The following is a 288358-nucleotide window of genomic DNA, read 5'->3' as shown; positions in this document are numbered from 1 at the left end:
GCTCTGATTTATTTTGATAAATTAGTGAATATATTTGAAAAGGAAATTAACAGGTAAAGCTTTAGAGATTTTGAATGTAGTTTTTATTTCTATAGTAGTTGTAATTCTGAACTTGTCCATAAGGTGGCAGCACATCCCCATCCAATAGGTAGACAACGACTAACATGGACACGCTCTTTTATTATTACACATGTTTATGCTCATGTGTGAAGAACATTTTTCAAGTATTATTTAAGGAAACAGAAATAGTATTTAGCCTGTGTAATTTACAATTTCAATTCTATGTTTTATTCTCTGTTCTATGTTATAATGTTTTTTCCTCATCAAAAACATACCGAGATGTGTTTTTAAACTTCAAACACCTTCATTAGAATAATTCACCAAAACACCAAATAAAAGGTAAATGTTATAATAGGCCTAGCTGTTAACATGAAAACTTCTGTTTCATGACATCACAAGGTGGAACTGGTCATTTTGAGCTTTGGAGATGTAGACAATCTAATAATAAGTGAATGAAACAAAACACAACTACAGGTATGTTTTTGATGAGGAAGCAACATTATAACATGGCTCAAGAGTCAAATTTGCGTAATATAGGAGATTTAAAAGATTTTTTTTTTTTTTTTTTTTTCCTTAACCTGCAGACAGAGGACGCATACAAGTTTTTCTCATGCTCACTTCATGAACAGGCCTCATGTGAAAGCTCAGAACCTCCAGAATTCCCTCACTAAAATTCTGTCCTTTAGTCCGTTTGCAGCAAAGCGTAAAATGCGCACAGGCTTTACCAGCGGAGTTTATGCAAATTATGCATTAGCTATGCGGTTTTAAGTTTCGTTTCTATAAATGAAGCTGTGATGTGCCTAAAAGCTTCTATTTTCATTCTTATATAAAGCTGGGTTTATCCGGGTATTTGTTCTGTACAATGTCTGAAGGAATGAAACTTTTAACACTTTACAAACTCTTCGTGCGGAGTTCGGCCGTGTTCGGAAAACTTCGGGAAAAACGCGCACTGGATTGTGGGATGCCTCCTAGCTCCTTACTGGTTATTTATATTATTAGATTTTTTTACACTTTCATTGTTAGGAATTTCCCGAGGTTCCTATGCTAAAGGAAGAATGCAAGCTCTTTTTCCTAACTCCTTCCCAACTCCGCGGACAGTCCGTATTGTGGCACGCGGTGACGCACATCCGGTCTTGGCGTGTGGAGCTAGGAGTTTAGACGTTGATTTGATGAATTCGGAACGACCCCGAGACGCAAGTGACGCTAATCCTGCGTTATGGTTTGTGTTTTTCTTTTCTACCTTTTCAAACACATAACTGATATAAAACTCCGATACATACTGACCACAGTACTATCCCACCAAGCTAAGAAATCATTTAGAAAACACGAAAACCTGCATTTGAAACTGTAAATGTGACTGTTTCTTTAAGTTTCTTTGAATGGGAGTGCCAGTCTCTCAAGTTACAAGTTCAGCCTGGATAAGATCAAGTCTGTGCTATTTTCCTGTTTGAACAGTGTAAACATTAACCTTTTTATAATGTCCCAGGTATACACAGTTCACTTGCACGTCCACAGTGTCTTTGGATAATGAAGAAATGAAGAGATCTGGGACAAAATGCAAAGAAAGATCTGGAGAGCGTAGAAAATGGCTTCTAGGTGAGTGATGTAATGTAGGCTTTTTCTTATCAGTGTTTTTTCGTCNCTTTCTTTTGCGGCGAACCGGTCGCGGATTCTCGTCCGACATCGCGAAAAACTGTGCGAATTGCGAGGAAGATACAGTTAGAAAACGCCTCTAAGAACCGCTCCATAAACTACATAATCCCCGCGCGCCGGCGAGTCAGTTACACTAGAAACGTAGGAAGTTTGACTGACAACCTAACAGCCAATAGAAAATGAGGTAGCCTGGTTATCTATTGGCTGATGTTTATCTGGCCTCAACACGTCCACAGTTGATCGATTTTCATTCTTTTTTTTTTTTTTTGGTCATAATTACAAAGCTGCTGTATCTCTGTAATGGTATTTTAAACTTTCACTGACAATTTGAAACAAAAAAAAAAAATCCTCCATACAACCTTTAAGGCTGTAAAACCCCTCACCACAGACTTTATACACTTTTCTCAGACAGGACAGTTACAACCCATTTTGCATCCTTCCTTTTTATTTTCCTCCTTCTTTATGTAACGAAGCAAAGAGTCCTGCACGGGTTCATTTTTGGAGACCCGCACACCCGCCTGTTAACCCGAGATTATACCAAACGTTTGCGCTGCCTACGCCATTGACTGAACCAAGACTAAACCACGACTAATCTAGGACTAACCTAGAACTGATTAAAGGACTGAAGAGGAGGACTAAACCAGTACTGAACTAGGACTAAAACTGGACTAAACCAGAACTAAACCAGGACTAAGCCAGGTCTAAATCAGTACTAAACCGGGTCTCAACCGGGACTAAACCAGGACTAAAACATGACTAAAACATGACTAAAACCAGGACTAAACCAGGTCTAAATCAGTACTAAACCGGGTCTCAACCGGGACTAAACCAGGACTAAACCAGGACTAAACCATGACTAAAACCAGGACTAAACCAGGTCTAAATCAGTACTAAACCGGGTCTCAACCGGGACTAAACCAGGACTAAACCAGGACTAAACCAGGACTAAAACCAGGACTAAACCAGGTCTAAATCAGTACTAAACCGGGTCTCAACCAGGACTAAACCAGGACTAAACCAGGACTAAACCAGGACTAAACCAGGACTAAAACCAGGACTAAACCAGGTCTAAATCAGTACTAAACCGGGTCTCAACCGGGACTAAACCAGGACTAAACCAGGACTAAACCATGACTAAAACCAGGACTAAACCAGGTCTAAATCAGTACTAAACCGGGTCTCAACCGGGACTAAACCAGGACTAAACCAGGACTAAACCATGACTAAAACCAGGACTAAACCATGACTAAAACCAGGACTAAACCAGGTCTAAATCAGTACTAAACCGGGTCTCAACCGGGACTAAACCAGGACTAAACCAGGACTAAACCAGGACTAAACCAGGACTAAAACCAGGACTAAACCAGGTCTAAATCAGTACTAAACCGGGTCTCAACCGGGACTAAACCAGGGACTAAACCAGGACTAAACCATGACTAAAACCAGGACGAAACCAGGTCTAAATCAGTACTAAACCAGGTCTGAACCAGGACTAAACCATGACTAAAACCAGGACTAAACCAGGACTAAACCAGGACTAAGCCAGGACTAAGCCAGGTCTAAATCAGTACTAAACCAGGTCTCAACCAGGACTAAACCATGACTAAAACCAGGACTAAACCAGGTCTAAAAGCAGGACTAAACCTGGACTAAACCAGGTCTAAACCAGGTCTAAAAGCAGGACTAAACCAGGACTAAACCAGGTCTAAAAGCAGGACTAAACCAGGACTAAACCAGGTCTAAACCAGGTCTAAAAGCAGGACTAAACCAGGTCTAAAAGCAGGACTAAACCAGGACTAAACCAGGACTAAACCAGGACTAAACCAGGACTAAACCAGGTCTAAAAGAAGGACTAAACCAGGACTAAACCAGGACTAAACCAGGACTAAACCAGGTCTAAACGCAGGACTAAACCAGGACTAAACCAGGACTAAACCAGGTCTGAAACAGGACTCACTGTCGGGACAGGTTCGGAGGTGACCGCAGGAGAAAGGACCAGTGCAGAGCTCTGCACCTTGCAAAGGTAAATGCGGCAATTGCCCGATCGCGTTTTGTGGTTACTCTTTAGTCCTGACCCACATGTGTGTAATTACTCCCCATAATACGCAATGCGCAATACGTGTTCATACGCTGTAAAAAAAAGCATGCAAACTTGCACTAAAAAAATCTGTGTAACAGCGAGACCGTGAAAAGTGAACCGCGATATAGCGAAGGACGACTGTATGTCATTTTTTTCTTAATATTTATTTATGCAAAATTGACTCTTGTGAGCTTTTAGCCATGTTAAAATGTTTCCTCATCAAAACATACCCGGAGTTGTGTTTTGTTTCATTCACACGTGTTTAAGTAAAAATTTATTATGAGGCTGCGTTCAGACTGCAGCCTGAAGTGACCCAAATCTGATTTTTTGGCTTCTATGTGACCTGTATCCGATCTTTTAATGACAGTATGAACGGCACAGATCCGATTTTTTCAAATGTGACCCAGGCCACTTGGATATGTGGTCCTGAATCCGATACATATCTGATCTTTTGACATGCGACTTCAGTCTGAACGGCCAAAGCGCATCCATCCGACCTACACGTCATCAACAAGCGACAAACGTCACTATTCTGCGCTGAAGCAGGCAGAAACCAGAACTGTAAAATCTCCAGGTGCTCAATGCTCGCGTCCATATTTGGACAACTTCTGTAAACACAGAGCACGCTCGCTGCGGTTGACGCATGGGGTTGACGTCATCGTGTCTCCAGTGCACATGCGGGACACTTTCGGGCCGTTTACCGTTCACACTGGAGTCACAGACAAGTCGCATTTATTTGGAAATGTGAACGACCTCGCAAAAACATCGGATTTCACAAAAAAAATCTGAATTGAGCATTAAGCCCTGCAGTCTGAATGTGGCCTATGTCTGTCTACATCCCCAAAGCTCAAAATGCTCTGGTCCACCTTGTGATGTCATGAAGCGGTAGTTTTCAAGTTAACAGCAACTTTTTACCTTTAGTTCAGTAGAGACTGGAAATTCCACGGCTGAAATAATCCAAATGATTCTCACGAAGGTGTATGGAGTTTAAAAACACAGTGGACACATACTTCCTGTATTATTGCATGACATCACAAGGTGGAATGGCGTGATTTCCGTCTGAGAGAAGAACACTAAACTCTAAATATGCAGAGTTTATGTGTTAAGCATGTGTGAATGAAACAAAACACAACTCCAGGTCTGTTTGTGATGAGGAAACAAGATCATTAACATGGGCCCTTTAACAATATTAAGGTTTCTCTGTTTCTGGCTGAACTGTCTTGCAGCTCCACACCTACACACAGACGTTAAAGGGGCTAAAAGTGGAGTTAAATGGTGCTTATGGTTCATTTGTGAAGGAGGAAGCACTTTTGGGCCAAATGAACCGAGACAACCAGAGCTAAACGGGTAATCTCTTCTTGTCCTCCCTGTGCTGTTTAGTCAGACAAACAACAGCAATTCTTGTATTGTGTAACTTTTCTGGTGGAGGGTCCGTCAAATGCTTTTCTCCGTGGAGACGTTATTTCTTTGTCTGGAATGTTTCACAGCATGGCATTAAACCTTTCTATTTTCACTGAGACCAAACCAGACGGAGTGAGCAGTTTGTTTCTCTGAGCTCTGGAACCACCTCCTGAGCCGCTCGATCCACTGTTCGCGGCGAGTGCAGGATCCACAAACGCAGGACAGCATTTGGAAACTCAACTTTTTCATGCGCATCCGTCCGTCAGTGGAACATGTTACCAACTGAGCTGAGCACATGTACAAACTATGGCGCTTTCTCACACCTGAAGAAACAGCGGCTCCTTTGAAACCAAACCTGCGCCCATAATGTGGACTGATGAGTGTCTGGAGAGAATGAATTAAATGATGTTTTTGATAAGGATGATGATTTTAAGATGCTGAGAGAACTGGGTGTGGATGATGATACAGAATTGTTATGATAATCCGGACATTATAAATACATTTTCTTTGTGTGTTTGATTTTATGAACCAGGGACGACAGGTGGAAATTAGTACGGGCGCTACAACCTGGAACAAGTCGTCTTTCCTGTTAAGATGAATGTATACTTTCTCCAGCTAAACTCTGACAAGACTGAAGTCATAGTGTTTGGTCCACAGAAACAAAGGGACAGTGTCAGCAGTCACCTCCAGTCTCTCTCTCTAAAACCTTCAAATCAGGCAAGAAATCTAGGGGTAATAATGGACACAGACTTGAACTTTAACAGCCACATCAAATCAATAACATCCGCAGCCCTTTACCATCTAAAAAACATAGCAAAAATCAAAGGTTTACTGTCTAAATCAGACTTGGAGAAACTTATCCATGCATTTGTCTCCAGTAGGTTAGATACTGTAATGTTCTGCTCACTGGTCTCTCCAAACGAGCTGTGAGACGCTGCAGAACATCCAGAACGCTGCAGCTCGGGTCCTGACTCGAACTAGGAAGTACGAGCACATAAGTCCTGTGCTCAGGTCTCTGCACTGGCTCCTGTGCCTCAGAGAATAGACTTTAAAGCAGCTCTGTTTGTACAAGTCTCTCCATGGCCGAGCACCAAAGTACATCTGTGACATGTTAGTGTCATATGAACCATCTCGCACTCTGAGGAGCTCAGGGACCGGCCTCCTGCTGGTGCCCAGAGTCACGACTAAACAAGGGGAGTCAGAGTTTCAGGTTCATGCAGCTAAAACCTGGAACAGTCTGAACATGTGAGACAGACTCTTCTGTGACGCTGTTTAAATCCAGACTCAAAACATTTCTGTTTAACTGTGCAAATAACTGAAAGGTTTTCATTCCGCACTTTTCTCTCCAATTTATGTCTCTCTTTTTTTTTTAATTTATGATTATTTGTTTTGATTTTTTGTTTTATTATGATTTTAATGTATTTCTTATTCTGTAAAGCACTTTGAATTACTTTGTGTACGAATTGTGCTATACAAATAAACTTGCCTTGCCTTGCCTGTGCACTGTCACTGTCTCATTAAGGAAATAAACTAATAACTAATAGGGGTGTAATGATATCCAAGTCTCACGATACGATATTGTCACCTTATGAACCTCACGGTACGATATTTATTGCGATATCGAAAGCTCACGATGTGGTGGGGAGGCTCACGATTACAGATGTAGCAATATCCAAATCTCCCGGTACGATATTTTCATGATATACATCTCACGGTATGATATTTATTGTGATAATCTGTGGAGGCTAAACAGCTTAAACTGTAAATATGCAACTTTTTCCTCTTAAAATGCTTTGACAAGACTTAATCCAAAGACTTAAAAGTGCTTAGAACTGTTATTTCTTCTTGTAGTCTACACTGAAATGGAGCAAAGGATCATGGTCTATGTAGTAGTTGTCTTTTTTTAGCTATTGCTGCACCATAACTCTTAATTTAAGCAAAGAGACTTGTAATTCGATGTATTGTGATGGTCCACGATATTATTGTGTACTTTGACGATACGATATCACGATATTTTGGTTATTGTTACATCCATAATAACTAAATTAAACAATTCATAGAAACAAGGTGATGGACCCCCCAACCGAAAAGTTACACAGTGCATCTTTAACATGGACATAAATAGCAGTTACATTGGATTAGATCAGATGCACTGTTTTAAGAGTTAATCTTCAACCCCTGTCCATAGAGGACTTAAAGGGGTTTAGTGACCAGAAAGAAATGTTAAAATACATAAAGTATATAGTTCCTTAAGATGTGACTGACCTTACAAGGCCCATTTTAGTCATGATGTGAGCTCTGGCATGACTCCAATCACAGTTTCAGAGTCATGTTGAGGATGTTTGGGTCAGTTTGTAGTTTTAGGTCAGAGGTCAGAGTCTGTAGTTTCTTGCTGGTTCAGATTCTGTAGTTTTAAGACTAGTCAGGCTGGCACCACCTAGTGCCTCTGCTCAATTTCATTTCTCTCCACCAACTTAGTCAGGAACTGTGTGGGGAAGCTGGCCAATGTGGTCAAAGTAGGAGGCAGATTACAACAAAAACCCAGACAAAATTTATTTTAAAACAGACTTCTGGAGTTCACCAACAAAAGTACAAACTAGAAAAGCACTCAGAGAGCGCAGACCTCCGCCAAGGACTACCCCCATTTTTTATATAAATTGCGATAATATCAGTCTTCTGGATCAGATCCGGATCAGCCTTTGGAATATGAAAGAGGATCCCATTGTCCATCCCTGAGTCAAATTTCATGGGGTTTGGTCAATAATTAACCGAGATATTGAGAAACAAAATTTTTGCCCCATTTACCACAATGTTAACAAAAATTTCAAAGTGATCCAGAATCCAGGATTTCTTCCGGATCAGCCCCAAAATGAAATCAGTTCTTCCTTTTCACATTTCCAACAAATCCTGAAAATTTCATCAAAATCGGTCCATAACTTTTTGAGTTATGTTGCTAACAGACAAACAAACAAACAAACAGACAAATGCCGGCAAAAACATAAAGTCCTTGGTGGAGGTAATAAACAGAAAATAAGTAACTCAAATCCAAAAAAACCCCAAACAACCTGCACAGAAGGCTCTTCCCTAATTGATGACACCTGCTTGCCTTGATCCTCCGCCCAGCAGTACCTCGGTCCAAGTTCCAGCAAAGCAAAGTAGGTGTCTTTCCAAAATCTAAATGTTTAACATAAACTAAAGTGAATTTAAAATGAGACACAGGCCCACACTTTGTCACAAATTGGAATACACCAGACGGTTTGTAAGAGCTGTGAAGACATGACGTCAAACTCAATCAGTCTGAAGACTGTGAAGACATGAGTAAACTCAAGCACCTGTGGGTGGTTACAGACATGTAAACAAAGTACGAGATCGATGTGACGTTAGTAATGATTCCCGGATTTAAAGCCAAAACAAAGAGAATTTTTGGCGAATTTAATCAAGGGGAAAAACGTTATTGCCCTTCTTCCTATGGGATTTGGTGCTTTACATACATCACGACCAAATAGCAGCGATTGGTTAAATAAAAAAGTACCCGTTTACCATCTAGCGAACAAACCCTAATGCTGCGAGGTCAGACGGTTTCCACAAAGTGAAACCAGCTGATGAATCAGGCTACAGTTCCACAGTCTAGAGCTCTTAAAATAGAAACTGGTCCGGTGTTTTAAAGGTCCTATAATTGACTCTTGTGAGCTTTCAGCCGTGTTTTGATGTTGTTAACTCTTCAAAAACACACCTGGAGTTGTCTTTTGTTTCATTCACACATGTCTGAGTAATGCTTTATTATAAAATGCTCTCTTCCACCTTGTGATATCATGTACTGACAGTTTTCAAGTTAACAAATACCTTTTAGCTTTAGTTCAGGAGAGACTGGCAATTCTAGGGCTGAAATTATCAACATTATCACACGACTTAAAGCTCACAAGAGTCATTTTTTTTGTAATATAAGACTTTTAATGTACAGAATTGTTGCTGGACATTGGGGAGTGACGTGCAGATGTCAGTAGGTTGATTCATTTTATAATTTCCCTCCAAACGGAAATAAGAAATATGAATATTTGATATGTTGTGGTCAAATGTTCTCATATGTTTGAATCTTATTAACCTTCAGACCACATTTACTGACAATCTGAAAATATATCTATATATTTTGTACAATTTCTGCAAAATTATTATGCCAATATTATAGCAGCAGGGCAGTAAAATAATATTTCTCATGCACAGGTCACATATACAGAGCCACAGTGCCCCCATCAGGACAACACAGAATAGCAACTTGAAGATAAGACATTACCTTTCCAAAAATGACATATTATTCAATTTTACATACCAAATAAGTATTTAAACAAATATAATAAGTATTTAAACATATTTTTTATTTTATTTTATTTTAATATTATACAAAAAAAATTTAGAAAATAGTAATAATATTAATAAAACTCACACGCTCTCTACAGGCTGATGTGCTGCTCTGATTTATTTTGATAAATTAGTGAAATATATTTGAAAAGGAAATTAACAGGTAAAGCTTTAGAGATTTTGAATGTAGTTTTTATTTCTATAGTAGTTGTAATTCTGAACTTGTCCATAAGGTGGCAGCACATCCCCATCCAATAGGTAGACAACGACTAACATAGACACGCTCTTTTATTATTACACATGTTTATGCTCATGTGTGAAGAACATTTTTCAAGTATTATTTAAGGAAACAGAAATAGTATTTAGCCTGTGTAATTTACAATTTCAATTCTATGTTTTATTCTCTGTTTATAATGTTTTTTCCTCATCAAAAACATACCGAGATGTGTTTTTAAACTTCAAACACCTTCATTAGAATAATTCACCAAAACACCAAATAAAAGGTAAATGTTATAATAGGCCTAGCTGTTAACATGAAAAACTTCTGTTTCATGACATCACAAGGTGGAACTGGTCATTTTGAGCTTTGGAGATGTAGACAATCTAATAATAAGTGAATGAAACAAAACACAACTACAGGTATGTTTTTGATGAGGAAGCAACATTATAACATGGCTCAAGAGTCAAATTTGCGTAATATAGGAGATTTAAAAGATTTTTTTTTTTTTTTTTTTTTTCCTTAACCTGCAGACAGAGGACGCATACAAGTTTTTTTTCTCATGCTCACTTCATGAACAGGCCTCATGTGAAAGCTCAGAACCTCCAGAATTCCCTCTAAAATTCTGTCCTTTAGTCCGTTTGCAGCAAAGCGTAAAATGCGCACAGGCTTTACCAGCGGAGTTTATGCAAATTATGCATTAGCTATGCGGTTTTAAGTTTCGTTTCTATAAATGAAGCTGTGATGTGCCTAAAAGCTTCTATTTTCATTCTTATATAAAGCTGGGTTTATCCGGGTATTTGTTGTGTACAATGTCTGAAGGAATGAAACTTTTAACACTTTACAAACTCTTCGTGCGGAGTTCGGCCGTGTTCGGAAAACTTCGGGAAAAAACGCGCACTGGATTGTGGGGATGCCTCCTAGCTCCTTACTGGTTATTTATATTATTAGATTTTTTTACACTTTCATTGTTAGGAATTTCCCGAGGTTCCTATGCTAAAGGAAGAATGCAAGCTCTTTTTCCTAACTCCTTCCCAACTCCGCGGACAGTCCGTATTGTGGCACGCGGTGACGCACATCCGGTCTTGGCGTGTGGAGCTAGGAGTTTAGACGTTGATTTGATGAATTCGGAACGACCCCGAGACGCAAGTGACGCTAATCCTGCGTTATGGTTTGTGTTTTTCTTTTCTACCTTTTCAAACACATAACTGATATAAAACTCCGATACATACTGACCACAGTACTATCCCACCAAGCTAAGAAATCATTTAGAAAACACGAAAACCTGCATTTGAAACTGTAAATGTGACTGTTTCTTTAAGTTTCTTTGAATGGGAGTGCCAGTCTCTCAAGTTACAAGTTCAGCCTGGATAAGATCAAGTCTGTGCTATTTTCCTGTTTGAATAGTGTAAACATTAACCTTTTTATAATGTCCCAGGTATACACAGTTCACTTGCACGTCCACAGTGTCTTTGGATAATGAAGAAATGAAGAGATCTGGGACAAAATGCAAAGAAAGATCTGGAGAGCGTAGAAAATGGCTTCTAGGTGAGTGATGTAATGTAGGCTTTTTCTTATCAGTGTTTTTCGTCCTTTATGTTTACTTTGCTGTGGTGGGGGAATTTGTTATTGTTGTTTAAGGTCCTTTTATTTCGCAGATTTGACTCTCGTGAGCTTTAAGCCGTGTTTTAATGCTCTTACCTCCTCAAAAACAAACCTGGATTTGTGTTTTGTTTCATTCACACATGTTTGAGTAATCCTTTATGATTAGCAGTGTTGGGGAGTAACAGATTACATGTACCGGGATTACATAATCAGAGTACAAATTATGAGTAACTGTATTCAGTTACAGTTACTGTTTCAGTGAGTTTTAATTGGAGTACAGTTACTTTGTTGAAATAAATGGATTACAGGGCAGTATTTTCCTGTTTTCACATTTTGGGTTAAACCAGGACTAAAAGCAGGTCTAAAACCAAGACTAAACCAGGTCTAAAACCAAGACTAAACCAGGTCTAAAACCAAGACTAAAACCAGGTCTAAAACCAAGACTAAACCAGGTCTAAAACCAAGACTAAACCAGGTCTAAAACCAAGACTAAACCAGGTCTAAAACCAAGACTAAACCAGGTCTAAAACCAAGACTAAACCAGGTCTAAAACCAAGACTAAACCAGGTCTAAAACCAAGACTAAACCAGGTCTAAAACCAAGACTAAACCAAGTCTAAAACCAAGACTAAACCAGGTCTAAAACCAAGACTAAAGCAGGTCTAAAACCAAGACTAAACCAGGTCTAAAACCAAGACTAAACCAGGACTAAACCAGGTCTAAAAGCAGGACTAAACTAAGACTAAACCAGGTCTAAAACCAAGACTAAACCAGGTCTAAAACCAAGACTAAACCAGGTCTAAAACCAAGACTAAACCAGGTCTAAAACCAAGACTAAACCAGGTCTAAAACCAAGACTAAAGCAGGTCTAAAACCAAGACTAAACCAGGTCTAAAACCAAGACTAAACCAGGTCTAAAACCAAGACTAAAGCAGGTCTAAAACCAAGACTAAACCAGGTCTAAAACCAAGACTAAACCAGGTCTAAAAGCAAGACTAAACCAGGTCTAAAAGCAGGACTAAAACTAGGACTAAACAATGACACCTAACAGTAGAGTGAAGATAACTGAAGGCAGCAGTGATCTCATATAGAAATCAATTCTATATCAATAATATTTTTTATATGCTTAAGGAAAGACTGGGCTTTTTATTTTCTTTTAGCAGCCAAAATTTATGTTAAGATTTCCTGGTCTTTGCTTCTCTACAACAAACAGTCGCTTATTCATGGAGACTTGGGCTCAACAGAGAATTTGAAGAGAACAAACATGAATTTTCAGGATGTGGTTGATACATTCATGTAGTTTTAAAAAGCATGACAATATCAAGTAATCCAAAGTATTCAGATTACGTTACTCACTTTAAGTAATTTAATGGATTACGTTACAAACTACATTTTGGTGTATGTAATCTGTAATCTGTAGGGGAATACATGTTAAAAGTGAACTTCCCAACACTGATGATTAGTCTGTCTAAATCTCCAAAGCTCAAACAAACAAATCCACCTTATGATGTCATGTAGTGGTAGCTTTCCAGTTAACAGCCACATTTTGCATTTGGTTCATTATTGGCAATTCCAGCGCTGAAATCATCCAAATGATTCTTGTGAAGGTGTATGGAGTTTAAAAACAGAGTGCATTACTTCATGTGTTCATCAAACTTCACAATATTCTACTTATCAAGATTTTGAAGGATTTGTTGTTATATAACTCTCTAAGACTGATTATTTAACCCCAAAATGTGGCTTTCTGGGGCAGTTCAGTCAAATCTAGTTTACTCAATACTTACTTTTCTAATATTTCAACAAAATGTGTCAAGAAATTAAACCAAGCTTTGCCCATTTTCTGATCTCTGTCCCAAACATGTGAACATTTGGCAATTTCTACAGACAGTATTTTTATGAGAATCATTAACTGATGAAAAATACAATTTGTACAGTTTGCTTCATTTTAATAATTTAGTTGATTTTAAATATGGGTGTTTTATCTATACAGTTTTGTATGGACTTGTCCCCTCCATTACAGGATTTTATTAAAGTAAAGACCACAAGAGAAAAATCCCACACACCGTCTTACTTGCAAATTGTGAGATTTATTAGGACAAACCGTGCAACGTTTCGGTACTAGGCCATCGTCAAGAAAACGGAATGAGGGCTCAGGTGGTCATCTTAAATAGGGTGTGGCAAGCACCCAAGGGTGACAGGTCATAAAGAAACAGTGTACCCAAAACATCATAATTCAAAAAACAAAAACAATCAAAATACAGTGTAATAATAACAATAATAATAACCATAATAATCATCATATTAGAATTATCATTGGATAATAATAAATATTTTTCTCTTATTTTTTATTATTATTATTATTATTATTATTATATATTTTTCAATTATGTTTTTTTTTTTTTAACTATGATTAATATTTCATTATTACTATTATTACACTGTATGTTTTTTGAATGATGGTGTTTTGGGTACACTGTTTCTTTATGACCTGTCACCCTTGGGTGCTTGCCACACCTTATTTAAGATGGCCACCTGAGCTTTCATTCTGTTTGCTTGATGAAGGCCTTTTGCTGAAACGTTGCACGGTTTGTCCTAATAAAGGCGTCACAATTTGCAAGTAAGACGGTGTGCGGAATAGTTTTTGTGTTCTTGGGCTGCTCCCTCTCCTCTCAAGTAACTGATGTGCGAAGTTCTCATTCTATTAAAGTAAAAACTGTCAGTGGGATGGGAACTAGGGCCACGGTCCGGGAGAACTGTGAGTCCCACACAGACGCACCATATTTGGACAAAGTGTGTCTCGGTCTATCACAATCCCACTATCAATAAGAGACACTCCAACACTGGACACTTTTAAATCTCACTTGAAACAGCGGCTAAAGGAAAACCAGAGTTGTGGACATTTTTAGTTTAGAACTGTCACTTGTTATTGTTGTTTTTTTTCTGTTGTTACCTGCCTAGGGACTACAGATGGAAATGAGCATTTTTTTATATAATCTGACATATTTACGCTGCAGTGTTGTAGATGTTCATTAATATGCACAGTGCCTATTAAATAAATAAATAAATGAAATAAAAAAAAATAATCAAAATGTAAAAAAAAGTGTAAAAAAGAAAATTATAGGTTTATGTGAGTAAACTACAGAAGTTCCAAATTGGTCTGTCTATTTTTATTTTATTTTATTTTATTATTATTATTTTTTTTAAATCTACAGTAATGTTTGAGCTGAAGCTTTATGAATGTGTTTTACTGGAGTTATCCTGAGTCAGGGTTATCAGTCAGGTCAGTGGTTTAAAGGTTTATTGTGTTCTTGCAGAGGGCACATCATTTACTCCTCTCTATGGAGATGTAATTTTGAGAATCCCCCACAGTATGGCATTAAACTGATTTTTCTTAATGGAGACAAACAGAAGGCACCACCAGGCCAAGTTACAGGTCTGATCTGTGGTGAGGCAAGTTCGCTTACAGTAAGAAGGCATGTTTCAGTGTGTTTTTAAGCAATAAAAAGTCCTGTGTTCAAAGTAAGTTTAAAGCCACACTGTGGATCTTTATTAATAAAGAGAGTGACAAACTTTGTACCAAAATGTTCATAATGCACCTACAGTTATTATAGTTTTAGTATCATCAAGTCCCTGTAGTTTTGTTTTTTGGTTTTTTTCCCCTGAATTTGAACATAATTTGTACAAGCAGCTCCTGAGGTCAAAAATAAATTCACTGTGTACTATCTGTTTCTAATTAAAGAGCATTTTATATTCAAATAATTAGGAAGCGCATGACAGCATGACACTTGTTGTTAGCTTTACCGTCACACACTGTTCTCTGAAAGTTGTAAAAAGTGCCCATAAACTCATCGTGATGCTCTGAATGCATAAAGTATGTGACTTGCTCTGGTTCTTTCAGGAAGCAGATGGGGAGTCCCGGTGCTTCTCCTCCGTATGTGTTCCTCAGGAGTGACGAGCCTCTGGGATCTTCTGTACATGCCAAGTAAGGCCAAGTACACTATATAAGACTTTTGATTTGAATTTACAGGGTTGCAACACAAAGAACAAGCACAGTATTAGAATAAAAAAATGGAATAAAAAAGATAGATAGATATTAAAAATACTTAAATAATTTAACTGGAATTTCCATTTCTATTTTATCCATTATGCATTTTACTTAGAAAAGAGAAGACAAAGGAATACAACAATACACTGTAACTAGAGAAGTCTGAGTTTAAAGAACAGCAGCCTGCACTCTTGTGGTTTGGGTTCCAGTTTTATTTTACCTGGACCATAAAAAATGGCCACACCAGTTTGTCAAATCCTGATCCCGTCAGATCTCAGCAGCTCAGCAGGGCTGGGCCTGGTTTGTACTTGGATGGGAGACCACTGGTGCTCGTTGTGTCGTCAGGCAAGACACTTCACCTACATTGCCTAGTATGAAAGTGGTTTGTGTTTGAGTGTTGGTGGTGGTCAGAGGGTACAATGGGGCAAATTGGCAGCCTCGCTTTCGTCAATCTGCCCCAGGGCAGCTGTGGCTACAGTAGTAGCTTGCCACCACTGAGTGTGGAGTGAATGAATAATGAATAATGAAGTGTAAAGTGCTTTGGCTGTCTTGAAAGGCGCTATATAAATGTAATGATTCATTAATTTAGTGGTTCTAAATGTTTCCATTGTGTTTGTCTTTAGCATGAAGCTGGGAGATCGCAGCCCCAGTCCTGAGCTTGTGTCTATGGCCAGTGATCGCTCTATGTCACATCCCATAGCCTTTAAGACGGACCCCTATTCTCTCAGCACCAGGTCTGAATGTTTTTTTTTTTTTTACATACACATAAATACATATACAACACATAAATAGATATATGATATATGACATGGTGATGTATAACTTATTGATCATTACATTTATTTACACACAATCACTACAGAGGGTCTTTGTAGGAGCTATTTGCTTATTTTGTTGATTCTAAAATTTGTTTATTATTTTGTTTTTTTTTAGTTAGTTTACTAATTTAGTTTTGTTAATTTGTATAATATATTTTTGCTATGTTAATATCATTCTTGCAAATTTCTTAGTCTTAAGTTGGTATTACTTACGTTAGCACCTCTTTTTTGTTTTTGGTTTAATCTGGGTCACCTAGGGGATAAAGGAGGGTGGTACACATAGACCAGAGTGCACCTGGGTGGGCCTATGGTTTTTTACCAGTCACGAGGAGAGGCAGCAGGAGTAGGCCTTAAACATGTATTCCTTGTTGCTTGCCAAAAAACTGGAAAATAAATCTTGGAAAATCATCTCTAGTCATGGACATTGATTTGTACTGCGTGAACTACATACCCATGGTGCCCAAAGGTGATTATTTGAGTTATGTTTAGTTCTGAGTTTGCTCACGCTTTTGTTTGTTAACTTTATTTGACAAATAGTCACTACAATCTTTGTACTAGAGCTGTGTTATGTTTTTGTAATCCTAACTAAATTCTACACTCCCTGTGGTGACCAGCAGAGGGAGTCAGACACATCATCTGTAGCAGACTGGGTTTCAGACATCACAGCGTTCTATAGGCCAGTATCATTTAACACAGATGAATATTGTTCAGCTGCAGATTTTTGTTGTAATACAGCATGCAGCATGGTCTTGGGTCTAGTCAATTATAGAAATGATCAGGTTCCATACTTTTCGTTTCCTTACTTGTCCTTTTTACAAACAGAAATGGTTTGTACTGACCACTGAATAAACACATTTATTTCTGTATATAATTACTTGATACCTTCTGTACAAAAGGCCCAAAGATCACAAACATTTTGGACATTTTCATCTGTTAATGTGTAAAAAATGTACAATGTTTATGTTATTTAATAATGTAATCTATTCATTCTAAGTGTGTCTAGAATGAAGTTGGAAAGTCATGGCCCCATCCCTGAGCCTGTGTCTGTGAAGAGTAATCAGTCTATGTCACATCCGATTGCGTTTAATGAGGAACCCTTTTCTCTCAGCATCAGGTCTGTTGTTTTATTTATTTATTTATTCATGTATTTATTTATTTTAAGAAGAAAATCTGTAAATTGCAATGTATACAATGATGAATTGCTCAAATTAACATGGTGAGTTTTGATACACTGATAGTCCTATGTTGTGTTTTAAATTGGAAAATAAAAAGACTTAAAGAGTTAAGTAGGAGATACAGTTAATTAAGGATATATTTATTATGAATTATGCCTTTCTTGAGTCTAATCTAAGTGCAGTTCTTATAAATTTAAGAATTATTATTACTCAGTTCTTCACTTCCCACTTTGGCCAGCAGAGGGAGGCAAACACATACCATGAGATGAGACAGGACTTACTCTGTTTACTTTACACTTATTTCACCTGTCACTGAGACATGTTTTACACACGTTTTACTGAAGTCAGTATTTTTTGTGTGTGAGATTATACCTTTAATAGAGTGGATTTCTATTACTGTTTTCCCTCAGATGGGAGACAGGAAGCCCTGAACCTGGGCCCAGCTGTGTGTCCTTTAAAAGTGACCAGTCGATGCCTCATCATATAGCCTTCAACATTGACCACCCTTCTGTATACAGGTGATCAAGAGCATTATAATCAATTAATAATGATTGTTTACCTTGACAACCACAGTTATAGGTGCAAAATTATGCACCATTAACTCATTTGAGCTTTAAGACAGATTAGATTGTTTTTAACTCATCAAAAAAATATCTGGAGTTATGTTTTCTTTCATTCACACATGTCTACGTAAACCTTTATTATTTTATCTGTCTACATTTCTCAAAAGGCTCTGTTCCACCTTGCAATATCATGTAGTGTTAGTTAATCTCTCCTTTTTACCTCTTGTTTAGTAGAGATTGGCAATTCTAGGGCTGAAATTGTCCAAATGATCCTAGTGACGGAGTATGGAGTTTAAAAATACAGTGGAGCACTTCCTGTATTTTAACATGACATCACAAGGTGGACAAGGAGTGTTTCCTGTTTGAGATCAGAGATTAGCCTAATTATGCAGGGTTTGTGTATTCAACATGTGTGAATGAAGCAAAACAAAACTCCAGGTATATTTGTGATGAGAAAACATTATTAAAGTTCTGAAAATAACATAATATGAGCCCTTTAACAGGCCTAGATTAACTCTGGTTTGTTTGTTCAGACAGGAGCTGGGTCCAGAGGCTCACTTTTCACAAATGGACAAGATTTTTATGGTATGTTGTGTTAATTAGAATTTTTGCTTGAACATTTAAACAATGCATCTGATTTATTCAGTGTAATTCAATTACTATGTTCATATCAAGTAAATACATGAAATGTTTAAAGTTCAGATACTGTTTGAAATATGTTAAATACAAGACATTATGCAAAATAGATTTAGATTTTTTTTTTTTTTAGCTTGTTCCCTCAACAAAAACATGCATGATGACCTTAGATGTCATCATGCATGTTTGAGTATTTTAGCAGTCTCCTGATCCCTATTCAAACCCTCCTTCAGGTTAGCTGTAAGATTCTGTGCGATGCTCCGCCCACAAGCTACATCGTCCAATAGATAAAATTTGCCTTCTCAACAATCATCAATTATACTTTTCTGTGTCTATAGAATTTGGAGAGGAACATCGTCTCTTTTGTCCAAGCTGAACTACAGAGTTTTAGGAGAGTTCTAGAGTTTGATTACTCAGAGTCCCTTGTGATTGACGAGAGTGAAGAGCAGAGGACCAAAGAGACGTTCCTCCAGCTCACTTTGGACTTCCTGCGAAGGATGAACCAGGGAAGGATGGCAGATCGTCTACAGAGCAGTAAGACGGTTTCTAAAGCCTATGAAAATCGTTTTTGTTTTCTTGTCTAAACCAGGACCAGAACCAGACTAAATTGGATCGGAACGTAACTAAACATATATTTACTTACCAATGATTGACCATAACTCGATTGACTTGAATCTTGAAAATAATTGGCCTTAAACAGAAGAGGACCATGTCAAGGACTATGTCAAAAGCTTTACAATGGACGGTCTTATTACTACAAAAATACATCAGTACACTGCATGTGACTAACTTAAACTTTGTTTTTCTGTCATGGTTCAACAACAGAGAGAGAAGAGATGCAGTTACAATTCATTCTGAAACCTATTTTTCTCTTATTGTTCAAAATCGGGTGCACGTCATTTAACCGGACCATTCGATGAAGATGATTATTAAAAGTGCACTATCTAACTTTTCTTGTGGGGAGTCCACCACTTGCATGTCCAAAACATTTATTCATACTGTGTCACCTGCTTCTCTCCATGGAGTCAAGTTCAATGTCATACAGTGGAACATTCCAGGCAAAGCAAAAACATGTCCATGGAAGCGAGCAAGACCGATCATTCATCAGAAAATGTAAAAATAACTCCTTTTGTATGTATGTTTCATTTTTTTCAGGATACATTCATAAAGTCCAGCGCAAACTCAAATCCAACCTGCAGCAGAAGTTCCAGTGCATTTTTGAGGGCGTTGCCAGAGCCGGAAACCCCACTCTTCTGAACCAGATCTTCACCGAACTCTACATCACAAAGGGAGGCACTGAAGGGGTCAATGAGGAACACGAGGTCAGACAGATCGAAACTACATCGGGGAGACAAACCGAGTCAGAAACTACCATCAAATGTGAAGACATCTTTGAAATATCCTCACAGGAACCGGGAAACATGAGAAGCAGGCTGCCGATCCGGACCGTGTTGACGAAGGGAGTAGCAGGTATTGGGAAAACCGTACTGACCCAGAAGTTTTGCCTGGACTGGGCAGAAGGCAGGACCAACCAGAACATCCAGCTGTTGTTCCCGTTCACCTTCAGAGAACTCAATGTGCTTAAAGATACGCAGTTTAGCTTAATGGGACTGGTACATCACTTTTTCAGCGGACTTGAAGAAATCCGTAGCTTTGAACACCTCCAAGTTGTGTTTATTTTCGATGGTCTGGATGAATGCAGGCTTCCTCTCGATTTCGCCCAAGCCAAAGCATTAACTGACATTGCTGAATCTACTTCGCTGGGTGTTCTGTTGGTAAATCTCATCAAAGGGAATCTACTTCCTTGTGCACAGATTTGGATAACCACACGTCCGGCTGCTGCCAATCAAATCCCTGCCCGCTACATCGCCGTGGTGACAGAGGTCAGAGGGTTCACGGACCAACAAAAGGACCAGTATTTTAGGAGAAGGTTTAAGGTTGAGACGGAAGCTGTAGCCATCATTGCACACATCAAGGGGTCAAGAAGCCTCTATATTATGTGCCACATCCCAATCTTCTGCTGGATCGCCGCAACTGTCCTAGAACACATCACCAAATTGAAATCCAGAGACCCACTGCCCCAAACCCTCACCGAGATGTACATTTACTTCCTGGTGGTGCAGATCAAAGCGAAGAGCCTCAAGTACGACGGAAGATCTGAGGTAGAGCCGCAGTGGAGTCCGAGGAACGTGGAGATGGTGGAGTCGTTGGCCAAACTGGCTTTCGAGCAGCTGCTGAGTGGAAACCTGATCTTCTACGAGTCAGATTTGGTCGAATGTGGTCTAGATATCGATGCAGTTTCGTCCTACTCCGGAGTCTTCACGCAGGTTTTCAGAGAGGAACCAGGACTGTACCAGGACAAGGTCTACTGCTTTGTCCATCTCAGTGTGCAGGAGTTTCTGGCCGCTCTTCACGCTCATCGCATCTTCGTGAACTTTGGCGTCAATCTTCTGGCAACCGACCAGCCTTCCGTGGACACAACACCTGCGGAGGACTTCTACCAAAGCAGCTGTGGACCGGGCCATAAGCAGTCCAAATGGCCACCTGGACCTGTTTCTGCGCTTCCTCTTGGGTCTCTCTCTGCCAACCAATCAGAAGCTCCTAAAAGGTCTGCTGACACAAACAAGAAGTAAATCCGAGATGCATCTGAAGACCTTAGACCACATAAAGCTGAAGTTGAACGAGGGGTTGTCCACAGAGAAAAGCATTAACCTGTTCCACTGCCTGAATGAGCTGAAGGATCGCTCTTTGGTGGACAGGATTCAGTGGTACGTAACTGGACTCCAAGGACTGTCCACCACGCTGACACCTGCAGAGTGGTCGGCACTGGCGTTCCTCCTTCTCTCCACAGACCTGGAAGTGTTCGACCTGAAGATATACCAGCCGTCTGAGTGGGTCCTCCTCAGACTGATGCCAGTGGTCAAAGCGTCAAAAAAAGCCATGTACGTACACAATATGCATTTTGCCAAAAACATTCAGCCAAAACACTCACCTGGTTTCTGGTTCCTCTTCAGACTCAGCACGTGTAACCTGTGGGACAGCTGCTGTGCTCCTCTGGGCTCTGTCCTCAGTTCTCCCTCGTCCAATTTGAGACACCTGGATCTCAGCCACAACCCGATCCAGGACTCTGGGATGGACCTACTGTCTTCAGGACTACAGAGCCAGGGATGCAGACTGGAGACACTCAAGTAAGAACCAAGTTAAAAACACACAAGGTTCACCTTTTGCGTTAATTATATTCAGGAATTTTATCTAGTCATCATTATATTCCTGTTTAAGGTCTTCGTTTATGTCTCAAAGTCTGCATTTCAATTTTACACATAGAAATGAAAATATGTAGAGTAGAGCTATGTTGAGAAGAGCCAGCTGAGATGGCTTCAGCATTTGTTGACAGACAAACTTTACTGATCCATAAGGGAAATTATTTGGACACAATAGCTCACGCAATATAATATATTATATTTACTTAGAATAAAAAAATAAAAACTATAAAAGAATCAGATGAAGATGTCTGGACTTTTGGAGGACTTTGGAGTATTTCTCACCTGACTAAATACACCTGTGCCTCTGTTTGCAGCTTGTCCATGTGTCACTTGTCCAGGAGGAGTGGTGGGAGTCTGGCCTCTGTCTGCTCTCTGTCCTCCAGCCTGAGACACCTGGACCTGAGCAATAATGACCTGCAGGACTCTGGAGTGGAGCAGCTCAGTGCAGGACTCAGGAGTCCAGGCTGCAGATTGGAGACTCTCTGGTAGATCTGCTAACACCACAGACATTACAGACCTAAAATAACCACATTCATGAATGCTTCTTAAAAAGTGTTTGTAGCTTCCGCTTTAGGAAGATGCTGAGAGCACTCTGTGCTAGATTCACAACACAATGTTCTTAAACTCCCAAATGTCTTCTTAAATGAGAGCTGTGCCTAATTCACCAACATCCAGCTACGAACACTGTGTCACTAATTTACATTTAATTTGCTTACAAATTAATATGCATTTACAAAGAAACACCCTCTAAACATCCATATATGGGCAATATGGGCTTGGCATTATAGCATGTGCAAGCAAGAGGGAGAGAGTGAATGAGGAAAGCAAAGGGAGGGGAAACTCGGGGGTCAAAAATGAATATATCATTCATATCACAATAAAAGGTGATCTAAATATGTTATCTGTTAGCAGTTAATACCCCACAGGAGTAAAATACACACCTCTTTTGCATGTCACGGTACAGCAGGAGAGGGAACAGGGTGTTGGCACATGGACATGAGTGCACTCCGGTCATAGGGGGTCATGGGGGGTGATGGGTGGTCACGGCAGTGCAGAGGTGTTGAGTCCAGCGTGATGACCAGGCACAGGGCTGTAACTGTTTGGGTGGGACAAACTGCTGCCACAGCAGAACAGCAGCCTGTATAAAGTCTGTTAGGGCAAATAATTAAAAAATAAAAAATGTCAAGAAATATATAATATATAACTTACATTTATGTAGGTATCACAATTTATGGTTGCATTATCAAAGTAATATTATTCAGTAGAATCTGTGCATACGAGTGCTCATGACTGTAGGATTTTCAGCTTTGCAGCTTTGAAAAAGTTTTGTAAATGCCAAAAATGATTGTAAGAAGGCCTTAAGTACAAATGTGTTCATAAGAACGCTTCATGAATGAGGCTCATTGTCCTTGGCATTTCTGTGGTTTGAACCCACAGTCCAAACAAACTGTTAAACTGGGCGGTGAAGGTCTAAAGGGGAGAGTGAGGAGGGTGAACCCTTGGACCCTCCTCACTCCCCCCTTGGGTTTAGTTACACTTTAAATGGAAAGATATTTTAAAACCTTTGAGACTGTGTGAGACTAATTCAACACTTTCTGTGGTTGTGTGTTTTCAGTCTGTCTGGATGTCAGGTCTCAGAGGAAAGTGGCTCGTCTCTGGCTTCTGCTCTGGCAACACCTGGGTCATGTTTGAAAAGTCTGGACCTGAGCTACAACAACCCTGGATCCTCTGTGGTGGAGCTTCTGTCTCACCTATGGGAGGACCCCAAGGCCCCCCTGGAAACACTCAAGTAAGAAACAAATCCTTTATACTGAAAGGCCAAGCAGCTACACTGTGATTTTACCATTATTATTATTCAGGACAGCTGTATCATAACTGTGGAGAAAATAGATAACAGGGAATGAGCTTAAAGATTCAATATTAAGCAAAATTGCCTCTTGTGAGTTTTAAGCAATGCTATAATTCCAGATCTGAAATCATCCATATGATTCTAGTGAAGGTGTATTGAGTTTAAAAATACAGTAGAGCACTTCCTGTATTACCATATGACATCATAAGGTGGAACAGTTTGTTTTCAGTTTGACAGAAGAACACAGCCTAAATATGCCGGGTTTGTGTGTAAGTTAAACAAAGCAAAACTCCTCGTATGTTGATGAGGAACCTACATAATAACATATCCTTATATCAGTAGAAGCATAGAAGAGCAACTATAGTTCATGTTCTGACAAGTTCTGTATGGTGTTTTTTGGTTAGACCAGCACTTTTCTGTCATCTCTGTATTAAGCATAACTCTTTATCCCTCTTATTTTTCAGTTTGGAGCCTGCAGGACCTCGATGGCTGACTCCGGGTTTGAAAAAGTGTACGTACCTTTTTTTTCATGTTTTCATTACAGTGGCCCTAGCATCAACTCAGGGTAAATAAGTAAATGTAGATGGTGGTGGATTATTAGATAAACGCTCGTGTGTCTGTGGTAAACGACGTCATAGGTTATATTTATAATGTTACTACAATTACAACTGAACCTGAACCTGCTGCAGATAGTTTATTTTATTTAGTTTATACATTTTGCATGCGGTTTCTTTAAAGTTATAGTTTAATAATTCAGGGCTACTCAAACGTGTGTGAATGAAACAAGACACAACTTCAGGTAACAGCATTGTAACATGGCTTAAAGCTGACAAGAGTTAATTGTGGGTAATATAGGACCTTAAATAGCTTTATGGAACAGTTAAAGTAATTTTCTGCTGTATGAAGTTCATAGTTAGCAGTGGTTGAACAAAAGAGCACAGTGATCTCTCTGTATTGGGACGCAGCAATGAAAATGTAGACCCATTACCACAGCAATTAACCATTAAAAACTTAAGTATTAAATATTTTGAATGGGCAAATGGCCTCAAAATATCACCTATATGCAAGAGCTTGAAACCTTAAAACCTTGAAACCTTGAAACCCTTAAACTCTGGATTGAAAAACTATTATAAATTTTGCCTATTATTAATTTACAAAAGATTGCATAATGTATTAGAAGGGACCTTGGAACTGAACAGGAATATAAAGTTGTTGTTTTTTTGTTGTTGTTCTTTTTTAATAATGTGGGATAAATGTTCCGTGCGATGCTCTCTGTCGTGGGGGGAAAAAAAAACTATAAGAGCCATGATATAAAGGGAAAAGGAAAGAAAAGGAGAAGAAAAAAGGGGGAAAAACCATGAATGGTAGATAACGCACAGTCCCTGTTTATAATATTAATTATCTGGGAATGTATGTACTGAGTATGTATGCAGTAGGTATGTATGTAAAAAAGAGAGATTGAAACCTATGAATAGTCAGAATTCGATGATTTCTATTCCTTTTTTTTTTACTGGTCATATTAAACCTACCATAGACTTTAAGTATCTTTGCCTCTTCAGATTTGTGCGTTCACTCTCTGGACTCCAACACCGCGCACCGGCAACTCCATCTATCCGACCGGACCGTGACCCGCGTCTCTACGGACTTCAACTACCCCTTCCACCGGGACAGGTTCGACTACTGGCCCCAGGTCCTGTGCAGTAATGCCCTCACCGGACGATGCTACTGGGAGGTGGACTGGCTGGCTGACTGGCACGGGGAGAAAACCAGAGGAGTGGACATCGCCGTGAGCTACCGGGGCATCGGTCGCAAAGGAGACAGCGGCCAATGCGGGTTTGGGTTCAACAACCAGTCCTGGAGCCTGATGGTGTGTTACGGATATTACTGCTTTAGACACAATGGGAACGAGTCCAGGGTGGGGACTTTCACGGCGTCGCGCAGAGGCAGAGTGGCGGTGTACCTGGACTATCCTGCGGGGTTTCTGTCTTTCTATAGAGTTTCTGAAGAGCAGCTGATCCACATACACACTGTCAACACCACGTTTACAGAGCAGTTGTTCGCAGGATTTGGGGCATGGTCTGGAACGGCAGTGTCTCTGAATCTGAAATAGCCCCACCTACTGAACACTTCCAATTTCACTAGTTTATTTTGAGCATCACCAATGTCATTTTTGTTCATCTGCAAAAGCTACATGTTACAAGTACCGTATTTTCCGGGCTATTAGGCGCGCTCTTAAGCCTCTAACCGCATCAAAAAATGGCCGCGCGCCCCGCAATCCAGAGCGCCCTATACACGAATCCACTCGGGTGTCCCAACACGACTTCAGTAAACTACAAAGCCAGCACCACCCGCAGCGCACGCAAACACACACGGAGCAGACAGCGACCGCGCAGCGAAAAACACCCACAGCCACACTCATCACTCCACACTGACGAGGAACGGAACGGAGGAACGAACCAAAAAGCGAGTGCAAGTGCCACTTCTAGACACGACTGAACAACTGAGTCACTGCGAACACGCCGACAATCCAGCGGTCCCAGACAGCACCCTCCCTACACGCCACAACTGAACAAAGCCCAGAGTCACCGTGAACGCGCCAAACAAAGTCCCACTGACCCATCCAACTGTTGTGTTTTGTTTAAAGTCAAGTGTGGTTTATTTGTGATAAAAGTTTGAAAATAGACCATTTAATGACGTTGCGTTTTATAATCCAGAGCGCCTAATAGCCCGGAAAATACGGTAATAAGTGAAACTGTTGGGTCAAGAAAGAATGGTTTAGGATGCATCCTTTTTACTTTTTTTAAAGGAGACATATACAAAATTGACTTTTCATGATTCATCCAGTCTACCCTCATTTTCATTGCCACGGGTATACATGCACTTAACTTACTTCATTGTCTCATTTTAATGTATTAATCAGTGTTACATATAGGATCTGGCAGCATTGTGTAGCCATTTTGCCACAAATATAAATGTCTGCAGCAGTCCGTAGGAGGACCCAGCAGCAACATTCTGTAAAGGGGCAGGTGGGAATCAGCTCCTTACACCTCATTGGGCACTGCAATTTTCCAATCTGGTGGTCATTTTCAATAAATCCAACATAATGATCCACTGATCTCATAGATTATAACTATATTGCAGACACAAGCATGTTTTCTTTAAGTATTTTTTATTTGAAGACAGTTCACCCTTTAGCTAGCTCTAAGGTTATATAGCTTATGAGATACAATGTTTTTGGATTTGATAGCTCTAATGCTTACTTTAATACTACTACTATTACCACTAATACTTGTTTACAGTAGGAAGTCGATTTGTTAGTTTCAGAGTAGTTTCAGAGTTAGTTTCAGAGTAGTTTCAGCGTAGTTTCAGCGTAGTTTCAGCGTAGTTTCAGCGTAGTTTCAGCGTAGTTTCAGAGTAGTTTCAGAGTAGTTTCAGAGTAGTTTCAGTGTATTTACCTCCTCCCTTCAGGCAGATAAAAGGCAGTGTCCACCAGCAACTGACCAGAACTGAAGAATCAGCCTGGATGAGCTGCGAAACATATTCAATCAAAAAACTTGTGTCTAGTTGACAGAATTGAATTTCTCCTTTGCTATAGATCGTACCAAAGACCATATATATGAGTGGACATAGCTAACACTCTAGCCGCTGTGTGCCAAACAGGAGGCTCTTCTGGCTCCTTCTGACTCTGGCTCTAATTGACTTACATTAGGATCTTGTCGCCCCTCTCTCTGTAACTGCTGCAGTGAGCCTCGTCATTTTGGTGTTAAAATGTAAAATGTTCGTATTAAATCGCTCTACAGGATCCTGGATTTTTTTTCTGCTATTTTGTTAGTCAAAAAAATCCTATTCATGACATAGACCCTGGCTCCAGACTCGCTCCTGGAACCGTTAGCTTCATTTGAGCAATGGGTGACGTCACACTTGCTTAGTCCACTTCTTTATACAGTCTATGGCTCGTACATGGACGACTTGAAGGATTTCGCGAACATTTCTCTCCATATTTAGCTTGTTACGGCGCCAGACCTCCAGCTCCTCCTGTAGCCATGTACATATGTGTCAAGTCCCTGCTGCTTGAGCCCTCTGTTTCCATATGCAATCTGACAGACCTCCTTTGCGATTGGTGCATGGACTTTAAGGATCTGATTGGCTCCTGGGTCCCTTCCTGCTTATTGGTGCATCACCCTAGAGGTAATCCTGGGCCTTCACCTACAGCAGACATGCCCCCTGCCACTTCCAGCTGCTGATTTCCATTGGTGAACAGCAGGCCACATTTGCTCTGTCTCTATACTTTAGAGCAGTGTTGGGAGTAACGCGTTATAAAAGTAACGAATTACAGTAATGCATTACTTTTTGCTGTAACGCAGTAATGTAAGGCATTACAGGGGAAAAAATAGTAATATTTTACTCGGTACAAATGTGAGTAACGCGCGTTACAGTGTTTTTTTTTTTAACCTGGATTGAAGTGGTGGGTTTTTCTTCATACAAATTCGCTAAAATCACCTCGATATCAGCAGCGGTGAAACGCCGGAGATGCGCCCTCGTAGACCTTCAGGTAACCGCGGGCGAAAGGACTGACAAAGAACTCCACGCTGTTTAGACCTGGTTTAGACCTGGGTCAGTTCTGGTTTAGACCTGGTTTACACTCGTCCCTCCCTCTATCGCAGTTCACTTTTCGCTGTCTCGCAGATTTTTTATTTTATTTTTTTTTTGTGTGCAATTTTGCATGCCCTGTTTTTTTTTTTTTTTTTTACATTGTATATGAATGCGTATTGCGTTCCTCCCGCTGCGTCCTGACTGGCCAAAGGACTCCTGTCTCCTGTACAGTACAGTACAGAATGTGTTCAGCTGCCAAATTTAAATACATGTTCAGTCTCTAGCAGTGTGATTCTGAAGTGCTGTACGGTTGCAAGTTTTCTCCCCGACGAAACCCACAACGTCGACGAAACGTTCTGCACCGACAAAGGCTCCTGCGCTCGCACCCAAAAGGCAGAGGAAGATGCAAACCATCACACAAAAAGTTGGACTTCTGGACACGCTGAAGGAAGGTAGAAGTTACGCGCTGTAACAGACTCTTGCACCGGCTCGGGAACCTGCAAATAGTTGCTGAAATCAGGGCCGTGAGCCCGAGCAGCAGGGTCCATAAAGAGCGATCGGGTGACAGCCGCTCTTACCTCCGTGAGGTGCGGAGCAGAGCCGCTCCTTTCTCCTGCGGTCACCTTCGAGCCCGTCCCTACAGTGAGTCCTGTTTTAGTCCAAGTTCAGTTCTAGTTTAGTCCTAGTTCACTTCTGGTTTAGTCCTGGTTCAGCTCTGGTTTAGTCCTGGTTTAGACCTGGTTTAGTCCTGGTTCAGTCCATATACAGCGCAAAAGTTATTTTGGTGAGAGTAACTTAAAGTAATGCAATAGTAATGTAATGCCTTACATTTTAAATGCAGTAATATTGTAATGTAACGAATTACTTTGAAATGACAGTAATAGGTAATAAATAACGCATTACAGTTTCAAAGTAACTTGCCCAACAGTGCTTTAGAGTTTGTGTAACTGTGAATTTTGTGACTCAGTTTTGTGATCAGTTTGTTAAGTTCTGGTAACTTAGCTTTAGGTTTACATTTAACTACTCTTTTTGTTAATTCTTGTTCATTCTTTGTTTTTGTTAGTTTTATGTTAACATTCCTTTTAAATAAATTATGACTTTAGTTTTATCATTTTACATCTTGGTTCTTTTGTCACTTTCTTGTCCCTAGAAACGCTGGGTCATAACAAAACTATGTTAAATTACTTGGGGAAAAAGCAACATGAAACTGACTGATAAACATTTGTAAAAAAGTAATATCTGTGCAGTTTTAAAATATTCCGAAAAAAATTACACTAGAAAGAAAACTCAGCTGTCAATAACGGCGATATGAAAAGGTCTGATGTAGAGTTTATTTTTAAGTCTGGTAAATTCAATATTGTGTTTACAGTGAACAAGAATATTACCAGATACAAGTAAAAAGCATAATACATCTTCAATAGTCAGTGTTGGGAAGGTTACTTTTAAAATGTATTCCCCTACAGATTACAGATTACATACCCCAAAATGTAGTTTGTAACGTAATCCATTAAATTACTTAAAGTGAGTAACGTAATCTGAATACTTTGGATTACTTGATTTTCTGTAGAGAAGCAAAGACGAGGAAATCATAACCTAAGATGTTTTGTCTGATAAAAGAAAATAAAAAGCCTAGAGTTTACTGAACCAAATTAAAAATATTATTGATAGAAGAGGAAGAGACACGTCCACGTGGCATGATTTAATCCTGTTAAATCCTGGTTTAGACCTGGTTTAGATCTAGTTTAGATCTAGTTTAGTCCTGGTTTAGTCCTGGTTTTCGTCCTAGTTTAGTCCTGGTTTAGACCTGGTTTAGATCTAGTTTAGTCCTGGTTTAGTCCTGGTTTTCGTCCTAGTTTAGTAGACCTGGTTTAGATCTAGTTTAGATCTAGTTTAGTCCTGGTTTAGTCCTGGTTTTCGTCCTAGTTTAGTCCTGGTTTAGACCTGGTTTAGATCTAGTTTAGATCTAGTTTAGTCCTGGTTTTCGTCCTGGTTTAGTCCTGGTTTAGACCTGGTTTTCGTCCTAGTTTAGTCCTGGTTTAGACCTGGTTTAGATCTAGTTTAGACCTGGTTTAGTTTCTGGCAATGAGTGGAATTACTGAAAAAATAAAAATAAAAAAAATAGGAGGGGATATAGCCCAAAATGTGAAAACAGGAAAATACCGCCGTGTAATCCATTTATTTCAACAAAGTAACTGTAATCTAATTACCACTCACTGAAACAGTAACTGTAACTGAATACAGTTACTCATAATTTGTACTCTGATTACGTAACTCCAGTACATGTAATCTGTTACTCCCCAACACTGTCAATAGGAGCACCGAGGAGTGTTATTGAACAAAGTGAGATCCAAAGAGCTCCAGATGTGAAAGAAAAGAACAAAGATGAAGCAATGTCAGTGATCCAAAGTAACGAGGCAGGTTGTAGGAGACTGCGTGTGCCTGCGACTCTACAGGAAAGAACCCTATAAACATGTAAGCACTCAAAACAATGCAGAGGGGTGAGTGAGGACATACGTACATGAAATAGTGTTGCTTTAATAACTTTGTTCTTGGGTTGGGAGTCCGTCACCTGCTTGTTTCGTTGTTGTTCCACAGTGTGACATTAAACAGCTCTACTTAACATTTATTTAATTACAGGTGGCTTCATAGCTCAGAAATACCTAGAACAACAAAAGGCATTCTGACTCAGATCTGATCTGTAACTTGGTCTGGTTTTGGTCTCCATGAAGATAGAAATGATCACAACTCCACGGAGGAAAAGTTACACAGTGCACCTTTTAATTACAAACCACTGACGGGTATGATATTTATGTTTTTATAGGCCAGACATGTCAAACTCAAGACTCGGAGACCAAATTTGGCCCGAGATATATTTATATTTGGCCCACGAGATTGTATCAGATATGTATTAGAGCTGGCCCACCGGCTACAGAAACATTATTTATTTAAAATTTTGTGACTATTTTATATTTTGCTTGTTCTGGATTTAATGTTTAAGCAAAAACTATTATTTAACATTTATTTTAATAAGAAAAGGTTTAACATTACATATCTTGAAAGAAGAGAAAACACGCAGATGTGGTTGAAAGTTTTTAATAAACATTTAGTTTGGCCCACGACTTAGTCCCAGTTTTTAATTTTGGCCTTCAGTGAATTCGAGTTTGACAGCCCTGTTATGAACTCTATTCACGCTTACGTCACAAACCAGGAAGACGTTTGGAAAGATGTGATAACAACTTCCCAGGTCCAGTTTTCTTCATCTCCATGTCATTGTAGCGTTTCGTTATGTTCTGCAAATCAACAATTACAACCATACCTCAGTTTTCATCATTTCTCCACTGACACACAAGTCCGAGCGCACTGGGTTCACGCGATTAGAAGAGAATGAGGCGCCAAAATCAAGATGATTCCAAACAGCACATACGTATCTGTCTTTATTTACTTCAATGGGTTTTATCACAGTCGGAGTGAGCCCAGTGTCGGTCACTACACTGGAAGTTGTCATCGCATCTTTCCAAACGTCGTCCTGGTTTGTGACGTAAGTGGGTATAGAGCCTAGGCGTGTGCAAAAATATCAAAATATCGATATATATTATATTGCCTAATGTGATGACACAGTATCTATATCATGGGCTCCTGTATCGATATATCGCCGACAGTATTTTTTGGTATATTTTACTAAATAATTTTGTTACAGTGCCTAGTTTTGTTGCTTGTTTAGTGGAAGGAAATTTGTTTATGCGACACATTTGACATTTTCACAGTTTTGATGAGTAAAATGTGTGTGTTTCATATGAACTTTGCACAAGAAGTGGTTTAATAAAGACTTTTATTATCATATTCTTTATTTAGCCATTATTTTTATTGAACCATATCTAATTGTTTTGAAATATATCATATTGATTTGAAAGTGCACTGTATCGAGACATGTATCGTATCGTGGCCTATAGGGATGGGCATGATTAATGGATTAATCGATAGTTGATCATTAAGAATTTCATCGATTACGTTAATTTTAATCGACAAACCGAATGTAGGTTGCTGTGCGTAGCGTGACCAAACGGGTCTGTACATGTGTCTCTTTGCACTCAGAAGGAGCGAGACACAAACAGTCGGTCAGTCTGTAACGTACCGAAGCACAAATGCATATTTAACGATGACTTGTACAAGAAATTCCACACTTTCCGTTGCGTTCGGGACAAGTGTGAGTCCATGTGCACAGTGTACAAAGCAGCACATATGTTTCGGTGTCCAGTGGGAAAAAGTTTTACCAGGTGAGAGTCGCTCAATGTCGATGACGAGTCCCGACCTCCCGCCCCCGTACGGTGTCCTGGTTTTGACAAACACAAATATGGTCACACTAACCTGTATTCCACTGAGTCATGTCTTTTAATCCAACAGAAATTGACCGCATCAGCGACACAAGAGCTGTAGTTTTATCTTCGCTTAGTTTATGCAAATTAGCGATGCGGTTTTAAGTTTCGTTTCTGTGAGAGTTGAACAAAACTGAATTAAACACATTATAATGTCAAACAGGCTGATGTGGCTCTAGAGTCATTACGGTTTATATGTCGTAAAGTTAAATTTATTTATGCAGATTAGTAGTGCAGATAGTAATAATAATGATGATAATTTTAATATAAAAACGTTAATGATTAATCGATAATCGATCATTAATTCTTCCGACGATTGATTAAGAAAATTTCAACGAATGCCCATCCCTAGTGGCCTATATGTCAAGGTATGTATCGTATCGGCAATTTCGTAATGATACCCAGACCTAATAGAGCCTATTTGGTGTTTTAGTTCTCAAGACGATTATCCAATCAGAAAGCAGAATGAGCCTCACGTGACTCTTTCTTTTGGGTCCTTGAATCTCGAAGTTTGCGAGGTAAGATTTGAAACGCACTTTTATCAAAACAAAACATTTCTTTATCAAAACAAGAAGATCTCACCAAACATCGATCTGTTTATCAATTTATTTATATTCTGTATGCAAAATCTCCAAGCCTGAGCCCTCATATGGAAACTGCTGGGGGAGATCCTCTGCTAAACGTTTCGTATTGAGCTTGATTTTTTACCTCATCACACCAGCCGGCAGTGGGTCTCTCTGCCATGAGTCTGTCTCCCACTGAGAAAATTGTTTTGGTGGAACATTTAATTTGCCTATTCAGCAGGGGGCACCAAATCACCAATTTTTTTTCTCTCATCCATCAGAACATAACACATTTATTGCTGTGTTTTGACTATGAACTGCTAATAGCGGTTCAGATTTACAGGTACAACTTTAGAACAATGGTAGTTTGAAGCCAAATTCCAAATGTTTTATAAGCAGTACTTATTGTTATTAAAATATATAGAGTGTATAGCCAAAACAGTGGGAAGTGGAAAGACGGACTCAATTATAAAAAATAAACAGTCTTCTGATCCAGACACCTCACGCAAAACAATTGTTTGGAAAAGAATGAATGAAAAACATGTGTTCAACAGTGACGTCAGGCCAAGTCCTGAGATTACCCTCTGTTTGTTTGAATATAGACTCAAAAATGAAGCACCTCAAGACCTTATAATGAGAACAAAACAAACTTTACAGAGCCTGAACTCATACTGTTTTAAAAAAGATACTAGTCACAACTGAACCTGGATTGCCACTGCCTTAAATGGCCCATCCCTCAACTTTTCAGAGCTTTCTACCTTCTAAGAGTGATGTGTGAGCCTTAGGTATATGTCGCTGAAAGGTTTTTTAGATTGATTTGGCATTTTTTTAAACAAATTGCAGTGTATTTCTGCCACCCTTCCACATGACAACGAACTAAAGCTGCTACAATACTGACACAGCCAGCTGCACCTATGATGCGTTTGACGTAGCAGAAAGAACTTCGCACCTGCCCCTGTCCCCCGCTCCACCGCCTCCACCCGCATCAGCTGACAATTCGCACATGAACGCCTAAACAAAAGTGACAGCATAAGATAATTGTTCTACACTGCAGTCCACACGATATAATAAGTTTATCTACTAGTGTTTATTAATACTTTACCAATCAGTAATGTTCAGCTGATGCCGACGCGGTGCTTGAGCCTTCGTGCACCTCAAAGTCCTCGTCCGATTCCGGGTCCAACACATGCGGCTGAACGCGCTGTATCTCCATGATGAATAAAAGTTTATTCCTACCACTATCAGGGTGCACGTCTGTCTCCCCCTCCCTCCCTGAGATGGCGGAGGAAGGGCGGCTCACTCAGAGTCTACGTCACGTTTGGAGGGCGGAGCCTGTGCTTTCTCAGGACGGGCGGGGGGATGAGCAAGTAGTCGGCCTTTCATAGTCCCTGGTCTGTGACGCCTCCAAGAAATCAGTAAGATTTCATAACTATTGTGTAACGGATGTTCTAAAACCCAAATTGTGCTTGTTTATGTGCATAAGATACAATGTGAAAAGAGTTATTTTGCATGAGATGGGTCCTTTAAAGGTCTTATATTACACAAATTGACCCTTGTGAGCTTTAAGCCATGTTATAATGTAGATATTTCATCAAAAACACACCTGGAGTTTTGTTTCATTCACACATATTTGAGTATTCCTTTATTATTAGTCTGTCTACTTCTCCAAAGCTCAAAATGCTCTGTTCCAGGTTGTGATCTCATGAAGTGGTAGTTTTAGTTGCTACCTTTTACCTTTAGCTCAGTAGAGATTGGAAATTCCAGGGTTGATAGGATCCACATGATTATCTAATGAGGCTGACTTGAAAACCACAGCTTCCTGTTACAGCCCCAGACCTTCAGTTCTGACTTGTTTTGTGTGTTTTAATTTATTTTGCTGTCTGTCCTGATTCCCGCTGTGAGAGCCCTGGTCCGTGATTGGTGGAGTACTTCTACACCTGGCCAATCATGTCTCACCTCCAGCCTCCTCCCCTATTTGAAGAGATTGACAGCACCTGTTCAGTCTGCCATTCTGTGTTTGTGTGTGTCTCTTTTGTATCAGTCACTCGTTTGTACTAGTTTGTACTAGTATTTTTTGGATTGTAAGTCATACTTTCTTTCATGGTTTGGGTGGTCCTGTGACTTATTACTCCGGTGCAACTCATATAGTAAAATTTTCAGATTGACAGCCGTGAGAGGGCGCTCTAGGTTTGTGTGTCAGTTTTCTGCGTATGTCTCTGGCAAAAAAAAAAAAGCCGCTGTCCTGCTGCAAGTCATGAAATATGCAGCAGAAAACAGTAATCGAGCAGCAGAAGAAATTTTGGAGTGAGTGAGAAACTTGTGAGGGACTGGCACAAAGCTGGAATGAAGAACACAGCTTCACGGCAACTGGGTGGTGCGCCATGTAACTTTCCTGGGAGTCACTGGATGACAAACCATGGACTCTTGTGACAACCGAAGTTACTCAGAGTTACTCAGAAGTGACACCGAGGATGAAGAATTCAATGGATTTAATGATTTGGAGTGAGATGGAGAGTTTGATAAACTTGTTCTTGTTCTGTTGTTCATGTTGTTCTTGTTATAATTATCTGAAGAACTGTTCATATGTGACATTAACATATTAACACCTATTCAGCCTGTTGTTCTTTATTCTATTGTTATTATGACTATAACTTGCCTTTCAAGATGAAATGTTGATTTCTGGTCCCTGATTTTATAACATAAATTTTCCCCAAAAAGTGCGACTTCTAGTCCAGTGTGAATTATATGTTTTTTTTCTTCTTCATTGTGCATTTTTTGGCTGGTGCGACTTATAGTCCGAAAAATACGGTACTAGTCTGACATTGTTTGTTGTATTGAGATACTTGTTTAGTTTAGTTCTGTTTTGTGCCTTTTTTTAATTTGTCACTTGATTCAGTTTGTGGGTTTATGTGGTTTTACTTTGGGGCACTTGTGATTTAGTTTTGTGTGTGTGTCTTAGTTCAATCACTCATTTTTGTGTATGCCTGCGTGACCCGTTTTGTGGCACAAAACTTGTATGTTAATCCTGTTGTTTTGTTTCTTAGTTTAGGTTCATTTTTTGTATTTTTAAAATTTATTTTTTACATTCCTGTTAATTAAACATGATTTAATTTATTCCATTATCCATCTTGGTTCTTTTGTTACTTCCCCTGTCCCTTGCAAAGCTGGGTCGTAACACTTCCGGACATCACAAAGTGGAACAGAGCATTTTGAGGTTTGGAAACATAGACGGACTAATAAAGGGTTACTCAAAACACAACCCCTTCCTACCGGTTGAGGCAGGACGACAGCCCCATCTGCAGTCCAACTTTCTCAGGACAATATCCCAGGTGTTTGAGAGTAAAAAAGCCCCCTCGTCCCGGTTTATCATCCCGTGGGCACGTTTCCGTATTTCGATTGCCTCTTTAATCCAGCAACGGTGTTTGTTTTCTTGTGTCCCAGTGATGTTTGCTCCGTTTCAGTCCATAATGTGGTTCTCTCTTTTACAGTGGTCAGAAATGGGTTGAGTTGTTCCTGTTCAGCTTTGTGTTTTGTTGCTCGTGTGCACGCCTTCGCTGTTTCCTCATGGTCCGAAAAAAGAAAACCTAATAACATAAATTATTGGAAGACCAAAAGAACCTCATTAGACTACAACCCCAGGTATGATTTAGAGCAGGGACCAGCATCATAACATGGCTTAAAGTTCACAAGAGTCAATTTTGCGTAATTTATAGTACTTTTAGAGAGGGAATTTTAATGCGGTGGTCAGGTTTCAGTCGTGGTGGTGCAGTAGAAAAACAGCAAACACTTTAAAGGTGCACTGTGTAACTTGTCTGGTAGAGGATCCATCACCTGCTTGTCTTCATGGAGATGTGCCTAGAATGTTCCACAGCATGGCCATAAACTTAAAAATCTTCATGGAGACTTGCAAGCCAAATTACAGGTTAGATTTGTGGAGAGGCGACCCCACTCACAGTAAGAATGGATGTTTTTTAAAGACATTTTTGAGCAATAAATAACACCTGTAGTTGAATAATGAACAAGACTTATGAGTTTAATGCGTTAGTGTGGACAATTTAAAACCAAAGCATTAACATCTCCATGGAAACAGGCTGTGGACTCCCTCTAGAAAAGTTACACAGTGCATCTTTAACGGGATGTAAGAAAATGCACGAATGTACTGAAGAAATATATACACAGTCACTAGGTGTGTAATGATCAGTGTTGGGAGTAACGCGTTATAAAAGTAACGAATTACTGTAATGCTTTGCTTTTTGCTGTAACGCAGTAATGTTCGGCATTACAGGGGGAAATTTTTTTTTTATTTTAGTCGGTACAAATGTCAGTAACGCGCGTTACAATGCATTTTTAACCTGGAATGAAGTGGTGTGTTTTTCTTCATATAAATTCGCTAAAATCACCATGGTAACAGCAGTGGTATAACGCCGGAGACACGCCCGCGTAGACGTAACCGCGGACGAAAGAACTGGTGCAGAACTCCACGCTCCACAGGGCGAACCACAGCTGACGCCCGATCGCGCTATGCGGAAACCCTGTCTGCAAAGTGCTTCCAAGTTCTAGTCCAAGATTAGTCCTGGTTTGGTCCAGGTTTAATCCTGGTTTAGTCCTTGTTTAGACCTGGTTTAGTCCTGGTTTAGACCTGGTTTAGACCTGGTTTAGACCTGGTGCAGCTCTGGTTTAGTCCTGGTTCAGCTCTGGTTTAGTCCTGGTTTAGACCTTGTTTAGTCCTGGTTCAGTCCTCGGTTCAGTCCTGGTTTAGTCCTAGTTCAGTCTATATACGGCGCAAAAGTTCAGTATCTTTGCAGTTATTTTAGTGAGAATAACTTAAAAGTAATGCCATAGTAATGTAATGCCTTACATTTTAAATGCAGTAATATTGTAATGTAACAAATTACTTTGAAATGACAGTAATGAGTAATAAAAAATGCATTATAGTTTTGAAGTAACTTGCCCAACAGTGGTAATGACGTTACTGTACGATATTTATTGCGATATCGTGGGGAGGCTCACGATTAGGAGTGCAACAATATCCAAATCTCTCGGTATGATATTTTCACGATATACATCTCACTGTACGATATTTATTGCGATATTCTGTGGACAAGACTTAATCCAAAGAACTAAGACTTAAAAGTGCTTAGAATTGTTATTTCTTCTTGTAGTCTGCGCTGAAATGGAGCAAAGGATCATGGTCTATGTAGTTCCCTGTCTTTTTTTTTTTAGCCATTTCTGCACCATAACTTTTAATTTAAGCAAAGAGACTTGTAATTCGATCGGTTATTGTTACATCCCTAACAGACAACAGTGGATTGCCGTTAGTGATCATGTGGGGTCCTTATTATTAATCCATATCCGTTAGCTCGCTCCCACCATGTTGACGTTCACAGCGGTCTGATAGAAGCGTTGCACGACCCCGACTCGCGCGCTGTGTCTCTGCATTGACAGATTGTTTTCTCTCTCCTCTTAGACACATGTGGGATCAATGAACCTACCACAGCTGCTGAAGGAGGCTGTGCACTTATTATTCACAGTCACGAGATGGGACACGCTGACTGCTATCACTGTGAAACACTACCACTACTGTCACCAGCTAACGCTCACTGCTTTGAGTAAACAAAACACTTCGAACGGTAAAGACTATACGGACTAAGGGGGTCCATCCTAATTAAAAAGTCCTGTATTGATTGGAAAGTGAGTCTTGTGAGCTTTAAGACGGGTTATAATTGGAATTTTGGACATAGGACCTCATTTCCTAGTGAGTCAGAGTGTTGGAGACGTGTGGAGACACTTTTTTAAATATTCCATCCAGTCCTTGTATTTGCAGAGGTCACTGGTGCTAGACTAGTCAATAACCATAGTTACCCTGCCAATAAAAACAGTCTTACCCACTCCACAAAACACCTGAAGCAAATATATTATTACACCAGACTGTCGATGTGAACGTATGTGTCAAAAGAATAATTTTAGAAGTAAAGCCAGCCTTGCATCTGAAGGATTTATGTCACGATTGAAGGATTTATGAGCAGCAGCAGCGAGTTGTTCTTCCTGATAGAAAGCTCGGCAGCGGCGGACTGATATATGAGAAAATAGTCCCTCAACATGCGACGATTCATGCGATGCAAGGTTAGTTTTATTTCAAACATTATTTTATCAATTATTTTTGTGACAGGATAACTATGGCCATTGACATGCACTAGCCTAGCACCAGCGACCTCTGCAAATACAAGGACTGGATGGAATATTTTAAATTTTATTTAAGTGTCTCCCCACGTCTCAAACACTCTGGCTCACTAGGAAATTCTATGTCCAAAATTCCAAACTGTCCCTTTAAAACAGACCTGGAGTTGTGTTTTGTTTCATTCACACATAATGAATAAAGCGCTTTGAGTGCCTTGAAGGTGGAAAAGCGCTATAGAAAAATGTGACCATTTACACATGTTTGAGTAACCCTTATTATGAGTCTGTCTACTTCACAGTAGCTCAAAATGCTCTTAAGCCAAAGATGTTCATTTCGTCTTTTTTTTTTTTTTTAAATGTACTTTATCTTCTTTCTTTCCTGTTCTTTTTAAAGACAATAGTGTAAAGTGTTTTTATCTTGTTGACATGTTTTGGCTGCTGCTGCACTGGTATTGGTGATGACATGTCGTACATCAGCTGTTCACTAGCTAGGACCACACCAACAACAACATAGTGTGAAGAAGTTTATTGATAATGTATGAAGCGAGGCAGAGATGACTGGGTTGAGACTATGGGTGGGGGGCTCCATCTCAACGGGACCCCCCTTTGTAGGCGTCTTATGACTGAAAGACAAAATAGGGGATGGGAGGGTGGGGTCGAGTTAGTCAAGACAAACTGGGATGATGGGAAAGACTGTTACATATAGGCTTCTGGGAAAGTAGAGGCGTGGTCGAGGTGAGTTGTGGTTCGCTGGTGAGAGGAGAGGGCGGCTGAGGCGTGGTCCTGCTCCTGAATCTCAGTTAATCATATTAACTACATTTGTTACTTCCTGTAGGCGTGGTCAGCCTGATGGACATGGCAGGTCATTCAGACTGATCCGATCGGAAAACAAGTTCAAACGCTGGACGAGGCACGGACAGCATTAACCGTGATGACGGAGCGTTTCTCTTTTCACACACCTGGGACACCCTCCTCCAGAGAACACCTGGCGACGGGAGGCGTGGTCAGTCTGAGTGTTCTGCCAGGTCCATCAGGCTGACCACGCCTACAGGAAGTAACAACAGCTGAGATACGACACGTCACCACCAACATCGAGGACAGTTCTGAAGATGGCTTGCAGCGAGCAGCCGAAACATGTCAACAAGGTAAACACACTTTACTGAACCCTGAAGAAGTCAAAATTCTCTTTTCTATCTTGTGAAGTCATGAAGCGGTGGTTCTCAAGTTAACAGCTCCTTTTTACCTTTTGTTCAGTAGAAATTCCAGGTCTGAAATCATCCAAATGATTCTAGTGAAGGTGCATGGAGTTTAGAAATGCAGTGGAGCACTTCTTGTATTACCACATGACATCACAAGGAGAAACGAAGTAAGAAGTAAGAAGAAGTAAATAAAAATGCAGGGTTTGGACATGTGTGAATGAAATGAAACACAACTCCAGGTCTGTTTGTGATGAGAAAACAACATTATAACATAAATCAGAAAATAGCGTAATATGTGCCCTTTAAGTTAATGATGACAGTTCATTAAACCCAATATTTCAGTAGAGTTCTAAACTGCGTCTCTAATCTAGCTGTACAAGTCAAGTACAAGTACAACTCCTTCTTTGTCATTACATTCTATTATTTTCCAAAAACATTAGTTGTTAGCGAGCACCTGACAATTTTTTATTTTTTTTACCTTTTTGTTTCTCTCTTTCATCTTCGCACACAAGATCAGACCCAAACACAGTTCTCCAGGCCCCGTGCGAGTGATGAATGACTATCTGACTTCAAAAATACGCTCTCCTCTCAAAATTTACATCGAGATCAGACTTTATTTACCATGTGCTGAAGGCTGGCTGTTGAGTCATAGGAAAAGATGAATCGAAAGACGCTATGACGTGCACATAAAACTGCGTGCTCGTATATCTGACCTTTAACTTGGAAGGATAGTGTTACCAGCCTGTCTCCATTAAAGGGCCTATATAACATTATTTTCTGAGAAGTTGTGTTTTGTTTCACGCACACATGTTTAACGCACAAATCCTGCTTATTTAGCCTGAGTACTTCTCATCATTTGGGTGATTTCAGCCTTGGAATTACCAATCTGTACTGAACAAAACACAACTCCGGGCATGTTTTGAGGAGTAATAACATTCTAGATAGATAGACTTCCAGAGTCTGTTTCTAATATGGATTAAAGCTCGCAAGAGACAATTTTTTGCGTAATAAACAGGACCATTAAGGAAGTTAAGATCATTATCATATTGGGTAATATTAGACGCAGACAACAACATCTCCATGGAGACAAGCTGGCGGTGGAGCCTCAGCTAAAGTAGTTACATAGTGCACATTTAAGTGTTTGTATGTCAACCATGTGGCCACCAAAGGGCACACTAGACATTAAAGAAAGCTTAAAGGTGAACTATGCAACTTGTCGGTTGTGGGTCCGTCACCTGCGTGTTTCTGTTTCTCTACCTGGAATGTTTCACAGTATGACATTAAACAGCTCTACTTTACATTTATTCAATTAGGCTACGTTCAGACTGCAGCCTGAAGTGACCCAAATCTGATTTTTTGTCCCCTGTGTGACCTGTATCTGATCTTTTTATGACAGTCTGAACAACACAGATACATGTTTTTCAAATGCGACCCAGGCCAGGTCAGTCTGAACAGCCAAGGTGCATTCATCCGACCTGCATGACATCAACAAGCCACAAATGTACACAGACATTCTTCTCGTCATACGAAAATTGTTAATGAACTCCGTGTCACTGAAGCGAAGCACATTGCTATCCCACCACTCTTGGCTACGTCTCCGAATCCACACGTTTCTTTCAACGGACTGCCCCACAAAACGCCACGGCCAAAAACCTCGTCCTCCTCCTTCTCAATCTCCTCCTTAAAACAAGTAAGTTGTTCATGTTCTGGCTCCGGTACGAGAGGAACTTTAAAATCTCCAGGTGCTCAATGCTCACGTCCATGTTTGTACAGCTTCTGTAAACACAGAGCACGCTCGCTGCGGTTGACATCGTCGTGTCCTCAAGTGCACATGCGGGACACTTTTGGGCCATTTAATGTTCACTCTGGAGTCACATACAAGTCGCATTTAATTAGAAATGTGAACGACCTCGCAAAAACATCGGATTTCACAAAAAAATCCAAATTGAGCATTAAGCCCTGCAGTCTGAAGCCTTAGAGGTGGCTCAAAAATACCTTGAAAAACAGGCATTCTGACTGAGGGTAAACATTTGTGGATAAAAACAACAAAATATTTGATCGGAAGTGCCCTTCGTTCAGACGGTGAAGGGGTTTTTGGGGCTTAAAAGTGCAAAGATCTGAAACCACCCTCCAGAGTGGAAAAGTTGAATACGCTGTAGCATTTCCGTCTACACTGCCCAAGACACAAAACTCTGGTCAGATCTGCTCAGGTCACATAAGCGTTTACGTCACACACATCACCACCTAGTCATTTGGCACACATACCCAGTCGAATTTCCACACACTTTTGCGTCACCGTATGCACACAGATCCCCCACCGAAAACGCTCGTCCAAAAGCAGAATAAAAAAATGAAGACGCGACGCCACTTTTGCGTCTTCTGTTCAAACTGTCATCATATAAACGTAGCCTGAAAGCGGAGTTGCCTTTCCACAGATCTGACCTGTAGCTTAGTCTGGTGTGGGCTCAGTGAAGATAAAAGGGCTTAATACAACAATGTGAAACACTCCAGATGAAGCAATAACACCTCCATGGATAAAAGAATCTGACAGACCTCCACCAGAAAAGTCACACAATGCACCTTTAAGTGAATCCTGTCTGTGAAAAGAGCAGAGAGAGAGAGAGAGAGGAACACAAACGTGCTGACGGGAATATGAGACATTCTTTGGATTTTTTCCAAAGACTAAAATTCATCCCAGAATGAACGCCTCCACTCTGGAGGCTTCCGGCACGCGCCCTCAGCGGGGGCAGGCATGTGGGATCTCACTGCACAGATAATGGTGGGTGCATCACAAGTGCATGAATATTTTAAAGGTCCTCTTAGATTACACAAAATTGACTCTTGTGAACTTTAAACCATGTTAGAATGCTGTTACCACATCAAAAACATACCTGGAGTTCTGTTCATTCATGTGTTTTCATTCACATGTTTGAGTAATCCTTTAGTTGTAGTCTGTTTACGTCTGCAAAGCTCAAAATGCTCATGTAGTGATAGTTTTCAAGTTAACAGCCACTTTTTACCTTTTAGTTCAGTAGAGATTGACGGATCCAGGCTGAAACAATCCAAATGATTCTAGTGAAGGTATAAAGGCATTAAAAACACAATTCCTGTATTACGACATGACATCACAAAGTAGCAAACAGAGTGTTTTCTGTTTGAGAGAAGAACTCATCTTAAAGGTTGTATGGAAGATTTTTTTTTGTTTCAAACTGTCAGTGAAAGATTAAAATATCATTACAGAGACGCAGCAGCTTTGTAATTATGATGACCAAAAAAAAAAAAAGAACGAAAATCTATCAACTGTGGACGTAGTGAGGCCAGATAAACATCAGCCAATAGAAAACGAGGCTCCCTCATTTTCTATTGGCTGTTAGGTTGTCAATCAAACTCCCTAGTATAACTGACTTGTCGGAGCGCGAGGATTACGTGGTTACGTTGCTTCCTCGCACTTCGCACAAAGTTTGTCGCGACGGCGGACGAGAATCCACGACCGGTTCGCTGCAAACGAAAGTCCGTTTTTGAGGTCGCTGAAAGAAGAAGAGAAGAAGGAGAAAAAGAGCGAAGACAAACTGAGGTGATTCTTGGAGATCTCGTCCAGCGATGGCGCGACCGAAGCAGACGAAGGGTCTAAAAACTGACGCGTCAATCGCTGAATTACTTCTAGACAGGAAACTTCAACAGTAATTCTGAACGCGCACAAGGACTGTCGCTGTATTTTTCTTCCCTTAAAAAAATCCTCTATACAACCTTTAAATAGGCAGGATCCGTGTGTTAAACTTGTGTGAATGAAACAAAACACAACACCAGATCAATGTTATTAGGTTCTTTTTTCAGATCAAGAGTTTGTTTTCATACCTGACAGTTTCCAGTGCTCACTAGTGGTCTTCCTCAGAGTGGTCACGTGATTTATACAGGTTTTTGGCGCTGTCTTCGTACCGGTGGAGGCAGAACGACAGCGCCATCTGAGGAAGATCGCCAGTGAGCCGTCGAAACGGTCACGTACGAAAACAAACTCTTGGTCTGAAAAAAGAACCTAATAACATAAAATATCAGAAGACCACATGAACCTCATTGGACTACAACTCCAGGTCTCTCTTCGATGCATAAAAACATTACAGACATTATAGATATAGATCAGAAAATAGTGTAATATGGGCCCTTTAAATCTGGGACCTATAAAACATTTGCTCAGGTAAATTAAACTAGAAGTAGATTATCTCAAGTTCGTCTGGCTTCGATTGGCCCTATGCTCCATGAAGGCGAGATGGAAGAGCAGTTAGTGCTTCAACCTCACAGCGAGGAGGTCCCAGAAGTGCTCAACTGTGTTTTTAAACTCCATGCACCTTCACTAGAATCTGCTGGATCACTTCAGTTCTGGAATTGCCAATCTCTTCTGAACAAAAGCTTAAAAAAAGATGTAAATTGTATAAAAATCTGACAATAAAAAATTACTCAAACATGTGTTAACGAAAGCGAACACAACTCCAGGTATGTTTTCGATGAGGTAACAACGTTCTAACATGGCGAAAATCTCACAAGAGTCCATTTTGTGCACTAAAGGACCTTTAACATTTCTTCACAAATGTAAACAGTTACATGAGACAGAGCCAAGCTTTAAGAACAGCCTGCACTCGCATCTGTTGCATATTGCCCTTGGTCTTGGCTCCTCTGTGTTTTGAAGGACACTTGTATGTTTCCTCTGTACTAGACACTCCTCCATCTGTCCCATATTTAACACCATTGTTCCCATGTTATACTTCCACCCACACTCCAGACCCACAACATTACACTGTAGTATTGTGCTACAAGGCCATTACATAAAGTACGTGTTTGGTGGTGGTGTTTCAGAAAAGTATGCGATTTGTTTGAAAAGTGTTATCTCTTTGAGTTTGTCACACCTTTTAGGCTATTGAAGGTCCTATATTACACAAAATGGATTCTTGTGAGCTTTAAAAGGTGCATTGTGTAACTTTTCTGGTGGAAGGATGTCATTTCTCTGCTTAGAATGTTCCACAGTATGACATTAAACAGCTCTACCTTACATTTATTCAATTACAAGTGGTTTTATTGCGCAAAAATACCTACAAAAACAGACATTCTGATTGTGAGTTACGTCGCCTCTCCACAGATCTGACCTGTAACTTGGTCTGGTTTGGTCTCCATGAAGATAGAAAGGCTTAATAAGGTGTCAAAACATACTAAAACTGTGAAACATTCCGGACAAAGCAATAACATCTCAATGGAGAAAAGTATTTGATGGACCCTCCACCAGAAAAGTTACACAATGCAACTTTTAACACATGTTAAAATGCCGTTGCTAGGGCTGGGTATCATTAAGAAGTTGCCGATACGATACATACCTCGATACACAGGCCGCAATACGATACATATCTACATACAGTGCACTTTTGATTCGATGCGATATATTTCAAATCAATTCGATATTGTTAAAAAAAATCATGGTTGTGACACTAAAAGTCTTTGTTGAACCATTTCTTGTGCAAAGTTCATATGAAACACAAACATTTTACTCATCAGAACAGTGAAAATGTCAAATGTGTTGCATAAACGAGTTTCAAAAAACAAAACAAAACTGTGGTGCTGTAACAAAATAATGTAGTAAAATATACCAAAAAATAGTCTTGGCGATATATCGAAACAGCAGCCCACGATATTGATACTGTATTATCATATTAAACTATACGACATATCGATATTTTGATATTTTTAAATACCCCTAGCTGTTACCTTATCAAAATTATATCTGGAGTTGTGTTTTGTTTCATTCACACATTTTTGACTAATTCTTTATTAGTCTGTCCACATTTCCAAAGATCAAAATGCTCTGTTCCAACTTGTGATGTCATGAAGCAGTCATTTTCAAGTTAACAACTACCTTTAACCATTTGTTTGTTTGAGATTGGCAATTTCAGGGCTGAAATTATCCAAATGATTCTAGTGAAGGTGTATGGAATTGGAACAAAGTGTCAAAAAACATCCACTCCTGACAAAGCCTAACTCAAGATCTGAAGAAGGACCCACTGCTCCAAATCAATTGCCCCAGTGGAATTAAAGATTGGGTCAAATGCAGAGGACAAATGACCCTACGAGAACAATAACAGTGCATCTTAACCTTATGTTCAAATGTCATCCAGATTTTACTCATTTTCCTTTCCAGTAAGTGTTGTTGTCACCCCATTTTCCCAAATAACTCATTAATCGCTGCTTCTGAACTGCTCTATCTGAAGAACGTTTTTTCTTCCAGTTTATTCTTTGCAGCCAATGTCATCAACATTCTTTGGGGGTGTGAAGCCAACTATAGACACTAGTGTTGTAGTCAAGAGTCAGAGGTTTTTAGTCCCAAGATCTAGAACGAATCGTTTTAAGAGGAGCTTCATTCCGGCTGCTATCATACTTATGAATAAACTGTAATCTATTTATTTAAGATTGTGTGTTTTTAACATATTTAAGATTTATTTATTGTGATTTTAGACAAGTGTGTTGGATGATTTTAATTGGTTGTTTATGGAACAAACCATTCTGCACTGGAGCACTGTAACACTTTATTGTAACATTTTATCGTGTTTTTATGTGTGTTTTGTGGATGAATGAAATGTGAAATGTGGAACCTGTCTCTTAAATCTGCAAAGCAAATTTACCTACGGGTACGAATAAAGCAACCTAACCTAACCTAACCTAAGACCGCACCAAACGAGACCAAGATCAGTCCGAGACTTCAGGGTCCCGAGACCAAGACAAGACCAAGACCTCTGAGAGTTGAGACCAAGACAAGACCGAGACTTTTAAAGGTCAAGACCGAGACCACAGCTCATCGAGACCAGCTTTGTCATTTCCTACATTTATTTGTATTTTGCATTTTTTTAAATTTTGGCACATATATATCAATGCTTTTATAAATCTATCTCCATTTGATCTGATTAATGTTCATTTAATCTCAAAATAGGCCAAGCAAACTGTACTGCACTTAAACACCGCGCCCTATTTTTGGACCCTCGCCCACAGTTTGAGAAACTCTTCTTTAATCCTGCTTCCACTGGCACTTTACAGAAAACAGCTTCAAAGTTAATCCAGTAGTTTTTCATAACATGAGTGGTAGTTCATAACATTTACAGTTACATTATCTTACTGGTTTTACAGTGATATTGAGCAACCTCTGCACATTTATTGGCCGTAATGAAATATGATCGCACTCGAGTGTCAGACCTCGAGTCCAAGACAAGACCGAGACCAAGCACCATCAAGAACAAGACAAGACTGAGTCCAAACGCACTCAAATCCAAGACGAATCCAAGAGTAAAAAAGTGGTCTTGAGGCCGGTCTCGAAACCAAGACCAGTCTAAAGTATTACAACCCTGTAGACACTGCTCTGTCTGAAGTTCTTTTACTCAAGTTACACTTAAATCTGAGCTTCGTTTAAACGTAATTTGACCGTAAAAAAACTGACTTAGTTGGAACTACAACAGATGAGATGATTTATGTTCTTAAACAAGTCTCTCACACATAAAATTATTGTCACAAGCTCGTGAGTCTTAGCCAACACTTCAGTTCAGTTAGTCACTCTGAACCTTTTGTTGAAAATCAAACGCTCATATTGATCACAGGCTCATGAAAATGCGCTCTTTAAATCCATTTTGCATTTTCTCCACCACCATTCAAACGTTCCACCGTAGAAATACATGTCCTCCCAGTAAGTATCAGTAATGCTGCCTTTTCATGATGTATTTCTTATTGTTCGGTGTATGAAAGCAGTTCCCAAAACAGCCCGACGCTGCACAGAGAAGTTAAACCACAAACAGCCAATAGTTTGAAGTTGGGCCCAGAGACACAGAGCTGTTTAGGACTGCACCTTCCTCACTGTACGACACAATATACAGCCTTATGTTTATGTATACAGAGCCAAGGACTGTCCAACTTTGTATGAACTCGGCTGTGTTGTGTTTTCCAACTGAGGACCCAAAAATGGAACCAAGACGGGATGGAAAAAGGTAAGTAGTTTATGTAACAAAATGAAGGAGTTTGAACTGAGGAGGTCGGAGTAAGCTGGACAAGGACCGGAGCGAGGAGCACAGGAATAACGGTTAAGTCCAGGCTTGGAAAAACAGGTAGGTAAAATATGAAAAATGCAGAATCCAGAGGAGAAACTTGTGTCACAGCAGAGGGGCGTGACGGTCTCTGAGGCTGCTTTTGTTTATGAGCAGCAGAGAAAGTATTAGTAATAATCATAAACAGTATTCTCCTTTTAAACCGTGATCACACTGAACCATCATGAGATCATCCTAATTAGACCTAGACCAATTTTATTGATCAACAAGGGAAATAGTTTGGACATTATTCATAGAAATAGGTTTATAAGCACTTTCACCCAACTTTCAGAGGCCAGAGCAGAGTTTTGATGCAAATACCAGTGCATTATAATAAGATGATTGTCTGTTCTGAGCCAATATAAATACAAAAAACACTTTATTACATCAAAAATCACGTACAGCCCCTTTAAAATGAGTATAGTGACCATTATTGTGTCTATTACACCTGATTTTGAGCACCTTTTTGTTGGTGTTTCACTCATTAAAGCTTAAAGGTTTCATTAATCTAGATGTGAGTATCCAAAACCTGTACTCAAATAGAAGTATTGTTACTTCAAAGTGATATTACTGAAGTAGAAGTACAATGTTCCAGTCCAAGACGTTAAGCAAGAGTTAAAAACGGGAAAAACTAATATTCATTAAGAGTATATGTAAGAACGACTGTCTGGATGTAACGTTGGTTTCAGAATTTGAAGTTACTTAATTCATAAAACAAAGGATGCACAAAAATCTGTTTTACATGCCACAAAATGAAAAAAAAAAGGACTGGTGAAGAAACACATGGTCAGATAATTTAGTAATGTCAACATCAAAGGTTTTGTTACTAAACGATGGCTACGTTCAGACTGCTGCATGAAGTGACCCAAATCAGATTTTTTGACCTGTTTCTGATCTTTTAATGACAGTCTGAACGACACAGATCCAATTTTTTCAAATGTGACCCAGGCCACTTGGATATGTGGTCCTAAAACCGATACATATCCGATCTTTTGACATGCGACTTCAGTCTGAACAGCCAAAGCGCATTTAAACCTCGTCCTTCTCCTTCTCAATCTCCTCCTTAAAATAAGTAAGTTGTTCAGGTTCTGGCTCCGGTACGAGAGGAACTTTAAAATCGCCAGTTGCTCAGTGCTCACGTCCATGTTTGGACAACTTCCGTAAACACAGAGCACGCTCGCTGCGGTTGACATCATCGTGTCCTCCAGTGCGCATGCGGGACACTTTTGGGCGGTTTAATGTTCACACTGGAGTCACATACAAGTCGCATGTAATTGGAAATGTGAACGACCTCGCAAAAACATCGCATTTCACAAAAAAATCCTAATTGAGCGTTAAGCCCTGCAGTCTGAACGTAGCCTAAGTCACAAACCTTAACTGAAGTAGCACTACTGTTACACTGTACAATGTTTACTCAAGTAGAAGTGTGTCTGGTATCTGAAAACTAATCTTAGAAGTACACTTTTACTACAAAGATACTCAAGTATACTGGTTAAAAGTCTATTGTCATTCGCTTTCTTCAAAAGACAACCACTTTGCCTACATCTGCGAATGGCATTGGTCAAAGTGAACTGAGAACTGCCCCAGAAAAAAAGAAGTAACTTTGTACATTATAATAAAACGATTGTCTGTTCTGAGCCAATACAAATGCATTTTTAACATCAAAAATCATGTGCAGCTCGTCAATCATGTGACTGAAGAAGTATGGATGTTGACTGACTTGCCATTGCATCACTGTATGATATAAAAGAAGAAAACCACAGTACATGGACATAAAACTACTGGTGGTGAACTGATTCATGGTCTAACCCCATGAAGAGCTGCCACCAACTGTGAGAAAGAATGAAGTTTAGAATCTGCTAACTACGTGTTTACTGGGACACGTGTTTACTGCTTCAAAATCAGTCCAATTAACTATGAACAAGAAATACACTGCAAAATCGGACGGGTTGGATGTAAGTTTCGTGTTATTTCTAACTAGTTTTGAAGATTAAGACTTGGAATTTTGAATATAGAATCTAAAACATCCTTTTCACAGTTTTATGCCAAACATCACTTCCTGCAGCACCAAAATGTTCACGCCTCCTTTTGGTGAAAACAGAAGAAGCGTACTTTAAAATGATTATGGATGCGGCTGGTTGTCAACTTCGAATTAACATCCATAACAAAATTTGACATCATTTATTTGTCATGAAGAAACTAGCGATTAAATGGATGGGTAAAAATTGTGTGTGAAGCTGAAGCAGAGAGAAGCTGTTATTTCCTCTAAAACATCCCTTTCCTCTTCATCTATTGGCAGTGATTTCAGACATCGTGACGTGAGCAGCTGTTTTCCCGTGGTTCTTATGGCTTGTTCTATTATTACTATCTATATTATAATATTTTACAGGAAAAAGGAAATAAGTTCCGCCAATTTATATTTGTCGCATTGAATGAAACACGATGTCTTTGCACAAAAATAGACGGGGATTCTGCGCATGTTGAAGCACATGTTCAGCTCCAACCAAATAAAGCCAATCGAGTTTCATATGATTGATGGAGGTAATATGATTAAAGGTTGTATGAAGGATTTTTCTTTTCTTGTTTCAAATTGTCATTGAAAGTTTAAAATACCATTACAGAGATGCAGGAGCTTTGTAATTATGATGACCAAAAAACAAAAAGAATGAAAATCGATCAACTGTGGACGTAGTGAGGCCAGATAAACATCAGCCAATAGAAAACGAGGCTCCCTCTTTATCTATTGGCTGTTAGGTTGTCAATCAAACTCCCTACGTTTCTAGTGTAACTGACTCTTGGCGTGCAGGGATGACGTGGTTCACGCAGCGGTTCTTAGAGGCTTTTTTAAACTGTAGCTTCCTTGCAATTCGCACAAAGTTTGTTGCGACGGCGGACGAGAATCCACGACCAGTTCGCCGCAAAAGAAAGTCCATTTTTGAGGTCACTGAAAGAAGAAGAGAAGGGTGAAAAGGAGCAAAGCCGAACTGAGGTGATTCTTGGAGATTTCTTCCAGCGATGGCGCGACTGATGCAGACGAAGTGTCTAAAAACTGACGTGTCTGTCTCTAAAATATTTCTAGACAGAAAATATAAAATACTAAAATACTTCTATTTCACTTCCCTTAAAAAATCCTCTCTACAACCTTTAACTGAGATTCAGGAACTGGACCACACCTCAACCTCTACTCCAGCCAACCACAGTTTATCTCAAACACGCCTTCAATAACCCAGAAGCTCTATTTATATGGCTTATCCTGACAACACCGTCCGTGTCAGCTCTCTTGACCACCTCCCTCCCGCCCGTGTCCTTCACCCATCCTTCAGTCCGAACACTCTTCATCTGGGTGACCATTTTGGATTGGAGATTATACCCCCACCCTGAATCTCCCTCCGGCCATCACATCTGTCCACAATCAATAAATATTGTCGTCGTATTCCATTGTTGTGGCGTGGTCCTTGCCAGTGAATTGGAATTCTGAGTTTACGTTTCATAGCAACTGAAGAGCCAATAAGGAGCGAGGTTTTTGGAGGTCCTCGCCTCTTCCTGTCCACACTGCTAGTTTGGAAGAGGGTGGATGCTCGACAAGGCACGATATCTGTCAATCAGACCTGTTAATAACGTTAACAGGCAAGCAAGCAAAATTGGCTCTTGTGAGCTTTAAGTCAGGATATAATGTTACCTCCACAAAAACATATCTGGAGTTGGTTTTTTTTTACATTCACACATATTTTGTAACCCTTTATTCTTAGTCTGTCTACATCTCCAAAGCTCAAAATGCCTAATTAACAGCTACATTTTACCTGTAATTTATTAGAGATTGGAAATTCCAGGGATGAAATAATCCAAATGATTCTAGTGAAGGTGTATGGAGTTTAAAAACACAGTGGAACACATCCTGTATTACCACATATTAAGGTGGAACAGGGTGTTTGCGAGAAGAACTCAGTCTAAATTTGCAGGGTTTGAGTGTTAAACATGTGTGAATGCAACAAAACACAACTCCAAATCTGTTTTTGATGAGGAAACAACATTATAAAACATAACACAGATCAGAACATAGCGTAACATGGGCCTTTTAATGTTCATGTGTTGATTTACGGGCAAAATAGATAAATAAAAACACCAGGATCAAGTAGAGAGGGTTGAAATGAACATTCTAAGGTCAAAAAGACGAGCGTGACAGCAGAGAGGGGGTCACCATTTTTCAGTAGAAAGTGAAATAGAGTTTGAGTCTTTGTGTTTTGAACGTGGCAGCGAGCAGACGAGCCGTCCATCTGCTCTACGCTTAAAACTGTGGATTCTAAAGGCATGGAAGATGATTAAAGTCGTCTGAAGTAGTGGTTCAAAAACAGAATTTAAAAACCCGAATAAATCAACCCAGTAACACTTTTCAGGCTAACCACTCCACCGCAAATCATACAACTTTACAAATAACTTAAAGACCTCTTAAGTTCATCTTCAAAGCTGGTGGCTGTCCATCTCCCGTCCAGCCAACCCACATGACATGATATGGAAAGACGGGGTTATGCGGCAAAACTAAAACCTTCTTGGATTACCCAGAATGCACCTGTGAACGACGCCGCTATTATTAAGATGAAGAATTGCAGCTATATATGTGTGTAGCCCAGACATTTTGTAACACAGCATTTTTGATCTTTTATGGTTGTGTGTACTTAATTGCTTTTTGGAAACTGACTGAAGCATATTTGAGTGAGTTGTTTATTAGTCTATTCAGTTTAGTGGTCTATTAAACAGATTTTTCTGATTATCAAGTGGCATTTTTGTTTTTAAAAGTTGGGGATGCGCCTTGGCACATAAAGAGTGGACATAAATCAGTGCGCTAGATGATAAATTTGCGCTATGTCTAAGATAACTGAAGTGTGACTGTCTCATTTTGACTAACTTTGGTGAGATTATGACTATTGTAAAGATAAAATGTAGTTTTTCACAAATTAAGAAGCAATGTGCGAAGAAAGGTTGAAAAATATGTTGAAAATTATGGGGAATAGAGAGTTCAAACTATATTGAAGACATCACATTAAGGAAATTACATGAACCATTAAAAAGACGATTAGATGTCATTTGTGGTTGTCTAGCAAATATGTGTGTAACCGCATCCGCCGTTGTGTCGCTGTGCGTGGCTCTCAGCATCACTGATTACTGATTACAAACGTGTGCACACTAAGGCTGAACAATCTGTCTTTTTCTATCGAAAATCGTAATCTCAGACAACACGATTTCAGGAGCGCCAAAGCCATGTTTTTTTGCAGCGCTCCTAAAGCCTAATTTAAGGGCAAAGTTTAGTTTTGCGTCGACTCAAGGCACACTGCCACTGCCGCCTTGTCGCCGTCGTTTTTTTGATTTATGAATCTGCGTCGAGGTTTATGCGCCGCTAAGTAATTCACCACAACAGCACTAGGAGGCGAGGATTTAAACCTGCTGTTGTTATAAAGTTTAACATGAACCATCTCCAACGCGATAGAAGCAGAACAGACTCACCATCATCAGCACATCCTCTGTCACAGAAAGAACACTCATATTCACTCATGTCCTTTAGTCCGACAGAAGCTGAACCGCATCAGCACACGAGTAAGCTATATTTTTTTTTTTCACTCATAGTTTATGCAAATGACTCATGTGGTTTTAAGTTTTGTTTAAGTAAAATGTAAAAAACACATTATTACTCATTGTATATTGAAAGAAAGGAAAGCGAACTACAGGAAGTGGTAAAGAGGACCAATCACAGCCCTTATTGTCTGTGCAAATTGGGCTTTACGGTCCAGCGTCAAATCGTTGGTGCAGGATTCTGGTATGATGTAAGTTTCTGCGATGTTTGCAAATGTTCATGTGCACTGAAACTTGATGGATGAAGTTGAAATCGCAATATCTGCCAGAAAAATCATAATTAAATTTTTTCTTAAAGTTGTTCAGCCCTAATGTACACATCACAGGGTGACAGTCGGGGCTTTCGGTGGCTAATGGATGAGGCGTGTGTGAGGAGCAGGAGTTGGTTTTCGCAGAATGTTTTTAGTAGTTTTAGTAGTAGTTTTATTCTCGTGCAAATTCCCTTCTCTGGCACTTCTCTGGTGTGATCTTAAAGTCTGCCCATAATCTCTTTTTTTATCTTGGTGTAGTTCATGTAGTTTGTCATAGCACTTTACATCTAAAAAGAACAACTACTACAGCACTTTGGTTACTGAAATCTGGGATTCAACTGGTTGTTTTGGTTTGATTAACGTTTTGGTTTTGCATCATTCATTTTGGTTTTGTGTGACTTAATTTAATTTAGCTGAATCCCATATTTTACTTCCATTTTGTTGTGTTGTATTTAAATTGTATTGTTTCCACTATTTACTGCCTTTGTCCTAAGTTTTGTCCAGACTTGCCTGTCCAATGAGGTTCATTTGGTCTTCCGATAATTTATGTTATTAGGTTCTTTTTTCAGACCAAGAGTTTGTTTTCATACCTGACAGTTTCGACTGATCACTAGCGTTCTTCCTCAGAGTGGTAACGTGATGTTGCTGTGACGTGTCTGGTCAGCTGATTTAAAAAGGTTTTGGCGATGTTTTCTTATCAGTGGAGGCAGGATGACAGCGCCATCTGCAGTTCGACTTCCTCAGGACAGTATCCCCGGTGTGTGAGAGTAAAAAAGCCCCACAATATCAACACACCAGTGAAACCGTACAGAAAACTCAGGCAATTACTCGTCCACCCAAAGGACAAAACAGAACCATATACGAAATACCCTGCATGTCCTGCAATAAAACACACATCAGGAAAACAGGGAGGGCGTTCAATATACGAAAAAAGTAACACAGGACAGAATGCGAGAAGGAAACAGCCATGGCACAAGCAACAAAACACAAAGCAGAACAGGAACAACTCAAATCAGGCCATGTCTGACCACTGTAAAAGAGCGAACCACATCATGGACAGGGACAGAGCAAACATCACTGATACAGAGGAAAACAAACACCGTCGCCGGATTAAAGAGGCAATCGAAATACAGAAACGTGCCCACGAGACGATAAACCGGGACGAGGGGCTTTTTTACTCTCACACACCTGGGATACTGTCCTGAGGAAGTCGGGACTGCAGATGGCGCTGTCGTCCTGCCTCCACCGGTAGGAAGACAGCGCCGAAACCTGTTTAAACAGCTGCACGGACACGTCACAGCAACATCACGCGACTCTGAGGAAGACCGCAGGGAGTAGACTAAACCGTCAGGTATGAGAACAAACTCTTGGTCTGAAAGAAGAACCCAATAACAGACTTGCCTGTGTTTTAATTAAATACGTTAGTGATGCCCTCATTTGAGCCTGCCCCCCTCTGCTAAATGTGTTCATCGTGAAGACAAAAAAAGTCAATTTAATATGTCACTATAACTCATCGAGAAAGTACAGGTGGCCCACGCAGATTACCACGACTAGAGCTTAGTTAAACATCTTCACATCCTGCTGTGTGGACATCTGTCTCCGTGTCCTCATCTCCACATGACTCCCCACAAACGTGTCTCATCAGCCGCACACTATTAGTCTTGTTCTTCATTCCTCGAACTGTTAATCAAAGCATAAAAAACAGACTTCATGTGTCTCTGGATGAGTGAGCCGTGACTCATGGGACTGGGGTTTACGCTTTACAATCACACTTAGGCCACAATTCAATGGTCGATTTTCGATCGGGAGCGACTTCAGAGAAAGCACGCACAGGACTGGTTTGTTATTACTGTTCCTATCTTGATTTATGGACAAAACAGAGAAATAAAACCCATTTGTAATTATTTATTTATTTTATTATTTATTTTTTATTACCTTTTGCCTTTTCAATAGAGGTTCTGTCATGTTTTCTAGGACAGATTGTGTATTAATTCTTTCCATTGGTTGGTTATTGAAATGGCTTTTTCACAGGATAAGTGATGATCCGATTGAAAATAATGATTTATTTTGATTAGCAGTAATGGAAAATAAGGCTTCATTTTTATTTTTTTTTATTTTTTTTTTTGAGAATTTTGCTCTATGAATATATTTTAACCTGATTCATCAGACGGTTTCACTTCTTGGAAACCGTCTGACCTCGCAGCATTAGGATTCATTTGCTCGACGGTAGGTGGGTACATTTTATATTTAACCAATCGCTGCTATTTGGTCGTGATTTATGTAATGCGCCAAATCCCGTAGGAAGAAGGGCAATAACGTCTTTACTCTTGATAAAATTCACCAAACATTCTCTTTGCTCCCGCTTTAAATCCTCGATCTCAGAAATCATTGCCAACACAAAATGTCTGTCTTCGTCTACATCCATCTCGACTGCTTTGTTTACTGTTGCGTTGTACCACAAAAGGGACCAAGAGAGGCGCTTGCATTTCTCGTCATGGCTTCACAGCTCTTCACTGATTGGCCGATGTGCAGTCTACAACTTCCGAGGTTTTTGCAAACCATCTAGTGTATTCTGATTCCTGACCTAATCGTTGGAGAGAAATGAAATTGAGCAGAGGCACTAAATGGCTAATGTTATTTGCCAAGAAGTATAAATAAGTTAATTATTTTTTCAAATTTTGCATTTTGATGTGTATAGTGTGTAATGATGTTTTCTTCTTTCAGGGTTATTGGGATATGTAAATTCTGAGGGAAAAAAACTTCTTATTGTTTCCAGTAGATGGAGCTAACTGGGCATGAGAAAAATAAACGAATAACCTTTTCGGGGTGTGCCAGACAGAAGTTGCAATTTGGATTCATTTGGAGAAATGTAGATAAAAAATTGCCAAGCTGGTGCCACCTGGTGCCTCCGCTCAATTTCATTTCTCTCCAGCGACTAGGTCAGGAATCAGAATACACTAGACGGTTTGCAAGAACCCCAGAAGTTGTAGACCACGCTCCAGCCAATCAGCAAAGAGCTGTGAAGCCATGACGTCAAACTCAAGCGCCTGTCTGGGTCCCTTTTGTGGTAGAGCACAACAGTAAACAAAGTGGTCGAGATGGATGTAGACGAAGCCAGACATTTTGTGTTTGCAACGATTCACGAGATCGAGGATTTAAAGCCGGAGCAAAGAGAATGTTTGGTGAATTTTATCAAGGGGAAAGACGTTATTGCCCTTCTTCCTACGGGATTTGGCGCATTACATACGTCACGATCAAAAAGGTTAAATTAAAAAAGTAGCCACCTACCATCGAGTGAAGAAATCCTAATGCTGCGAGGTCAGACGGTTTCCACAAAGTGAACCCGGCTGATGAATCAAGCTCGATAAAAACGTGTTCGTAGGGTAAAATGTATGTAAGATCTTAAAGTGAAGATCTTGTATTTTATTGATGACTGGGTACTGAAATTAAATAGGCAAGTTTTATGCCGGTAAAAGGTCGCTGTTAACGTTTAACGATTTTATGTAATATAGAACCTTTAAGAAACAATAAAAAAGAAAATTACAAAAGAGAATACACTCCAACATTCTGATCAAAGAGCATTGTTTGTATTTCTGACAGATTTTCTCTTGATATGTGACAACAGCGTCTTTCAAAGAAAAGGTCTGACAAAAGTTCGGGAAGCCCATCTTTAGACACATCGACGATTTACACCCCTGTAGCCCACGTCTGGTCTTTGAGGAGCCCCTGGCTGCTGCTGCGGGACAATCATTCACTTTTATTTGAAAAGAAAATGAGCCTAAATTGAGACATTACTTTGGCCCTTCGTCATTTGAAATACGGTGACAGTAACGACTCGGGGATGACATGTTAATAATAAAGTTTTGAGTCAGACCTAAAACCACAGAATAGTCTGGCCACGAAAACAAGACATCACAGACAGGCACGCTTCAAATCAAAAGCAGAATTTATGCGTTTTTGTCGTTTTTCTTCCAAAGCTGCCATAATTGATGATGGAATTTTCGCTTGGATGCAAATGTTTTCCAATGACAACGATGTTTACGGATATGATTTAAAGGTTTTGTAATAGAAAATGAAATCGCCGAAAGAAAATATTTACTAAAACGTCTCCTTATAAATACTTGAGTGACGTTTTCCTGTCATGGTTTGTTCTGAATTATTCAAAGGGCCATATTATGCTATTATCTGATGCATGTTATAATGTTTCCTCATTCACACATGTTTAACACACAAACTCTGCATATTTTTTATTTCTGAGTTCTTCTCTCAAGCAGAAAACAACTTGTTCCACTGTTTTTAAACTCCATTCATTGGTCAGGACTCATTTTGAAAAACAGATCTCTGAATCTCAATGGGGCCTTTCCAATTAAAGATCCCATATTACGCAAAATTGACTCTTGTGAGCTTTAATCAAATGAAACAGAAAACGCACTCTAAAGTTCTTGTAGAGGTGCAAATGCGTGGAACAGCAAAATAAAATTGAAAAAACTGCATAGCGCACTCAGATGGACGATGTTCAAAAGCTTTTTTTTTATTATGTTTCAGCAAAAAAAAAGCCTTCACCAGATATTTTTTCTTGCTTACCTGTGTATACTGTGCTCCAAAGCAAGAAAAATATCTGACGAAGGCTTTTTTGGTCGAAACTATTTAAAAATAAAAACAGCTTTTGGACATCGACAATCTGAGCTTTTTTCACTTTTATCTCGTGAGCTTTAAGCCATGTTATAATGTTGTTACCTCATCAAAAACCGACCTGGAGTTGTGTTTTGTACGGAAGCCGAGAGGGGTCACAACAAACGCAAATGCCGCAACAAATACAAATGCGACAACACGACATTTTCCGACGGAAAAGTAAAGGAACGGAGAAGTTGGAAATGTAAGTAAAAGTAATTTATTATCTTATCATTATTCGTTTCACGTTGTAGTTCTTCTTCTTCACTTGCCGCTTGATCGGTCTGTCGGAAAATAGAGTCCCGCGGTCACTTCTGTTGTGGCTTTTTAATGTGTTGCGGCATTTGCATTTGTGTTGTGGCATTTGTATTTGTTGTGGCGTTTGCATTAAAATAGAGTCCCGCGGTCATTTCCGTTGTGGCTTTTTTTTTGTTTGTTGTGGCTTTTTGTTGTGTTGTCGCATTTGTATTTGTTGCGACGTTTGCGTTTGTTGTGACCCCTCTTGGCTTCCGTAGTTTTGTTTCATTCACACGTTTGAGTAACCCTTTATTATTAGTCTATTTACATCTAAAAAGCTCTGAATTCTCCGTTCCACCTTGCGATGTCATGAAGTGGCCTATTTTTAGAGTGAACACTTACATTTTACCTTAAAGGGACATAGGACCTCATTTCCAAGTTAGCCAGAGTGTTGGAGACGTGTGGAGACACTTTTTAAAATATTCCATCCCCATGCAAGGCTAGTGCATGTCAATGGCCATAGTTATCCTGACACTAAAAACAGTCTTACCCACTCCACAAAACACCCGAAGAAAATGTATTATTACACCAGACTGTAGTGAGTGTCTGTGTTGATAGAATAATATTTGAAATAAAACTAACCTTGCATCGCATGAATCGTCGCATGTTGAGGGACTATTTTCTCATATATCAGTCCGCCGCTGCCAAGCTTTCTGTCAGGAAGAACAACTCACCGCTGCTGCTGCTCAGACATAAATCCTTCAAATGCAAGGTTGGTTTTACTTCTAAAATTATTCTATCGACACAGACATTTACATCGACAGTCTGGATGTAATAATAGATTTGCTTCAGGTGTTTTGTGGAGTGGGCAAGATTGTTTTTAGGGGCAGGATAACTATGGCCATTGACATGCACTAGCCTAGCACCAGCGACCTCTGCAAATACAAGGACTGGATGGAATATTTTTTTAAAAGTGTCTCCACACGTCTCCAACACTCTGTCTCACTAGGAAACGAGGTCCTGTGTCCAAACTTCCAGACTGTCCCTTTAAATTCAGTAGAGATTGGCAATTCCAGAGCTGAAATGATCCAGATGATTCTAGCGAAGGTGTGTGGAGTTGTGTGTGGAGTGTTTTCACTTTGAGTCAAGAACTAACTAGACTAAATATGCCAGGTTTGTGCGTTAAACATGTGTGAATGAAACAAAACAGGACTCCAGGTATGTTTTCGATGGAAACAGCATTAAAACATAGATCATAAAAAAAGCGTAATAAACACAATCTTGAAACACAATCTGTATTCAAAATCAAGCCGTACATTTTGAAGTCATTTGCTTGAGCCAAACTAGATTACAGACTACATTTCCTTCACTTAACTCTCCCTTTATCTCCTCATCTGAGACCCCCACGGCCCCCCAGCCTCATACCTGCCTCCTCAAAGCAAACAAGCACAACAAATGGATTACTCAGACATGTCAAACCCCAATCACGTCGTAAACCGCCTTTTCTCTCTGTTTCTCCGGGGTGGTCACGTCTTCAAACGAGATTCAAAAAGAAAGTCTCAAACTACCCCCTATTTATGAGGAGCAAATAGCGAGATCTTTGCCCAAAAAATAAACAAGGATAATAAAAGCGGTGGAGGTAGCAGAGCAGAGAGAGAAGGAGAAGGAGAAGGAGAAGGAGAGGAGGAGGAGGAGGAGGGAGGAGACATGAGCTCGGAAATGTGGAACTACTTAAAGACGCCTAAAGGGTTAAAGATGGCTATGGGATAAGTGGGGGCTCTTTTATTGCAAATTTGACAGAGGTAGTTAGATGGTGAGCGTATCCTGCTTGCTGCCAGTCCGCGCGACGCAAGCGAGCTCTCTCTGGACTACAACGCAGCTTCTTCTTCTTCATCTTTTATCCAAAATTCGGAATTCAGAAATCTCAACATCATTTCCACAAGTATTCAATATTTCAAGACTGTTCGAAGCTTTTTAAACTCTTTTTTTTTTCTTTTTTTTTTTTTGGCGATTTTTTTGGAGGGGGAGATATATACGTCCAACCTGGCGCCCCCCATGTCCCCAGTCTGGCGGTGAACGGGCGCGTGCTCCAGTAGCCCAGATGCATTGGAGAGCTTTGTCCATGGTGGTGTCTGTTATGTGTGAGGTGATGCGGATGGGAGTGGGAGCCCTGCAGAAGCAAACTGGTCAGTACTACGATTATATATACACGCATGGACTCCAAAAACTGCATGTACTCTGCAAAAAGTAATGTCTAGGTACGTTAAAAGAATGACTCAAACGAAGAACATATGACTTTATTTCATTCAACTTGAGTAGATTCATATTTAAGTGTCAAAAAGTCTCGTTCCATTGGCAGATCATTTTACAAAGTTTCTTCTTAAAACTTTCTTAATTCAATTCATCTTCACTTGGCTAGATTTTCGTTTTTGCAGTGTAAGTTAAAGGTGCACTGTGTAACTTTTCTGGAGGGGTTTGCAACCTGTTTGAGATGTTAATGCTTCGGTTTAAATTGTTCAGAGAATCGTATTAAACAAATCTATCTTGCATTTATTCAGCTACAGGTGTTTAAGTGCTCGAAAAATGTAGATATTACCGGTCAAAAGTTTTAGAACACCACACTTTTTCCAGTTTTTTACTGTTTACTGCTGACCAAAACGTATTCTAAACTTTTTGATTCATGATAGTGTCCACTTTTGGCCGATGTAACAGCTGAACACACTCATGGCTCGTTCTTTTTACAATAGAAATCAAATATTCTTCAGAAAGTTCTTCCCAAGTCTGTTGCAGAAGTTCTAATAAATATGTGGCACTTGTAGGTTTCTTGGCTTTCACTTTTCTGTCCAGTTCAATCGAAAACCTGCTCAATGGGGTTTAGGTCTAAAGTCTGTGCTGGACACTTCATGTTTTCAAGTTTTATCATCCTGTTCTTTTTTCTTGAGGTTGTTTTGGGCAGAGCTTGGACTTGTGTTTTGTATCTTTTATCTTTTATTTTAACCTCTGGCTGTTCAATTCTTACCTTTGTACCATTTCAAGCTCTTCACTGGACTTCCACGACTTGAACTGCAATAAATAAATGGAAAAATGAACGGTGTTCTAAAACTTTTGACCAGTAGTGTATATGTATATATATATTAAAAAAAAAATATATTAATTCTTACTCTAAGTAGGGTCATCTCTCCTTAAATCTAACCTGTAATCTGGCTCTTTGGAGATTCATACATTTATTGTGATACTGTGGAACATTCTAAGCACATCTCCATGGAGACAAGCAGATGATGGACCCTCCACGAAACAAGTTACACAGCACACCTTTAAGATTACTCAAACTCAGATCTTGATTTGATTAAAATGATCTACCAATGTTGTTTTGTCGTTTAAATATGAAATGAAAATAGAGCTTGATACACTTAAAGGTGCACTGTGTAACTTTTCCGCAACCATGGAGATGCTATTGCTTTGCCCGCAATGTTCCACAGTATGGTATTAAACTTATAAAAGATGCATTTATTCGATTATGGGTGTTTTTATTGCTCAAAAATACCTTTAAGAACATCCATTCTGACTGTGAGTGGGATCGCCTTTTCATAGATCTTGCCGGTAAATTGTGCTGGTGGTTTCTATGGAGATTGAAAAGTTTAACGCCACACTTTGAAATACTGGAGGTAAAGTAACAGGCAGGACGGTGCACCTTTAAGATAAGACAAACAACAACTCTTTACACTCAAAATAAGAAACAAACTCTACTAAAACACACGTACTCCATTGGTAGATCATTTTACTTGTCAAACCGAATCTACTCAAAGTCAAATTGTTCTTAATTTAAGTCATTTTAACTTTAACTTAACCTAGATGTTGCCTTTTGCAGTGTGGTTGCTTGAAATTCTGTCAGATTATATTATGAAACTGCATGTTGTGTGACAGAAGCTGTGCTGTGTTGTTGCTTTTACGTTAATTTGCGTGACTTTGTTTCAGTATCTTAAGAAATTCTGTACTTCTTAAAGGTCCTATATTACACAGAATTGACTCTTGTGAGGTTTAAGTCATGTTATAATGCTGTTATCTCATCAAAAACGTACCAGGAGTTGCGTTTTGTTTCATTCACACATGTTTGAGTAAGTTTTTATTATTAGTCTGTACCGTTTGTTCAGCAGAGATTGACAATTCTAGGGCTAATGAAGGTGTGTGGAGTTTAAAAACACAGTGGAGCACTTCCTGACAACACAAGTGAGAGAAGAATTCAGCCTAAATATTCAGGGTTTGTGTGTTAAACATGTGTGAATGAAACAAAACACAACTCCAGGTTTGTTTGTGATGAGAAAAACACAAAATTAGTCTGATATTGGTCCTTTAAGTTTATGATCCTTCATGTTTTGTGCTTTACTTGAACCTCAACCAAGACTTTAAGATAAACATGCGGCACATTTGAGATGACGTTTTTAAAAAAATGTGCATTCAGTTCTTTGTGACTCATGAAATGAAGTAAAATGAAGTGGAAAATGACTTTAAAAGAATATCTCAAGTACAAATGTGCCAATGAGGGGGGTTTACTTGGGTAACCTTTGAAAGAAATTGTACTTTTCTAGCAGAATACTTTTACTCCTACTTTAGAACTATTTTTTATTGAAGTAACAGTACTTTGACTTGAGTAAAGGTTTTGGTTACTTTTCAGACTGTGAGTACCATAAGTTTACAAATGACAAAAGCTTTTTGTTGACAGTATGACATTTTATGAACATTTGTATTTTATTGCACTTCTCCTTTTTTTGTTTTTCATTTTTGTGTCTGTCTTTTGTGCTTTATTTAAAGGTTGTATGGAGGATTTTTTTTGTTTGTTTGTTTGTTTCAAATTGTCAATGAAAGTTTAAAATACCATTACAGAGATGCAGCAGCTTTGCAATTATGATGATCAAAAAAAAAAAAAAAGAATGAAAATCCATCAACTGTAGACGTGTTGAGGCCAGATAAACATCAGCCAATAGAAAACGAGACTCCCTCATTTTCTATTGGCTGTTAGGTTGTCAATCAAATTCCCTAGTGTAAGTGACTCGCCGGCGCTTGGGGATTATGTGGTTTATGCAGCGGTTCTTAGAGGCTTTTTTAAACTGTCGCTTCCTCGCTTTTCGCACAGAGTTTGTTGAGACGGCGGACGAGAATCCACGACCAGTTCGCCGCAAAAGAAAGTCAGTTTTTGAGGTCGCTGAAAGAAAAGGGAAGGGAAAAAGGAGCGAAGACAAATTGAGGTGATTCTTGGAGACTCCTTCCACCGATGGTGCGACTGAAGCAGACGAGGGGTCGATAAATTACCTCTAGACAGGAAACTTCAACGGTGATTCTGAACACACAAGGACTCTCGCTGTATTTCTCTTCCCTTAAAAAAATCCTCTATACAACCTTTAACTTCAAATTCTAAATCAGATGTTATATTCTGATAGTTACTCTTTAAATTACTTAACTAGTTTTTTTCCACATGCTTTTTTTTTTTTTTTATTCCTTAAGTAATTTCTTGGAGCCCTACTTCACATTTCTTCTTCAGAAATATTATTCTGAAGTAACATTACTCTTACTTGAGTACAATTTATGGCCACTCTACCACCTCTGGTCTATAGTCAGTACACATAATCTACTATATTAACTATTTGTGTTTTGTTTGTGAACTTGTGTTTATGTAAAGCTCTTTTACTACTTTACTAGAATTTATTTAATAGTGTAAACAACAGTGCTTCAGTTTATTCCTTTTCCTTTTTTTTTTTTTAACTGTGTAAATGATTGAAAAATATTAAAAGTCCTATGTTATGTCCTATGTTAGAATGTTGTTACCTCCTCAAAAACAAACGAGGAGTTGTGTTTTGTTTCATTCTCACATGTTCGAGTAATCCTGGTTTATTAGTCTGTCACCTTCTCCCGAGCTCAAAAGGCTCTGTTCCACTTTGTGATGTCATGAAGTGATCGTTTTCAAGTTTGTTTACATTTTGTTCAGAGATCGTGGGGCTGAAATCATCCACATGAATCTACTGAAGCCAAGTGACGTTTTTAAAGACGTGCGTTCAGCGTTGGTTAAACCTGTGTGATCAGGTTAATTCGGAGACGGAAAGTTACATTAGTAGAAAATTAAAGATCGAATATTTTAAATAATATTGTGCAGTTATAAAATTGTCACATCTGCTGCTCGTGTCCAACCAGGAAGTCAAATAGAAACTTCACCCAATTAAAAACAAGAAAGAAAAAAACAAGAAAAGGAAATAGGCAAAATTTTTAGTGAAACCTTAAATATAAAGATGCTATTTTAGCAGATCTCTCTCTCTCTCTCTTTCTCTCCCTCTTTTCTCTCTCACCTCTCTCTCTTTTCCGTGTCTCTCTTTTTGTCACCCTCTTTGTCTCTCTCTCTCTTTTTTCTCTCTCTCTTTTTATCTCTGCCCCCCCTTCCCCCTGTTTCTTTCTCTCTCTATTTCTCTCTTTTTATCTCTCTCTCTTTCCCCCTGTTTCTTTAGCTTTCTTTCTCTCTCTGTCTCTCTCTCTTTTTCTCTCCCTCTCTCTCTTTTTCTTTGTCTCTCTCTCTCCTTCTCCCTCTTCCTTTTTTACTTCCTCTCTCATTTTTCTCTCACTCCCTCTCTCTCTCTCTCTCTCTCTCTCTCTTTCTCTCTTTTTTCTCTCTCTTTTCTCCCACTTTGCCTCTGTCTTTTGTCTCTCTCTTTCTCTCTTTCTCTTTCTCTTCGCTCTCTCTCTCCCTCATTTTCTCTCTTCCTGTTTTTCTCTCTCTTTTCTCCCTCTTTGCCTCCCTCTTTTGTCTCTCCCTCTCTCTTTCTTTTTTGCTCTCCTCTCTCTCTTTCTCTCTCTCTCTTTCTCTGTTCTTTTGCTCTTTTTTCCTCTGTCTCTCCCTCTCTTTCTCTTTTCTCTGTCTGTCTTTCTCTCTCTTTTTTTTCTCTCTCTCTTCTCCCTGTTTCTTTTACTTTCTTACTCTCTATCTCTCTCTCTTTTTCTCTGTCTCTCTCTATCTCCCTCTTCCTCTTTTTCTCCTGCTCTCATTTTTCTCTCACTCCCTCTCTCTCTTTCTCTCCCTCTCTCTATACTCTCACTCCTCTCTCTCTCTTTTTCTCTTTTTTCTGTCTTTTCTCCCACTTTGCCTCTGTCTTTTGTCTCTCTCTCTTTCTCTTCGCTCTCTCTCTCTCTCCCTCATTTTCTCTCTTCCTGTTTTTCTCTCTCTTTTCTCCCTCTTTGCCTCCCTCTTTTGTCTCTCCCTCTCTCTTTCTTTTTTGCTCTCCCCCTCACTCTTTCTCTCTCTCTCTTTCTCCCTGTCTCTGTTCTCTTTCTCTCTCTCTTACTCCCTGTTTCTTTTGCTCTTTTTCCTCTGTCTCTCCCTCTTTCTCTTTTTCTCTGTCTGTCTTTCTCTCTCTCTCTTTTTTCTCTCTCTCTTTCTCCCTGTTTCTTTTGCTTTCTTACTCTCTGTCTCTCTCTCTTTTTCTCTGTCTCTCTCTATCTCCCTCTTCCTCTTTTTCTCCCGCTCTCATTTTTCTCTCACTCCCTCTCTTTGTGCTCTCACTCTCTCTCTCTTCTCTCTCTCCCCTTTTCTCTCTTCTTCTCTTTTCTCCCTCTTTGTCTCTCTCTTATTCCCTCTCTCTTTTCTCTTTTTTCTCTCTTTCCTTTTTGCTCTCCCCGTAACTCTCTCTCTCTCTCTCTCTCTTTCCCCTTGTTTCTTTTGCTCTCTTTCTCTCTCTGTCTCTTTCTCTTGTTTATCTGTCTCTCTCTCTTCCTCTCTTTTCTCCTTCTTTTTTCTCTTGCCCACAGCTAAAATCATCCAAACGGTTCTAATGAAGCTGTATGGAGTTTAAAAACACAGTGGAGCTCTTCCCGTATCACATTTTCAGTCTGAGAAAAGCCGACGGGATTAAAAAAAATGGAAAAAAATCGAAACAAAACACAACTCCGGTTTATTTTTGACGAGAAACCATTAGGAAACAGCGTAAAACGTGCACCTTTATCCAAAAACAAAATCAATATCCACAAAAAAAACACCAAAAAACTACAAAATTCCCAACTACAATCCGTCCCGTCTCCGCTTCTTCGTCACTCCGTCGCTCTTTCCCCGCTCACATGTCTCACATTAAAGCCTAAATCGCGGTGTCAGTCCCAGTTAAGCTCGCTCCGCTCCGACAAAATCCCGCTCCCGACCGCGTTTATCTCTAATGACTTTTTATAGCCGCGTTCTCCGCAGGTCCGCGCTGACCCCGGCCCGGAATTCCCACTCCAAATAATCGAGATCCGGCGAAATTAAACGACGGCTCCTGTTGCTGTCGGAGGCGTTAGGTAAAGATTACGGGGATTTGCAGGTGAGGCCGGAGGTTTCGAGTTAACCGCCGGTGACAGGTGAAATTGTAGCGCTTGAAATACAAGGAAACGTCTGGAATATTCGGGAATGTTTGATGTGTTAGGGAATAGCCCGGAAATTGCTGATGGTTCCACAAACCGATTCAGAGGTTGTTTGAAATATTGGCAATTTTGGGATTATTTTGGGGAAAAGAGAAGGAAACGGGAATTGGTTGAAAATATCTAAATTAGAGACGTTTAGTGTCAAATTTTTAAATATATTATGGAAAAATCGGGAATATCTTGACGAATAAATATTGATTTTAACTCATCTTGGGATCAGGTTAGTCAAAACAAAGACGGAAAAACGCTTTAGTAAAAGAAAAAACGCTTCAACAAATTAAAAACAAGAAAGAAAAGAAAAGAAAACAGACAAGATTTTTAGTAAAACCTTAAATATTAAGATGCTCTTTCTCTCTCTCTTCTTCTCTCTCTTTTCTTTGTCTCTCTCTCTTTCTCCCTCTTTCTCTTGCTCTCTTTTTCTCTCTCCCACTGTCTCTTTCTCTTCTTTAAAGACACTATGCACATTTTAGTTTATCTCTTTCCTTCTATCTCTTTTCTCTCTATTTCTTTTTTGCTCTCTCTTTCTCTCTCCCTCTTTTTCTCTTTCTCCCTCTCGTTTTGTCTCTCTCTATCTCTCTTCTCCCATTTCTTTCTCATTCGCTCTCTCTCTTTCACTCCCTCTCTTCGCTTTTCCTTCCCTCCCTCTGTCTCTCTCTCTTCTCTGTCTCTTTTTCTCTCTTTCTCGCTCTCTATTTTTCTCTCCCTCTCCCTTTTTCTCTCTCTCCCTCTCTATTTTGGCCTCCTTCTCTTTCTCGCCCTCTCTCTTTTTCTCCCTCTTTCTTTTTTCTCTCTCCCTTTCTCTGTCCCTCTCTTTTATGCTCTCTCTCACCTCTCGCTCTTTCTGTCTCCCTCTCTTTTTCTCTCCCCCCTCTCTCTCCGTCCCTCTCTCTCCCTTTCTTTCTCCCTCCCTCTATCTCTCCCTCTTTTCTCTCTCTCTCTCTCTTTACTCTCTCCCCCTTCTCGCTCTCTCTCTCTCTCTCTCTCTCTCTCTGACTCATCTTCTCCTCTCTCTCCTCTCTCTTCACTCTTTTCTCTCTCTCTCTCTCTCCTGTCTTCTCTGACCATCATCTTCTCCTCTCTCCCTCTCTTCCTCGCTCTTTCTCTCTCTCCCTTCTCTCTCTCTCTCTCTCTCTCTCCTCTCTCTCTCTGATCATCTCTCTCTCTCTCTCTCTCTCTCTCCTCTCTCTCTCTCCTCCCTCTTTTCTCTCTCTTCTCCTCTTCTTCCTCTCTCTTCTCTCTCTGACTCATCTCTCTCTCTTTTCTCTCTCTCCCTCTCTTCTCTCTCTCTCTTCTCTCTCTCTCTCTCTTCTCTCTCTCTCTCTCTCTCTCTCTCTCTCTCTCTGACCATCATCTTCTCCTCTCTCTCCCTCTCTTTCCCCACTCTTTTCTCTCTCTTTCTCTCTCTCCCTCTCTCTCTCTGACTCTCCTCTCTCCTCTCTCTCCCTCTCTTCCCTCTCTCTTCTCTCTCTCTCTCTCTCTCTCTCTGACTGTCTATCTTCTCCTCTCTTCACTCTTTTCTCTCTCTTTCTCTCTCTTTTTCTCTCCTCTCTCTCTCTCTCTCTCCCTCTGCTCTCTCTGACCGTCGTCTTCTCCTCTCTCTCCCTCTCTTCCCCACTCTTTTCTCTCTCTCTTCTTTGCTCTCTCTCTCCCTCTCTCTCTGACTGCCGTCTTCTCCTCTCTCCCTCTCTTCCCTCTCGTCTTTCTCTTCTTTCTCTCTCTCCTCTCTCTCTGACTGCCATCTTCTCCTCTCTCTCTCCTCTCTCTTCCCCGCTCTTCTCTCTCTCTCTCCCTCTCTCTCTGACCGTCATCTCTCTCCTCTCTCTCCCCTCTTCTCTCTCTCTCCCTCTCTCTCTCTGCTCTCTCTCTCTTCTCCTCTTTCTCCTCTCTCTTCCTCGCTTTCTTTCTCTATCCCTTCTCTCTCTCTCTCTCTCTCTCTCTCCCTCTCTCTCTGACCATCGTCTTCTCCTCTCTCTCCCTCTCTTCACTCTTTTCTCTCTCTTTTTCTCTCCCCTTCTCTCTCTCTCTCTCTCCTCTCTCTCTCTCTCTCTGACCATCGTCTTCTCCTCTCTCTCCCTCTCTTCCCCACTCTTTTCTCTCTCTCTCCCTTCTCTCCTCTCTCTCTCTCTCTCTGACCGTCATCTTCTCCTCTCTCTCCCTCTCTTCCCCACTCTTTTCTCTCTCTCTCTTTCTCTCTCTCTCTCTCTCTGACCATCATCTTCTCCTCTCTCTCCCTCTCTTCGCTCTTTCTCTCTCTTTCTCTCTTTTCTCTCTCCCCTTCTCTCTCTCTCTCTCGCTCTCTCTGACCATCGTCTTCTCCTCTCTCTCCTCTCTTACCGCTCTCTCCTCTCTCTCTCTCTCTCCTCTCTCTCCTCTCTCTCCTCTTCTTCTTGTCTCTCTGTCTCTTGTGTCTCTTGTGTTGTGTTTTGAAGTAGTAGAGTAGATGTAGATATCAGGCGATGGGACGGACGGCGACTCGTGTAATAACGTGCGGAACATCGGGGGTCAAAGGTCAAACGCAGGATTCGGGCGCCGCGGTTTGACCTCCTGTCACGCCCCATTTGTCTCTTCTTCTTCTTCTCTCGCTCGTTTTAGTTTTTGTCTTTTTACCGCCAAAACTCTGCTCATTGTTGGAGTGTGAAAAAAATGATATTAAAATAAAAAATAAAATCACAGTGAGAAGTATTTTGGTGTAAAAATAAAGTATAATAAACATTTTTAGGTAGAATTCTCTTTTTCTCTCCCCTTCGCTCTCTCTTCTTTACTCTCTTTTACTCTTTTCTCTTTCACCTTTTCTCTCTTTCTCTCTCTTCCTCTTTTTCTTTCTTTTTCTCTCTCCCTGTCTCTTTCTCTCTTTCTATTTTTCTCTCTTTCTCTCTTACTTTCTTTTTCTCTCCCTCTCTTTTTTGTCTTTCTCTCTCTTTCTTTCTTTTTTCTCTCCCTCTCTTTCTTTCTCTCTCTCTCTCCTTTTCATTCTTTCTCTCTCCTTTACTCTCTCTCTCTTTCTTTTTCTCTCTCTTCCCCTCTTTCTTTTTCTCTCTCCCTTTCCTTTCACCCTTTCTCCCCCTCGTTCTCTCTCACCTTTGCTCTTTCCCTCTCTTTCTCTCTCTCTTTCTTTTTGTCTCTTCCATTTTCTCTTTCTCTCTCTTTCTCTTTTCTCTCCCTCCCTCTCTTTTTTCCTCTCTTTCTCTCTCCCTCTCTCTTTTCCTTTTCTTTTTCTCTCTCCCATTCTCTCATTTTCTCTCTTTCTCTCTTTTTTCTCTCTCTTTCACCTTTTCCTCTTTCTCTCTCTCTCTCTTTCTCTCTCTTTTTCTCTCTTCTTCTCTTCTTTTCTCCTTTTCTCTCTTTTCCACATTTTCTCTCTCTGGCTCTTTCATACTTTTTCTCTTTCTCTCTCTCCTCTCTCCTTCTCTCTCTCTCCTTTTCTCTCTCCATCTCTCTGTCCTGTACTCTCTTTCTTTCTCTCTCTCTTTCTCTCATGTTCTTTCTTTCTCTCTCTTCCTCTCTTACTTTCTTTGTCTCTCTCCCTTTCTCTCTCTTTCACCTTTTCACTCTCTCTCTCACTCCCTGTTTTTCTCTTTCCCTATCTCCTTCTTTTTCTCTCTTTCTCATTTTCTCTTTCTTTTGTTCTCTCCCTCTCTCTTTTTCTAACTCCCCCATTTTCTCTTTTTATCACTTACTTTCCCACTCTCTCTTCCTCTCTCTTCCTCTTTCTCTCCCCTTTTCTCTCTCTCTCTCCTTTACTCTCTTTCTTTTTCTCTCTCCCTTTCTGTCTTTCACCTTTTCTCTCTGTCTCTCTTTTTCTCTGTCACTCTCTCTTCCTCTTTCTTTTTCTCTCTCCTTCTCTCTTTTGTTTTCTCTCTCTTCTCATATCGACGACACTAAAACACAGTAACAACATTTCACTTAAACTAAAACACAATATTACTACTGTTTTTTTTTTTTTTTTTTTTTTTTTCTAGTTTTTCCTGATTTCATTTTGTTGAAGTGGACAGACGAGATGTGGAGGTTCTGACTTGTTTCCGATCATGTTTTTATCTGGAAAAGTCTGGATTATAAAGTCATTGATAATAAAACTCTCTCTCTCTATCCGCTCATTAGTAAAAGACTTCACTGTTTTTTTCCTTTAACCATCTCAAACTCGTCTTTATTTGTTTACTTGAGTTGGTTAAGTCTCCATCAGTGATTCATTAAACTCTTTGAGTCTTTGTTTTTTGTTTTGTTTTTTGTGCAAATCTTAAGATCTGATCATGTGAAAAATTCACACTTAAACTCAAAATCGAAGAAAATCTCTCTCTTTTGCTTTTTGTTTCTCTTCCTCGTGCTCTCTTTCTTACATTTTGTCTCTCTTTCACACATTTTGTCTCTCTTTCTTTCTTTCTTTCTCTCTGTTTCTCTCACCCTTTTCACTTCTCTCTCTTTTCCCCTCTTCCTCTCTTTCCCACTTTCTCTTTTTCGCTCTTTCTCTCTCATTTTCTTTCTCTTTCTCGTTTCCTCTCTCTGTTTCCCTCATGTTCTCTCTCCCTCTTTCTTTCTCTCTCTTTCTCTTTTTTGCTCCTCTTCTCTCCTTCTCTCTCTCTATCCGTTCATTAGTAAAATCGTTCACCAGTATGATTCGTTTTTTTCCTTTAACCATCTCAGACTCGTCTTTATTTGTTTACTTGAGTTGGTTAAGTCTCCATCAGTGATTCATTAAACTGTCTGAATCTTTGTTTTTTTTTTTTTTTGTTTTTTTGTGCAAATTTGAAAATCTGATCATGTGAAAAATTCACACTTAAACTCAAAATCGAACAGGCAAAGAGACTAATGTCTCTTTGTCTCTTTGAGAGAGAAAATCTTTTCTTTTGCTCTTTGTTTCTCTTCCTCGCGCTCTCTTTCTTACATTTTGTCTCTCTTTCTTTCTTTCTTTCTCTCTGTTTCTCTCACCCTCTCTCACTTTCTCTCTTTCCCCTCTTCCTCTCTTTCCCACTTTCTCTTTTTCGCTCTTTCTCTCTCATTTTCTTTATCTTTCTCGTTTTCTCTCTCTGTTTCCCTCCTGTTCTCTCCCTCTTTCTTTCTCTCCTTTCTCTTTTTGCTCTTGCTTTCTCTCTCTATCCGTATATTAGTAAACCTCGTTACGCAGTATGATTCGCTTTTTTTCCTTTAACCATCTCAGACTCGTCTTTATTGTTTACTTGAGTTGGTTAAGTCTCCAATCAGTGATTCATTAAACTGTCTGAATCTTTGTTTTTTTTTCTTATGCAAATCTGAAAATCTGATCAAGAGAAAAAGTCTCACTGAAACTTTAAATCAAACAAAGAGACAAATGTGGGACATAAACTCTCCTTTCTCTCTCTTTTTATTTCTCTTTCCCTCTCTCCTTTTCCCTTTTCCTCTCTCTCCTTTTCTCTCTTTTTCACCTTTTCTCACTCTCTCTTTGTTTCTCTGTCCCTCTCTTTTCCTCTACCCCTCTCTCCTTTTCTCTCTTCCTCTCTCTCTTTCTTCCCACTTTCTCCTTCTCTCTTTTTCTCGCCCTCTTTCTTTCTCTTTTTCTCTCTCCCTATTGATTTCTCTCTCTCTCTCTCTCTTGATCCCTCCATCTTTCTCTCGTTCATCTTTTTCTTTCTACTTTCTTGCTTGCTCTTTCTGTTCTCTTCTTTCTTTCTCCCTCTCTCTTTCTTTTTTCTCTCTACATTTCTCTCTCTTTCTTGCGTTGTCTCTCTCTGTCACCCACTCTCTCTCTTTCTCCATTCCTCTCTCTTTCTCTTGGTCTTTTCTTACTCCCTGTTGCTTTCTCTCTCTCTCTCTCTCTCTCTCACTCATCTTTTCTTTCACTTTCTTCCTTTTCTTCTTTCTTCTCTTTCTCTCTCTCGATCCTCCATCTTCTCTCTTTCTCATTCATCTTTTTCTTTCTATTCTTGCTCTTTCTCTCTCTCTTCTTTCTGTTTCTTCTTCCTTCTCTCTTTCCCTCCCGGTTTTTTCTCTCTTTCATCTCGCTTCTCTCTCTCTTTCTTTCTTTCTGATTCCTCTCCTCATCTCTTTTTCGCTCTTTTCTTCTCGTTTCTCTCTCTTTCTCATCTTTCTCACTTCTCTCTCCTCTTTTTTCTCTCTCCTCTCTCTCTCTCTCATCTTTCTGTTTCTCTCTTTTTCTTTCTACTTTCTTGCTCTTCTTCTTCTTTCTTTCTCTCTCTTTCTTTTTTTCTCTCTACATTTCTCTCCTTTCTTTGCGTGTCACCACTCTCTCTCTTTCTCATCCTCTCTCTTTCCCTCTGGCTTTTTCTCTCTCCTGTGCTTTCACTCTCTCTCTTCTCTCTCATCTTTGTAGAAAACTTTCTTGCTTGCTCTTTCTCTTCTCTCTTTCTTTCTCCCTCTCTCTTTCTCCATTCCTCTCTCTTTCCCTCCCGTTTTTCTCTCTCATTCTCTCTTGCTTGCTCTTTCTCTCTCTCATTTCTTTCTGATTTTTGGTCTTCTCTTCTCTCTCCCTCTCTCTTTCTCTTTTTCGCTCTTCCTCTCGTTTCCCTCTTTTTTTTTTTTTGTGCAAATCAGAAAATCTGATCAAGTGAAAAAGTGACAATAAACTCAGTCGAACTAAGAGTCAAATGTGGGACATAAACGAGATGATTTTGGTTCATCTGCACACTTCTACAGGTCTCTCTCTCCATTTCCTTCTCTCTCTTTGTTTCTCTCTCCCTCTCTTTTCCTCACTCTCTTTCTCACATTCTGTCTCTCTCTTTCTCTTTCTTTCTCTTTCCCTCTCTCGCGTTCTCTTTTTCGCTCTCGCTTGCTCTTTGTTTATCTCTCCTCGCTTTCATTCTCGCCTTTTCTCTTTCTCCCTCTCTCTTTCTCTCTCCTTTTCCCTCTTCCTCTCTTTCCCTCACTGTTTCTCTTTTTCGCTCTCTTTCTCTCTCCTTCTCTTTCTCATTCTCTCTCTTCTCTTCTTGATTTGTTTACTTGAGTTGGTTAAGTCTCCGTCAGTGATTCATTAAACTTTTTGAGTCTTTGGGGTTTTTTTCTTGTGTAAAGTGACACTTAAACTCTCGACTCGAAAAGGCAAAGAGACAAAATGTGTGAGATTAAAGAGGCTGTTTTTGTTTATCTGCACAGACCAGGAGACGTCAGGTGAGGACATCGGGCACAAGGGTTTGACCTCAGTTCCTCAGGTGTTTTTTGAACTTGTGTCTCTCTTTCTCTCTCTCTTTTTCTTTTCTCTCTCTCTCTTTTCTCTCTCCCTCTCTCTTTCCATCATTCTCATTTTCCCGAGTTCCCGAGGACCACGTGAACGCCACATCTCCTGCTCTCTCTCCTCTCTCTTTTACTCTCTCCCCCTTTTTTTCTCTATCCTCTTTTTCTCTCTCCCTCTCTTTCTCTCTCTGTCGCTCACTCTCCCTCTCTTTTTCTCCTCTCCCTCTCTTTTTCATTCCCTCTCTCTCCCTCCCTCTCCTTTTTATCTCTGTCGTGCTCTCTTGCTCTCCCTGTTTCTCTCTTTTTCTCTGCCTCTCCGTTGCCGTCCCTCTCTTTTTCTCTCCCTCCTTCCCGCTGTCGCTCTCTCTCCCTCTCTTTTTTTCTGTCTCTCTGGTGCCTCTCTTTTTATCTCTCTCCCTCTGTTTCTCTCTCTCTCTTTTTCTCTCCCTCTCTCTCTGCTCCTCTCTCTCCATTCTCCCTCTCTTTTCTTCCTGTCCTCTATTGCGTCCCTCTTTTTCTCTCTCTCCTCTTTATTCTCTTCTCTTTCCTCTCTTTTTTTTCTCTCTGTCTTTCTATTACTCCTCTCCTTCTCCTCTCTTTCCCTCTCTTTTTCTACTGCTCTTGCTCTCCTCTCCTTCTCGTCTCTCTGTTCTCTCCTTCTCTTTCGTCAATTTTCTCTTTCTATTTCTCTCTCTCTTTTTCTCCTCTCTCTCTCTCCTCACCCCGTCTCTGTCTCTCTTTCTCTTTTTGTCTCTGTCTCTCCTGCAGTCCCTTTTTTCTCTCTCTCCCTCTTTTTCTCTCTGTCGCTTCTCCCTCCTCGCTCTCTTTTTCCGTTTCTCTCTTTTCTCTCCTCCCTCTTCGCTCTCTCTCCTCTCTTTTTCTCTCACCCTCTCTCTGTCTCTCTCTCCCTCTCTTTATCTCTTTGTCGCTCTCTCTCTCGCTCTTTTCTCTCCCTCCCTGTGTCACTCTCTCTCCCTCTCTTTTTCTCTCTTTCCCTCTCTTTTTCTCTGTCTCTCCATTGCCGTTCCTCTCTTTTTATCTCTCTCCTCTTTTTTCTCTCTCCCTCTCTTTTTCTCTCCCTCTCTCTGTCGCGCTCTCTCCCTCTCTTTCTTTTTCTCTCCCTCCCTCTTTTTTCCTCTCTGTCATGCTCTCTCGCTCTCCCTCTTTCTCTCTCTCTCTCTCTCTCACCCCGTCTCTGTCTCTCTTTCTCTCCCTCTCTTTGTCTCTGTCTCTCCTTGCAGCCCTCTTTTCTCTCCTCCCTCTTTGTCTCTCTCCCTCTCTCTCCCTCTCTTTTCTTTGTTCTCTCTTTTTCTCTCCCTTTCCCCTCTCTCTCTCTCTCTCTCCTCTTGTCTCTTTCTTTCTCCATGCTCTCCTCTTCTTTTTCTCTGTCTCTTCCATTCCATTCTCTCTTTTTTCTCTCTCCCCTCTTTTTTCTTTGTCGCTCTCTCTCCCTCTCTTTATCTCTCCCTCTCTTTTTCTCTCTCCCTCTCTCTGTCTCTCTCTCTCCCTCTCTTTATCTCTTTGTCGCTCTCTCTCCCGCTCTTTTTCTCTCCCTCCCTGTGTCTCTCTCTCCCTCTCTTTTTCTGTCTCTCTCCATTGCCGTCCCTCTCTTTTTCTCTCCCTCTCTCTCCCTCTCTTTCTTTTTCTCTCCCTCCCTCTTTGTCTCTCTCCCTCTCTTTTTCTCTCGTTTCTCTCTTTTTCTCTCCCTCCCTCTGTCGCTCTCTCTCCCTTTCTTTTTCTCTCTCTCCCTCTTTGTCTCTTTCTCTCTCCATTGCTCTCCCTCTCTTTTTCTCTGTCTCTCCATTGCCATCTCTCTCTTTTTTCTCTCTCCCTCTCTTTTTCTTTGTTGCTCTCTCTCCCTCTCTTTATCTCTCACCCTCTCTCTGTCTCTCTCTCTCCCTCTCTTTATCTCTTTGTCGCTCTCTCTCCCGCTCTTTTTCTCTCCCTCCCTGTGTCTCTCTCTCTCTCTTTTTCTCTCTCTTCCTCTCTCTCCCTCTCTTTTTCTCTGTCTCTCCATTGCCGTCCTTCTCTTTTTATCTCTCTCCTCTTTTTCTCTCTCCCTTCTTTTTCTCTCAACCTCTCTCTTCCTTGCTCTGTCGCTCTCTCTCACTCTCTCTCTCTCTCTTCTCTCTCCTTCTCTCTCCTCTTTTCCTCTCTGTCGCTCTCTCATCTCCCTCTTCTCTCTCTCTTTCTCTCTCACCCGTCTCTGTCTCTCTTTCTCTCCCTCTCATTGTCTCTGTCTCTCCTTGCAGTCCCTCTTTCTCTCTCTCTCTCTCTCTCCTCTGTCTCTCTCTCCACACGTGACCACATGAACGCAGGATTACGACACGGGGGTAATTCGTTCACCGTTGCCTAGTAACCATCACGTTAACAAGGACCAAAACTTGCCTAAAGTGCAAAGTGTTTCCATTCGACTAAACGCACCAATAAACATAAATGACAACACCTTTATTCTGTTAAACTAATGTTTTTAAACGGACTCAACGCCTCGTCCCAGTGGGTAAATCGTCCGTGTATTTATTTATTTATTTATTTCCCACAAACTTCAATTTAACCGATGTGAATGAATTGAGAAAGAGAAAAAGAAAAAACCCTGTCAAATGTACTTTGAGTCAGTACGGTCGCCTTTTTATCATTTTACTCATGAAAGAAAATAATACACCCCCCTCTCTCCCTTTTCATCTCTCTCTCTTCATCTCTGTCTCTTCCTCTCTCTCTCTCTCCCTCCCTCCTTCGTTCGCTTTCTCCTCTTTGCTCAATTTCTTTCTCTCTACTCTCTCTTTTTCCCTCTCACCCTCCCTCTCCTGTCCTCTTTCTCTTTCTCCCCCATCCTCTCTCTCTCTTGTACTTTTGCTTTATACCTCCCTCTCTTCCTCTCACTCTCTTTTTCTCTCTCCCCCTCCCTTCCTCTTCCACCTTCTCCCTCCCTCTCTCTCTCTTTCTCTCTGCTCTCTTTCTCTTGCCCTCTCACTCTTTCTCTTTCTCCCCTTCCTCTCTCTCTTTCTCTCACACTCTCTCCCCCCTCTCTCTCTCTCTCCCTCCCTCTCTTTCTCCCTCTCATTCTCTCCTCCTTCCTCCCTCTCTTTCTCTTGTGCTCTTACTCTCTCTCTCTTGCCCCCTCACTCTCTACCTCTTTCTCTTTCTCCCTCATTCTCTCTCCATCTCCCTTTCACTCTCTCCCCTTCCCTCCCCCTCTTTCTCTTTCTCCCCCTTCCTCTCTCTCTTTCTATCTGCTCTGTCTTGTCCCCTCTCACTTTCTCCCTCCCCCGCTCTCTTTCTCTCCCTTGCCCTCTCTCTTTCTCGTGCACTCTCACTCTCTCTCTCTTGCCCCCTCTCTCTCTAATTCTTTCTTTTCTCCCTCATTCTCTCTCCGTCTCCCTTTCACTCTCTCCCCTTTCCTCCCTGTCTTTCTCTTTCTCCCCCGTCCTCTCTCTCTCTCTCTCTTGTCCTTTTGCTCTATACCTCCCTCTCTTTCTCCCTCTCTTCTCTCCCTCCCTCTCTCTTTCTCCCCTCTCTCTCTCTTTCTGTCTCTCCCTCTCTCTTTCTCCCTCTAACTCTCTTCTCTTTCTCCCTCTCTCTTTCTCACTCCTTCCCTTCCGCCCTCCCTCTCACTCCTCCTCCCTCTCTTTCTTCATCCCTCTCTCTCTTTCTCCTTCTCTCTTTCACCCTCAGCCTTCATTTCTGCCCCATCTTTCTCCCTCTCACTCTCATCCCTCCCTCCCTCTCTCTTTCTCTCTCCTTCCCTCCCTCTCCTCTCACTCCTCCTCCCTCTCTTTCTTCATCCCTCTCTCTCGTTCTCCGTCTCACCCTTAGCCTTCGTCCCTCCCCCTCTCTCTCTTGCCCTCTCGCTCTCTACCTGCCTCTTTCTTTCTCCCTCACTCTCTTCCCTCCCTCCTTCCCTCTCACTCCTCCTCCCTCTCTTTCTAAATCCCTCTTTCTCTCTTTCTCCTTCTCCCTCTCACCCTCAGCCTTCATCCCTCCCCCTCTCTCTCTTGCTTTCTCTCTCTACCTCCCTCTCTCTTTCTCTCACCTTCCCTCCCTCCCTCTCTCTTTCTCCCTCTCACTCTCTTCCCTCTCTTTCTCAATCCCTCTCTCTCTTTAGTCTTCTCCCTCTCAGCCTTCGTCTCTCCCCCCTCTTTCTTGCTTTCTCGCTCTCTCCCTCCCTCCCTCTCTCTATCTCTCACCTTCCCTCCCTCCCTCTCTCTCACTCTCTTCCCTCTCTTTCTCCATCCCTCTCTCTCTTTAGTCTTCTCCCTCTCACCCTTCGTCTCTCCCCCCTCTCTCTTGCTTTCTCGCTCTCTACCTCCCTCCCTCTCTCTTTCTCTCACCTTCCCTCCCTCCCTCTCTCTTTCTCCCTCTCACTCTCTTCCCTCCCTCTCACTCCTCCTCTCTCTTTCTCCATCCCTCTCTCTCATTCTCCTGCTCCCTCTCACCCTCACCTTTTGTCCCTCCCCCTCTCTCTCTTGCTTTCTCGCTCTCTACCTCCCTCTCTCTACCTCCCTCTCTTCTCTCCCTCCCTCTCTCTTTCTCCCTCTAACTCTCTACTCTTTCTCCCACTCTCTTTCTCCCTCTCACTCTCTTCCCTCTCTTTCTCCATCCCTCTCTCTCTGTAGTCTTCTCCCTCTCACCCTTCGTCTCTCCCCCCTCTCTCTTGCTTTCTCGCTCTCTACCTCCCTCGCTGTCTCTCTTTCTCTCACCTTCCCTCCCTCTCTCTTTCTCCCTCTCACTCTCTTCCCTCCCTCCCTCCCTCCCTCCCTCTCACTCCTCCTCTCTCTTTCTCCATCCCTCTCTCTTTCTCCTGCTCCCTCTCACCCTCACCTTTTGTCCCTCCCCCTCTCTCTCTTGCTTTCTCACTCTCTACCTCCCTCTCTCTCTTTCTCTCTCCTTCCTTCCCTCCCTCTCACTTCTCCTCCCTCTCTTTCTCCATCCCTCTCTCTCCTTCTCCCTCTCACCCTCACCCTTCGGTCCTCCCCCTCTTTCTCTTGCTTTCTCGCTCTCTACCTCCCTTTCTTTCTCCCTCCCTCCCTCCCACATTCCGACAGGAGCAGACAGGAGGACAGGAGCGACAGGAGCCGACAGGAGCGAGTGGTTTGGTACAGTGTGAAGTGTCGTCTCAGAGATCAGCTGGTGAGAGTCGTGATTAGCTCAGTGTGAGGGAGCAGTGTAATCTTCTTCTTCATCTGGAACACGTTTGCAGTGTGTTTAGGGCAGGTTAAAGGGCCGCTCTGTAAAATATTGTAGCGCGGACTCAAAGAAAATTGGTCCTAAATGTGTTTCGCATTTTGGAAATGCCTCAATGTTCGGAAAAAGAGTGAGATAAACCGTCACAGTGTTTACTTAAAGATGATGTATGTAACTGATTTTTACAGTCTGAAGAAACATGTGAAATTCAGAATATACGTCGTGTTTTCAGTATCAACAATGCACGTAAACCTGAATGTTCAACATAATTAAATAAATGAAGTAGTATACTCAAAGTTTAGAAACAGTCCTACAAACTTAATTATGTCAAGTTGCTGTAACATGTTTTTCTTTTTGAGTAATTTTAACTCATATTTTTGGATTAAAGGGAACTACTGTAGGTATAAGTGAGCATAACTTAGGTCCTGTCCACACTAGTACGCATTCGAGTCGTTTTCGTTGTGGTTACAGTGTTTGTCAACACTAATCCGACTGAAAACGGCTCCAGAGACGGAACAATCTGGTGCCGCCAACACAAACAAATTCATCTGTGTACAGATCTGATCCGGCACTGTGTGGACACCTGAAAACACTGATACGCTGATGTAGGTCTATGCGCCACGAAGTAATTCACCGCCAAAACGCTAGGCTAGAATTAGGGTTGTCCCGATCCGATTACGTGATCAGAAATCGGCGGTGACTGCGGTCTCGATCCAGATTCAGACATTTTTCTGAGGTGCGGGACTTGCTCAGGGACGTCCAGTTCGCGTGACTGTTCTTGTTGTACTAGAGACGCACTTACGCTGGGACTTTTGGGCCGTGTCGTGCTCGGGTGCTGTTACCTGGGGTTCTGTGGCCCATGTTCACACCTGCGCGGTCAATGGCGCTGTCGCACAACGCACTGTTATATGCATGTTGCGCAGCAGAGCTGGGCTTTTGGCAATGATGGGTCCAGCGGCATGAAGTGTCTATTGAGCGGTGGGACCGATGTTGCGGGCTCCGCTCTGTGTTTGTGGATGTGATGGCGGTGCGTGAGAGAGAGGCTGTGGGGCTTCTATCATCTCATTTTTATTTGGTAAGATTTTGTATTATTTGACTATCACAGACGAGCCTAAATGTTTCAAATATAATGCATGTGCTTCCATATAATATCAAATATACAAACTCTAGATTGTGCAGAGTCTAGTCTCAGGGTCTGATCTGGTTATGGTCTGGTTCCTGTTTTGTCCAGTTTATTAAGTTTACAAAGTTGCACATCCCAAGACCAGACAGTGAAAAGTAGATTTTTTCAACAATGATGGTGCATGGTTAGAAAAGTTAATAAATTAAAGCTTTGGACATTTGATTTTTCACAAGTTCAGCCCAAATACTACACATTGAAATCAACATCTGGATCTTATTCTGTGCTCTTAGTTCATTTTATAATGTTTTCTAGAAGTATCGGATCGGGACTTGGTATCGGCAGATACTCAAAATCAAAGGACTCGAACTCGGGGGCAAAAAATGTGATCCGGACATCCCTAGCTAGAATATATGTCCATTCATATAAACGGTCTATGTGTACGACCTGAAGACATATCAGACAGATAATCTCTGAAAAGTTGTAACATGAACCATCTCCAACACGATAGAAACACAGAACAGACTCACCATCAGCAGAACACCCCTCTGTCACAGAAAGAGCACTCATATTCCACTGAGTCGTGTCCTTTAGTCCGACAGAAACTGAACCGCATCAGCGCACAATAGCGAGCTTTTGAGTGCTCCAGTTTATGCAAATTAGCCATGTGGTTTTAAGTATAATTTCTGTAAAACGTAAACAAATATGCTCAAAGCTGTGTGGAAAGGGAAGGCTTGCGGACAAAGAAACGACGTGTCTGGACGCAGATCGCTCCCCCTTCAGAGCACTACCACAACATAATCAGCGTACATCCTGCGACTGCACCTCAGACCAGGTTCATGACGTTGTAGTCTTTTGTTTTGGATCCTGCATTTGCATATTTATGGACAACTGTAAAGGGAGCATGGGTAACGTTTGCCAGGCTGGCGCCACCTAGTTGCCTCTGCTCAGTTTCATTTCTCTCCAGCGACTAGGTCAGGAATCACAATACACTAGACGGTTCGCAAAAACCCCGGCACCAGCCAATCAGCGAAGAGCCATACATTCTGTGTTGGCAACGATTCCCGAGATCGAGGATTTAAAGCCGGAACAAAGAGAATGTTTGGTGAATTTTATCAAGGGGAAAGACGTTATTGACCTTCTTCCTACAGGATTTGGGAAAAGCTTAATATACCAGTTAGCCCCGTTAGTGGTGCATTACATACGTCACGACCAAATAGCAGCGACTGGTTAAATGAGAAAAGTACTCGCCTACTGTCGAGAGAACGAAACCTAATTCTGCGAGGTCAGACCATTTCTACAAAGTGAAACCAGCTGATGAATCATACTAGGGTAACGTAGGCTTGTTGTGTGAGCATTTGACAGAATCTTACAGCTAAGGTTTCAAACAGGGCTCAGGAGACATCGCTAGATAAACACACTACAGGAGAATTTGATGGATTTTGGCTGGGATTTGCTTCTCCCTGTGTGTGTCCTCATGTGTGATTTTGAAGCCGCTGCGCTCCTCCTGTGTGGTGTCTGACTGACTCTGAGCTGCTCTGTCAGATCGTAACCACCGAACATCAGCAACGCTACGATAACAGCCAATAAAACAGAGCATAAGAACCAGACGGAGTGACGGACACAGAGACGCAAACTCAGGATATAGCGAAAATATTGAGAAGACTTTCCTGCTCTCTGGCTCAGGATCTAATGTCCATAGCTCCAGTTTATTTCTCCACAATTACGGTTCCAAAAACAGAGTAAAACTGCAAAACGGAAAAGAAAACTACTATGCCCAGTGCAAAATATAACTTAAATTAGCTACACAATCAATCCATTACCATACAATACGTAATCTTCAACAAAAAACACATTTCTAGTAACCATTCTTTACTAATAAGACTATTAGGAATTATAATTCTTACATACATACATATATAAAGCACATTGTACAGACAGTGAGGTCAAAGGCACGAACAAAAAGGCAGATGGCAGAGGAGGAACTGAGAGCAATAAAACAAAAATGGCTGATTTCCTCTCATAACTTCCTGTCTTTAATCAGGCCTTCAAAAATAAAAGACTGTGACAGGACTAAACGCAATCTACTGCAAAAACAATCACACAGAACACATTTTTAACATATTTTGGGCAAAACAATCACCTCTCGTAAAGTGGGAAATTTAAAGTGCAGCGTCTTATTCACATTATCCACAGAAATTGTCTTCTACAAATAATGACATCCAGTCCACAAAACAGCGCTGTGAATCCAGTTTGAAGCGTTATTTAAAAATAAAAAGGTGGGAGTAGTTCCTCACTTGTGTCTGTTTACATCCACACAGCGCACGGTTCGAGGTGAAGCTGCAGATTTGCAACAGTGACTCTACTTTCTGTGTACTTTATCGCCGAACTTTTATGCTTTAAAAATCATGTATATGAAGTATTGCACCACATTTCACAAATAATAATAACAGTTTTGACTTGTATCTAAATTAGAAGTGCAGAGCTCTTAAGAATCTACGCTTGTGAGTAAAAACGACAAAATATTTTATCAGAAGTGCTTTTCGTTTAGACGGTGACGGCGTTTTTGGGGCTTAAAAACGCAAAAATCTGAAACCACCCTCCAGAGTGGAAAAGTTTATTACGCTCCGCCGTAGTGTTTCCGTCTACACTGCCCAAGACGCAAAACTCTGGTCAGATCTGCTCACGTTGCGTACACGTTTACGTCACATACATACAATACACAGAAACAAACATGGTGGATCATTTCCATGCGTTGGACCTTCAAGCTGTTCTGGCAGCTCTAATAAACTTCCAGGAGGCATCCCAACAAATGTACAGAATCTGAAGCGATACTATTAGGCTACGTTCAGACTGCAGGGCTTAATGCTCAATTCCGATTTTTTTGTGAAATCCGATGTTTTTGCGAGGTCGTTCACATTTCCAATTAAATGTGACTTGTATGTGACTTCAGTGTGAACGGTAAACGGCCCGAAAGTGTCCCGCATGCGCACCTGAGGACACGATGACGTCAACCGCAGCGAGCGTGCTCTGTGTTTATGGAAGTTGTCCAAACATGGACGCGAGCATTGAGCACCTGGAGATTTTAAAGATTCCTCTCATACCAGAGCCAGAACATGAACAACTTACTTTTTTAAAGGAGGAGATTGAGAAGGACGAGGTTTTTGGCTGTGGTGTTTTGTGGGGCAGCGGCAGCGACGTCCGTTGAAAGGAACGTGTGGATGTGGAGACGTAGCCAAGAGTGGTGAGTGGTGATGTGCTTCCCTTCAGTGACAGGGAGTTCATTAACAATTTTCGCCTACTTCAGCGCAGAATAGTGACGTTTGTGGCTTGTTGATAACGTGTAGGTCGGGTAAACACGCTTTGACCGTTCAGACTGAAGTTGCATGTCAAAAGATCAGATATGTATCGGTTTCAGGACCACATTTCGAAGTGGCCTGGGTCACATTTGAAAAAATCAGATCTGTGTCGTTCAGACTGTCATTAAACGATCAGATACAGGTCAAATAGAGGCCAAAAAATCGGATTTGGGTCACTTCAGGCAGCAGACTGAACGCAGCCTTAGTGAACAGAGAAGGATCTGTACTTACCTCTGTCAAATTCTGGGTGCACCAGGTCATCGCAGGCGAGCCAGACGGATTTAGACGAGACCTGGAGAACCAGTCAGTGGTGATTTCCACACACGTTTGCGTCACCATATGCACGCAGATTCCTCTAAATGCTTAATAAAAAGTGAAGATGCGACACCACTTTTGCGTCTTCTGGTCAGACCGTCATCATATAAACGTAGCCTCAAAGCGAGTGGTTTTACTGTAGACAGTAAACAACTTACGAGATCGACCTCAAGCTTTATAGCCCTTGGTCCGCAGACATATCTTGCAGTAGTCTTTGCAATCAAAGGTTTAAACTCTCTTAAAATTCTCCTCGTGTCTGTGGTGTGCGCTTTTTGTCACCGAAAAATCTCGAAGTGCGTGGCGGCCTTTACTTAAACATGCAAAAATGACAAATATTAAACCTCTTGAGGCCTGTTTTTGATGAGGAAACAACTTTATAACATGGAAGAAAGCTCAAAAAAGCTCAAACTTGCTTTAACTTTTTAAATTTTTCCTTGCCACTTAACTGATGTAAAACTATTCTAAATATTTACCACTGGTTATTTCCCACAAAACCAAGTAAACACTGACACTAAACCATATGCACTTCAGTATTATGTAAGAATTTTCTCTTGTAGGACTTAATGTTCACATGTAAGAGTTTGGGTCGATTCTTACTTTTTATTTCTTCAGTCAAATGTCTTGAGGATATAGGACTTTTTTTGACTCTGACATATTGTTTTGATATTTCTGAAGTTTGCTCACGCTCATTTCTGTGGCAGGGGATACATTTTTGGGAGGAAAAATATTTTGGCAGGATTTACGATTTTATGTTACTATTTGTTGATGGTTGATGATTTATTTTAGATTGACCTACTGAATTTGGCCATGTTCAACCTCCTGTTTACATGAAAAAGATTATGCAGGTTTTAAATGCACACAGACATTGCCAAGAAAAGAAAAGAAAAATAAATATTTACTGGAACCACATTCCGATAAAGAGCTGATCAGTTCCATAGATCTTACAGGCTGCGATCATAGTTTGAGTTCTAATGCTGGTTTTGATTTAGTCCAGGTCTAGTCCAGGTTTAGTTCCTGATTTAGTCCGAGTTTAGTCCCAATTTGAAGTGGTCATGACATTTCTGAAAAATCCCTTTTAATGTCAATGTGTCACCTGACTTTTTGAATTACTTTTGTTCATATGTAGTAAGATTCATTAGGTTTTTTGTTATGATTAAGTAACGGCACAGTGGTTAGCGTTCGTGCTTCACAGCAAAAAGGTTCCAGGTTTGATCCCCAGGTCACTCCGGCATTTCTGTGTGGAGTTTGCGTATTTATTCCTGTGTCTGGGTGGGTTTAGTGCCGCCGCTCTATTTCATTTCTCTCCAGCGACTAGGTCAGGAATCGAAAAAGACTAGATGGTTTGCAAGAAGCCCGGAAGTTGTAGACCACGAACCGGCCAATCAGTGAAGAGCTGTGAAGCCATGACGTCAAACTCAAGCGCCTGTCTGGGTCCCTTTTGTGGTACAGCACAACAGTAAACAAAGCGGTCGAGATGGATGTAGATGAAGACAGACATTCTGTGTTGGCAACGATTCCCGAGATCGAGGATTTAAAGCTGGAACAAAGAGAATGTTTGGTGAGAATTCAGGATTTGGTGCATTACATATGTCACGACCAAATAGAAAAGATTGGTTAAATGAAAAAAAGTACCCACCTATCGTCAAGCAAACAAATCCTAATGCTGCGAGGTCAGACGGTTTCCACGAAGTGAAACCAGCTGATGAATCAGGCTAAGGCAGGGGTGTTAAACTCATTTTGGTCCGGGGGCCATGTCCAACCTACTTTGATCCCAAAGGGGCTGGATCAGAAAACTCATTGCAGATATACCCCAAAAATAGCAATAAGTTCAAATATTTGTGCAGAGAAACACAAATCTATTACAGAAATCTTTTTTAATTGATGGACTCTTTCTTTTACAAAATATTATAATATTATGAATAACTGGAAACCTTTATGAAAAATGCAATTTCAACACAATGTTTTAAAAATAACTTGTATGTAAATAGGAATAAGTCAATTTTTCTTGTAAAATCCTGCACTCGGCGTCCACTTTTCTTATTTTTGACATTTTGCTGATGAGGGTGTCACGGTCAACAGTCAAAACGATCGTCCTTTAAGAGCGTTTGGAAAGAGGCAAGTCTTCATATGTGCTGCTCTGATGGGAGGGGCCACGTACAGAGGCACTGGAGACGCTGCTATGCTCAGCACCGTAGAAAATTACCAATATTTTAATAGAAAATACAATTAAAATATTTTAGTAGAAAATCAGCCGAGGGCCAGATTAAAGGTCTTGGAGGGCCGGATGCAGCCCCCGGGCCTTATGTTTGACACCTGTGGGCTAAGGTTTCATATGGGCACACCCATAAAAAACACGCAAAATAAAATGCACCGTTGCCCTTTTTAAAAAAATCATATTTATATACAGACTTCTATTTAGTTGGGCTGCAATCTGCCGTCCTCCTCAGAACTGTCAGCTGATTTAAACAGATTTCGGTGCTGAACAGGACGACAGCTCCATCTGCAGTCTGACTTCTTCTTCCAGGTGTGAGAGAGTTGGTACACCTCCTCATCTCAATGTACTGTCTCCAAGTAAGAAAGCAGCACCAAAATCTGTTTAAATCAGCTGAACAGACTTGTCAGAGAAACATCACGTGACACTTCTGACTACGGCAGGACAGTGCAGTCGAATCATGTCACTGTATGAAATAAATAGAGATCTGTTTAAAGTATAATGTCACGATTACAATTGCTAAAGGGATAAAAAATATATATATGGTGTAAAGTTAATGTAGTTAAAAAATAATTATAAAAGGCTTAGGGATTGTGCAATCAAAACTGCACAAGGTGTAGGGAATGTGCAATAATAATATGCAAGGGTTTGCCTGGGATAATTTAAAGGTCCTGTTGGTGCATAAACTGGTCTCAATTTATATATATGTGCTGCTTGTGTTGTGTTGTCCTGTTTTTTGATAAAAATGTTATGTAAATGACAATAAAAATTATCTTATCTTATCTTATGTCATACTGAATTAAAAATTTACCAAATAATCAAATTTTACCAATAATACATGCGATTAACCTAAATATTATCAAACCATTTTCATAATTTTGATTTGAAAATGGACTGATTTCAAGATTTATGCCTCCATCATTTTTTTTTTTAAATATTCTAACTACAAAAGCTCTTCAAACTGCCTCATGTTATCACTACCGTAGCTTTTGTATTAACCAGAACTCCTTCAAAAACCCCAAGTCAAAACAATTTTCATGATTTTGTAACCTCAGGGTTTGAAAACCTGGCATTAAAATCTGCTTAACTTTTCAGAACTTTTGTATTTTCACATTTGGAGAGACATTTTTATGACCACTTGGAGTATGGAGTTGGAGACCAGTGCCTTGTTTCATCATTATAACTGCTTTAGACACTGCCAACAAAAACTTTTCCTCCAATATATTTACATAGATATGCCTACTCCGCAGAGGTGGGTAGAGTATCCAAAAACTGTACTGAAGTAAGAACAACGCTACTTCAAAATATATATAATGTAAAGATGCATTCTGGTGGAGGGTCCGTCAAATGCTTTTCTCCATGGAGATGTTTCTTCCGGGTATTTTTGAGCTGTAAAACCATCTGTAATTGCATGAATGTGAGGTAGAGCTGTTTAATGTCGTGCTGCGGAACATTCAAGGCAGAGCAATAACAAGACTAAAAAGTTACATGAGAAACAGGAATGAAAGGGTCAAGGAATCCTAACCTGAACATGTCAGCCTGCTGGAGACTGTGCGGTTCTGAGGAGGGGAATCATCGCCGCATATTCTGGGCTTGCAAGAGTAAATTAAGTTTTCGAAGTCAGACTGTGTATTTAGGTAGAGTTACTGGAGCGGAGAAGTGATAAGACGCTGCTGCAAGCCCTCCTGCTGGCAAGTAAAAAGCTTATCACAAAAAATGGCTCTCCTCCTGCTCTACCTTCACTGCATGGCTGGACTGATTTAATACTTGAAATATTTAAGATGGAAAAGCTCAATTATAAAGACCCTGCATGTGGCGTCACGGCCTTGCCCTGATCCACTTCCGACGGTCCGGCGAGCCAGACCTCCAATAGACCGGCATTGTAAAGTGAGCACATTTTCGAGTCGTTCCTTTAATTTTCACATTAAGACACATGCTGGAAAAGTGTTGCGCACAGAGCTGTAATCAGCAGAGAGATAAACACACAGGGGTTCAGTTGTATTGATCCCGGTTGAAGCTGACAGACGAGACAAGTGGAGCTGACATCAGTGCGGCTGCCGTCAGGCTGACCCTGTCCGCATCCGTATGGGATGGCGTCGGGACAATTTTTATTTTGTTTTTTTAGGGGGTGTGATGGGTTAATACACAGGTGTCAAACATAAGGCCCAGGGGCCAGATCCGGCCCTCAAAGACCTTTAATGTGGCCCTTGGGTGATTTTCTACTAAAATATTTTAATTATATTTTCTATTAAAATATTGGTAATTTTCTGTGGTGCTGAGCAAAGCAGCGTCTCCAGCGTCTCTGTACGTGGCCCCTCCCACCAGAGCAGCACAAATGAAGACTTGCCTCTTTCCAAACGCTCTTAAAGGACGATCGTTTTGACTGTTGACTGTGACACCCTCATCAACAAAATGTCAAAAATGAGAAAAGTGGAGCTGAGTGCAGGATTTTCCAAGAAAAATGTACTCATTCCTATTTGCATACAAGTTCATGTTAAAACATTGTGTTGAAATTGAATTTTTCTTAAAGTTTCAGGTTGTTCATAATGTTATAATACTATAATAAGAAAGAGTTCATCAATTAAAAAAAGATTTCTGTAATAGATTTGCGTTTCTCTGCACAAATATTTAACTTATTGTTTTTTTTGGGGTTTATATGCCATGAGTTTTCTGATCTGACCCTTTTGGGATCAAAGTAGGTTGGATATGGCCCCCGGACCAAAATGAGTTTGACACCCCTGGGTTAATAGATGCCATCGTCAGGATCGTCAATATGCTGGCCAAAGCAAAGACGGTCACGTGACTGCAGGGTCTCTATACAATAAACACTCAAAGAGACAAATTTTATAGTATTTGGAACAAATAGATCAACTACAACACTTCAGTTAAGATTTATTTTAACTTCTCCATTTCTTGTGAAGAATTGTTGTTTTATTTTACTCTACATAAAAGTGGTGTGTATGTGAGTGTTGGTGGTGGTCAGTGGGATCGAGTAAAAGCAGGAGTAAAAGTATTCTGCTAGATTCAAGCGCCCATAAAATGATTCAGCGTCTATCTGAGCTGAGCTTTAACCTCAGTTTTTATCGATAGGCGCTGAATCATTTTATGGACGCTTGAATCTACGCATTTTTGTTGCTTTGTTATTTGTTTTTTATCGCACCCCCAGCGCTGTGGAAATCAGGAAAGGGGAAAAAACAAACAACTTTTCCGAGTCGGGGCAGGTATGAATCATATTTTGGGCGCTGAGGCGAGTTTGAGTCCATAAATTGATGTGCTTTGGAGGTATATGCGAGAATTAATGAGGTCCATGGGATGTAAAATGTACTGTACTTTACTCTGTACCAATTATGAAGCATGTAACAAGGAACAGCATGTGTGCTTAATGTGTGATCCATATAAGGTGTGGTTCAGCTGTGTACTTACGCTTTAGCCATTTGCTTTTTGTCCATATAGCTGAGCAACATTTGTCTCAGCCCAGAACATATACAGTTTATTGTAAAAGCAGCTCTTAAGAGTAAAAATCTGAATCTATGTAGACAGTGGAGCAAACCAGGAAGTGCGCTGTTAGCATGTTAATTACTTTTTTGTATTACCGTGAGGGCAAAACTCTGCTGTCAACCGTTTCAAATGAACTAGTTCTGTTTTTCACGTTTTCAAGATGGTAAAAATCAAGTGCAGCAACTTTAAAAGTGCACTACGTAACTTTTCGGTTTGCATTCTTGTTTCTATGTCATTGCTCTGCTTTGAATGTTCCACAGTATGACATTAAACAGCTCTACCTTACAAGAATTCAATTACTGGTGGTTTTATTGCTCAAAACTAATGAGGAAAACAGCCATTCTGACTGAAAGCGAGGTCGCCCCTCTAGTGATCTGACCTGTAACTGGTCTCAATAAAGATAGACCAGAAAAGTTAAACAATGCACCTTTAAGTGTTAAATTATTATTTTTAAAGGATCCATATTATGTTACGAAGCAGGTCAGACTTCACTAATGCCGCTTCCAGCTCAGAAAGAGACCTTAAACCCAAAATGTGGCAGTAGACCTTCCAGGGAGTGGCACATCTCGTGGTCACATGCTGCTATTCCGACATTGACGTCTAATTGTCGGAGTAGCAGCATTTCCATTTTTTATCAAACGCACTACACTCCGACATTTTTTCTTTCCTTCGTTGGAGTGGCGGCACTTGAGGTTTTTTTCAGCATTCCGCCATCCTGACACACAAGGTAATTATTAAGTTACAGCGGCATTCTTTTTTGGACAATATTTTCACGGACTGACGGTGTAGGTGGCGTGGTGCAGGAGGAACATGGAAGTTGGCTCGGCGTATGGGAGAAAACGCGATCCACGCAGCAATGTTTAGTCCTGGTTCAGTCCTGGTTCAGTCCTGGTATAGTCCTGGTTTAGACTTGGTTTAGACCTGCTTTAGACATGGTTTTAGTCCTGGTTTAGCCCTGGTTTAGTGTTGGTTTAGTCCTGGTTTAGTGTTGGTTTATTGCTGGTTTAGCCCTGGTTTTACTCCTGATTTTAGTCCTGCTTTAAATTCTGGTTCAGGCCTGGTTTTATACTTGGTTTTAGTCCTGGTTACCTCCGCCAAGGAGGTTATGTTTTTGCCGGCGTTTGTCTGTTTGTTTGTTTGTTTGTTTGTTTGTCTGTTAGCAACATAACTCAAAAAGTTATGGACCGATTTTGATGAAATTTTCAGGATTTGTTGGAAATGTGAAAAGGAAGAACTGATTTCATTTTGGGGGTGATCCGGAAGAAATCCTGGATTCTGGATCACTTTGAAATTTTAGTTAACATTGTGGTAAATGGGGCCAAAAATTTTGTTTCTCAATATCTCGGTTAATTATTGACCAAACCCCATGAAATTTGACTCAGGGATGGACAATGGGATCCTCTTTCATATTCCAAATTGAAAGATATGAGACAAATATTTATGGAAAACACAATTAATATGAGGGGGACTGTAGTCCTTGGCGGAGGTCTGCGCTCTCTGAGTGCTTTTCTAGTTTACTCCTGATTTTAGTCCTGGTTTTATTCCTGGTTTAGTCCTGCTTAAATCCTGGTTTAGTCTTGGTTTAGACCAGGTTTACTCCAGATTTTACTTCTGTCTTTACTTTACTTTTGTCTTCTGTTTAGTCTTTCTTAAATCCTGGTTTAGTCCTGGTTTTAGTCCTGTTTTAGTTCTGGAGGAGGAGGTGCTGTCCACGTGGCTTATACAAGGCAAAAAAGGTGACGCTCCAAACTATGAGTAGGTTGTCAGAATGAAAAATCAAAAAGTGTCGGAATAGGGGCATGTCGGAATGACTGAATGTCGGAGCGGCAGTATGTCGGGATAATGGTTGTACCTCCTTTTGATTTGACTACTGGAAAAAATATATAAAAAAATAATTGCACTGTAAGTGATCAATTAGGACTGTATTGTTTTAACTTGTTTTCTAACCACTTTCATGATTCTAATTACAATCAAAAACACAAACAAATCCAAAAAAAACTCATTGAAGACAAAATCTGACTTTAAAAGATTTGAGGAGCATTTCTTGCATTACCACTGACTCACCGACAGGGGGAGCTAAACGTTTTTACCGTCTAAATATCCAGGATTACTCAAACATGGACGACTGACACAAAACTAAACTCAAGGTATGTTTTTGATGAGGAACACGAGACCCGACCGAGCCAAAAGCACTAAGCCAAAAGCACAGGAGGCTACCATGATGGAAGCACTTAATTTTATTTAAAACACTACCAATTACAAAGACTAAACATTTAGGTAGCCCTCGATGTCGTCCGCATTATGTGAAGCGTAGTGACATAACTCGATTACCGATGTTGTTGTAACCAAAGTGGAGTGTTTTCGGCGAGCTTGGTTAGGGGTATGTTTCATTTAAAGGTTTTATCATGGTAGTTTTACACGAGTCTAACATCTGGAGCGGTACGGGGTAAGCGCGCGGTTGAGACAAAAACAGAAGGACACGGAGTACAAGTCTGAAGCCAGCGATCAGATGTGACTGCTTTCTGTCATGTTGTAAAGCGCTTATTGAGAACAACAGGTTTCAAAAGAACAGAAATACAATGTGTGCGCGGCCGTGTCCCAGTACAATATGTTCACGTTGTTAAGAATATGAGCCTCATCAAAAACCAGAGGGAGCCAGGTGTCCTCTGCACGATCACGGGGGGAATGTTGAGTCGACTGCGGGTCACGGGGATCACAAGAAACACAGGACGGAAACAAAACTTTGCTCGGTTTCACACGTTACTGCGATTAGATGTACTGTTTACTTCACTGCTGGGTTGGTCTTGTTTAATCCGTGTGTCATTCGTTCATTTGTTTTTCAAGATAAAACCAACAAATAAGAAAAGACAACTATTTTCTTCATTATTTGTCTCCAAGATCTAAATAAAAAATGGATAATGATTTGTTTTTTAAGTTTCTGATTTTGTGTTTAAATGAAAAATGAAAAAAAAAAAAAAAAAGGTGCCGGACTGAACCAGGACTGAACCAGGATTAAACTGGTCCCGGTCTGGTCCCGGTTTCAGTCCCGGGCTGGTGCTGGTCTGAGTCCCCCGTCTCAGTCCCAGTCTGATCCAGGTTTCAGTTCTGGTCTCAGTTCTGATCCTGTTCCCAGTCTCAGTTCTGGTCTCAGTTCTGGTCTCAGTTCTGGTCTCAGTTCTGGTCTGGTCCCGGTCTAGTCCCGGTCTCAGTCCTGATCTGGTCTCGGTCTCAGTTCCTGTCTCAGTCCCAGTCTCTGGTCCCGGTCTCAGTTCTGGTCTGGTCCTGGTCTGGTCCCAGTCTCAGTCCCTGTCTCTGTCCCAGTCTGGTCCAGGTTTCAGTCCCGGTCTGGTCCCGGTCTGGTCCCAGTCCCCGTCTTGGTCCTGGTCTGGTCCCGGTCTCAGCCCCGGTCTCAATCACCATCTGGTCCCAGTGCGGTCCTGGTCTCAGTCCCCGTCTGCTCATGGTTTCGGTCCCGGTCGCAGTCTGGTCCCAGTCTCTGTCCTGGTCTTAGTCATGGTCTGGTCCTCGTCTGGTCCCGTCTCAGTCCCTGTCTAGTCCCGGTCTCAGTCCTGGTCTCAGTTCCGGTCTGGTCCTGGTCTGGTCCCGGTCTCAGTCCTGATCTGGTCTCGGTCTCAGTTCCTGTCTCAGTCCTGGTCTCAATCCTAGTTTAGACCTGTTTCAGTCCTTGTTTCAGTCCTGGTTCAGTCCGGCATCGCAGTTTAAGTCACAGAAACGGGAAACAAATCATTATCCGTTTTTTCCATTTTGGTTTTGGAGACAAATAATGAAGAAAATAGTTGTTTTTTCATTTTCTTATTTTTGGTTTTAACTTGAAAAACAAATGAACAAATGATACATGGATTTTGTTCACATGCACCACGCATCCAAACCGTCCAAACCATCAGCCTGACCGGTGACAGTGTGAAAAGGACGTGAAAGTTTATGTGATCAAAGACGAGATGCAGTTCCCGAAACCTGAACAACAGAACCACATCACATCGTTCCGTTTCCCTTTATTAGTTTCAGTTTACTAGTACAAATACAGCGAACTAAAGGCCCTGTCACACCTTCACGATTAAGCCAGCGTATGCCAATGTACCAGAATTTCCCTAAAACGCTTGCATACGCTGAACTATCGATGTTTTTGTTTTTTTAATTTTGGCCGTATAGATAGCATATTCGTAACAAGTTGGACATACACATAATTATATGTATGTATTAGTAACCTATGTAGAACGTTTTGACAACTTATATTAGGATGACCATATTTCCGTTTGTGAAAACCCGGACACCTTACCGGGAGTGGGAGGTGGGGCCTCGACACTGAGCTACAGTCGTCCCTCGCTACATCGTGGTTCACCTTTCACGGTTTCAGTGTATGAACTCCTGTTGCGTATTACGGTTGGGTAGTAATTACACACGGGTGGGTCAGGACTAAACCAAGTCTAAACCAGGACTAATCTTGGACTTAAGAGAGAGAACACCAAGCAGTTTGTCTGCAAAGTGCGATCGGGCAATTGCCGCGTTTACCTCCGTCAGGTGCGGAGCTGAGCCGGTCCTTTCTCCTGCGGTCACCTCCAAGCCCGTCCCGACAGTGAGTCCTGTTTCAGTTCTGGTTTAGTCCTGGTTCAGTCCTGGATTAGTCCTCTTCTTCAGTCCTGGAATCAGTCCTAGGTTAGTCCTGGGTTAGTCCTGGTTTGGTCTCGGTTCAGTCTGTAGCATAGGCAGCGTAAAAGTTTGATATAATCGGGCGGGTGCGGTGCTGTACTGCCCGGGTGCATGAACGAACGAACCTGTGCACATGGTCTCCCACTTGTCCCGACCGGAATGGAAAACAGAGAATTTCTTTTACAAGTCATTGTTAAATGCACATTTGTGCTTTGGCATGTTGCAGGCTGACCGACTGTGTCTGCTCGCTCCTTCTGAGTGCACAGAGAGCTGCGATAGACGCTCAATTTAATGCCCCCAATGAATGAAATGAAAACCCGGACATTTCCATCACTTAAAAAAAAAAAACCCGGACGCCCAGGACAGGATGCAAAAAATGGACATGTGCAGAGAAAAACGAACATTTGGTCACCCTAACTTATATATAACTTATACCAACTAATGTCAGGCGTGTTGCCAGCGTCCACAACTTAAGCCCAACGACAATCTAACTATGCAGCAGCGTATCCCCAACGCTCACATGTCATCACCTACAAAAAGTTGCCTCTCGATGATTCATAACTGCACCAGACATCGCAGTAGCAACATTAATCAGTGTCACGCCGAAGACAAATCGATGAGATCATGCTGATGTTGGAGGACAACTAGACTGTATTCTCGTCTCAGCCTTGCCAGATCCTCCATCTCTCGGATGATTTGTGTAGCGGCTGGTACCACGGGGTCTGCTCACCATAAAGTCTGGAGGAGAACTAATGGTTTCCTCCCCATTTTTATAAACCAATTTCCCTACACGCTGCCAATACGACAATATACGGGAGCTATAAGTTAGAAACACGTTCAGTAAGTTCTGTGGTCGTCTGGAACATGTCAAATATGTCTGCGTACGTTAATATGCGTTGGAGGTAAGTTCGATATAAGTTACACATCGGTTTAAATTATACTCATAAGTTATGGGTACATCAGACATTATCTATATGTATTTGGACTTATGAGTAACTTACAATTAATGTGTGTCAGCAATCGCACAACTTACCTTCAACTTATGGCCCACGTATGCAGGACGTATGAGCACTGTTGGGCAAGTTACTTTAAAACTGTAATGTGTTATTTATTACTTATTACTGTCATTTCAAAGTAATTCATTACATTACAATATTACTGCATTTAAAATGTAAGGCATTACATTACTATTGCATTCCTTTAAGTTACTCTCACCAAAATAACTGCGAAGATGCTGAACTTTTGCGCCGTATATGGACTGAACCAGGACTAAACCAGAGCTGAACCAGGACTATAACAGGACTAACCTCTGACTGATTCCAGGACTGAAGAGGAGGACTAAACCAGAACTGAACTAGGACTAAAACAAGACTAAACTAGAACTAAACCAGAACTGAACTAGGACTAAGACAGGACTCACTGTCGGGACGGGCTCGAAGGTGACCGCAGGAGAAAGGACCGGCTTTGCTCTGCACCTCACAGAGGTAAGAGCGGCTGTCGCCCAATCGCGCTTTACGGACACCCTGCTGCGCGGGCTCGCGGTCCTGATTTCAGCAACTATTTGAGGGTACCAGACCCGGTGCAAGACTCTGCTACAGCAAGTAACTTCTACCTTCCTTCAACTTTTTGTGCGATTGTTTGCATCATCCTCTGCCTTTTGAGTGCGACCGCAGGAGCCTTTGTCAGTGCAGAACGTTTCATCGACGTTGTGGATTTTGTCGGGGAGAAAACTTACAAACACACAGCACTTCAGAATCACACTAATACAGATCCAACATTTATGTAAATTCAACAAACTGAACACATTCTGTACTGTACAGGAGACACGAGTCCCTTAGCCGATCAGGACACAGCGGGAGGAACGCAGTACACATTCATACACTGTAAAAACAAAAAGCATGCAAAATTGCACAAAAAAATCCGTGAAACAGCGAGACCACGAAAGGTGAAAGAGCGAGGGACGACTACAGTATAAACCAGGTCTAAACCAAAACTGACCCAGGTCTAAACCAGGTCTAAACAGCGTAGAGTTTTGCATCTTAGCTAATTTCTATGAAGAAAAACCCACCACTTCAATCCAGGTTAAAAAAGCACTGTAAAGCACATTACTCACATTTGTACCAAGTAAAATATTACATTTTTTTCCCCTGTAATGCCTTACATTACTGCGTCACAGCAAAAAGCAATGCATTACAGTAATTTGTTACTTTTAACGCGTTACTCCCAACACTGCGTATGATCATATACTGACATACGTTGAGAAATTTTCAGCATGCTCAAAATGTTTTGATGACCGTACCAAATGTCGATGTATGCCAGGGTGCTTCAGCGTGCTCATAACTTATACAAAACCTACCTAAAACTTATCTGACATACACCAGCGTATTTGCCAAATTTTTTCATCCATCGGCATACGCTGGCTAAACCGTCAAGGTGTGACAGCCCCTTAAGTTTGATATAAGTTACACATAGGTTTAAACCATGTTATTCATAAGTTATGGGTGCGCTAGTCATTATCTCAACGTATTTGGACTTATGAGTAACAAATAACATGTGTGAACAATCGCATACCTTAACTACAACTTATGGCCCACGTATGCAGGACATATGAGCAAACGCTGACATACGTTGAGAAATTTTCAGCACGCTCAAAATGTTTCAACGACCTTGCCATATGTCGACGTATGCCAGCGTGCTTCAGCGTGCTCATAACTTATACAAAACTTTCCTGTAACCTATGCCAAGTTTTTCATAGGTCGGCGTACGTTGGCTAAATCGTCAAGGTTTGACAGCTCCTTAAGGTAAAATCCTCAAGCTAAAGTTGTCCTGACCAAAGTCTAGCTCATGATCTGGAGCTGGGTCCCTAAACGTTGAGGACACCTAAACTTTGACCTTTTCCACACAGCCCCTAAAGCCTGACATTGGCTCAGACCAACACAAATGTGGGCTACAGTTCCTAACATGCACCATGTTTAATTCCAGGCTTAATTCATGCATATTTTATGAACTCAGCGTTCTGTGGCTGTTTCTCTCTGAAGGAAGGAGAAACACACAAACTCCAGAGAGAAAGGCCCGATCGATCCCAGAACCTTCTTGCTGTGAGACAAAAGTGCTAGTTCAGGGGTCTCCAACCTGTAGCTCTCTCCTTCCTTTCAAGCAGCTCGTCAAGGGATTTTTGCATTATACATATTGGGCTGAAAAACTCAAATTTGATTGATTAAATTCCTATTTCCTTTGTAAATGTATAATTTTTATGCGTAATTTTGTGCACTGATAACTGGATAATGGGCTATGTTTTACAGATATCTAACTCTACCTCATCTTTGGCTTATCATGGCTCTTATATTTACAACATTTTTGGAAACCTCAAAAATTAGTAGCTCTCTGGCATTTTCGTTTTACAAAAAGTAGCTCACAGAAGAAAAAAGGTTGGAGACCCCTGTGCTTGACATTGTGCCACATTGTTGAAACCCAAACTTTAATATAACCGAGGGTGCATTTTTTTTTTATGTTTGTGTTTCTCTGAGTGAAAAACTTTCAGTTCACATCACGATCATAACTGCCTTTTTGAGGTAAGTTATGCGTATTTTTATTTTCTCCATTTACACTGCAAAAAGCAAAATCTAACCAAGTTAAGATGACTTGAATTAAGAAAGTTTCATCACAATTTGAGTAAATTTCACTTGACAAGTAAAATTATTTGTCAGTGGAATAAGGCTTTTTGTACTTACGATTATGAAAATACATCTTGCTACACTTAAAATAAGAAAAACAACAACTTTTTGCACTTAAAATAAGAAACAAAATCTAATGTTGCTTGAATTAAGAAAAGCTTACTTATTCCATTGGTAAATAGTTTTACTTGTCAAGTTGAATTGACTCAAATAAAGTCAAATGTTCTTAATTTAAGTAATTGTAATTTGATTAGATATTGTGTTTTTCCAGTGTATTATCTAAATTATAAACAGTCCACTATCTCTGAGTGAATAATAGTTTGAATAATGAGGACTGCAATTATTTATAATTATATAAATAATGTATTATTATTATTTTTAGATAATCAGGCAGCTTTAAAATACCTTGACAAGATTTTGGTGTGAATTATTTCCATCATAATCCCAAGAATTCATCTAAACATATGTTGTCATGTTGTTTGCACTGAAATGAATCATGGGATATGTAGTTCCTGATGTTCAGAAGCTGTTGTTACTATAAAACCTGCATTTAACCAAAGAAACGTGTGATTTGATATATTGTGACAGCCCATGATATTACTGTGAGACTTTTGACGATACAGTAGATATTTCGGTTATTGTTACATCCCTCATCACAAACATAACTTGGGTTGTTTTGTTTGTATTTTATTTGACACACAAATCCTGCATATTTAGGCAGAGTTCTTCTTTTAAACAGTAAACACCCTGTTCCACCTTGTGATGTCATGAATATGAAATCATGGCTGTGATATTATACATACACATGTGACAAGCACTGTTGGGCAAGTCACTTTAAAACTGTAATGTGTTATTTATTACTTGTTACTGTCATTTCAAAGTAATTTGTTACATTACAATATTACTGCATTTAAAATGTCAGGCATTACATTAAGTTACTCTCACCAAAATAACTGTGAAGATGCTGAACTTTTGCACCGTATATGGACTGAGCTAGAACTAAACCAGGACTAAACCAAAACTGAACCAGAATTGAACCTGGACTGAACCAGGACTAAACCAGGACTAAACCAGAACTGAACCAGGACTAAACTAGGTCTAAACCAGAACTGAACCATGTCTAAACATGGACTAAACCAGGTCTAAACCAGGAATAAACCAGGTCTAAACAGGTCTTAATGAGGACTGAACCGAGGACTAAACCAGGACTAAACTAGGTCTAAACCAGAGCTGAACCAGGACTGAACCAGGTCTAAACATGGACTAAACCAGGACTAATCTTGGACTAGAACTTGGAATCTAGGACCGCCCCTGAGAGAACCCTGAGTCCGTGGAACACGATGTCTGCAGGGCTCGATCGGGCGTCAGCTATGATTAGCCCCTGTGCAGCGCGGAGTTTTGCGCCAGTCCTTTCGCTCGCAGTCACCCGATGGTCTATGTGGGCATGTCTCCGGCGTTTCACCACTGCTGATATCACTGTGATTTTAGTGAATTTGTATGAAGAAAAATTAAAAACCCACCACTTAAAAAAAAGCACTGTAACGCACGTTACTGACATTTGTACCAAGTAAAATATTACCTTTTTTTCCCTGTAATGCCACATTACGTTGTTACAGCAAAAAGCAATGCATTACAGTAATTTGTTACTTCTATAACGCGTTACTCCCAACACTGGTGACAAGGTGATGTTACGGCCCCAGGCCTTAGTTCTAATATTTCTGCAGAGTTCTCTTGATTCCTGCTGCAGGAGTCCTGGTCTGTGATTGGTGGGGCAAGTCGACGCCCACCTCACCTGCAGCCACCGCCCCCTATTTAATTAGATTGCCAGCACCTGTTCGGGGCTGCTGGCCTTGGTGGCCAGTCTGCCATTTTGTTTCGTGTGTGTGTAGTTTAGTTTAGTTCTGTTTTGTGCCTTTTTTGATTTGGTCACTCGATTCTGTTTGTGGGTTTATGTGGTTTAATTTGGGGAACTTGTGTTTTAGTTTAGTGTGTGTCCCTAAGTTTTACCACTCTTTTTGTGTAAGCCTGCGTGACCCCTTTTGTGGCACAAAGCTCTGTTTATTCTGTTCTGTTTCTTAGTTTAGGTTGTTTTCTGTATATTTTTAGTCTTTTGTTAATTTACCTTTACATTCCTGTTAATTAAACATTATTTAATTTATTCCATTTTACATCTTGGTTTTATTTTTTGTTACTTCCCTAACCCCAAACGAGCTGGGTTGTAACAGATGAGTATGTGGTAAAGAAAGTATAATGTTTTGACCAAAAGTAAACAAACAAACAAAAAAAAAAAGCACAAATTTAGAGGTCCTATATGATGCAAAAATGACTCTTGTGATCTTTAAGTCATGGTATAATGTTGTTATCTCTTCAAAAACAAACCTGGAGTTGTGTTTTGTTTCATTCACACGTGTTTGAGTCATCTTTTATTATTAGTCTGTCTACATCTCCTCAGCTCAAAATACTCTGCGCCGCCGTGTCACAAAGCGGTAGTTTTAGTAATTCATCCAAATGATTCTAGTGAAGGTGTATGGAGTTGAAAAACACAGTGGAGCACTTCCTGTATTACCACATGACCTTCCGCTTGATAGAATGAAACAAAACACAACTCCGGTTATGTTTGATGAAGAGGAAACAACATTATAACAGATCAGAAAATGGTAATAGCATATATAGTTTCACATTTACTTCAGCTTTAACATGGTGATAGTCATTTAGTCCATGCATATTTGATTTATGCAGAGGGAGGGTAAATGCAATGGAAAGTATGCATTTAGTCTAGTTTTTCTTCAGCGCTATTGAGAACATCTGTGCACGGGGTCAGTGATTACATGTGAAGTTATAGTGGAGAAGTCGTGTTTTATGGACTGCCCACCTGAGGCTTTGGAGATGAAATATATGAAAAATAGTTTTATTCATAAATTTCAGTAATTCCATCAACACACATCGTTCTCTACACGTGGGCTAAACTTTTCACTCAACGTTTCAGCTTTATAATTGACTTTAAAGGATTATTTTCAAAGGAACTATGATGAAATTGACTCAAGACAACCCGTCTTTCTTCTGAACATGAATTAACAAGATCTACATCTGGACTAAACCAGAAATTGAAAAAGTAGCTTAAAGACATGAAGAGCGGTAGATATTGACAAAAAAAAAAAAAAGTTTAATCTCCATTTGTTTTTCTAAAGGCCAAACTACATTATTTTCTGATTTATATTTTAATGTCATTTCCTCATCACAAACATACTCTACTTTCACAATTCTATCCAAACGTTTGGCACAATTTACACAAGAAACACAATTTTCTGACACTATTTCAGCAAAATAACAATGTTTTCTTATATTTTTATTCGTCAAATTATAAGTTATGTGTGCATTAGATGAGTTTTGTCCTGCCCTTCCTTAGAGTAATATCATAATTTCCATTCAAGAAGTAAAAACTGTAACCTAAAAAATTGCCAGACTAGGAAAAATAAGTGTAACTTTTTTAGCTAAATCTTAAATATTATTGTATTAATTGTGTTTTAGCCAATCTTTAAAGGTCCTATATTACACAAAAATTACTCTTGTGCAGTTTAAGTCATGTTTTAATGTTGTTACTTCATGAAAAACAGACTTGGAGTTGTGTTTTGTTTCATTCACACATGTTTGAGTAATCCTGGTTTATTAGTTTGTCTACATCTCCAAAGCTCAAAATTCTCTGTTCCACCTTGTGATGTCATGAAGCTGTAGATTTCAAGTTAACACCACAACTTTTTTACCTTTTGTTCAGCAGAGATTGGCAATTCCAGCACTAAAATCTAACAAATAACTCTAGTGAAGGTGTATGGAGTATAAAAACTTCCTGTATTACGACATGACATCACAGGGTGGAACTGGGTGTTTTCTGTTTAAGAGAACCTAGTCTAAATATGCAAGGTTTGTGTGTTGAACAAAATGCAAACAAAAAAAAACTCAGGCATGATTGTGATGAGTATGAAGGTTATTGTAATGAGTTATTGTAACAATAACTGTCCTGTTTTAGTCCTACTTCAGTCATGGATTAGTCCTCCTCTTCAGTCCTGAAATCAGTCCTGGGTTAGTCCTGGTTTGGTCTTGGTTCAGTCTGTGGCGTAGGAGTTTGATATAATCTCGGTTTAACGGGCAGGTGCGGTCCTGTACTGTGCGGTTGCGGTGTTGTACTGCGGCTCTCCAAAAATGGACCCGTGCGGGACTCTGCGCTGTAGGCTCCGTTACGGAATAAATGAATCTTCAGTTCGTTACATGAAGAAAGAGGAAAATAACAGAAGGACGACATCAGCAACAAGTTTTAAGAAGGATGTAAAAAGAGTTGCACCTGTCCTGTCTGACAAAAGTGTATAAAGTTTGTGCTGAGGGGTTTTACAGCCTTAAAACAGATAGAATAATTAAAATATTAGAAAAACACTTAGAGAGCGCAGACCTCCGCCATTTTTTATATAAATTGCGATAAAATCAGTCTTCTGGATCAGATCCGGATCCCATTGTCCATCCCTGAGTCAAATGTCATGGGGTTTGGTCAATAATTAACCGAGATATTGAGAAACAAAATTTTTGGCCCCATTTACCACAATGTTAACTAAAATTTCAAAGTGATCCAGAATCCAGGATTTCTTCCGGATCACCCCCAAAATGAAATCAGTTCTTCCTTTTCACATTTCCAACAAATCCTGAAAATTTCATCAAAATCGGTCCATAACTTTTTGAGTTATGTTGCTAAAAGACAAACAAACAAACAAACAAACAGACAAACTCCGGCAAAAACATAACCTCCTTGGCGGAGCTAATAAAGTTGACTACTTCGCGGATTTCACCTATTGTGGGTTATTTTTAGAACGTAACCCAGCGATAAACGAGGGACCACTGTACTCTCACCTCACAACCTGTGCACATGGACTCACACTTGTCCCGACCGGGACGGAAAACGGAGAATTTCTTATACAAGTCATTGTTAAATGAGCATTTGTGCTTCGGTATGTTGCAGACTGACCGACTGTTTGTATCTCGCTCCTTCTGAGTCACAGACGCTACGAGAGACGCTCAGTTTAATGAACGGTACTGAAAACCCGGACATTTGCATCACTTTATAAAAAAAAACCAGGACGCCCCGGACAGGACGCAAAATACGGACATGTCCGGGGAAAAACGGACGCTTGGTCACCTTATGCTATCGTATCGTCAAAAGTCTCACAATAATATCGTGGGCTGTCACAATATATCGAACCATAAGTTTCTTTGCTTAAATGCATGGATTTATAGTCGCAACAGCTTCTAAACACTGCGAAATACATATCCCATGATTCATTTCAGTGCAAACAACATGAACACATATGTTTTTTACTTCAATTGTTGGGATTATGACAGTAATAATTCACACCAAAATCTTGTCAATGTATTTTAAAAGCAAAAGGGACCAAAATATACCAAAATATCGTACCATGAGATGCATATCGTGATAATATCGAACCGAGAGATTTGGATATCATTACATCCCCAGTGAAGAGGAAACAACATTATAACATAGATCAGAAAATAGTGTAATATGAGCCCTTTAACACTGGAATTGTCTATTTTACCGGCTCACCTGTTCAACACGCAGACTCTTCGCTTTGTAAAATATGGATGAAAGGGGATTAGTGTTCCCCAGAGAGGCCTGTCTTTTGGCTGTGGAGGATAGAGACATACCTCACATCCATCTCAGTCAAACTTGCATTAAATAGCACATTGTGAAAGAAATGTGTGAAAATACCTCCCATATGTAAGAGTGTAGAACTCCCAGGCTGCTTCAGGTCTGCACATGTGTGAGCGGACGTTATCTGGCCCATTGATCTTATTAACAGAGTAAAGGGAGGAGTTTGGAGTCCACAGGAGAAATCTCAAATCTATCTATCAAGCAGGGGTCCGTTACCTGCTTGTTTCTATGGAGATGTCATCGGTACTCCTTGAATGTTCCATAGTATGATGGTTTTTACAGCTCAAAAAAAAAACATTCTGTGAGTGGGGTTGCCTCTCTACTAGGGCCGGGTATCATTAAGAAGTTGCTGATACGATACATATCTCGATACATAGGCCACGATATGATACATATCTCGATATTTAGGCCACGATACAACGCATATCTCGGTACTCAGGTCATGATACGATGCATATCTCGATACATAAACCAAGATACTATATAAATCTTGCCACGTAAGTCACAATACGTTTTAGTCAACCTGTCATAGGCAATTTAAAGGTGCTATATTATACACAAACTTTACTCTTGTGAGCTTTACATCAAGTTATAATGCTGTTACCTCATCAAAAACATAACCATACTTTCATTTTGACATGTTTGAGTAAACCTGGTTTACTAGTCTGTCATTTCCAAAGCTCAAAATGCTCTGTTCCACCTTGTGATGTCATGAAGCTGAAGATTTCAAGTTTACACCGCAACGTTTTTACCTTTTGTTCAGTAGAGATTGGCAATTCCAGCGCTAAAATCTGACAAATCAATCTAGTTAATGGAGTGTATGGAGTTTAAAAAACAGAGTGGAGCACTTCCTGTATTACCACATGACATCACAAGGTAGAACAGGGTGTTTTCTGTTTAAGAGAAGTACTCAGCCTAAATATGCAGGATTTGTGTTGAACAAAATACAAACAAAAAACCCAAGGTATGTTTGTGATGAGTAGGGATGTAACAATAACTAAAATATCATGATAAAGTATCGTCAAAAGTCTCACAATAATATCGAATCACAAGTTCTTTTGCTTATATGATTCGATACGATACATATCTCGATACATAGGGCACGATACGATACATATCTTGATACATAGGCCACGATACGATACATATCTCGATACATAGGCCACGATACGATACATATCTTGATACATAGGGCACGATACATACGATACATACGATACGATATCTGATACATAGGCCACGATACGATACATATCTCGATACATAGGCCACGATACGATACATATCTCGATACATAGGGCACGATACGATACATATCTCGATACATAGGCCACGATACGATACATATTTGATACATAGGCCACGATACGATACAAATCTCGATACATAGGCCACGATACGATACATATCTTCGATACATAGGCCACGATACGATACGATACATAGGCCACGATACGATACATCTCGATACATAGGCCACGATACGATACATATCTCGATACATAGGGCACGATACGATACATATCTCGATACATAGGGCACGATACGATACATATCTGGATACATAGGCCACGATACGATACATATCTTGATACATAGGGCACGATACGATACATATCTTGATACATAGGGCACGATACGATACATATCTTGATACATAGGGCACGATACGATACATATCTTGATACATAGGGCACGATACGATACATATCTCGATACATAGGGCACGATACGATACATATCTCGATACAGAGCACTTCAATTCAATACGATATATTTAAAATCTATTTGATATTGTTCATTAAAAACTAATGACTAAATCATGGCTGTGGCACTAAAAGTGTTTGTTAAAGCATTTCTTGTGCAAAGTTAATATGAAGCACAAACATTTTAATCAACAAAACTGTGAAAATGTCAAATGTGTCGCATAAACGAGTTTCCTTCCTCTGAACAAGCAACAAAACTGCAGCTCTGTAACAAAATAATTTAGTAAAATATACCAAAAAATACTCTTGGCGATATATCAATACAGCAGCCCATGATATTAATACTGCATCATAACATTAAATGATACTATATAATGATATTTTTTTTTATATTTTTGCACTCCCCTGGTTTCTACCGATCTCACCTGTAACTTGATCTGGTTTGGTTTCCATGAAGACAGAAATGTTTAATACCAAATACTGTGAAACATTTTAGGCAATGCATTAACATCTCAGTGGAGGAAAGCATTTGACAGACGCTCCACCAGAAAAGTTACACAATGCACCTTTAAACAAAAAGTAGGGGATTTGACCAAAAGTAGTGTGAATGTTGAAAAGTGGATGTGGATGTAGGCAAGACACTTCACTCACATTGCCCAGTATGAATATGGTGTGTGAATGATTGGTGTTGGTCTGGTGGTAATTTTGTAATTTTTTCTATAATTTTGTTTGTATGAATGTTTGTGGCAAGAAATAGAAACTGAAAAATTAATCATGAAAATAGGGTTTTGTCGATGCTTACGTTAAAATTTTAGCAGGACAGTTACATAAAACAAAATGTATGTATATCATTTTTATTATTATTAATCCAATGATCCTCTTACAGGCAAAATGGCTTAGACCTCCTTCTTCCATTTTCACAACATTTAGAGCGTCATTCGTCTTATTATCTTATCAGGCTCCTGTTATCAAGGCCTGGTTTTCATTCTGTGCTTTTGGGTTTTGATGCACTCTCAGGTCCCACTGCGTTCACAAATCAAACAAATCTCTCCACAGTACGGCAACATCAGACCAAAACCCACCTCCCCGACTGGACCAGAGGCAGCTTTTTAGCCAAGATGTGAACTAACTGTGAATTTCCAACTGCCAACACCATAAAATACACCTTAGAGGGCCCATGTTGTTTCCTCATCACAAGCAGACCTGGGGTTGTGTTTCGTTTCATTCACACATGTTTAACACACAGAGCCTGCATATTTAGGCTGAGGAGTTCTTCTCTCGAACAGAAAACACTTTGTCCCACCTTGTGATGTCATGTGGTGATTAGAGTTATTGTTATTATTGTTACCTACATCTGAAAAGACGAGTCTCATTGTCTATGCTTGTAGTATGAAGTGTACGTCATATCCTTATTAGCCCATTTGACCTTTTTTTATGTTCTGAAGGTTAAGGTTGTGTCGGGTTATTGATAACCTAAGGTTTACGAGGCACATATTATATGCAGTTTATTTTATTATTTCTAATTTATTTCAGCTGTTTGCCAACACATAAGTGGCTATAGGGCCATATTTATTTAGTTATGCATTTTTTTTGTTTGTTTCGATATCAGATATATTTTAAAACACGCAGACATTATAGCGTAGACTGCCACTCGGGGTATTTAAAACTTAAAGAAAGACCGATGGAGTGAGGCTATGACTTTGAAATAACATCGGGCAATGGCAGAATGTTCAGAATGTAACAACATCCAACACGAAGGCAAGAAGGTTCAAAAACAACCTAGTCGGAAAACGTTGTCAGTTAATTAGCTGCGCAAGAAAACCAGGTAAGTCTGGGGTTGTTACGGACAATTAAGAATGTGAACATACACGCTGAGCGAATTTTGGAATGAATGAGCTATAGAGTTTGCATTTTTATCGAGGCTCCTTAGTTTGTTTGCTGTATGATTGTTCTAAAATCTAAAATCAATCGGCGGATGGCGGGTGCGGTTTTGAAAAAATTCGGTGCAAAATGGACAGCGGGCGGATGATGAGTTTTGTGTCGCGGTTGCGGATGAAAAAATAGCCCATCCGCGCATCTCTAGTGGTGATACAGGAAGAGCTCCACTGTGTTTTTAAACTCCATACACTTTCACTAGAATCATTTGAATGTTTCCAGTTCTGAAATTGCCCATCTCTACTGAAGTAAAAGTAAAAGGAGCTTTGAAACTACCACCACTTGAGATACTGTATTTTTCAGACTATAAGTAGCTCCAGAGTATCAGTCACACCAGCCAAAAACTGCATAATGAAGAAGAAAAAAATATACATAAGTCGCACTGGACATAAGTCACACTTTTTGGGGGAAATTTATTTTATAAAATTAGAGACCAGGAACCGACATTTCATCTTGAAACGCATTTTATAGTAATAACAACAGAACAGAGAACAACAGACTTTTAACGTCACATATGAACAGTTCTTCAGATAAACTATAACATAAACAACAGAACAGAACAAGTTTACCAAACTCTCCATCTCACTCCAAATCACTAAATCCATTGAATTCGTCATCCTCGGTGTCACATCTGAGCAACTCCACAACCTCCAGAGGTAAACAGAGCGCCGCTTCCTCTTTGCAACCCAAAACATGCTACATAGGTCTCCAAGAACAGTTGATAGTAGGGGTGTGCATTGCCTTGTGTCTGACGATACGATACATATCACGATTCACATGTCACGATTCAATATATCCCGATACATCCTGATACTAAATAATTGGATGATATATTGCGATTTATCAATAATTACTTCTATTAATACATTCAGCTACATCTTCAAGAGAACACAATTGTATGAAATATAAGGTGTTTTTTTTTATCATGAGAACAGTGAATGTAACTAATGATTTTTTGTGAAAAATATTATTTAAAAAATCTATTTGGATGCATTTTGAATCGATTCGAGAATTGTGCAATGAAGTATCACGATATATGACTGAATCGATTTTTTTCTTACACCCCTAGTTGACAGGCAAGGTCAATTAAAAACAATCAATCAATGAATCTGCCCAGGGACGACAGGTGGAAATTAGCTCTGATGCAACCTGATGTACAATGCATCTCTCCTGCAAAAAAGGTTAATGTAAAAATTGTGTGCTGTCCCTGTCTCAAATAAATGAATAAATAAATAAATAAATCTGCGTAGTTGTTGTCAGACTCAGCATCGGTTCCAGTTAGAATTATTCCAACCTTTCTGAATCCCGACAGGATGGTTTTGGTTGTCACTTAAGTCACTTAAATTTTTAATTGTCAGTGGTACAGAAGTAACAGTGCGATTGACTGACATGATACAGACAGGACAGAGGCTTTTTCTGCAGGAGACATGCGCAATAGAGCCAAGTGACAGTGGTACAGGAGTAAAAGATACTGGCACACGAGCCTAGAGCCTCTCGCGGCTGTCAGTGTGAACATTTTAATACATAAGTCGCACCAGATTGCAAGTCGCAGGACCACCCAAACCATGAAAAAAGTGCGACTTACAGTCCGAAAAATACTGTAACTGACGGAACAGAGTCTTTTGAGCTTTAGAGATGTAGACAGACTAATAAACCAGGATTACTCAAACATGTGTGAATCAAACAAAACACAACTCCAGGTCTGTTTTTGAGGAGATAACAGCATTATAACATGACTTAAAGCTCACAAGAGTCAATCTCGTGTAACATAGGACCTTTAAGCCTGGAGAAAACGTAAAATGATTGTTTGATTCTTGTAAATTCTTGTAAACCTCTCTACTGTCTTATCTGCGCCGGAGACATTCACCCCTGACATATTTCTCATTTGAACCTCATTTCACGGTGTTGCCTCGTCCTCCATCTGCTCATGTCTGAAGCGGACCCCTGTACGCTCTTTATATTGCCTGTCTCTCATCTCTCTTCATGTGAATCCAGTTTGCAGAGTGGAAGTCTCCGTGTGTTAGCGCTAACCCCAGCGGTGCCTGTTCCACCTGGTCCTTGTTAAGACGCCGGTGCGATCCCATGCTAGGGTCAGAGGTCACCGTTTTACGCTACCTAAACCTGCCGCTGCTCTCCCAGTCCCTTAAGCCCGCAGATCGATAGCATATGTGTGTTTGCAGACAATGGAGCCAGACCTCAAAGCGCCGTATAATGGACCAGCGGATTATTTAGGGGAAATTTCACTATAGGCAACCCCCGAATGGCATGCTTACATACCTGCGAGTATGTATATCCATGGGAGTCGGCAATGAAATGAAATGAGTTGGCAACTGTAGCTAATAAAAAAGCCCAAAGCTCTAAAGAGGTCCAGGTTCCACTAAGACCCCCAATATAATTAAAAGAGCACAAATATAAATCAACAATGTGCTTACGCTTTCACAGCAATAGCGTGGTAAAATGATGGAAATCACGTAGTAAAAGTGTATTTCTAATAACTACATTGTACATGGTCATTCTTTATTATGGTGCTATATTTTTATCTTGTTACGATGCTGTTACTTGTGTTGTAAAGGCTGCGCCAACACCAATTTAAAAATCCAATCCGATACCTGATGCACGATGGATAAAAACAGCCAGAACCACATGTATTGAAAAAAACTTTACAAAGACGAGTGGATCTGGACAGTGGCGGAGTTAACAATTTGGGGGCTCTAGGCGGAGTTTGGGGCCTTCACTGAATGAATGAATGAATGAATGAAAGTTTATTTGGACAGTAATGCACAGAACATGCATCAAAAACATAAATACTTTGATACACTGTATTTTCTGGACTCCGGAGTATAAGTCGCACCAGCCCAAAAATGCGCAATGAAGAAGAAAAAAACATATATAAGTCGCACCGGACTAAAAGTCGCACTTTTGGGGGTAAATGTATTTTGTAAAATTAGAGACCAGGAAACGACATTTCATCTTTAAAGGCAAGTTATAGTAACAGAATAGAGAACAACATGCTGAACAGTAGAGGTGTGCAAAAATATCAAAATATCAATATATCGTATCGTTTAATGTGATGATACAGTATCGATATCATGAGATGCTGTTTCGATATATCACCAAGAGTATTTTTTTTTTTGGTATATTTTGTGAAATTATTTTGTTACAGAGCTACGGTTTTGTTGCTTTTTTAGAGGAAGGAAACTTTTATGCGACACATTTGACATTTTCACTGTTTTGATGATTAAAATGTTTGTGTTTCATAAGAACTTTGCACAAGAAGTGGTTTAACAAAGACTTTTAGTATCACAGACATGATTTACCCTTTATTTTTTATTGAATCGATTTGAAATATATATCGTATTGAATCGAAAGTGCACTGTATCGAGATATGTATCGTATCGTGGCCTATGTATCGAGACACGTATCGTATCGTGGCCTATGTATCGAGGTATGTATCGTATCGTGGCCTATGTATCGAGGTATGTATCGTATCGTGGCCTATGTATCGAGGTATGTATCGTATCGTGGCCTATGTATCGAGGTATGTATCGTTTCGTGGCCTATGTATTGAGGTATGTATCGTATCGTGGCCTATGTATTGAGGTATGTATCGTATCGTGGCCTATGTATTGAGGTATGTATCGTATCGTGGCCTATGTATTGAGATATGTATCGTATCGTGGCCTATGTATTGAGGTATGTATCGTATCGTGGCCTATGTATCGAGGTATGTATCGTATCAGCAACTTCGTATTGATACCCAGCCCTACTGAACAGGCGTTAATATGTTATTAACATATTGACAGTTATTCAGATAATTATAGCATAAACAACAGAATGTAAGTTTACCAAACTCACGATCTCTCTCCAAATCACTAAATCTATTGAATTCTTCTTCCTCGGTGTCACTTCTGCACGATCTCCGGAGATAAACGATAGATTCATGATGTAAACAGAGCGCCGCTTCCTCTTCTGTGTAGCTGTCGTCAGACTCAGCATCATTTCCAATTAGAATTATTGCAGCCTTTCTGAATCCCGACACGATGGTTTTGATTGTCATTGAAGTTCAGGGTTTGTCGATTCATCCAGTGACTCCCAGGAAAGTTGCATGGCGCACCCTCCCGGTTGCTATGAAGCTGTGTTCTCCATCCCCGCTTTCCGCCAGTCAATCACAAGTTTCTGGCTCACTCCAAACTTTCTTTCTGCGGCTCGATTACCGTTTTCAACTGAATATTTCACTATTTGCAGCAAGACAGCGGCTATTACTACAGGGGGCATGCGAAGTAGAATGAGAAGTGACAGTGGTACAGGAGTAATAGTAGTACTAGTAGTACACACGAGCCTAAAGCCTCTCGCAGCTGTCAGTCTGAAAATTTTAATATATAAGTCGCACCAGAGTATAAGTTACAGGACCAACCAAACGATGAAAAAAAGTGCAACTTGTAGTCAGAAAAATATGGTAATACAAAAGTTAATATTTCTTTTCGATAATAATAAACAAAATTAAATGTCACACAGATTTTATTTGTGTCCGAAAATGGAGTGGGAGGAAGTAGATACTTATTTAACCCCACCCCTTTTTTCTACTGTCCCAAATTAACAAATAATATATAGACGTCTCATTTCCTGTACATAATTAGTACCTGCATTTCATTACAAATCTAACAACAACAACAACAACAACTCTTTGTATATTATGTGCACAGATATAATATATACATAATTAAATACATACATACACTGTAATTCATTGTTTTATTGTTTGTTTTTGTTTTTATATTTATTTATTGTCTCTTTTTCCCCATTGTTCTTGAGACACACACATCTCTATTTGAATTAGGGTGGATTGAAAACTTGTCTTACTAATTTTCATAACGTGTTTTCTTGTTTAAAAGTAAAACTACTCTCATTTAATGTCATATTGAGAGAAAATCTAATTGCTCTGAGGTCTCGGCCATTAGTGGTAATGGAGAGGGTAATTGTTTGGGGGCCCTAAGCGGCTGCCTACTTTTGCCTAATGGTAGCGCCGCCTCTGGATCTGGAGCTGTTTCCTGTCTCCCTGATTTCAGAGGGTGTGATTGACAGACAGATTAACCAATCAGAGAGAAAAAAAAACAACATTAAAGACTGAGAAACATTGTGGATTTTTTCACAATCAGCCATCAACTTATCTCAGGAAAAAAAGTTATATATTTGGTTGTGAATGATACAAGAATTTTCAAGAGATCGTCTTCTGCCTTTGAGAGAAATGTGATACAAATTAGCAGCTGTGGTTAGATCATCTCCAGTCCCAGTCCCAATCTCTTCTGGATTCAAACAGAATATAGAAGAGACTGGCTGTTCAGGCGAGTTAAAAACAACAGTGAGGCCTGTAGAAATACTCTCGTCCTCAGAGCACATGGTTAATTCAGCAGCGTAAACAAACTCCTGCTTCCAGAAGGACACGTGAGGGCATTAAACAGGTAACACCTCATTATGTGTCATTATTAGAGTAGCAGAGACTCCACAGTCTGTGTTTAAACTGCTCTGGCCGAGCGGTAGCATCAGCACAAGCACAAAATCCACAATGACGTGATATCAATCTGTTCCCCAGTGTTGAGAATTAACTATATTCTGATACAATTACTTTTACAGGTAACACTTCAGTTTAGGAACCACATATTTATCACTAACTAAATGGTAAATTGGTATTAGCTGTTACTTAACTAATAGTTGGTATTTATCAAACAATATTAATGCTTATTAGGATTTCAGTGTATGTACAGAAACATATAATACAATCCCCACTACTTTAAACTTAAAAAAAAATAGTTAAAGGTTTAATTTCAAAACACAGCATTAGTCAAAAATGCTTTGAAAACACTTTATAAATACTAACAAATGTAATTAAGCACTAATTATGCATTTTATTGTTAATTATCTGTTAATACGTGGTCCCTTAACTAAAGTGACCCTTTTTCATTTGGTGATATTTAGAATACAGTTACTTTTCTAAGTTCATAAGAATACATTGTTGTGCTTTATCACTCAATTTTGGGTTCAAACTGTTCGATATTAGAGAGACAAATATAAAACACAGCTCTTGTGAAGCATGTGGCATGATTCCTTTTCCGATAAGTGATAAATAAATGAGTAACAAACGTTCAAATAAAGCTGTTTTTAATTCTGTGTTGCTTTTTTCCTCTATATTAAAAATTTTCAATGTGAAAGTATTTAAAGTATTGAGAACACTACTCTGATTGGACCATGTATCAAAATACTTCACAGATTTTGAATGCAGATATTCAGTATTCTGTGACAACATACATTTTCAAAGTATTCTTCCCAACACTGCTGCATCATACCCTTGTTACTTTCTTTTTTCCTCATAAGTAGCCATCTTTGTTTTGATATACATGTCCCTGATTGGCTAATCCACCTGTCATTATTATTTATTTATCGCTCCCTTTGGTGTTTGTATGATTTTGTATGAATAGTTGGCGAGTTGTATGTGCAGCTTACATATCTACACTGAATATGTCATCTCTGGACCACGGGCCTGTGCAGGTTCACATTTCGACAGACGGTTTTTGGATGCGGTTTTGGGACGACCTCTGATTGGCCTTTTTTTATCCCATAATCCTTTGCGTGCAGGCCTGTGGTTAAAGTGCCAGAGTTGTCAGTCAAGGTGGTTTCATGGGAGCATCGCGTATGTGTGAAGTATTGAGAGCAGACCATCACTGTTTGGGACCAATGAAAAGACCATAGTCATTTTAAAGGTATGGAGTACATCCAGTCCATGTGTGTTTGGGCACCGGCAGCTCCTCTACATCTGGTGCTGTATTTCACCTGTGTGTAGGTTTATATGCCAGCACGACTGGGTGAATGGCTCCTGCTTCACAGAAGGAAAGTTCTGGGTTAGACTTCTGGGCATTTCATTTTGGAGTTTGCACGTTTCTCCCGTGTCTGAGTGGGTTTGTCTGTCCGTCTGAGTCTGGCAAGATGGTCCTGACCAAGCTTAGCTCAAGATATGAAAATGGTTTCCCAAGAGGTTTCCCCAGAAGCACTGGTTGAAAAATTGATTGAAAGCATACATTGATTAATATTGATAATATTCATTTAATTCTGTCAACTGGACAAAAGTTTTGGATCTAAGAGCTGCTTCTTCAGTTCTGGTCAGACGCTGGTGGACACTGCCTTATATCTGTCTGAGGTTAGGAGCTAAATACACTGAAACTACTCTGAAACAAAAACACCTACTTGTTTAGGTTCTATTTGTTGTAAACTAAGTGGGGACTCATACAGGCTCGTGATATGGGAGTGTTTGTCAACTGATCTGAGGTTGGCAGTTTGAACCCCACTTTTGACATAAACATCTTTTTTTTCCACACTTAACCCACCTCGCCCCCAGTGTCTGTCTACACTGGTGTGTGAATGTGTGTGTGAATGTGTGTGTGAATGGGTGAGTTGTAATGGGTGGTTGTAAAGCGCTTCGAGTGACTTGAAGGTGGAAAAATGTTATAGAAAAATGTGATAATTTACCCTGATGGGTGCTTTCACACCTCTGAGCAACAGGCTGTCACTGATGTCACTATATTTTTTTTTACTTAGATCTCAGGATGGAGTTGTAAATGGGAGAGATGCTGCTGAGTCCCTGACTAGGGTCCAATGCACAGACGGCTGAGCAGGACGAGACCCTAGTCAGGGACTCATCAAACTCACCATCAAAACACTTAGTGCAGTTTAACAGACCTAACTAACAAACAGACACTGTAAACAAGTAGGTCTGTTAGTTTCAGAGTAGTTTCAGTGTAGTTAGCTCCTCCCTGCAGACAGATATAAGGCAGTGTCCACCAGCGTCTGACCAGAACTGAAGAAGCAGCTGGGATGAGTTGCAAAACATCTTAGATCAAAGTCAGACAAAAGTCAGATTTTTGTCCAGTTGATAGAATTAAATTTCTCTTTTGCTATGGATCCTACCTGTACAACTGAGGGAAACACAAACATAATTATTTTTTCCTCTCACAGGGGATCAGTAAAGTGTACCTTAACCATAAGACTAAAATGGTTGAGGATCCTGATTACCTCAGAAAAGTACCAAGTGCCACCAGTTGTACACGTAAAACACTCAAACCCCACCCTGTAAGGCCCACCCACTGACTTCTGACATACAAGTACTGGCAAAAGACTACTGAAATAATAAATGCCAAATCTGGTGAGTCTGGGACCATTTTGACATGTTTTTCATATTCTTTTGTCCTGTTCAGAGCATTTCAGGATACAAAGTAACCCTGCCACATGCCGTAAACAAAGACAAGAGAAATCTGTTTTAAAGCTGTGCGCCGAAAAATGCACGTATCCGAAGGTTTTTGAGAGGTTGGAGTGAGCTGCCCTGGGGTAGACTGACAGAGGCGAGGCTGCCAATCTGCACCACGCACACATGCGCACATACACACACATACATGGACACATAACGCACACACATTTACTTTTAATCATGATTTGTATCCTTAAGCAAGATACTTCTCTAAATGTTTATGTGTATGTGAATGATGCACAGATTGGAGACGTTTGCTTAAATCACTGATCAAATATTATTAGTTGAAGTACTTATAATATACTGAGTAATACGTGTGTAGTGATATTTGTATTTGCGTAGTTGTCTTTTATAAACTATATCAAATCTGTGTGTGTCCTGCAGCTCAGAGGGACGCAGACGACTGCCGCAGCTGTCTGGAGTGTTCCCGTGACAATGGCTGTGTGCGATGCCCCGAGCGACTCTTCTTGTTCCTACAGAGGGATGGGATGTCTCACCACGGGACATGTCTGCTCACCTGTCCTCCAGGACACTTCGAGCAGAAGGGCAAAGACATCAACCGCTGCCTGAGTAAGTTTTCAAAGCAAGACGAGCTGTATGGAGCAGTGAGCAGTGAGCAGGGACCCGTGTTTCTCTGCCTATGTTCACATGCGCTCCAGAAATCTTATTATTATCTCATTTATGGATCTTTAGTCTCATCACTATTAATGGAGTAATTAAAAGGGCCCATATTAGGCTATTTTCTGATCTATGCTGGCGCCACCTAGTGCCTCCGCTCAATTTCATTTCTCTCCAGCGACTAGGTCCGGAATTGAAATACAGTAGATGGTTTGCAAGTTGGAAGTTGTAGGCCGCGTACGGGCCAATCAGTGAAGAGCTGTGAAGCCATGACGTCAAACTCAAGCACCTGTCTGGGTTCATTTTGTCGTACAGCACAACAGTAAACAAAGCGGTCAAGATGGATGTAGACGAAGACATACATTCTGTTTTGGCAACGATTCCCGAGATCGAGGATTTAAAGCCGAAACAAAGAGAATGTTTGGTGAATTTTATCAATTGGAAAGATGTTATTGCCCTTCTTCCTACGGGATTTGGCGCATTACATACGTCACGATCAAATAGCAGCGATTTGTTAAATTTAAAAGTACCTGTCAACCATCGAGCAAACAAATCCTAATGCTGTGAGGTCAGATGGTTTCCACGAAGTGAAACCAGCTGAAGAATCTTAGGCTTATAATGTCATTTCCTCATCAAAAACAGACCGGGATTTCGGTTTTGTTTCATTCACACATGTTTAACACACACACCCTGCATATTTAGGCTGATTTCTTTTCTCAAACAAAAAACCTTATGATGTCATGTGGTTATACAGGAAAAGTGCTCCACTATGTTTTAAAACTCCACACATTTTCACTAGAATCATGTGAATAAATTCATCCCCAGAATTGCCAATCTCTACTGAACAAAGGTAAAATGTAGCTGTTAATTTGGAAACTACTACTTCATGACATCACAAGCTGGAACAGAGCATTTTCAGCTTTGGAGATGTATGGTTAATAATAAAGGATTACTCAAGCATGTGTGAATGAAACAAAAAACAACTCCAGGTACAACTCCAGGTTTTCGATGAGGTAAGAACATTATAACATGACTTAAAGCTCACGAGAGTCAATTTGGCGAAATATAGGACGTTGAAGATGATTAAAAAGACATACAAGCTGCAAATCATGATCAGAAAGAAATGGGATAATTTTGCTATTTACATTTCATTTGAATAATTTCGTAACTCAAAAAATCTGCTAATAATCAGATTTTGAGCGTGCATGTAACCGCAGCCATTGAAACAAATATCCAAAACCAGAAATGAAAAGTTGTTTGTAAATCTTTGCGAATTACAACAACCACGCCTGTGTGATTGAATTTCATCTTTGCCATTACTTTTGGTTTTCAGATACTAGACTGTGATGGCAGGAGACAGTTTTCTCTATTGATCATGTGGTATTATTTTCATCTAAACTATTCCAAAGGTAAACACAAGTTGAAACTGGTCATTCCTTTATGTGTCAAGACCCTACAGCAACAAATCTGCTTTTTAATCATTATTTGTCCATAAAATTTCACAAACGATACCCTGCAATCGTGAAAAAAATCTGCTTGCTTAAAGGGCCCATGTTACTCTGTTTTCTGATCTGTTATAATGTTGTTTCCTCATCACAAACAGACCTGGAGTTGTGTTTTGTTTCATTCACTTCATTAATTCATTAACGCACAAACCCTGCATATTTAGGAGGTCTTCTTTCAAACAGAAAACACTCGGTTCCACCTTGTGATGTCATGTGGTTATACAGGAAGTGCCCCATTGTGTTTTTAAACATCATACATCTTCACGAAAATCATTTGGATGAGCTGCTAACTTGGAAATTACCATGACATGACATCCCAAGGTGGAACAGAGCATTTTGAGCTTTGGAGATACAGAGAGACACTAACAATGGATTTTTGAATAATCATTAACATTTTTATATTAAAATTATCATCATTATTATTACTATTACTAATCTGCATAAATAAACTCAACTTTACAACATATAAACCATAACCGTTTTTGAGCCACATCAGCCCGTTTGAGATTAGAATGTGTTTAATGCAGCTTTCACACATTTGTTTACGTTTTACAGAAACTAAACTTAAAACCGTAAACTAAAAGCTCTGCTCTTAGCTCAGCTCTTTATTTAACATCATTTCACTCATTTTATTTATGTTGGTCACTTTATTTATTTTGGCTACTGTTGTGATGAAAAGACTGAAAAGTGTTTGTCTTTTGGACACATGTGCACTCAACTTTATGTTGCGGTAACCTGGTGTTAGGTCTGCCTAAACATTGTAAACAAGAAGAAAGACAAGAGATTAATTCAGTTTTACTCGCGAGGAGAACGGGCAGAGAGCGGGCATCAAAACCAACAGTCTCCACACGTTCTGATGACTCAAGGCCGCTCTCCTCTTTTTATTTCATTAGGAGGCCCTAGTTACAGAATGATAATTCTCAAGGGGAAGGGGAAACAGCCAAGACATAATAAGAAACTGATGCAGCTAAGCATAGTATAAACACATAAAACATGATTAACAATCAGGAGGTGCCTTAGGTATGGACAGACACCATCATAACTCTTGCATGTGTGACAGTGGGAGTTGGCTTCATGTGAGGAATCATCTCGAGGTTCACTAGAGCGATAGGACACTGCACACAGTTGTCAAACACACAGAGGTTATTCAACAAGTGACAAGTGATTGGTACATTATAAATCAAAGAATTATAGTTACATAAATGGTTAACTCATAGGCATAGAATATCACACAAGTATTTAGCAAATATGGGATAATAAAATTATTCTGACACCTGGATACTGCGTATACATGCACCGTGACTATAAAACCTGATCATACCCGGGACACTGATGTGCATGTAAACACACTCACTGAGGGATATAGTGATCTCCAAGGAGGAGCCAGAGCCCAGATGTGGGACTGTGATGCCGCAACTCCAGTGTTTGTACTGTCAGACGCAGCCTAGTTCCCTTATGTTACACACAGCAACTTACATTCGGCTTGTCGATTAAAAATGAACATGATTGACAAAATTCTTAACAATGAATCCCTAAGAGAGACTAATAATCACAGGTTACTCAAACGTGTGAATGAAACAAAACATAAGTGCAGGGTATGTTTTTGAGAAAGGAACAGCATTAAAACATGACTTAAAGGTTGTATGGAGGATTTTTTTTTGTTTCAAGTTGTCAATGATAGCATTATAAAGGTGCAGTAGCCTTGTAATTATGATGACCTAAAAAAAGAGAATAAAAATTCATCAACTCTGGACGTGGTGGGGCTAAACATTTGCCAATAGATAACGACACTGCCTCGTTATCTGTGAGCTGACAGGCTGTCAATCAAACTCCCTACGTTTCTAGCGTAACTGACTTGCCTGCGCGCTGCCGGTACGTGGTTTACGTACGACTGTCACGCAGTCCACAGACGCAAGACGCACAGACGCTGTTTACTCCACCAACGCAACAGTTCTTAGCGGCTTTTTTTGACCTATATCTTCCTCGCAGTTCGCACAAAGTTTGTTGCAATGGCAGACAAGAATCCAGGAGCAGTTAGCCGCAAAAGAAAGTCCGTTTTTTGAGGTCGCTGAAAGAAGAAGACAAGGGGAAAAGCAGCGAAGCCAAACTAAGGTGATTCTTGAAGATTCATTCCAGCGATGGCGCGACTGAAGCAGACGCAGGGTCTAAAGACTGACGCACTGGTCGCCAAATTACTCCTGGACAGGTCACTTCTGCTCATTATGAAAACGTACTTTATTTCCAAGAGCTAGACAAATGTTTTTCAGGACACGAATGCGATATCCTATGTCTGAAAACGTAATTTTCAAGGCAAAGAAAGAGTCCGCTTGCTGCTGCGTGTTGTAGTTAGTTCATTCACACTGAATCTTCGCGCAACCTTCTCTGCACCCCTTTCCTGCTCCTCTCCCCGCTGCCCGATCCGCTCTTCCCCCTGCTCCTCACTTCTCCGGGCACGGAATCTCCGCGCACCGCTCCCTCTCCTCTCCTCTCTCCTCTCCTCTCTCCTCTCCCTGCTCCGCTCTTCTCCCTGCTCCTCACTTCTCGTCCGCGAACGAAATGTCCGCGCACCCGCTCCCCCCGCTCCTCACTTCTCCGTCTTGCCTAACCAACACTGTAGTTAGTTGTTTACAAGTCATGTGCAGCGCACCGGCTGTAAACAAACCTGTTTCTGGCGTAACGAGGAGGCGGGAGGAGGCGTTTCTACGTAGGAGCTGTAGGGGAGGGGGGGTGGTTTCACACATGCGCAACATTTGAAAAAGGACAAACAGTCGCTGGATTTCTCGTTCCTTGGAAAATCCTCTATACAACCTTTAAAGCTCACAAGAATCAATTTTGTTTAAAGGTGCTTTATGTAACTTTTTTGTTGGGGGTCCGTCACTTGCTTGTTTCAATGGAGATGTCATTTCTCTGCCTGAAATGTTCCACAGTGTGACATTAAACAGCTCTACCTTGCATTTATTCAATTAAAACTGGTATAATAGCTCAAAAATACTTGACAAAACAAGCATTCTGACTGTCAACGGGGTCGCCTCTCCACTGATCTGGTCTGTAACTTGGTCTGGTTTGGTTTCCACGTTGATAGAAAGCTTTAATACCATACCGTGAAACATTCCAGACAAAGCAGTAACCCTCCACCAGAAAAGTTACACAGTGCAGCTTTAATATAGGCCCTTTAAGTTGCGTTCCCAGATTCAGTTACACAGATAAATCCGGAAATTACAGATATATTCCATAAACCAAAACCAAAACAAAAACACGGAGCTGTCTTACTACCATGCATTCTTCTTAGGTTAAGGAGCAGAGCCATAAAATTCACGGATGGGGAGATTCACCTTGTTAATTCCTTTAACTCACTTCGCTAATGAAAGAAAAACATCCTCCCCAGTGCATAGCTGGGCCTGTGCATTAAAGGCTTTATTTGAAGGAGAGACGCCAAGGAGACCACAGAAAATGTCTCCAACCACAAACCACAAGCGTAAACTGCAAAATAACCCACCACGGCACGCCATAAGCATTTACAAAAACAATATTGTGTTATGAAAAATGCATGTTGTAGTCGCAGTGGACTTAACCAGAATGCAGTTATGTTTTCTTTAAAGGTCCTGTATTACACAAAAACGACTCTTGTGAGCTTTAAGTCACGTTATAATGTCGTTACCTCGTCAAAAACATGCTTTGAGATGTGTTTTTGTTTCATTCACACATGTTTGAGTAATTATTAGTCTGTCTACATCTCCCAAGCTGTGTCAAAATGCTCTGTTCCAACTTGTGATGTCATGTGGTTTAACTTTTGTTCGGCAATTCCAGGGCTGAAATCATCCAAATGAATCTGTGCATCAGTCGTTTATTCGTTTTTCAAAATAAAACCAAAAATAAGGAAATGAAAAAAAAACAGCTATTCTCTTCATTTGTCTCCAAAACCAAAATGAAAAAATGGGTAATGATTTCTTTTTCCATTTTTTCGATTTTAAATGAATAATGGAAAAAAAAAATGGATAACAGCCATTTCCTATTTCTGTGACTTAAACTGTGATGCCAGACTTTTGCGCCGCATATGAACTGAACCAGGACTGAACCAGGTCTAAATCGGGACTAAACCAGTCTTAGTCCTGCTCTGGTCCCGTTCTCAATCCCGGTCTCAGTCCTGGTCCTGGTTTCAGTCCCGGTCTGGTCCCGGTCTGGTCCTTGTCTCAGTCCGGGTCTGGTCTCGGCCTCAGTCCTGGTCTCAGTCCCAGTCTGGTCCCGGTCTCAGTCCTGGTCACCCGACAGTCTACGCAGGTGAACCTCCAGGCCGGACACTTAGTATTAGTTCAGTTCTGGTTTAATCCTGGTTTAGTCCTGGTTCAGTCCGCATGTGGCGCAAAAGTCTGGTATCTCAGTTTAAGTCACGGAAAGGGGAAACTGCAAGAAAATAAGATAAGAAAATGAAAAAAAAAAACCAACTATTTTCTTCATTATTTGTCTCCAAAACCAAAATGAAAAAAACGGATAACGATTCTTTTTTTTTTTTTTTTTTTTTTTCAGTTTTTGATTATGTGTTTAAGTGAATAATGGAAAAAACTGGACTGAACAAGGACTGAACCAGGACTAAATCAGAACTGAACCAGGACTGAGTTTCGGGACGGGCTCAAAGATGCACCCTCATAGACCAGGACTAAACGGATAATGAATCATTATCTGTTTTTTCATTTTGGTTTTGGAGACAAATAATGAAGAAAATAGTTGTTTTTTAATTTTCTTATTTCTGGTTTTATTTTGAAAAACTAATGAACGAATGATACACGGATTCTTTTGCTACTTTTGGGACAAGTCTGAAGAAGATCTAAGGTCCTCTCTCTCGCTCTCCACAATATGACATTAAACAGATTACCTTGAATTGATTCAATTACACATGGTTTTATTGCTCCAGAATACCTAAATATTTCAGACAAAGCAATAACATCTCCATGGAGTAAAGCATTTGACCTTTACGTTTGATTTTATTCTTGTCGTGTGTGTGTTCCCCTCAGAGTGCCGCTCCCTGGACTGTGAACACTGCTTCAGTCGAGACTTCTGCACCAAATGTAAAGCCGGATTTCAGCTTTACAAAGGGAAGTGTCTGAGCCGCTGTCCATCGGGGACCTTCCCACACCACACCGACTGCCTGGGTGAGTTTATTTGCCTTTTTACACACACTACTAGTCAAAAAAAGTGGATACACCTTCTCATTTCTTTACTTTTATGCAAAATTAAGTATTAAAACATGTTAAAATGCTTTTCCCTCCTCAAAAACAGACCTGGACTTGTGTTTTGTTTCATTCACACGTTTGAGTTATCCTTTATTATTACTCTATCTACATCTCCAACGCTCAAAACACTCTGTTCCACCTTGTGATGTCATGAAGTGGTAGTCAGAAAATAGTGTAATATGGGCCCTTTAATTTAAGATCCAAATCCAAATCCACTTTGTTTCTATAGCACATTTTACAAACAAAGCAGTTTCCAAAGTGCTGCACAGAGATCACAAAATGAACACAACAAAAAGGTAAATTGCTCAAATTTGGTCACACCAGTCCTAAAACAATAAAACCAGTAAAATCTAAATAAATAAAAGACACAGAGGACCACACAACTCACACAGTTGTTAAAAGCTGGAGAATAAAAGTGGGTTTTAAGACGAGACTATGAGGGCTGTTTGGACGTGGGGGTAAAAGGTGCATTGTGCATTGGTGGAAGAGCCATCAAATGCTTTTCTCCATTAAGATGTTATGAACTTGTCTGGAATCTTTCTATCTCCATGGAGACCAAACCAGACCAAGTTACAGGTCAGATCTGTGGACAGGCAACCACGCTCACAGTCAGAATGCCTTGTTTCTTAGGTATTTTTGTGCAATAAAACGACCTGTAATTGAGTAAGTGTAAGATGAAGCTGTTTAATGTCTTACTGTGGAACATGACATCTCCATAGAAACAAGCAGGTGACGGACCCTCTACCAGAAAAGTTACACAACGCATCTTTAAGTGTAGCAAGATGTATTTTCCTGTTTAAATACAAAAAGTCTTATTCTTCTGGGGGATCATTTGACTTGTAAAGTGAAATTTACTCAAATCAGGATAAAACTTTTTTTAATTCAAGGGCCTGTTTACACGAGAACGCTTGCAGGTGAAAACGACAAAATATTTTATCTGAAGCTCCCTTCGTTTAGATGGTGATGGCGTTTTTGGGGCTTAAAGGTTGTATGGAGGATTTTTTTTTTGTTTCAAATTGTCAATGATAGCATTATAGAGGTGCAGTAGCCTTGTAATTATGATGACCAAAAAAAAGAGAATAAAAATTCATCAACTCTGGACGTGGTGGGGCTAAACATTTGCCAATAGATAACGACACTGCCTCGTTATCTGTTAGCTGACAGGCTGTCAATCAATCTCCCTACGTTTCTAGCGTAACTGACTTGCCTGCGCGCCGCCGGTACGTGGTTTACGTACGCCTGTCACGCAGTCCACAGACGCAAGACGCACAGACGCTGTTTACTCCACCAACGCAACAGTTCTTAGCGGCTTTTTTTGACCTATATCTTCCTCGCAGTTCGCACAAAGTTTGTTGCAATGGCGACAAGAATCCAGGAGCAGTTCGCCGCAAAAGAAAGTCCGTTTTTGAGGTCGCTGAAAGAAGAAGACAAGGGGAAAAGCAGCGAAGCCAAACTAAGGTGATTCTTGATAGATTCATTCCAGCGATGGCGCAACTGAAGCAGACGCAGGGTCTAAAGACTGACGCACTGGTCCACAAATTACTCCTGGACAGGTCACTTCTGCTCATTATGAAAACGTACTTTATTTCCAAGAGCTAGTCAAACGTTTTTCAGGACACGAAAGCGATATCCTATGTCTGAAAACGTAATTTTCAAGGCAAAGAAAGAGTCCGCTTGCTGCTGCGTGTTGTAGCTAGTTCATTCGCACTGAATCTCCGCGCACTCTTCTCTGCTCCCCTTTCCTGCTCCTGTCCCCGCTGCCCGATCCGCTCTTCCCCCTGCTCCTCACTTCTCCGGGCACGGAATCTCCGCGCACCGCTCCCTCTCCTCTCTCCTCTCTCCTCTCCCTGCTCCCTGCTCCCTGCTCCGCTCTTCTCCCTGCTCCTCACTTCTCGTCCGCGAACGAAATGTCCGCACACCCGCTCCCCCCGCTCCTCACTTCTCCGTCTTGCCTAACCAACACTGTAGTTAGTTGTTTACAAGTCATGTGCAGCGCACCGGCTGTAAACAAACCTGTTTCTGGCGTAAAGAGGAGGCGGGAGGAGGCGTTTCTACGTAGGAGCTGTAGGGGAGGGGGGGTGGTTTCACGCATGCGCAACATTTGAAAAAGGACAAACAGTCGCTGGATTTCTCGTTCCTTGGAAAATCCTCTATACAACCTTTAAAAGCGCAAAAATCTGAAACGTTGAACACGCTCCACCGCAGCAAAACTCTGGTCAGATCTGCTCACGTTTACGTTGCATACATCACCACTGAGCCACCTGACATGCATACCCAGTCGAGTTCCACACACTTTTGCGTCACCGTATGCTCGCAGATTTCCTCCCGAAATCTAAACACAGAATAAAAAGTGAAGACGCAACAACACTTTTGCGTCTTCTGTTCAGACCGTCATCATTTAAACGTAGCCCAAGTGATCTTAACTTGTCTAGATTTGAGTATTTGTAGTTTTTAACGTGTTCTGACGGCTGTTTGAACTCACAGTTTATGGAGTATGTGGCGGACTGCAGCTGATAACGGGACCTCTGGAGAACATGGTTTTTATCTCACAGTAGTCTCGGGGAGTTTCATATTTATTCTCATATCACGTTGCAGTAATCTCAGCATGACCGGGATGCCTCTGCGTAAAACTGCAGTTTGTTTGAGAAGAGACCGTAAAGCTCCAGATAAATGTGCATCTGCTGCAGTTGTATAAAAAGGAGAATCTGGCTCAGTATTGTTTGAGTTAGAACAGACCACAACAGATGCCTTAAAGGAATGAATTAGCATATGTTTAAGATGGAATACGTTTAAATCGAAACTTCAGATTCAAGAGGATATTCTGTGAAAAATAAATCTGCACTGGAGTGGTTTAAGACAAAATCTCTTCACAACTCTGACCTGTAACTTGGCCTAGTGGCGTCACCTGCTTGAGATGGATAATAATGCATTGGATTTATATATTTCAAAGCGCTTTACAGTCCTTTATTTATTCACTCTACACTGTGGTGGTAAGATGGCCTTCTTTTAATGTGAAATCTATGATGACTATTCATATTTTAATTGGTTTGTATTGTGATTTTAAAGTCTTTCTGATTCTGTAAAGCACTTTTACAGACATACAAATGAACATGCCTTACCTGCCTCTTCACCAAGTCGTTGCTGTAAATGAGAAATGGTTCTCAGTCTGTCTACCTGGATAAATAAAGGTTAACATATTTTTCAGACTATAAGATGCACCGAATTATAAGGCGCATTAAGCAAAACAAATGGACGACACTTGAGACTGATCCCTTAGCCCAGACGTCCACGATCCACTGGCAGATCGTGGCGTAATTCGCCCAGCGTTGCCTCCCTTGGTCTTGGTGAATGTGTATTATGAATGTGAATGTGGGTGGATCATTTAAGTTTGTTTTTTATTTTCTACAAGGACGACTCAAATATACATTGAGTAATAATGTGTTTAATGCAGCTTTACGCACATTTGTTTACGTTTTACAGAAACGAAACATTGAAACAATAGCTTGCCTCTTGTGCGCTGATGCAGTTAGCTTTTGTCGGACTAAAGGACACGACTCAGTGGAATATGAGTGTTCTTTCTGCAACAAGGAGACAATATCAGTGTGAGCTGAGAGTTGACGCAGAATACGGTTGCCAACTCCCTGAAATTTTCTTATAAAGTGCATTCCACTGATTACACACTATTTCTGATTCTCGTATTAATACGGGACAAAGTGCGTCCTCTTTTCAGTTCAATACGAGACACGTACTTTTGTTTCCGAATACGGGATGATTACGTTTTTCAAGGGACGGTTGGCAACCCTAGCGCAGAACTATGCTTTATTTTGCCAGATGCCTGACTACAGTGCTGTAATGCTCTGACATTCCATCAGGGGGTGCCTGCCAAAGCTTATCAAAGTCATACTAAATCATTCTGACAGATTTTTGAGCACCGTGTACCACATAAAATCAGTTCGAGGACAGCATAAGGTGCACACATAAGGAGCACCGGACTATAAGGAGCATTGTAAATTTTTAAGAAAATTAAAGGATTTTAAGTGCGCTTTATAGTCTGAAAAATACAGTACATAAATAATAAAGATGCAAAGTGTCTTGTCTAAGAACACAACTTCCACTAGAAGCAAAGTTGCCCCACTGTGGCACCTGGTACTACTCATGGGTTCCCATCCCAGTACTAACCAGGCCTGACCTTTGCTTTGAGATTGGATGAAATTGGGTTTTGAAAGTTGGCGTGGAAAAGTTTAATGCCATTTCGGAACATAACACTCCAGGCAAAGCAACAACATCTCAAGGTGTTAAGCAGCGCGTCTTTAAAACCACAGCAAAAAGCATGTTTTTTTTTTTTGTTTTTTTTTTCAGTTTAGTTGGGTTCATTACATTGAAAACCATAGAAAAACATCCGTCCTTACTGAGTAGCTTTGCTGGCATCTCCACAAACCTGACTTGTATGTGGTGGAGGAGTTTCTTCCATTAATCCTGTTTACAAAGTCTTTTCCATGGATGATCGTGCCACAACAACTGCGCCTCTGTTTTTAGGTCCAAAAGCCATCAGCGAACACATTCTGAGCATTTCTGAGCTCAAATTGTTTACACAAAAACACATGGCTCTATTAGCTTAAAGCATGCACGCTTCATTTATTCATTTGTTTCATTGTTCATTCGTGTTAACAGCAGAGGGATTTCATTATGTTCAATTAGAAAATGTGAAATACTAATCTCAAGGTGACCAAAGGCATGTTGAACGGGAATTAAAGCCACAAGAATGCTAATGTTTAGTGGTAGTTGTTGTATTACTGCTACTGCTACTAATACTACCAATAGTAATAAAGATCCTTAAGGCGACGTTCAGACTGCAGCCTGAAGTGACCCAAATCCCATTTTTCCACCCCTATGTGACCTGTATCTGATCTTCTAAGTCTGAATGACGCAGATCAGATTTTTTCAAATGCGACCCAGACCACTTGGATATTTGCTCCTAAAACCGATACATATCAGATCTTTTGACATGCGACTTCAGTCTGAACTGCCAGGTCACATTCATCCCACCTACACGTCAGGCTCAGAGTCTCGTCAGTGGAGGAAAAGCGAGTTTAGTGAGTTAATTAATATTTGGGGGGATCACTGTATTCAGGCGAAATTGGAGGGGTCTTATCGGAACAAGGCGTTTTTTGAAATGATTGACGAAGAAATGACCGAGCGCGGCTACAGGGGGTTCTAGCTCCAATGTCAATGAAAAATAAAGAGTCTGAGAGACAAATACAAGGAGGCTAAAGACTCAAACAAACAAAGCGGCCGTGGACGTGTAACCTGTTCATTTTACAGAGAACTGGACTGTATTTTGGGAGACAAGCCCAGCATTTAGTCTACTTCCAGGACTGGATTGGGACAAAAAAACGGCCCTGGCATTTTTGGCTTTGACCGGCCCCTCACAATTAGTGGAGCACAATCGACTAATTTATATATGTGTTCCCAAAGCAATGTATTTTACTATTAATTTACTATTTACTAATTTACTAGTATTATTTACCAGTGAAGTTCTTCTCTGCTAAACCAGGATTAAACCAGGATTAAACCAGGTCTAAACCAGGTCTAAACCAGGTCTACACCAGGACTGCGTCAGGTTTAAACCAAGTCTAAATGAGGACGAAACCAGGACTAATCTTGAACTTGTGTGAGAGAGAGAGACGGCTGTTTTAGCCCCATGGGGCACGGAGCTCTGCGCCGGTCTTTTCTCCTGCGGTCACCCGACAGGCTACGCGGGCGAACCTCCGTGCCTGTCCCGACACTCAGTCCTGGTTTAGTTCTGGCTTAGCACCCAGCACGCAGTGTAAATGATCTCATGTATTTTCTGTACTTCTGCTACTTTTGTTTGTAAGTATTGTAATACGTTTGTTCCATGCTTTTATTTTGAAAGGCCGCTGTACAACCGGAAGTGGCCACATGAGAGCGGATGTTTACCTCCCGGCTAACAGTCTGTGCGGCTAACTGACTGAGCACAACGGAAAATTTTGTTTATTTAATCTAAAAGTTACGGAACCTGTATTTTAAGTTAATATATGGTCTACCCCAGTTTAGCACCTGGTTGATGTGGGAACAAGGTTAGTAAGGAATACGTTGAGCCGTTACAATTCTCTGTTATAATTTAATCCACTAGATGGCGCCAGTGCGCTTCGCCTAAGCAATGTTACGCGCAGTTTGACAATTTTAATGTGTATTTTTTTGTTCAATATAGATTAATAGCAAGGTTCAGGTTTTATAAGATTTGTTGTTGGTAAACATTAATTGTCAGGTTGTCATAAATGGTTAAAAGGAGTAAAAGGTACACTGTAAGAGCTAATTGTTTTTTATTTCCCTTTTTTGTAGCTCTTACGGTGTGTTCACAAACAAGGCCCAAAAATAAAAGTTGTGAACCATCAGTCTATGAGACCGTCATTTCAACCGGGATGCTACACGCAGCACCCAGCATGCAGCACTGTTCCGTGGTATCAACTTCGCTCTTTCACTGCGGACTGTCGGCCCACCAGGAAAAATGCCCAAAATGCCCGATTACCAGTCCAGGCCTGTCTACTTCTGTAAACACTGAGCACAATCGCTGCATGTGACATCGTCGTGTCCAGTGCACATGTGTGACACTTTTGGGGTGTTTGAAGTTCACACTGGAGATCACATACACATTTAATTGGAAATGTGAACAACCTCGCAAAAAAATTGGATTTCACAAAAAAATCCGAATTGAGCATTAAGCCCCGCAGTCTGAACATAACCTATATTACAAAATGGATTCTTGTGAGTTTTAAGCCATGTTTTTACCTCCTCAAATACAGACCTGGAGTTGTGTTTTGTTTCATTCACACATGTTTGAGTCATCTTGGTTTATTAGTCTCTCGACATCCCCAAAGCTCAAAATGCTCTGCTCCACCTTGTGATGCCATGTGGTGTTCAGTAGAGATCGATCAATTCTGGGGCTGAAATCATCCAAATGAATCTGTTTATCATTCGTTTCGTAGTTTTCAAGGTCACAGCTTTTACCTTTTGGGAGAGATTGGCGATTCTAGAGCTGAAATTATACTTGATTAATGTGGAGCACTTCCTGTATTACCACATGACATCACAAGGTGGAACATTTTTTTTTCAGTTTGAGAGAAAAAGCGTAAATATGCAGGGTTTGTATGTGAATTGAGTGTGAATCGGGCTGAATTTTTCTGTCTGAGCCCGGCCCGCATCCGACAGAGCAGCGATTGAATCCAACACGAGCCCAATAGGCACTAAGATATTTGTCTGAACCTGACTGAACCCAACACAATTAAAAACGCAAAATACAAACTCAGGATATAGCGAAAATAATGAGAAGACTTTATTACTCACTTCTCGTAAAGTGATAAATTTAAAGTGCAGCATCTCATCCACATTATCCAGAGCAATTCTCCTCCGCAAATTATGACCCCAGTCCACAAAATCATGCTATTAATCCAGTTTGACGCATTAAAATTAAGTAATTCACGTGGGTCTGTTTACATCCACACAGCGCACGGATCGAGGAGGAGCTGCAGGTTCTCGATACTGACTCTTTATCACTTTTATTTCTCTTTACAAATCATGTATCTGAAGTATTGCACCACATTTCACAAATAATAACACAATTTTGACTTGTACTTGTACTAAAAGTGCAGAACTCTGATCTTTTGAACACTTAAGAGTCTCAAAGCGAGCAGGAAACAGCACTAATGTGTCTGCCGAGTCCGTCCCAAGCCCAAATATAAGTTCTAAATATTTGACTGAAGTTCGTCGGGAAGCCGGACTTTGGTCGGGTTTACATGCTCTAGGCTAAAGTGAATGAAACAAAACACAACTCCAGGTATGTTTTTAATGAGAAAACAACATTATAACATAGAAAATAACATAATATGGACGCTTTTAAATCTGTTAAACCATATTATGTTGTTTTTTGATCTGTTATAATGTTGTTTCCTCATTAAAAACATGCCCAGAGTTGTGTTGTGTAACTTGAAAACTACTTCTTCATGACATCGCAAGTAGGGCCCGACCGATATGGGTTTTGTTGTGGCCGATATGAAACCGATAAAATGGGAGTTGGAGCTGCCGATAGCCGATAGAATCGCCGGTATATTTAGATTGATTTAAAAATTCACTGTAAATCTTGAATTGTTTAAAAAACTTAGGTTTGGCTCTGGTGGATTTTAAATTGGGTTTTTTTAAGCAACATTTATTGTTATTCTGCCTCTTTACATCATATTTACAGACAGTAGGTCGGAATAATGGCATTTTTGCATCACATTCTAGCTACTAGTGATGGGTATTCCAGTTCAGTTTTGTTGCAAGCAAGTCTAAAGCAGGACTGAACCATATGTAAACCAGCACTGAAAAAGGACTAAACCAGGACTAAAACAGATCTAAACCATGTGTAAAACAGGACTAAACCAAAACTGATCCAGGACTGAGTGTAGGGACTCGGTCTCTATCTCTCTCCCTCTCTCGAGCCCAAGATTAGTCCTGGTTTATTCATTTTATGCTGAACTACAGTTAAACATGCATTAACTTCTTGGGTTCTTTTTAAAGACAATGCAGTAAAGTGTGTTTACCTTGTTGACATGTTTCGGCTGCTGCTGCGAGCCATCTTCAGAACTGTCACCGGTGTTGGTGTTGACCAAGCCCCCAGGTTCCAAAATGGCCGTCCATTCAAGTCAATGGGCTGAGCTCAATGGCGCATGATCCCAGATTAGCCTAGCCCGGCTAGGTACTTCCGGTGGCCGTGGGCCGACCGAGCATGCGCAGTAGTGCTCTTTTCTCCCACGGGCACACGCGAATGCATGCGACCACACGCACGGAGCGCGGGCTCGTGTATCACGTGATCGCTTTGACCAATCAGAGCGAGAGGAACTAGAGCGGAGCAGTGCGTAGCCGAAGCTAACGATTATAAAGCGTTTTTTTAAGACAACTCAAGGATTTTGAGCGAGAAAAAGTTTATGATCTAAAAATAGGTAAAAATCGCCAACAAATCCGATAGTTTTGAAAGCTGTAGGTGACCTGTCAGACGAACACGAGCAGTTTGTGATTATATTGCCTCTATGATAAAAATCTTGTCTCGGCCCACGGGATTTTTTCTGCTGAAGTTCCAGTGAGTGACACTACGTCAACTGGAGGCAGCTACAAGCAGCAATACTGTATCCAGTTATTTTAATAGATCCATGGTGTTGACGTGTTGTATATCAGCTGTCGTTACTTCCTGTGGGCGTGGTCAGACCTGATGGACCTGCAGGTCGCTCAGACTGACCACGCCTCCCGTCGCCCGGTGGAGAGTCTCTGGAGGAGGGTGTCCCAGGTGTGTGAAAGGAGGAACGCGCCGTCATCACGGTTAATGCTGTCCGTGGCTCGTTTCCTGATTTCAATGGCCTCCTTGATCCGCCGTTTGAATAAACATGCATGTTTTTCTATCCTATGCACATGTATATTTCTGAAAGTTACTCAAACATGTGTAAATGAAACAAAACACAACTTCAGGTCTGTTTTTGAGGAGGCAACAACGTTCTAACACAGCTTAACACTCACAAGACTAAATTTTACATAATATAATAATACAGTTTTCACGTGTGTATTGGTATTATCAGAATTACAGATGGGTTACAGGTGCCCTCTGTTACATATATCAAAATATTTATCTTTATTTCTTTGCCTGTACGTTAAGTAAGTGAGATATATAGCGCTTGCCTCTGCCATCCACCTGCAACATCTGGGGCTACTGGACTATTCTTGGCAAACCCCTCACATCTGGATCTGATGGGAGACGCTTCGCAGTTTTCATGTCTCTCCACCTCCAGCTAGACCTGATTCGAATCGAGTCTTCTTAATCCCCCGATCTGATTGATAATGATAATTACTGAAGGAAATGCCCGGCCTCCTGTTTTCTTTTGTTTCTTTTCCATTTGGGGGGAGGTCACAGTGGAAAGAACTTCAACGAGCAGGTGACATTGTGTAAAGAAAGATATAGTGTTGGATCTGTTTAATCTGGACCTTATTTGAACCAACAAGGTGTGGTTCAGTTAAAGGTGTATTGTGTAACTTTTCTGGTGGAGGGTCCATCAGATCAGAGGTGGGGACTTGAGTCACTATTTTCAGGACTTGAGCCTTGACTTGATAAAATGGGCTAAGACTTGGGACTCGACTTGGACTTGAAGGGCAGTGACTCTGACTTGAGAAGACTTGATGTTTCTCCTAAAAATACATGTTTTAAGAAAATACTTTTCTCTTTACAGTTGATAAATGTGGCGGAACAAACTGGAACATGTCTCTCCACTTCTCTGTTTGTTACTTTGGATGTAACTGAAGTACTGTGATGTGGTATCTTCAAATGTACTACAGTAATACACAATATAATACAGTATAATACAGTACGATACAGTAAAAAAAGAGGGAACTACAAAGAACACGATCCTTCCATTTAAGTGCAGACTACATGACAAAATAATCTGTTATAAAGCACTTTTAAATCTAAATTCTTTCTGTTTTGACCGTCATGATTCACACTAAGATCTTGTCAAAACATTTAAAAGGGAAAGATTAACATTTCTACAAATCTTATATAAATATTCATATATAAATGTACCATGACTTTTAAGTACAATTTAGTTTAAAAATCATATAAATTGCAAATATTTGGTATTTTGGTTTAAAGACTTGAAATGACTTGAAGCTCAAAGCAGACGACTTGGACTTGACTTGGACTTATGGGCCAGTGACCTGAGACTTGACTTGGACTTGCGTGTCTCCAAACGCTTAAATGCATCGGGACTTTGTAAGTTGTCCATTAAGACATGCCGTAAATTAATAAAGGCATTTTATTTTAACCAGTGAGTGCCTTGGGTTTTTTGCATCTTTTTGCCTGCCTTCAACTTGGGACTTGACTCGGACTTGAGGTCAAAGACTTGAGACTTACTTGAGACTTGCAAAACTACGACTTGGTCCCTCCACCGTCAGATGTTTTTTTTCTCCGTCGACATGTTATTGCTTTCTCTGGAACGTTTCACAGTATGTGGCATTAAACCTTTCTATCTTCACGGAGACCAAACCAGACCAAGTTACAGGTCAGATCTATGGAGAGGCGATTCAGCTCACAGTCAGAATACCTGTTTTTAAAGGTTGTATGGAGGATTTTTTTATTTTTTTTTGTTTCAAAGTTGTCAATGATAGCATTATAAAGGTGCAGTAGCCTTGTAATTATGATGACCAAAAAAAAGAGAATAAAAATTCATCAACTCTGGACGTGGTGGGGCTAAACATTTGCCAGTAGATAACGACACTGCCTCGTTATCTGTGAGCTGACAGGCTGTCAATCAAACTCCCTATGTTTCTAGCGTAACTGACTTGTCTGCGCGCCGCCGGTACGTGGTTTACGTACGCCTGTCACGCAGTCCACAGACGCAAGACGCACAGACGCTGTTTACTCCACCAACGCAACAGTTCTTAGCGGCTTTTTTTGACCTATATCTTCCTCGCAGTTCGCACAAAGTTTGTTGCAATGGCGACAAGAATCCAGGAGCAGTTAGCCGCAAAAGAAAGTCAGTTTTTGAGGTCGCTGAAAGAAGAAGACAAGGGGAAAAGCAGCGAAGTCAAACTAAGGTGATTCTTGTAGATTCATTCCAGCGATGGCGCGACTGAAGCAGACGCAGGGTCTAAAGACTGACGCATTGGTCGCCAAATTACTCCTGGACAGGAAACTTCTGCTTATTATGAAAACGTACTTTATTTCCAAGAGCTAGACAAACGTTTTTCAGGACACGAAAGCGATATCCTATGTCTGAAAACGTAATTTTCAAGGCAAAGAAAGAGTCCGCTTGCTGCTGCGTGTTGTAGCTAGTTCATTCGCACTGAATCTCCGCGCAACCTTCTCTGCACCCCTTTCCTGCTCCTGTCCCCGCTGCCCGTTCCGCTCTTCCCCCTGCTCCTCACTTCTCCGGGCACGGAATCTCCACGCACCGCTCCCTCTCCCCTCTCCCCTCTCCTCTATCCTCTCCTCTCTCCTCTCCCTGCTCCGCTCTTCTCCCTGCTCCTCACTTCTCGTCCGTGAACGAAATGTCCGCGCCCCCCCTCCCCCCGCTCCTCACTTCTCCGTCTTGCCTAACCAACACTGTAGTTAGTTGTTTACAAGTCATGTGCAGCGCACCGGCTGTAAACAAACCTGTTTCTGGCGTAAAGAGGAGGCGGGAGGAGGCGTTTCTACGTAGGAGCTGTAGGGGAGGGGGGGTGGTTTCACGCATGCGCAACATTTGAAAAAGGACAAACAGTCGCTGGATTTCTCGTTCCTTGGAAAATCCTCTATACAACCTTTAAGCATTTTTGAGCTATAAAAGTCACATAGTGCACCCTTAAATGTGGGCTAAATATATACCTGTAACATTTTAGTTCCTGAACCTTGCTGAAGATGTTATACAGGCCTCTACTTTGACGCTGTGCATGTGACTGACAGGTTTTCATTTTTCATTCTGCACGCTTCTCTCTAATTTAATGTCTCTCTCTCTTTTTAATTTTATGATTATTTATGTTTTGGTTTGTTTTTATTGTGATTTTAATGTATTTCTTATTCTGTAAAGCACTTTGAAATACTTTGTGTATGAATTGTTCTACACAAATAAACTTACCTTGCTTTGCTTTGCCTTAGTTGGGGGTCCGTTACCTGCTTGTTTCTATGGATATGTCATTGCTCTGCCTGGAATATTTCACAGTGGGGCATTAAACAGCTCTACCTTATATTTATTCAATTCCGAGTGGTTTTAGAGCTCAAAAATACCTTAAAAAAAAACAAAAAACACCTGGTAACTTGGTCTAGTTTGGTCTCCATAAAGATAGAAAGCTTTAATGCCATACTGCGAAACATTCCAGACAAGGCAATAACATCTCCACCAGAAAAGTTACACAAAGCACCTTTAAAAGAAACGAAAATCTGCCCACCAGCTGCCATGGAGGGTTCGGGAGGATCAGAAGGAGTCTGTGGTGACAGAAAATTTATTGAGACAACCGCAAAACTCAAATGTGATTTACCCCAGTGCAGACAGTTTGTATTAGCAGCTCTGGAGGTCAAAATAAATCAGTTGCATGCTTGCTGTGTGCATCTAATTAGAAAGCATTTTATTGTACGATAATCAGGAAGTGCACATTAGTATACTAGTTATTGTTAGCTTCAATATTATGGCAAACTATACTATGCTCTGGGAGTTGTGAAAAGTGCTTATAAACTCATTGCAGTGGATAATTTAATACTGAAATGCATAAGAGGAATGAGAATTAACTTTGGATCACTGTGTTTTATAAAATCAGGTACGTGACTGTAATGTGGCTGATGTTACTGCAAAGGGCCTCCAGGATTACTTCTTACTTTTTGTAGAAGCCCATACATCTTCATTGTTATCAGCACCTACGTTTTTGCTAAGTCCTCTTTACTACGTGAGAGCACAAATGTACGTCTGTTTAGTTTCATTCCTGCCAGTTGGGGAGACACCGAACTACTAAAGTTCTTCCTCTGTCACTGCCCCGGTGCACTTGTAGGTGGCTGGGTCTTGCAGGGGTCTTGTTGCTCTGGACTGTGGGTGACACTTTTTTATTTTATTTTTACTTGTACACATACATTTATATAAGGTGGGGACTTGCAAGTTGTGACTTGGACTAAAGTCAGACTTGAGTCACTATTGTTAGGACTTGAGACTTGACTTGGACTTGAAGGGTTAGTGACTTGGGACTTGACTCTGACTTGAGGCCTGCGACTTGAGAAGATTTGATGTTTCTCCTAAAAATATATGTTTTTAGAAAATACTTTTCTCTTTATAGTTGATAAATGCGGTGCTTAATTTTACAGGAACAAACTGGAACATGTCCGACCCACTTCTGTTTGTTACTTTGGTTTTAACTGAAGTATTGTGAGATGGTATCCTCAAATTTACTACAGTAATATACAGAACAATACAGTAATAAAGAGGAAACTATAAAGAACATGATCCTTCCATTTCAGTGCAGACTACACGACAAAATAAGTGATATTAAGCTCTTTTACATCTGAATTCTTTCTGTTCTGACCATAATGATTCGCTCTAAGATCTTGCCAAGACATTTAAAAAGAAAATTTAGCATTTCTACAACTCTTTTATAAATACTCATATATAAATATACCATGACATTTTACAATTTAGCTTAAAATTCATATAAATTGCAGAAATTTGGTTCTTTGGTTTAAAAACTTGAAATGACTTGAAGCTCAAAGCAGACGACTTGGACTTGGCTTGGACGTATGGGCCACTGACTCGAGACTCGACTTGGAGTTGCCTGTATTTGACTTGGGACTTGACTCGGACTTGAGGTCAAAGACTTGAGACTTGCAAAACTATGACTTGGTCCCACCTCTGCTTATTTGACACCAGTCTCTTGATATTTTTGCTACTTATTTAGAATGTATTATATAAGACGAGAGTTTAAAATGTTTAATTTGTAATAAATCATAATAATGTAGCACAATCCATTTCACAATTTTAGTTTCACTATTTTTACTTATTTTATGTAATACTTTAGTGGTCATTGTATGCTGCTTTTTTGAACGACAGCTTATTAAAGGTTGTATAGAGGATTTTTAAGGGAAAAGAAATACAGCGACCGTCCTGTAGAAACACCTAGAAACACCTCCTCCAATCACACTTGTTTATAGCCGATGCATGTTCAGAATTACTGTTGAAGTGACCTGTCTAGAAATAATTTAGCGACCGACACGCATCAGTTTTTAGACCCTTCATCTGCTTCATTCGCGCAATCGCTGGAAGGAATCTCCAAGAATCACCTCAGTTTGGCTTTGCTCCTTTTTTCCCCTTCTCTTCTTCTTTCAGCGACCTCAAAAACTGACTTTATTTTGCGATGAACTGGTCGTGGATTCTCGTTCGCCGTCTCAACAAACTTTATGAGAACTGCGAGGAAGCTATAGTTTAAAAAAGCCTCTAAGCCGCCGGCGAGTCAGTTACACTAGAAACTTAGTGAGTTTGATTGACAACCTAACAGCCAATAGAAAATGAGGTAACCTTGTTTTCTATTGGCTGATGTTTATCTGGCCTCACTACATCCACAGTTGATAGATTTTCATTCTTTTTTTTTTTGGTCATAATTACAAGGCTGCTGTGTCTCTGTAATGGTATTTTAAACTTTCATTGACCATTTGAAACAAAAAATAAATAAATAAATAAAAATCCCTCCTACAGCTCTTAACTCTTTTTTAGTCCAAGCCAAAGGTAGATTCAGGAGGAAAAAATCTCACAAGATCATTTTTCTTGCGGCAAGTTTATATTTATGTTTTCCCTTTGTTATTATACTGCTATGGTGTCTAAATAACTTCCTTTGTGGATCTATAAAGTTTGTCGAAGTTAAAGTTGCTGCCTTGTGCTGCAGCTTACTTTATTTAGAATTACAACTCGGTGAAAAAAAAAAAAAAACAACCCTAAAACTAGCTAGTTATACATAATTGTTGACAAACTTCACCATTTGGTACACTTAAAAGCATAGGCAAAGGCAAACTCGGGTTGTGGTCTGTGATGTTAGACTGCGTACCCTTTCAATATGAACATTAACTGGCCTCTTTACAGCATCACCTGTATTTTTTCATTCCAACATCCTTCTTTAGTTACTTTATATACTCAGACACAATATATATATCACGGCTTCTGGCTCTGATCACAAAAAAACAGCAGTTTACAGCCTAATTATTGTCTATGAGCTCATAAAATAAGGCGCTGTGTCTAATCCTCAAAACATTTACATGGATTTATTCTCGCTGCAGCCATGTTTTACCTTCGTCCGTGCGTTTATGTTCCAGACAGCAGTAATAAAGTTGTGGTTTGTTCATCCGCTTATATTAATTACATATTGTGCCGCGTGTCTTGAAGTAAAAACTCTCCTGCTCGGACAGCGCCCCCCGATGGCTCGCTGTGGAGCACACGTCCAACTTACATTGTAAAATCCAAATCAGAAAATCAAAACATCACAAAAGGTTGATACGACTCAGCTTTTAATAACAAGTGATGGATCAGTTGGGGACTTTGGCCACAGGAAACTCCCCAACTGAGTGAGAGATATTATAAATATATAAATGTCATATATTTGATGTCTTCCGTATGTACATAAACTGTAGAAACTAGTAAACATAAAGAAAAAATAAAACACTGAGTGAGATGGTATGTCCAAACTTTTGACTGGTTGTATATGTCACAGTGATTCATATAAATTAAGTTATTGCTGTATATAAATACAAAAAGGATCTATAAAGTACGAAAGATCTTTAAAGGGCACATATCACGCTGTTTTCTGATCTATGTTATAAAGTTGTTTCCTTATCAAAAACAGACCTGGACTTGTGTTTTGTTTCATTATATATATATATATATATTCAATGCACAAACCCTGTATATTTAGGCTGAGTTCTTCTCTCAAACAGAAAACACTGTTCCACCTTGTGATGTCATGTGGTGATACAGGAAGTGCTCCACTGTGTTTTTAAACTCCATACAACTTCACAAGAATCATTTGGATGATTTCAGATGTGGAGTTGCTAATCTCTACTCAACTAAAGGTATAATGTAGTGGTTAACTTGAAAACTACCACTACATGACATCACAAGGTGGAACAGAGCATTTTGAGCTTTGAGACTATTAATAAAGGAGTTCTCAAACATCCATTCATCCATTTTCTTCCGCTTAATCTGGGGCCAGGTCGCAGGGACAGCAGTCTGAGCAGGGACTCCCAGACATTCCCTCTCCACACACACTTCCTCCAGGTCTTTTGGGGGGATTCCGAGGCGTTCCCAGGCCACCCGAGAGACATAGTCCCTCCAGCGTGTCCTGGGTCTTTTCCGGGGCTTCCTTCCAGTGGGACATGCCCGGAACACCTCTCGAGGGAGGCGTCCAGGAGGCATCCGGACCAGATGCCCAGGCCACCTCAACTGGCTCCTCTCGACGCGGAGGAGCAGCGGCTCTACTCCGAGCTCCTCCCAACGTGACTGAGCTCCTCACCCTGTCTCAAAGGGAGCGCCCAGCCACCCTGCGGAGGAAACTCATTTTGACCTCTTGTATCTACGATCATGTCTTTTCGGTCATTACCCAGAGCTCATGACCATAGGTGAGAGTAGGAACGTAGATTGATCGGTAAATCGAGAGCTTTTCCTTTCAGCTCAGCTCCCTCTTCACCACAACGATCCGATACAGCGACCGCATCACTGCCGATACTGCACCGATCGCCTGTCGATGTCACACTTCATCCTCCCCTCACTCTGAACATGTGCAAATGAAACAAAACAAAACATCCAGATATGTTTTTGAGGTTAACAACATCATAACATGTCCTAAATCTCACAAGTCTAATCTTTAATTTTGAATATTTCTTTTTTACCCAACAGACCACTGCCTTGTGGCTCCCCTGGGCGAGTGGAGTGAGTGGAGCGTGTGCCAGCGCGAGGGGGCAACGTGTGGGTACAAATGGGGCAGACAGAGCAGGACCCGGGGCACGTCTGACAACCAGACCACCTCCTTCTGCCCCCTACAGGCCGAGACGCAGAGGTGCAGGATGAGAAAGAGATGCACGCCACCCAAGAAAGGTAAGACTGAACTCCAGGAAAAAACAACCCCAACAAAGACACATTTTAGAGCTTTATTTGGTTAAAAGCAATGTGATGCTCTGTTACAGCCATATTAAAGGTGAACTACGTAGCTTTCCTGGTTGACCGTTTGCCACTTGCTTGTCTCCATGAAGATGTTATTGCTTTGCCTGGAATGTTCCACAGTATAACATTAAAGGTCCTATATAACGCAAATTTAACTCTTTAAGCTTTAAGCCGTGTTATAATGCTGTTTCCTCATCAAAAACATACATGGATTTGTGTTATGTTTCTTTCACAAATGTTTGAGTAATCCTTTATTATTAGTCTGTCTACACCTTCAAAAATCTAAATGCTCTGATCCACCTTGTGATGTCATGAAGCAGTAGTTTTCAAGTTAACATCTCTTCTTACATTAAGTTCATCAGAAGTTGGCAATTCCAGAGCTGAAATTATCCAAATGATTCAAGTGAAGATGTATAAAGTTTAAAAACACATTAGAACAGAACTAAAACCAGGTCTAGAACCAGGACTAAAATCTGGTCTAAACCAGGACTAAGGCAGGATTTAACCAGGTCTAAACCAGGTCTAAAAACAGGACTAAACCAGGACTAAAACAGGATTTAACCAGTACTAAACCGGGTCTAAAAACAGGACTAAACCAGGACTAAAACTTGATTTAACCAGGTCTATACCAGGTCTAAAACCAGGACTAAAACAGAATTTAACCAAGACTAAACCAGGTCTAAAAACAGGACTAAACCAGGACTAAAACATGATTTAACCAAGAGTAAACCAGGTCTAACTAGAAAAGCACTCAGAGAGCGCAGACCTCCGCCAAGGACTACCCCCATTTTTTATATAAATTGCGATAAAATCAGTCTTCTGGATCAGATCCGGATCAGCCTTTGGAATATGAAAGAGGATCCCATTGTCCATCCCTGAGTCAAATTTCATGGGGTTTGGTCAATAATTAACCGAGATATTGAGAAACTAAATTTTTGGCCCCATTTACTACAATGTTAACTAAAATTTCAAAGTGATCCAGAATCCAGGATTTCTTCCGGATCACCCCCAAAATGAAATCAGTTCTTCCTTTTCACATTTCCAAGAAATCCTGAAAATTTCATCAAAATCGGTCCATAACTTTTTGAGTTATGTTGCTAACAGACAAACAAACAAACAAACAAACAAACAAACAAACAGACAAACGCCGGCAAAAACATAACCTCCTTGGCGGAGGTAACCAGGACTAAAACAGGATTTAACCAGGTCTAAACCAGGTATAAAAACAGGATTAAACCAGGACTAAAACAGGATTTAACCAGGACTAAACCAGGTCTAAAATCAGGACTAAAACATAATTTAACCAGGACCAAACCATGTGTAAAAACAGGACTAAACCAGGGCTAAAACAGAATTTAACTGGGACTAAACCAGGTCTAAAATCAGGACTAAACCAGGACTAAAACAGAATTTAACCAGGACTAAACCAGGTCTAAAATCAGGACTAAACCAGGACTAAAACAGAATTTAACCAGGACTAAACCAGGTCTAAAATCAGGACTAAACCAGGACTAAAACAGAATTTAACCAGGACTAAACCAGGTCTAAAATCAGGACTAAACCAGGACTAAAACAGAATTTAACCAGGACTAAACCAGGTCTAAAATCAGGACTAAACCAGGACTAAAACAGAATTTAACCAGGACTAAACCTGCATGGGCTGCGTCTCCTCCCATATGTCGTACGGACCCACCTGCTCCCGTATGCCGTGTCTTCTCACGTACGCTACCAATCCACGAAAATATTGTCCTGAAAAGAGCGGTCCCAGTCCCGGTCCCAGTCCCGTTCCCAGACCCGGTTCCAGTCCCGGTCCGCAAAATATTGTCAGACAGAAAACTGGTCAGTGGTGCAAAAGAGGTTGGGGACCACTGCATTAGAACACTTCCTGTATTACAATGTGATGGAATTTTTTATATTGTAAAAACATTTCTCTCAATTTGTCTTTGTGTAAATGAATGTGACATCACAAGGTGGAACAGCTTAATATGCAGAGTTTGCGTGTTAAACATGTGTGAATGAAACAAAACACAACTCCAGGTCTGTTTGCGATGAGAAAACAACATTATAACATAGATCAGAAAATGTCGTCATATGTGCTCGTTAAAGATGCACGTCCCATTTGTTGTCTAATCTACAGTGGCCCCGAACAAACTCGTGTGTGTTTCTAATGAGGCTCTGTCTGACATGGCCGATCACCGGGTTTATTTGCGCGCTTCTGTTGCCGTGCCAACATCTGCACCGCGTCGGCTCTAGGCTGACACGAGGGCCAGATTTATAATGCCAAGTGGGAGAAATTGTACCCCGTAAAAAGATTCCAACATGTGCTACTTCCAATTAACACTTGTAAGGCCCGTTTTAACAACTCTGGCTGTTCAGGAGATATGAATTATAAAAGCAAAAACATTTCATACATATTTTCAATGTTTCTTAAATATATGATTGTGGAGAAGCATTGTATTGTGCGTTATGTCACTCAAAGGTCCTGTTTTACACAAATTTAACTCTTGTGAGCTTTGAGCCATGTTAGTGGGGCCTGTGGTGTCTTCCATATAATAAAGAAAAAGAAAAAAAAAACACTAAATGAGGTGGTGTCTCCAAACTTTTGACTGGTAGTATATGTCACAATGATAAATATAAATTATTCAAAGTTATTGCTATGTATAAATACAAAAAAGCGCATAAAACACTATTTTCTGATCTATGTTAAAATGTTGTTTCCTCATCAAAAACAGACCTGGAGTTTTGTTTTGTTTCATTGCATATATTCAGCACACAAACCTTCAAACAGAAAACACTGTGTTCCACCTGGTGATGTCATGTGGTAATACAGGAAGTGCTCCACTGTATTTTTAAACTCCATACACCATCAGTAGAATCATTTGGATGATTTCAGCCCTGGATTTACTGATCTCTATTGAAAAAAAAGGTACAGTATTTTTCAGACTATAAGTTGCTCTGGAGCATAAGTCGTACCAGCCAAAAAAATTTAAAAATGAAGAAGAAAAAAACACATATAAGTTGCACTTTTTGGGAGAAATTTACTTTATAAAATGAGAGACTAGGAACTGACATTTCATCAAAGGCAAGTTCTAGTAATAACAATAGAAGAGAGAACAACAGACTGTTAACGTCACATATGAACAGTTCTTCAGATAAACTATAAACAACAGAACAGAACAAGTTTACCAAACTCTCCATCTCACTCCAAATCACTAAATCCATTGAGTTCTTCATCCTCTGTGTCACTTCTGAGCAACTCCCATAGAACTATAATAAACTAGAAAAGCACTCATATTAATTGTGGTTCCATAAATATTTGTCTCGTATCTTTCAATTTGGAATATGAAAGAGGATCCCATTGTCCATCCCTGAGTCAAATTTCATGGGGTTTGGTCAATAATTAACCGAGATATTGAGAAACTACATTTTTGGCCCCATTTACCTCAATGTTAACTAAAATTTCAAAGTGATCCAGAATCCAGGATTTCTTCCGGATCACCCCCAAAATGAAATCAGTTCTTCCTTTTCACATTTCCAACAAATCCTGAAAATTTCATCAAAATCGGTCCATAACTTTTTGAGTTATGTTGCTAACAGACAAACAAACAAACAAACAGACAAACAAACAGACAAACGCCCGCAAAAACATAACCTCCTTGGCGGAGGTAATTATTATAGATCCATGGCAATTCCGCAACCTCCGGAGGTAAACAGAGCGTCTCTTCTGCATAGCTGTCTTCAGACTCAGCATCAGTTCCTATTAGAATTATTTCAGCCTTTCTGAATCCCGACAGGATAATTTCGGTTGTCGCTGAAGTCTAGGCTTTGTCGATCCATCCAGTGACTTCTAGGAAAGTTGCATGGCGCGTCCTCCAGCCAGTCCCTCACAAGTTTCTCGCTCACTCCACTCTGCTGCTCGATTAATGTTTTCAACTGAATATTTCACTACTTGCTGCAGGACAGAGGCTCTTTCTGCAGGAGACATGCACAGTAGAGTGACAGTGGTACAGGAGTAATAGTAGTAGCGGATACTGACACACAAGCCTAGAGCCTCTCGCAGCTGTCAGTGTTAAAATGTTAATATATAACTCGCACCGAAGTATAAGTCGCAGGAAACACCCAAACCATGAAAAAAAAGTGCAACTTATAGTCCAAAAAATACGGTATAAGGAAGTTGAAAACTACTAGTAGGCTATATTGGCGAGAGGTGATGCTTAGAATTTTTCACAAAGCCTATCATATGTCCAATTTTGCACAGCTGCCACAGACTCCCGACCACAAGAATGAAATCTGTATTCAAACTGCTTATAAATGTACGAGTAAACAAAAGCTCCATCACTATCGGACCAGCTGGATCACTTTAAAGAGTCCATTTTACAATATTTTCTGATCTGTGTTGTAATGTTGCTTCCTCATCAAAAACATACTTAGAGTCGGGTTTTGTTTCATTCACATGTTTAACACACAAACCCTGCATAATTAGGCTGAGTTCTTCTCTTCTTCCACCTTGAGATGTCATCTGGTGATACAGTAAGTGCTCCGCTGTGTTTTTGAACTTCACACACCTTCGCTAGAATCATTTGGATATGTTCAGAGCTGGAATTGCAAATCTCTTCTGAATGAAAGATTTTAAAAAGAAGCCGTTAACTTGGAGCTTGGAGATGTAGACAGACCAATAATAAAGTGTTACTCAAACATGTGTGAATGAAACAAAACACAACTCCAGGTCTGTTTTTGAGATTAACAACATTATAACATGGCTTAAAGCTCGCAAGTGGAATATAGGACCTGTTGTGGAACAGGGGTCGGCAACCCAAAATGTTCAAAGAGCCATATTGGCCCAAAAAAACAAAAACCATACCTGCCTGGAGCCGCAAAAAATTAAAAGCCTTATATAAGCCTAATATGAAGGCAACATAGGCTGTCAGTATATTAGCTATATAAGCCGACTATTAAAATGACTAAGTAGGCTACAAATACAAAATGAGCATTCATGATTACACAAACCCCTTTTGCGACCCTCTCGGTGCGCCATCTGTAAAACAAATCTTTCTAAAAACTCCGGCTAGAGTGGAGATTTTGGAAAACTCCGGTTTCACGTTTGCATGTAAACTGAGTTAAACGGAGTTTTAGGAGCTGACGCGCTGAAAGTGCAACAGACGTTTACCTGTTTACCTGCGCAAAGAACTGGGTCCGAGTGCTTCAGTGCAGTCATCTGTGCGCTGGTTCCGTGCGGGAAAAGCGAGAATGCGCTGTGGACCACAGGTCCGGGTGGGCTGCTCTGGTCCTCCGCACTCGACCGCGGCTGGTTCCGAGTTGGTGCAAAGGATCCGGACAGAAGCGTGAATCCCGTTTGGTTCGTTATATGTTGTTCTGAGCGGTCCATCCGCGCATGTGTTTTTTTTGTTTTATTTTTTCAGGGAAAGTGCTTCTCAGGTGGAGACACCGGACACCACCCCCGCTTCAGCTCATCTATTTTTTTCTGCTGAAACACTTTTCATGTGTTTGCATTTGCACACACAGCTGATGGATCAGATCCATGACCAGAGATGAACGAGGGTTTTACCCCTAAAGAAACTATATTAAAACAACAACCAAAAAAATCATTCCTTTTCCATTTTCACTCATTTTTGAAAAAGCTCCAGGGAGCCACTAGGGGAGTGCTGAAGAGCCGCATGCGGCTCTGGAGCCGCGAGTTGCCCTGTTCTAGAATAAAGAATAACCTGAGAAATTGTCTTAAATCAAAGAGTCTGATTTATTAGAGCAATTGTGCGCAGAATCACAGAGCTGCCAGTCCCCGACAGAAGCGTCTGTCCCTAGTCTAATTGTCAAAACAGGCATGCAAGATCTTTATACTCCTTAGCAGTCCTACATGGACGATGTCGAGCCACGTAGCAATATGTAAAAAGACATAACACCATCTTACAAGGGTGGTCAACACAAAGCTGGGTCATTGGCAATAAAACAACAAGTGAAAAACAAGTGGTCCCAGACACAACTATTTAAGTCTGGAGCCTGGAAAGTAAAAGTCTGATTAGCAATGATTAAGTCAAATTACACATTCACATAAATGCTTACACAAGTGATTATGTAAAGATTCCCATAACAGACCTTTAAGTTTGAATTTTTTTTAAATATATGATTTTGGAAAAGGATTGTGTGACGTATTTTGTAATTTCTCGGTCCTATTTTATGGAAATTTAAGACTTTGGGCCATGTTAGAATATTGTTACCTCATCACAAACATGCCTGGTGTTGTGTTTTGTTTCATTCACACATGTTTGAGTAATGCTTTATTATTGGTCATGTCATGAAGCTGTAATTTTGAAGTTAACAGCGTCTTTTTTCATCTTTTGTTCAGCAGAGATTTGCAATTCCAGCTCTGAAACTATCCAAATGATTCTAGCAAAGGTGTGTGAAGTTTACAAATGCAGTGGAGCACTTCCTGCATCACCAGATGATTTCTCAAGGTGGAAGAAGAGAAGAACTCAACCTAAATATGCAGAATCTGTGTATTAAACATGTGAATGAAACAAAACCCGACTCCAAGTATGTTTTTGATGAGGAAGCAACATTACAACACAGATCAGAAAATAGCGTAAAATGGACTCTTTAAAGTGATCCAGCTGCTCCGATAGTGATGGGGCTTTTGTTTACTCGTACATTTATAAGCAGTTTGAATACAGATTTCATTCTTGTGGTCGGGAGTCTGTGCCCGCTGTGTAAAATTGGACGTATGATATGCTTTGTGAAAAATTCTAAGCATCAACTCTCCAAAACTCATGCCAACAGTTTTTACAGCCAATTCTGAGCCAATACTTGTCCAAAGAACGAGATGCTTGGTTGCCATTTACAATCACTTAGTCTTCTGACAAACTTTGCTGCGTAGACCAGAGATGGGTAGTTACGTTTATTTGAGTAACTTTTATCTAGCGGCATACTTTTACTTTTTCTTGAGTAATGTTTTATTGAAGGAAAACATAAAAATAAAAAAAATCTTGTGAGCTTTAAGCCATGTTATAATGTTTTTCCCTCATCAAAAACAGACCTGGAGTCAGAGGTGGGGACTTGCAAGTGGTGACTTAAGTTAGACTTGAGTCACAATTTTTAGGACTTGAGACTTGACTTGATAGAACAGACTAAGACTTGGGACTCGACTTGGACTTGGACTTGAAGGTCAATGACTTAGGACTTGGCTCAGACTTGAGAAGCACTTTTAAATCTGAATTCTTTCTATTCTGACCGTAATGATTCACACAAGATCTTGCCAAGACATTTAAAAAGGATAAATTAACATTTCTACAACTCTTACATACTCTATAAATGCTCATATATAAATATACTATGATGTTTTTAAGTACAATTTTGTTTAAAAGTCATATAAATTGCAGAAATCTAAGCTATATTTGGTACTTTGGTTTAAAGACTCGAAATACCTTGAAGCTCAAAGCAGACGACTTGAACTTGACTTGGACTTACGGGCCAGTGACTCAAGATTTACTTGGACTTGCCTGTATTTGACTTAGGACTTGACTCGGACTTGAGGTCAAAGACTTGAGACTTACTTGAGACTTGCAAAACAACAACTTGGTCCCATCTCTGCCTGGAGTTGTGTTTTGTTTCATTCTCACATGTTTGAGTAACCCTTTATTATTAGTCTATTTACATCTCCAAAGCTCAAAACACTCTGGTGCACCTTGTGACATCACAGAGTGGTAGTTTTCAAGTTCACAGCTACATTTACCTTTTATTTAGCAGTAGTAAATCTACAAGTGATAAAAGTTTTATGGTGACAGTATTTTGAGATTTGAACATTTGTGTTTCTTGCACCGCTCCTTCAAATATGATTTAGTTACTTGGCTCTGCAGTCTACAGTGTTGGAAAACAGAAGGAGCAGTATCGTTTTTGAACAATGGACCAGCTCGGGGCCATTACTGGGTGTTCCAGGATTCAGGGGAGTTTGCCCAGTCAGTCCACATGTGCTTTGTGGATTTGCAGAAACATCTACAGGATTAACCTCTATGTTTTGTAGATGCTGTTGACCAGGTGACTTCATGAAACTAAGACACACTGTTTGGTCAACGTCTTGGTCTAAATATCCAGGCTGGCACCACCTAGTGCCTCCACTCAATTTCATTTCTCTCCAGCGACTAGGTCAGGAATCGGAATACACTAGGCGGTTTGAAAGAACCGCGGAAGTGCAAGTTCTGGCACCAGCCAATCAGCGAAGAGCCAAACATTCTGTGTTTAAAGCCAGAACAAAGAGAATGTTTGGTGAATTTTATCAAGGGAAAAGATGTTATTGCCCTTCTTCCTATGGGATTTTGGAAAAGCTTAATATACCAGTTAGCCCCGTTAGCGGTGCATTACATATGTCACAACCAAATAGCAGCAATTGGTTAAATAAAAAAAGTACCCGCCTACTGTCAAGTGAACGAATTCTAACACTACAAGGTTAGACAGTTTCCACAAAGTGAAACCGTTTGCTGAATCAGGCAAGGATTTGGATACACAGGGATCATAGTAACCACAAGACCCAGATCATGAGACAAGATCATGATTGAGGTCGTTAAATGGGCCCGCCCTTCTCACCGGAAAGCGGGAAGGCGGTTTACTTAGGCTACGTTTACTGTATATGATGACGGTCTGAACAGAAGACATGAACAGAAGAAAAGTGGTGTCACATCTTCACTTTTTATTCCTGCGTTTAGTCGAGCGTTTTTGGGAGGAAATCTGCGTGCATACGGTGATGCAAAAGTGTGTGGATCTCGATTGGGTATGCATGCCAGACGGCTAGGTGATGATGTATGTGACGTAACCGCGTACGCGACGTGAACAGATCTGACCAGAGTTTTGCGTCTTGGGCAGTGTAGACGGAAACGCTACGGCGGAGCGTATTCAGCTTTTTCTTTCTGGAAGGTGGTTTCAGATTTTTAGCGTTTTTAAACCCCTGTTACGTGCCACGGGAGCCTAGGGGGTGGCACGGTAACTGAAAAAGGTGTTAAAATGAACCGGGTGTGGAACAAAACGGGAAGCGTGGTGAGGTGATAAAAAAGAAGGATGTTTATTACAAAAACGTAGATCGAGATAACACAAAAATAAACAACTAAAGATCGCTGGAGCAGAGGACCCACTCGTCACACTTCTCAGGTTGGCTCCGGCTTTTATACCCCCGCTGATTAGTAGGACCAGGTGACCAGGTGGGGTGAGGCAAGGAAAAATAAAACAACGAGGACGGCATCCATCACAACCCCAAAAACGCCATCACCGTCTAAACAAAAAGCACTTCTGATACAATATTTTGTCATTTTTACCCACAAGCGTTCTCGTGTAAACAGGCCCTGAGCAACGAAACGAACTAGCTGTCAATCAAACCTGTTGCTAAGGCCAGCGGGAGCGACCTCGGGGAATGAAAGCATCTGATTGGTCTGTTATTTATGTTCATATCTTGATTTAGGAATAAAATAGCGAAATGAACAAGTCAGAATCATGTAGCGGGGTTAATACGAACATTTTAAGACCAAAATGACGAGGCTCACAGAAGCAGATACAGAGAGAGGAGCCACAAGATCCCACTGTAAATCAATTGATGACAGCATAAGTGAGTCAGACAGGAGCCGGAAAGATCTGCCATTCCTGTTCCAAAGAAACATACACAACATGTCCATTCATCTATACACGGTCTGTGACTTGAATTCACTTTTCCACTTCTCTGGCACCTCGAGTCGTTCCCCGTGGAGCTCTTTGGCACAGATATAGTTCATGTCAGAGTGTCATGCTCCAGATCCCGGCGGCAGAAGTGAGCCACATGCACAATTAACCAAATGAAAATGACCTGTCTTGTAATCGTGTGTCGTTCGGAATGGAAAAAACAATATTTTTTTGGATCAAGTACCATGCATTAAAAGGGAAACTATTATCTATTGCGAACATGTGTTTTCATTTGCGAAGCACGTCGGTTCAACATCAAAGTTGTCATAACTGGAAATACAATGGTTTATCTCAAGAGCAAGTCAGCGTTTAGTGCGAAACTATAATTTCCTGTTGATATTTACGCTGTTTGCTGTTTTGTTTCCATCTGAGCCCGTGCTCTCTCGTCCAAACACTGCCATGCATCCTCCCTAAGTGCATTTTAAAGTGGATCATTTTTTTTCTTTTACTTCACCACATTAGAGAGCAGGGATCCGAACTTACCACTTTACTATATTTTTGAGTAGGACTGAAAATGAAAGTATGTTTATTATAGTTTGAGACCTGAAGGTTTATTTTTTAACACTTTCATAGTTTGAGAAAATAAAAATATACAAATAAAAACAGCTAGGGGAAAAAAGTGGTTCAGTTGTTTCTGTTTTTAACAAAATTCAGCACAAATCTTTATCAAAATCACCACATTTGAAGCTTTAATAGACCTGAAAATCGGCACAAAGTACTTTAATTTTTTAATCTTTAAGTCCGTCTTTAAACAGGTACTTTAATACTTTTACTTGAGTCGATTTTTCACTTGATACTTTAACTTTTTGTATTTTCTGCTTTGTTATCTCTACTTTTACTTAAGTAACAAACTCAAGTAGTTCTTCCACCTCTGTTTCAGGCCGTGCCCGTCCAGCCTGTTGTGTTCAGAGTTGGACTGGATCATAAATCGATCTGGAGGTTGTGATCCTGTCATTTCTAATCACCACTGATATGGTTGGGTTTTTAAATCGAGAGGTCTACAGCCAGTCTTCTGTCAGTAAAAGTATGCGGTTTGGAGCAGAGTTTAGACTTTGGTGGAAGAAATTTGATATTTTTTGTGTTAAAGGGCCCGTGTTACTATTTTCTGATCTATGTTATAACGTTGTTTCCTCATCACAAACATACCTGGAGTTTTGTCTCGTTTAATTTACACTCGTTTAACTCACAAATCCTGCATATTTAGGTTGAGTTTTCAAGCTGTGTTTTTAAACTCCATACAACTTCACTAGAATCATTCAGATAATTTCAGCCTTGGAATTGCCAATCTCTACTGAACTAAAGTGTCAAAGGTTGCTGTTAACTTAAAAATTACCACTTCATGACATCACAAAGCGGAACAAAGCATTTTGAGCTTTAGCGATATAGACAGACTAATAATAAAGAGTTACTCAAACAAAACACAACTCCAGATATGTTTTTGAGAAGGTCACAACATTCTAACATTTCTTAAAGCTTCAAGAGTCAATTGTGCGTAATATAGGACCTTTAATGTATTATTGCTTGCATAGTTTATGTTTTTTTTGTTTTTGAAAAGACTAAATCAAATAAAAAATCGAGAATGATCAATATGAGAGGGACAAAAGTGATTTGTTCTTTTCCCCATATCGCCCAGCTCTAATTCAAGTATACATTAAAGGTGCACTGTATAACTTTTTGGTTGGGCGTCCGTCACCTGCTTGCAGGGGTGTAGTGGGTGTGGTACACAGGGGTACGCAGTGCACCCACTTCTCCCGACGTGAGATATAAAAAAATAAAAAGTATAAAATAGCTACAACTTAAATGTCAAACCGGAGCTACTGGCAGTGGTGAAAACAAACTGCATAGGCTCATGAAATATGCAGTAACTGTTCTATAGTGACATGAGACATGAAGGCACCAGGACTAAAGCAGGACTGAACCAGGACTGAACCAGGACTGAACCAGGACAGGACTAAACCAAGACTGAACCAGGATTGAAAGAGGACTAAATCAGGACTAAACCAGGACAGAACAGGACTAAACCAGGTCTAAAACCAGGACAAAAACAGGACTAAAGCAGGACTAAACCAGGTCTAAAACCAGGACTAAAGCAGGACTAAAGCAGGACTAAACCAGGTCTAAAACCAGGACTAAAGACCAGGACTAAACCAGGACTGAACCAGGACTGAATAGGACTAAACCAAGACTGAACCAGGACTGAACAGGACTAAACCAGGACAAAACCAGGACTAAAACCAGGACTAAAGCAGGACTAAAGCAGGACTAAACCAGGACTGAACAGGACTAAACCAAGACTGAACCAGGGACTAAACCAAGACTGAACCAGGACTGAATAGGACTAAACCAAGACTGAACCAGGACTGAACAGGACTAAACCAGGACTGAAAACCAGGACTAAACCAGGACTAAACCAGGACTAAAGCAGGACTAAAACCAGGACTAAAGCAGGACTAAACCAGGACTAAACCAGGACTAAACCAGGACTAAAACCAGGACTAAAGCAGGACTAAACCAAGACTGAACCAGGACTGAACAGGATTAAACCAGGACAAAACCAGGACTAAAAAACCAGGACTAAAACCAGGACTAAAGCAGGACTAAACCAGGACTGAACAGGACTAAACCAAGACTGAACCAGGACTGAAACAGGACTAAACCAGGACTGAACCAGGACTAAACCAGGACTAAACTAGGACGGAACCAGGACTAAACCAGGTCTGAACCAGGACTGAACCAGAACTAAACCAGGTCTAAAACAAGGACTAAACCAGGACTAAAACAGGACTAACCCAGCACTAAACCAGGTTGAAACCAGGTCTAAACAGAACTGAATCAGGACTGAGTGTCGGGACGGGCGGGGAGGTTCGCTCACTTAGACCGTCGGGTGACCGCAAGCGAAAGTATCGCACAGAGCTCCGCGCCACACGGAGGTAAGCTCAGCCGTTGCCTGATCGCGCTTTGCAGACACTCTGCTCCACAGGCTCGGGGTTCTCTCTCCCTCTTAAGTCCAAAATTAGTCCTGGTGTAGTCTTGGTTTAGTCCTGCCCTGCCCGCATCCCTGCCTGTAAAATTCCAGAACGTTAAAACCCGACCGTTTCAGCAACCATTTGCCCGTACCAGTCGCCCCGTTGCAAGACTCTGCTGTGAGAGGGGTTGTCTCTCCATAGATCTGACCTGTAACTTGGTCTGGTTTGGTCTCCATGAAGATAGAAAAGGTTTAATACCACACTGTGAAACATCCCAGACAAAGAAATAACATCTCCACGAAGAAAAGCATTTGACAGACCCTCCACCAGAAAATCTACACAATGCACCTTTAATGTTCGGACCTGTTTTGACCGACAGTCGTTTTAGCAGTGTAATGGTGCTCAAACATGGACCCGTGGGTTAGTTTTGCGGCGCTGAGAGGAGAGATTAGAAACAGGGGATTGAGAACGGAGCTCGAGATGGCCATTTTGATAAGCGCGTCCTCCCTCGACCCGCGCAACCGGCATGACTTTAAAAGGACTGCGTGTTTTCAAAATGGCTTCCTTTCTCTCGGCCCGATAACATCTCAGATCATCTCACCTCTACGTGCATCTGCGGACGTGCCGGGCCCGGTGGAAATAATGCGATAACGAAATGGGGTTCATGTGGGCCGAGTTAGCAGAGGAATCACTGTGAAGTTATAGTGAATGTTTTGACACTTTGTTTTTGAAGTTTTGAGACGTCTTCGTTCACTTGTCTCTTCAAAGCCTCATGCTGCTTTCCATTCCCGTTGTCAAGTCGGAAAAACAGTGATCAGACTATTCAATAAAGTTATGAACATTACAAAAGTGCTCAAATCAGCCAAAACGAGGATCCACTTTTTACTTTCTTTCGAGCTATGTCACAGTAGAAACAACGGAAAGTGGTGCAGAGATTAATGCAATCTGTTCTATTTAAGTCTGACTGATATAAATGAAGATTGATGCTGGAACAGGAGTGAGAAGAAGTAAGACATTTAAAGAAAAGAAAGAAAAGCTGCTTCCTTGTTCACAGACAAAACCTCACCAAAACATTACAATACAATATACTCACGTGTTATTTAACGCATATATGTACTAGTGTTGTAGTCAAAACCGCACTAAACGAGACCAAGATTAGTCCAAGACCTCAGGGTCCCGAGACCGAGACGAGACCAAGACTTTTAAAGGTTGAGAATGAGACAAGACCAAGACGACAGCCCATCAAGACCAGATCAAGACCATCTTTGTCATTTCCTACATTTATTTGTATTTTACAGTTATTTTGGCACATGTATAATCAATGTTTTTATAAATCTATTTCCATTGGATCAGATTAATGTTCATTTAAACTAAAAATAAGCCAAATTGTACTACACTTAAACACTCTGCAGCCTTTTTTTGGACTCTCACCAACGACTTCTTTAATCCTCCTTCCACTGGCACTTTTCAAAAAACAACTTCAGAGTTAATCAAGTGGGTTTTTTCAAGTTCATAGTATTTACATTTACATTATCTTACTAGTTTTGCAGTGATATTTAGCAGCCTCTGTACATTTACTGACCATAATGAAATATGATCACACTCGTTAAGTCCGAGACAAGACCGAGATCAAGCACCATCGAGATAGAGACAAGACCGAGTCCAAATGTGTTTGAGTCCAAGACGAGACCAAGACTGTAAAAAAGTGGTCTTGAGTCCGGTCTCGAGACCAAGACTGGCCTCGAGTACCACGCCACTACCACACACACACACAAACATGTAAACATTTGTACACACACAGTATCACAGGTAACAGTTATCTTTAATTACCAACAATTAAAGATGCACTGTGTAACTTTTCTGAAGAGGATGACCGGAAAACTTCAGTGTCCTTTATCAAACTCTTGTCTGTGCACACTGTGGCTCCTCTCTCGTTTAATCAGATCAGGAAATGTGACTTGTGACGGCACGGTGGCCGAGCAGCAAGAAGGTTCCGGGTTTGATCCCTGGGTCGCCCGGGCCTTTCTGTGTGGAGTTTGCATGTTTCTCCCCGTGTCTGGATGGGTTTCCTCCAGGTGCTCTGGTTTCCCCCATCAACCCAAAACATGTTACAACTGTTCTCCAGGAAGAACAGTTGATCGTCAAGATCAGTGAAATACAATCAATAAATGAACCTGCCCAGGGACGACAGGTGGAAATTAGCACTGATGCTACAACCTGGTATAACGCATCTCTCCTGTTAAGGTTAATGTGAAAGTTGTGCGCTGTCCCTGTTTCAAATAAATAAACAAACTAGAAAAGCACTCAGAGAGCGCAGACCTCCGCCAAGGACTACCCCCATTTTTTATATAAATTGCGATAAAATCAGTCTTCTGGATCAGATCCGGATCAGCCTTTGGAATATGAAAGAGGATCCCATTGTCCATCCCTGAGTCAAATTTCATGGGTTTGGTCAATAATTAACCGAGATATTGAGAAACAAAATATTTGGCCCCATTTACCACAATGTTAACTAAAATTTCAAAGTGATCCAGAATCCAGGATTTCTTCCGGATCACCCCCAAAATGAAATCAGTTCTTCCTTTTCACATTTCCAACAAATCCTGAAAATTTCATCAAAATCGGTCCATAACTTTTTGAGTTATGTTGCTAACAGACAAACAAACAAACAAACAAACAAACAGACAAACAAACAAACAGACAAACAGACAAACAAACAGACAAACAAACAAACAGACAAACAAACACAAACAAACAGACAAACAAACAAACAGACAAACAAACAAACAAACAGACAAACAAACAAACAGACAAACAAACAAACAGACAAACAAACAAAACAGACAAACAAACAGACAAACAAACAAACAGACAAACAAACAAACAAACAGACAAACAAACAACAGACAAACAAACAAACAAACAAACAGACAAACAAACAAACAGACAAACAACAGACAAAACAAACAAACAGACAAACAAACAAACAAACAGACAAACAAACAAACAGACAAACAAACAAACAGACAACAGACAAACAAACAAACAAACAGACAAACAACAAACAGACAAACAAACAAACAACAACAACAAAACAAACAACAAACAAACAAACAGACAAACAAACAAACAAACAGACAGACAAACAAACAGACAAACAAACAAACAACAAACAAACAGACAAACAAACAAACAGACAAACAGACAAACAAACAAACAGACAAACAAACAAACAGACAAACGCCGGCAAAAACATAAAGTCCTTGGCAGAGGTAATAAACACACGCACATACATGTTGACCTTTATACACACGCAGTATCACAGGTAACAGTTATCTTCAAATACCAACAATTAAAGATGCACTGTGTAACTTTTCTGGAGAGAATGACCAGAAAACTTCCCATATCCCACTGTCCCATATCAAACTCCATGCGCACTGTGGCTCCTCTCTTGTTTAATCACATCATTTTAAAAAAAAGTCACAATTTAAGCCCATTCTCTGTTGCTCCATTGCTCTGAGTCTCCGCGAGCGCAAACAAAGTGCAGCTTTAACTTCAGGCCTCAATTAGCTTTACTCAGACTCAGGCTTATTTCTGTCATGGAACGAGTTGAGGTTTAAACTGGAGATGGAGCTAGTTTCAGCTCAGGAGCCTGGATTCGGTAAACGACTTCGACAAAACACCCCCCCGCATACTGAACGTACAATAACAGAGTAGCTATGTTTATAATGTACACGAGACTAGGACCAATTAAATATAAAACACAGTTGTATGTCATATATATAGTAGGAGGTCCCTGCTCCAGTTTTCCATCAGTTTGAGATCCCCCAAACTGGCCTGGAAAATGTTGAAGACCTCTGTTTTAGGGAAATAAGCAATTTTTCGTCCTTACACAGGTTAACTCTACATGGGTTAATATCATGTATCGCCAAATACTTAAAGGTTGTATAGAGGATTTTCCAAGGAATGAGAAATCCAGCGACTGTTTGTCCTTTTTCAAATGTTGCGCATGCGTGAAACCCCCCCCCCTCCCCTACAGCTCCTACGTAGAAACGCCTCCTCCCGCCTCCTCACTTACGCCAGAAACAGGTTTGTTTACAGCCGGTGCTGCACATGACTTGTAAACAACTAACTACAGTGTTGGTTAGGCAAGACGGAGAAGTGAGGAGCGGGGGGAGCGGGTGCGCGGAGATTCCGTGCCCGGAGAAGTGAGGAGCAGGGGGAAGAGCGGATCGGGCAGCGGGGAGAGGAGCAGGAAAGGGGAGCAGAGAAGGTTGCGCGGAGATTCAGTGTGAATGAACTAGCTACAACACGCAGCAGCAAGCGGACTCTTTCTTTGCCTTGAAAATTACGTTTTCAGACATAGGATATCGCTTTCGTGTCCTGAAAAACATTTGACTAGCTCTTGGAAATAAAGTACGTTTTCATAATAAGCAGAACGTTTCCTGTCCAGGAGTAATTTGGCGACCAGTGCGTCAGTCTTTAGACCCTGCGTCTGCTTCAGTTGCGCCATCGCTGGAATGAATCTTTAAGAATCACCTTAGTTTGGCTTCGCTGCTTTTCCCCTTGTCTTCTTCTTTCAGCGACCTCAAAAACGGACTTTCTTTTGCGGCGAACTGCTCCTGGATTCTTGTCGCCATTGCAACAAACTTTGTGTGAACTGTGAGGAAGATATAGGTCAAAAAAAGCCGCTAAGAACTGTTGCGTTGGTGGAGTAAACAGCGTCTGTGCGTCTTGCGTCTGTGGACTGCGTGACAGTCGTACGTAAACCACGTACCGGCGGCGCGCAGGCAAGTCAGTTACGCTAGAAACGTAGGGAGATTGATTGACAGCCTGTCAGCTCACAGATAACGAGGCAGTGTCGTTATCTATTGGCAAATGTTTAGCCCCACCACGTCCAGAGTTGATGAATTTTTATTCTCTTTTTTTTGGTCATCATAATTACAAGGCTACTGCACTTCTATAATGCTATCATTGACAACTTGAAACAAAAAAAACAAAACAAAAATCCTCCATACAACCTTTAAATATAAAACACAGTTGTATGTCATATATATAGTAGGAGGTCCCTGCTCCAGTTTTCCATCAGTTTGAGATCCCCCAAACTGGCCTGGAAAATGTTGAAGACCTCTGTTTTAAGGAAATAAGAGCAATTTTCCATCCTTACACAGGTTAACTCTACATGGGTTAATATCATGTATCGCTAAATACTTAATGTCGAAGTCTCAGTATTGGTGTCTGAACTGAAAAAGCTGCATGAGTGGATCCCAAATACAAATTTCACTCAAAAACATGGGAAAAAAAATCAGGTACAGGCCCTTTAAAGTGTGTTTGGTGAAATTCCTCTTCATTTTATACCCTAAATCAAACCTCTAATTGCAATTACAAGACTACAGAAACATCGTACTGTTCCAACACGGTTCAGCCTTATTACTGCACCACAAACATCTGTTGCGCGACGCGTAGCTCAGACGCTTTTACGAGGCTGTTTGTTTAGTTTGCCTGTACAGTTCCTCCTGAAGGGGAACAGTCTGTGGTGTCATTAATCTTGCTCCAGTTTAAATCTCCACAGTAGATCTGATGGAAAAGCAGGTGTTTCGCCAAGACATTCTTCCAAATCTGCCAACAGGAACATGGCACAAAGTGTTCCACACAAAAGCAATAACATCTCCCCAACCAAAACTACAGGTAGCTAAATGTTTACACAACCAGCGCAGAATAAAAGGTGTAAAAGCTGTGAAACGCTGCACTCTATAACTATAAAGAAAAACAGATAAACTACTTATTAATTTTTCCCACAAGTATAGTCTGGGAGGTCTACAGGTAACTCGTTTTAGGTCCCAACGATAAAATTTTACAACAGAACACATCGAAATACAACTTTAACTAAAAATAAGTTTGAATTAACCAGACCGAAACTACTACAAAATTCTTCACGGCAAAACCACAAGAAACCGCAAATTTGCTCAGTGGCTATTTTGGTTTAAAGAAGACATAATATCAGTATTAGTTTAGCATTAAAATATAATAAATGTAGGTCTTTAAAGGTGCAGTGTGTAACATAATATTGATCTAAAACTAAAACAAACAGGTCTTTTGTTCTGGTCCAAACTGCAGAACTAAAAAGCTTCTTGACATTTCATCAGCAAGAAGAGTATTTTCTAGTTTGGTGTTTTGCGATGATGAAAAATGCTGCTGGACAGGAGTCTGATTTTTGAAAACTTGCCTCAAAATGCCGGACAATGTCGGGTCAAGCAAAAGATGTTCATTTTGTCTTCTTATATACTTTAACTTCTTGGGTTCTTTTTAAAGACAATGCAGTAAAGTGTGTTTACCTTGTTGACATGTTTCGGCTGCTGGCTAACTCCGTCAACAGCTCGTACACCCCAAGGACAAAATCCCACAAGAACAAAAATGCAACGCCATCTACGAAATCCAATGCAAATCATGCAATAAATCATACATAGGGGAAACAGGCCGGGCATTTCACATCCGAAAAAAGGAACACCAAAAGGAATGCGAGAAGGAAACGTCAGGGAGACTCACCATAACACAAAAAGACAAAGCAGAACAGGAAAACCTAAAATCCGCCATATCAGACACTGTAAAAGGAACAACCACATTATGGATTGGGACGGGGCTCGGGTCATCGGATCGGAAAACAACAAGTTCAAACGCTGGATCAAGGAGGTCATTGAAATCAGGAAACGAGGCACGGACAGCATTAACCGGGACGACGGAGCGTTCCTCCTTTCACACACCTGGGACACCCTCCTCCAGAGACACCGGGCGACGGGAGGCGTGGTCAGTCTGAGCGACCTGCCAGGTCCATCAGGTCTGACCACGCCTACAGGAAGTAACGACAGCTGATATACGACACGTCACCACCAACACCGGTGACAGTTCTGAAGATGGCTCGCAGCAGCAGCCGAAACATGTCAACAAGGTAAACACACTTTACTGCATTGTCTTTAAAAAAAAACCAAGAAGTTAATGTAGGGTCATTTTAACACAGGGATGGGCAATTGTTTTTTCCATGGGGCCACATAAGAAACAGAAAATACTGTGGAGGGCAGGGCCAAAATGCTTAAAACTCTATTCTACATAACATTAATTGTATTTGTTTATAAAAAAAAAAGCATTGTTTTGACAAGTTGGTAAGACTGGTAAGAGTTTATGTTATGACTAAACAATGAAAAAGTGAGGTTGCCTTACAAAAAATTTAAAAATTAAAATTAAAAAAACACCTCCACATGAAGGTAAAATTATATAATATGCTTATTTTTTAATTCCAAATGATCCTAAAGGGACAGTCTGGAATTTTGGACATAGCCAGAGTGTTAGAGATCTATTTGATTAAGTATTGTAGCGAACTCCTTTATCATCTTTATAAAAGGGTGGGTTTAGTTCAATGTCCTGTATTACGCAAAATTGACTCTTGTGAGCTTTAAGCCATGTTATAATGTTGTTACCTCATCCAAAACAAACCTGGAGGTGTGTTTTTTGTTCTGTAGAGACTGGAAATTAACTGAAAAAACAAAAAAAAACAAAAAAAAGCAAAAACAATATCTAGGTAAGTTAAAATGACTTCAATTAAGAACATTTTACTTTATTTGAGTCAATTCAATTTGACAATGAAAATGATCTTCCAATGGAATATGTGTATTTTTCTTAATTCAAGCAAGATTCGACTTTGTTTCTTATTTTACGTGCAAAAAGTGGTTGTTTTTCTTATTTTTTTAAGCGTAGCAAGATTTATTTTCATATTTTAAGTACAAGACGTTTTGTTCCACTGGCAGATAATTTTATTTGTCAAGTGAAATTTACTCAAAACTAAAACTTAAAAAATAAAACTTTCTTACTTCAAGTCATCTTAACTTAGTTTTTTGCACTGTAGGGCTGATTTTATCCGTATGAGTCTAATGCGGGCGTCTCCAACCTTTTTCTTCCGGTGAGTTACTTTTACAAAATGAAAATGCCAGAGATCTACTCATTTTAGGGATCACAAGAAACTGCTATAAGAAAGAGAGCAAGTATTAGATGGTTTACAACATAAACCATTATCCATTTATTAGTGCACAGAGTTCAGCACCAGTGGTAAAAGTCATGTAGTTAATACATTTTGAGTTCTTCAGTATAATACATATAATTTAGAAATGTCTTGTCGAGCTGCTGGGAAGAGCTGGAGAGCAGAGAGCAGCTCCAGAGCCATAGACGGAGTTTGCGGGGGTCGACATTAAGTCTATAATATATATAATATGGCCAATACAAATATTTACTTTTAAAAAATGTAAATATGTCAAGAAAACAAAATAGGATTGTACGAAATAAATATGAATCCTAGTCTGTATCAGGACTGAACCAGGACTGAACCAGGACTAAACCAGGACTAAAAGAGGACTGAACCAGGACTAAAACCAGAACTAACCAGGACTAAGAGGACTAAACCAGGACTGAAAGGACTGACAGGACTAAAACCAGGACTAAACCAGAACTAAACAGGACTAAAGAGGACTGAACCAGGACTAAACCAGGACTAAAAGAGGACTGAACCAGGACTGACCAGGATAAAAGAGGACTAAACAGGACTAAACCAGGACTAAAAGAGGATGAACCAGGACTAAACCAAGGACTAAAAGAGGACTGAAAAAAGGACTGAACCAGGACTAAAAGAGGACTAAACCAGGACTAAACCAGAACTAAACCAGGACTAAAAGAGGACTGAACCAGGACTAAAAGAGGACTGAACCAGGACTAAAAGGACTAAACCAGGACTAAACCAGACTAAACCAGGACTAAAAGAGGATTGAACCAGGACTAAACCAGGACTAAAAGAGGACTGAACCAGGACTAAAAGGACTTGAACCAGGACTAAAACCAGACTAAACCAGACTAAACCAGGACTAAAAGAAACCAGGACTAAAACTAAGAGGACTGAACAGGACTGAACAGGACTAGAGGACTAACCAGGACTAAACCAGGACTAAAAGAGGACTGAACCAGGACTAAAGAGGACTGAACCAGGACTAAAAGAGGACTAAACCAGGACTAAAAGGACTAGGATTGAACCAGGACTAAAAGAGGACTGAACCAGGACTAAAAGAGGACTAAACAGGACTAAACCAGAACTAAACCAGGACTAAAAGAGGATTGAACCAGGACTAAACCAGGACTAAAAGAGGACTGAACCAGGACTAAAAGAGGACTGAACCAGGACTAAAAGAGGACTAAACCAGGACTAAACCAGAACTAAACCAGGACTAAAAGAGGATTGAACCAGGACTAAACCAGGACTAAAAGAGGACTGAACCAGGACTAAAGGACTAAAAGAGGACTAAACCAGGACTAAACCAGACTAAAAGGGAAACAGGACTAAACCAGGACTAGGACTGAACCAGGACTAAAAGAGGACTGAAACAGGACTAAAAGAGACTAAACCAGGACTAAACCAGAACTAAACCAGGACTAAAAGAGGATTGAACCAGGACTAAACCAGGACTAAAAGAGGACTGAACCAGGACTAAAAGAGGACTGAACCAGGACTAAAAGAGGACTGAACCAGGACTAAACCAGGACTAAACCAGGACTAAAAGAGGACTAACCAGGACTAAACCAGAACTAAACCAGGACTAAAAGAGGATTGAACCAGGACTAAACCAGGACTAAAAGAGGACTGAACCAGGACTAAACCAGGACTGAACCAGATCTAAACTAAGTCTAAACCAGGACTAAACCAGGACTAAACCAGGACTAAACCAGGACTAATCTGGGACTTGAGAGAGACTGCACTTAGCTCTGTGAGGCGTGGAGCTCTGCACCGGTCGGTCCTTTCTCCTGCGGTCACCCGACGGTCTACCCTGGCGCACTTCCGGGACCGTCCCAACACTCAGTCCTGGTTCAGTTCTGCTTTAGTCCTGGTCTCTTCATGTCACAGGTCTATAGAACATTACTGCAGATTTCATGAGCCTACGCAGGTTGTTTTCACCATTGTCAGTAGTTCCGGTTTGACATTTAAGTTGTGGCTATTTTATATTTGTTATTTTTCTTATATCTCACGTGGGGAGAAGTGGGTGGGTGGATGTTGTACCCCCGCGTACCTCGCCCACTACACCCCTGATCATGTGTGACGCGCTGTGTACTTCCTGTGGAGAATAGTTATAATGCAGTAAAGTGATCATTTCATTGAACAGGGTGAGGCGTTTCCTTACTGCGCACATGACAATAAACTCTTTAAAATATGTCACCACATTAAGTCTATAATATATATAATATATATAATATATATAATATGACCAATACAAATATTGACTTTTAAAAAATGTAGCAATATTTTAAATATGTCAAGAAAACAAAATAGGATTGTACGAAATAAATATGAATCCTAGTCTGTATCAGGACTGAACCAGGACTGAACCAGGACTAAAAGAGGACTGAACCAGGACTAAACCAGGACTAAAAGAGGACTGAACCAGGACTAAACCAGGACTAAAAGAGGACTGAACCAGGACTAAACCAGGACTAAAAGAGGACTGAACCAGGACTAAACCAGAGGACTGAACCAGGACTGAACCAGGACTAAAAGAGGACTGAACCAGGACTAAACCAGGACTAAAAGAGGACTGAAACAGGACTAAACCAGGACTAAACCAGGACTAAAAGAGGACTGAACCAGGACTAAACCAGAACTAAAAGAGGACTGAACCAGGACTAAACCAGGACTAAAAGAGGACTGAACCAGGACTGAACCAGGACTAAACCAGGACTAAAAGAGGACTGAACCAGGACTAAACCAGGACTAAAAGAGGACTGAACCAGGACTAAACCAGAACTAAAAGAGGACTGAACCAGGACTAAACCAGGACTAAAAGAGGACTGAACCAGGACTAAACCAGAACTAAACCAGGACTAAAAGAGGACTGAACCAGGACTAAACCAGAATTAAACCAGGACTAAAAGAGGACTGAACCAGGACTAAACCAGGACTAAAAGAGGACTGAACCAGGACTAAACCAGGACTGAACCAGATCTAAACTAAGTCTAAACCAGGACTAAAAGAGGACTGAACCAGGACTAAACCAGAACTAAACCAGGACTAAAAGAGGATTGAACCAGGACTAAACCAGGACTAAAAGAGGACTGAACCAGGACTAAAAGAGGACTGAACCAGGACTAAACCAGGACTAAACCAGGACTAATCTGGGACTTGAGAGAGACTGCACTTAGCTCTGTGAGGCGTGGAGCTCTGCACCGGTCGGTCCTTTCGCCTGCGGTCACCCGACGGTCTACCCTGGCGCACTTCCGGGACCGTCCCAACACTCGGTCCTGGTTCAGTTCTGCTTTAGTCCTGGTCTCTTCATGTCACGGTCTCTTCCTTACTGCGCACATGGCAATAAGCTCTTTAAATCTTGAATCTTGTGCGATGACGTTAAAATGTTTGCTCCCTCTCAGCGCAGATAAATAGGCGTGTGGAGCGTTTTCCGTTTGAGAGAAGAACTCGTAACACGCAGAGTTAAACGCGCGAAAGAAACCAAACTCAACTCCGGGTGTGTTTGCGACGAGGAAACAACATTATAACACAGATCAGAAAACGGCGTAATCCAGTCTTTATCATTTTTCATCCACTTTTCGTCATGCACTGCGCTCGCTTACATCCTTTTCACATAAATAACCGGCGTTTACACAATGTTACTCCATGCATAATCAGAACATTACCCCGTTGATGTAATACCAGGATCTCAACATGGCAGATTAATTGCTACCTTCTCCAGTAATAAAATCTTGGCTTGAATTTGCCTCTCCCTAAAGACTCCCGAAGCCCGAGTGAGTAAATCCGCGCTGAACACCTGTTGTCATTAGCTACGCACTGTACGCTACATACCGTTAGCTCATGGCATACTATTTTTAGCGTTCGCGCTCAGCATACATTTTTCTGCCGTATCCTGGAGCCTCGCACATGTGTTTGGAGTTACCGCCGACGTATTAAGTTGTTTTTATGGCAGCGCTAATCCACGTTAGCCGTGCCCATTTTGTTTTCTGTCTTTAAAAGTGCGCTGTGTAGCTTTTCTGGTTAGAGGCGCGGCACAAACTGGTTTCCGTGGAGAGGTTTTAGTCCTGGTTTAGTCCAGATTTAGATCTGATTTAGACTTGGTATGACCTGGTTTAGTCTTGGTTTTAATCCTGGTTTTAGACCTGGTTTAATGTGGTTTAGAGCTCGTTTAGTCTTGGTATTAGTCCTGGTTTTAGTCCTGGTTTAGTTCTGATTTAGATCTGGTTTTAGTCCTGGTTTTAATCCTGGTTTAGACCTGGTTTAGTCCTGGTTCAGACCTGGTTTTAGACCTGGTTTATTTCTTGTTTTAGACCTGGTTTTGTCCTAGTTTAGTCCTGGTTCAGACCTGGTTTTAAACCTGGTTTAGTTCTTCTTTTAGACCTGGTTTAGTCTTGATTTTAGACCTGGTTTAGTCCTGGTTTTAGACATGGTTTAGACATGGTTTAGACTTGGTTTAGTCCTGGTTTTAGACCTGGTTTAGACCTGGTTTAGTCCTGGTTTAGTCCTGGTTCAGACCTGGTTTAGACCTGGTTTAATCCTGGTTTAGTCCTGATATAGATCTGGTTTTAGTCATGGTTTAGTTCTTCTTTTAGACCTGGTTTAGTCCTGGTTTTAGTTCTAGTTTAGTCCTGGTTTTAGACATGGTTTAGTCCTGGTTTAGACCTGGTTTTTAGTTTTGTCCTGGTTTAGACCTGGTTTTAGACATGGTTTAGTCCTGGTATAGACCTAGTTTTAGTCCTGGTTTAGTCCTGGACAAGATATTACCGCTTTGAAAACAGGTACATTTATATCCTTCTGAATTAGCTGTTAATGCTGTTCCACTTCTTTAAAGGTGCATTGCATAACTTTTCTGTTTTTGTCAGATACGTCTTACCTAAATGATGAGAAGAAACATCTCAAACTTCAGTAGCCACACATCCACTCAGACCTGATCAAGACAACTAACCTAGTCCCCGGGAGAGATGAAATCCTACAATACACTGATTTGATCCCAGACAAGAGCGTGGTTTAGTTCTGGTGTTAGACCTGGTTTGACCTGGTTTTAGACCTGGTTTTGACCTGGTTTTAGACCTGGTTTAGATCTGGTTTAGTTCTGGTTTAGTCCTGAACAAATAAAAAAATGTAGTGCAGTAGAAAGTACAAATGTACTGAATTAAATGTTTAAAAAATACCTAAAAAGTACACTATAATACAGTAATTTACTACTGAACACTGGACCTTTAACCTGATCCCAGATATTCCATGACTAGTTTCAATATATGTTTACAAAAAATGAAATGTTCTTTTATATTTCATGTTTATATGTAAAGGAACGGCCAACCAAAGTCCACCGTGGCAAATTGCTCCAATGTTTCTCCACTGTGTAAATTTTTGTCAGTGGATGAAGAAAACACTGTTGCTTAAAGATACAGCCAACCTCTCGTAAAACTGTATGATACATTTGATTTTAATCCCAGACTCTGACCCAAACCTGGTTTAGATCTGGTTTTAGTCCTGGTTTAGTCCTGGTTTAGCCCTGGTTTTAGACATGGTTTAGACCTGGTTTAGACCTGGTTTACTCCTGGTTTAGTCCTGGTTTCAGACCTGGTTTAGACCTAGTTTAGACCTGGTTTAGTCCTGGTTTTAGACCTGGTTTAGTCCTGGTTTTAGACCTGGTTTAGTCCTGGTTTTAGACCTGGTTTGGACCTGGTTTTAGACCTGATTGAGATCTGGTTTAGATCTGGTTTAGTTTTGGTTTAGTCCTGGTTTACTCCTGGTTTAGTCCTGGTTTCAGACCTGGTTTAGACCTAGTTTAGACCTGGTTTAGTCCTGGTTTTAGACCTGGTTTAGTCCTGGTTTTAGACCTGGTTTAGTCCTGGTTTTAGACCTGGTTTTAGACCTGATTGAGATCTGGTTTAGATCTGGTTTAGTTTTGGTTTAGTCCTGGTTTACTCCTGGTTTAGTCCTGGTTTCAGACCTGGTTTAGACCTAGTTTAGACCTGGTTTAGTCCTGGTTTTAGACCTGGTTAAATGTTCTTTTATATTTCATGTTTATATGTAAAGGAACGGCCAACCAAAGTCCACCGTGGCAAATTGCTCCAATGTTTCTCCACTGTGTAAATTTTTGTCAGTGGATGAAGAAAACACTGTTGCTTAAAGATACAGCCAACCTCTCGTAAAACTGTATGATACATTTGATTTTAATCCCAGACTCTGACCCATAGAAGACCTCATCCATTTAACACAGCGCTCTCCTCCATCTGAGTCCAACTCTGGCCATGCATCTGTCTCACATCTACTTCTTACGTCCCCTGTGGACCAACGCACCAAGACAGATCCCCTATTGAGACTAAATTTAACATTATACTCCCATTAAAGCCCGATCTCATCTCAGCTTATCTTCGGTGAATGATGTGCTTCGCGATTTCGTCACAACCCAAGAACTGCCAGGTGGCTTTCCGCTCCCTCAGCAGATCACTTGGAAGGAAAAGACGAACAACTTTAATTTATTCAAGCGACGTCTCTAGAGGACAAAATACGAGCGGCTGTCAGATTTGAAAATTTAACTGCTTTAAAAATCAAATGCAGAACCACTCGGGGCTTGCACGCTACAGCCGGCCGTCCAAAGGCTAGTCAAACTCCATTAGGGACCCCGGATCGCGCGGTCCCGGCCTCTTCGGCGTACGGGATCGCGGGATGATTCTCGCGAGCCCACGGGGGGAAGCCATAACATCGGGGAGGCAACGAGAGAAATGTGGTTTGAATCATCACGACTGAGGTCTTGTATTAGAGGTAGTTTACGGTTATGAGGTGGATTGGAAAAGAATAAAAAGGAAGGAGATTACGACGTATTTCGCATCAATTTTCATGCGAGTGAGACCGAAGTGGAGATGGGTAAACTTCTGGTCTTGGTTAAGGAGGAAGTGAGTCAACTGAATTCATAAAGAACGATACACACTTTTAACATGTATTTCAGTTTTACGAAACGTTTGCCAATGTTTTGTCAGATTCTTATCAACTTCCTGTCACGACTGACTAATACGTTAACCGGAATTGATGCGAGGTGTCTTGCCAAAGGACACAGCAGTGACTTTGGGTGAAGATTGTTTCCAGTAACACTCTGATTATCTGGAAATTGCTTCTAGGGCCCATGTTACGCTGCTTTCTGATTTATGTTATAATGTTGTTTCCTCATCACAAACAGACCTGGAGTTTTGTTTTTGTTTAATTCACACATGTTTAACACACAGACCCTGCATATTTAGGCTGAGTTCTTCTCTCAAACTGAAAACACTCTGTTCCACCTTGTGATGTCATGTGGTAATACAAAAAGAGCTCCACTGTGTTTTTAAACTCCATACGCTTTCACTAGAATCATTTGAATGATTTCAGACATGGAATTGACAATCTCTGCTCAACTAAAGGTATTTAAGGCGGCTGTTAAAGGGACAGCCCAGAAGTTTGGACATAGGACCTCATTTCCTAGTGAGCCAGAGTGTTGGAGACGTGTGGAGACACATTTTAAAATATTCCATCCAGTCCTTGTATTTGCAGAGGTCGCTGGTGCTAGGCTAGTGCATGTCAATGGTCATAGTTATCCTGTCACTAAAAACAGTCTTACCCACTCCACAAAACACCCGAAACAAATCTATTATTACACCAGACTGTCGATGTAAATGTCTGTGTTGATAGAATAATTGTAGAAGTAAAACCAACCTTGCATTTGAAGGATTTATGTCTGAGCAGCAGCAGCGAGTTGTACTTCCTGATAGAAAAGCTTGGCGCGGTGGACTGATATCACCTAGCACAGGCATGTCCAAACTATGGCCCGTGGGCCAAGTGCGGCCCTCAGACAAATTTTTCTTGGCCCTCAGGCTTCTAGGAGAATTGGCCCAAATTACCTTGCATCAATGAAAAATTAACTTTTTATTGCAAGTTTTTTTTTTAAATCTACCTTGAAAAAGCCAGTATTTAATATTTAGTTTGTGGTTTTGAGGATCTTAGCGTGAATAAAGGACTGATGTTTCATTCTAACGTGTTAAACAAGCACATATTTTAATTATTCACTGACTGAGCACCAGTCTAAGGCTCTCGATCAGCCTTCTGCTTCGTCTGTGTTTACATATGTGGCTCTTGATGAAAAAAGTTTGGACACCCCGGACCTAGCACCCATCTCGATTGATTGATTGATTGCATTTATATAGATACCCAAAGCACTTTACAGATCATTATTCAGTCACTCCACACTCAGTGGTGGTAAACTACTATTGTAGCCACAGCTGCCCTGGGGCAGACCGACGGAAGCGAGGCTGCTAATCTGCGACCACCACCATCACTCACACACCACTTTCATAATAGGCAGTGTGGGTGAAGTGTCTTGCCTAAGGACACAACGACAGTTATCTTACCGGTCAAGTAAAATTCTGCTGCTGCTGAGAAAATAGTCCCTCAACATATGATGATTCATTTGACTCAAGGTTAGTTTTATTTCAAACATTATTATATCAACACAGACATTCACATCGACAGTCTGGTGTAATAATAGATTTGTTTCGGGTGTTTTGTGGAGTGGGTAAGACTGTTTTTAGTGGCAGGATAACTATGGCCATTGACATGCACTAGCCTAGCACCAGCAACGACCTCTGCAAATACAAGGACTGGATGGAATATTTTAAAAAGTGTCTCCACACGTCTCCAACACTCTGACTCACTAGGAAATGAAGTCCTATGTATGTCCAAAATTCAGGACTGTCCCTTTAACTTGAAAACTACCACTTCCTTACAACGCATAGTTTTCAGGTTAACAGCTCCTTTTACCTTTTGTTCAGTAGAGATTGGAAATTCCAGAGCTGAAATTAACCAAATGATTCCAGAGAAACTGTAAGGAGAGAAACCCAGCGGGGCATTTCTCGTTTTACCACTTGACATCACAGGGTTTGTGTGTTAAACATGTGTGAATGAAACAAAACACAACTCCAGGCGTGTTTGTGATGAGGAAACAACATTATAACACAGATCAGAAAATAGCGTGAAATGAGCCTTTTTATGGATATTTGAGTACTTACCTGTAGTTTTGTTTGGGGAGATGTTATTGCTTTTCAATGGAACATTGCGAGGCATGTTCCTGTTGGCGGATTTGGAAGAATGCCTTGGCGAAACACCTGCTTTTTTTTTTTTTTTAAATCTCCAAAGTTTAAAAAGTAAAATTCCATAACTTTACTTTCCTCTATCACTGTAGAAATTGAATATTGAAAATCAAAATGGTATATATTTTGAATAGTTCTTACAAAATCCTTTAAATTCGGAAGGACTAATTGATCTGAACCCCAACGCAATATACAGTATTGTACACGTCACTTAAACCAATTTCTAAAGTCCCTTGTACAGATTCTGCCCATACACATCATAATACAGTACATAATATAAAGATCTCAGTATTAAATAATTTGATGAAATTAGCAAAAACATAAAGTCATTAAATGTAAGAAATCATGCAGTAAAAACTATAAAAAATATTTTTAAAAACTCTCTGTTTAGGATCAATCGGCACAGCCCTTGTTGTCACTTTGGCTACGTTCAGACTTTTTTTTACATTTGGGTTTTTTGACATGAATCTGTATGGCATCCCCGTGAGCAATGTTGCGCATCCACACTGCGTCCGGTGAATCAAAATATTGTCCGTTTTCGGTGCTGACGAAAGTAGTCCGGCAAGTTGGCTGGGGACAGTATAATAAAGCGTTTTTCTTCTCAAAACCACATGTGTTCAAAAGAGTGATACATTTGCATCACAAAATCATCGTCCTCCAAAAAGTCAGGCCTCATAATCGCTTGGCACTATTTTCTCTCCGTTCATATCACTGCGCGCTGCCGCCAGGTGACAGCCACGCACATTTGTTCAGTTCAGTTGTTCGGCAGTGTTTACATGCTCAGACCGCCGCGACGCAAGAGAGCTAATGTGAGAGCTAGAGCAATAAGTATATAAGCTTGTACAAGATACATAAGAATATATCTAAAAAATGGTGCGAACTCTTGTTACTCCAGGCTGTAACAAAAAAAACCTGTCTGAATCTCCACACATATGTCACTGTTTTCCTGTCACGGACTTTGCGCTGAGGAAACTTTGGCTTCTTGCCTTAGGCTTCAATGTGGGAAACAAACCAGGTAAAAACAAAGAGGTGCCGCTATATTTACAAGCAGACAGGCTCAAGAATCAACTGTAACACTGTGTGCAGCAAATCACTCAGTGTCATATCACCAGTGAAGCTTCTACAAAACGTTATAAGTCGACTGTTATTACTATTGTAAATGTCGCGTACACTATTGGCAGCAGCTACGTGGACGTGTGGATGATTCCATGTTTCTATTAGTCGTCCATGCTTCAGTCACAGTGGAGGCTCTATGTTCGCTGTATACAAGTTTGTAAATGACGTGATGGATGATTGTCGCTCACTCGGTCTCTCACGGCTCCAGCTGTGGCTCCAGCTTCAACTTGTACCACTTCTCTGTCTCTCTTCTCTCTCTTTTTTCTAACTCCATCTGGCGAAATTAGGCATCAGTATATTCGGGTTCACAAAGATCTCCCCTTGGCTTTGTGGTAAAGGCAATGTCTTTATTGTCGGTGTCGTAATCAGACATGTCGTCGCTAACATTCTGAGCAGTAAACAAAGTGAACCAGGCGCGGCTGTCACCCGGCGGCAGCGCACAGTGATACGAACAGAGAGAAAATAGTGCCAAGCGATTATGAGGTCTGACTTTTTGGAGGACGATGGTTTTGTGATGCAAATGTTTCACTCTTTTGAACACATATTGTTTTGAGAAGAAACTTGTGGGACTACTTTCGTCAGAACTTCGCCTAAACATGGACGCGAGCACTAAGCACCTGGAGGTTTTTAAAATTACTGTTCGTACCAGAGTCAGAACATGTACAGCTTATTTGTTTTAAGGAGGAGATTGAGAAGAAGAAGGACAAGGTTTTTGGTGTTTTGTAGGCCTGGTTTAGACCTGGTTTAGTCCTGGTTTAGACCTGGTTTAGAGCTCATTTGGGGCTGGTTTAGTCCTGCTTTAGTCCTGAATAAACTTGCTCACAAATGCAGTGAAGTAAAAGTAAAAAAGTACCTAAAAAGCATACTTAAATACAATACTTTACTACAGGGGTGTCAAACTCATTTTGGTCCGGGGGCCGTATCCAACCTACTTTGATCCCAAAGGGGCCGGATCAGAAAACTCATGGCATATATACCCAAAAATAGCAATAAGTTCAAATATTTGTGCAGAGAAACACAAATGTATTACAGAAATCTTTTTTAATTGATGAACTCTTTCTTTTACAAAATATTATAATATTATGAACAACCTGAAACTTTAAGAAAAATGCAATTTCAACACAATGTTTTAACAATAACTTGTCTGTAAACAGGAATAATTCAATTTTTCTTGTAAAATCCTGCACTCAGCTCCACTTTTCTCATGTTGGACATTTTTCTGATGAGGGTGTCACGGTCAACAGTCAAAACGATCGTCCTTTAAGAGCGTTTGGAAAGAGGCAAGTCTTCATTTGTGCTGCTCTGGTGGGAGGGGCCACGTACAGAGACGCTGGAGACACTGCTCTGCTCAGTGCCGCAGAAAATTACCAATATTTTAATAGAAAATATCATTAAAATATTTTAGTAGAAAATCTGCCGAGGGCCACATTAAAGGTCTTGGAGGGCCGGATCTGGCCCCCGGGCCTTATGTTTGACACCTGTGCTTTACTACGTTTACTTCGTTCCACCACTGAACATCTGACATTTAAACTGATTCCAGATATTCCATGACTGTTTTCTATATATGTTTGCACTAAAAATTAAATGTTCCTTTATATTTTTATGTTTATATGTAAAGGAACGGCCAACCAAAGTCCACCGTGGAAAATCACACAGCGAGTGTGTTCAGTGTTTACAGAAGTGGACACAGCACTGAACACCTGTGATTTTAAAGTTGCTGTCGTGCCGGAGCCAGAACATGTACAGCTTATTTGTCTTAAGGAGGAGATTGAGAAGGAGAAGGACGAGGTTTTTGGCCATGTCGTCTTGTGGGGCAGTGGCAGTAACATCTGTAGAAAGGAACGTGTAAGTGCAGAGTCACAGCCAGTAGTGGAGAGATGGCGATGTGCTTCGCTGCTTCACAGATACAGAGTTCATAGCACAATTTTCGTATGACGGAAGAATGTTTGTGTACATTTGTTGATGACGTGTAGGTGGGATGAATGCGACCTTGGCTGTTCAGACTGAAGTCCCATGTCAAAAGATTGTATATGTATCGTTTTAGGAGCACATATCCAAGTGGCCTGGGTCGCATTTGAAAAAATCGGATGTGTGTCGTTCTGTCATTAAAAGATCAGACACGGGTCACACAGGGGTTAAAAAATTGGATTTGGGTCACTTCAGGCTGCAGTCTGAACGTAGCCTTAGCTTGAATTTATCTTTTTGTATTAATTTCACCTCCTTAAAAGGTGGTATATAACGCAAATTGACCCATGTGAGTTTTAAGCCTTGTTAGAATGTTGTTACCTCTTCAAAAGGTTGTTCAGAAGTTCTGTGTAAGTGTTTTGTTTGTTTGTTTTTCCACACATTTGAGTAATCCTTTATTATTCGTCAGCCTAAATCTCCAAAGTTCATCTCGTGATATTTTTTAGCCTTTGTTCCGATGAATTGGGCAATTCCAGGACTGAAATTATCCAAATGATTCTAAACACAGTGGAGAACTTCCTGTATTATTTATAAGGTGGAACGAAGTGTTTTCAGTTTGAGAGAAGAACTCAGCCTAAACATGCAGGGTTTGTGCATGAATGAAACAAAACACAACATAATTCGGGGTATTATTTTGATGAGGAAACATTATCAGAGATCAGAAAATAGCCTAATATGGGCCTTTTAAGGATATGATTGCTATGTTTTTTCCACATTGTATTTGGTGAAACCTGTTGTTGATTAAAACTTGGAGATGTTGTGGAGTTTACACTTTAGTGACTCAAACTGTACACTCACGATGACTAACCGTGAAGAGGACTTTTTTATTTTTTTTGTTTTTTATCATGAATGCCCTTTGGAAAACAATCTACTCTCCCTGTAAAATTCAAAACACCTATTAGACAATCGCTAAAGAAACATTATCCAACAAGCGTTTCTTATCAGATCACCTAATTTTTCCAAGATTTATATAATTACGGAGAAATTTCTGATCAAAATTACGATCAGCTTGAACAAATATGCCCTATGTAACCGCAGAAATCACAGTGGAGGAGCATGCATACCAGTTACACCAGAGTTTTGACCCCAGGCTTTAAATCGTGTTTGTGTATTGAGATTCAATTGAGCTGTGTTCCCTCGCACAGATGACAATAGCAGATCATGTTCAAATAAAACCGCTCTGGATATTATTAAAGAGTTAAGGGCAAACATGCTACGGAGAGCTGAAAGGGTCCCTTAGAGCTGACAAGACCAAATAATATTAAAAAATAAATAAATATATATACAGTATGATTGGAGGTTTGTTTAGCTTTCCTTTGTAGCATGCACTTCTATTTAGACTTGCTAAATTGTCATATTTCATGGAGAGTAGTAATAGTAATACAATAATAGTAATTTAACTCGCAATGCTTTAAGAGTCACTGCAGTAATTACCTGGAGTATAAGTTGCACCAGCTAAAAAATATGAAATGGAGAAGAAAAAAAACATATATAAGTCGCACTGGGCTATAAGTCGCACTTTTTGGGGGAAATTTATTTTATAAATTCAGAGACCAGGAACCAACATTTCATCTTAAAAGGCAAGTTCTAGTAAAAACAATAGAACAGAGAACAACAGACTGTTAACGTCACATATGAACAGTTCTTCAGATAAACTATAACATAAACAACAGAACAGAACAAGTTTAACAAACTCTCCATCTCACTCCAAATCACAAAATCCATTGAATTTTTCATCCTCAGTGTCACTTCTGAGCAACTCCATGTCCTCCAGAGGTAAACAGAGCGCTTCCTCTTCTGTGTAGCTGTCGTCAGACTCAGCATCAGTTCCAATTAGAACTAGAAAAGCACTCAGAGAGCGCAGACCTCCGCCCAAGGACTACCCCCATTTTTTATATAAATTGCGATAAAATCAGTCTTCTGGATCAGATCCGGATCAGCCTTTGGAATATGAAAGAGGATCCCATTGTCCATCCCTGAGTCAAATTTCATGGGGTTTGGTCAATAATTAACCGAGATATTGAGAAACAAAATTTTTGGCCCCATTTACCACAATGTTAACTAAAATTTCAAAGTGATCCAGAATCCAGGATTTCTTCCGGATCACCCCCAAAATGAAATCAGTTCTTCCTTTTCACATTTCCAACAAATGCTGAAAATTTCATCAAAATCGGTCCATAACTTTTTGAGTTATGTTGCTAACAGACAAACAAACAAACAGACAGACAAACAAACAAACAGACATGTGCAGTAGAACGAAGTGACAGTGGTACAGGAGTAACAGGAGCAGCAGATACTGGCACACAAGCCTAGAGCCTCTTGTGACTGTCAGTGTGAAAACTTTAAAATATGGAAAAAAGTGCCACTTATAGTCTGAAATATACGGTAATATTAAGGGTACACTTTGTAACATTTTAGTTGGGGGTCACCTGCTTGATTCTATGGATATGTGATTTCTCTGCCTGGAATGTTCCACAGTATGACATTAAACAGCTCTATCTTACATTTTGTCAATTACAGATGGTTTTAGAGCTCAAAAACACCTAGAAAACAGGCATTCTGACTGAGTGGGGTTGTCTCTCCACGGATTTGACCTGTAACTAACTTGGTCTGGTTTGGTCTCATGAAGCATGTAACATACCCTCCACCAGAAAAGCCAGAAGCAGAGCTGCAAATCTGCAAATTCGAGTTCAATTTGAGTTCAAGTTCAAATCACCTCTGTCGACAGTAAAGCAGATTATATGGCGGCGCTCTGGTGGGACGAATACTGTATCATGTTTCTAAATGTAAATGAGTTCGGTTGGCAAGAGGAAAACGTGTTTATCCGTCCCATGTTCAGAGGTACAACAGACTGTAGCTGTTTGGTTGTAACTTGGATTATAATGATGAGAAGCAGCAGAGGGAAGGGAAGAAGGAGAAAAGGTGAGGAGCTGCGGCTGGATCAGAGAGAAGAGAAGAAGAGAGAGACAGCACCGCAAACACATGGGCAGAGGGAAGGAGGGACTGGACTTGCAAATCAGAGTGATATAGAGACACACTGTGGCCCTGACTCGGAGCTTTCACTTAAAGCGTTGACTCCTCTTCAGTATTGCACACTCTTACTGTCACACGATTACCTGTGGACCTATTGATTAAAAAACGGTTGCCATATCAACAAGATCTTTTAGGCTACGATCAGACTGCAGACTGAAGTGACCCAAATCTGATTTTTTCGCCCCAATGTGACCTGTATCTGATCTTTTAATGACAGCCTGAATGACACAGATCAGATTTTTCAAATGCAACTCAGGCCACTTGAATTTGTGCTCCTAAAACTGATAAATATCCGATCTTTTGACATGCGACTTCAGTCTGAACGGTCAGGTCACATTCATCCCACCTACACGTCAGGCTCAGAGTCGAGTCATTGGAGGGAAAGCGAGGTTAGCGAGTTTATTAATATTTGGGGGGATCGCTGTATTCAGGCTAGAGGTGGGCACTTGTTGTGACTTGGACTCAAGTCAGACTATTTTAGGACCTGAGACTTGACTTGATTAAAACAGACAGACTTGACTTGGACTTGAAGGTCAGTGACTTGGGACTTGACTTGGACTTGAAAGGACTCAATGCTTCTCCTAAAAAATATATGTTTTTAGAAAATACTTTTCTCTTTACAGTTGATAAATGCGGTGCTGAATTTTACAAGAACAAACTGGAACATGTCCCTCCCACTTCTGTTTGTTACTTTGGATGGAATTGAAGTACTGTGATACTCAAATGTACTACAGTAGTATACAGAACAACACAGTAATATGTAGTACAGTACAGTAAAACAGAGGGAACTACAGAGAACTACATGACAAAATAACTGTTATTTCACACCTTAAATCTTAATTCTTTATATTCTGACCGTAATGATTCGCACTAAGATGGCAAAAAAAAAAAAAAGTCATTTCTACAACTCCTACATAAATACTCATATATAAATATACCATGACTTTTTTCAGTACAATTTAGTTTTAAATTAATATGAACTGCAAAAACCAAAGCGATATTTGGTATTTTGGTTTAAAGACTTGAAATGACTTGAAGCTCAAAGAAGACGACTTAGACTTGACTTGGACTTGCTTGCATTGGACTTGGGACTTGACTCGGACTTGGGGTCAAAAACTTGAGACTTGTAAAACAACGAATTGGTCCCACCTCTGATTCAGGCCAAATTGGAGGGGTCTTATCGGAACTGGGTGGTTTTTGAAATGATTGCTCCAATGTCAACAAAAAATAAAGAGCCTGAGAGTCAAATACAAGGAGGCTAAAGACTCAAACAAATGAAGCGGCCGTGGACGTGTAACCTGTCCATTTTACGAAGAACTGGACCGTATTTTGGAAGACAAGCCCAGCCTTTAGGCAATTTCCATAAACAATGAGCACACTCACTGCATGTGATGTCGTTGTGTCCTCCAATACACATGCGGGACACTTTTGAGGTGTTTAAAGTTCACACTGGAGATCACATACAAGTTGCATTTAATTGGATATGTGAACGACCTCGCAAAAAAATCCAATTTCACAAAAAAATCTGAATTGCCGTCTTAACGTAGCCTTAGTTCTAGTTTTTTGGCCTGTTTTCGCCCTAGTTTAGACCTGATTTAATCGTTCAAAACAGCTCCTTTTGTCTGTATTTCCCAAACTATTGTCTTTCTCACACATATCCACACAGCCGGTTTGTTGAATATAACCACATGGATCCAGTCTCGTTTGTTGCCCAGCACACAGCAGCAGGCCCTGTACATTCTCCCAAATCTCATATGCATTAAGTTAAGCTGCTCCATCAGTGAGCAGACGTGGCCGTGGGGGACAGACCAGTTTTATAATGAAGACCTGAACAGTGGAGAACTTTGAATGTCTCTAGTCTTTGCTTTTGTTTCGAAAAAATAAACTAAGAACCATCTAAAGAAAAACTGGAAAATTAATCTGTATGATTGACACAGGCACAGATCTTTTGACTTAGACAAACTTTATTGATCCACAAGGGAAATTATTTTGAATAGAAAGTCTGAGTGCTGCTTCAGACAACGAGCTGGGCCTAATTTCTAGAGTAATATGGGCCCTTTAATTCATTATAGTCTGATACAACATCCAGGATTTAAAATGACAGAGTAAACTGTTTTAAAATCTTTGTTGTGAAGTTAGTTGGCCAGTATCACTTGGTTATTCTTTCCCCTTGTTTAAAATTCACAAACACAAGTTTAATACAGTTTATTTGCATTTCCTGTTTTGGTTTTGAACAACAATGTAAAAAATGTGAAATGAGAGCAGCCTAAAACTACTAAAATATTAAGTAAACATAAAACTAGTCCAATAAAACAAAGAAGACTGGAAAAAAAACAAAAACTTTAAATTTAAATGACCCCAGGATGTCTGAATTTCTTGTGTACTTTTGCACGGAATAAGCAATGTCAGTAAACTCCCTGTTTTTATGGACTTTATTCTGGAAATGTTGGACTGATAAACATGAAATTAATTAAATAATAAGACAAGAACCTTTATAATTCGTCATTTTGCCAATGTTGCTTTTATTTTAAGTTTGCTGCATGATCCTGCACCTGTCAGATACCTTGTTTCTTAACACACTGATGCGATCAGCGATCAAACGACATCAGATATATTATGAAACAGTAGTAACAGTCTCTCTCTTTTAATCTGTTCACGCTGTACAGCCTCTCCATCCAAACTCCATCCAAACTTTACAAACTTTGCACCAAAAGCTCCAAACTTCTCCACAGAGGCTCCATGCTGCTATTATACACAACTGGATCAGAGTATATAGCCTGATTCATCAGCTGGTTTCACTTCGTAGAAACCGTCTGACCTTGCAGAATCCGTGTATCATTCGTTCATTCGTTTTTCAATATAAAACCAAAAATAAGAAAACGAAAAAACAACAGTTTTCTTCATTATTTGTCTCCAAAACCAAAATGAAAAAACGGATAACGATTCGTTTTTTCAGTTTTCGATTTTGTGTTTAAATGAAGAATGGAAAAAACAGATAATGGCCGTTTCCTGTTTACGTGACTTCCGTGATTGCGATGCCGGACTTTTGCACCGCATACGGACTGAATCAGGATGGATCCAGGTCCGAGACCAGACCGAGACCAGAGCAGGACTGAGACCGGGACAGAGCTGCTCTGGTCCTCCGCGCTCAAGAACCGCGGCTGGTTCCGAGGTGGTGCAAAGCATCCGACTGACGCTTTCACACCAATGAAAATGAATCGAACTAAGAGCTTTTGGTTCAAATGGACCAGGTCCGGGACCAGACCGGGACCAAAGCGCTACTGAGAGTGGGACCAGACCGGGACCAGAGCGGGCCTGAGACCGAGACCGAGACAAGACCAGGACCAGACCGGGACCAGACCGGAGGCTCAGAGCCCACGGCAGGGCCAGAGCTCGAAGCTGAGGCTCGGACCCCGTGGAGCTCGGAGTCCGCCCTGGTCCCGCTCTGGTCTCGGACCTGGATCCATCCTGATTCAGTCCGTATGTGGTGCAAAAGTCCGGCATCGCAATCACGGAAGTCACGTAAACGGGAAACGGCCGTTATCCGTTTTTTCCATTCTTCATTTAAACACAAAATCGAAAACTGAAAAAACGAATCGTTATCCGTTTTTTCAGTTTGGTTTTGGAGACAAATAGCGAAGAAAACTTGTTTTTTCGTTTTCTTATTTTTGGTTTTATATTGAAAAACGAATGATACACGGATTTTGCAGCATTAGGATTCATTCGCTCAACGGTAGGCGGGTACTTTTTTATTTAACCAATCGCTGCTATTTAGTCATGACGTGTGTAACGCACTAAATCCCATAGGAAGAAGGACAATAACATCTTTCCCCTTGATGAAATTCACCAAACATTCTCTTTGTTCCGGCTTTAAATCCTCAATCTCAGGAATCGTTGCCGACGCAAAATGTATGTCTTCGTCTACATCCATCTCGACAGTTTTGTTTACTGTTGTGCTGTTCCACAAAAGGGACCCAGACAGGCGCTTGAGTTTGACGTCATGGCTTCACAGCTCTGCGGTCTACAACTTCCGAGGTTCTTGCAAACCGTCTAGTGTATTCCTATTCCTGACCTAGTCGCTGAGGAGAAATGAAATTGAGCGGAGGCACTAGGTGGCATCAGCCTGGCTACCAAGTATAGTCCATGGAGAATAAAGCTCTGTTCACATGGAATTAGTTTTACCAGTTGACCTTTGGTGATTTGTAATAATTGTGGAGGTTGCCTGAGATCTTAATCCCGTGATAATGCACCATGTCTGTAATTTGTAAAATAAAAATTTCACCGCAAATTACCTACTAAATTTCGCCAAACACAGACGCCCAGAGATAATATTAGTCCCATGTGAATCTGTATCTCAGTGTTTGTTGTTGTGATTGCGCCTTTTCTATCTCTTTCTTTTCTTTCTGTGTTCTTTTCTCTTCCAATCTCAGTCAATGTCAGTAAAATCCCGTGCGAATGTGCTGCAAGTAACACAGAGGTGGGGCTGTAATGTACAAATTACCACACGTCCCCAGGTTGTACTTATCCCGTGCGAATAGGGGTTAAGTTTGTATTCTGACCTAAAATGGGCCGAAGAAACGTTTTCAGTCACTGTTAGCTTCAATGCACAGATGAAAAACAGGCCAGTTTACAGACATGGACGAGTCACACAGGACTAGAAACACAGATGATGTCCTTAATTATTATAATTTACCAGGGGACCCCATGTAAAACTAATCCCCTGCAAATATGTTTTAAGATTTAAACTAGAAAGTACCTTGGATGAAACCAGGACTAACTCAGGACTACATTCTGCTTAAAATAGGACTCAACATTTCTCAGGACCTCACATTGTGCAGATTCTATTGGAACTTTTACACCTGGTCTGGAGTTCTCAGAGCGTCCCCCCTCTGCACTGTCTGAAACAAGACCAGTGTGTGGATCCAGGACCAAACCAGAACTAAAACAGGTCTAATTTAGGACTAACCCAGGACTAACACAGGTCTAATCGACTAAATACTGCTTAAACCAGGTCTAGCCCAGGACTAACCCAGGACTAACACAGGTCTAATCGACTAAATACTGCTTAAACCAGGTCTAGCCCAGGTCTAAACCAGGACTAAAACAGAACTAAGTCAGATCTAAACCAGGACTAAACCAGAATTTACCCAGGGCTAAACAGGATTAGAACATCTCTAAAACAGGTTTATTCTAGGATTAAATCAAAACTAAATCAGGTCTAATCCAGGAGTAACTCAGGTCTAACCTTGGACTAAATACTGCCTAAACCAGGTTTAACCCAGGTCTAAACCAGAACTAACTCAGATCTAACCCAGGACTAACCCAAGACCAAACCAGGACTAACCAGGTTTAATCCAAGACTAAACCAGGACTAAACCAGGTATAACCCAGGGCTAAAACATCTCTAAACCAGGTCTCTGTTAGGATTAAACCAGAACTAACTCAGGTCTAACCCAGGACCAAACCAGGTTTAACTTCAGACTAAACCACGACTAAAACATCTCTAAAACAGGGCTATCCTAGGATTAAACCAAAACTAAACCAGGTCTAACCCAGAACTAACTCAGATCTAACCCAGAACCAAACCAGGACTAAACCAGGTCTAAGCCAGGACTAAACCAGAACTAAATCAGAACTAACTCAAATCTAACCCAGGACCAAAGCAGGACTAAACCAGGACTAAACCAGGTCTAACCCAGGGCTACACCAGGACTAAAACCTCTCTCAAATAGGTCTATCCTAGGATTAAACCAGGACTAAACCAGGTCTAACCCAGGATTAAGTCAGGTCTAACCCTGGACTAAACCAGAAATAAATCAAAAGTAACTCAGATCTAACCCAGGACCAAATGAGAACTAAACCAGGTCTAACCCAGGATTAAACCATGACCAAACCAGAACTAAATCAGAACTAACTCCGATCTAACCTAGGACTAAACCAGGACTAACCCAGAGCTAAACCAGGACTAAAACATCTCTAAAATAGGTCTATCCTAGGATTAAACCAGGACTAAAACAGATCTAACCCAGGACTTAACCAAGACTAAACCAACCAAGACCTTGATATGTCTCTAGACCTCACACTGTGCACTTTCTGTTGGCCTTTTCGCCGCTCTGGAGTTCTCAGAGTCTCAGAGTGAAGTCCCGCTCTGCGCCGCCTGAAATGAGACCAGCGTGTGGTGGGTGGATTCCAGGCATTTCGTGAGGCTGCTGCTGAAAGTGTGACTGATTCGATTTGACCGGAGAGGGTCCATGTTAGTGCAAGTCTCTGAGATGTTATCGGCAGCTCCTATCTGAAATCGTGGAGGAGACTGAAGCACAGACCGAAGCACAGGTGGTCCCACTATAGCTGTTTTGAAGCTGGAGATGTTCTGAAGAGGGTTTGCGATGTTATTTCCATTCCTTGGGTTTTTCACATCCGATTTACTGCAACGCGTGTCTCGGAGGGTGAAGTAAGGATGCTTTGGAGCGTGTAATTCAGGATTTCTCAATGAAAACTCCAAAAGAATGTTCGGTCGAAGGAAGAAGACGAAGTTGGAATGACTACACTATGAATGAACAGCATACTTACGACCGCTAATTTAAATACTTTTATGATATATTTTAACCAATAACTATATCTGATATTTGGCCTGCTGTTGTGGATCTTTAGCAATACCAGTATTTAGGTTTTGAAATCCATAACAAGGCCCATAAATGAATCTTAAATTTTTTTAAATCACAAATAAACTTTTCACGCTTGACAAAATAATGATACGAGATATTTAATCTGCGATATAACATCATTTATTGTGCGTTTGTTTGGTGTTAACTGCTTACACATATTTACCGTATTTTTCAGACTATAAGACACACTTAAAATCCTTAAATTTTCTCAAAAATCTGCAGTGCGCCTTATAATCTGGTAGCCAGGCTGGCGTTACTTAGTGCCTTCGCTCACTTTCATTTTTCGCCAGCGACTAGGTCAGGAATTGGAATACACTAGACGGTTTGCAAAAACCCAGGAAGTTGTAGATCGCGCACCGGCCAATCAACAAAGACCTGTGAAGCCAAGACGTCAAACTCAAGTGCCTGTCTGGGTCTTTTGTGGTACAGTGCAGCAATAAAAAAAGCGGGCGAGATGGATGTAGACGAAGACAGACATTCTGTGTTGGCAATGATTCCCGAGATCGAGGATTTAAAGCCGAAACAAAGAGAATGTTTTGTGAATTTTATCGAGGAGAAAGACGTCATTGCCCTTCTTCCTACGGGATTTGGAGCATCATATACGTCACGACCAAATAGCAGAGATTAGTTAAATCAAAAAAGCACCTGCCTACCGCCAAGCGAACGAATCTTAACGCGAGGTCAGAAACCGTGGAAACCGTCTGATGAATCAGGCTAATAATCAAGTGCGCCTTTAAATTCTGGTTGTGCTTACTTACCACATCATTACTCATTGTATATTTGAGTCGCCCTCGTAGGAAATGTGTCAGGGAATTTACCCTAAGACATCAAATTACATTAAATAAAGACACACCAAAACGAGACAGTTAAAAGTAATCACTTGCGCAAGGGAGAGAGAGCTGTCAGAGCCGTCAATACCACTGGCTTAGCCTACTCTACTCTGCCAGCTCTTCTCCCAACAGCAGTATTTATTGCAGTCATTTCACAGATAACAATACAGTACATTATGTTATATCACACAATGGTTACAATGATCACATGCTAACAATCTTTAGGCTAAACCACCCTCCCATTTCACACTTGATTACAGGCTCCAGGTGATAAACAATTTGGTCAGTTTTCTCCCAAAAACTTATGCTAACCACATGAGGGAAAAAACCCTTAGCTGTCTTCTCATGGGCGACTCAGTAGATTAGCTTAATGAGTCAGGAGTTCTTGTACTAGGACATATGATATTCATATGGAAAAACCCTAAAACGCAATTGTTGATAACTTTACAAATGATTATGATTTTAAATTATTCATAATATTTAAAATAACACAGAAATTCTTTCACAAAATGAAAAAAACAAACTTAAATTATCCACCCACATTCACATTCATAACACACATTCACCAACTGTGGGGCAACGTTGGACTAGTTACACCACGATCTGCCGACGGATCGCGGACGCCTGGGCGAAGGGATCAGTCTCAAGTGTCGTCCATTCGTTTCGCTTAATGCCCCTTATAATCCGGAGCGCCTTATGTATGAAAATAGACGAGAGAATTCAACATGATTGATATTGCACCTTATAATCTGAAAAATATGGTAGATCATCATGTTACCTTCTATTGTTTTGAAAATATTCCCTGGGCAAAGTCATTCCCACTTCAGAGCGCAATAACACAATCAGCGTGAATCCTGCTAATGAAACTACCGCGTCTATACACATCGCATCAGGTTTGTCCAATTGTGTACAAAATAGCGATGGTGCAGCCCTGAAAATATTAGTATTAGTTTTCATGAGTAATTGTTAGTATTGTGTTAACTGCTGCTACTAGAATCCCAGCGCCGTCAGCAGCAGCAGCAGCAGAGTGTTTTGTGCGGTGTGAAGTCTGCTCCGTGTCTGTAGTTGAGTGGGTGACCTCCTCTTGTTAAACAGATTACAGGGCTCTGGTGGAGCTGATGACAGAGGAACCAAAGAAACAGACCTACTGCACATCCTCTCATCGCTCTGGCCTTTGTGTCTGTGTGGGCCAGGAAAAGTTCACACCAGTCACTGAAGGATTTAAACGTGTTGGAGAAATACGGAGTAACAAGGCTCAGTTTGGTCCATATAAACATTGGCCAATTAATAAGCTCTCAGTGTGATAAGTTAATTCATAAATGTTTCGTTATCGCTGATATTGGACCCGTGCATCCCTAATTTGAAACTCAGCAATAGCCTTTTATTATACATTTTTTGTAATTTCTAAAAATGTAAGCAATGTGATCGCCATGGTGCTAGAGTCCAACAGATATGTGCAATTTGAGAGAAAAACACTCAGAACCAAGACTAAAACAGATCTAACCCAGCACTAAACCAGGACTAACTCAGGACTAAACCAGGATTAACTCAGAACCTAACCCAGGACTAATCCAGGACCAAACCAGGACTAAACCAGAACTAACTCAGATCTAACCCTGGACTTAAACATCTCTAAAACAGATCTATCTCAGGATTAAACTAGGCCGAAACCAGGTCTAATCCAGGACTAACTCAGGTCTAACCCTGGACAAAATACTGCCAAAACTAGGTCTAACCCAGGACTAAACCAGAACTAACTCAGATCTAACCCAGGACCAAACCAGGACTAAACCAGGTCTAACCCAGGACTAAACCAGGACTAAAACATCTCTAAAACAGCTCTATCCCATGATTAAACCAGGACTAAACCAGGTCTAACCAGGAACTAACTCAGGTCTAACCCTGGACTAAACCAGGACCAAACCAGAACTAAACCAGAACTAACTCAGGTCTAACCCTGGACTAAAACAGGACCAAACCAGAATTAAACCAGAACTAACTCAGATCTAACCCTGGACTAAACCAGGACCAAACCAGGACTGAACCAGGTCTAACCCAGGACTAAACCAGGACTAAACCAGAACTAACTCAGATCTAACCCAGGACTAAACCAGGACCAAACCTGGACTAAAACATCTCTAAAACAGCTCTATCTCAGGATTAAACCAGGACTAAACCAGGTCTAACCCGGAACTAACTCAGGTCTAACCCTGGATTAAATACTATCTAAACTAGGTCTAACTCAGGACTAAACCAGAACTAACTCAGATCCAAACCAGGACTAAACCAGGTCTAACCCAGGACTAAAACATCTCTAAAACAGCTCTATCCCATGATTAAACCAGGACTAAACCAGGTTTAACCAGGAACTAACTCAGGTCTAACCCTGGACTAAACCAGGTTTAACTCAGAGGACTAAACTGGTCTATCCCAGGATTAAACCTGGACTAAACCATTTGTAACCCTGGACTAAATACTGCCTAAACCATATTAGAGAGAAGAGAATAGAGAAGACATGGGTGAGATTGAACCGCGTTATAGTGAGGGACGACTGTACACACAACTTAATATATTTAATAATTACTTTGAATGTTCAGGTTTAAGTGCAGTATTTTCTGAGATTCAGGAGGAGACAAGCATGTAAACAAGATGAATTAAAGCTGCACTGTGTAACTTTTCTGGTGCAGGGTCCGTCAAAAGCGTTTCTCCATGAAAATGTTGTTGCTTTGTCTGGAACATTTCACAGTATGATATTAAACCTTTCTATCTTCCTGGAGACCAAACCAAGACCAAGTTACAAGTCAGATTTGTGGAGAGGCAAGCCCGCTCACCGTCAGAATGTCAGTTTTTCTATATTTTTGAGCTTTAAAATCACCTGTAATTGAATAATTGTAAGGTAGAGCTGTTTAACGTCAAACTGTGGAGCATTCCAGTCAGAGCGATGACATCTCCATAGAAACAAGCAGGTGACGGACCCTCCGCTAGAAAAGTTACACAGTGCACGGTGCGTTATAACGAGATTAAAAGCTCAAAAACGACAATTTTGCATAATGAGTATCTTTGAGCTGCTGAATCCAAATCAGTTGCACTCGTCTTTTATCCGCCACAGCCCCGGCTCCATATAGACCCATCCTCCCAACTGTTCCCAGCCTACGTGTCCCGCTGGTCACTGTTTGCCTTTAGTGTGGTTTCCTCTTAAGTGTGTCCCCCTCCGGCTCCCGTACTCTCCTCCAAACCTGATTTATTCTTCATATCCATGTAGGCCCAAGCACCAGCTCCACCGCAACATGTGGTTCTGAGTCTGCACCGGATTGTGGAGGATCAGAGGAGCATTTTTGAAAGATCTCCACTTGATGCCTTTATCTGAAAAACGTCTGTTCTTAAAGAGTAATGGTATTTGGACAAAGTAAGAGCAGAGGTTTCGGTCTATTTCTGAACTTAATGCAAAACAGGGCCCAAACGAGACTAAGCCAGATCGAAACCGGGATTAAACCAAAACTAAACCCGATCTTAAGAGGAGATCTCAAAAGCAGTGTGGTGTGGCTCGCTCTTATATCGAAAATTCTTCTGCAGGATCAACAAAATGCATAAAACTAAATATGTGTATTATTTCTTTGTGATAGGATTGAATGATTTAAGGAAAAATCGTAATTTTCCGATTTTTCTGAGAAGTGTTGTGGTTGTGATTAGACTTGCAATATTTTTATTTTATATTTTAAAGGTGCATTGCTCAATTTTTCTGGTGTAGGGCTTGTCTCCTTGGAGCTTTGCCTGGAATGTTTCCCGGTATGACATTGACAAACACATCTCTCTAGCGTTTATTCATTACTGGTGTTTTTATTGCTCAAAATACAATAATTCTCTCTTTAAACAGCATTGCTTCTCCACAGATCTGACCTGTAATGTAGCCTATTGTGATAGATTTGACAATTCCATGAAGACAAGCAGGTTGTGGACCCTCCGCTAAAAAAGTTACACAGTGCACCTTTAATAATAGCATTCTGTTCAAAGTTCACGTTCTACTTAGAAGTAAAATTACAAAAAGACTGAAATATGAAATTATAGAAATACAAGAATCATATTTCAGAACATGTTTGTGCAGATTTAAACAATGGGGTTGACTATTTTTATGTAGATTTTATGTTTGTTTGTTTTTTTTAATCAGTCTTTACTATTTGCTAATTGTGTCCATTCAAACTGCACTGCAAAAAACTAAATGTAGTCAAGTTAAGATGACTTGAATTAAGGAAGTTTTATCATGATTTGAGTAAATTCCACTTGACAAGTAAAATTATTCACCAGCCAGTTTCACTTCGTGGAAACCGTCTGACCTCGCAGCATTAGAAATCATTCGCTCAACAGTAGGCGGTTACTTTTTTATTTAACCAATCGCTGCTGTTTGGTCGTGATGTATGTAATGTGCCGAATCCTGTACGAATAAGAGCAATAACGTCTTTCCCCTTGATAAAATTCACCAAACTTTCTCTTTGTTCCGGCTTTAAATCCTCGATCTCGGGAATCATTGACAACACAGAATGTATGACTTCGTCTACATCCATCTCAACAGTTTTGTTTACTGTTGTACCGTACCACAAAAGGGACACAGACAGGCGCTTGAGTTTGACGTCATGGCTTCACAGCTCTTCACTGATTGGCTACAACTTCCGGGGTTCTTGCAAACCGTCTAGTGCACAGGTGTCAAACATACGGCCCGGGGGCCAGGTCCTGCCCTCCAAGACCTTTAATGTGACCCTTGGGTGATTTTCTACAAAAATATTTTTATTATATTTTCTATTAAAATATTGTTAATTTTCTGCGGTGCTGAACATAGCAGCGTCTCCAGCGCCTCTGTACGTGGCCCCTCCCACCAGAGCAGCACAAATGAAGACTTGTCTCTTTCCAAACGCTCTTAAAGGACGATCGTTTTGACTGTTGACCGTGACACCCTCATCAGAAAAATGTCCAACATGAGAAAAGTGGAGCCGAGTGCAAGATTTTCCAAGAAAAATTGATTTATTCCTATTTGCATTCAAGTTAATGTTAAAACATTGTGTTGAAATTGAATTTTTCTTAAAGTTTTAGGTTGTTCATAATATTATAATATTATAATAAGAAAGAGTTCATCAATTAAAAAAAGATTTTATATCATAGATTTGTGTTTCTCTGCACAAATATTTGAACTTATTGTTATTTTTGGGGTTTATATGACATGAGTTTTTCTGATCCGGCCCCTTTGGGATTAAAGTAGGTTGGATACGGCCCCCGGACCAAAATGAGTTTGACACCCCTGGTCTAGTGTATTCTGATCTGATTCCTGACCTAGTCGCTGGAGAGAGATGAAATTGAGTGGAGCCACTAAGTGGCGCCAGCCTGGCTAAAATTATCTGCCATTGGGATTTGTACTTAAAATATGAAAATACATCTTGCTACACTTAAAATAAGAAAAACAACAGCTTTTTGCTCTTACAATAAGAAAAAAATGTTGTTTGAATAATTGTACTTGTCAAGTTAAATCTACTCAAATAAAGTAAAATGCTCTGTGTCTTTTTAACTTACCTAGATATTGTTTTTCCAATGTGTGATTTTGATTCGATTGCGATTGATCTTGAAGCCCTAATTTTGCTTTAAATATGCCTATAAATAATTGGAATGGAGATTGTAGTGTCCTGATTCCCACCAGAGCTCTCACCAAACTCACTTCCAAAACAAGTTTCTTCTTGCAACAGTTGGAGTGATTCTGAGTCTTTGTCGCTGTAAACATTACCAGATGATAATTGATCTTAATAATTAGACATTGTGTTACAGTTTTGCCTGTTGTTTACATGTTTTCCCCAGTCCAGCTACCTCCCTGTTTTTCCTGCCACTTATTCACTAATCATCCCAGAGTTACTCGACATATATTCCTGCTCATTCTGTCTTTGCTCGCACAAGTTCTGTACTAATCCAGCCGTTGCCATTGTGCATTTTGTATTATATGATTCTGAATTATTCCCTGTTTGGGCCAGTTTCTGTGTTTATACCCAGTTTGGAGGATATTTAAGTTGATATAATAAAGAGATATATTTCTTAGTTGTTTATCATTGTGAGTTGAAGGCGACTTTCTGCTGACTTTAACTATATTTGACTGTAGTTTGTGTTGTATTTGAGTCTAGTTTACGTGCTGATACTTTTCTCATTTGTGATAGTGAATTTGAGGGCTCATGAAGTCTTGACAGAGCAACACGGTGCTTTGAAGTGCTCAGTTTTATAGGGAATAGTGCCATCTGTTGGCTGTCTGCCAGAACAGCATATGATCAGAACTGACAGACGCAGAACTGAAATTACGCCGGTCTCTTAAACTGAAGCAGTGCTCAGAATGCTTGTGCTTCAAAAGATGCCTTTATCGAGTATTCAAAGTACAATTTCTATTTAATGACTAAGCTCATTTTTAACCCTGACAGATAAATAGGATGAGTGGAAAATAAATTGACTGATGGACTGAAGGATTAGGAACTTAGTGCTGAAAGAGCTCATGCGCAAAGTCTTCGTGGAACTGGTCAACAGAGACACTTTTTTCCAACTACTTTTTTCCAAATACTAAGAAGTTTGAGTTCCAAGGAGCAGGACTGGCGCTTGGAATAACTTGTGACAATACAAACATGGAGGCGTACACGTGTAGCCTATAGAGCACAGGTGTCAAACATACGGCCCGGGGGCCAGATCCGGCCCTCCAAGACCTTTAATCTGACCCTCGGCTGATTTTCTACTAAAATATTTTAATTATATTTTCTATTAAAATATTGGTAATTTTCTGTGGTGTTTATCACAGCAGCGTCTCCAGCGTCTCTGTACGTGGCCCCTCCCACCAGAGCAGAGTCTCTGTATGTGGCCCCTCCCACTAGAGCAGCACAAATGAAGACTTGTCTCTTTCCAAACGCTCTTAAAGGACGATTGTTTTGACTGTTGACTGTGACACCCTCATCAGAAAAATGTCAAAAATGAGAAAAGTGGAACCGAGTGCATGATTTTACAACAAAAATGGATTTATTCTATTTACATACAAGTTCATGTTCAAACTTTGTGTTGAATTTGCATTTTTCCTAAAGTTTCAGGTTGTTCATAATATTATAATATTTTGTAAAAGAAAGAGTTCATCAATTAAAAAAAAAAGATTTCTGTAATAGATTTGTGTTTCTCTGCACAAATACTTGAACTTATTGTTATTTTTGGGGTTTATATGACATGAGTTTTCTGATCCGGACACTTTGGGATCCAAGTAGTTTGGATACGACCCCTGGACCAAAATGAGTCTGACACTCCTGCTATAGAGACACTGAAGCTCTCATGACACTGGCACATGTGCTCTATGACACAAGGAGAAATTTTACACCATAATCAGTAGTGATAGATTGCTGCAGTGCTAACAGGCTTCACGTCACCCAAACTAACCTGAAAAACCCCAAATCGCAGGAATAGAGAATACAGCGTGCGAATTGTGTCCATTCAAACTTCACAGCAAAAAACTAAATCGAGTCAAGTTAAGATGACTTCAATTAAGGAAGTTTTATCATGATTTGAGTGAATTTCACGTGACAAGTTAAACTATTTTAGCCTGATTCATCAGCCAGTTTCACTGACCTCACAGCAATAGAATTTGTTCGCTCGACGGTAGACTGGTACGTTTTTTATTTAACCAATCTCTCCTATTTTGTCGTGACATATGTAATGCGCCAAATCCTGTAGGAAGAAGGACAATAACGTCTTTATCCTTGATAAAATTCACCAAACATTCTCTTTGTTTTGGCTTTAAATCCTCAATCTCGGGAATCGTTGCCAACACAGAATGTCTGTCTTCGTCTGCATCCATCTCGACCGCTTTGTTTACTGTTGTGCTGTTCCACAAAAGGGACCCAGACAGGTGCTTGAATTTGACGTCATGGCTTCACAGCTCTTCACTGAAAAAACAAATCAGGGAATAGAGAATACAGCATAGTGGTTCATTACAGCAGGGGTCTTCAATAATTCATACTGTCCTGAGCAAGTAAAATTTGATGAATTAAATGCCTGTTATGACTGCACATGTATTATTTTGATGCCTAACTTTGTGCACTGATAAATGGATAATGCTTTAGGTTTTATTGGGGTCTAACTGTGCCTCATTTAAGGTTCGCCCTGGCTCTTAAATCTACTCCATTGCTTGTGACAGCTAAAACTAGTAACTCTCTGGTATTTTCATTTTGTAAAGGTAGCTCACCGGAGGAATAAGGTTGTAAGGTCACCAAACTTTTTTCTCTGGGGGCCACATTATGGCTCCTGACTGTGATGAGGGCCGGGGTCAGGTCGGCCGTATAATAGAATCGTATGACCCTGACGACGCAGATTATATTCTTTGAAATCCACTGCACTTTCTTTACATATCAGACAAACTGCACAGTCCTTACACTGAACAAAAAATAATTGGTAGTCCACTGTTCTTTGAAAACTCTGCACACTCTGTCAACTTCAACACTTGCAATTTTGCTGTCTTTAACTGCACTACAGAACTATGCGGTACAGTACTGTTTGATCTCGAGCTTGTCAAGTGACGAAAATATGGTCGCAAATGCAAATACTCTATAATTCACTAGCTAGGACCACGCCAACAACAACATAGTGCGAAGAAGTTTATTGATCATGTACGAAGCGAGGCAGAGACGACTGGGTTGAGACTATGGGTGGGGGCTCCATCTCAACGGGACCCCCCTTTGTAGGCGTCTTATGACTGAAAGACAAAATAGGGGATGGGAGGGTGAGGTCGAGTTAGTCAAGACAAACTAGGATGATGGGAAAGACTGCTACATATAGGCTTCTGGGAAAGTAGAGGCGTGGTCGAGGTGAGTTGTGGTTCGCTGGTGAGAGGAGAGGGCGGCTGAGGCGTGGTCCTGCTCCTGAATCTCACTTAATCATATTAACTACAATTATTTAAATTTAATTATAAATACTTCATATAAATATCATTTTTTATTGGAAAAAATCAACAATACAATACAAGATGCAGATGTGTTTTTATTTGCCAAAAAGTAATTTTAAAAAATAGGCCATGACAAATTTTGAGAATTGCCTCATAGGGCCAGTTCAAGTGGTGGGGAGCAGATGGGCTTAGTTTGGTGACCCCTCCTCTACAGGATCCAATGTATTTATGAAAGTAGTGCTTCTTCAGTGAATCAGACCTGCCACTCACACAAGGCTCGCTCGAGGTGAGATAGACCTGTGCAGACACGATAGTGGAGAACGCACCTGTCAGTGATGCATGCACCTGACGGTAGTGTACGCACCTGTCAGTGGTGAACACACAGGTGAACTCTGTTGCGATCAGAAACGTGCTCAGTTGACTCCTCCTCACATCACCCCAAAGCAGCGAACTTTAGATCTAACCTGTCATCTCTTGCCTACATAAAGCACATCTCAGAGCAGATAGCTTTCGATATTTGTCACTAAAATGATGGATGTTTATGAAGAAACATTCTGAAATCACCTAATTTCACGTGGGAACCGGCTCAGCCCATGCCTGTAGGAGCTCTTACATATAAAGCTGTCCGATTCCCACAGATATGACGTTGTGTTGAAGCTACAAAACTAAAACCTTCTGCTATTTTGCATCTGCCCTTTGGTATGTTGTGTCATTATTTAATGCCACTGATAAACTCCACTGTATTATTGTAAACTCATTATTTACTTGTCAAACTTTCAGCCATGTTATGATTTCCCCTAATCAAAAACATGGAGTGAACAAAAAGCAACTCCAACTGAAACATGCTCCGGACATGTATGAAAGCTGAAACATAAACTATATCTATCTCATTTAAAAACAATGTAATTCTTATCTAAATCCAACAAAACCACTGTTTACTTTTCACAGTCTTCGGCGGGCACTGCGTTTTTATTACAGTAATCTTGTGGTTGGTGTAGTCTCAAAAACAGGAACATCCCCATTTTTCTGTTCAGCTCCTGGGGGACTTTGGTTTTGGCTGGAGAACTTTGAAATCAAAATATTTGCATCAAAAAAGTAAATAAACTTTTTGTTGGTAGAAAAGTTCAGAAAGTTAAATTTGACAAAGCACTATTATACGTGGAAACAAGCCCAGAGGTTGCCAAGTTCAGAAGTGGTTCGAGTAGTCAAGAAACTACTCGAGTAACTTAAAGAGTAACTGCTGGGATTTATAATTTAAAGTGAATGTTAAGTGAAGAACAAAACTTTAAACAATGCACAAAATCTGGTATTTTCAAAGGACAGACGCAAAAATTAGACAAACTAAATCATGTCTGAAGGAGCAGCACAAGAAACACAAACGTCCAAATGATTTCATATTGTCAACATAAAAATTTTGTCACTTGTCTCACAGTGGGAAGAGGAACCAAAACTTTTACTCAAGCCAGAGTGCTGTTACTACAATAATAAATAAATGAATATTACTCAAGTAGAAGTAAATATATGCTGCTATGAAAGTACTCTGAAAAGGTGCCATATTACGCAAAATTGTCTCTTGTGAACTTTTAAAGGGACAGTCTAGAATTTTGGACATAGGACCTCATTTCCTAGTGAGCCAGAGTGTTGGAGACGTGTGGAGACACTTTTGTAAATACTCCATCCAGTTGTTGTATTTGCAGAGGTCGCTGGTGCTAGGCTAGTGCATGTCACTGGCCATTGTTAGCCTGCCACTAAAAACAGTCTTACCCACTCCACAAAACACCCGAAGCAAATCTATTATTACTCCAGACTGTCGAGGTGAATGTCTGTGTTGATAGAATAATGTTTGAAATAAAACTATGCTTGTATCACATGAATCATCGCATGTTGAGGGACTATTTTCTCATATATCAGTCCGCCACTGCCGAGCTTTCTATCAGGAAGTACAACTCACTGCTGTTCAGACATAAATCCTTCAAATGCAAAGGTTGGTTTTACTTCTCAAATTATTCTATCAACACAGACATTTACATGGACAGTCTGGTATAATAATAGATTTGCTTCGGGTGTTTTGTGGAGTGGGTAAGACTGTTTTTAGTGTCAGGCTAACTATGGCCATTGACATGCACTAGCCTAGCACCAGCGACCTCTGCAAATACAAGGACTGGATGGAATATTTTAAAAAGTGTCTTCACACGTCTCCAACACTCTGGCTCACTAGGAAAATCCAGACTGTCCCTTTAAACAATGTTAGAGAATTGTTACCTCATCAAAAACATACCTGGAGTTGCGTTTTGTTCCATTCACACATTTGAGTAACCATTTATTATAAATCTCCAAAGCTCAAAATGCTCTATTCCACCTTGTGATGTTATGAAGCGGTAGTTTTCAAGTTAACAGCAACATTTTTACTTTTGCTTAGTAGAAAAAGACTATTCACGCTTACATCACAAACCAGGAAGACGTTTGGAAAGATGTGATTACGACTTCCCAAGCCCAGTTTTCTTCATCTCCATGTCACTGTCAATCAACAGTTACAAACATACCTCAGTTTTCATCATTTTCCCACTGACACAAAACTTTGAGCGCACTGGGTACATGCGATTAGAAGAGAAGAGGCGCCAAATTCAAGATGATTCCCGGACGAGCTCCCAATCTGTTACGTGCCACGGGAGCATAGGAGTGTGGCATGGTAACTGGAAAAGATGTGAAAATAAACTGGGAGTGGAACAAAAACGGGAAGCGTGACGAGGTGAAAAAAGAAGGATATTTATTACAAAAAAAGTGCTAAAAAGGTGTACAAAAAGTAGATAAGGGTAACACAAAAATAAACAACTAAAGGAGCTGCAGCGGTGGACCCAGTGGTCACTCTTCTTGTTGGTACTCCCAGGCCTTTATACCCCCATTGATCAAGTGAACCAGGTGAGACTGATCAGAGGGGTGGATCCGAGGTGGGTGGAGGCAAGGTAAAACAAAACTGGGACGGCACCCATCACATACATATAGGCGAGTTTCATTGTTGGCAAAAGCGCGCGTTGAATGCTGGGAATTATTTTGGTCGGCGGCAAGAAACACTAATTCAGCATGACGGACAGAGCGAGAAAGCACGTAAAGGGTATTGATCCCGGTTATTTATCCACTCTAACGGCAGAGGACCGAAGACGATTTGACCAGAAATTGGTCATAAGCATCGATGGAGCCAAATCACCCTTTTCAACCCCTACAAAAGGTGGACCAAACCAAATTTCTGGTCAGAATCGCCAACTACCTGGACAAATATTCACTTCGGCGATATCCATAATTACTTGGTGGAAACTCCTGGGCCATTCACAGCAGAAAAGATGAAAACCTCCAAGAGTCTCGATGTGTTGTTGAACTTGTTGGAGTCCACGGTTTGCTAGGATCTTCTACGTTTGCTCTGGGAATGTTTGAAAGCCGTTTAATTCGCCGTTAGCGGTTCTTTTCACTCAGAATACGAAAAAGACATTTTCCTTCTTCCGTGCTTCTATTTGTGCATCCGATAATGCAGCAGGAATTTACCATTATCGGGGATAAATACGCGAGGTTACGCACTGTGTTTGACCGCTATTGTGTTTCTTGCCTCCGACCAAAATATTTCCCAGCATGCAACGTGGGCTTTTAATAACAATGACGTCAGCTGAAACTCGCTTATACAGTCTTCATTTTCATATTTACTTCAATGGGTTTTATCACAGTCAGTCGGCGAGCCCAGTGTGAGTAACTACACCAGAAGTTGTAATCCCATCTTTTAAAACGTCTTCCTGATTTGTGACGTAACGTGAGTAGAGCCTATAGGGAATTCCAGGTCTGAAATTATTCTAGTGAAGGTGTATGGAGTTTAAAAACACAGTGGAGCACTTCCTGTGGTACTACGGCATCACAAGGAGAAACACACTGTTTTCAGTTTGAGAGAAGAACTCAGCCTAAATATGCAGGGTTTGTGCGTTAAACATGTGTGAATGAAACAAAACACAACCCCAGGTCTGTCCGTGATGAGGAAACAATATAACACACATTAGATCAGAAAATTACGTAATATGACTCAAGAAAAAGTAACTACTACCCACCTCTGAGTGTGTGGAAACTATTGTTTGGTGAATATTTGGACAGTAAGGCTTTACTTAAAATGTTGTGACACACAGTGCATCACATCTGCCTGCCTCTCCCTGGCCTCTGCTGTATACATGTGTTATTGGTATAGGAGAGACAGATTATAGCTAAATACAAAGTGACTACTGCCTACTGATCTGTGCATATTTGTGAATTTGCACCATGTGGTGACCTTGGGGGCATAGGGCGGTCAGGATAATAAACGCACACATTAGCCTGGCCATGTGTCTACAGTGCAGGCTTCGGTGATAAAAAACAATATGAGGAAAAAAATGAGATCATAATGTTTTTTTAACAGCGAAGTTTCTGATTTTTACTGTCTGAAAAAACATGAAAAAAAACAAGTTCATTTTAAAAGGTTTACAGTGGTCCAAAGTTATTCCTCGCCGCCTTATGCATTCCGGGCATCGTCATTAACAACCACTATGAGTTTATAAGCGCTTTTCACGACTTTCAGCGGCCAGAGTGCAGTTTGCCGTCATGCTAATTAACAACAACAAGCATGCTATTACTAACCACATATTTCTCGATTATTAGACAGTAAAACAGTTTATGATTAGACACAAACAGCACACAGCGGTCTAATTCTGACACCAAGAGCTGCTAATACAGCAATATCTGAACTGGGGCGGAAGAATTTGGCTGAAATAAAAACAAAAATGGGTATAGGCCCTTTGATGTAACATATAACATAGACAAATTCTTATTTTCTTATTGGTATTAAACATGATTTGATGGTGGAAATGCTCAGTGAGTCTGGCAATGATTTGTCGAATTAAAACTGCGCAGGAGACCTCAAGATTTTTACCTGTGACGTCACAATCTGAGGAAAACTGAAATGGAGTGATTTTGAGCTTGTAAACAGGACTGATAAAAGTATATACTGCACTATGGAAGTACAACACAGGTTTTTTTTGTTTTGTTTTTTTTAAATTGTACTTCTTTTGCGTATTAATTTCTGACACATAACATATTTAGATCACAGTGTTATCTTTCATTGTTTTGAAAATGCGACAGTCGCTGAAATCCATTAACAAATATATTGACATTTAGTTCATTTCAGTTATATTTTTGACACTTTCAGTCTCCTCTCCCTTTGCTCCCCATGCTATGGCACTCCCCCTTCAGAGCGTTATTATGATAAAATCAGAGCATGTCCTTATAATGAAACTACAACACATCGCATCAGGTTTGTGAAGTGGTAGTGTATTGTCTTATATGCTGCTTTTGTACATTTATTGAAAATGGCCGTGCGGGGATCATGGGTTACATCGGTGGGAGGGTTCAAATACTGCCTGGGAGAGATCTCTAGATCATTGTTTCCCAAAGACTGGGTTACGAACCTCAGGTGGAACGGAAGAGACTTTTTTGGGTCGCCTTGTCAAGATCTGCATGTTGGTCTGCAACATACATACGTCACCGCGATCCCACCGCTCCTCACTTTTTCTCCATGCACGCAATCTCCACGCATCCCTGGTCCTCACTTTTTCAGGAGCATGGCCTTGCCTCACCAACTTTCTGTGGGAAACACTGATTACTATTTTTCATTGTTTAAAACTTGAGTGCCATATTTTTTGGACTATTAGGGGTGCTTAAAATCCCTTAATTTTCTGAAAAATCAACAGTGCGCCTTATAATCCTGAGCACCTTATGTATTAATTCTGGTTGTGCTTACTGACCTCGAACTGATTTTCACACATGTCCCACTGAATTGTGTTTATTAGTCTGATGGAAGCTGAACCGCATCAGGACACAGTTTTTATCGCTTATAGTTTATGCACATTTTTAGTTTATGTAGGGTCACCATATTTCCGTTTGTGAAAACTCGGACACCTTACGGGGGGTGGGGCCTCAACATTGAGCTACTCTCACCTTGCAACCTGTGCACATTGCCTCCCACTTGTTCCGACCGGGACAGAAAATGGAGAATTTCTTGTACAAGTCATTGTTAAATGTGCATTTGAGCTTCGGCATGTTACAGATTGACCGACTGTTTGTTTCTGCTCGCTCCTTCTGAGTGCACAGAGAACTACAAGAGCCGCTCAATTTAATGTCCCCAATGAACGGTAATGAAACTCATTCACGTCACTTTTAAAAAAAAATCCGGATGCCCAGGACAGGATGCAAAACACTGATATGTCTGGGGAACTTGGTCACCCTAGTTTATACAAATTAGCCACATGGGTTTAAGTTTTGTTTCTGTAAAACATAAACAAATGTGCACAAAGCTGCATTAAACACATTATTACTCGATCAATATTTGAGTCCTCCTCGTAGGAAATAAAAAAGCCTCAAGTCTCAAGTGCCGTCCGTTTGTTTCGCTTAAGGCGCCTTATAATCCGATACGCCTTATGTATGAAAATAGACGACATAAATCAACATCACTGATATTGCGCCTTATAATCCGATGCGCCTTATAGTCTGAAAAATAAGGTAATACTAATTGTTCAGAGAGTCACGATCACTCAGTCAACAATAAAATATCCTCATTAATGTTCAATAATGGTCAAATCCACCTTTATTTTGTGACTTACGAATAATGTCTATTGACTTGGGTCACGAAGGTTTGTGACTTTTAAAATATGGGTCCCCAGAAAAAAAAAAGTTTGGGAAACACTGGTCTAGATTACACAAACATGCATGGATGACACAGAAAACCACTTCAGACATGTTTTTTGATGAGGAAATAACATTATAACGTGGTAGAAAGCTCCAAAAATTAATTTAGCGTAACCCTCTCTGTAAACAAAGACTACAAAAGACTTCAATTGTGAATATGTGTTTTACTCAAGGGTGGAATGGCGGAAAATGCACTGGCTGAGAGAGGGACTGCCAGCCTGAGTTTACTAATTATAAAACCTCTGTCAATCCACAAGTATCTGTAATGTGGACATAAATTAGTCACTGGAAAATCTTTTTAGTAATTTGGGTTGTTTATGTAATTATGTGGCTGGGTGCATTGGTTTCCAGTTCACCACTCTTCCTTCCTCGGACCACCACAACAGACCAGGACTTCCCCACAAGAGCTGGAGTTCTGGAGATGTTCTGACCCATTTGTTTACACGTTCTACCAGATGCCCTCACGGTCCTCTGATCCACCTCTGCCATGAGCCCTGGCCTTTTTCACTATTACCACGAAGAGACAAATCAGCATTACAAATATTTAGGAACACACAGAACGTACGAGACCATTTAGGATTTAGTGATTTATCTCAGTTTGGAAGAAAGGGAAAACTTTGTCAGTCCAGTAAATGTATGTAGAATTTGGAGTACTTAAAGGTCTTGTGTTGTCTAATGTTGTTTCCTCATCAAAAACAGACCTGGTGTTGTGTTTTGTTTCATTCACACATGTTTGAGTAATCCTTTATTATTAGGGCCTGTTTACATGAGAACGCTTGTGGGTAAAAATGACAAAATATTTTATTGGAAGTGCCTTTCGTTTAGACGCTGATGCCGTTTTTGGGGCTTAAAAATGCAAAAATCTGAAACCACCCTCCAGAGTGGAAAAGCTGAATACGCTCCACCATAGTGTTTCCGTCTCCACTGCCCAAGACGCAAAACTCTGGTCAGATCTGCTCATGTCGCGTACATGTTTACGTCACATACATCCCCACCTAGCCGCCTGACATGCATATCCAATCGAATTCTACACACTTTTGCGTGACCGTATGCACGCGGATTTCCTCCCGAAAACGCTCGTCTAAACGCTGAATAAAAAGTGAGGAGGCGACACCACTTTTGCGTCTTCTGTTCAAACCGTCATCATATAAACGTAGCCTTAGTCTGCATCTCCAAAGCTCGAAATGCTCTGTTCTACCTTGTGATGTTTTTAAGTTAACAGTAGATCATCAGTTCCAGGGCTGAAATCATCAAAATGATTCTAGTGAAGGTGTGCAGAGTTTAAAAGCATAATGGAGCACTTCCTGTATAACCACATGAAATCACAAGGAGGAACAGAGCGTTTTCCGTCTGAGAGAAGAACTCAGCCTAAACATGCAGGGTTTGTGCGAAAAACGTGCGAATGAAACAAAACACAACTCCAGGTATATTTTTGATGAGGGCACACTATAAAAAAAGATTATAATATGGGCCCTTTAAGCATAATTATGACTTGCAATTAGTTCTATAATCAAAGTTGATACAGTGCAATTGTGACAAGGGCTGAGGAAGAGTCAAGACAAGAACCACGAACTCTAGGACAGTGTTTCCCAAACTTTTTTTCTGGGGACCCATCTTTTAAAAGTCACAAACCTTCATGATCCAAGTCAATAGACATTGTTCATAAATCACAAAATAAAGATGGGTTTGAGCATTATTGAAGTGATTGATTTATGAGGATATTTTATTATTGACTGAGTGATTGTGTCTCTCTGAACAATTAGTATCACTCAAGTTTTAAACAATGTCATTGAAGCAGCAATAAAAGGATCCATAAGTCGCCTATTTGGACATTAAATGTAGCCCATTGCTTTTTCTTTTCAACTTTCAACTGAACCAGCAACATTGGAACAAAATAGTCCATCAAATAATTACAAAAAAAATGAGAAATTATACAAAACATGTTTTAACATTTCAACATTTCTAATGAGAAAGTTGGGCCTGTCTGTGTTTTTGTAGCGTGTTCCAGTCTGGGGTGCAGGGGGAGAACGCAGCAGCAGATCAGGCGGCAGCATTCAGTCTGTTTATGTGCTTTGTCTTCATTTTTGTGGGCACAGAAAATCTCAGTTCATACATATATGTAGTAGTGAAAGGAATAAGCATAGAAACACTGGCCCTACTGACGACAGGATATTCTGATGAAAGGCTGATCCAGAATGACGATAATATATTCACTGACTCACTCTCATGTGTCAGAACTGTATATTTCAGACTTACATGCAGATTGTGACAAGGCGACTCAAAAAAATCTCTTGCGGCCCACCTGAGTATCACGACCCAGTCTTTGAGAAACACTACCCCAGGTTTCAAAGGTGTATATTACATTACAGTGAACCCTCGTTTATCGCGGGGGATACGTTCCAAAAATAACCCGCAATAGGTGAAATCCGCGAAGTAGTCAGCTTTATTTTTTACTGTGATTTTACAATGCAATACTGAACTGCAGAATGAAACAAAAAATAAAACCTCTTTTCAGGCCCAACATGTGTTAAAGAAATAGAAATATTAACGTTTTCTTACAAATAACTATAATAGTTTAAAGAACGGTGTTGTAAAACAATATTTTTATATAGTAATGAATACAAGGTAGGAAACATTGTCACTCGCGTATTTCACAGTCCCTCCAGCTGCGCCTCTTCGTCCTGACTCCGTTGCGCTGTAGCGTCTTTTTCTACTGAAGGCTGCGCAGGGGTCTTTCTCCGAGAGAAGAACATCGTTATGGGTAGTTGTTGGCCTCTTTCTTTTTCTGAGCAAGAAGATTTTTATAAACGGACATCCCACCTTCAAATTTGGCAGAATGTACAGAAACGAAAACTGTTGGCATGGGTGTAATGAAAAACCAATATAAACCTTTTTCACTTCTAGACAACAGTAACGCCCCTAAGCCAATCAGGATTCACTGTAAAAAATAAAGCACTGTAAAAAATTCCGCGAAGCAGCGAGGCCGCGATAGGTGAAGCGCGATATAGCGAGGGATCACTGTACTACATTACCAAAGGCACAAAACCTCGTGGACTATAGGAGCTGTTGGCTTCAAGTTAGTTCTTCTGCTCACACAATCAAATTTAGCTTTGAAGAGCATAAATATGAACATGAAAAACAAATTCAAATAATTAAAAAGTTGTGAAAACTGAGTATTTAAAACTTTTGAAAGGAATGAAATATAGGAAAGAATTTAAAAAGGTAACTTGGCCTGGTGGCAACACTAAATCTGGCTCATATGGCAGATTTCCATGTGTAATCTGGGATGGCTCTTGCGTAAAAGTGATTAGTAAAAGGCGTAAGATAATTGAAGATTATTTAACTCTGATTGGTTGAAGCGTCACAACAGCAGAACAAGACAAAAAATTGAACTTTTGTTACATCGAGTTGAGAGAAAAGGATCGAAATCTTCCCAAATGCACAAAGCCCTTACAAAAACAAAATAGTCTGTATTTTCACCAAAACAGGCTGAAGTATGTCTGTTGATGCCATGTTTGATTTGGTTCACTTGGGCCTTTCTCCAAATGCTGCTCTGTTATTGGTCCAAACACCAGTGGCTGGGGCCCATCGAACCAGCGGGAGCAGGCCAAGAGGGATTCTCATAAATATCATGAGAATTTGTCTTGCTGTGTGAGGTTAGGCATCATCTGCTTGTCTGAGTGGAGATAGAAAGCCTAATGCCATATGGTGGAGCATTCTTGGCAGAAGAATAACAATCAAGTAGCAGACCCTTCAACAGATGAGTTACAAAGTGCACCTACAAAAGACTTTTAAATCCTATTACTTCAAACAAAATGCCAAAGTCCATCTTGTCAGAGTTGTGTCTATGCTGCAGTTTATAAAACCCATTTCCTGCTGGCACACCCCGCTCCTGATGGATGCTCAGTGCACATCACCAAACACTCAAGCAGACAAGCATCTTCCACATGAGTCATGGGCTTTGAGAAGGGCCAAGCCAGGACAAGACCAGAGTTAGACCAGGAATATTACACTTAACCCGAACCGCATGCAAAGCAGAACAAGTACCCAGAACTAAAGTCAATATCTCGTTGGCCCACTCTTACACCACCTGATGGATGTCCAGGGCACATCACAAAACACTGAAGTGCAGATATCTGATGTCATTTGGACTCTCTATCAAAAGGGCTAAAGTGAAATGCACATTACATCATTATGAGTCTGCGTTATTTGAAACCTCTCATCATGAGGGCAATAATCTATCAGAGTTAAAACAGTGTCAGTGCTGGCACTGTGCCCATCACGGCCCTTAGACTCCATTTATATCTCTATAGTTTTCACAGAGTTGTGCTAAAATAGATAGATTAAGCGAATACTTAACTCCTCATTATTCATTAGTAACTCACTGTCTCCTCTGTAATCCATATATATTTATTTAGTTCAATCCATCCATTTTCTTCCTCTTATCGGGGGCTTGAGGCAGCAGTCTGAGCTGAGATTCCAAGACTTCCATGGTTCCTTATCCAGCTCTTCTGGGGGGATCCCGAGACACTCCCAGGCCAGCCAAGAGAAACATAGTCCTTCCGGCATGTCCTGTGTCTCCCCCAGGGCCTCCTCACAATGTGACATGTACATCTCCCTCTACTCTGAGCAGGTCCTGGTTCAATGAAGCGATCAGGACGTTACCTGCAAACAGCAGAAATGAGTTCCTGTGGTCCCCAAAGTGACTGGAACTAGCCGGGGTGCTGTAGTGGCAGAGCAAGTGACACTGTTTAAAACTGTGGGCTACAGTTGAAAACTTGATGTACAGCAAATACTGGGACATTTACAGAAATGTTTATTAATGTTCATTGTCCCATTTTGTGCATCTGAACTACACAAGTCCTAGCCTGATTCATCAGCCCGTTTCACCTCGATGAAACCGTCTGAACTTGCAGCATTAGGATTCGTTCGCTCAACAGTAGGCGGGTACTTTTTTTATTTAACCAGTCACTGCTATTTGGTCGTGACGTATGTAATGCACCGCTAACGGGTCTAACTTGTATATTAAGCTTTTTCAAAATCCCGTAGGAAGAAGGACAATAACATCTTTCCTCTTGATAAAATTCATCAAACATTCTCTTATTTCCAGCTTTAAATCCTCGATCTCGGGAATCTCAGAACACAGAATGTCTGTCTTCGTCTACATTCATCTCGACCGTTTTGTTTACTGTTGTGCTGTTCCACAAAAGGGACCCAGACAGGCGCTTGAGTTTGACGTCATGGTTTCACAGCTCTTTGCTGATTTGCCGGTGCGCGGTCTACAACTTTCAGGGTTCCTACAAACCATCTAGTGTATTCTGATTCCTGACCTAGTCACTGGAGAGACATTAAATTGAGTGGAGGCACAAGGAGGCGCCAGCCTGGCTACAGAAGTCCAGCCTTAGTCTAGGATTTAAAGCAGTTGTTTTTAAGCTCTTTTTTAGTTGTGATTCTCATTATACTGTTGGCATTGGTGTTTTGTTGGGTCTGGGCTCCAGACAGACAACACACACAACACAGTTGAATGTACATGTGTACAACGTGGACTCATCCATGGCCAGACTAGTCCAAACATTTCACACTTATCAAGAATGCACACCTAAACCAATTCTAACTGTGAACTAAACCAGGGCTAAACTTAACCTTGAGTAGAAACCTTAAACCAGGTCAAAATCAAGATCTAAGACTCCACCATGACTGAAACGTCTTGGTGCATTTTGAAGGCCGCTCCCCGCTGGCACCTCCCCCCCCCCTCCTGATGGATGTCCCACTCTCATCACGAAACACTAAAGGCAACATGTGCAGAGCTGAGGTAATTTGGACACATCTCCCATATGTTCTCGATAGGATGGGCCCAACCTGCCATAACTCTTCCAGCAGGGCTCTTTGAATGTTTGTTGCCCTCTCCAGATCTCAGCAGGGAGCTCTCTGTGAAGATGGTCATATATAGCGGTCGGCCATCATCACATCTCTAGATCAGTGATGTCTTTTTTACAGCTTTCTGAGTGAAGACCAGACTCTTTCATCATTCATGTTGCTGTAAATTTTGGGGCTTCCATGTAGCGTTGTACTAAGGAGAACACAGAGAACTTTATAACAAAGACATGTGAGATGGTTGTGTATCCATCTCGTATAAATCGTATCTCATATAAATGGACATAGCTAAACCGCTTGCTGCTGCGTTTCAAGTAAGAAGTGAGCATGGAGGCGATTCAGCAACTTGAATAATCGTGCCCCTCTCTGTAACTTTTTATTATTAGTCTGTTTACATCTCCAGAGCTCAAAATGCTCTGTTCCACCTTGTGATGTCATGAAGCAGTAGTTTTTAAGTTAATAATAATAATAATAATGTTTATATAAGTTTATATAGCACTTTTCAGGACACTCAAAGATGCTTTTCAGAGCATTATTCATTGACTCCATACCCGGTGCTGGTAAACTACTATTGCCCTGGGACAGACTGATGGAAGCGAGGCTGCCAATCTGCGCCATGGCAAGGCAAGGCAAGTTTATTTGTTTAGCACAATTCGTACACAAAGTAACTCAAAGTGCTTTACAGAATAAGAAATACATTAAAATCATAATAAAAACAAATCAAAACATAAATAATCATGAAGATTAAAATTAAAAAAGAGAGACATAAATTGGAGAGAAGAGTGTGGAATGAAAACCTTTCAGTTATATGCACAGTTAAACAGAAATGTTTTGAGCCTGGATTTAAACAGCGTCACAGAAGAGTTTGTCTCACATGTTCAGACTGTTCCAGGTTTTAGCTGCATGAACCTGAAACGCTGACTCCCCTTGTTTAGTTCTGACTCTGGGCACCAGCAGGAGGCCGGTCCCTGAGCTCCTCAGAGTGCGAGATGGTTCATATGACACTGACATGTCACAGATGTACTTTGGTGCTCGGCCATGGAGAGACTTGTACAAGCAGAGCTGCTTTAAAGTCTATTCTCTGAGGCACAGGAAGCCAGTGCAGAGACCTGAGCACAGGACTTATGTGCTCGTACTTCCTAGTTCGAGTAAGGACCCGAGCTGCAGCGTTCTGGATGTTCTGCAGCGTCTCACAGCTCGTCCAACCACCACCATCACTCACGCGCATTCTACTTTCATACTAGACAATGTGGGAGTCTTCTTTAAGGACTCAATGACAGTTTTTGCGACTGGCGCCCCCTGTGGCACCTGATTTCCCCATCCAAGTCCTAACCAGGCCCGGCCTTGCTGAGCTTCTGTGATCTGACGGGATCAGGCTTTGACAACTCAGTAGTATGGCCACATAAAGTCAACAGCTACCTTTGACCTTTTTGTTCGGTAAAAATTGACAATTCGAGGGTTGAAATCGTCCAAAACACAGCGGAGATCTTAGCGCAATATGAGTCCTTTTATGGTTCATAGTGTAACTCAGAGGTCTTGGGTCACGGAGGTACTGCAGGGGGGTCGCAGAATCTTTGTTTGAGTAGACATTTTTTAAAAATATATTTCTCATTTTCAAAGGATGAGGATGAACTGGTTTTCAGCGGGTTCTGTCTGTTCGCTCCTTCATCACATTTGTGTCTCTCTTCTTTCCCTCGTCTCTCGCTTCCTGTCAAACTGCGAACACCTTGGCGTGGATTTTATCGTTTCTTCTCGGCTACCTGCGAAGAGCTCTGTTACAGCTTTACTTTTACACACAGCTTGAACTTCAGCTCCGCACCTCGTATTAAACGTACAGTAACAGAGTAGCTGTTTATACACGACACTTGGCCCAATTTCATATAAAACACAACTGTATACCATATATATATAGCTCTCCATCAGTTTGGGGGTTCCTCGCCTGAAAAAACGATGAAGACCCCTTGTTTATTTCTATGGGTATATCATTGCTCTGCCTGGAATGTTCCACAGTATGACTTTAAACAGCTCAAACTTACATTTATTCAATTCCAGGTGGTTTTACTGCTCAAAAATATGTAGAAAAACAGACAACCTGACCTGCAATTCGCTCTGGTTTGGTTTCCATGAAGACAGAATACCCCACTATGAAGCATTCCAGTGGAGAAAAGCATCTGGCAGACCCTCCACCAGAAAAGTTACCCAATACACCTTTAAGTAACAATAATCTAACACGTTATAAATACAAAACTGGCACTCAGCGACAGTGACTCAGTGTCATAAGGAGTTTGTTTGCTGTACAGCTGTGTGCGTGTGTGGACTGTGAGGTTTCCAGCTGAGTCGTCTTTGCTCCCCTCTGTGCGGGGAGCTGAGCCAAACTGGACTTCTACATCTGTGTGGAGGCACTGTGAGCATGCAAGGTGCTGCTCAGTACAATACTCCACAATACTGCTCCACAGGGGTTCGAGCAGCCGATCAACCTCCTCACGGACAAATAAAGACACGTGAGTTTAGGCTCTCATTTGTGCAATCATCTCTTCGAGCTAAAGTGTTCAAATAAAGCTTTATGTGGATTCTAAGGCAGCTTCTCTTTTCTATTTTTGCTGGCCTTTTAAACCCTTGTCAACAATTTGAAGCATGATATGTTGAAAAAATATTGACAAAGCAGGACAATCCCATTGAACCATTTTTATTAAAAGGCCTAAGATCCAAACAAAACATGGCAGAATGAACTGATAATTAGCCAGATAAGTTATTTAATCTACTCTTTACAGCTCAAATCTTATGTTATTACATAAAAATGGCAAAAACCTTCCCACTATTGTAAAGAAATTGTACACATGATAAATATCGAGCCTCACCATAAATAGTTCCAGCTATACTGAATGATAAATTGATATAGCAATTATCAGGACAGGCGTTTATCATGATGTCTGGCTCTTATACAATGCTGTAATTAGAAAAATAAATAGCATAATGTACTCCTAAAGATCGACTGGGTTTTTTCATGGCCGATGCTGATAGTTAAGAAAGATATGCAAATGATGAACGATAAGCTCTGTTGATATATTTGGGCCGATTTGCAGGATGTCGTTTTGGCTGACCTGCTGCTTAAGTATCAGCATAAAGCTTTATTTGAATACTTTAGCTTGAAGAGATGATTACACAAACATGACTGCACAAAAAAATGATCAAGTTTGGCCCTAGAGATCAGCTCCAAAATATCAGAAGAGTTTATTGGGTTTCTCTGGATGCAAAACAGTCGTCTTGGCAACAGCCATATTAGTCAATCTCTATTCAAAGACTTTTACATTGCATTATTTATTCACTCTGGAACATTTCATAATGCAGAATTTATACCAGGAGCTTGACGTGTAAACAAAGCTGCAGAGCTCCTGTGACGCCAGCATCTGTATATTCTCATGTTTAACCACCAAACTCTTTTATATTGCTTATATATTCATTGTTGATGGGATGAGTTTTAAATCATAAGAGAGACAATGCTTTGCAGCGATAACAAGCCGTATCTGCAGTGTTTGCATTAAGGCGACTCACCATTTAACTTTGTGTAACACCTGGAATTTACAGGTAGCTTTAATAACAAAGCAAGCCAGTCAGTGTGTGGGTCTAACAGCCATACGGCAGCGGTTTTATTTACAAAAAATATTAAAAGGTGCTTTTAACAAGTGAGGATACTACTGCAGGGGTGCGGCTCCACCCTAAAGCTGGGGTGAAGGAGACATGCTATAAAGTGAGAAAACAAACAAGATTAATACACAGAAAACCGTTACCACAACTGAAAACACCCATTTACAAGTGCCACCATCACCAATAACTATAAATAAGGTCACCCTCTATGTGCCCCTCCACACCCAGCTACCTCCAGCCCACACCCACTGCAGAGCTGTAATGAATTAACAATCAAAACTAAAACTCAAAAACGGCAACCAGCACTGAGCCTGCAACACAGTGCAGCCAATTAAACACATCAATTAAAATTAAACAATAACGATAAAAGTTTAAAATCATACCTCTCTCATCTGGACTGTTAAAACCCTTAAAATAATGTTTACAAAAGTTACACATTTGTTTTCTAACAAGATTAAAATGTACAAACATTACATTTGTTTGGCTCACCAGAAATAGCCGTGTGTCAGGCCTGCTCAGGAAGAGGAAGTCACCTGGTTCCCCTCTGACCTTTGTGGTCTCTGCCATGTGACACAGGTGTCACATGGCAGAGACCACATGATCAGACACCTTGCCACATTTGGTTATCTGCACCATGCGCCTTTTCCTTCAGAAGTTGTTCTTGTAAAGCTGCTGTTTTATCATTGTTAAGTGTTTTATATTCATCCTTTATGGCTGTAAACTTTCCGTAGTTCATCATGAGTGACCCTGCGTTCAATTATCTTCCGACTCCCACCTCAGATTTGACATCACGTCCGAGCTTGAAATGTATTATTATGTTTCGCCTGTCAGACTACGTGGATGATAATTATGACTATTCCTTCGTTTTATGAAAACGCTGCCACTTTAATTAATTTAATTTTTGAATTATGATTATTATTATGATTTCTCTTCTGTTACACCTTAGGGATGTTAACGCCGTCAAATCAAGTATTTGTTTGATATTGGCCTCATCACAACACCGACTACCACACCCATAGGCAGTGATCCAGACGTGATAAGGTACTGCAGTAATACGAGTGACTGAAATTGTCATTTACAATTCATATTTACACGTCACAGTGAGCGAAACCATCTTGGATTCTGAGTTGGAATCCTTGCTCGGTCTGCTTTTCCGTCACCGAGGTCTGAATCGCCCCTTCCCAGGAAAAGGGGCGTGTCACTTCTGTCTCTAGGCAACTTCCTCGGAAAACCAATTCGGAAGGATAATTGAATGCTGGGTCATTCCCCGAGCTCCCAGATGCGACGCACAGTGTTTATGGGACTGTAGTGTTTTCAGAGAACATATTGGATTTTGAGAGGGCATCAGAAGTTTATTTTGACACCACGTGCTTAATTCCTGTTTTCCTCCTGCTGAAAAGCCTGGAGACGCTCCGCTGATGTTGAAAACTTTGAACTCCAACCCAATTTGAGCAATGTGCAGCGTAATTATACCTGTTAGAGGCGTGTATGACTCTGCTGGTGTGGATTGTCTGGTTAAAATGAAAAGCAATAACTGCACGTATTGGTGTAAATTGGGGGCAAGTCTCCAAATCTGCCCTGGCGCTGACCGGAAAAAATGTGGCTCCCATTCTGTGCACTAGGGCTGTGCGATAATTGCCCCCCTATTGATCGATCCTCAGTTCTGACATGATTTTATTTACGATCTCACTTACGCTCTAGCCCCTGCCTTCTTCCAGTTCTAAGTCTGAATATAACCAATAAACACTAAATTACGACCCACCTTCGAACGCGACTTGTGACAGGGGGAATGATCGATGTCCGAACTCACTGCCAGCTCCATGCGTAAATACAGCGTACGCCCCAGTCGGCCTAATGCTCGCCGACAGTTCAAGTGGCTGCTATGGAAACCTGTCGCTTTTCATTGGCACAGTAATGAGGCCGTGTCTGGATGAAGGGGGGAGAGAGAGGGGGTCTTCTGAGAAAAGCCCACCTGCTTCACATTTCTGTCCAAACTCAAGTATTTAACAATAACCATAAATCTGCATCCAAGTCCTATGCTTGAGATAGAACGCAATGGAATCGACCGGAGTGACCCCAGTGCACTCTGTCATGAAATGTTTATGTCTGTGGTGAGGTGTTTAGTGTGAGCTTGGTTTGAATTCTGCTTAAGGGTGCACTGTGTAACTTTTTTGGTTGGGGGTCCATCACCTTCTTACATTTATTCAGTTACAGGTGGTTTTGTAGCTCAAAAACATCTAAACGTCTCTGGTCTGGTTTGGTCTCCAGAAAGGTTTAGTACCACACTGTGCAAAATTTCAGATGACGCAATAATATCTTCATGGAGAAAAGCATTTGACGGACACTCCAGGAGCAGTTTAACCTGATTTGTCTGCCGGTTTCACATTGTGGAAACCATCTGACCTCGCAGCATTAGGATTTGTTTGCTCGACGGCAGACGGGTACTTTTTTTATTTAACCAGTCACTGCTGTTTGTTTGTTTGTGACGTATGGAATGCATCAGAATGCTCAGGGGTGTCCAGGTAATTGCCGGCACAACAGCGAGAGAGAGTGAACATGTCTGTCAGAGATCATTGTAGTTTCTGCAAAGTGAACTTGTGAATTAAAAGCTGCAATAAAAAATATGAAGATTGTATTTGACAAAGGAAGTTCATAGGAGGATAGCATATGCAGTCTGATATCGCAGCTCGGGTTGGTTCAGCTCTTCTCTGATTGGCCGGTGTGCAGTTTACAACTTTCGGGGTTTTTGCAAACCGTCTAGTGCATTCCGATTCCTGACCTAGTCGCTGGAGAAAAATTAAATTGAGTGGAGGCACTAGGTGGCGCCAGCCTGGCTAGGAGCAGTTACATGTCAAGTCAGAACCACACACTTTGACAAAACTTTGCAAAGACAAGTGGGTCTGGAACCATGATGAAATAATACAGCAAAAAGTGATTGTAAATATCAAAAAAACTCAACTCACTTAACAGCTACTCTTGTGGCCACAGCTGCCCTAAGATAGATACATCCATAGAAGGCAATGTACGTGAAATGTCTTGAATGTCTAGAGCATTTTTTCCCAAAGACTGGTGGGTCGCTAGAGATTCTTTTTGGGTCACCTTGTCGCGATTTGCATGTAGGTCTGCAATATACAGTTCTGCCTATACGCCTGATCTGCATGTTGTGCTCTCCTCCTGCACTCCGGACTGGAACGCACTACACAAACGCAGTTGAAATGTTTTGTATAATTTCTAATATTTTTGTTATTATATTATTGACTATGTTGATGAAAATGAGTAACACTAATTGTTGAGAGAGACACAATCACTCAGTCAACAATAAAATATCCTCATTAATGTTCAATAATGGTCAAATCCACCTTTATTTTGTGATTTACGAGTAACGTCTATTGACTTGGGTCGCGAAAGGTTTGTGTCTTTTAAAATATGGGTCCCCGAAAAAAAACTTTGGAGCAGATTCCTCTCAGAAAAAAAGCCTTAACCCAGTCAGCATTCTCCATCAAAACTTCTAAAGAATAAATTTCCAACCCAGTTACCACCAGGGAAATTCCCTCATATCATTTACTCCACACTCACCTAAAAAAAAATGCAATCAAAGGCAATCAAATCTGTCAATAATAAATCCCTGTTGCTGCTATCTTCTTGTTAGTTGTGCCTGTGCATCCTTGTTATGCTCTTTAAAAATGCTTTCAAATTGTTTTACTTATGTGTCTGTAAATAATGCATGTTTTGTCCTATGTCTGTTATTACAATAGTCACACTGTCTCTTACACTTTGTTTTTGCTGCTTCACTGTGCCGTTTTGTCTGGACTGCCTGCTTTTCTACTACACAAACCTACCAAAATCTTAATCTATGCTTGTTTTACCTTATTGTGATCCCTCTTTCCAAGATGCCTTCTCCATCTGGCGAAGGGCTCCAGATGGAAACTAGCCTGTTGGCCTCCATATGCCCCGTCCTTGTTATGAATAAATAAATAAAATAAATATTACTATTATTGAAACCAATAACACTTAACGTGAAACAGTTGCTCTCTGTTGTCAGGACAGCTCGCCTTGGGAGACATTTTGTTTGGATCTTTTAAAGGGCCCATATTACTCTTTTTTTCTGATTTATGTTATAAAGTTGTTTCCTCATCAAAAACATGCCAGGAGTTGTGTTTTGTTTAATTCACACATGTTTAACACACAAACCCTGCAGATTTAGATTGAAAACATTCACTAAACACTAAAGAAAGTTCTTCACTGTGTTTTTAAACTTCATACACCTTCACTAGAATCATCTGGATAATTTCAGCTCTAGAATTGACAATCTCTACTGAACTAAAAGGTAAAAAGTAGCTGGAAACTAATGCTTCATGACATCACAAGGCGAAACAGAGCATTTTGAGCTTTGGAGATTTAGACTTGCTGATAATAAAGAGTTACTCAAACATGTGTGAATGAAAAAAAATACTATTCCAGATACCACTCATGGTTGTCCAGCATTTTTAGTTTTTTTTTCCTTTTGTTCATTGTCTCTTTTTCCTATAGTCATGTGATGTGGTCATGTGACATTTTTTTGTATTTAATGGCACCTGTGTGTCCTGCTCGTCCATTGTGCCCTGACGAAGACGATCCTGCTGGTCAAAATGCGTTGGCGTCCTTCCATGTAATAAAGAACTTTTAATATATTCGGTCAGAGTGCCTCGGGTTTGCCCACTTTTACATTTTTCAGTCAGGGCAACATTCTGTTAAAATTACAAGTTTAACCCTCGTAGAGCACCTGTACTGTTATTTTTAATTTATTTTTTTTATGACCCAGTGAAGTGCTCTGTCTTTTTTCTTCATCTGGTCAACTCCAGTTATGTTTTTGAGGAGGTAACATGAATTAATGCTCACAAGAGTTAGTTTTGCATAATATAGGATCTTTAAATACAACTTATTTTTTTTCTGAATAATGCCATTGGAGAGAAATAAAATTAATAATATTTTAAATAAATCCAAACCGGTTTGCCTGATGAAGACCTTGCACGGTTTGTCCTAATAAATTTCACATTTTGGAAGTAAGATGGTTTGCGAAATAAATCCCCAAAAAAAAAAAAAATGTTTCAAAAGACAAAGCAAAGCACAACACCTCCCCTTTAAAGTTGTAGTGTGTAACTTTTCAGGCTGGAGGTCCACCACCGTGAAGATGCTGTTGCTTTGTAATGTTCCACAGTATTGTATTAAACATAAAAAAAGATGTATTTATTTAATTATGGATGTTTTGCTCAAAAATACCTTTAGAAACCTGCATTCTTACTGTGAGTGGGGTCACTTCTTCACAGATCTTCAGGTTGTTTCTATTGAGATCGTTAAACAAATAACATCAAAAACACATTTAAATCTCTGCGTTAGTCTCTTTGACATCAGATCTGTGGAGAGGCGACTCCGCTCACAGTCAGAATACCTGTTTTTCTAGTTATTTTTGAGCTATAAAACCACCTGTAATTGAATAAATGTAATGTAGAACTGTTTAATGTCATACCGTGGAACATTACAGGCAAAACCCCCAAAGTGGAGAGTTTTAAGTCTTGTCTTAAGACCGACTTTTATTCTATTCTATTCTATTTATTATTTTATTTATTTATTTTTATCTATTTTATTTTTTTAGTACTGCTTTTATGTATTGATTTTATTATTTTTTTCTATTGAATTTATTATTATTATTATTTTATTTATTGATTCTATTAGTTTCCTCATGGTTGAAACATAATTCTGCTGAATGTGAAGCACTTTGGAAACTGTTTTGTTTATAAAATGTTCTATACAAATACAAATAAAGCTGGATTGGAGAAACAAGCAGGTGACGGACCTCGAACCAAAAAGTTACATACTGTGGCTTTAAAGGTGCATTGTGCAGCTTTTAAGCCAAAATTCTGACTAAAATTAAAGCTTTTTTTTTTTTTTACATTTTGGTTGTGTTTATCGCACTGAAAAAGGGGAGTGTTTCCATGGAAAATTCTACAATATCGCATAAAACTTTGATATTTAAGTAGAGAATGTCCCAAAATATGGTTTAATTTTCAATTTCAAGACACAAAAATACTATTATAGCAAGTTTGTGGACATTTATATTCCTGAAAATATCCAGACTTCCCCACCTGACAGAATATGTAACTTTTTATTACGTGAACTTATCCACTAAAGCAAAGATGGACGCATGAGAATCCAAGTCAGGAGATGGCGTTTCGGTATTGACAGACCGTAAAACTATCTATTGTCCTATCTCTGTGAAGTCCAGTCGGCATCCAAATCTGACAAATCCCACTTTTCATATCGAGCCAGCGCAACATCAAACATCAAAAGCGGATTTCAGTTTCTGCGTTAGTCCTTTTAACGCAACGGGACAACTCAAGTAGGCCCGTGGATTGCAGTCAAGCTGATATGTCAAAATGTGTTGTGAAATTTCAGAAACAGGCAGAGTTGGAAGCCAGAGAAGTTGGACCAGGGGTTTCGTCTTATGCAACGTAGTACTTTTTATGACGATGATTAGTCTCAGCATTTTCATTATATCTAAGCTTTCTGCTACAAGTTTACAAGGAAACATTTTACACTTAAAAAAAAGAAAGACAAAAAAAAAAAAAAAAAGAATCTGGAGCTGGGCTGATCTGTTGAAACTGCTAGCTTGTGGTTTGGCCAACCACATGTGCAGTTTTCTCACTCCAAAGCTACAGGGAGTTTGGGTTGATGACAATGATACTTTATTTTGTTCGATATTATTGTAGCAGTTTAACGGGCCGTATTTTATGCTATTTTCTGATCTACAGTACGTTGTTTCCTCATCAAAAACATACCTGGAGTTGGGTTTTGTTTCATGCACGCATGTTTAACACACAAATCAGTTCTTCTCTCAAACTGAAAACACTCGATTCTACCTTATGCGTCACTGTCCAATGAGGTTTATTTGGTCATCCGATAATTTATGTTATTATATTCTTTTTTCAGACCAAGAGTTTGTTTTCATACCTGACAATTTTGACTTCTCCCTGCGGTCTTCCTCAGGGCCTGTTTACACGAAAGCGCTTGCGGGTAAAAATGACAAAATATTTTATAGGAAGTGCCTTTTGTTTCGACACTTGCGCCGTTTTTGGGGCTTAAAAACGCAAAAATCCAAAACCACCCTCCAGAGTGGAAAGGTTGAATACGCTCCGCCGTAGCGTTTCCGTCTAAACAGCCCAAGACGCAAAACTCAGGTCAGATTTGCTCAGGTCAGTATACAGAAACCTGGCGTGCATACCCAGTCGAATTGCAGCTTTCCTCCAGAAAACACTAATCTAAACAAAGAATAAAAAGTGAAGATGCGATGCGTCTTCTGTTCAGACCGTCATCATTTAACTGAAGCGTCAGAGTGATCATGTGATGTTGCTGTGACGTGTCAGTTCAGCTGATTTAAACAGGTTTTGGCGCTGTCTTCCTACCGGCGGAGGCAGGACGACAGCGCCATTGGCAGTCCAACTTCCTCAGGACAGTATCTCAGGTGTGTGAGAGTAATAAAGCCCTCTCATCCCGGTTTATAGTCCCATGGGCATGTTTCTGTATTTCAGTTGCCTCCTAGTTCTTCACTGTGTTTTTAAAGGGCCACTAAACACCAAAATCACTTTTTTTTTCTAGTGATTAGCTGTGGAAATGGGTCTAAAATAGACATATTTTGGCATTTTAGTTCATATTTGTTATAAATCTGACTTTAGGGTCAAAACCTGAGTCTCTTTAGGAAGAACTACGATCAGTACGTTTGAATTTCGGAGTTGGACTAAAGGACGCCAGTGAGTCAGATGCAAGTTAATACGTGACGGGCGTAGACATTGGCGTCTACGGGCGGTATGTGAGAAGCCCCTCTCAGCCCCGCCCCCACCTGGCACCGCTGGGCACTGCGATGTCCCGCCGTGTCTGGAGAAAAGGGAAACAGCATGTTCTATTTCAAAGTCCGGAGTGCACTGGTCCACACCATGTTGGATTGTTGTGGCTGTCAGTCGGCTGTCAATCGTCGCTCCAGAGCCCGCCTCCCCACACCCACCTGCCGAGCACCGCCCACTCTGGAGGATATTTCAGATTTTGCTTTGGGAGGATGTTTGATGGCTCTTTAACTGGCATACACCTTCACTAGAATAAATGTTCAATCTTGACTGAAAAAAAAAAAGTGAAAAAAGTAGCTGTTAAACTACCGCCTCATGCTGAATGGTCAGAATTAGCCTCATCAAAACTGTGTCTGAATGTCCGTCCTAGCCCCTAATCTCTCATTCACTATACTATATGTGCACTCTTCAGCGCCCTCTACAGTGCACTCATTTGGACACGCAGCTCACCACATTTGGGTCACGTGACTCTGGCATCTGGGTAAAAAAAAAGTCAGCTAAACTCTGATAAAACTTTTTTCTGTCTGATAATCATCAAATCAGACTGACACACACACGTATTAAAGGACTAATAATAATCATATGAGTTTTTGTCAAGCTGGTTTTGACATAAATGGACCACTCCATTGAAAAGTTTTATCAGGGTTTAGCTTTTTTACCCAGATACCCATCCATCTTTAATGGATTATGATGCTTTATTTAAGAGAGTTTGATTCAGAATCAGGATCCACAGCTCCATTTGCACCAACTGGACATTTGGACACCTGTAAAAATGGCGTGACTCCTAAAGAGCGCTGTAAGTAGGGAATAGTGTGGACATTCAGACACAGCCCATCTCTTTGATTCTTTAACTATAAGCCCCGTCTACAGAGGAGAAAGGCCAACAGGACACAGCCTCTGTCCTCCTCGGTCACATGATTGGTTTTGCCTTGACACACAATCTGAATTTTGACTGTTGAAATCGAGTTCTTTCTATTTTGAAATATGAAACATGTTGAAAAAGTATATTTAAAAAATGTGGAATTCAGAATAAAAACAACTCAAACATGTTTTTCCAGAGTTAAAAAATCAAAGAAATACAGCTGTATTTAAAATTCAAAATATTTGATGAAACAAATTATCTTACAAAAAATACTGAGGAATTGATATTAAACAAAATGTTTTCCAAAGTATTGTTATTGCTTTTCATTCTCTGGTGAACTGAATAATTAAATCTTGCTGCTTACATTTTGCTATTATCTTTTTGCCAAAAAAAAGGTCTGCTCAGATTATGACTATAGCAGGTTTGTGGGCATTTGTATTCCTAAAGGACAGTTCATCAATCAACAGAATATGTAACTTTTCTGTTATCTGAACTCGTCCACCAAAGCAGAGGTGGACGCACGGGAAACCCCTGGACTGTCATCAGGTCATCGAGCCCAAAACTGTTTCAGTTCACACATAATTACTCAGAATCTGTGCAGTGTTTTTCACGTTTTTCACATATTTGATTCTTTTCATGTTGGATGTTTCCCTGGTGTATGTTGTGTTTTATGGAAAGGTGTCGCCCAGCTGTAAGAGTGCTGTCTCTCAGTGGAGGTCGGACCTCTCCCTGTGTAAATAACCACTGCTCTGATGGTGGACAGTTTTATAGAGGCTGGACAAGAGGTGAAGTCACAAACTGGTTTTACAATGCTCTAAATATGACAGACTGAAAATGAACTTGCAAAGACTTAAAAGGAACTAGATTCTAATCGTCTTTACTGTTGTTGACCGGGGTTTATCTCTGATGCCCTTCCTGTGGGATCATGCCTGACACCATGTGAGCACTCATGCCTCACAGTAAGAAGGCTCCGGGCTGCCCAGGTCTTTGTGTGTGGACTTTACATGTTTCTCCCTTTGTCTGAGTGGGCTTCCCCATCCACCCATTTAACACACATTATACTGTAGGTAAAATCCTCCAGCTCAGGTGGTCCTGACCATCTGTCTGTGACACATTATTTAAATATTATATGTGACAGGGACTTGATCTTTTTTTTCTCCAAACTTTTGTTTTATATTGTTAAAGACACACTTCGCCAACCTGGCTCACACCTGACTGGTGTGTGCAGCATCTGAACTGAGTTGTACACATCAATCTGGATTGGCTCTTACTGAAATTTATCATCATGACCTTCGCAGTTGGCTTCAACATAAACCTCAATGCTTCTGTGATTGGTCTGCCCCCTGCTGGACACGTTTAGATCTTACAGCGAGATTATCTCAAGATGGATTCTCATGAGTCTGTGAACTCACAAATGTCTTGAGAATCCATCTTGCTGCACTTTGAGACTTTTCTGAGGGAAGGTCCATCCCCTGCTTGTCTTCATGGAGAAGTCTGGAATGTTCCACAGTGCGGCATTATCTTCCATATACTTTAAAGTACATAGCAATGTGTTGATCAGCTCTGTGTTTGATCTCATTTACATAATATGTACCAGACAATTTATAGCTGTGTCATTTACTCTGAAAGAGAAGAAGATGAAACAAACCTCTGACTGTTTTTCTGTTGTTTTTGCAGGAGGCAAAAGGAAAAAAGGACTGGGTCTGAAGAGGGAGAGGAAGAGACTGCGCATGCTGACTCTGGCTGCCAAAGGCCTTTCAACCAATCAGACCATAGCAGGAGGGGCCCGTCTGCGCAGACAGTAGCATCAGCCAATCAGACAACAGCAGGAAATAACCTACACCAGATGACAGAAACTCTGGTCTATGACACATATATTTGCACATACCACAACTTCACTCAGTCAGAAAACAGCAGATGCAAACCTCAACCAATCAGATGATAACAAAAAACTATTACTTCTCCAATCACATAACAGAAGACAATTCTTTCCACCAATGAGAAAGATTTATAATATCACATGATCACACTACCAGACAATACCGGACGTCTAAACAGACCTCCTATCTATTTGCTGCTTGCTTTTATGTTAATGTGTTAAAAATGTTATAATATTGTATTTCCATATCATGTGGTTTAATTCTCAGCTAAACTCTGAATGCCATTTGAATGTAATATAGCTAATTATGAATTGATTTTTTTTTTTTTTTTTTGCTCAGTCATATTAAAAGTTTAAAACTAAATATGTCACTTATTCCTGTCTCTTGTGTCTTGTGGTGTTGTGTTTTTCGAGTTCTAGTTCAGATTAAGATTTAAGTTTAGTTCAGAGAAACATTTGAAAACACAGAATTGTCTTTGTGCACCACAGGCTTTATTCACACTTATCAGATAAACAGAAACATGCAGATGACGAATCCATGTATCATTTGTTCATATAAATAAATAATAAATAAGAAAATGAAAAAACAACAGTTTTCTTCATTATTTGTCTCCAAAACCAAAATGAAAAAACAGATAATGATTCGTTTCTTCAGTTTTCGATTTTGTGTTTAAATAAAGAATGGAAAAAACGGATAATGGCCGTTTCCCGTTTACGTGACTTCCAAGACTGCGATGTCGGACTGAACCAGGATTGATCCAGGTCTGGGACCAGACCGGTACTGAGACCAAGACCAGGCTGGGACCAGACCGGGACCAGACCAGGACCAGACCGGGACCAGACCGGGACTGAGACCGAGACCAGGCTGGGACCAGACCGGGACCAGACCAGGACCAGACCGGGACCAGACCGGGACTGAGACCGAGACCAGGCTGGGACCAGACCAGGACCAGAGCGGAGGCTCAGAGCCCACGGGCCCGGAGCTCAAAACTGAGGCTCGGACCCGGAGGCTTGGAGTCAAAGCTTGGAGTCTGGTCTGGTCCCGATTCTGGATCAGTCCTGGTTCAGTCCGTATGCAGTGCAAAAGTCCGATATCCCAGTCATGGAAAGGCCGTTGTCCGTTTTTTCCATTCGTCATTTAAACACAAAATCAAAAACTGAAAAATCGAATCATTATCCGTTTTTTCATTTTGGTTTTGGAGACAAATAATGTAGAAAACTGTTGTTTTTTAATTTTCTTATTTTTGGTTTTATATTGAAAAACGAATGAACGAATGATACACAGATTATGACGACTTCTGAGCATGTGATAAAACCGCGGATTCAGCAGCAGCATCTTCACAACCTGCCAAAGCTTTGGATGGGAAATTGCACCTTCGATGTCACTTAAAGGCAGTTTTGCAGCGTTATACAAAAATGAACAGGCAGAAGTGGGTGGACGTCTCTAAAATGAAAACATGTACACGAATAAAAAATACTTCAGCGGAGGACACTTCTGTTTTTAGAAAAAGAGATGTTTGTGTCTCAATGCTGACACTACTTCTAATTTTGAGGCATAATAAATATTGAAATAATGGCACAAACTGAAGTGTTCTGCATATTAAAACAACTGGGTAGTCTGTATTTTAATTAATCTGAACTTTAATTGGTTGTTTATTTTGCAGCAAACATCCTCTTGTTTAAAGGTGCTGATTGTGTCACTGCCTGAGTATTTTCATATGCAAAGTGCAGAGAGTGAGAGAGTTTAGCTCAGGCTCTGTCGGGCAAATGAGGACCAAAGTGAAATCTGTGTGAGTTAAAGTTAACAGTGCATGACCTATAAAAGACCAACGCACAACAATATGAACAATTATGAAGAAAGACCAGGATAACAAAGATCAGATGGCAAATTTAATTTATAAAGAACTATAGGGATGACAAGATTATGATGTCAAACATCGTGAGTATGCAAATACAATATACTTTTTAGAATAATAAGAAAAAAATCTTGGCACCAAAAATAATGAATTTAAATTCATTAAACAGCAAACCACATGTAAGGACTTCACCAAACACCTGAGAGAAAAGCTGATAAACACATACACCTGCATGTGTTTATCAGAATACTGGAGCCTATGAATATAGTATTTTGACGTAATCTGAAACCCGAGCAATACTTAAAAATGCTTTTTATCCTTCAGAAACTTTGATTTCACAGAGCTGGAATGCTGATCTATTGGTGAATGAAAGTGAAATAAGGATTTGAGCTTTGTCTGTGTTCTTTGGTTACCGATTTTCATCTATCAGGCCAAAGCTGGCACATTGTTAAACAGCTGTAACACAGACACCAACTAGTGACAGCGTAAGAGAAATGCAGTGATTTGCAAATAAGAAGTCAAATTTTAAACCTAAAAATTGCTAAACTGGGATAAACTTTTTTTCCACTTCACATTTCATAAGCATGACTTATCAGTGTCCAAAGATAGAACTTAAAGGTGCAAAAATATACAGCTGTAATGCTAATTTATTCATAGTTCCAAAAACATGAGACATGTGGATGTGTTATTTGTGTTACAATTTGGTGTTTTGGCTCTCAAGAACATGAGAAAGCAGAATGAGCATAACATGAGACTAACATGAATTTAATTTGAGTTGCCAGTTTCAGTGAAATCCAGTTGGTTTAAACCTAAAATGTCTCTCTGATCTGAATGGTCACTGCCTAAACCCCAGCAGCACCTGTAGATTATCATGAATCAGTGCTAGTGCAGCCTCTGCAGCTCATGAGTGAATCCTGGAGGTTCTGTGCTTTCACATAAAGCCTGTCCATAAACCGAGAATGAGAAAAACTTGTATGTGTCCTCAGTCTGGGAAATCATTTGTTCAGTGTGACTGTAGTGTTTTTAAGGCACAGTAAGAGTGCAGGTTATGTCCTATGAGGGTCTGTTCAAGACATTATTCATTCTGGCCCTCACATGTATATAATTCTCTCTCTCACATACATACAGTCAGTGTTGGGGAGTAACAGATTACATGTGCCGGAGTTACGTAATCAGAGTACAAATTATGAGTAACTGTATTCAGTTACAGTTACTGTTTCAGTGAGTGGTAATTGGATTACAGTTACTTTGTTGAAATAAATGGATTACATGGCGGCATTTACTTGTTTTTACATTTCAGGCTATATCCCTTTTTTTTTTTCTTTTTTTTTTTTCGATAATTCACTCATTGCCGGACGCTGAACCAGGTCCAAACCAGGTCCAAACCAGGTCTAAACCAGGTCTAAACCAGGTCTAAAACCAGGTCCAAACCAGGTCTAAACCAGGTCTAAACCAGGTTTAAACCAGGGTCTAAACCAGGTCCAAACCAGGTCTAAACCAGGTCTAAACCAGGTCTAAACCAGGTCTAAAACCAGGTCCAAACCAGGTCTAAACCAGGTCTAAACCAGGTCCAAACCAGGACTAAACCAGGAATAAAACCAGGTCTAAACCAGGTCTAAACCAGGTCTGAACTAGGTCTAAACCAAGACTAAACTAGGACTATAACCAGGTCTAAAACCAGGTCCAAACCAGGTCTAAAACAGGATTTAACAGGACTAAATCAGGCTGCATGGACCGTGTCTCCTCTTCTTCTATCAATAATATTTTTTATTTGGTTAAGTAAAGTCTGGGTTTTTTATTTTCCTTTAGCAGAAAAAAACATCTCCTCATCTTTGCTTCTCTGCAGCAAATCAAGTAATCCAAAGTATTCAGATTACATTACTCACTTTAAGTGTCCTAATGAATTACATTACAAACTGCATTTTGGTGTATGTAATCATCTGTAATCTGTAGGGGAATACATTTTAAAAGTCACCTTTCCAACACTGCATACAGTATATTCTCTCTCTCACATACAGACATTTTACACATGCACATATACACATTCTCCTCTCACACATACAATCTCCTTTCTCATTCGAGTTATTTCAGCTGTATATGGTAGTAGTTAGTAGCTTAGTAGTTAAACAGGAAGTGACATTTATATTGAAGGCAGCGATGTTCATAACAGGAAATACTTTGGAAGACATGTGCAGGATATTTTTCTCTTAATTTGCTGCTCAGTATGATGTTATTCAGAGCGTTCAAGGGTACTTTCCATCCGTTTTTTCTTTTTTTTTTTGTTGTTGGTAAGTGCCAATGAAGATGACATTAGTCTTTTTTTTTGGTGATGTTTTGAGATGTGCTGCGGAAATGTATAGGGGAGGTATGGATTTTTCTGACATTGAAGACATAGAAGTGATCAGAGACTTGGAGTCCTTGAGTGGATTTTTTAAATTTTCTGGTCACTGGTCATGAAAATAGACGGAGAACAGAGTCTGAAAATATACATATACTGATACTGCCAACTGTAATGACGGGCCATCAAGGCAGGTCTCAATAGAGTGTTTCAAAACAACAAATTTTACACTTGGTGTTCAGGCTCTAACATATACAACCGTCTTGAATGAGAATTTTAACGTCATTGTTCATGAAATTCTCCAGGCAACCACAGATGCAGGTGAGAGATACACTACCGGTCAAAAGTTTTAGAATACCCTAATTTTTCCAGTTATTTATTGCAATTCAAGTCGTGCAAGTCCAATGAAGAGCTTGAAATGGTACAAAGGTAAGAACTGAACAGCCAGAGGTTTAAAAAAAAAGATAAAAGAACAAAACACAAGTCCAAGCTCTGCCCAAACAACCTCAGAAAAAAAAGAACAAGATGGTAAACTTGAAAACATGGAGTGTCCAGACTTAAACCCCATCGAGCTGGTTTGGGATGAACTGGACAGAAAAGTGAAAGCCAAGCGACCTACAAGTGCCGCACATTTATGGGAACTTCTGCAACAGATTTGGGAAGAACTTTCTGAAGAATATTTGATTTCTATTGTAAAAAGAACGAGCCACGAGCGCGTTCAGCTGTTATATCTGCCAAAGGTGGACACTTTCATCAATCAAAAGTTAAGAATACCTTTTGGTCAACAGTAAACAGTAAAAAACTAGAAAAAGTGTGGTGTTCTAAAACTTGACCGGTAGTGTATGTGCATGGGACCTTGAGATTACATGGATTACGCATTCAAAGGTGGCGTTAGTTTGGCGCAAGTCTGCAAGAAATTCATCTAACTGGACGGTCCGCCAGAACACGCTGCACAATACGTAGACGGATTTACAGCGTCACAACCCCCAATCAATTATGGTTAATTTTCGACTTCAAGGTAAATCAAGAGGCAATCTGTAATGACTTTTTTTTTACAATTCACTTGAACAAGGCAAAAGCGGACTGAGTATGCACTTTATTCTTAGTGTCATGATAATTATAATACATTGACATTTTTATACAAAATACAGGTAGAGCTTCACAAATAAGGTTATTGTTGAAGAGTTTATTCATTTCAGTAATACGGAAGCCGAGGGGTCACAACAAACACAAACGCCGCAACAAATACAAATGCGACAACACAACAAAAAGCCACAACACAACAAAAAAAGCCACAACGGAAATGACCGCGGGACTCTGTTTTAATGCAAACGCCGCAACAAATACAAACGCCACAACACAAACGCAAATGCCGCAACACAACAAAAAGCCACAGCGGAAGTGACCGCGGGACTCTATTTTCCGACGGACCGATCAAGCGGCAAGTGAAGAAGAAGAATTACAACGTGAAACGAATAATGATAAAACAATAAATTACTTTTACTTACGTTTTCAACTTCTCCGTTCCTTTACTTTTCACGTTGTAGTTCATCTTCTTCGCTTGCCGCTTGATCGGTCCGTCGGAAAATAGAGTCCCGCGGTCACTTCCGTTGTGGCTTTTTGAATGTGTTGTGGCTTTTTAATGTGTTGTGGCGTTTGTATTTGTTGCGGCGTTTGCATTAAAATAGAGTCCCGCGGTCACTTCCGTTATGGCTTTTTTGGTTTGTTGTGGCTTTTTGTTGTGTTGTTGCATTTGTATTTGCTGCGGCGTTTGCGTTTGTTGTGACCCCTCTCGGCTTCCGTACAGTAACACAAAGTGAAGAAATATCTGAGGTCTGAAAAATACGTTCACGTATACAAACTTAAATCCTTTTGCGTGAATTGCTGCATTAGAGCCAATACGCGTGCGGCTGCTGAGGTTTTATGGAAGCCCGGGTTGCTTTAATAGCAGCTTTCAGCTCATCTGCACTGTTTTATCTCTACTCCTGATCTTCCTCTTTACAATACCACATAGAATTCCTACTGATTTCTGGCCAGACGAGTTAGCTGGCCAGTCAAGCACATCAATTCCATAGAATGCGAAACTGGCCTCATGGCGTGTAAGTGACATTTATTGGTCTTCTCCTTTATAAATCACACTTATCAATGTCTTTTAGGAATACTGATGGAAACCGCAGGCCTGTGAGATGAAGGATGGCGTTCCAAGGCTGTGCGGATGGTTTCAGTCGAGCCATCTGTACATTGCTTGTCTACTTAACAACAGGGCTAGTGCTGTTTTGTTGATTCATTCACTGGAAGTATTCCGGCTTTTGGAATGCCATCCCATCGGTCAGATGTGATGATGGAATGGAAAACACTGCTGTTGCCTGTTTCATGCTTTACAAGAGAGGCTTAAATAGTGTTATTACTGACAGGTCTGTCCATAGCCAAAGAATAGAAGATTATGGGCAGAGCTAAATCGAGTGGTGTCATTTCATCTTGCTAAAATTGAAGTTTATATTACACTGACGCTGAACCTGCACTTATTACACAAATTAAGTGGCTAGACTATGTTGTCCTACCATGGATCCCGGCGTCACTGCGATTAAAAATGGCTGCGCACGCCGTGGGGAGGCAGTCGGGTCTTTCGGTGGTTGGTGAAGGCAGCGCGTGTAAGTACCGGAGTTGTTCTCTTTCAACGTTTCATTTTAGAATTTGCCTTAATGCGATGTGTCTGACTACATTTTAAAGGTTGTCTGGAGTAGGCAGTGTTGCCGGCGGCCGCTCCGAGCCCTATGTAGAGTGCCCCCTCCCCCTTCTAAACTTTCAGTAAATGCTCTTTTGTTGTAAACCTGGGGTGGTGGTCGCCAATGGCCAACCTGAAGCTCATTTTTTTAAGTTTCCTTGTGTAACAGATTGCCACTGCTGCATTATTCTTGCTCTTTATTCTTGATCCTTACTCTTAGTGTTGGTTTTAATTGAATGTTGTGGAATAGTAGCTGAGGTCTTGGAGGGAAGTGCAGTATCTGGTCAGGTTGTCAGTGCAATGCAAGGTCAGGTCTCAGGGTTGGCACAAGTCACTTTAGCACGAGCACTTTCACCAGCTTGAACTTTATGCCCTTTATCGTAACGAAGCCTACCTCAAATACCTTGGCACACGCACTTTAAGTATCCATTCGCAGCAGTATCCAGGTTTACAGAGCACTAGCACTTTAACTTATTGTAAATGTAGGGTTTAACTAGTGTTTGTTTGTTGTTGTTTTTGTGTATTAATGCTTGGTTTGTGATTTACTAATTTGATTTGTTGTGTTTTAGTTAGGGTTGGGTTGAATCCTGAATTTATGACGGTTCAGTGGTGTGTAGTTGCGTATCAAAAAGGAAACAAGAAAATTAAGTAGTTTTTAAATGTCTAGAAGATTAAATAAAGATTTGTAACTTTTATACCACATTGCCCTTGTCCTTTTTTTAAATTTTTTTTTTATGCCAGAACGGATTCTGTGGGTAATAAGGGGATCGCTCGGTCGGCAACATTACAAAAGCAAGACCAAAGCCATAGGTATTATCCAAAGTCCATGTTTTGTTGAAAATCACTGTATGATGTGTGAAGAGGTAACTTTAAACAATTGATGCACGTGTTTGCGATGGGTTGTTTATACATTGTGTCTGTGCCTTGCTCTCGATGCAGAAATTCGACGGATGATTGTGGAGAAAAGCCAAACGGGAGGATCCTGGCAAAGATCAGAATGGAGGCCAATTTTTCATTTCTCTGCGCTATAATTTAAAAAGACAAAAAAGAACAGCCAGCAACATCAACATCAACATCAACAGTCATGCATCTCTACTCAGCTTTAATGCTTCATGACAAGATCAATACGTTATTCATTGTTCAAGAGTTTGGTACTGTTATCCATTCAATTCTAACTGGACGAGAGGCAGATACGATGTATTAGTTCCAAATATTGTATGGCAGGTATCAAGACTGATTGGTAAAACAAAGAGAGCACAAAGAGTAAATCTGGTGTCTCTAATGAAGAGTTCGTCGAGCAGGTCTGAGTTCAAGGTAGAGGGCACCCATCATAGAAGGGGACGAAAACTAAGCTTGGATTTTGTCCCATCGCGAGATCTGTTTAAAAAAAAGGACTTACTTACTTCACAAGCAACAAACAAACAAATAAATAACTAAAAGATAGAACCTTATCTTTCAAAAAGACACATTAAACATCAAGATGTCTTCAACAAGCAGAGTTTTGTCTCAAAAAGCCAACACTGGTCAAATATTCCTCTAATGGACTGGTGGTCTGCGTGGAGGTCCTCGATGGTTCTACTCTTCTACTTCTACAACAAAATAATGTTATGAGAAAAACATACAACTTTACAAATCTTTGGGGGACAGGAGTGCTACTTGGATATACAAAAATTGTGTAGAATTGTCCTTTCAGTGCTCTTCAGTGTAGAGATCTCAAATACAAAGCTGAAAACCTTGGCGTGATCTACCATGTGGTATTAAAGGCTTTTAATTATTTTGTACTTTTTGAGTGCCTCAGTTTTTTTCAACTTTACATACAACTTCACAATTTAATGATTTTCTCTCTCCAGTGATCACTAAGATATAAACTGTGCTGCACCATATTATTCAAATCATTGCCAACATATTATCACCACATCATCAGACATACAGACAGCACTCATACTAACTACAACTACTAACCCCCCTCCTGCAGCTTCACACTAACGTATAGGAATAGTCTTGAGGTAGATTTGCATTAAACAACACTTCCAAGTATCACAGCTTCTAAGTCCAGTTCGGTTTTAAGTTCAGTGTGTTTCCTCTAAGCCTAATAATGTTCGCTGCTTGTGATTAACAGCTATCACAACGCGTTAAAGTGATGCAAGAAATTTATGTTCATTTGTTGTGTTACGACCCGGGTGGGTCAAACATATTAATGAGGACACAGGAGGCGAAAAGGTTACAAAAGTAAGAGATGTTTTTATTTTTAAGTTAATTTTAATTTACTTTAAAAATGCTAAAACCCCTCCCGTGCCCAAAAAACAAAGTAACAACTCAAAGGTGGACCTGGTGAGCCAGCCAAACAGAACAAAATGATGCGGCACCGGGCCATAGAATCCGGTACCAACATCGCTAAACTAAAGGAAAAAGACGTCCCCAAACTAATCTGGCCAAACAAAAGGCGAAAACAGGACAGCCGCTCCCACCAGGTCAAACACAAAAGGCTAACATCTAACAGGCACGATGCAGCCTGCGCCGAGCAGCCAAGAGAAAGGAGCGCGCATAGTGACGAGCGCGCGCCCAGGTGTGCGGAGGGCGAGGCGGTGCGTAGTGAGTGCGCAAGAGCAAGAGGAGCGCGCCACTGATAGGCGGCCTATTTATATGTGAACCAACCACGCCCCAAAACAGACACAATTAATACCCGCAGTGAGATGCGCAAAGGGGCGCCAGCACGTAACAGTTGTATTTGTATATGTTCATTTATGTTGTATTTGTTTTATTTCAAACATGTGTCTTTAACATAATGCACACAACACCGGTTCCATTGTCAGAGATAACATTATATAGCCTATATTTGATAAAAAGACATGCCATGTTTGTTATACTCACCTTTTCCTTGTTTTGGGAAGGCAGTTACTGAAATGTTGTTCAGTCTCATACCTCAAACTGAACTCTGCTGTGTTGCGGGAGTTGCCAGAACAAAAAAGACAGCTCATTTCTCTCTCCACCGTAGGCCTGTCTTCAGTCCTCGTCCGTAGAACAGTATTGGTTCTTCTTCTTATCGGCTCAGCACACAGGGATACGCTGGCTCACTGCAGGGCGGCCAAAATCCCCCTCAGGACCTCGATGGCTTCACTTAGTGCACTCGCCTCGCGTTCCGACATAATACCGTGTGAGTTACGATTCACCGCTCCCAACTGAATGTGGACATTTTCAGCCAATCACTGCTTGTTAAATGCCTTTCGTTTCCACTGTACTTTCTCACACGCACATACATTCTTCTTTCACATGCACATATTCTCTTTAGAGATTAAAAATATGAAAGGAAATTGGATGTATGTGAGAGCAATATATATGTACGTGAGAGGTGTAAAATGTATATATGCAAGAGTAAAAATACATGTATGTGAGAATAAAACATATGTACCGTAGTTTTTTGACAATAAGTCGCACTTTTTTCATGGTTTGGGTGGTCCTGCGATTTATACTCTGGAGCAATTTATAATCTGAAAAATAAGTAAAGTATAGTATAAGTTTAAAAGTATGTGAAAAATGTAAAATATATGTATGTAAGAGTACAAGTACACATTTGAAGAGGAGAATGTATGTATGTGAGTGCAAAAACTGTAGTTAATATGACTAACTAAGATTCAGGAGCAGGACCACGCCTCAACCGCCCTCTCCTCCTCACCAGCGAACCACAACTCACCTCGACAACACCTCTAATTTCCCAGAAGCCTATATGTAGCAGCCTTTCCCATCATCCCAGTAACTCGACCCCACCGTCCCACCCCCTATTTTGTTCGTCTTTCAGCCATATGACGCTTACGAGGGGGGGTCCCGTTCCGGCTGGGCCAATTGAAGATTGAGACGGAGCCCCAACCTAGAGTCTCCACCCAGCCACCTCCACCCCGCCTTATACTTATCAACAAACTTCTTCTTTGCTCTATGTCGTTGTTGACGTGGTCCTTGCTAGTGAAATGTATGTATGTGAGAGGAGAATGTATGTACAGTATGTGAGACAGCCAGAATCAATAATGTCTTGAACAGCCCCTCATGAGGTACAGTTCCTTTAAATATAGGCTAATTATCATAACTGCATTTTAAGAAAAAGGGGTAGTTCAACTTGTTATAGTCATTTTTTAATTTTGTCTTTTTGAGTCATGGCTCTACTTTTCTCAAGCCAGTATCTGTTTCCATCATTTGTATGTAGGAGTTCCTGTCCAGATTTGCACAGGAAATTTGTCTAAAGTTAATTTAAGCTGTGACTGCAGACAGCTCACCTGGAAGAGGCGCCTCTCAGGAAATGGAAATGAACATTTGGCACTCAGAGACAGTCAGATACATTAATACTTTCAATTTAGGTAGCTTAATGACATTTATCTGAAAAAAACAAAACAAAAAAACATTTGTGATCTGAATCGACAAAGCCAAACCCCAACACCTGCAGCCAATCTTTAAAGGCCCAGATTATAGTTTCTTCCCACTTTCTGTTATAATCAGTGTTGGGGAGTAACGGATTACATGTACCGGAGTTATGTAATCAGAGTACAAATTATGAGTAACTGTATTCAGTTACAGTTACTGTTTCCATGAGTGATAATTGGATTACAGTTACTTTGTTGAAATAAATGGATTATCCTGTTTTCACATTTCGGGCTATATCCCTTTATTTATTTATTTTTTTTTGTCCGGTAATTCCACTCATTGCCGGACACTAAACCAGGTCTAAACCAGGTCTAAACCAGGACTAAACCAGGTTTAAACCAAGACTAAACCAGGACTAAAACCAGGTCTAAACCAGGACTAAACCAGGTTTAAACCAAGACTAAACCAGGACTAAAACCAGGTCTAAACCAGTACTAAACCAAGACTAAACCAGTACTAAACCAGGTCTAAACCAGGTCTGAACCAGGTCCAAACCAGGACTAAAACCAGGTCTAAACTGGGACTAAACCAGGACTAATCCAGGATTAAACCAGGTCTAAACCAGGACTTAACTGGGACTAAACTGGGATTAAACCAGGTCTAAACCAGGACTAGAACAGGATTTAACAGGACTAAACCATGCTGTGCAGACCACGTTTCCTCCTCTTCTATCAATAATATTTTTAATTTGGTTAAGTAAAGTCTGGGCTTTTTATTTTCTTTTAGCAGACAAAACATCTTATGTTACAATATCCTCGTCTTTGCTTCTCTACAGCAAACCAAATAATCCAAAGTATTCAGATTACGTTACTCACTTTAAGTAATTTAATGGATTCCGTTACAGACTACATTTTGGGGTATGTAATCTGTAATCTGTAGGGGAATACATTGTAAAAGTCACCTTCCCAACACTGGTTATAATGTTGTTACTTCATCACAAACATACCTGGAGTTGTGTTTTGTTTCATTCACACATGTTTAACACACAAAAACTTATTTAGGGTTAATTCTTCACAAGGTGGAACAGAGCATTTTGAGCTTTAGAGATCTAGACACTAATAAAGAATTACTCAAACACGTGTGAATGAAACAAAACACAAGTCCAGGTGTGTTTGTGATGAGGTAACAACATTCTAAAAAGGCTTAAAGCTCACGAGAGTCATTTTTGCAAAGCAGATACATCAACAGTCATCAGTTTATGTTTATGTTTGTAATAAACTATGGAAAAGCTTTTGGAGACATGTTAAATCTCCATTCAAATGAAATCTACGAGGAGTTCAAAGGAGCAATAAAAGTCCCATGTGCACTGGAGCTAATGGATATGTTTTTAAACGGTGCCTCCACGTTGTAGGAGCCAAATATCTTTCAGTCTCTCGCACAAATACCAAGCTCCCGTCTTCAGAATAAACAGGAATCGACAGACTTGACGCGCCACGGCCAAGAAAATGTCTATATAGAGCACCAACGCCATGGAAACTGGCCTGGCGTATGAGATTAGGCCGGTGAGCGTGTCCAACTAAAGATATAGTTAGAGGTTTTTTTCTTTAAGCTGGGGTCGTGTGGGGTTGCCATGCATGTGACGTCAAGTGAAGTGTAAAGGCAATGTCTGGCAAAGTAATGCGACACATTGACCCTCATTTACGAAACTAGCATATGGTGAAATCTGCGTGTGTATTTGGTGTACAAAAAATATGAGATACTCTACGGCACAGATGTCAAACATAAGGCCCGGGGGCCAGATCCGGCCCTCCGAGACCTTTAATCTGGCCCTCGGCTGATTTTCTACTAAAATATTTTAATTATATTTTCTATTTAAATATTGGTAATTTGGTCTCCAGCGTCTCTGTACGTGGCCCCTCCCACCAGAGCAGCACAAATGAAGACTTGTCTCTTTCCAAACGCTCTTAAAGGACGATCGTTTTGACTGTTGACCGTGACACCCTCATCAACAAAATGTCCAACATGAGAAAAGTGGACGCAGAGTGAAAAATTTACTTATTCCTATTTGCATATGAGTTCATGTTAAAACATTGTGTTGAAATTGTATTTTTCTTAAAGTTTCAGGTTGTTCATAATATTATAATATTATAATAAGAAAGAGTTCATCAATTAAAAAAGATTTCTGTAATAGATTTGCATTTCTCTGCACAAATATTTGAACTTATTGTTATTTTTGGGGTTTATATGACATGAGTTTTCTGATCCGGCCCCTTTGGGATCAAAATACGTTGGATACGGCCCCCGGACCAAAATAAGTTTGACACCCCTGCTCTACGGGATTTATCAAAACTGACATGAGCGCACGGTGCTCACAAATTGTACAGCAGGTCTGAGGTGGTGTACCACATATATCCATTTCAAACAAATGCCAAACACAACTGCATGAAATGTATTGACACTTAATATTTGTTTTTTACAATCAGTTGAGTCAAAATTCTGTATTTTTTTTATGTTTGGCAAGGTGTGTTTTAACTATATTGATGAGGCTACACTTTAAAATTTTTAAAGCATATCCCAAGTTATCTGCATGAGCTCATTGCTTTAAATATAAACCAACATCAGCAGAAATTTGGAGAAGCATTTGGGTAACAGCAGCAGTCAACAGCGGTAAAGACAGTAGAAGCATTCACCATAGTCTCTGTGGAATGGACGGGCCTGGACAAGAGTTTAGGGTGACCTAATGAGATTCGCTGAAATTTGAGAATCGCTGATAATAAAATACAATAATAGAATAATAAAAATTTTCTTTTGACTCGAGGCTCTTGGAGAAGTCAGATGCTAAGGGTGCCAGGACGTTTGTGACCAGTGCTTCAGCTTTTGTGCTGATGAGTTTCTGAATACAGCTTTGGTGTTAAGTTCATCGCGCAGTCAAGCGATCGATATGATTGTTGGTGGAACACGTAGGTCAGCACAGCAGCAGCAATGCCACGGTGTTGGTACAGTGTAATTGGCACAGATTCAGTCCGAGCACTAGTCCGCGTCATCTGTGCACTAGTCCTTGTGGGGATAGCGAGACCATTACACAATAGACTAGCTCCTGTCCTCCGTGTCCTGAAAGCCTGGTTGGTTCCGAAGTGAAGCAAAGACCACGGCCGCAGCTTGTCCTCCATGTACTTGGTTCTTCCCAGGAGAAGAGCTGCTCAGACCGAGGCACCCAACAACACTCCCCGCTCCAAGTCATCTGAGCCCGGCCTGAACCACAGCTGCTCCTCGCTGGTTCAGGTGAGGCTGTTATAGTGATTTGGAATTTGCATTAATCAACAACCAGTGTAGGATGTTTTTAGGATTAGAATTGTTTTCTGCAAATCACACATTTCCTGCATTTTACAATGAGCCAAAAAAACAAACATACATACTTTTTCTGTTCCTGTAATTCTTTGATTTCCTTATCAGGTAAAAGCAGCATTTTATCATATTCCACACCTTATGCCATAAATCCTGGGGGTGAGGCCACTTGAAACATGAATATTTTGGATCGTTTCATTCAAATGACGCTGGTTCTCTCCCTCACACATTTATCCCTAGGTGCTCGAGCGTACGGCAGGATCAGAGCTCTCGCCCTCTGCCAAAATATATCCACAATATATACACACAAATATAAACCCAATGTACAATGAGGGCCATGAGGGCAATGACATTTCTATAGACACGACCAGGTGATGGACCCATAACGAAAAAATTACACACACTGCACCGAGGGTCAAACTTGTTGAACTTGCAGAATAGTTCTGTTTAAACTAATACAAATAATTCATGACAACTTTAGTACGTTAAATGAAGAATTGTCAGAAAAATGCCTTCTTTGTGCGTAAACTGCGCCTGCAATGATAAATATGTACCACATGGACTATCCCACGAAACCAAGTCGTAATTATGGACCTTTAATAACATGGGGGTTAATATTGGAGCTCGCTGTTTTATATTACCACTACAGAGAGAACATAAACTCAAATCCCTTATAACACACTTAGGAGAGGACGCTAAATTATTCCGTGGGTTGGGATCAGTTTTCAGAAAATTTCAGCATATTTAAAGTATGTAAAACAGTATTACATCAGGTTAAGTTTATCTTTATTGTTTTGATTTTGGATGGCTTCCCAGAATGCACTTTAGTTAATACCCGAGTTGATTAAGTCTCTCTAATATTATCAGTTAGAGAGACATAAATCTTTCAGTATCGTGACTTTAACTCCGTAAAATGCCAATGCCTACAATAAGCTAAGATTAAAGAAGACATTGTGCTTGAGCCTCCTGTATAGTTCTATGTCACGTTCGGTATTACGTGTCTGATTGGGTGTCATTTTGGACTCTGAGCTGACTTTTATCCCACACATTAAAAACATCACAAAAATTGGTTTCTATCACCTAAAAAACATAGCCAGAGTCCGCCCCATTCTCTCTCTGGCCAACACCGAGACGCTGATGCTTTTATCACCAGCCGAATAGACGACTGTAATGCCCTGCTCTCTGCTCTTCCCAAAAAGAGTATTTCAGGTTTGCAATTATTACAAAATTCAGCAGCGCGTGTCCTGACGAGGACCAGAGGGCGGGACCACATTACACCGGTTTTAAAATCACTGCATTGGCTCCCTGTGAGTTTCAGGATCGATTTTAAAGTTATTTTACTGTTTTTTAAATGTCTTAATGGTCTTGGGCCTTCTTATCTTTCAGAACTGCTTTTACCTTACGAACCCTCGCGGACCCTGCGCTCCTCCGGCAGCAGGCTCCTGGTCATTCCCAAAGTCAGGACACACACTCACGGAGAGGCGTCTTTTCAGTACTGTGGCCCCCGTCTATGGAACTGCAGCCGGAGGAGCTCAGGGCTGCAGAGAACGTTCATGTTTTTAAGAGCAGGCTCAAGACCCACCTTTTTAGTTTAGCTTTTGATTGAAATCTTATACTTTTACTTGTTTCTAGTGTATATATTTTATTATATTTAATTATTTTAGGCATATTTTTAGGATTTCCAGCATTTCCTCTGTAGGAGCCTGTGGCATCAGGAGCGGAGGTCGGCTGTGGCTGCTGGGTCTGTCCCGTGGGCTCCTGGTGGAGAGTTGGTGCTTGGGCTTCATCTCTCCCCTGGCTCCTGTGGTGGTTCCTGGTGGTGGTGGACGACTCTCTGCTCCTGGTGAAGACGTCTCCTCTGATGGTGCTTTCTCAACTGGTTCGCCTGTATTCAGCCTCACATTTTACTATGTGTCGTTTTATGTATTTTACCGTGTTTGTGTTGTGTTTGTGTGTGTGTGTGTGAGTGCGTGTGTGCGTGTTTGGGTTGTCTGGTTGTGTGGGGTCGGGCAGGTGTGGGTATTGGGTTGGTGGGTGGGTGAATGGAAGTGTGGGACTGTTTTTAATCACTGTAAAGCACTTTGTGTTACAGTTTTGTATGAAAAGCGCTTTATAAATAAAGTTTGATTTGATTTGATTTGATTATTACTGTGTAAGGGTGGTTTAGGACTACTGTGTGATTGCTTATTGTTAAAGGGTGTTAATCAAATGATATGTGCATGACGTCAGAAAAGAACAGAAACTAGACCGTCTGATAAACAGCTCAGAGTTGCAAAAATGGAGTCAGATAAAGGCCAATATGATGCTACTTCCTCTTTGTGCGACTTGTTTTCTCTAGTGTGTGTGACAGACAGTGTGGATCGGGTGAAAAGCGAAAAGGTGGTGTGATTAGAAAGAAAGAAAGTCTGCGGGTTTTGGAAATCTACAATGAGGAACTGCGTGGACCAATAAGAAGAAGACAACACCTGGATGCAACCACAAAAGGCTAGAAACCACAATGTGAGACTAGGAAGAGACAGACTATGTAAAGGGATTCAGGGTTAGAAAGGGGAGATGAGAGCGGCGCACCGTCCAGATTCCAGGTTTTGTATTAGATCAGGGACAGGTAGTTGAACCCTACTGCTTAGTTAGTCGATATTTTAAAGTGTATTCAATAAACAAAAGTGAACTGAACTCTTCTTCTCTATGAATTCTTCTCCATCAACGAGCACTCGGAGGAAAGATGTCAAAGTACTGCTATTAGGAAATGTGGAAAGGTATCGTACCATCTTTTAGTAGAGGTGGAACTTAAGGACTACTCTTAAAGAAGGTATAAAATACTTAGTACTGTCCTAAATAGAGGTGGAAAATAAATGTCAAATTAAAGGAGTCTGCTCCGAACACCTGTGGATCATCATCTTAGAATGTACACGTTTTAAACTGCCATATTCACCTAAAACGACTTAATCAAAGAAAGAAGTCTGCTGATTTTCAAATTAGATAACTGTGGTGCCCAGTGGGAGCTCACGCTGGCGTAAGTGTCATCAAACAGAGTTGTGAAGTTGTCTGCACTTTCTATGAATAGCTGCAGGTCACACTAGCAACTAACAGTTTTTTTTCATTGGTACTAAAATGACAAGCAAAGCTGCTGAATCCAAAGTGTATCACTGATTAAGAAAATAAAACTGGAGAATGAATTTAGTACAGAGCAGCGGCAGTCAAAATGAGGGTCCACGAACCACTCCAATTACAACTTTGAGACGGTGGAACAATTCAACTTTTTTTCAAGTTGAAAAAGCTACAACACTAATCTCAGGTCACGGGAGGATCTCACATCTGCAGGGTGAAATAATGAAATACAAGTAATGTCCTTTTGACCTCAAATAATCTGCTTTTTATTGGCATAGCCAGATGTTAATCAATGAAGAGCCAAGGAAAATACATCTCCCCAAACTTGAGCGCACCCTGTTAATACCAAAACCAACTTAGGTATTGACAATAACACCATAATCAGTCCACCAAATCATCACAAACGTAGCCCCGATAACTTGCCCCCAAAGTCCCCAGAGCTTTACAGTGTGCAGTATGAGTGTTTGTAAAGTAGCTGACGGCTCTACTCACGACACCCATACACAGTTCCAGTCTGATTCAGTAGCTTCCCAAAGCCCAGAAATATAATCCAACAATGGATGGAAAATGTATTAATGCAAAAAACCCGATATAATCCAGAGTTTGCTCCACGGCCTTGACAGCGCAGGCATGGGTCCAAATCGGCATCTGGAAAGGGTGCAAACGACAGTCTACGTATCTAATCAACATATTAATATTACATAATAATAAAAAGGGCCATACAGAAAAATATTAGCAACAGATAAGTTTCACCCGGCTGATTCAGTAGGCTGTGAGGACCTGAGCTTCATATGGGTAATAAAAAAGAAGGGGAAATAACCATAACATGCAACATCTGGAAAATACAGGGCTGAATCATCCAAATGATTTTGGTGAAGTTCAAAAACATGATGGAGCACTTCCTGAATTACCACATGTGTGTTTTCTGTTTGAGAGAAGAGATCAGCCTAAATATGCATAGTGTGCTGAATATGTGTGAATGAAACAAAACACAACTCCAGGTATGTTTTTGATGAGGAGAATATTATAACATCAGTGTAATATTGGAGCTTTAAATATAGGAAAACATTGTACAGAAATCTATACATCATAAGAGTTTTTTATTTCACCATTTGGCTGATATATTTTTGACTTGCACTTGGACAATGGTACTGGACAGTCCTTGTCTAAACTAAACTCCAGACCGTGAGCCTAAATGAGTTTCGTGTTTGATGGTTGTGGTGCAGGGGGAGCAGACAGCGATCATGTTACACAGAGGACACACTAGTGCTTAATCACATGGTTTCATTTTCTTTGTCGCCTGAATATTGGTCCCAGGAGTCAGACCAGACAAAGCTTTGAAAGTTCACAGACAGTGCTGTTTATTTGGCCATAAAAGAGCTGGTGTCTGCTTTTACATTGTTGTGGAATAACAGTGTAATGTGCTGCTTCTCTGCAGAAATTACAAACAGTAAGTGAAGTCTACGTGCCTCTATGAAGATTGTAACATCCGTGTTTATTTTGGGGTACAACCCTTACTCTGACATCCCGCCACACCAGCAAACCCCCACCCCGACATTCCATCATTCCGACAACACTCCATTCCGACACCTTTTATGTCGCCACTCTGACAACCTACTCACAGTTTCGACCTTTATCTTTTTTGCCTCGTGTTAGTACAATACCAGTGTTTTTCTAATCTCAACGTCTAATGCAGGGGTAATCAAACTAAGGCTCGCGGGCTGACTCCGGCCCTGCACGCCCCTTTGACCGGCCCCCAGCCCCTCTGCCCCGCCACCAATTGAACTGGCCCTATGTGGCGATCCTCAAAAGTTGTCATGGCCTATTTTTCTAAATTACTTTTTGTCAAATAGTAACACGTCACAACATATTTACTGTACATTTGCCGCTGAATTTTCATCACTTGACAAGCCTGAGCTCAAACAATGACTGTCAACACACATGCAGAGTTCTGTAGTGCAGTTAAAGACAGCAAAATGGCAAGTGTTAAAGTTAAAGCGAAAGTTCAAGTACGAAAAGTTGACAGAGAGTGCCGAGTTTTCAAAGAACAGTGGACGACCGATAATTTTTTTGTTCAGTGTAAGGACCGTGCAGTTTGTCTGATATAGGTAAAGAAAGTGTGCCGGTTTTCAAAGAATATAAACTGCGTCGCCAGGGTCATACAGTTCTGTTAAACGGCCGACCCGAACCCCGGCCCCCATCACAGTCAACAGCGATAATGTCACCCAGAGAAAAAAGTTTACTGACCCCAGGGTGCTATGTACTGCTATAAGATTTTCTCGCATACGCCCCTCCTCTAAACCAGAACTAAAACCAGGACTAAACCAGGTCTAATCCAGGACTAAATCATGCCATGCGGACCACGTCTCCTCCTGCACTTCCTATGCCACCAGTCCGTGAAAATATTGTACTGAAAAGAGTGCCGCCACAACTCAATAAATGGAATTAATACGATTAACTAAGATTCTGAATCAGGACCACGCCCCGACCGCCCTCTCTTCCTCACCTGCGAACCACAGTTCACTTCGACCACACCTCTAATTTCCCGGAAGCCTATATGTACCAGCATTTCCCATCATCCTAGTTTGTCTCAGCTAACTCGACCCCACCCTCCCACCCCCTATCTTGTTTGTCTTTGAGCCATAAGACACCTACGAGGGGGGTCCCATTCCGGCTGGGCCAATTGCAGATTAAGCCCCCACCTAGAGTCTCAACTAGAGGTAAGATCTTAAGACCGAGCCCAAGCCCGACCCGACCCGACACGAAATTTGGGTCGGGTCGGGTCTAAAATGTCAATCATTACTTCGGGTCGGGTCGGGCTCGGGCTTCAAATAAATATATGTTTATAAAATGTATGCTAAAACGATGTGTGGATACTAAACTAAGGAATACTTGTTATAAAATAAATAATATGGATAAAACAGAGAAGTAATGTAATGTAATTGCTATTTAACTACTAAACAGGAGCCGCAGAGCCAGAGCTCTGTGCACGTGAACGCCCCCTCTTAATTTAATAATCTTCCCCTCCGCAAGTCTGCATCTATTTTGACCTGGTATCCCCAATATGGAGGAGCAAGAAGTTAAACTAAAGGCAGGAGAACTGAAAAGACAAACACGCACCGGTAAGAGTGAGGTGTGGAAAAGCTTCAAATTGATTGTTGAAAATGCTACAGAAACTTGCGTTGGCTTCGCTGAATGTCGTCAATGTGGCGCTTTGCTTTCATACGAGAGCAAAAAGACTGGCACCTCGACGCTGAGCACTGCTCCTCCTCCCGAGTCACAAATAAAATATGACATTTCGGGTTTGCTTCGGGCTCGGGCCTGCAAATCAAGTTAATTGTTCGGGCTCGGGCCGGGTCGGGTTTTAATACCCGCGGGCCGGGTCGGGTCGGGCTGGATTTTTTAGGCCCGATCTCACCTCTAGTCTCAACCCAGCCATCTCTGCCCCTCGTACATCATCAATAAACTTCTTTCGGACTATGTCGTTCTTGGCGTGGTCCTTGCTAGTGAATGACAATTAGACGTCAGTGTCGGAGCGGTGGTATGTCGGAATGGGATCATGTAACCTTTACTTTGATACGGTGGACCATGTGTGTCTCTGATTGGCTCATCCATCGGTGAGTCACACATGTCTGAACTCACTCAGATTCGATCAACATCGAGTATACATGCATCCCGAATTTCAGACTTCTTCCGGTCATCGCGCAATCTTTTTCGTCCTTCCTGTGTATCAATACTGCCCATCGCCTTCGCCTTTCACTATTTTTCAATTCCGTTGGGAAGGGAAACAGTTTGAATAGAGGTTTGCAGTCACACAGATCTGATTCCCTTTTGCAGTTATGGAGTTTGCAAACTTCCAAAGCCGTTTTTCCGCTGTTAGGACATCCTACAACCACACAATTACGATGTCCGAACAAAAAAATGACAATATCAGAACCAGAAACAAAAGTGACATGGTTCAAAAGCCTTGAAAAGATCGGCTTTGACAATAGACTCATCCCACTGGGAAATAAAACGTGGTGATTTGATGCTCACTTTTTCGGAGCATCCTTCCCAGTATGCATTGCACGATGACCGGAAGTATGAAATTCAGAATGCATGTATTGGAGAAGTGTGTTTTCTGGATCCCAGGCAAGAGTTTCCAGATGTATCTCAATTTCCTTCAAATATTACAGTAGATGTGATCACTTAAAACTTGTTCTGGACCAGGGGTGGGCAAACTTTTTGACTCAAGGGCCACAAAGGGTTTTAAAATTTGATGGAAGGGCCGGACCAGGAGCAGATGGATGGAGTTTTTTGGTAATCCACCTCATAAGAGAAAAAAATAACATGGGATAGGTAGAAAATATCCCATGTTATTGAAATATCCCATAACTGAAAATCATTACAAAGCATTATAACAAAATATCTCTCTTTCAGGTCCCACGATATTTACTATTTAACAAAGGGACAGTGTCAGCAGTCACCTCCAGTCTCTCTCTCTAAAACCTTCAAATCAGGCAAGAAATCTAGGGGTAATAATGGACTCAGACTTAAACTTTAACAGCCAAATCAAATCAATAACATCTGCAGCCTTTTACCATCTAAAAAACATAGCAAAAATCAAAGGTTTACTGTCTAAATCAGACTTGGAGAAACTTATCCATGCGTTTGTCTCCAGTAGGTTAGATACTGTAATGTTCTGCTCACTGGTCTCTCCAAACGAGCTGTGAGACGCTGCAGAACATCCAGAACGCTGCAGCTCGGGTCCTGACTCGAACTAGGAAGTACGAGCACATAAGTCCTGTGCTCAGGTCTCTGCACTGGCTTCCTGTGCCTCAGAGAATAGACTTTAAAGCAGCTCTGCTTTGTACAAGTCTCTCCATGGCCGAGCACCAAAGTCCATCTGTGACATGTTAGTGTCATATGAACCATCTCGCACTCTGAGGAGCTCAGGGACCAGCCTCCTGCTGGTGCCCAGAGTCACGACTAAACAAGGGGAGTCAGCGTTTCAGGTTCATGCAGCTAAAACCTGGAACAGTCTGAACATGTGAGACAGACTCTTCTGTGACGCTGTTTAAATCCAGGCTCAAAACATTTCTGTTTAACTGTGCAAATAACTGAAAGGTTTTCATTCCGCACTCTTCTCTCCAATTTATGTCTCTCTTTTTTAATTTTAATATTCATGATTATTTATGTTTTGATTTGTTTTTATTATGATTTTAATGTATTTCTTATTCTGTAAAGCACTTTGAATTACTTTGTGTACGAATTGTGCTATACAAATAAACTTGCCTTGCCTTGCCTATTGAAAATACTTTGAAATACACTGGATATTATCAAGTTCGGCGAGCCAGATTAGGAAGATTAAAGGGCCGCAAATGACCCCCGGGCCGTAGTTTGCCCACCCCTGTTCTAGAGGTATAAAACACAAAAATAAAAAATGCAGAAGGAACATTATTAAATACTTTTCTTGGGAGGAAGATGTGTGAGGTCTGTGCTGGTGAACAGAGGAAACAGAGGCAGTGACAGCCAAGTCCAAACTCCTCTGGATCATGTCAACTTTGAGGAAGCCTTCATACAGCTTAAAATGTCTCCTCTAAACTATTCCCTTTGTGACTGTTCTTATCAAACTGATCAAAACTAGAAAAAAAAAAAACCAAGCGGTGCGTGGAAATCAGAGGAGTTTGTGCAAGGCTCAGACAAAAGAGATCAGTGTTAAACCAGCAACTGCCCAAACTTTAAAAGACTCCTGTCCCACTGTAACATGTGATCCAGGCTCTGTTTGTGTCATACTGTCATCACCATGGTGCACACAATCACAAGCAGATTGAGACAGACCAGACACGAAGACAAAAAGGACTAGATGTGAATCATGATATCATTTTTCTTTATCTTTTTTTTTTTTTTTTCCTATTTCTTAGTATTTCCAGCAAAGCAGAGATATAAGTAATTCATCCAAGCTGATTCCTTTAGTTACCCTTTACTTGGGCAAACCTTTTTCTTTTTTTTGCCATTCCAATTGCAACCAGCTACACTTCTGAGTTAATGTGCAGGTATGTTCTGTAAAAGCCATTTGAAACCATGTTAATCATGTTTATTGTTCACATTATTATTCCTGTAAGAAAATGTGTACCCTGCATTTATCTCATCCACCAATGACTCTGATAACCGGTCACAGACTCATTTCCAGAGCTTTAACAATTTTAGATATTTTAGGATAGAAGAGGCTTTATTCACACTTACGTCACAAACCCGGCAGACGTTTGGAAACGTGATGACAAATTCCGGTGGGCTTTGTTCACGGTAGTAAGTCTGACAAATCCCTGAAAAATTAGAAAATGGCCCAGTTTTCTTGATCTCCATGTCCATTGTGTTCGACCAATCAACAATTACAACCATACCTTAGTTTTCATCATTTCCCCACTGACACACAACTCTGTGCACACTGGGTACATGTGATTAGAAGAGATGAGGACGCCAAATTCAAGATGATTCCAAACAGCACATACATATGCAGTCCTCAGTTTACTTCTTACTTATATTTCAGTGTAACTTCAGTGGGTTTTATCCCAGTCAGTCAGCAAACCCAGTGTCTGTAAATCCACCGGAACCCCCGGGGTTTCAAAATGGGCGCCCATTCAAGTCAATGGGACGAGCTCAATGGCACAGAGCTCAGAGGATTTTTTTCGCTGAAGTTCCAGTGTATGAACATGATGTCAACTGGAGGCAGCTACAAGCAGCAACACCCTATCCAGTTATTTTGACCGGAGCTTGTCATTGCATGTTTCCAACTGTCTTCCTGGTTTGTGACGTAAGCATGAATAGAGCTGATTGGAGAATCCAAAGAAACGTGAACATGCAAACTCTACAGCAGAGGTGTCAAACATACGGCTCGGGGGCCAGATACGGCCCTCCAATATCTTTAATTTGGCCCTTGTAAATATTTTAATTATATTTTCTATTAAAATAATGGTAATGTTTGGTAACGTCTGTGCCGCTTAGTCTCTGTGCATGGCCCCTCCCACCAGAGCAGCACCAGAACAGCACTTTTCCAAACGCTCTTAAAGGACGATCATTTTGACTGTTTTGACCGTGACACCCTCATCAGCAAAATGTCAAAAAATGAGAAAAGTGGACACAGAGTGCAGGATTTTCCAAGAAAAATTTAAATTTTTCGTAAAGTTTCATCTTGTTCATAATATTTTAATATTTTGTAAAAGAAAGAGTTCATCAATTTAAAAAAGATTTCTGTAATAAATTTGTGTTTCTCTGCACAAATATTTGAACTTATTGCTATTTTTGGGGTATATATGCCATGAGTTTTCTGATATGGCCCCCGGACCAAAATGAGTTTGACACCCCTGGTCTACACTAACAAAGACAGGCCACAAGGCTTCCCTGAAATAAAACCCAGTAACAACTGTTGTGAGATGAGAGCATTGGCGAGAGTGCTGCTTGTAACTTAGCTATGCTGATTGAAAAAAAAAAACTGTATAAAATTTTGATCTTAAATTACGGTCATTTCCCGACTATAAGCCGCTGCTTTTTTTTCATACTCAGAACCCTGCTTCTTATACAATGATGCGGCAGCATCACTCAGTGCCAAAAGGCAACAAAAACTTTCAGAAGCAATAAAAGCAGATGGCCCGAACTTGAAAACGTTTTTGAAGACGTGGACATCTGCGGCTTATAGACAGGTGCGGCCCATATATGCACAGATTTTTTCGTTTAAAATGTAGTTGATGCAGCTTATGTTCAGGTGTGCTCAATAGTCCAGAAATTACGGTACATATTGACCAAACTGTTTCCCTATATATGAGATAAACATCTTAATATCAAATATAACTTTTACTGACTGTATAACTGTAATGCAGATTTTTTCTTCGTGCCAAAAACATTGGTCCTGATGAGATAATTTAGTGTTTTGGTTCACAAAATATTTAAACAAAAAGCAGAATGAGCCTCTCTTGAGTCTCTCATTTGGGTTGCCAGTTTCAACACTTGAAATAGAGTGTGTTTTAACCTAAAACGCTTCTCTGTGATCTAAATGATTCATGTCAGTGCTAGTGCTAGTGCGGCCTCTGCAGCTCAGTGAGGGAATTTTGGAGGTTCTGAGCTTCCACACGAGGCCTGTCCAACTGCGACTGTAGTTACTTTTTTATCTCTAAAACGTGCATGCTACTTACTGTTCCATTAATTGTTGTAGTTGAGGTTGTAAGGTGTACTGCTTAACTTTTCTGGTGGAGGGTCCGCTACGTCTCCATGGAGATGTTACTATTTGCCTGAAATGTTCCATGGCATGCCTTTAAACATATCCAGCTAGCATTTATTCATTACATTACGTTTCTATTGCTCAAAAATACCTTAATTCCTTCCTGAATAGGGGGTGATTCCCTACAGATCTGAATTGTAATGTAGCGTAGTGTGTCTTCTTTGTGATAGCTGGATTTTATCTATACTGTGGAACATTCTAGACCATGTGTCTCCAACCTGTAGCTCGGGAGGTACTAGTAGCTCTCCACCTCCTTCCAGGTAGCTCGCCAAGGATTTCAGAATTATACCATTATGCTGAATAACAAAAATTTGATTAACTACATGCCAATTAACCTTAGAAATGTATAATTTTGAAGACCAGGCTCTTATAATTATCTCAATTTCTTACGGCAGCTAAAATTAGTAACTCTCTGGCATTTTTGTTTTGTACAAGTAGTTCACAGGAGGAAATAGGTTGGAGACCCCTGTTCTAGACAAACCAATAACATTTCCGTGGAGACAAGCAGGTGGTGGATCTTCAACCAGAAAAGTTACACAGCACAATTTTAAGAAGATGACGTGCGGTTTGTGAGAGAAATAAGACACAGAGTCGGGGTGAACCAAATGCGTTTGTCTTGAGGAGTAACAAAGCCAGCCTTTATCAGTCAGGACAACACTGTGAGACAACCGCTGTACAATAAATACATCATGAATGAGTTTACACCATGTCCAGGTGACCATCAGAACATCTCCAGAACATCTGCTGTCACACACTGCAGAAAACATGGACCACACTGGGAGTCAAAGGTACGGTGACCACAACTGGACAGTGCAGGTCACCACCTCCAACACAACAAGCCAGAAAATGTAGAGAAAACGTACACGGAATGAGGGAGTATGTGGCACTGGAAAACTGCCTCAGAGCTTCTATCAATGGACCATTATCAGCTGCAGTCAAGTTCAGGGCCTCATGAGGTACACTGTTAAAATAAACACGGACAAGCTGAAAATGACTTGAATTTAGAATATTAATACTCATTTGAATAGACTGACATTTCACTTGTTTCAAAATGTTTTTAACTTCTCAACAGGCTAAGAAAATTGCACTTAACCCATTGGCTAAATTAACGCGAAATTACTTGCAACCAATTAAATATTTAAATGTGAAACAAAAAAAAATAATCCAGTCTATTAAATCCACTCTATTATTCTGAATCATTTCGGTGAGGCGAGATATATTTTACAATGTAGTCAGACAAATATTTTAAATCACATTCATTTTGGTCATGATAACACTGTATGGTTCAATGTAGAAAATGTTTTAATTTTTAGTGACAGGGAAAACTGGATTTGTGTAGAAATTTTGAGGAGATTTTGGCTACGTTCAGGCTGCAGGCTGAAGTGACCCAAATCCGATTTTTTGGCCCCTATGTGACCTGTATCTGAACTTTTAATGACAGTCTGAACAACACAGATCCGATTTTTTTCAAATGCGACCCAGGCCACTTGGATATGTGCTCCTAAAACAGATACATATTCAATCTTTTGACATGCGACTTCAGTCTGAACGGTCAGGTCACATTCATCCCACCTACAGGGCAGGCTCAGAGTCTGGACAATGGAGGGAAAGCGAGGTTAGAGAGTTAATGTATATATATTTTGTATTAATTATATTAATAATGTACCCAAAGCATGCTAAATAGGTCACCAGGAAGAACAGCTGATAGCTAAGGTCAATTAAATTCAATCAATTAATCTGCCCAGGGACAACAGGTGGAAATAAGCACTGGTGCTACAACCTGGTACAATGCATCTCTCCTGTTAAGGTTAATGTAGATTGTGCACTGTCCCTGTCTCATTAAATAAATAAAGTATAACTATTTGGGGAGATCGCTGTATTCTTATTGGAACCGGGCGGTTTTTGAAATGATTGCCAAGGACATGGCCGAGCGCAGCTACACGCGGTCTTGGCTCCAATGTCAACGAAATAATAAAGAGCCTGCGAGCCAAATACAAGGAGGCTAAAGAGTCAAACACATGAAGCGGCCGTGGACGTGTAAACTGTCCATTTTACAAAGAACTGGACCATATTTCATGAGACAAGCTCTGCCTTTAGGCGACTTTCTTAAACACTGAGCACACTCGCTGCGTGTGACGTCGTTGTGTCCTCCAATGCGGATGCGGGACACTTTTGGGGCGTTTAAAGTTCCCACTGGAGATCACATACAAGTCACATTTAATTGAAAATGTGAATGACCTTGCAAAAAAAAAAAAATCAGATATCACAAAAAATCCGAATTGAGCATTAAGCCCTGCAGTCTGAACGTAGCCTTTGTTGCATTTGAATTTACACAAACCACAAACACCACAGAATAAACCTAAATTGAAATAAAATACACAGAATACGCTATTTCAGATACCTAAAGATTGTTCTTAGGTATAGTATTTTACTTTTGTACATCATTACTTTTCACTACTACTGTGTTTACTTACTACACTATACTATATGGTATTGACAACTGAAAATAATACAGTATACTTCAGCGATATCATGACCGAAAGATTGCCTTAAAATATCAGCCTGAGTCGAAACAGAAATTTGAAAAGACATTGCATTTTTCGTGAACACGCCAACACTCCCTACACGAATGGCCCATTGACACTGGCAGAGTTAAATTGAAGCCTAATACAAACAAAATACATAGGCTAGGTTTTCGAGGCACTGAAAAGAACAGCTATTTCTAACTGTTTGTGCTTATAGGGGAAATGATTGACTCGATTCGAACAGTGGTGGTACCTTAGCGTCTCTGCGGTATAGCTTCTTTAAGACAACACACATTACGAATACAAGACATAAATGTAGCAATATATGGACAAGTAACAGAGCCACTATACAAAACATATGAGCTAAATAAGGCGTTAACTTTGAATAATATGAATACAGGAAAAGAACAAAAATAAAATGGCATATTTGGTGAAAGCAACAGATAAGTATAAAATAAATTAAATGTAGCCGCACATTCAAGAGCATAGACAGTAGAGCCCACAGTGGACCAACGGACCGGGAAGGCAACACTTATGCAACATACGTGAAGATAAAAATGTTTAAGGTTCATTGCGTAATTTTTTTTTACGAGCGTTCGCCACCTGGAGATGTTCTTGCTTTGCCTGGCATGTTCAACAGTATGGAATAAGGCCAATCTATCTCCATGAAGGTCAGATCTGTGGAGAGGTGATCCTGCTCATAGTAAGAACCCTCAATGCTCAATGCAATGACAGATAAAAGATAATGATAATGTAAGATAATGCCATGCTGTGGAACATTCCAGGCAAAGCAATAACATCTCCATGAAGACAAGAGGGTGGCGTACGCTTAATCAGAAAAGCTGCATGGTGCACCTTTTAATTTGATAATATTAGGGGAAATAAAACACATTTGTATGCTGATTCTTCACTAAAGATGCGAAATAGAAATCTCTGAATCAACCTAGGCGATACCGGTAAAAGTTGCTAGTTTACAAATGACGTACATGTAAAGCTGCATTCAGATCACGGATCTATAATAAAAACTGGGTAAGGTGTTCCCCCTTTTTTCCGGCTCGAGACGGTCTACCGGCTGCTCCCAGGAGCTTGGGCCCAGAAAGATTCTCCCATAGAAGAGCGATGCATTTTTTGGGAATTCAACCTGCCTGTGTCGGCTTTTGTAGGGATCCTTTTCCATTTTCACAACATAATCTTACAAAAAAAAAAAACATTGAATCCTCAAAGCGCCTAAAATGTAGCTTTGTAAAATTTAGTCCGCATTAGCTCCGCTCTAGCAGCTCTCACTGATTGGTCCAAATGCTCCACACTGTATGAAGTGAAACATTTTTTTGGGCCCATGCACCATTAAGCACAGGCCACTGATAAAAATATGGCGCCATCTTGGATTCATCTTCCAGATTTTATTATAGTTCTATGGTTCAGACCGGGGCTTCAAGGCGTCCAGTTTACATGCAAAGTCTATGTGGACGTGCGCCTAAAGTGTCCTGCGTTTTTGCGGCGTGTTTAAAGGCGTCAGTGCGTCAAGAATCTGGCATTGACTCAGTGCTTCTTGAGTGTTCAGGTGTCAGATGTTGAAAAATCTGAACTTTTGGCGTTGGACGCACCTCTTCAACCAATCAGGGACGACTATCCAGTGGCGTAGTGATGTTATTATCTGGAAGAGGGAGAAGAAAGAGAAAGACCTGGGAGCCACAGACACCTTAACAAGAAATCTGCCGTGTCATTAGCAAAGTATAAATATGTACACGCCGCAACTGCCAAGCCAATCGCCTCTGGTTTTATGTAATATATTTTTATGTAATAAATACACTAAAGCCATACTCTCGACCGGGAAAACAAGGCACTCGCAGACCACAGAGGAAGCCCAGGATGCGTGTCAAATATTATACTCCCGTGCATCCATGGCGTCCAAGATGCGAGTCAGGGGACGTCTGAACTCAAATGCAAAGGCATTCAACTAAAGGCGTTTTTTTGACGGCGCAGTCTAAACGCAGCTTTAATATTTTTTATGTGGGGAAATATTTTATTGTCAGATTTTAGGATAAACAAGGGTAAACTGCCAAGTTTTCTTTATGAACTTGCTGATTGTACTGAGGCCTATATAATTTTGCTCATGGTCATTTTGCGCTCTGAAAATTGCATTATAGTGTACAGAAGGGCCATTTTTGAGTCGATAAAAAGTTGGTCACAGATTTCTAAACATAATATCAATTACAAATCAATAGCAGTTACACACTTTTTACACAATCCTTTGGTCCACCATTTTGTTCTGTCTATGTCTGTAACAAGGCCACATTTTGTTTTTATCATGTGAGGACGAGGCTGAAATTAAAAAAAAAAAAAAAAAATGAGTGTGCGCATGCAAGGTCACACCATCCCACATGATATACAAACCTAAAACATTCACAATCAAGACGCTGTGCAAAAAAGTTTCAGTTAGCAAACATGAAAAAGTCCATTATTTTTACCCTCACGGTACACCCTGTTATAAACACATGATGCAAAGATGATACAACCTGCATCAATGTACAGTACTTTGTCTTTGATACAACAAGTAGCTCCTCATTGTACAATACTGTGCAAAAGTAACACACGGGAGTGGAAATGCTATGTATGCTAATGCTAAGCTAACGAGCTAGCATGTAAACATATCAGGAGGTAATAAGAGCTCGGGATTGTGACGTCACACATCATTGGGATTTTCAGTTAGCCTAGTGTTAAACCAAATGTACGTACATAGTTGGGAATGGAAATGTTTTGTATGGTAATGCTACGCTAGCTTGTTAGCATGAAAACGTATCAGGAGGTCGGGGTTATGAGGTCGCACGTTAGCGGTTAGCTGCTTAGCTTCGGTTATTTTGTGGAAGATTTTATTGTTCCACTATGATTTCATTTCTTTTTATTTATTATTTATTTTTTTTCATTACGTTTTTTAATGTTTTGTTTAAGCACGTTTCGCTCCATTGCTAGAAATATGGCAGATCTCCATGGTAACGCTCCTTTTTTGGACGTTACCTCCCAAGCTTGATGTCGGCACATACTGAAAGAGAGATTAACGTTTTCACTTCACTATAACTCAAGTAACGCAGGGTTCCCACTTTCTTTTACGCTGACAAAATTTCAAAACTTTTCCATGACTTTTTCATGACCCAAAGTGAATTTTTCATGACTTTACGGCACCTACTTGAGGAGAATTGATCATACCTTTAGGGCTAAATATGAAATGTTAACCCTTTCCACTCACCTTATGGTTTGGTATTATAGTTTTTTAAAATTCAAAATACTGTCAACTAGGGGTGTAACGATATCCAAGTCGTAATATCGTACGATATTTATTGAGATATCGTGGGAAAGCTCACGATATAGTGGGGAGGCTCATGATTAGAGATGTAACAATATCCAAACCTCTCAGTATGATATTTTTACAATATACATCTCATGGTACGATATTTACTGCAATATTTTGTGGAGGCTAACAAAATTTAATAGGATTCTTTTTCCTCTTAAAATGCCTTCACAAGACTTAATCCAAGGAGCTAAGACTTAAAAGTGTTTTGTGTTTCTTCTTGTAGTCTACACTGAAATGGAGCAAAGGATCATGGTCTATGTAGTTCCCTCTGTCTTTTTTTTAGCTGTTGCTGCACAACTCTTAATTTAAGCAAAAAGACTTGTAATTCGATATATTGTGAAGGTCCACGATATTATTGTGAGAACTTTGACGATACGATATCACAATGTTTTGGTTATTGTTACATCCGTACTGTCAACGCATTTATTGTCGTCTCTTTTAAACAAAAAGTGCATACGTTTTGAAATAATCATAACAGTCTAATGATAACTTAACAGAACGCTGTAGTTGCATGAAAGAGATACTAAAAAAAATCCATGACTTTTCCAAAATTTCATTGAATTTACAAAATTCTATAACTTCTCCAGGTCTGTAAACTGAAATTTTCAATTTCCATGACTTTTCCAGGATGTCCATAAGCGTGGGAACCCTGGTAACAGTTTGCACCACGTTGCAAATTGCTGTGCTGCTAATAAGCAATTTAAAAATGTTCCACTTCCTAGTGTTACCAGCAGAGGGCAATACTGTGCCATACTTAAATAATATGAGGTAAATTATCAATGTAAAGGTTCCCAAATATCTTTTTAAAAAGGCTGAAATAATGAAACATCTGTAATTACTAGCCATTTAAAAATATATAAATTTCTTTGCATGTTTGTACAATTTTCTTATCAGTTTTGAGGCTAACGAAAGCATTTACCCCGAAATAGATTATTTGATATGCAGTCTAGGTCCATACACATTAAATTAACTATTTCGAGATAAAACCAGACACTCAGTGCGACTTTTTTGCCAATGACTTTTGCACAGTACTGTAAGGAAAGTCAAGTATTTTTTTCCCCACTGAAGAATAAAGGCAAAAAAGAGAAATTATATACGATGCAAAATAAAAATAGCAATGTACAGCGACAGATTTACACATTTTAAAGTTGTAGCGTGACAGTCGATGTAACGTAATGAGACAATATGAGGCACTCAGTCCAAATGTGGATCCCTCTTCTTCCTGGTCTATTCCCTTTCATTATTAACACATAAACATACTTAGAACAATGAAAGTGCACAGGACAGCGCTATGCTAAAAAGGACTTTGATGCTACAAGTTGCAAACATTGTGCAGAAATTGTTTAGGGGCAATTTTAAAACTCGGGGGGCAAATACTGGATCAAGTTAGACAGTCTGAACTCTGTCATATACTGCCATCTGGTGGAGAAACCTAGATATTTTAAATCCTAGTAATTTCTATAAGCAAAGTGACTTGTGTTTTAAAGGTGCACTGCGTAACTTTTTGGTAGGGGGTCTGTTACCTCCGTGTTTCTATGGATATGTCACTGCTCTGCCTGGAATGTTCCGCAGTATGATATTAAACAACTCTATTCAATTACAGCTGGTTTTATAGCTCAAAAATACCTTGAAAAACCGAAATTGTTACTGTGAGTGGGTCGCCTCTCCACAGATCTGACCTGTAACTTGGTCTGGTTTTTCTCCATGAAGATAGAAACGTTTAAAGCCATACTGTGAAACATTCCAGACCAAGCAATAACATCCCTCCACCAGAAACGTTACACAATCCACCTTTAAGCTAAAAAACTAAAAGCATGATTCAAAATGTTTAATTAATCTCATGATTGTTCTTTGCTCCAAATTACTAAAAGCAAATTTAAAAAGAACAGTTGGTACATGATCCATTTTGTTCTTATGGTAAATAGCAATTATTGCCATACCATAACCATGTGCAATTCAAATAATAAAAGACCTTTTAGGTTTTGGTGTAGCTAACTAATACTATCTCGCTAAAAAATAAAACATTTGCGCAGTAATAGTAAGGTACTAGGACGGTTAATGTGTCATCTTCAGTAAATGATATGAGGATAAGAAATGCAGATTTTCATTTGTAACTAGATCGCAGAGGTAATTATATGTTTAAAGAAGGGGTATTACACTTCTCTGGGGTATTAATTACATATTTTGATCACCATGTTACCTTTTATTGTTTTGAAAATGCTATACTCGCTGAAAACATGTTTAAAAAGTTTCATTTTCGTTTTTGATGCTTCGTTTTTGAGTCCCCTCCTTTTGTCCTCCCCCTTCAGAGCGAACTCAATCACCATGCATCCCGCCAATGAAACTTCCACACATCGCACCAGGTTTGTGAAGTCGTAGTGTATTGTTTTCTATCCTGCTTTTGTTCATTTATGGAAAATTGTTGCGTGGAAGCATGGGTGATGTACGCTTATGGGCTGAGAATCGAACAAAATCATACTCCTAACCGTAAAAAGAGTTCAAATAGTGTCCAGGAGAGATCGCTAGATTACTCAAACATGCATAATTGACAAATAAAACCACTTCAGGCATGTTTCTGATGAGGGAACAACGTTATAACATGGTAGAAAGCTCAGAAAAGTTGAGCATAATACCCCGTCTTTAATTAATGTGAAGCGCGCAGCAATAACGTGCAACTTTTTTTTTTTTTTTTAATGTCATTGTTATAATATGATTAAGAAGGAGGTTGGGGCTGATGAATGTTGCTGGTTTTAAGTTGAGAAAAATAGCATTTACTGAAGACAACACATATTCTACCTTAACTATTACTTATTAGATTATTATTTATCTTGGTGTGTTTGACATTCAAGTCAAAATTACTGCAATAGGGAGCAACCTACACTGTTTACAATGCATTTCGAGTTTTCATCATTTTCACCAATAACAATAACTAACAATATATTCCACAGTCTTTATAGGAATGCTGGTTCTGCTTTCTCTTCACTATACGACATTGCACTTGGTTGAAACATTGGAGTGTGCCCGGGAAATCAAATAAATGGACTGACAAACTAAAAAAATCTCAGGATGTGGTGAAATGTGTTTTTCAAAGTCCTTAACGTCCAATAGACAAGAGTTCACTTAGAGTACAATGTTTACGTCACTGCCGCCGTCTTGGTCGCGGTATTTTCCTTCTGTCCTGATCTGATTTAGTTGACGCAGAATGGGAAGAATACATTGATGTTGTATTTCTGTCTCTTGCACTAGTATCTGTATACAAGGAGAAGAAGTGGTGAGAGAGGTGGCTTTATAAACATGACCGAGTAAGACATTATCATCGTTGAACTGCCATATTGAAAAAATCTTTACATGGACATTAACTGACAGACACAGCACAAATTTTACAAGAAAGTAGATTGGATATTTTTAGCCTTCCTCTCCGTTTGCTTGTCTCTGCTCCTCTACCACTTCCTGCTTTCTGTCTTCTTCCGACGTCGCCTCCTCTGCCGCGCGCGCTTGCAAGTCTTGGCTCTCCGGCGCCCCCTGCGTTTCAACACTTTCGCTCGCGTCTTTCGCGGAGGAGCTCGCTAGCGGAGGGGGAGGAGGCGGTGTCTGGCTAACCGGCTGCGAGCTACCGCCGGCTTTGAGTTCCTTTGCGTCATCTCCTTTCTCCTCCTCTTTCTTGCGCCTCCTTTTCGGGCTTCCTGGGGACCCGTCCACCGCTCCGGGGGGCATAGCCGGTAGCGTCATGATGCCCCCGTGTGGCAGGAACATGTGCGGGTACAGCAAACCGTGCGACATTCCCGGTATTAGGAAAGGGTTAAACGTAAGATGGCTACTCGCGCTTGTTCCGATGTGCGCCGCTCCGATGTGCCCCCTACTGGTTGAGGTGATAATCGCGGCCTGCTCCACGATCGCAGCCGCCGTGGTTGTTGTAGCTTTTTGACTTCCTTCTCCGGATTCATCTTTGCTTGTATCCTTTTCCGCCACAGCTGAAGACGATTCCTTCTCTGTAGTTGACGAAGTAGGGCTGGCCGATTCGGACTGAGTGGCTTTAGCTGGCGGAGGAGCGTGCGTCATCATGCCAACGCTTAGCATAGCATGTTGCGGTATAGTGGCTCCATGTGGTATACCGTGTAGCATCATCGGCAGCATGCTCAAGCCATTTTTAGCGTCTTCTGGTGATGAAGAAGTCCCAGGGAAGCCGTGAGGAAAGCCGGCCGCCATGATGCCCGAGATAGGTAACCCGGGGATAGTAGCTCCGCGCAGGTTTTGCATAGCCACCATAGTGTCCACGCTGCCGATCAGACCTCCGTTCATGAATATCGGCGGGCCCAGCGTGGTGGGGGAGGCGTCCGACACGGAGAGCAGCGGCTTGGGCATCTCGCTGCGGGGGCGACGGCCTCTGCGTCTGGCTGCGTCCCGGTTCACTGGTTCAGTCAGGATACGAGAGAACTTCCCCTCAGGTAGATACCCCTGTGGAGGACACAAGAGGCTCTGTTTACAAGACGTCATGAAGTCTATCCTCACTACTGAAGATTCAAAATGTAGATGCTGACATGTTCTTCAGAGAATGTTAAGCATTTTGAGAATTTTCTAAGAGATTTTTTTACACTACTGCAATATAGTCTAGTTTGAAAGAAAAAATAAATAAAGAAATAAGCAAATATGTATTCTTTTTTTTTTTTTTTTTTTTTTGATAATTCAGTTTTGACATATTTTGGGGTAAACTGGGTTGGGCCGTATGCCAAAAAAGCAAACAAACAAATAAAACCCTCCAGATTTTCTTGGTGCGTGATGACAATTCTTATTTTATCACAATTTATGTACATATAGTATCTTTATATTATTTTACAGAGATAAATAAAGTAATCGACTTCTCCTGAAAATTCACACTTCACTGTAAATTATTACATCTACTTGTCACTCACTTACAGAGACCAATAAGAGGTTTCTGAGTTTGAGTGTAAAGCTGCATTAAACAGAAAATTTGTGAATCACAATATGACAATTTCATTAAATGCTATTTTCCCAGATATCAGATCAATACTCTTTTTAGTGCCATATCTCCCAGCCCTATTCCTAGATGACAATGCCAAGATTCTACCGACTCAAACTGTCCAAGAGTAGTTTATGTTCAGGCAGTACACCTTAATTTTGATCTTTCACAGATTTCAAGTGAAGTTAAAACTAAAAATGTGAAAACAGTGACAGTATTTCCTCTGTAGTGTGTTGTACTCACAGAATGTTTGACCACATCTGCCCAATCCGGAGCCACAAAGTACTCAGAGTTAGCGTCCAGCCACCGGGACAGCTCCTTTATCGCTGGAGCCATAGCACCCCCTAGCTGTGGAAGCGAGACAGTACAAAGACATTGGCTTATTATTACAAATACAAGATATGATTGTACCTGTCAGTGGTGGAAGGTAACAAAGTAAAAGTAGTAAATTACTGTACTTAAGTAAAACATTTAGGTATCTGTTCTTTACTTAAGTAGATTTTAAAATGGATACTTTTACTTCACTACATTTGAGAGCAGATATCTGTACTCAACTGAAAAGTTTAAAAACGGGTTTATTTTTAACACATTTGTAGCTTAAGCAAACAAAAATATACAAAGAAAAACAGTTAAAAAAATAACTCTATTTCATTTTTTTCTATTGACCAAAATTCTGCACAAATCTTTATCAAAATCATTACATTTGAATCCTTATAACAGACATGTCAATCTCAGGCCCATGGGCCAAATTTGGCCCACGATATATTTATATTTAGCCCACAAGCTCATATCAAATATGTATTAGAGCTGCCCCACTGGCTACAGATAGGCACTAGAGACATTTTTCTTTTTTTTATTATTTGGTTATTATTTTATATAATGTTTGTTTTGGATTCAGTGTTTAAGCAAAACTTTTATTTAACATTTATTTTAATAAGAAAAGGTTTAACATTACATATCTCAAAAGAAGAGAAAACATGCAGATGTTGCTGAAATTTTTCAATAAATATTTAGTTTGGTCCACGACCTAGTCCCAGTTTTTTATTTTGGCCAACTGAATTTGAGTTTGACACCCCTTCCTTATAAGATCTCAAAACAGGTGCAAAATACTTTTACTTTTACTCTTTGAGTACAATTTTAAAGGAGTACTTTAATACTTTTACAAGTAGTAGTAGCAGTAGTCGATTTTTTCATGTGATACTACACTACACTCAATTAAGTTTTACTTAATTGAGTGTCAGTTTGTATCCAGTATCTGTATTTTTACCTAATAAACCTGAGTACTTCTTCCACCACTGGCAGCTGTAATCTAAACGTATATTGTTTTACCCTTCGCCCTGTGCCGCGGTGGACCACGGGGACCCTCTCCTCTCCGGTCAGAGAGTTCACGTCCAGTTTGGTGGGGTCTTTACAGCGGTGCCTCCTCTGTTTGGGACGCTCGATGAAACCGTGCAGGACACTGGCCCCTGGAGTCTACAGCACACACAAAAAAAGTCCCATTTTAACAGATGTCATTTTAGCTTGTCTGTTCACATTTTAGAATAGATAAGATTTGTTTATTTGAAAAGGGACAGTGCAATTTCATAAAACAAATGATTAAACATGAGTTAAAAGCCAGAATTAGCCAAGAGCCCATTTTTCATCTGTAGCCTGTTTTCTAGCAATTTTTACAAAACCAGAAAGAAAAAAAAAAAGCTGTGTAGACTTTGATTTTCCATTTGGTAGTGATATTGGCGATTACTATCATGCAATAATATTATAATGTTATTAGGAATTGATTGTTTGTTATTTGAGAGCAACCCTTAAACCATGTGTGAGAAATGGTTCCAATGTCACAAAAAGATAATTACTTCAAAATCTTGTTTCCACATTGTATTGTTTAGTGATAGCCTATTATTATGTTAATAGATTAATGCATACAGGGTTCCCACTGTTTTTCACTGACAAAATTTCAAAACTTTTCCATGACTTGATAACATTACAGCACCCTAGATGTGTAGAATTGATCAGACTTTTAGGGCTAAATATGAAATGTTACCCCTTTCCACTCTCCTCATGGTTTGGGATTATAGTTTTTTAACATTCAAAATCCTGTCAGTGCATTATTGTCGTCTCTTCTAAACAAAAGGTGCAGACGTTCAGAAATAATCATAATAGTCTAATGATAACTTAACAGAATGCTGTAGTTAGGTGAAAGAGATACTAAAATTCAATGACTTTTCCAAAACTTTAATTGAATTTACAAAGTTCCATGACGTTTCCAGGCCTGGAAAATGACATTTTCAATTTCCATGACTTCTCCAGGATTTCCATGACCGTGGGAACCCTGTACATAATAATAGCCTAATAATAATAATAATAGTGCATTTGTCTTATGTAGCACTTTTGCAGACACTTAAAGTCACTGTACAATTTAGTGCATTACTCCTCACTCCATACCCGTTGGAGGTAAGCTACTATTCTAGCCACAGTTGCCCTGGGGCAGACTGACAGAAGTGAGGCTGCCAATCTGCGCCATCGGCCCCTCTGACCACAACCAACACTCACGCACACATAACGATGATTTCCCAGCAGTCTCCCAACAAGTACTGCCCAAGCCCAGCCCTGCTTAGCTTCTGAGATCTGACGACATCAGCCTTTGACAAGGAGGTTTGATTTAGTTTTACTATACTTGAAAAGAGTTGCATTTTATTATTATTTTTATGTGTTTTGCAATTTTTATATTTTATCTTAATTTCCTTGTTTTATTTTTGGTTGGTTTTCTATTCACCTGCTGCTCTTGTACATTGAAATTTTCCCCTTGTGTACAAATAAAAGTTATCGCATCTTTATTTTATCTTTTTCATCATTTTAGTTTATCAGTAAAAACTCAATTAACCACAAGGTTAATTAAAAAAGCAACACATTTACAAATATAGGTTTAGTTGTTTTGATCACCACTACAATATTAACATTCAGACTCACATGGGCGAAAGCTGGCAGGTCCATGCTGTATCCAGGGTTCTGTCTGAGCCACTCGATCAGGCCTTTGCTGGCGGCCTCCCGGTCTATGGCCACGATCTCGGGCTGTGGGGGGGTCTGAGCTGGCGGGGTGGGGGTGGAGGAGGAGGAGGGCGTGGGGGGACCAGCTGGGCGATCCGACGGAGAGGGGGAGGGAGAGGAGGTGGAGGAGGAGACGGCGGAGTGGCTGATGGCTTCTACGCGAGCCTGGGGAGATAAATAAGACACAGAAGCAAAAACATAAATCTGAGAGGACTTGCAAGGACTTGCACAGCATTTTGTCAAGTACAAAAAAATTCTGAAAAATTATCTTGAGACGCTGCACTGAAAAAAGGGAAAAAATGTGTCTTAATCTAAAAAAAGCACAACCATCGCTGAGGCCTTAAATTTCTTCCCTTTTACCCGCAGGCGCTGTTGGAGATAAATTATGTAACGAAAACTAAGGCTCATATTAAAATATTAACATTGCATTTCTCTGCTGTGCCAAACACACACTGCCAGCGAAAAACGTCTAATCTTGGTTTATGTTAACAGAGGTATAATACTCCCTACAACTGAAGCGTAGCCAAACTGGACTTGACTAAACTGGAATGAACCGATTTAATGGGTGTATTTCTGTATTAATTGTATTTCCATCTACTCTCAAATGTTAATATTTACAATGTGCAATCTGACCAGAATCTTATCTTGTTTAATGTTGGACTGTTTTGTTTTGTTTTAATTGTCCAGCCATTACTGTAAGACGGGTTCCCACTCTTTTTCACTGACAAAATTTCAAAACTTTTCCGTGACTTTTCCATGATCTAAATGAATTTTCCATGACTTTACTGCACCCTGTACAATTTAGCATAGTTTTGGAGATAAATATGAAATGTTAGCCCTTTCCACTCACCTTATGGTTTGGTATTATAGTTTTTTAACATTCAAAATACTGTCAGTGCATTTATTGTCTTCTCTTTTAAACAAAAGGTGCAGACGTTCAGAAATAATCATAACAGCCTAATGATAACTTAAGCTGTAGCTGCGTGAAAGAGATACTAAAATTCCATGACTGATATTTTCAATTTCCATGACTTTTTCAGGATTTCCATGACCGTGGGAACCCTGTTGATGCAAACGGCTTTCTTCCAAGGCTAAGGTGTCCGTAACATAAATATTACAAGACATAGGGCCTCAGTGTATGTGTTAGAAGCAGCAAAAGTTAACAATTGCCAAATGCCAGTGTATTTTTTACTGTTAAGGGACAACATAAGAAATAGTTTTGCATCAAAGGGATAATATTACTCAGTATTACAGGACTACAGACATCTTTCAGTGAACTGAGCCTTTCCAAAAACACTATCATGATGTCTTGAGGTCTCGTGTCCCTGTTCTGATGGTAAATAAATTACTCCTTTGTTAGAACTCCAGTGTCATGTTTTATCTTTTCAACTCTTACGCTATTTCAATTTGTTCTACATTTTACTTTTTGTGAAATTGTGAGAGGCTAACAATTTTTTATTTATAAATGCGCTTAGGATCCTACAGGGCTATTCTTTGTGCATCAGCAAACGACAGTCATGTCAAGGTAGTCAACAGGCTACAGTGACACAGCAAAGGATTATGGTCTATGTAGTTGCTTATGGTTTTTATTGATCCAACAAGGAAAAAGGACAAGGAGCTTTTAATACAATATATTTAAAGAGTCCGTATTATTATTGTGAATCTGGAAATTGCAACAGCATCCCGAGGCTAAGCCACGTTTAAAAGAAACCAGAAACCAGTCTCTGATTAAAATAAGAAAAACCATACAGGCGACCACATACCACAGTTTGAGAAGCCCAGCCGTAGGTCTCATCTCATCACAGACATGATGTAATGTAATGGTGTATGGATAAACAGAGAGCACACACAGCTGATGGCCCCTGTACTCACCTGTGCCTCTGGGGTCAGGCCTCTGCCTTTGGTGAACTCAGAGTACAGCGCCTCCACGTTCCTCCTCCTGCCCCTCCTCCTCCTCAGAGCGTCATCAGAGCGCAGGCTGCCGTTCACTATCTGCCCTGTGACCGGGTGAATGAGGCCGGCCTGCAGGATGCCCGCCATGTCCAGTCCTGGCAACGGTGCAGAGATGGGGGGCGGGGCTAGCTTTTTGGCCCCTCCTCCTTCTTCCTGGTCACCTCCCGAGGGCTTCGTCAAGTCCATGGCTGTCTCCTGCCAGCCGTTGATCAACATTGGCGGCGTGCGGTGCGAGGGCGGAGCTACTATACTTCCTGGTTTCTCACTGGTGGAGTTGGGCGTCATCTTACCAGTTAGTGCTTTAGCTGCAGCTTCGTAGTCAAAGGGGCGGCGCCCTCCCCCTCGCTTGAGCTCGGGCAGATAGGGAGGAGCCACCAGCCTCTCCTGCAACAGAGGCAACGAGGTGAGGCGCCAAGCTCCGCCCCTCCCGACTGCCCCGCCCCGCGACACAAACTGCACCAGGCGACAGACACAGGGATGGGTGGGAGAGAGATGCAGCACTGTTAGACACACACGGACAAGAACAGGACGCAAACAAGCAGCTGCAGGCAGGCCTGGGCATCAGCACTGATAATAACACTAACCCTCCTCCACTGAATCAATCTAAGACCAGTTGAAATGTGCACTAACCTTTCTGGTGTGGGGTGCCACTTTTTGTTTCCATGAAGATGCTGTTGCATTGCTAAGACTATTCCACAGTATAACCTTAAATTTCTCTATATACATCAGGCATGTCCACACTATAGCCTGCGGGCCAAATGCGGCCCTCAGATACATTTTTCTTGGCCCTCAGGCTTCCAGGTGAATTGGCCCTGATTACCCTGCATCAATTAAAAATGAACTTTTTACAGCAAGTTTTTTTTTGAAAATCTACCTTGATAAAGCTAAGATTTGATATTTAGTGTGTGGTTTTAAGGATCTTAGCAGGAATAAACACTGATGGGCTCATTCTAATGTGTTAAGCATGCACATATTTCAATTATTTACTGTATTGAGCACCAATCTACGCCCCTCGATTGGCCCTCTGCTTTGTCTATGTTTAGATATGTGGCCCTTGATGAAAAAAGTTTGGACACCCCTGATCTATATGAAGACAGGCAGGTAAGTTACTGTAGGGAGGACTGCACGTTTTCAAGGTATTTGCACTGTATAGACCTGCACAAAAATATATGTTACATAGATTTGTTTAATGCCATACTGTGGAACAATCCTGCAAAGCAATAACATCTCCAAGCAAACAGCATAACTGACACCAGAACAGAAAACGGGCGCACCTTTAAATTTCATATAATAGTAGTTATTGCCAGACAGACAGATTTCTTTAATATACTATCTTAACATTTGGTGCATTGAATTTAATAATGCCAATAATTCTGTACCTATGTTACTCGAATTTCAGTGTATTCTTATTTTATATCGAGCTACAAATCAAATGCTTTGAAACATTTGTTATATCAAGTCTGACTCATATTTTACCCGCCCAGGCCTGTTCTAAACATTCATATCATTAACAGTCCACATTGCAGAGACAAAAAGCTTTACATTAAGCAACAACACAATGATGAGAGCATAAGGGCCCCGGGTACAATGTATAATGATGTGCACCTTACCGTAGTCCATGCATTTATGTCAAAATACACCACACTGTAGCAATAGTTCCACCAATCACAGATGAGGGGTTTGAAGCAGCAATTTCTTTCTGTGTTTGGCCCATATTTCAACATTTAGAGCTTTGAACCATGTATTAATTTTATTTTTGTTTTGTTTCTTGTGCACACATTTCACACTGATCATGTCAATGCTCAAATCGCCACAAATAAGCAGCAGAGAAAGACACAAGCTACCATTAAAGCTACGCTATACAGTATTGCAATTGATTCACTGCGTCTCAAAGCTAACAGTCACTTTTATTAAAATCGTAAAATATAAAATAAACAACGCATTAAAGTTCAAATTAATTAAAGTTAAAACTACCAAATAATATTTTTTTTATGTGCCAAATACTTCAGTTTGTGGTGTTATTTTAATATTTATTATGCTTCACACTTAGCATTAGCATTAGCAATTAGCATTAGCATTGAGACACAGACCTCCTCCTTTCTAAAAGCAGAAGCGTCCTCCACTGAAGTGTACTTTTTCAACATGTTTTCAGTCACACCCACGCACAACTCACTCTCCGGTGTCTTATCTTTAATATTTATTCATTTTAGCATGACTCAGAAGAAAAAAAAACAAAAAAACAGACACACAATTGGACAGGAAGTGTGTTTGCAGTGCGCTGTTGTGTATTTGAGTTGTTGTAATTATCATATTGTAAAGTCAGCCATGATTTAAAAAATGCAATATCCTCAATAACAAAAAACTACTTATATTATCTTGCGGCGTCTGTAGTTTAGACCTCTACAAAAACGCTGAAATACATGGTTTTCTTGTATTAGTTTATCATTGATATTTTAGTCTTTTCTGGAGTTGTTACAATGTGCAATCACAATTTCATTTTTCCCTAAAACCTGCAGCCTGACTCAGCACTGTGAAAAACTTGATACAAACTGTTTCCTACCAAGGCTAAGGTGTCCACAGTAGCGTAAAAAGCATGAATAATAGAAGATATAGGGGTCTGTGTGTAATTAACAAATTGCTGAGGAGTAGTAAATCCTAGAACGCAGAGCATTTCAGATGGTTGCATATGGGGCTGCATACAAAGCAGGCAATAATAATGTTTTAGAAAAAGCAGGTGGTCTTAATGTTATGGATAATCGCTGTCGACTAAAAGCACACTTAAATCAACAAATAAATCATCTCCGTTGACATGAGGCACTTTACATGTTCTTGTGTTGATTTAAAAATTGTAAAAAGAAAAAAACAATCTTGTAAGTTGACTCACCTTGGGCAGCCTGGTGAGGGGAGGGGGCAGGGGGAAGCTGAGTCCCGAGGGTGGGGGTTGGACCCGGGCCTGTCCTGGTACAGAGACTGGAGAGGTGGAGAGGAACCCAGCCCTCTGCTGCTGCTGCTGATGGTGCTGCGCTAAGCTGTTCGCCAGGCAGGAGTTTGCGGCCAGCACCCCGGGAGAGTCGTACTGCTCGTTGGAGGAGGGCCACTTGCCCTTGAGGATGGCATGGCACACAGAGTCCAGCCGGTTTATGATCACACGGTCCTGTAAAGTGAACATACAAAATACTAAGAGGAGAAAACTCAGCAAGAGGTAATTGCTGCCTCTTGGCCAGGACTCCCTTGAAAGAGAGGTTTTTAATCTCAATGGGATTTCTTCCTGGTAGAATAACCCCCAATTTACACCAAAGCGTAACAGCTCAGCAGCACAGCGTGAGAAGCATATTCGCAGGTATGACTTTCCATTTTAACCGGTCGGACAATTTACACCAGCAGTGTCATACGCGTGTGCAAAGGCCATCATTATGCTACGAGCCGCTCAAATTAGGTTGGAATTCTAATTTTGCAGCATCAACAGAGCGTCCCCAGGCTTTATAGCAGAGGAAAGACAGGAAATGGGCACACAGTGTCAAAATAAACTTCTGTTGCCCTTTCAAAATACGTTCTTTTAAACCACTACAGTCGTGTAAACACCGTGCATTGCATCGAGCTCGGGGAATGACTCATGGACTACGGAAAGTTTACAGCTGTGGAGGATAAATATAAAACACTTTACGACATCAGACAGCAACTTTACAAGAACAACTTCTGAAGGAAAAGGCGCATGGAGCAGACAGCCAAAGTTAAAGGGTCAGTAGCTTAATTAATGCAAGCGCCGCAGATACGGCTCGTTATCACTGCAAACCACCGTCTCTCTTGTTTTCTACTTTTGTATTGTGATTTCAAACATGATTCATCCAATCAACAATGAATACATAAGCAATGTAAAAAGTTTAGTGTTCAAACTTGAGAATGCACAGACTCTGCTGCCTCTGGTGTAAATTGAAGCTTTTAAAAGTACGCGCGTATGCAGCTCTGCCTACAATTTTTAATTCTTTTTAAGACTAAGCATGAATTGAGCCTGAAAGATTGTAATTGCAGGCTGCTACATTTCACTTTGAAATCAAGCACTTCTAAAATTATTAAAAGTAAATGCAGTGTCTCTGGGTGTGCATATAAAATTAGTGACTGTTTCCTAAACTGTGGGTCTACTTCTAAATTCGAAATCTGTAACATCTCTTGACACTAAAGGCTACTTGCAATAATGTGAGTTCTGTTTCATCTCCATTGACCAAGAAAATATAGTTACATTCTGAACTTCTGATTTACAACACTGAAATATGGTGCACATCAAAAGTTCATATAGGTCTGACACTATATTTTAACAGGATGAAATGTTTTAGTCAAATTCAATAGTATGTTAACCCTCTCCAGGCAGGTGTTGCTGATTTGCAACAGCTAAATGCCAATTACCTACTTACTCCAAATCCATATTTTATGAGCTTTTTTTTACTCTGGAGCCTTTTCTCCCATCCATGCTGATAAACGTGGACGATGCAGACTGTGCAAGAATGGTTACACACAAACGGCCTGCCAGAAGTGCAAAGTACTTCTGTTGTTTACAAAGGATAAAAATTGTTTCTTGGAGTACCACGCGAAAAAGTGATGTTGTTCTGCTACTGTAAAGCTGTTACACTGTGCTTTATGTTTTCATTGTTATGAAAAGTTGTATACACATAAAGTTAGCATTCATATCATTTTCAGTCTTCAGTGTTAATTTACCACACTGCACCAATGCTGCAAATCTGCAACATCCCAGAATGCATTGGATGTGAAGGTCTCTCTCAAAAAAAAGTCAGGATTGTAAATTAATACTCCGTATGATCATTTTCCCCAAATATCAGATTTTTTCCTGTTAATAAAATTTTATTTGAGCCTGAGAGGGTTAAGAATAGTTGGCATTGGGGAATTAAAGTGCATATGAGAGGTTAGACTGCTCATTTCACTCAAACATAGTTCACATGATTATATTTAAGATGTTACTACTAAGTTTATGATTTAATAGTTCTGGAAATCTATTTAACAGTCTCAGTGCATTTTATTTTTATTCATGTGGTCTAAAATCAAAACAATCAAAGTTTCTTCTGAGAATAAACATAACATGTGACACATGAGGATGGCATACAGGGCATACCTTGGGCCACTCAGAGAAGGAGTAGAGGGCTTTCTCCTGGAGCAGTTGGGCGATGGTGGGCTCTCTCTCCCGGGAGTCGTGCAGGCTGTCTGGGATGTCACACATGGACATTGGGGTGGCAAAGCGAGGACTGCCACTGTAGCCCTCCAGCACAGGGGCTACAGGAGACACAGGTAAATATGTTTAACTTAGTCATATTTCAAGTACTGAAAAAAAGATGGTTATGGTATACTTTATAGATCACAGTAGGGAAATTAGCGCTAATAGCTTGATGAAGTTATGGTTTCCTGATCAGCCAGTCCCTTCTACAGTCTGTTTGAATCCAGAAGAGACTGGAACCGAACCGCAGAACGTTGGGTTAAGTCCACTCCCCTCCCCTGTTGAAAGTGGAGTGGTAATGTTGCATTGTGTTTTGACTATGTGCTGATGTTGCAGAGATTATTATTTTTTTGTACTGGTCCCACATTATGCCCCACCACAGGAGCATGGTCTGGGAGTTGTTTCTTTTTCTCCCCTCCCCCTCTCCTCATGTTATGCTGCACTGTTTTCTTCCTCTTACTCCCTGTCTTCCTGTCCGGTCAGTGTTTAGTAACCCCCTGCCCCTCTCACCATGTCATATTGATTGTATGTTTGTGTATGTGTATGTGTGTGTATTTGTGTTTATACGGATGGATCGACAGGTCTCATTTCGATTCCTTTGTATGTGTTGTACATGTGAAAAACTGGACAAATAAAAGGCATTCTCTCTCTCTAAGAACGTGAAAAACCTCCATCTAAACTTGAGACAATCCAACCACGGCCACTAATTTGTATCACATGCCTCTCAAATGTGGGAGAAATCTCCCCTTGAAGATCTCATTCAGAACAAAATATAGAACTTATTTTAGCTGAAATAAGTCATAGTTTGACTCTGTTAAAATCTGCACTGTTTCTCAGCCCTTTATGTTGTTTTTCCGCCCTTTTTTAGCAACCCTGTTTGTTTTTGACATGAACTGTGCATGTGTCTCTCTGATTGGCTAATCCACCTGTCAATCAAAACTCTGAAATCAGGGAGACAGGATACAGCTCCAGATCCACTCGTCTTTGTAGAGTTTTGTCAAAGTGTGTGGTTTTGGTGAGGGTTATAGTTAGGGATGTATCGATATCCAGATCTCACGGTACCATATTTTCATGATATACATCTCACCGTACGGTATTTATTGTGATATTTTGTGGACTCTACCTAAATTGTGAATATGCTATATTTTCCTCTTAAAATGCCTTGACAAGACTTAAATCAAAGAACTAAGATTTAAAAGTGCTTAGAACTGCTATTTCTTCAAATAGTTTGCACTAAAACGAAGCAAAGGATCATGGTCAATGTAGTTCCCTCTGTTTTTTTAGCTATTGCTGCACCATAACAATGAATTTAAACAAAGAAACTTGTGATATATTGTGATGGCCCACGATATTATTGAGAGAATTCTGACAATATGATATCACGATATTTTGGTTATTGTTATACCCCCTAGTGATGGTAAAAAGAGACTCAGTAATCAGTAAAGTTAGATAAATGAACTTTTTTAAACCTGATTTGTGTGACCTGAAAGAACTCAAAAGCCCATTCTTACCTGGCGTATTGGACCGTTCCTCTTTCACTTGACTCTTGCAGAGGTTTTCAGGTGCTTCGTTCACCCCTCCAGCCTGCTCCATCCTCGGGGTCATCACTGTACTGTCCGCTTCCAGTAGCTCCTGCTTGGCCTCCCCTTTAATCATCTCCAACCCCTCATCCCTGCTTTCGGCTTTAACCTCCGTGCTATCTGGACACGCGGTCAGCTCCAGCCCCTCTGTTTTCAATTCCGATTTAACATCCGCGAAGGTCGACAAATCTTCCGGTTTTGCTTCAGTCTTGAGATCGGGGAATGAGGATTGCAATTCCAGTGGCTTGATTTCGCTCTTAACTTCATCGGAGTAAGCAAGCTGGAAAACATTCGCCTTGCTGTCCATACTTTCTTGTTTCAAACTCAAATTTTCCGGTTTGGCGTCTTCATCCTTGATTTGAAAGTCTAACTGCTCAACTTTGGTGGACATTTCGGATTTCACGGCACATGCTAGAGGTTTCGTTTCCATGGCGTCGTCGTAGCTCGCGAACACGTCTTCTTGCTTGGCGTCCTCCATTTTGATCGGCAGTTCTTCCGGCTTCTTCTCGACGTCCTCATTTGCTAAAAAGTTCGAAAAATCAGAACTGTTTTGGAAAAGGGTAGGATCTGGCTTGATTTCATTTTCGAAATTATTTTTTTCATCTTCGTCAATGGATACTTCGCTTTTGACTTCGATTTTGTCATGAGTTGGTGCGATGTCGGCTACAGAATTTTCTTCCAAGTCTGATTCAGTGACTTGAACAACCTTTTCTCCAATTTCTTCATCTGGCTGCAACATTGGAACTTCCATTAGCGATACCGGATCTGCTTGGCCTTCTGAAATAGCGTCGACGTCATTGGCTAACTCTGCGTTTTGCATCGCACATTCCTCTTTGAGATTTGGTTCTAAAAAGTCATCCGTGGCGTTGTCCATCAGCACGTCTTCATTGAGTGGGTTTCCGGTCTCCATGGGTTGGTACAGCATGATTTGGTCCACGTCTTCTCCAGGTTCGCCCAGGGACTCGGAGCAGGCCAGGGAGCTGTCCTGGTCCAGCTTGCCCATAAAGGGGTCCACTGTTTCGCCATAGGTGCCCTGAAGGTCCTCGGAGAGTGAGTTGGATACGTCCATCATCACATCCGGGTCTGTAACTACAAGCAAATAACAAAAAATGTTAACTTCTTTTTTTTGTTTTCTGAATATGTATGATCAGACCACTGATATCAATAGCTTTAGGAAACTTTGGTAAATAAGAACTTTTAAAGCATTATCTTCAAGGTGCACTATGTAACTTTTTTTGCTGGGGTCTACCACCTTCTTGTCTCCATGGTGATGTCCTTGTTTTGCCACTAATGGTCTACAGTATCGCAAAAAACATATCTATCTTGCTTTAATTTTATTACATTCTAAAACATGTACCGTATTTTTCTGACTATAAGGCGCACTTAAAATCCTTTAATTTTCTCAAAACTTGAAAGTGCATCTTATAATCCAATGCACCTTATGTATTAATTCTGGTTGTACTTACTGACCTCGAACCGATTTTATGTGGTACACGGTGCTCAAAAATCTGTCAAAATGTTTTAGTGTGACTTTGGTAAGATACGAAGCCTGCACCGCTCGATGGCTTGTCAGAGCACTTTTAGTCCGACAGAAGCTGACTGCATCAGAGCACAAGGAGCGAGCTGTAGTTTATGCAAATTAGTCATGTGGCTTTAAGTTTCATTTTTGTTAAAACATAAACAAATGTGGTCAAAGCTCCATCAAACACATTATTACTCAATGTATATTTGAGTCCTCTTTGTAGGAAATAAAAAACAAACTTAAATGATCCACCCACATTCACATTCATAATACACATTCACCAAGACAGAGAGGCAATGCCGGGCGAATTACACCACGATCTGCCAATGGATTGTGGAGGCCTGGGCTAAGGGATCAGTCTCAAGTGTCATCGATTTGTTTTGCTTAATGCGAAACAAGCAGAAATATAACCCGGTGCGCCTTATGTATAAAAATAGTTGAGAGAATTCACATTATTGATACTGCGCCTTATAGTCCAAAAAATATGGTATTCTGGGTGGACTCGACTCTCTACAAATCTGAACTTGGACAGACAGTATCAGCTCCGTGTCTCAAGAGAAATAAGTTTAATGCCTCCCTCTGCAACATCCTAGATACGATCTCCATGGAGACAAGCCGGTGGCAGATCCTCTACCACTAAAAAGTTTCATAGTGCCAAAGATAACAAATGTTTCCACAGAAGAGCGATAGACTATTATTAAGTAAGATAATGCAGTGTCAGGTTAACTTTCTTTTTTGCTTTTTACCACACAAGAGCTGTATGTACTAGTGTCAGCCAATTAAAATATGCTTTTTAATATTCACACTCCACACCATAGTTTGACAAAAGCAAAAAAAAATAATTGAAGAATTTGCCGGGCATTTATTCACAATACAGATCTAATCTTTATCATACCTGGGTCAGCTTCCACATCCTTACTCTCAGCATCTCTTTGCATTTCCTCGTCGTCTTTCTTGTCAAACTCGAACCCCGTGCCTCCGTCTTGTCCCTCCTCCTCCTCCTCCTCCACGGGATTGGTCAGGCTCTCTGTGACATCACTCTGGTCCAGCCTATCCTGTGGCTCGTGGTCAGTGATGTCAGAGAGAGACAGCGGAGGGGGCGGGACGTAAGGCGGAGGCGGGCTCGCTGATAGGTCGGTTTGGTCGGCGCTGGGTTCCTCGGTGACACCAATGTCCTACAAAACAAAAAACAGTTATAGCATTTATAATGACATGACTTTTTGTACTTTTTACTTTACTAACTTTTAATGGAGAAAAACAACCAGGAATAATTTGTATATGCTAAGAAATACAAAATGTCTTGCTCAGTATTGTGGTCTTTTATTTGCTAAACTTAATTTTTGGGTTTAAATTATATTTTATATCCTTTGTCTTGTTTCATCGACATAATTTTTCCAATGTTGTCATGCGTTGGTAATACAGACAGTGCTTATCTGTTTGCTGAAAGTCCATTACAGGATTTGTGTTAATAGGAAACATAACATAATAGTTGTATTCTTAATTAAACTACTCCTCAGTGGTGTATTTTTACTCATCAAATCAACGCTGATATTGTTAGTAATGGTTGAAAGTCTAACTATGCTTGATAAATCTTAATGGTACTGTGCTTTTAAACATATCTATCTGGCACTCATTTAATTCGGCATATTTTATAGACATAACAATAAAAAAATTTTGGTGTTACCTTCCTGTCTCTATGGCGATAAATACATTCAATATTAAAAAACAGTGAACACAAAGCAATAGCCACAGTCTGTATAAAGAGTTGGACTAAGTGACTGAATTCATGTATCATTCATTCATTTGTTTTTCAAAATAAAACGAAAACTAAGAAAACTAAAAAAAACAACTATTTTCTTCATTATTTGGCTCCAAAACCAAAATGAAAAAACAGATAACGATTTGTTTGTTCAGTTTTGTGTTTAAATAAATAATGGAAAAAAACTGATAACGGCTGTTTCCCATTTCCGTGAATTAAACTACGATGCCGGACTTTTGCGCCGCAAACGGACTGAACCAGGACTGATCCCAGGACTGAACTAGAACTAAAACAGGAATAAACCAGGTCTAAACCAGGTCTAAACCAGGACTGAACCAGGTCTAAACCAGGACTGAACCAGGACTGAACCAGGACTGAACCAGGACTGAACCGGGTCTAAACTGGGTCTAAACCAGGACTGAACCAGGACTGAACCAGGACTGAACCAGGTCTAAACCAGGTCTAAACAAGGACTGAACCAGGACTAAACCAGGTCTAAACAAGGAACTGAACCAGGTCTAAACCAGGTCTAAACAAGGACTGAACTAGGACTGAACCAGGTCTAAACTGGGTCTAAACTGGGTCTAAACCAGGACTCAGGACTGAACTAGAACTAAAACAGGAATAAACCAGGTCAAAACCAGGTCTAGAACAGGTATAAACCACGACTAAACCAGGACTGAATCAGGACTGAACCAAGACTGAACCAGGTCCGTTATCCGTTTTTTCCATTCTTCATTTAAACACAAAATCAAAAACTGAAATAGTTGTTTTTTTTCATTTTGTTATTTTTGGTTTTATTTTGAAAAACAAATGAACGAATAATACACGGATTTGAGTGTCTCCAGTCAAATGAAGCTCACTGAGTCTCAGTTGAGTTCCATATTAAGAATAAGAATTTACTTAGGGACAAAATAGCAAAATAAAAACACCAGGATCATATAGAGCGGGTTAATACGAACATTTTCAGACCAAAATGAGGAGCCTGACAGAAGCAGTTACAGAGAAAGGGGCAACTGGAGCCAGAGTCAATGGAGCCCCCTGCAGGTGCCGCACATTCCACCGGAAAAGTTACTTATTGCACCTTTAAATGTATTTTTTGGTACATTTTTACACATTTCATGAACACATTTCCGTACAGCTTTTCATCTTAACCCTAATTCTACACAACACTACAATCACTGACAGAAAGGATAATTTGTTTTTTGCACTAATACCCAAATCGTTTTCAGATTTTACCCCAGGGTCCTTCATTACAAACAAATCTGCAGCTCATTACATTATCTCTTACTCATTTGATATTTTTCTTTTCGATTTAAGAAGCCTGATTGAACCCACATACTTTCCCCTTAAAGAGTCTATTATCTACAGTCCTTGAGAGTGATTACCCTGGAGGTTTAACCACACAGACCATTACTGAAGACATCCCCTTTAATGTTACCCAAATGTAAAATGAGACCTGTAATAGTTATCAAGAGAAGAAGAGTACAGCAACAAAAAAGACAAAAGTTATGAGTTCGTAGTCAGGTATTTAGTCCTGGTTTAATAGAAGTTTGTTCTTAGGCAACGAAGTTTATATATGTTTTGTTTTTAACGTTACAAACCCCTATTCCCATTACTTTTCACATTTTTTATGAATCTTAAAATCAAATATTGTGCTTTATTGTATTGTAAATGGCCTTTAAACATTCTCTTGAGTCTCATCTGGGATTTCGTGCAGCTCACCATCTACTGGCAGCTGGGGGAAAACAATTAAACTAAGTAATGATGAACATGTCTGGACAGGAACAATGTCAACGCAATGTGGCATCAGAAATTAAAATGAGTCTGGAATGGAAAAAATGCACAGGGTTTCCATCTGTCACATCACAATCCCTGGAAATTGAGTGTTTGTGAGGCTAAAACACACACATTTTTTGCAGAGGATTAATGAAACCACTTAAATATTCTGCTGTGTCAAAGTTTAGTCAAATACAGTACTGGCATTTATAACAAGTTATATCACTAAATCTTTCATATTTATGTGTGAAACTGAAATTACTCCAGGTTTATTTCAGAGAAGCAGACTTATTTTTGCTTGGAAACCTCATGATCAAACAAAACAGACAAAGCCACTGACCTTAAAGAGCATGTAGGTGGATGCGTCTCCAGCAGAGGGGTGAGAGGGGGAGGCAGAGGGGGGCAGGCCCAAACACTCCTCCAGCGTTCCCCCCTCCTCGCCTCGGTCTGCCCCCCTCGTGTCCTCCTCGTCCTCCTCCAGGAACCCCGGCTCCAGACCGGACGGGCCCAGGATCGGGTCGGACTCGTTGAACATGTGGTGGGCCGGGCTGGAGGTCTCGGTGCTGTCCCAAGGAGCCTGTGGGGAGGAAGGTGAAAGGAGCATTTATGGTTTATGTTTTTACAGGTAAAAGTCTGATCAAATATAAGGAATTTAAATTAAAGACACAATATAGCAATACTAAAAAGTTGCTCTGAGCCTTTGAGGTTTGGATGTTTGCATAAAAATATTAGCTATAATGTATGTTTCTCTAAGAATGATTCCAACTCTGTCTGATGTCTGACACCATTAACTGGTGATGCTTTAAAACAGGGGTCATCAAACTAAGGCCCGCCATGCCCCTTTAACCGGCCCCCCAGCCCCTCTGTCCCCACCACTTGAACTGGCCCTATAAGACAATCCTCAAAATTTGTCATGGCCCATTTTTTTTTTTTTTGCTTTTTGGCTAATAATAACATGTCTGCATCTTGGATTTTGTAGATTTTTTCAATAAAAAATACATTTATATTTATATTATTATATGACGTATTTACATTTGTCGCCAAATTTTTGTCACCTGTCAAACTCGAGATCAAACAGTGATAGTCAAGGCACACACAGAATTCTGTAGTGCAGTTAAAGAGAGCAAAATGGATAGTGTATAAGTAGGGGTGTCAAATTATCGCGTTAATTGCGATTAATTAATTACAGTCATATTTAGAGCGTTATGTTTTTTAATCGCGTTAATCTCAATTTTAATCTCTAACTACTGTTTCTGTATGTGAGTTGTTTTACTATAAAATCTGTTTTTATGTGTTGCTGGGACAACACACACACACAAAAACACATTTATACATTTTTTTATTTCAGTAATTTCACTCATTGCCGGAAACCCACATAAAACGCACGCAGTAAGAGCGATGTAAACGTTATGTTAACGTTGGCGGCGTCAGTCACACAATGGACGAGGTGGAAGAGCCAGTAGAACAGAGCAGCAGTGCACAGGTAAAAACGTATTCGTGTCTTGGAAATTATTCTCCTGACGTGAAATATAAAAGAAAATAACAAATATAATATCGCCTACAACTTAAATGTCACTGGTGAAAACAACCTGCATAGACTCATGATGTCTGCACTACTGTCCTATAGTGACCTGCCACATGAGGGAACACGCACACAAACACACACAAACACACAAACACACACAAACACACACCTTCATCATCGTCATTAACCTGAGAACGCGCGGACCACGTTTCCTTCCGTAGTTACTGCGCGGACACCGCTGTCCTCCCGTGAGCCGCGTGTGGATCGTGTTTTCTCGCGTACGCGGCGTAAACCGCGCTTCCTCCTGTGAACCTCTAAACTAGAACTAACACCAAGACTAAAACCAGGACTAAACCAGGACTAAACCAGGACTAAACCAGAACTAAACCAGAACTAAAACCAGAACTAAAACCAGAACTAAAACCAGGTCTAAACCAGGACTAAACCAGGACTAAACCAGGACTAAACCAGGACTAAACCAGGACTAAACCAAAACTAAAACCAGAACTAAAACCAGGTCTAAACCAGGACTAAACCAGGTCTAAACCAGGACTAAACCAGGACTAAACCAGAACTAAACCAGGACTAAAACCAGAACTAAAACCAAGTCTAAACCAGGACTAAACCAGGACTAAACCAGGACTAAAACCAGAACTAAAACCAGGACTAAACCAGGACTAAACCAGGACTAAACCAGGTCTAAACCAGAACTAAAATCAGAACTAAAACCAGAACTAAAACCAGGTCTAAACCAGGTCTAAACCAGGTCTAAACCAGGACTAAACCAGGACTAAACCAGGTCTAAACCAGAACTAACACCAGGACTAAAACCAGGATTAATCCATTCCAGGACTAAACTAAGACTAGAGTAGGACTAAAGCAGGTCTAAACCAGGACTAAAACAAGGACTAAAACCAGTGATGTCATATATAAAGCATTTCTCTATCAATAATATTTTTCATATGGTTAAGGAAAGACTGGACTTTTTATTGTCTTTAAGTAGACAAAAGTTATTATGTTCAGATTTCCTCGTCTTTGCTACTTTACAACAAACAGTTTCTTATTCATGGAGACTTGGGCTCAACAGACAATTTGGAGAGATTTGTTAAACAATAAATGACTTTATAAAGTCACTTTTTTAAATCTATATGAGTCTTTTGATCTGCCACAATAATGTAATAATGAATTTAAATGAAAATACCTCAAATTGAAGTTTTTCTCAGCAATTTTTAGATGAGATTAAAATGAGATTAATTAGATTAATTAATTACAGCTCATAATTAATTAATCTCTCTTTTTTTTTTTATCGCATGACAGCACTAGTATAAGTACAAAAACTTGAATGAGTGTGCTGAGTTTTCAAAGAACAGCCACTGACCTTATTGATGACCGATTATTTTTGTGTTGAGTGTAAGGACCTTGCAGTTTGATATGTAAAGAAAGTGTGGCGGTTGTCAAAGAATATAATCTGCGTCGCCAGGGTCATACAATTCTGTTATACGGCCGACTCGACCCCAACCCCCATCACAGTCATTAGCGATAATGTGGCCCTCAGAGAAAAAAAGTTTTGTGACCCCTGCTTTAAAACATCTATTTGTGTGCTGACAAAGAAAAGGAAAATTAATTTTGAAAAACAGTAATGAGGTAACCACTGACGTATTTAAAAAAGTTAATGAAAGTTAAACATTTTTTTAAAAATTTTTTTCTATTCTTAACATCAAACTCAAGCTTTCACATGGAAACAACAAAATTAGACAATCTGCACCTTAAGATATTGTTGATATATAAGGATGTAACGATATCCAAATCATTCTGTACGATATTATCACGATATGCATCGAACAGTACGATATTTATTGCAATATTTTGGAGAGGCTGATATAATTGTAGATGGGACACTTTTTTACTTTTAAAAGACCTTGACAAGATTTTGATGTGAATTATTTCAGCCATAATCCCAAGAATTCATGTAATAAATATCTCTTCATGTTTTCTGTACTGAAATTAATCATGGGATATGTAGTTCCCTATGGTTATAAGCTGATGCTACTGTAAAACCATGCATTTAAGCAAAGGAATTTGTGTTTTGATATATTGTGATGGTCCACGATATTATTGTCAGACTTTTGACGATACGATATCACAATATTTTGGTTATTATTACATCCCTATTGATATATAAGTCAAAGCCTGATTTACATTTAAGTTTCAACTCCAAAAAATATGGAAAGTTTAGATTTTTACACATTTGAATTCAAGTACTAAATAAGTTAAGTTAGTCAAGCTGGATATGTTTGTATTTAATATGTCAACAAAATGAAGAAAGGAATTAAAATTTGGCTTTACCCCTTTTTTTAGATGTATATGTCCCAAATATGTGCAGAAACAGATAGAACAACTCTAATTTATATCTCTAAATGTAGGATATGTTTCTCCTATTCACACGCAGTATTTTGTCTTAAAGTAGCCACAGAATTTGTAGTAGTATCAGTGATGTTTTTGTTCCTTACCTGTATCTGGTTGAGCTCTACAGAAGGAGCCATGAGTCCGCTCTCCTCTGACGACCCCTGCTCCCCGACCAGCACGTCGCTCCTCAGCTTCGAGTCCAGATCCGCCCCGCCCACTCCGTACGAGTTCAGCATGCTCTGCCCGCCGGCCGCCGAATTAAAGGGGAACCCATTCAGAGCGTCTTTGGACCCTTTCCCTCCGTGCAAACCGTCTGTATCGTGCTGCAACGAACTGAGCTCCAGAGACTCATCCAGGGGAGGGCAGTCCATGAAGTCTGCCGCCCGCGTCCCAGGCACCATCCCCAGGCTCGAGGGCGCGGGGTCGTGGGGGTCGAGCTGCGGAGCTGGAGAAGGCACTATCGGGTGATGCTGGGTTTGCTGGTGCGCCGAGTGGTAGTCTGGAGGTTGGATACCAGAGTCGTACATGCAGCAGTGGGGCATCTGGGCGGCGGACTGGGGCATGCCCGGGTGAGTGGCGAGCCCGGGGTGGTGCGGGTTGGTCGGGTGGCCTCGGACGTAGTTGCGGTGGGCCTCGAGGAAGCTGAGCTGGGGGTCGTTGAGGATGTAGAAGTCTGTGCGGCTGAGACCGTGCCTGGCCGCCCCGAGCAGGAGGTCCCGGTCGTGTTTGCCGGACTCCCACCACACGGGCAGGTACAGGGAGGGACGACACAGCTGGAGGCGGGCAGAAAGGAGGGGGTGTCGAAGAACCTGTGAGGAGAGGGGAGAGGGGTAACTTATCCATTTAAAATATGGAACAATGAAATATAAAAGTTAAATTACGATGTCTGGATTAATTTGGATTATAAGAGTTTTTCAATATTTGTGACAGCAACATTTTCTTATTTAAACCTCCTACACCCTCATCTCACCTATTATTTTTTTGCATAACATTGGATATATTGCACAAAATAACACAGAAATTGGCCAGTTTGTGTATTTTATGGTGCATTTTTAATTTTAATTTCTGTGTTTTTTTTCCCAGGCTCACATTGATTGATTTTTTTATTCAAATACTAAATAAATTGTCCAAAATCCCGGGATATGTATGTGTGTAATATGTCAACAAAATGACAGAAAGGAATTAAATGTTGTCTTTACCCCTTTTTTTAGATTTATATGTCCGAAATATGTGCAATATTTGGTCGTTTTTAACATTAAATTTCACTTGACACTTTTCTTTTTCGCATAATTTTGGCTATATTGCACCAAATAGCACCAAAATTTGTCAGTTTATGTGTATTTTGTGGCGTATTTTTTATTTCTGTTTGTTTTTTTTCAAGATCACATTGATTGAGGGGTCTATAATCAAAATACTCACATCTGTGGTCCTTCAGTGCATTTTTGTCCCTTTGACTTCCATACAAAATGACTTTTTTACTGGCATAACTTTGCCAGTGTATTTTTACTATTTGATTTGTTTTTCATTCTTTGGTGTTGAAAACAATTCACATTTTTTTGTTTTAGCGTCTTTTGGAATTTTTGAATAGTTTTCTTTTTACTGTGTATCTTCCATTGCAAGGTTATATCAACAGAAATACATTTGTACACAGTCCACTCTGTGTATTAGTCCAGAGACATACATATTTGAGGTTCAAATGATATGATGATTTTTTTTTTTCTTTATGTGTAATATTTTCTACATGTTTTACAGATACGGAAGACATCAAATATATGATGCAAAATATTATGCACTCGTGTAGTAAAGGCACAGACCACATTCATACTGGGTGGGGGAAGTGTCTTGCACAACAACAGAACTTGATCGAAGGGAAATTATTACTTTGACCTTCAGGTCGAGGGATCACTGCTCCAACCACTGAGCCACTGCTGCCTCACATGTCCAAAACTAAAACTAATCTATTTTTGATACAGCTCCCACTTCTAGAACTAGATGTTTTTATAAATGCAAATCCAGTTGTTTCAGAAGAGAAAACCGTCCTGAATCTTACACCAGTGGCTGTTATTATCACTAAACCTGTTGTTTGTATCACTGAGATAAAATGTACATAACAAGTACAATGTGTAACTTTCTGCATATGGCACATCAGCTGCGTGATTTCATGGAAATAGAAAGTGAAAACCACACTTCAGAACATTCTCCAATACATTTTATGTTGTAATGTGGAAAATTATAGCCAAAGAAAATAAATGAGAGAAAAAAATATATATCAGGTTTGTGGGGATGCAAGCCCGATCGCAGTAAGAATATGTTTTTCAGTGCAAAAAAACAAGATTTTATTGTAGGCAACTTTATTTTAATAATTTAGTAATTTAAAAAAAAGGTTATAAATGGCTCAACTACAGCTAAAGGGTCCAAATATTTCCTTTTTCAAATAAGACACTTATGCCCTAACATGCCTTATTTTTATTTTTTATTTTTTTATCTATGAAGAAAATATATAAATTGTGTGAGGACCCGGTCTCAGGACACTTGTTGATTTATAAAACATTGAATTTACCTGCTCTCGGATCTTTCGTAGCAGTTCAATTCGGTATAACGTCCTTGCAGCTCTCTCTTCCGTCAGAGGCTCCACAACCAACGCAGGATCAACTAAACCTAGAAATGCAAAATAAAAAAAATAAAAATTTAGAAAAAAATATAAACTAAATAAAACTAAATGCAGATGGTAAGCTCCAGATGACCTTCTTCCTTCCTGGGGGGCAGTTTGCAGGCAGTCCTACACATGTTCACAAAGGAGTTGAAGTATCTCTCCAGACTCTCATCGGTCTTACGCTCCAGTCGGGCCAGAGCTCTGAACTGGGACCAGTCGTAGACCTTCCTCTCTGGGTCAAACACCACCCCGAACGAAGAGACGGTCCTGTAGAAGTCTGCCTGCTCCCGGCGTGTCCACCTACAAGGAAATGTGCAGATTCAGTATAATGTAAAAGACACACAGCAGCAGCAGTGTGCAAAACTAGCAGGGTTCCACTATATTTTAGGTTAGCACATGTCCAACAAAAATAAACTGTATTATGTAAAAGCCTGATACTTAATACAGGGGTAAATAAATCTCTGAAAGTTCACGCTTCACTGTGATTGCTTAAATCCAGCTGTCACTTACACTTACAATACATTTGTTATTGTCATATGACACACTAAAATCAGATATATATATATTTTTTAATATACAATTCTACACATATCACCCTACAGTAACACAGACTTAAGAGCAAATGTAAGCAATAGTATCTAATCTATACTATGTAGTGTGTGTGCAGATTGAGGTAAGAGCCCATTAGCTTCTGAGGGCAAATATTTAAACTGATCATACCCCTGTGATCCTGTAGACACTATAATAACATTAATGTTAACTAATTATTGTTCGATTTCATTCCTACTGAGTGGCCATCTGGGATTCATAGAACCATAGTTACATTCAAAGCTTTCGTTTTACTACCGTAATTTCCAGACTATCAGCCGCTACTTTTCCTCACACTTTGAACCCACACTTGCTTATACAACAACGCGGCGAATATATGGATGGATTATTTGTTCATCAGCACAGCGGATGTGGACGCAGCCTGAGTGCAGAAAACGCCACTGTCTGTGTGGTTAACATGAAGTGGCAACAGTTGCTACTAAACGCACTAATACAATTTATCACTGTGCGATAAAGTTATGATGCTAAAGTGACATTAAAGGTTGTATAGAGGATTTTCCAAGGAACGAGAAATCCAGCGACTGTTTGTCCTTTTTCAAATGTTGCGCATGCGTGAAACCACCCCCCCTCCCCTACAGCTCCCTACGTAGAAACGCCTTCTCCCGCCTCCTCACTACGCCAGAAACAGGTTTGTTTACAGCCGGTGAGCTGCACATGACTTGTAAACAACTAACTACAGTGTTGGTTAGGCAAGGCGGAGAAGTGAGGAGCGGGTGTGCGGACATTTCGTTCGCGGACGAGAAGTGAGGAGCAGGGAGAAGAGCGGAGCAGGGAGAGAGGAGAGAGGAGAGAGGAGAGGGGAGCGGTGCGCGGAGATTCCGTGCCCGTAGAAGTGAGGAGAAGGGGGAAGAGCGGAACGGGCAGCGGGGACAGGAGTAGGAAAGGGGAGCAGAGAAGGTTGCGCGGAGATTCAGTGCGAATGAACTAGCTACAACACGCAGCAGCAAGCGGACTCTTTCTTTGCCTTGAAAATTACGTTTTCAGACATAGGATATCGCTTTCGTGTCCTGAAAAACGTTTGACTAGCTCTTGGAAATAAAGTACGTTTTCATAATAAGCAGAAGTTACCTGTCCAGGAGTAATTTGGCGACCAATGCGTCAGTCTTTAGACCCTGCGTCTGCTTCAGTCGCGCCATCGCTGGAATGAATCTACAAGAATCACCTTAGTTTGGCTTCGCTGCTTTTCCCCTTGTCTTCTTCTTTCAGCGACCTCAAAAACGGACTTTCTTTTGCGGCTAACTGCTCCTGGATTCTTGTCTGCCATTGCAACAAACTTTGTGCTAACTGCGAGGAAGATATAGGTCAAAAAAAGCCGCTAAGAACTGTTGCATTGGTGGAGTAAACAGCGTCTGTGCGTCTTGCGTCTGTGGACTGCGTGACAGGCGTACGTAAACCACGTACCGGCGGCGCGCAGGCAGGTCAGTTACGCTAGAAACGTAGGGAGTTTGATTGATAGCCTGTCAGCTAACAGATAACGAGGCCGTGTCGTTATCTATTGGCAAATGTTTAGCTGGCCCCACCACGTCCAGAGTTGATGAATTTTTATTCTCTTTTTTTTGGTCATCATAATTACAAGGCTACTGCACCTCTATAATGCTATCATTGACAACTTGAAACAAAAAAAACAAAAAAAAATCCTCCATACAACCTTTAAGGAATGGGACACATCTTAATAACTCGTATGTGTTAAATGCAGGTGGGCACGTAAATGACGAGAAGAAATGCCTCAAACTTCAGTAGCCGGACATCCGCTCATACCTGATTGATACAACTAACCTAGCCCTGCCCCCACGAGAGCCTGAAATCTACTGAAATCCTACACGTCACTGACATGATACCTGCAGGAGACATGCGCAGTAGAGTGCAAATGATGCAGTCTGATAATGCTCTATAGATTTTTACGGGCTAAGGCCTCCAGGGAAATACAAGAGTTAGACAAACAGGTGGAAGAGGTGATACACCAAGGAAGGTTCAAGTTTGATTGTGTTTTGAAGTTATTTTGCGCTTCATGCACCCACCCTTCTCATGGAAAACACACAAAGAAATGTAGATGATCCAGCTTTTAAGTTCAAGTTCAATTGATCTGGCTGCGGAAGAAGGAAATAGATCTGCTGCATGTGAACTCGACATCAATGAGTCAATGGTGAGAAGTTGGCAACCGCAGCGTGACTCAATGCAAGAAGACGACAAAAGCTTTCAGAGGCAATAAAAGCAGATGGCCTGAACTTGAAAAGGTTCTTGAAGACGTGGACACCTGCGGCTTTTAGACAAGTGTGACCTATACAGTTTTTCTTTTCTTTTACAATTTAGTTGATGCGGCTTATATTTAGGTGCGCTCAATAGTCCAGAAATACTTCAGATATATTTAGTTACCTTCTCTGCCACTCTAGGAACAGCGGATCGGCTTCCGTTGGCACCACCGTACACCTCCGCAGCTCCTCTCCCAGTTGCCACGCCAACGGCCCGTGATGCCCCGCCCCTCCTCCGATCCCCATGGCGACCAGTCCATCATGCAGCAGGAAGTCGTGGCGCAGCATCGGCTCCCGGCGCAGGGTGAACCTTTGGTAGGCCGTGATCAGGCGCCTCAGACGGGCCGTGAGGGCGGGGCCAGTGGGCCAGAGGGGGCGTGTCTGCACCAGCTGGAGAGCGGCCACGCCCATCCCGGTCCCCGTGGTCGTCGTGGTAACAAGAGTGGCGTCCTGAGCAGTGAGGTCCAAGGAGAGTGGGGTCTGAGAGTCTGGAACAGGAGGAGGTTCTAGAAAAAAAAAATAAAATAAAATCACAACCACATTTAGATTTTAGCGCCGTGGAAAATGAACTGTCTTGGAGTGTGCTGAGTAAACTGACTTGGATTACTGTCCAAGTGATTAGCGAGATTACTATAATGGCAAAAACAGCTCTTACTGTTAACAATAGTAGTGCTGATTTATTTTTTATTACAAAAAAACATTGGACATGATCTCCAAGTTGTTGATATAATTGGCTGTTTTGGTTCTTGAGAGAATTATCCAATCATAAAGCAGAATGAGCCTCATATTAGTCTCCTTTGGGTTGCCAGTTTCAATGCTATAATGTTGGTTTAAACTTAAAATGCCTCTCTCTGATCTGAAAGTTCACTATAAACATCAACACCTGCAGTGAGTGAATTCTGGAGGTTCTGAGCTTTCACATGAGGCCTGCCCATATCACGATAATGAGGAAGACTTGTATGTGTCATCTATCTGCAGGTTAAGGCACCGGAAACCCAGGTTAATGTTTAATAACTGTAAAAGAGCAGGATACAAAGAGTTCCTTTAAAGCAAGATAAGATTACATCCATCACTGCTACAACTTGTCATGACTCAGGTTTGTGAGTTCGTGGTAAGTTCACAGTCAGGAGAATATGTTTTATGGATTAAACTGTTGTACAGCCCACAAAGAGAAGAGGAGGATCACCAGGAACTAAACTGAGTCAAGAAATGTCTAAAGACTCAAAAAACCAAATGTAAAGGTGCTCATAAAGTACACAGAGGCTCTCCTTGTCAGCTCAGTACAGCACATAAATGGAGTAACAGTGACAGTAAGTGATAAACACGGCAGATAAACGTGTTACCTGGGGCTGTGCTGTCAGGTTTGTCCGAGGTATCCGTACTGGAGCAGGTCTCCTCTCCTCCCTGGACACAACAAGGAAAAGAGTTATTCACTGAAACCCGTAATAGTAAGTAAGTAAGTAAGTAAGTAAGTAAGTCTTTATTTATATAGCGCTTTCACAGACATTTTCTGTCCCCAGAGACGCTTTACAGAGCATTATTCAGCATTCATTCATACAGCATTATTCTTTCACTCTATACCCTGGTGATGGTGAGCTACTATTGTAACCACAGCTGCCCTGGGGCACACTGACAGAAGTACGGCTGCCATGCCACTCGGCGCCATCGGTCCCTCCAACCACCACCATCACTCACACACACACCACTTTCATACTAGGCAATGCGGGTGAAGTGTCTTGCCTAAGGACAAACAATGATTGAATTGATTGTATTTAATTGACCTTGACTAACAACTGTTCTGGAGACCTGTAGCATGTTTTGAGTTGATGGGGGAAACCGGAGCACCCGGAGGAAACCCATCCAGACACGGGGAGAAACATGCAAATAGTAGCTATTAAAGATGATGTACTTGATGTTTTGCTGTCTTAAAAACTGAAAAACAGAATTAGTTCTACTGTTTGCGGATATCAATGATTCCCATATAGTTGGTTCAAACTGTGGTGGCTGAAATACGTCACAAATTGTATGAAAGAAAATTACAAATACGGCGAGGTTAAATGCCACTTATCAAATTCAAATAAAAAAAAATGTATTGTCAATTCTTCATACAAAACATTAGCCTAAATCATCAGTCTGGTCTCACAGGATTAAGATTCGTTCGCTCGACGGTAGGTGGGTCCTTTTTTTATTTAACCAATCACTGCTGTTTGGTTGTGACGTATGTAATGCACCGATAACTGGTATATTAAACTTTTCCCAAATCCCGTAGGAAGAAAGGCAATAACATCTTTCCTCTTGATAAAATTCACCAAACATTCTCTTTGTTCCGGCTTCAAATCCTCGATCTCGGGAATCATTGCCAAAATAGGATATATGGCTCTTCGCTGATTGGCTGGTGCCCGACATCGCACTTCCGGGGTTTTTGTGAACCGTCTAGTGTATTCCGATTCCTGACCTAGTCGCTGGAGAGAAATTAAATTGAGCGGAGGTACTAGGTGGCTAACGAAACATATAAAGAATTGAAATTGTGTTTCTCACTCCCAAACATATAAATAAATAAATAATAAATGGAAAAGTCCAAGAAATGTCCTGTATTTAATATTTTAGCAGTAACACTGTAGTTGCTTTTTGTTATGTATAAAGCAGCAAAGTGCGATTTTGTGAAGTCTTTCTAGCCCATGTTCTTTTTAGACGATGTGGGAGAATTTAAAAATATGGGGGGCAACCGTTGTCTCTTCTAGTAATGGAGAACACTAATACATCCAAACTTATTCCACACTTTCCTAATGCATTACTAACTAATTATCCTCTGCAATGAGTTTAAAAGTGTTAACAGTGCACTTACTGGTTCACAGAGGATAAACAGAACTTATAATTAGATGTAGACAACACACAGAGATCTCATTTTGACCCTAAGAGATGCTTTTACAATATATCTGTACTCAGTGTTGTGCATGAACGAGTTCAAAAGAGCGCGTTCATTGAACACGTTCATTTTTCAGTGAACTTTGAACTGAACGCAACACTTTTGTAAATCAAGAACTTGAACGTGAATTTGTTCAAATTATGTGTGATGAACGACGTGCGTCACTGTTGGGGTTCAGTTAAACGTCGGAATTTGACGAGTGACGATCTGCTCGCACTTCACCTCGCGAAACCACAGCCGCGCGTCAACGCGAAGGCGACTCCACCGGCAGCTTTAGCGGAACATACGGGCTCTTGTGTCTCTCAATGGGAACTTGATTGGGCGCGTTTAGCTGCTTGTTTTACCTTCTGTACAGGCTGACCACGGCAAACGCAAGGATTTCAAAAGTTAATTTCAAAGCACAAATTAACAGTCTATGTGGATCTGGGCTCTTTCACATGATACAGAACTGCCCAGGGAGCACGATGTGCTGATGGTAAATGCACAAATACAACAACAGATACATGCTCTCTGTGTATTTTGACGGGGATACGCGCCTACGCTCGTGTAGAGCGTCAAAAAATAGGATGGATCCTATTTTCTGAAATCTACACGCACAGGACGTGCTGCTCCGCGCGCGTATTATTTTACTTGGTACATATGTCAGTAACGCGCGTCACAATGCTTTTTTAACCTGGATTGAAATGGTGGGTTTTTCGTTTTTCTTCATACAAATTTGCTAAAATCACTGCGATATCAGCAGCGGTGAAACGCCGGAGGTTCGCCTGCGTAGACCGTGATCCTGAGCGAAAGGACTGACGCAGAAGTCCGCGCTCCACCGAGATAAACGCAGCTGACGCCCGATCGCACTCGGGGTTCTCTCAGGGGCGGTCCTAGATTCCAAGTTCTAGTCCAGGATTAGTCCTGGTTTGGTCCTGGTTTAGTCTTGGTTTAGTCCTGGTTTAGTCCTGGTTCAGTTCTGGTTTAGACCTGGTTCAGTCCTGGTTTAGACCTGGTTCAATTTTGGTTCAGTCCTGGTTTAGTCTTGGTTTATTCCTGGTTTAGACCTGGTTCAGTCCTGGTTCAGTTCTTTTTTAGTCCTGGTTCAGTTCTGGTTTAGACCTGGTTCAGTCCTGGTTTAGACCTGGTTCAATTTTGGTTCAGTCCTGGTTTAGTCTTGGTTTATTCCTGGTTTAGACCTGGTTCAGTCCTGGTTCAGTTCTTTTTTAGTCCTGGTTCAGTTCT

General features: G+C 40.4%; 3 protein-coding genes across 3 annotated transcripts in view; 2 read left to right on the top strand and 1 right to left on the bottom strand.

Moving 5' to 3' along the window:
- The first annotated feature begins 10839 nt into the window (after positions 1–10839).
- Positions 10840–26163, top strand: LOC110163277 (protein NLRC3-like). The gene is given in 15 exon segments (XM_020928200.2): positions 10840–10938; positions 11206–11315; positions 15270–15353; positions 16040–16150; positions 17229–17348; positions 17820–17927; positions 18506–18557; positions 18947–19142; positions 19764–21051; positions 21053–21550; positions 21623–21796; positions 22186–22356; positions 23487–23660; positions 24185–24231; positions 25280–26163. Coding segments are annotated over 14 exon segments (3585 nt in total). The 5' UTR covers positions 10840–10938; positions 11206–11304; the 3' UTR covers positions 25831–26163.
- Positions 26164–61339: 35176 nt separating this feature from the next.
- rspo4 (R-spondin 4) lies at positions 61340–221349 on the top strand. The gene is made up of 5 exons (XM_020928201.2): positions 61340–61697; positions 117152–117337; positions 123900–124037; positions 141551–141748; positions 220881–221349. The coding sequence occupies exons 1-5, from the start codon at positions 61613–61615 to the stop codon at positions 221006–221008; spliced, it is 735 nt and encodes a 244-aa protein (XP_020783860.1). The 5' UTR covers positions 61340–61612; the 3' UTR covers positions 221009–221349.
- Positions 221350–247655: 26306 nt separating this feature from the next.
- chd6 (chromodomain helicase DNA binding protein 6) overlaps positions 247656–288358 on the bottom strand; it is a 230408-nt gene continuing 189705 nt past the window's right edge. The window contains 15 exon segments of the mRNA XM_055160839.1: positions 247656–257387; positions 258154–258258; positions 259240–259383; positions 260875–261117; positions 262825–263358; positions 265790–266059; positions 268028–268185; positions 269638–270795; positions 272124–272403; positions 275107–275343; positions 278802–279506; positions 281258–281355; positions 281442–281650; positions 284333–284714; positions 285552–285612. Of these exon segments, the coding sequence (XP_055016814.1) occupies positions 256338–257387; positions 258154–258258; positions 259240–259383; positions 260875–261117; positions 262825–263358; positions 265790–266059; positions 268028–268185; positions 269638–270795; positions 272124–272403; positions 275107–275343; positions 278802–279506; positions 281258–281355; positions 281442–281650; positions 284333–284714; positions 285552–285612 (5634 nt within the window). The 3' untranslated portion in view covers positions 247656–256337.

Source organism: Boleophthalmus pectinirostris, unplaced genomic scaffold, assembly GCF_026225935.1.
Source record: "Boleophthalmus pectinirostris isolate CB_2022bp ecotype Guang Dong unplaced genomic scaffold, ASM2622593v1 HiC_scaffold_3, whole genome shotgun sequence".
In the NCBI taxonomy this organism is placed as follows: Eukaryota; Metazoa; Chordata; class Actinopteri; order Gobiiformes; family Gobiidae; genus Boleophthalmus; species Boleophthalmus pectinirostris.
Note: the sequence above shows the minus strand (reverse complement) of the source record. Positions and strands in the feature narration are given on the sequence as shown.

Bases quoted from the DNA above. Each gene is read 5' to 3' on its own strand.
- rspo4 (XM_020928201.2), top strand. From the start codon at position 61,613: ATGCATTGGAGAGCTTTGTCCATGGTGGTGTCTGTTATGTGTGAGGTG. The intron at 61,698-117,151 runs GTCAGTACTACG...TGTGTCCTGCAG, and splicing joins AGCCCTGCAGAAGCAAACTG to CTCAGAGGGACGCAGACGAC. The intron at 141,749-220,880 runs GTAAGACTGAAC...TTGTTTTTGCAG, and splicing joins ATGCACGCCACCCAAGAAAG to GAGGCAAAAGGAAAAAAGGA.